The 288,358-nt window shown below is 44.9% G+C and overlaps 2 protein-coding genes across 2 annotated transcripts in view; both read left to right on the forward strand.

The window, feature by feature from the left end:
• The first annotated feature begins 5,628 nt into the window (after positions 1–5,628).
• On the forward strand, positions 5,629–118,982 carry LOC137544961 (multidrug and toxin extrusion protein 2-like). The gene is made up of 17 exons (XM_068266059.1): positions 5,629–5,715; positions 20,931–20,999; positions 25,193–25,341; positions 28,604–28,646; positions 30,648–30,692; positions 32,223–32,320; positions 34,116–34,213; positions 44,199–44,312; positions 46,664–46,731; positions 49,676–49,784; positions 51,510–51,585; positions 55,255–55,328; positions 98,754–98,882; positions 104,755–104,849; positions 111,500–111,587; positions 118,695–118,852; positions 118,911–118,982. The coding sequence occupies exons 1-17, from the start codon at positions 5,629–5,631 to the stop codon at positions 118,980–118,982; spliced, it is 1,572 nt and encodes a 523-aa protein (XP_068122160.1).
• Positions 118,983–175,252: 56,270 nt separating this feature from the next.
• The window catches only part of LOC137544962 (multidrug and toxin extrusion protein 2-like), a 115,969-nt gene continuing 2,863 nt past the window's right edge, over positions 175,253–288,358 (forward strand). The window contains exons 1-18 of the mRNA XM_068266060.1: positions 175,253–175,393; positions 182,708–182,809; positions 195,731–195,799; positions 198,004–198,152; positions 200,544–200,586; positions 206,762–206,806; positions 210,175–210,272; positions 213,250–213,347; positions 221,785–221,898; positions 223,190–223,257; positions 224,703–224,811; positions 229,666–229,741; positions 237,476–237,549; positions 246,832–246,960; positions 250,850–250,944; positions 272,364–272,451; positions 273,938–274,105; positions 287,148–287,204. Coding sequence (XP_068122161.1) covers positions 175,253–175,393; positions 182,708–182,809; positions 195,731–195,799; positions 198,004–198,152; positions 200,544–200,586; positions 206,762–206,806; positions 210,175–210,272; positions 213,250–213,347; positions 221,785–221,898; positions 223,190–223,257; positions 224,703–224,811; positions 229,666–229,741; positions 237,476–237,549; positions 246,832–246,960; positions 250,850–250,944; positions 272,364–272,451; positions 273,938–274,105; positions 287,148–287,204 — 1,723 coding nt within the window. The remainder of the gene's footprint in view (positions 175,394–182,707; positions 182,810–195,730; positions 195,800–198,003; positions 198,153–200,543; positions 200,587–206,761; positions 206,807–210,174; positions 210,273–213,249; positions 213,348–221,784; positions 221,899–223,189; positions 223,258–224,702; positions 224,812–229,665; positions 229,742–237,475; positions 237,550–246,831; positions 246,961–250,849; positions 250,945–272,363; positions 272,452–273,937; positions 274,106–287,147; positions 287,205–288,358) is intronic.

The following is a 288,358-nucleotide window of genomic DNA, read 5'->3' on the forward strand; positions in this document are numbered from 1 at the left end:
TTTTTTGTCACAAGTTAGCGGAAAATGACACTTTGTGAAAAAACACAATTAAAATCAATTTCCGCTAACTTTTGACAAAAAATAAAAACTTCTATGAACTCACCATACTCCTAACGGAATACCTTGGGGTGTCTTCTTTCTAAAATGGGGTCATTTGTGGGGTTCCTATACTGCCCTGGCATTTTAGGGGCCCTAAACCGTGAGGAGTAGCCTTGAAACGAAATTTCTCAAAATGACCTGTGAAATCCTAAAGGTACTCATTGGACTTTGGGCCCTTTAGCGCAGTTAGGGTGCAAAAAAGTGCCACACATGTGGTATCGCCATACTCGGGAGAAGCAGTACAATGTGTTTTGAGGTGTATTTTTACACATACACATGCTGGGTGGGAGAAATACCTCTGTAAATGGACAATTGTGTGTAAAAAAATCAAAAGATTGTCATTTACAGAGGTATTTCTCCCACCCAGCATGGGTATGTGTAAAAATACACCTCAAAACACATTGTACTACTTCTCCGGAGTACGGCGATACCACATGTGTGGCACTTTTTTGCACCCTAACTGCACTAAGGGGCATAAAGTCCAATGAGTACCTTTAGGATTTCACAGGTCATTTTTGTTTCAAGACTACTCCTCACGGTTTAGGGCCCCTAAAATGCCAGGGCAGTATAGGAACCCCACTAATGACCCCATTTTAGAAAGAAGACACCCCAAGGTATTCCGTTAGGAGTATGGTGAGTTCATAGAAGTTTTTATTTTTTTGTCACAAGTTAGCGGAAATTGATTTTAATAGTTTTTTTTCACAAAGTGTCATTTTCCGCTAACTTGTGACAAAAAATAAAATCTTCTATGAACTCACCATACTCCGTACGGAATACCTTTGGGTGTCTTCTTTCTAGAATGGGGTCATTTGTGGGGTTCCTATACTGCCCTGGCATTTTAGGGGCCCTAAACCGTGAGGAGTAGTCTTGAAACCAAATGTCGCAAAATGACCTGTGAAATCCTAAAGGTACTCATTGGACTTTGGGCCCCTTAGCGTACTTAGGGTGTAAAAAAGTGCCACACATGTGGTACCGCTGTACTCAGGAGAAGTAGTATAATGCGTTTTGGGGTGTATTTTTACACATACCCATGCTAAGTGGGAGAAATATCTCTGTAAATGACAATTGTTTGATTTTTTTACACACAATTGTCCATTTACATAGAAATTTCTCCCACCCAGCATGGGTATGTGTAAAAATACACCCCAAAACACATTATACTACTTTTCCTGAGTACGGCGGTACCACATGTGTGACACTTTTTTGCAGCCTAGGTGCGCTAAGGGGCCCAACGTCCTATTCACAGGTCATTTTGAAGCATTTGTTTTCTAGACTACTCCTCGCGGTTTAGGGCCCCTAAAATGCCAGGGCAGTATAGGAACCCCACAAGTGACCCCATTTTAGAAAGAAGACACCCCAAGGTATTCCGTTAGGTGTATGGCAAGTTCATAGAAGATTTTATTTTTTGTCACAAGTTAGTGAAAAATGACACTTTGTGAAAAAAAACCAATAAAAATTATTTTCCGCTAACTTTTGACAAAAAATAAAATCTTCTATGAACTCGTCATACACCTAACATAATACCTTGGGGTGTCTTTTTTTTCTAAAATGGGGTCACTTGTGGGGTTCCTATACCACCCTGGCATTTTACAGGCCCAAAACCGTGAGTAGTCTGGAAACCAAATGTCTCAAAATGACTGTTCAGGGGTATAAGCATCTGCAAATTTTGATGACAGGTGGTCTATGAGGGGGTGAATTTTGTGGAACCGGTCATAAGCAGGGTGGCCTTTTAGATGACAGGTTGTATTGGGCCTGATCTGATGGATAGGAGTGCTAGGGGGGTGACAGGAGGTGATTGATGGGTGTCTCAGGGGGTGGTTAGAGGGGAAAATAGATGCAATCAATGCACTGGGGAGGTGATCGGAAGGGGGTCTGAGGGTTTGGCCGAGTGATCAGGAGCCCACACGGGGCAAATTGGGGCCTGATCTGATGGGTAGGTGTGCTAGGGGGTGACAGGAGGTGATTGATGGGTGTCTTAAGGTGTGATTAGAGGGGAGAATAGGTGCAAGCAATGCACTGGCGAGGTGATCAGGGCTGGGGTCTGAGGGCATTCTGAGGGTGTGGGCGGGTGATTGAGTGCCCTAGGGGCAGATAGGGGTCTAATCTGATAGGTAGCAGTGACAGGGGGTGATTGATGGGTAATTAGTGGGTGTTTAGGGTAGAGAATAGATGGAAACACTGCGCTTGGGTGGTGATCTGTTGTCGGATCTGCGGGCGATCTATTGGTGTGGGTGGGTGATCAGTTTGCCCACAAGGGGCAGGTTAGGGGCTGATTGATGGGTGTCAGTGACAGCGGGTGATTGATGGGTGTCAGTGACAGGGGGTGATTGATGGGTGATTGATAGGTGATTGACAGGTAATCAGTGGGTTATTACAGGGGAGAACAGATGTAAATATTGCACTGGCGAATTGATAAGGGGGGGTCTGAGGGCAATCTGAGATTGTAGGCGGGCGATTGGGTGCCCGCAAGGGGCAGATTAGGGTCTGATCTGATGGGTAACAGTGACAGGTGGTGATAGGGGGTGATTGATGGGTGATTGATGGGTAATTAGTGGGTGTTTAGAGGAGAGAATAGATGGAAACACTGCGCTTGGGTGGTGATCTGATGTCGGATCTGCGGGCGATCTATTGGTGTGGGTGGGTGATCAGTTTGCCCGCAAGGGGCAGGTTAGGGGCTGATTGTTGGGTGGCAGTGACAGGGGGTGATTGATGGGTGATAGGTGATTGGCAGGTGATTGACAGGTGATCAGTGGGTTATTACAGGGAAGGACAGATGTAATTAATGCACGGGCGAATTGATAAGGGGGGGGGGGTCAGAGGGCAATCTGAGCGTGTGGGCGGGTGATTGGGTGCCCGCAAGGGGCAGATTAGGGTCTGATCTGATAGGTAAAAGTGACAGGTGGTGATAGGGGGTGATTGATGGGTGATTGATGGGTAATTAGTAGGTGTTTAGAGAAGATAACAGATGTAAACGATACATTTGGGAGGTAATCTGACGGCGGGTTTGCGGGCGATCTAATGGTGTGGGTGGGTGATCAGATTGCCCGCAAGGGGCAGGTTAGGGGCTGATTGATGGGTGGCAGTGACAGGGGGTGATTGATGGGTGATAGGTGATTGGCAGGTGATTGACAGGTGATCAGTGGGTTATTACAGGGAAGAACAGATGTAATTAATGCACTGGCGAGTTGATAAGGGGGGGTCTGAGGGCAATCTGAGCGTGTAGGCAGGTGATTGGGTGCCCGCAAGGGGCAGATTAGGGTCTGATCTGATAGGTAACAGTGACAGGTGGTGATAGGGGGTGATTGATGGGTGATTGATGGGTAATTAGTGGGTGTTTAGAGGAGAGAATAGATGTAAACAATGGATTTGGGAGGTGATCTGATGTCGGATCTGTGGGCGATCTATTGGTGTGGGGGGGTGATCAGATTGCCCGCAAGGGGCAGGTTAGGGGCTGATTGATGGGTGGCAGTGACAGGGGGTGATTGACGGGTGATTGACGGGTGATTGACAGGTGATTGACAGGTGATTGACAGGTGATCAGGGGGATAGATGCATACAGTGAACAGGGGGGGGTGGTCTGGGGGGGGGGGGTCTGGGGAGAATCTGAGGGGTGGGGGGTGATCAGGAGGGGGCAGGGAGCAGGGGGGGGGATAAAAAAAAAATAGCGTTGACAGATAGTGACAGGGAGTGATTGATGGGTGATTAGGGGGGTGATTGGGTGCAAACAGGGGTCTGGGGGGTGGGCAGGGGGGGGTCTGATGGGTGCTGTGGGCGATCTGGGGCAGGGGAGGGAGAAATCAGTGTGCTTGGGTGCAGACTAGGGTGGCTGCAGCCTGCCCTGGTGGTCCCTCGGACACTGGGACCACCAGGGCAGGAGGCAGCCTGTATAATACACTTTGTAAACATTACAAAGTGTATTATACACTTTGTATGCGGCGATCGCGGGGTTAACATCCCGCCGGCGCTTCCGTATAGCCGGCGGGATGTTGCGGCGAGCGAGCAGTGACAGGCGCCGGCGGAGGATCGCGTCACGGATGACGCGATCGCTCCGCCCATGCCCTTAAATGGACCGCAGCCTCTGTGGGTGAGGCCGTCCTGCAGGGCTCCACTTCCCCGCCGCCCCTGTGTAGTGGGCGGTCGGGAAGTGGTTAATATTCCTGTTAAAATGGATTTAGAATAAATTAATTCTCAGCAAAATGTATCACCCACAGAAAGCCTAATTGGTGGTGGAAAAAACAAGATATAGATCAATTCATTGTGATGAGTAGTGCTAAAGTTATTGGCAAATGAATGGGAGGTGAAAGTTGCTCAGATGTAAAAAAATCTCAACCCTGTAGGCTGAAGTGGTTAAAATGATATGCATCTTTCCATAGTTTCTGCACTGCTCGGAGTCCCTTTAAGCTGTATATCCATTGTGTTTCGTGCCTAGACATTTCCAATAACTAGCGCAGAATTTAGTTCCCTTAAAGGAGCAGTTATGAAATTGTTTATAATGAACAGAAAGTGGATATTTCTTATTTCCCTTTGTTATATTTTTGCAGTGTTCCTCCAATCTTTCCTTAAGGGGTCTTTTGTTTTTTTTTTATTCATTTTTTGCTTATTGCATATGCAAAACATTTATCACTATTAACCACTTGAGGACCTACCCTTTACCCCCCCCTTAACGACCAGCGCTGTTGTAGCTGATCTGTGCTGGGTGGGCTCTGCAGCCCCCAGCACAGATCAGCGTGCAGGCAGAGCGACCAGATCGCCCCCCTTTTTTCCCCACTAGGGGGATGATGTGCTGGGGGGGTCTGATCGCTCCTGCCTGCGGGTGTTGCGGGGGGGGGGGGGCACCTCAAAGCCCCCCTCCGCGGCCAAATCCTCCCCCTCCCTCTTCTACCTGGCCCCCCCTGGTAAGCCGGGCTGCACAGGACGCTATCCGTCCTGTGCAGCCAGTGACAGGCTGTCTCTGGTCACATGGCGGCGATCCCCGGCCGCTGATTGGCCGGGGATCGCCGATCTGCCTTACGGCGCTGCTGCGCAGCAGCGCCGTACAAATGTAAACAAAGCGGATTATTTCCGCTTGTGTTTACATTTAGCCTGCGAGCCGCCATCGGCGGCCCGCAGGCTATTCACGGAGCCCCCCGCCGTAATTTGACAGGAAGCAGCCGCTCGCACGAGCGGCTGCTTCCTGATTAATCAGCCTGCAGCTGGCGACGCAATACTGCGTCGCTGGTCCTGCAGCTGCCACTTTGCCGACGCGCGTTATGAGTGCGCGGTCGGCAAGTGGTTAAAAAGTAATTTTTACCTTTTAGCGCTATCTAGTTAAACTCTTTTTTTATATTTATAAGTGGGAGTGTTTGGGAAACTCCTTATCTAGGTCCAGTTGCTTCAATTATAATATTGGTACAACACTGTCTTTGTAATTTTTAATCCTTAATACATTTCATTAGCAATATTTTAATGAATAATGATGTGAATTACTAAATCAGAAATGATCAGAAAAAAATATCTTATTTATTTGTTTTTTAGGCCCTATCTGACTTTATGGTATTTTTTGTGGTGTTTATAAGCGCCGTATTCTGTGGACATTTAGGAAAAGTTGAGCTAGACTCAGTTATCCTTGCTGCATCTGTAAGTATTTTTTATATTGTATTTACTGTGTAATATATTTTGATTATATAAATTAGATATCAGTATACTGTAAGTATTTTCTTCATTGTTTAAAGAGACTCTGTAACAAAATTTTCAGCCTTATTTCTTCTATCCTATAAGTTCCTATACCTGTTCTAATGTGGTCTGCATTACTGCAGCCTTTTCTGGTTGCACTGTCTCTGTAATATACAGTATATAATCTTCTTTTCATTGTCAAGCTTTGTCGACCCAGGGAGAAATGTGCTGCTTCTGCTGTGATAGGGAGACGTTATGCACGCCCCTCCGGGCCCCCTGCAGGCTCTGTGTGTGTGCTTTGTTTATTAGTCACAGACAGTGTAACGATTGTGGAATTCTCTCCGTGATCAGCGCACAAGACGTGCGATGACACTGCGAAAATCCTCCACAAGCGTATAATTTGAGGGAACCCAGCAAAAGGTGCAATGCACCTGTAGAGGGAAATTCCTGTCGGCAGGTGGAGCTGTGGAGTGCAGAGGAACAGCTCCTCTGCCCTGCCACAGACGCAAGACATGAATTGCACGAAAGGAAGAAACGCAGGGCAAGATAGCCCTGAAAGAGAGAGATCAAAGCGACAGAGGGTATGTGTGTTCACCAAACTAGTCGCCACCCCGCGACGGTGAACACACAACCAGGAAGATAAAGTGAGAAGGCAAACGCTGGAGATGGCGGTTGCTAACAGCGACACAAGACCGAATAAGCACAGATGAGGAATGTATGTATGTCCACCAATCTAGCCGCCAACCTGCGACGGGGAACACACAACAAAGGAAACTGAGTGAGAACGCAATCGCCTGAGAAGCGATTGCGAGTGAGATTGAGCAAAGGGACAGATTGTATGTGTGTGCACCAAACTAGTCGCCAACCCGCGACGGTGCATACACAACAGCAGATATGAAATAGGAACTAAACGCGAACACCGCACTCATTCGCAACAGTGCACGCGTTTATGCGCGGTCTCCGCGTGTTAAGCACAACAGAGACAAGCACAAGACAAGGAATAAGTGAGAGATAGGATCCACAGCATTAGCGCAAGAGGCTAGTGCGATCCAGGAAGACAGAACAGAAGGATCCACAGCACTAGCGCAAGGCGAGTGCGATCCAAGCTAGACAGGCAGAGGAGATAGCTGGTAGCAACCGCTGCTCCAGCTATACTCCAAGAACAAAGATCAGAACGATCTCCTGTCGACCACCGCTGGGACAGGACAATCGCAACAGACAACCAAAACAGTTATGCAATCCTAACTGCACTAGGGAACCTGCCTAGTACAGTCCCAGGAATTACTCTAATCTTCAAACAATGAGCAAGGCTGACACTCCAGGAGTGTTACACAGGACTAACCCTTATGACCAGCCCAGGTCTGTGATATCACATGGTATATATAGAGCAAGCCTACAAAGGATGTGGCTAGGCAATTTGCATGACAAACGTATGCAAATTCCTCAGCAGCAGCAAGCTGCAAAACTGACAAAAGGTCTCTCTTCCAGAGACCTGCAGAATGCAGACCTGAACAGTGGTCAAAAGGCTGCCTGCCTGCGCAGGCAGCCGAGCGGATCCTCACAGTACCCCCCCCCTCTAGGGTCGGATTCCAGACGAGCCTCTAACCTGATATTTGCAAAAGACTCTAACTGAAGACTCATGAAGGTCAGGACAGCCTGACAAGGCCCAATTCCAGTCAGCCCACCCGAAACCAACCTCATCGGAAGGAGAAGCCACCGAAACATGCCCATCAGTACCACAAGTCTCAGTGTAACACCCATCAGGACTGTGAATGCCAGAGAAGAAGCCATCGACACCCACCGAGCCATGCCCACCACCTTCCAAGGACCGTCCAAAAATACCAAACCTGCCACAATACCCATTCGAAGTGTCCCTTTCCACAAAGCACCCACTGCTGATCTCATCCAAGGTACCAGGAAATATTTCTCCCAGGATCTCCCAGAACACTTTGAAGCTCCGCAGAGATCCCAGGAGGGCAAAACGATCACCAGGCTCACACGGAGAACTATCAAGAACCCCTATGGAACCAATGACAATTCCGGATTCAGAATTACCAGGACAAGCATCAAGACCAGGGCCTTCAGGGACCACCTCTGGGCATGCAGGCAGAGAGGCAACATCAGAACAGGTTTCCACCGAGGAAGCATCTAAACAGGCTGGCAACCGAGACACACTTGGGCTTTCTGGGTCACAGAACAAATCGGGGTACACTAGCCCAAGGGGAACCTCAGGACACGTCGAGGAACTGCCAACCTCAGAGTCCGTTACGACAAGACCAAAACCAGAACCGGGCAGAGAATCATCACGAGCAGTGGTCTCAAGCACTGGACTTTCAAAAGAAGGCTTGGACTCAAACCTAGAAATCTCTGTGACAATAATATCATCATCGACTACATATGAGTGAAGCTCCACCAGAGCTGCAAAGGTAGTCAGCACAACAGCAATGCCTACTGAAGTGGGCAACACCTCAGAAGGATTCGGGGGGCAGGAGACATCTCCTACAAGTTCCGCACCCTTTGGGAGGAACTCGGAGGTCTCCAGGACATCAGACAAGACCTCAGGAACATCATTTTTCAAGTTTTCTGAGAAGGATTCTAAACTATCCATGTTACAGGGCAAAACTGGAACTTTATTTTGTGGACAGGGCAGATGTCCCAGGGAAGGTTCCACCATAAACTGAGACTGAATTTCATCATCATGAGCGGAATGTACAGGAATATTTACTGGAACACACACTGACTCCCTAACTTTAATCTCACTGCACCCAGAATTCTGCGTAGCAGTCAAACTAGCTTGCAACTCCAAAACTGCAGAAAAACAGGTGAGTATAGTAGCAATACCTAGACGAGCCTCTAGGGACACTGCAGGAGACTCTAAACAAGGCCATATTAACTCATCCAGAGTACAGGGTGCAGAATCAGCATTTTCCTCAGAACAAGAAAGGGACTCACAAATGTCAGTGCGAGTGGAGATCATGTTTTCATTCATGGTACAGGGCAGATTCAGAGAAAGCTTCTCTGAGCAAAGCAAAGAAGCTTCAGCATCAGATTCGCAAAACCGAAGCGCTGTCTCACTCTTAGATTCGGCTAACAATGTCAAATCTGAGGAGTCAGAACGCAAAACTTGCGAATCAAAAATCGCTTTAGGTTGTGAAACTGACGCTTCCATAGCGCAAACCTCCGCGATCTGCGGGGCAGACTGTAAGGCGTTCAGGACAGAAACACTGGAGCAACTGTCACCAGGCAACAGGCCCTTGCAGGTGTGAACAGGGTGAGACAAAGACGCATTTGCAGTAGAAATAGCGACAACATCAGGAAAAACTTTATTAGACATATTAATTTTACTTTTGATGCTGCATAATTTAGGAATTTTCCCCATAGCAGGATCACAGATGGAAGATCTTAAAGATCTGTCTCTAAATGACAAGGGGTCCCACACATCCTTGAGAAAACTGGCACATTCATGCTGATCACAATCTGCAGGAACATCAGAGAAACAGGCATCAGATCGCACAGATTCAAACTGCACGCAGTCAGGAGAGAATCCCCCAGGAGTCGCACAGGAATCAACCACAGTGGCACACCCACTCATTTCAGATCGCACAATGTCACGACTCACATGCTTTACCCCAGAAAGGCAGGAACAATCATCCGACAACGATGTCTCTTTATTGGAATCAATTGATTGGTGTGTGTGCAACTCATCCAGAATCGTCTGCCATACATAAAACACCAGATCCACATCACCCTCGTCACATTCATCGGAATCAATCAAAAGGTACATAGAATCGAGACAATCATTCAAGACATCTTCGCTTTTTGCGATGTAAAAATCGCAAAAGGCTTTCCAATCAAAATCAAATTCCTCCATCAAGGCCCCAATGTCCCATGAGGCAAATGGAGGTTCAAACAAGCCAGTATCCAGATAATCTCCATATGGGTGGAGTTCAGGAACAAGAACAGATTTTTTTAACTGCTTTAATATAGTGTGCGATCCTACCTATAATAGGATCCACATAAGCTTTGGATTGAGGCAAAAAACCCGGAGACTGAGCAACATCATTGTCATACTGAATGGTTTTGCACCTTTCAGACTTAACAGAAATAACCTCTTTATTTGTGGTTGCTATGGGCAACGAATCTTTTGGCTGACAAGCCGAATCAGCAGACTGGCCTGCAAGCACCAACTCATTAACATATGGAAATGACAGAGAAATGTTGCATGACCTAATCTGATCAGCATCATGCACTGCAGGAAAAAACTCATCTCTGGTTTCAGAGTCCAGTTTCTTAAACCTCTTAAAGACACAGGACCCATATTTGACCAAATCGTACAAATTGGAAATTCCCTCTACACTGGGAATTTCGGTTTGGCTGGTCATACTGTAACGATTGTGGAATTCTCTCCGTGATCAGCGCACAAGACGTGCGCTGACACTGCGGAAATCCTCCACAAGCGTATAATTTGAGGGAACCCAGCAAAAGGTGCAATGCACCTGTAGAGGGAAATTCCTGTCGGCAGGTGGAGCTGTGGAGTGCAGAGGAACAGCTCCTCTGCCCTGCCACAGACGCAAGACAGGAATTGCACGAAAGGAAGAAACGCAGGGCAAGATAGCCCTGAAAGAGAGAGATCAAAGCGACAGAGGGTATGTGTGTTCACCAAACTAGTCGCCACCCTGCGACGATAAACACACAACCAGGAAGATAAAGTGAGAAGGCAAACGCCGGAGATGGCGGTTGCTAACAGCGACACAAGACCGAGTAAGCACAGATGAGGAATGTATGTATGTCCACCAATCTAGCTGCCAACCTGCGGCGGCGGACATACAACAAAGGAAACTGAGTGAGAACGCAATCGCCTGAGAAGCGATTGCGAACGAGATTGAGAAAAGGGACAGATTGTATGTGTGTGCACCAAACTAGTCGCCAACCCGCGACGGTGCATACACAACAGCAGATATGAAGTAGGAACGCAATCGCGAGAGAGGCGATTGCCAGAGGTGACACAAGGCTACAGCAAGGCAGAGCACGAGAGTAGCAAAGGCACAGCAAATATACAATGAGAAGATAAGGAAAATAACAAACGCTAACTAAACGCGAACACCGCACTCATTCGCAACAGTGCACGCGTTTATGCGCAGTCTCCGCGTGTTAAGCACAACAGAGACAAGCACGCCTAACTAACCACCGACAGACAAACATAAAACAGAGGATGCGAGCGCTTGCTTAACGGTTACCTCACCGAGCCTCCAGCAAGCGTTCGTAGCAGACAAGACAGATACACTAAAACAGGAATAAGTGAGAGATAGGATCCACAGCACTAGCGCAAGAGGCTAGTGCGATCCAGGAAGACAGAACAGAAGGATCCACAGCACTAGCGCAAGGCGAGTGCGATCCAAGCTAGACAGGCAGAGGAGATAGCTGGTAGCAACCGCTGCTCCAGCTATACTCCAAGATCAAAGATCAGAACGATCTCCTGTCGACCACCGCTGGGACAGGACAATCGTAACAGACAACCAAAACAGATATGCAATCCTAACTGCACTAGGGAACCTGCCTAGTACAGTCCCAGGAATTACTCTAGGCTAATCTTCAAACAATGAGCAAGGCTGACACTCCAGGAGTGTTACACAGGACTAACCCTTATGACCAGCCCAGGTCTGTGATATCACATGGTATATATTGAGCAAGCCTACAAAGGATGTGGCTAGGCAATTTGCATGACAAACGTATGCAAATTCCTCAGCAGCAGCAAGCTGCAAAACTGACAAAAGGTCTCTCTTCCAGAGACCTGCAGAATGCAGACCTGAACAGTGGTCAAAAGGCTGCCTGCCTGCGCAGGCGGCCCAGCGGATCCTCACAGACAGATCTCTGCTCTCAATTTCAGCTTGTTTGAGGGGAGAGGGAGCTGTTCATGCTGAGAAACTGTGAGAATCCATGACTGGGGTGCAGATAATTCACTATGTAATAAAAACTTGTAGTATACTATAACAAGACATATATATATATATATATACACAAACATCACTTCCTGGTTAGCGTTCGTGTTTTTTGTTTGTAAACACTGCCTAAAACTGGCTATTAAAAGCCAGGATCGCGGTGGGGAATGGCGGAAATGGCAAAGAAGGATCCAGGAGATTACAGTTACTCGATTGGTATGTTTTTTTATTGTACAAATCGGACAGTACAGATTCTCTTCAAAGTAAACCTGTTTTGAAAAAAGTTTCCCTAGGAGGGTACTTACCTTGGGAGGGGGAAGCCTATGGACCCTAAAAAGGCTTCCCCATCCTTCTAAGCATCCCCAATCCAGCACTGGCACACCACGAAAAGAACCATAACAAGCCTGTGACGCACCCCACGCAGACGCACTAGCCACTTTCCGTTCAGGCCCCGGCAGAAATAGCTGAGCCCGGTTGGGTCCACTCTGCTGTGCAGGTGTGAGTTGTCTGCGACAGTGGAACACTCCTGAGTACAAAGGAGAGCTATGCCATCATTTGAGTATAAGAAGGAACAGTGGTAGTTTATATAGTATTGCAGGTATTCAGGGCTTTTTTCATATTTTAATCTGCTATTACAAGGCTAATAGGAGAGGACTTGAAGTTAAAGAGGATCTGTAACGACAAAACGTCCCCTGGGGGGTACTCACCTCGGATGGGGGAAGCCTCAGGATCCTAATGAGGCTTCCCACGCCGTCTGCCGTCCCTCGGGGGTCTCGCTGTAGCCCTCCGTACAGCGGTGACGTAATATTTACCTTCCTGGCTCCTGCGCAGGTGCTCTGGCTGCTTTCGCTCCGAAGGAGGCGGAAATACCCGATCGCCGTCGGGTCCGCTCTACTGCGCAGGCGCAAGTCTCCGGCGCCTGCGCAGTAGAGCGGACCCGACTGAGATCGGGTATTTCCGCCTCCTTCGGAGCGAAAGCAGCCACAGCGCCCCCGCTGGAGCCTGCAAAGGTAAATATTGAATTGAACAGTCGGGCCTGTCGCCGGCTGTTCGGAGGGCTGCAGCGAGACCTCCGTGGGACAGAGGACGGCGTGGGAAGCCTAATTAGGATCCTGAGGCTTCCCCCACCCGAGGTGAGTACCCCCCAGGGGACGTTTTTAATGTTACAGAGTCTCTTTAAAGAGGTAGTAGAGGGGAAAAAAAATCAATACTTTGCAAAGTGAGAAGTTAAAAAATAGAAGATAGTTCAAGAAATGATTGCTATTCGCCAGGGGCGGCGCCAGGGGGGTGCAAGGGGGTGCTCGAGCACCCCCTAGAATTGTCCAAGCACCCCCAAAGCACCCCCTGGAGTGAACTGACTTCAGGCGTCTAAAAGACGCCAAGTCAGTTCACACAGCGGCAGCACGGAGCAGCAGGCAGGGCTACGGTAAGATGGCCGCCCGGAGCCCTGTTCTGCAGACTTCGAGTCTGCAGTGCATGGCTTCGGGCGGCCATTTTCCCGTAGCCCTGCTCTCTGCATGCAGGCAGGAAGTCTCATCGTGACGTCGGGAAGGAAGAGGATCGTGGGCGCGCGGGCGCTGCGCGCCACAATGAGGTCGGGACTCGGGACAGGAGGTCGGGAAAGAAGGTCTTCTGGCTGTAGGTGAGTTTTAGGGTTTTTCTTTTCTTTTTCAGGTGATGCTGATTGTGCATATTGGGGTCATATCTGCTACGGATTGTGCATATTGGGGTCATATCTGCTACGGATTGTGCATATTGGGGTCATATCTGCTACGGATTGTGCATATTGGGGTCATATCTGCTACGGATTGTGCATATTGGGTTCATTTCTGCTACCGATTGTGCATATTGGGGTCATTTCTGCTACCGATTGTGCATATTGGGGTCATTTCTGCTACCGATTGTGCATATTGGGGTCATTTCTGCTACCGATTGTGCATATTGGGGTCATTTCTGCTACCGATTGTGCATATTGGGGTCATATCTGCTACGGATTGTGCATATTGGAGTCATATCTGCTACCGATTGTGCATATTGGGGTCATATCTGCTACCGATTGTGCATATTGGGGTCATATCTGCTACCGATTGTGCATATTGGGGTCATATCTGCTACCGATTGTGCATATTGGGGTCATATCTGCCACCGATTGTGCATATTGGGGTCATATCTGCTACCGATTGTGCATATTGGGACCATATCTGCTACCGATTGTGCATATTGGGACCATATCTGCCACCGATTGTGCATATTGGGACCATATCTGCCACCGATTGTGCATATTGGGACCATATCTGCCACCGATTGTGCATATTGGGACCATATCTGCCACCGATTGTGCATATTGGGACCATATCTGCCACCGATTGTGCATATTGGGACCATATCTGCCACCGATTGTGCATATTGGGACCATATCTGCCACCGATTGTGCATATTGGGACCATATCTGCCACCGATTGTGCATATTGGGGCCATATCTGCCACCGATTGTGCATATTGGGGCCATATCTGCCACCGATTGTGCATATTGGGGGTCATATCTGCTACCGATTGTGCATATTGGGGTCATATCTGCCACCGATTGTGCATATTGGGGTCATATCTGCCACCGATTGTGCATATTGGGGTCATATCTGCTACCGATTGTGCATATTGGGGTCATATCTGCTACCGATTGTGCATATTGGGGTCATATCTGCTACCGATTGTGCATATTGGGGTCATATCTGCTACCGATTGTGCATATTGGGGTCATATCTGCTACCGATTGTGCATATTGGGGTCATATCTGCTACCGATTGTGCATATTGGGGTCATATCTGCTACCGATTGTGCATATTGGGGTCATATCTGCTACCGATTGTGCATATTGGAGCCATATCTGATAACGATTGTGCATATTGGGGTCATTGGACGTGTTTTTTGTTAAAATCTGCTCACATTACGTGTATTTTCTTGAGAAAACCTGCACAATTATGTGAATTTTCTGGGAAAAGGGTCACCAAAACTTGGGCCCTCTGTCTTTGCGTTGCACTTTTAAAGGGAACCCGAGGTGAGAATAATATTGAGGCTGCCATATTTATCTCCCTTTAAGCAATACCAGTTGCCTGGCTGCCGTGCTGGTCCTCTGCCTCTTATTCTTTCAACCATAGACCCTGAACAAGCATGCAGCAGGTCAGGGGTTTCTGACAATATTGTCAGAACTGACAAGATTAACTGCATGGCTTGTTTCTGGTGTAATTCAGTTCACTACTACAGCCAAATAGATCAGCAGGGCTGCCAGGCAACTAGTATTGTTTAAAAGGAAATAAATATGGCAGCCACCATATCACTCTCACCCTGGGTTCACTTTAAATTACAGTTAGCCCCGCCCTCATCCGGTCATGACCACGCTTCGCGCGCCGCAGGTTGTAGCCACACCCATTTTTTGCCGCGGCGCGCTTCGCGCGCCGCAGGTCGTCGGCTCCCCCGGAAATTGGTCCAGCACCTGCATAGCACCCCCTAAAAAAATTTCCTGGAGCCGCCACTGCTATTCGCCATGCAATCACAGGCATCCTGCTCCTAAGCTCCCCTCTTAGGTTTTCCCGGTAAGGCAGTCTTTCATTGATCCATTCACACTTTCAGGCACTGATAGCACTTTACACTGCTGGTGTATTACATATATCCTGCATCTGTTTTTTTATATCTTGCATTTGTTTTATTGCACCTGGCACTGTGTGTGGGGTGTGTGCATGTGCATCTCCGCGGTTTCAACCCCGGGTCTGCATATGCGCAGCCCCACGTACACTGCTTACAAGTCACATTAGGTTATATTGTTTTGTTCTTTTTCTACACAGGTGGGTGCATTTTACTGCTTTGCACCACATTTTGGCATTTTTTGATGAATTTTGAGCACTTATGTCACTTTAACAGACAGTCTTTTGTTTGACCTGGTTCACACCAGAATTTTTCTGTGATCGCACATAATTTTGCATATTTTTCACATTGTTTCACCATTTTCTGCCTACTGAGAACTTATTCATATTATTGATGTATTTATTTATTACATATGACTAGGAGTTGGTTTACCAATTATCTTTGGTATTGATTGGGAGTTTTCATTCATTTTAAATTGTTTTAATCATTTTTTGGTATGTATTTTTTGACCTTAATAAAGTTATTTGGTATTTTTGCAAATACTAGTGTGGAGTTTTACATCATTTGCTAATCAATTATTGGATATTTTTGATCCATATTGGTCCCCTTTTCTCGAGTTTGTTAATGATATTCGCCATGCAATTTGTTTATGTTGTTTGATCCACAATGAGCCAGTACATCACCTTCTTTACTACCGGCAGACGTGAAAAAAAATAGACTGCACCAACTGCCATTATTTATAACCACACCCACTAACAATGTGACTAAAAGTTTTTTTATAGAAATACTGTACATGCACAGATTGAGATACTAGTTGCCTGGCAGTTGGAAAAATCACAATGCAACAAGGTTCACAGAAAGGAAACTGTTATGACCATGGCCGTGAACATGACATCACACTGTGGGACATCACAATATCAGCCACATACACATGCCCTCCTGATAATCTATTTGAGAAAAGGTAAAGATTTCTTATGGGACAGGGGGTATCAGCTACTGACTGGGATGAAGTTTCATTCCTTGGTTAAAGTCTACCTGAGGCGATATGTGACATGATGAGATAAACATGTGCGTGTACAGTACAAAACAGATTCATAGCCATTAGCCAGGCTGTTTTACTTGTATTATTTTGCTGCCTGAAAGAGTTATGACTAGGCATGAAAGTGATAGCTTCTGTCTTGTTGGAACCTTGTCGGGAATATAGTAAACATCACTAATAAGCAAAGTACAGCCATAAAAGAATACAACTTCTGAGGACAGGGAGAGATAAATTACATGAACTATTGATCTTTTTCTAACTCTGGGAAACTTAATAGGCTGTCACTAATTAGAGACCATAAAACATATAGCCTACTTTGTAAATGTTTAAACATTAAATAAAAATCTGGGATACTTAAAAAAAAAGTCATTTTTTTAGGAGTAGAAAGGAAAATATAATTGTTTATCTGAACAGTTTATTTTCACCTCGGGTTCACTTTAACCACTTTACCCCTTTGCACAAGCTTTAACCACCAGGGACGGAGATATCCGCACTTCCCGCCGCTACCCGCGCTCCTGCTCGCCCGGAGATCAATGAACGGCAATAACCATTCCCGTTCGTTGATCTAAGCCCCCCCCCCCCCCCCCAGCACGATCATTGTGAAAAAAAAAAAGTTTCCCAGTCTCCCTGAACTTCCTGCAAACCTACTTCCTACGCTTGCAGGACGCATTCACAAAAAGTTACTGTGGCCATCTTGTGGCCAAATGGTAAAACTACACCCATTAGCATTTTTCATATACATATACATAGTTTTACATTAATAATTAACTCATTACCTCCCACACTCCCCCAATTTTTTTTTTTTTGTAATTAAAAAAATGACAATAAAAAAAATACATAAATAGTTACCTTAGGGACTGAACTCTTTAAATATTTATGTCAAGAGGGTATAACACTGTTACTTTATAAACTATGGGCTTGTAATGAGGCATGAACGCAAAACTGAAAAAAAATGCACCTTTATTTCCAAATAAAATATTGGCGCCAAACATTGTGATAGGGACTTAATTTAAACGGTGTAATAACTGGGACAAATGGGCAAATAAATTTCATGGGTTTTAATTACAGTAGCATGCATTATTTAAAAACTGTAATGGCTGAAACCTGAAAAATAATGATTTTTTCTTAAATGTTTCCTATTTTCCCATTAAAACACATTTAGAATAAAATAATTCTTGGCATAATGTCCCACCTAAAGAAAGCCTAATTGATGGCGAAAAAAACAAGATAAAGTTCATTTCATTGTGATAAGTAATAATAAAGTTATAGACGAATGAATGAAAGGAGCGCTGAAAGGTGAAAATTAGGGATGGGACGACGAATCCGGCGAATCCACGAATCCCTCGAATATTAGGAAATATTCGAGATTCGTTGATTCGAATCCCGACGCCATTTTCTGATCGCCGAATCCGCCGCATCCCGACGCTGCATCGCCGCGCATCCGCCGCTTTACCCGTCCGCAATTGTCCTCCTTCCTCCCCCTGCAGCCTCCTCCGCTCGCCCGCGCGCCGCATAAATAAGAGGAAGCAGCCTCTCACCTCCAGCGTGGAGCTCGGAGCGGCAGACCTCCTCCAGACTTCCTTATTTCCCCTAGTGACCGGCTCTTACTATGCGTCATCAGTAAGAGCCGGTCAGGTGGCCACTAGGGGGAACCAGGAAGTGAAGGGAGAAGTCTGCCGCTCTGGGCTCCACGCTGATGCTGGAGGTGAGAGGCTGCTTCTCCTTATTTACGCAGGGGGACGAGTGGAGGAGGCTGCGGGGGGAGGGAGGAGGATTACCCAGCTACCTATACTGCAGCCCCTCATAGCCTGCTACCTATACTGAAGCCCCCCATAGCCTGCTACCTCTACTGAACCTCCCATAGCCTGCTACCTATACTGAAGCCCCCCATACTGAAGCCCCCCGTAGCCTAACTATACTTAAGTCCCCCATGCTGAAGCCCCCCATAGCCTGCTATCTATACTGAAGCCCCCCATAGCCTGCTACCTATACTGAAGCCCCCCATACTGAAGCCCCCCATAGCCTGCTAACTATACTGAAGCCCCCATACTGAAGCCCCCCATAGCCTGCTAACTATACTGAAGCCCCCCATACTGAAGCCCCCCATAGCCTGCTACCTTTACTGAAGCCCCCCATACTGAAGCCCCCTATAGCCTGCTACCTATACTAAAGCAACCCCATAGCCTGCTACCTATACTAAAGCACCCCCATAGCCTGCTACCTATACTGAAGCCCCCCATACTGAAGCCCCCCATAGCCTGCTAACTATACTGAAGCCCCCCATAGCCTGCTACCTATACTGAAGCCCCCCATACTGAAGCCCCCCATAGCCTGCTACCTAAACTAAAGCACCCCCATAGTCTGCTACCTATACTGAAGCCCCCCATAGCCTGCTAACTATACTGAAGGCCCCCATACTGATGCCCCCCATAGCCTGCTAACTATACTGAAGCCCCCATAGCTTGCTTACTGTACTGAAGCCCCCCATAGTCTGTTACCTATACTGAAGCCCCCCATAGCCTGCTAACTATACTGAAGCCCCCCATACTGAAGCCCCCCATAGCCTGCTAACTATACTAAAGCCCCCATAGCCTGCTCACTGTACTGAAGCCCCCCGGAGCCTGTTACCTATACTGAAGCCCCCCATAGCCGGCTACCTATACTGAAGCCCCCCATAGCCTGTTACCTATACTGAAGCCCCCATAGCCTGTTACCTATACTGAAGCCCCCCATAGCCTGCTACCTATACTGAAGACCCCCATAGCCTGTTACCTATACTGAAGCCCCCTATAGCCTGCTACCTATACGGAAGCCCCCCATAGCCTGTTACCTATACTGAAGCCCCCCATAGCCTGCTAACTATATTAAAGCCCCCTATACCCTGCTACCTATACAGAAGGCCCCTATACCCTGCTGCCTATACTGAAGCCCTCCATAGCCTGCTACCTATACTGAAGCCCCCTATACCCTGCAACCTATACAGAAGGCCCCTATACCCTGCTGCCTATACTGAAGCCCTCCATAGCCTGCTACCTATACTGAAGGCCCCTATACCCTGCTGCCTATACTGAAGGCCCCTATACCCTGCTGCCTATACTGAAGGCCCCTATACCCTGCTACCTATACTGAAGGCCCCTATACCCTGCTGCCTATACTGAAGCCCTCCATAGCCTGCTGCCTATACTGAAGGCCCCTATACCCTGCTGCCTATACTGAAGCCCCCTATAGCCTGCTACCTATACTGAAGGCCCCTATACCCTGCTACCTATACAGAAGGCCCCTATACCCTGCTGCCTATACTGAAGCCCTCCATAGCCTGCTACCTATACTGAAGCCCCCTATACCCTGCTACCTATACAGAAGGCCCCTATACCCTGCTGCCTATACTGAAGCCCTCCATAGCCTGCTGCCTATACTGAAGGCCCCTATACCCTGCTGCCTATACTGAAGCCCCCCATAGCCTGCTACCTATACTGAAGGCCCCTATACCCTACTACCTATACTGAAGCCCCCTATACCCTGCTACCTATACTGAAGGCCCCTATACCCTGCTGCCTATACTGAAGCCTCCCATAGCCTGCTACCTATACTGAAGGCCCCTATACCCTGCTGCCTATACTGAAGGCCCCTATACCCTGCTGCCTATACTGAAGGCCCCTATACCCTGCTGCCTATACTGAAGGCCCTTTATACCCTGCTGCCTATACTGAAGGCCACTATACCCTGCAACCTATAGTGAATGCCCCTATACCCTGCAACCTATAGTGAAGGCCCCTATACCTTGCAACCTATAGTAAGGGCCCCTATACCTTGGTAGCTATACTGAAGACACCTTTACCTAGCTACCTATACTGCGGGCACCTATGCCTGGGTACCTTATACTGCGGGCAACTATACCATGGATCGCACAATTCTTATGCGCAGGATTCGTTAGATTCGGGATTCGAAAGGTTCAAGATATTCGAGAACCTTTTTAGATTCGGATCCGGATTCGGATTCGAAGAAATTGTGGATTCGTCCCATCCCTAGTGAAAATTGCTCTGGTGCTCAAGGGGTAAAACCACTCAGTGGTCAAGTGGTTAAAGTTCCTCTAACAATTACATGTTTGCCTTGAGAGTACTCACTTAGAAAAGGAAGGGGGAGGGGGGATTTAAAACTTGGTTGCAGATCTGGAATCTGCTAAATCATCTTGTAGCCACCTCCGATTAAATTGAGCTATCAGGGGTTCAATTACAAAAAAAGGCACTACTATTGATCCATATGTCTTGTTACTTTAGGTATAGGTCTGTTGTAGGGAAGTAATATCCTGCATACACTGAACACTAATGTTCTGTATTTAGAAGAGTGGAAATAGGCAGGCAAGAACAGAACCATTGTGCCAGTGGTAGGTGGTAGGCAGGAGGAGACTAGGCAGAATACTGAATAAAGAACAGATACACAATTATTTCAGTCACATTATTTTTTGTCATGCTTTATAACAATTATCATTTTTAACAATTTTAAGCTTTGAACATAATATAAAGTACAAATGTTTAAAGTAACCATCTCTTTTGTTTACACAGGTTATAAATATAACTGGCATATCACTTGGTACAGGCATGTGTTTTGCATGTGATACACTTATGTCTCAGGTACAACATATGTTTCAAATGTATGCTTGATCTGTTTGTTTTAGTTTTTCTATATACTGTACAAATATAAGTTCTTACATGTTGTGAACAATAAGGCAGAAAAGCTAGAGTGCTGTAGTCATCATTTACTGAGGCTGGAGAGCAACAGTGAGGCCTAATGGCCCATACTCACGAGGGACTTTTGTCGCCTCAACACGCGGCGCGCGCGTGTTGCGGCGACAAGTCGCCCGTGAGTATGGGCCGTTGCACGCGCGCGCACCCCGAACTGTCGCCCGTCGCTCTTGTCGCCATGCGATTGAAAGTTTCAATCGCATGGCAACAGTCGCCGCCGCACCTCCGCCGCAACTGTCGCTAGTCCGCGTGAGTACGCGGACTAGCGACAGCAACCTCCATAGAGGTAAATGGAGCTTCCGGCGGGGGGAGGAGGAACGTCGGCGACAGCTTCCGTCTCGCCGCTGGTCCCTCTTCCGCGTGTGTACGCGGAGGGACCTGGAGAGAAGCTGTCGCCGGCCTGTCGCTAGCACGCTCACATGTGCTGGCGACAGGCCACTTCTGCAGCCCGTGAGTACGACCACCTAACGCAGCTCATTGCAATGGCTGTTAAAGTCAATGGAACATGCCACACTTCCTGTGGAGCTATGCACTGGAAGTGCTCTAGTAGCGCAGAAGCTACAGTGCATTATCACACACCGCACTGCATCGGAAGCAATGGAAGTCAATGGTAACCTGCAAATTTTACATTTATAAGTGGTCTAGCAGATGTGGACTAGATTTTAAAAAACAAAACTGTGAGCTATCAGGTGAGAAAGGTTTGCAACTTTCACCTGGATAATATCACATAATGTGGTTGCTAAAATGTTATTAAATTATCAGTTTGTGAGTTTGCGCATGTACACCACAGTGAGAACTGTTTGTAATCAAGGCTGGATTTCAAAGGATATATTGCCACTGTGGGTGCATCTACAAAAGCATAATCTGTAACCCTGCTCTGAAGTGATACAGTTAAGGCCTGTACCCACCATGCAATTTCCCTGATGATTTTTCCAGCGACTGGCGATTTTTTGAATGACGAGTAATCATCTCCTGGATCTCGCACCATGGGTACAGGCATGCGTTCATGCAAACGTTGTTCAACGTCGCACAACAATAATGACTGTCACAGCGGATCTTTAAGATCCCTGACGACTCCGCGCAAAGTAACTTGATTGATTGACTTCCCGTTCGCGTCTGTAATGTAATCTTGTGTAGCATGGTGTGACGCCGCCTGTAGGAAGATGGATCGTGGAGAGCTCATCGTTGGGGACTCCACTGGATTCATCTTCCTGAGTCATTGTGGTGAGTATGTAGCTTAAAGTGTAGCAGAGCTGTGGAAAAACAAAGAGTCTATACTTACCTGGGGCTTCCTCCAGCCCCATAAACATGAGCGAGTCCCTCGCCATCCTCCTGTGGTCTGCCATTCAGCCATGATCAGCCCCAGTAACTAGCTCAGTTGCATCAGTCGTGGTCTCCTGCGTATGCTGAAGCCCTGGGTAAGTATCGATTCTTTGTTTTTCCACAGCTCTGGATTCCTTTAAGAGATGCAGGTTTTTGCCTCCGGTGACATTTTCTTTTAAATGCAGTCTAGATCTGGTATAGGTTTTACAATGTTTTGCACAGTTCTCTGACCTTAGTTAATCAAGAGAACATGAGTCATTCTGCAAACCTGGCCTAGATATAGTCAAAACTGAGTCACAATTAGGTAGTAAAAGTATGCAACTTTTACCTGGATAGTATCAGACCATTGTGAAGGTTGGTGACATGTAAAAGGAAAAATCTGTAATTAAAAAAACAGATACTTAAGTAATGGGAAGCCTCTGAATGGTCCAGAGGCTTCCCAGATCCTCCTTGACTCCACCAGTGCTGCCTAGGACCCCTCTTCATGTTCCCTGCCACTCTCCTATCTATGTAGGATCACTTCGGCTGTACTGTAAAAGTATGGGCCCAGTAGAATGAGGCCGATCGTGCACAGCAGAAAAAGCGGACTTGTTCTACTGAGCATGCACGCACGTGCAGTACGGCCCCGCTCATACGTGGATAGGAGCATGGCCATGAGAAACATATTTTGTTGAATATGTTTAGAAGAACCCAGTGCTGGAACGGCATGGGGTAAGAGGGTTGGGCAAGTGTCTGACCTATCCAGAGGTTTTCCTTTACTGAAGTAAGTATCTATATTTTATTCCTTAGAAGACTGCAGGTACATTTCAATATATTAGTGATTGTATAATTGAATATGAATGACTCAGTAACATTAACTGCCTTTAAATTCAAATAATACAGAATAACTTTATTAAGTTGATAAAAAAAGGAAAAGTTATTGGTGCAAGTGCATGAACGCTACTGTAATTGCACTGCTGCTAATTTACTAATTTTTCAGCAGTCCATGCTATGGTCTAATTTGACCAAGGAGATGGTTGTGCACTTCTGCTACCTAATAAAACAGGTTTTACTAAATCTATTACAGAATTATTTTATTCAGTACTTTACAGAGATACCTTAATAAATCAGGCCCTATATAACTATATTGTCAAAAACCAGACTGCTACTGAAATGGGTAAAGTAAATTTAGGCGCCATGTGTGCCGTTACATTTGGGCGCCGCCACTGTCGCCCAGTACAAATTAAGCTATGACTGTAAATTTGGGCGCAGGACTCGCCCTTTGCCCAACTGCACCTGCTATTTATAGCCACAATTTGTAGCGTGGGTAGCCATGGTGCCTGCTATTTTATTGGGTCCAAATTTACTGTCTTAGACAAATTTTTTATGTATGCCTATGGCGGCAGCATCCACGGGGGGTAATTAGGGTTAGGCGTGGCGGGGTGGTTAAGATTAGGTGCCCATCCACAATTAGCCATGGTTAGTTACCCATCTAGGTTAGGCACAGGGTTGTTAAGGTTAGCCAGAATTTTTGCATATATATATATATATATATATATATATATATATATATATATATATATACTGTATACAAACAATCAAAACCAATCCCACCCCACCCCAACCACCCCCAGACAGAACTAAACCCTAAAAACCTTTATCCAGGCATATATTGCAGAATTTCACATATACAGTCATTTTAAGAATAAACAATCTCCACAGTACAAAATATACACGTAGCAATATTAAGCAAGCAAGGAGAACAATGCATGTTAACTAAAGCATTATTGTAAATACCACCAGAGGTCTGAGAATTCACAATTATATATCACACACTTACATTAATGTCCAAGTTTGGAACAACTGAATTGGCATCATCAACTCAGGCACCCCAAACTTTGTTGAATTTTGTAGGATAGCCCCGAACCTGGTATGTAAGCTTATACAGAGGTATAATGCGGTTATCTACAGTGAGAAAATCCTCCATAGAAGGAACATGTGGCTGTTTCCACTTGAACAATAAACACTTCCTCGCATAGAAAAAGGCTATCCACACAAAGAGCTTCTTATGCTTGCCACATTACCACATTGTCTATTATCCACAGCATAGAGGCCTTAAATGACAAGTAAACTGGTCTTTTTAGTAATTGTGACAAAAACTAAGTGACGGAGTTCCAGAAAGCTGAACTGGCATGCACCACCATACGCAATGCAAAAAAATCAGCTGCCTGGTATCCGCATTTGTAACACTCCGAACCCAACCAAGGGAGTTTTAGAGTTAGGCACCACCTGGGAGATGAGTTAGTGTTAAGCATTAAGAGGGAGGGTTCTGTGTGAGAATAGTGTTAGGTTACTGATATTTTACGATAGCGGATAATAGGATATTGGTAAATTTACCGATATTCTATTACCGTTATTAGATGTCAGGTGATCATCAGGCTGGAGCCAGTGAGCTCATGCAAGCACACATGAAATCTAGCAGGTTTCTGAAGATCATGAAGCCAAGTCAATCATGTTACATAAGGTGCCATGAATCCCATTCCACAATTTAAACCTTCTGTCAATGTCTTGAATATTTTCATACATTTGTATTCAGAAATCCTTCTTGCTTGTTCATTTTTGAAGTTACTCTTCAGAATAAGTACTGTACTTTCAGATCTTTCATGATGTGTCCTGGTTCACAGAAGTGTAGGGCCACTGGTGTGTTATTTTTTTTTAACTGATATAATAAACCGTTTATGTATGTATGTAATGATGTGGCTTTCTCCCTATTTTTCCAGACCTTTGGCAGTAAGAATATGAAGCGAGTGGGATCGATCCTTCAAAGAGGGATCCTCATTCTAATGCTGTGCTGCTTCCCCTGCTGGGCAGTATTCATTAATACAGAACAGCTGTTACTGTTGTGCAGACAGAACCCAAGTGTTGCTAGGTATGTGCCATCTCCTTCTATTCTCTCACTTTTATTAAACAAGGCATAGTAAACAATACATTGCCTTACTGGATTATGGTGTATGCACACAGCAAAGTATGTGGCACCACTATCTATTGCTATACATTACTGAGTGATGAAATGCTGGCCCTCCTTAATTAATTTGAATAGTATACCATGCAGAGATAAAGTATGCACCCCATACCACAGCAGGCTATAATCATTAGGTGGTATTGGAAACTATAATATAGTTCAAACGAACACTAGTCTAGTCTAGGGTGACCATATTTTGATTTGGAAAAAAAAGGACGATCACATCAGCATGTGGGTGTGGTCATGGGTGGGGCCAAATATACAAGACCTTAGTGTAACGGTTGGGTGTCGTAGCTCAGATGTCTGATTATTTGGTGATCTGCAGAATCACCAATAATGCAGACACTATACCTGATTATGTGTGATCTGCAGAATCACCAATAATACCAGTATAGCAGCACAAGGAGCTGAGTGTGTAGTGCTTGGTGCAACCGTAACTTAATAGTTTGACGAGCCCTCACCAGAGTGGCTGGTGAGGTACTATCAGTACACTGACTGTACAATAGAGTACAGTAACTTTAATAGTTTGGCGAGACCTCACCAGAGGTGAGGTACTATCGGTTCACTGACCGTATAATAAGTACAAACCCTAACAAGCTGGAGATACTGAAAGTGAAGGGATAGAATCTCCCGAGGAGTGGGTGATTCAGACAGTACTGCAGCCTAGTGATCACCTGAGGGATAGGTGATTGAGGCAGTACTGCAGCCTAGGAGCAGGGGGTACAAACAGCACTGCAACTAATGATCACCTGAGGAGTAGGCGATTCAGACTGTACTGCAGCCTAGGAGCAGGAGCAATCGGTCACTAGCAAATAACTTCACCAGAGGAGCTGGTGAAGCTAACACCTCACCAGTGGCGAGGGCCCACTGGTGAGTAGAATGGTCAGACAGGCAAGGGTTGGCAACAGAGAGGACAGCATCAGAATAGAATCGTAAGGCGGAAGAGTAATCAGTAATCAGGCAGAGGTTTCAGCAACTAATCAGATGGACAGAGGTACAGAATCAGCAAGCTTAGAGTGAAGTCAGAGGATAGCCAGAGTCAAACACAGATAATCAATACAGTATAACAATTCCTAGTCTAGGTGTGAAGTCCTTGGTTTCAACACCTGGAATCTAGTCTAAGGTCTGAGCGCTAACACAAGATGTATTCACGACAGCAGACAGGGAATTACTGACTCCTCTGGGCTTAAGAGCCTGAGGAGATCCCCTGCCGCCAGCCAATCAGTAGCGGCGGACGCACAGCGAGACGTCAGCCGACCCGCAGGTCAGCTGATGCGTCTCCTGGGCGCACACAGATCATGACTCGTGCACGCGCACACGAGTCAATGCGGCCCTATGTGCGACCAAAATACCCGTCCTCGGCGTGCTAGATGCCCGTGGCACGGGACCAGTACAGGGTAGGAAGCTGGAAGCAGCTGCGGCGGCGGTGCTGTTCACCACAGCTGCCACAATTGTTACACTTAGCAGTTTGCTGTCCAACTTCACGGGCATGGAGGGCCGTTTTTTTTCTCCAGACCACATGGTGGAGGGCCGGGCGACCACAAAATGCAATCAGATTCGCATAAGATTTCCCCACAAAATGCAATGAGATTGGCAACAGATTTTCCCACAAATGGAATCAGACTGGCAGCATATTTCTCTACAAATGCAATGAGATTGGCAGCATATTTCCCCACAAATGCAAACAGATTGGCAGCACATTTCCCCACAAATGCAATGAGATTGTCAGCAGATTTCCCCACAAATGAAATGCGATTGGCAGCATATTTCCCCACAAATGCAATGAGATTGGCAGCAGATTTCCCCACAAATGCAATGAGATTGGCAGCAGATTTTCCTACAAATGCAATGAGATTGGCAGAAGATTTCCCCACAAATGCAATGAGATTGGTAGCACATTTCCCCACAAATGCTATGAGATTGGCAGCACATTTCCCCACAAATGCAATCTTATTGGCAGCAGATTTCCCCACAAATGCAATCTTATTGGCAGCATATTTCCCCACAAATACAATCTTATTGGCAGCAGATTTCCCCACAAATGCAATGAGATTGGCAGCATATTCCCCACAAATGCAATCTTATTGGCAGCAGATTTCCCCACAAATGCAATCTTATTGGCAGCAGATTTCCCCACAAATGCAATCTTATTGGCAGCAGATTTCCCCACAAATGCAATGAGATTGGCAGCATATTCCCCACAAATGCAATGAGATTGGCAGCACATTTCCCCACAAATGCTCTTCCTGCCGCCCTCAGCACAGTTGCTCCCACTCATGTCTGCTCGGTGTGTATCACTCAACGCATGGCAGCTCCAGCTACACACATACATCCTCTCCTCTCCCATCAGCCCCAGAGGCACGCACGCAGGGCTCCGGGCCAATCAATAAGGGGATGCGAGTGGTGTTGCCGGGCGACACAGAAGCTTTGGGAGCCGAACGAGCCGGCTCTTTGGGAGCCGAGTGGCCGAGCCAGAAGAGACGATGCTTAAAGAGCATTCAGCTTGAAAGCATTGGCTCTTTTGGCTTGGCCGCTCGGCTCCCTTTAAAGAGCCGGCTCGTGTTCAGCTCCCAAACGGCTCTTCACTACCCGGACATTTCAAAAACCCGCCAGGACGCCCCGGACAGGTTGGAAAAAGTGGACTTGTCCGGGCAAAAGAGGACGCCTGGTCACCCTAGTCTAGTCTAGCTGAGTAAATGTAGAACATGAACTTCTTCCATTTACCAGCATATCATTGCTAGCAGTGGAGCAATGCCTCCCTTTCCCTCTAGTGGTCTAATGCTAGCAGTATTCAGCCAGGGATGAAGCTGTACATCACTCTACCTGTAGCAACACTGTGGAACAATATTTGCATAAATGCCCCTGGCAATTCTGTTGCTGAATGGGGAAATAACTGTGACATAGGTCATAAGTTACCCATAGATGGGGATGTCGTACTGTCAGAAGCGATATGTCATTTTGAAAGTTCATTCTAGTATTTGACTCATAAGGAAATTAACAGGTGGTTGGGAATAGTCTTGTAATTCCTTCAACATTCCATTTAACTTATATATTTTACACAATGTTGAGGGAAGGCAGAGACAATTATATCTTATTTATAAAAATTATATATAACGCAACGCTCAAGAAAAGTTCAGAATTAATAAAATATTAAAACTTTCTTTTTTAGGTTAACACAGAAATATGTGATGATATTTTTACCTGGCTTACCTGTAAGTTTTGCACTATTTGGAGCACATTGTATGTTCGAAAATACACTATAGTCTATAAACTGAGGGTTGAAAAGAAAAAGTGACCAGTTGTAAAAAAAAAAAAAAAAAGGGTTCTGATACAGGTAAAAAATGAATAGCTTTTATTAGTATCAGCTGCAATCACACCATAAATGTTTTCATAAAATTCTCACATTTTATTTGTTAGAAGCGCTCCACAAAGCATTTAATAAATGCAAACCTCCTTGTGGAGTTGAAATCATAAAACTGACAGGACTTGTCAACAGCAGTAACATTATATTCTGGAGGTCATATGAGCACATAATGTATATGCGGCACTGTGGTATAGTGGATAGCCCTCTCAACTTGCAGTGCTGGAATGAATTCAGTGCACTATATGCACGGAGTTTGCATGTTCTTCTCCCTGTGTCTGTGTGAGTTTCCCCTGGGCACTCCAGGCTTCCCCCTAAATTTGCCAGAGACTGTGATGGCCATATGACTATGGTAGGCATTAGATTGTGAGGTCCTCTGAGGAGCAGTTAGTGACAGGACTATGTACTTTGTAAAGCGCTGCGAAATATGTCTGTGCGGTGGTGGTGGCATAGTGATTAGCGCTCTCGCCTTGCAGTGCTGGGTCCCCGGTTTGAATCCCGCCAGGTCAACATCTGCTAGGAGTTTGTATGTTCTACGTGGGTTTCCTTCGGGCACTCGGGTTTCCTCCAACACCCCCAAAACATACAGATAAGTTAATTGGCTTCCCCCTAAAATCGGCCTTAGATAATACATACACTACACGATACATACATAGACATATGAGTATGGTAGGGATTAGTTTGTGAGACCCTCTGAGTGACAAGACTATATACTCTGTAGAGCGTTGAATAAGTTGTTTCAGTTTTCTCTGCATGTTTACTTATATAAATGAGATTTAAAAAAAAAAGTGCATATTTCTGTTATATCAAATACCCCTGGATACTGGGTAGAGATAGCAAATAACATGCTAATAATTTCAGCTTGTTAATTGGAGCACTATAACAAGAAGACTGTCTAGACTCTAGGCTGACCTGGCTGTGCTGTTGACTTTGCTTTTCCTTTTCAAGAACCCACAAACAACTCCCAGTCCATGTGACCTCTAAAAAGACTTGTTGTATCCAATAAAAGAGATGATTACTAGCAGCCAAGATTACAGTTCACTTCTGATAGCCATATTAGTGGGGCTCAGATGCTTAGGCCATGGGGCTTCCTGTGTTCCTGCTAAACTTTCTGGTCCAGTGGAGGATTCCCAGCTCAGTCTGATCACGGTCAATATATAAAATATACTAGCTGATGGCCCGGCATTGCCCGGATACGTATTTGGCTGGTGTTGGGTCCGCCCACTTTTTCTAACCCTAACACTCATTTACTCAATTACCAAGTTTGTGAGCTTTGCAGTCTTTGGCATCAATAATTTGCATTGAAATGAAATAAATCTGATTGGCTGTTTGTGGCTCCACCCCCTTTTCTGAATTTGAACCTCTGTCATCCAATGACCAACTATACCAACATTAAATATTCCCCTTGAAAATCAAAAGGTGAATTTTCATTGCCTTTTGTAGGCTCCACCCACTTTTTTGAATATGAATCCCAGTCACCCAGTGACCAACTGGGCAAAGTTTGAGAACCCTGCCATTAACCGTGTAAGAATGGCTGCAGTTTACATTTTCCCAGTGAAATTTGTATTTGTCTCCGCCCACTTTTTGGTTATACGTTAAAAAGTATCCTATATGTTATTCCATGTGTTATTCCATGTGTGTGCCAAAGTTCATTCAAATCTGTTCAGCCATTGTTGTGTGGTTGAGTAACAAACATCCAAACTCGCATTTATAATATTAGTGAGATTGTAAGCAAAATGTCTAGCTTGGATTTGATACTGCATATATTTAATAATATTGATCAGAATCAAGAGTGTCTGGTGTATGGCCCAGTTTACATTATAAGATACAAACTTTACGTTTCCTATTACAGGCAGTTTTTCTGCAGCAGCTACAATCAAACTATTTACAAAATCAGGTAAGTAACATTGATAAGCGACGGGGAGCCTTGAGGAGGACCACTAGAGTACCGGATGGTAAATAATTCTAGAAAGGAAAATGACCCAAGAATAGGACTTACGGATATGAGTAGTTATTATAAAAAATATAGTATGTCCTCTATTTAGGCTTTATTGGTGCCAGGATCCAAATTAAGGAGATGTTCCTCTCAGTAATGAAACAGGAAATTAGGTAACTTCTATAATCAAGAGAAGCCTTTTAATAAATACAATTTTAGCAGTGTGAGGAAATGATAAAAAAAATGTGTCTGTGCTCATTGCGGTTAGTGTCCCTAGAAAGGAAAGGTTCTCTTTTCTCCTGTATTTTCACTGGGCATTTGAAGTGAGGTCAACATTTCCAAGACCACAGTAAAAAATTATACTTTTCCTAAATCTATAATAACACAAAATATTTATCTGAAGCTCTATTTTAATAAAATTTACAAGCAGGGGCACAGCCATAACCATAGCACATAAATGTCTGGCCCCCGGGCCAAATCAGGCCCTCAGAGCCATTAAATTTGGCCCCAAGTGGTTTCCCCACTTGGAATTATGTTTGGCCCACTCTAGACCACCAGGGAAGCTATATTGGAGGTGAAGCCCTAGAACACCAGAGAAACAAAATGGGGGAGATAGAGGAAGACACTAAACACTAGGAAATGGTATAGCGGCGGGTGGGGGTCACTAGACACCAGGGAACTGTATAGGGGAGGGAGGAGGACCACTGGAAACAAAGGAACGGTAAAGAGGACCACTAGACACCAGGGAACTGTATAGGAGTTTGAGGGAGGGCCATCAGACACAAGGGAATTTTATTAGGTATGAAAAGGGATGAAGCTGGCCAGTAGACATTAAGTTTGGCCCGCGACTTGGTGGTGGTGTTAAATTCTGACCCACTTTGTATTTGAGTTTGACACACCTGCCATAGACAAACACTTATATATCGCTTTTCTCCTGGCGGACTCAAAGCACCAGATCTGCAGCCACAAGGACGCGCTCTATAGGCAGTAGCAGTGTTAGGGAGACTTGCCCATGGTCTCCTACTGAATAGGTTCTGGCTTACTGAACAGGCAGAGCCGAGATTTGAACCCTGGTCTCCCATGTCGCCCATGTCAGAGGCAGAGCCCATTACACTATCCAGCCACTTCATAGCAGCTGTGTTTATTGCTCTTTTAATTTTTGTGTGTTCCTCCATCCTGTGAAAAACAATCTGCTTGTTTTTGAATTAAACAGTGGTGTTTAGTAAGCTGAATGTGGCGTGTATGTAGTTCTTTGTATGTAGTGTGGGGATTGAGGCAATTGTTGGATGGGGACTCACAAATGCAGTCAGTCGTGGGAAGGAGGGTGGAAGGTAGATATGCATTTCTGTGTGAGGGTCATTAATCATGTGTGCATCATGCAGTAAAACTTTACACATGTAATTCTGCTTACCGCACTTTACTGAATACACCCCTGTACCACTACTATATTTTAATAAATCAAGACATTAACCCTTTTTTTTGTCTCTATAGGGTATTATATGGCCTCAGTTTTTCACAGGTGTCGCTGTAAATGCAATTAATATTATTGTCAATGCAATCTTCATGTATGTTTTCCGGCTGGGAGTAGAGTGAGTACTGTAATATTTTGTTATTTACTTCATTATTGTACTAAAACCACACTATATCTGACAGTGTTAAAGGAAACCTGAAACAATAGGGATAGAAGAATTTATACTTACCGGGGGCTTCCTCCAGCCCCATGAACTCCATGGGCTATATCGCTGTCTTCCCAGGCGGCCCCATTCGTCTGCAATCCTTCCCGTTAGTAAGGCTTTAGTTGTGTCCATCGAGCTGCAATGCGCGTGCAGTACTACCCTGTGCAATGGGATTGCGATGAGGGGGTGCTTTACTAACGGGAAGGATTGCAGACAAACGGAGCTGCCCCAGAGGATGGCAAGAAAGGCCATGGAGTTCATGGGGCTGAAGGTAGCCAGGTAAGTATAAATTCTTCTATCCCCAATATCTCAGGTACACTTTAAGAAAAAAAAACAATACTCCAAGTACAATACTGTTGCTATTAACATTAAATAATGAAATACAGCACACAAAAAAAGAAGAGAAGAAGGAAGAATTTCAGCTGCTTGTGAATAAACCACTTACAGCCAAACTTTACATAAATGCTTCCCCAGTTTTAGTAGTGCTGTTAAGAGCATGTGCCATTTCAAGAAACCATGCTGATGTAGAGCTCAGCTCATACCTTGAAAAAATAATAATGTCACTGTCCTGTTAGGGGTTAGGCAGGACTCATTTAAAGAACTTTAAAGCAGCATACTATCCCAGAAAAAAAAACCACATACATAAGTAGATAACTACTTGTTCTACTTATATAAGAGGCGTATTGTACTGTCCACGATTTGATTTCAGTGAATTTTATATAGTAGACAAACAGAATTCTGTTCCTGGCATTTGCCATCTTGATTTCCTCTGACTGAAGCCAATCCTAATGTCATTTCCTTCCTTGCTTTTTTTTCTCTCCTAGAAACTGCACTGTCATAGCTAGCTTGCTTTTTAAACACATGTGAGCACATCATAGATCAAATTTCAGCAGCAGAGGAGAGAGGGGAGATGTATCTGCAGCAAGCAATGTAGCACATCATGGGATCATGCCTTATGATTTCAAGGGTGATCCAAGGCAAGAGGTTGTCTTTTGCTTAGTTAATCAGGCCAATTTAGATTTCTTTTTTAATAAATTTAACATTGAATATCTCATATAAATCATATGAGGGAAACCTGTGGTGCTCTAAACAATCTAAACTGGAAACAAAAAATGTCAGATTACTGCTGCTGCTGTGAGATCATATTAACTGGCGATGCAGACTAATGACTGATTCAGCTAAGCATATGAACAGAAATGTGTTCAATGATGTCAGTGTTTCCTTGGACAGGACATTCATTAGGAAAAAGCGAACCATTTATATTCCTTAAAAAAAAAATCAGCTTCTATATATTTTGTTGTATTTTACTGGGTGACACTGATATCCACATGACATACAGTAATTAAACTCTACTAATTACAGTTAGTCAGGTTAAGAATATACACCACTGGCTACCATCATGCTCATTAATTGTAAGGTACATTTTTAATTTTCTAATGTGTGCACAATTGGATTAGTAAGGCTGATCTGTTATTTCCTAATCAAAATTGTCTTTAATTATCATTTATTTAGAGAAATTGATAAGGTTTTAGTGTTCGTCTCACAATAGTATTTATCCCTTGAAACATCCCATTAAAAGCATTCATTTTTTTTTTTTTTTTTTTTTTTTAATATACAAATAGATTAGTACAGCTTTGTGGAGTTCTTCCTTAACATGTCCATAAGATATATCACCATATTAATACATTTTTGTCTCCATTTTTTTCAGAGGTTCAGCTTGGGCAAACACAATTTCTCAGTGGGCATTGGCACTTTTGTTGTTTTTATACATAATTGGAAAAAAACTACATGTAGAAACTTGGGGAGGTATGTAAATGCTTCTGGTCTAATTGTTCTGAAAGTGATGATAGTAGCAAAAAAGTTTCTGAAAGCGATAAAACAGATTTCTTGAATATTGTTAACAGGTCAGCAATAACGCAGCCTAATAATGGGGGTCCCTTTTGAGACCAGATAGGAAGTAAAGCTAGATTTGGACGCGATTTGCGGTACGTAAAATTGGGCTATTTCATAGTCTTCCATGTTAATATATTTATTTACTGACTACAGTCGGTAATTTGGGCACAGGAGGCACCTGAGAACAGTAGCGGCACCCGAGAACAATACTTTGTATCAGAACTCATAGGTAGAGATGGCCCGAACAGTTCGCCGGGCGAACGGTTCCCGGCGAACTTCGGTGGTTCGCGTTTTTTTAAAAAAAAGTTCGGTTCGCCCATAGACTTTAATGCTCACCAACTTTAGTGGTTAATAGCAAAGTCCCCTTACATACCCACATTTGCAGGGTATGTAGAGGAGGGCAGTGACTACAAGAGGAAAACATTTTCAAAAAGAGAAAATCGATTTTAAAGTTTCAAAGAAAAAAGAGTCGATTCATTAAAAAAAGAACCGATTCATTAAAAAGAACAGGATGATTCATGAACCATTAGTATAGCTTAGAATGCATCCTGAGCAGGACGTACAGCTGCTGGCTCCCATGGGTGCACCAGATCTCCGATGCCCCCCACATAGCAGAGAATGCGTCCTTTGGGACACATAGCTGCTGGCTCCAGCTGTCTCGCCCCACCTGCCTTCACCTGTCACCCTCATCTAGGCTGGCACCTGGTGCACCCTGCAGCTATACGTCCTGCTCAGGACGCATTCTAAGCTATACTAACGGTTCATGAATCATCCGGATCTTTTCAATGAATCGGTTCTTTTTTTAATGAATTTTCTCAAAAACTATAAGTTCTTTTTGAATTTTTTTTTCCCTCTTGTAGTCACTGAAAAAAATTATTAGGCATAGAATGGGGGGAAGCTAGTGTTAAGCCTGCCATAAAGGATTCAACTGGTCAGTGATCAACCCAAAATCGACATTAGGAATGTTATCTCACCAGGAAACCTCAAATCCCAATCATTGAATGTCAGCCAGGTGCCAATCACGGTAAGGTGAGGAAGCACAATTTTTGCCTAGTTAGACATCTGAATTTCAAATTGGGCAAAAATATTTTATAGTGTGTGACCTCCTTTAGGCATAGATGGGGGGGAGGTTAGTGTTAAGGTGGCAACTAACGATCCAATTTCTAGAGAAAAATGGTTCGAGTGATAAGATCATTCTGATCAGAAGTGAAATCATTTACTACACCATCAATGAACCATTCTTTGCTTCCTATCTATTACAACCAACAAGAAAATCCAAATTTTGGTTTGACGAAAATCCAATTGGACGACTATTTTTTACAATCATTTGTAATCAATTGTGCCATCAATGGAGAGAATTTACAACCAATCCAATCAGAATTTCTGATCAATCGAATTCTTTTTCGCTAGAAATTGAACCGTTAATGGCCACCTTAAGGCATAGATGAAGGGAAGGTCAGCGTGAGAACACAACATAGGATAAGAGTAAAATATCGGTAACCCTACTAAAATCCTTCTATACATAGCAGAAGATAGTAGACTATCGGTAAAATTACCTACAGTATATTCTCCTATCGACACTATCTCTCATTTTAATTGTGGTGCTTTTATATGTATGCCCACCCCTAGATATCATGAGCATAAAATGTATCTTTATGTAGTCCTTTCCAAAGGTACTGCTAATGTGTGCTATGTTCCTTCTCAGTATACAGTGCCAGTAAAACAATTTAACCCTCCCCCACCCTCATGTGTGTATCTCTGCTTCTAGAACTTCTTAGATCTAATAATTCCGCTCAAATGCATTTGCATTGGTAGCTGCACTGTCAGTACATAACCTGAATTATCTTTATGACCTGTAGGTTCCTGACTTTCCTCAGCACATGCATTGTGGGCAAATTTGTTGGTACCCCTTGAACAAAAAGAGAACCCAAAACTGTCTCTGAAATGACTTGAAAATGACCAAAGTAACAGGCAACATCATTGTTTATTTCCCGTTTAACAAAACAACCTTTTCTTTAGGCCCCTTTCTTTCACACTGGGGCGCTTTCGTTGCGTTGCGTTATCGCACAATAACGCTCAGCGATGAAAGTCTATGGGGCCTTTTATACCTGTGCATTGGGATGCGCCACGGTGGAAGTGTTGTTTTGGTGCTCGGCCGTGAGCGCATCCATGCGTTGTTGGGCATCTTCAGTGGCGCCGGCATCGCACTACAAAAACGAAAAAAAATTGCCCAGTGTGAATCTGGCTTGAGTGTTTTGAATCAACAAGATATTTTATATAATAATACAAGAAAGTTTCATTGTTGACAATAATGGGACCAATTAATGTAATAGCTTATTTCACAGACTTAAGGGACAGTCACTGCAACTTATTCCTGTAGTCCTCGGTAAGGCTTTTCCAGTAGTTCGTACCACTCTTTAGAAGTAAACTGCTCTAGCTGTGTAAGGTTTGGAAAATTGGAAGGGAAAGGGGACTTTTCCAGATTTGACCTGCGATTGAGACAAAACTTTCTGACACTAGACAGTACATTTCACACCAATGTGTCCTGGTAGTTTTGAGATTTTATTATTCCCTGCGCAGACTAAAGGAACCCTGTGCCAGAAGCATTTCAGGTGTATTTTAAAAGCTGTTAGCCTTAGAGCTAATGTAATTTGTCAAAAAGCTGCAGTTAAGTCTCATCCATCAAAAAGACCTTCTCTAGAAGCATTGTGGCTTGTAGTATACATTTTAGAAAATTCCAGTGTGGCTGACAGAGGAGTCTTCCTGGGTCTTCTTCCAAAGAGCACACTGTCACTCCAAAAATGACTGCTGGTGCAGCCAGACTCTGCTGGACCTTGACCTTAAAGTTCAGCCTGTCTTTTTTCTTATGGTTGCAGTCCCATGGGCCTGAATTTCTAAATAATATTTGCATCTGTTGTTATGAAAGCATCCTTCATCTGGCCTCATCACACCATTCCCTCCGTTGTTTTCTCTGGACCATATACAGTAAGAGACACTTGGTAATCTGAATGACTAATTCCAAGTTTGGAGACTTGTGGTACAAATTAAAAAGGAATTTTAACCAAGGATTGAACTTAATTCCAATGAGTAGCTGATACCCCTTTTCCCGTGAGAAGATGAGGGTGAAAGTGAGGCATTCAGCCAAACCATACATACATTCACCAGGTTGGAAGGTTTGGCAATTGATTAATGAGAGTTCCACCATACTGGACAAGCTAACAAGGGGTAGAAGAGGCACTGGGTGTTGCTGAAGGATGGAGAAGGAGCCAAGAGAATAGCAGCTCTCGAACACAGCAGAGGGAACCTGAAAGTCAGTCAATAAACATATAAGCACATGGGAAATACAAATACAGACAACGTTGATGAGTGGTTTGAGACATCATCAATACTGGTGCATGTTCATATGATAAATTACATAAAAATAAGAAACTTTAGGAGGGGGTCCCCACCCTTACAAGCTTACAATCTAGAGGGTAGTGGGTTGGAGACATTAGGGAAGGAGACACAGTGGTGAGAGACGAGTATGAGGCACTAAGTCTCCACTGCTACCTATAGCAAATTATAGGTCTGTCTGAACGTGTGTGTTGGAAGAGTTCCAGGCTTGCAGCATGACGGAAAGGCTGTGGGAGAGTGCTCCAAAGGAGAGGTGATGCTCGTGAGAAGTCCTGGTATTGCTGTCCATTGCACAGGACTACTCACATACTACACTACATTGTTAGCCATAAAAAACTCTGCTGCAGTAGACAGAATAAGTTCATTTATTAATGAACTTTTACACTCCACTCACATAACATCAGGTCCAGGGGACAGACAAAATTACACGGAAGCATACGTCCAATGTGATGACCCTAGCAGAGCCAAAAAAGCATGAGTACAGGACAACGAAACAGTCAGGCTAGAAGATAAGAAAGGATGCTTTGGATTAATTTCCTACTATACAAGGAGCTTGATGAAGATAAATGGCAATGTCTGTTGTCAGTCATTAAAGATGGCCCAAACCTCTGATTTTAGGTTCCCGAACCTCCCGCAAAAGTTCAGTTTGCGCGAACTTTCGCGAATCGCAATAGACTTCAATGGGGAAGCAAACTTTGAAAACTAGAAAGATTTATGTTGGCCACAAAAGTGATGGAAAAGATGTTTCAAGGGGTCTAACACCTGGAGGGGGACATGGCGGAGTGGGATACACGCCAAAATTCCCGGGGGAAAATCGGAATTGGACGCAAAGCAGCGCTTTAAGGGCAGAAATCACATTGAATGCTAAATTGCAGGCCTAAAGTGCTTAAAAACATCTTGCGTGTATATACATGGATGAGGGAGTGTAATTAGAGTACTGCTTCACACTGACACACCAAACTCACTGTGTAACACACCGCAAACACCTGTTTGCGTAGTGACGGCCGTGCTGGACTGCTGCGCACCAATGGCGAGATTGCTCTTCCTCACTCAGTGATGTCAGTTAATGTCTGACTGCCTTATCAACTTTTGATGGTTCTTTCTCTATCATTGTTAAAGCTTACATCTATTTTTTTAAATACTTGTTCTGCTTGCTGTTCAGTACCTGCATCAAGAATCCTTTATGGAGGGCAAGTCTGCCATTGCGATTGACCATGAGGTAATGGCCGGGGAATCCTGGTTCAATTACGGTCCAGAGTGGGAGCCTAAGAAACGGCTACCACCGCCACACATCCAAGGAAGGCAGCAGGCATGCTGTGGGCAAAGGAGCAGGAACGGCTACCACCACACATCCAAGGAAGGCAGCAGGCATGGCATGCATGTCCCGAGGTAGTGACCAAAAATAACAATACAGGAGGACTTTCGAGGCCCTGCTGTATATGTGAGAGGAATCAACTTTAAATCCTTTAACAAGAATCTGTTATGGAGGGCAAGTCTGCCATTGCGAGTGACCACAGGTAATGGCCGGGGAATCCTGGTTCGATTCGGTCCGGAGTGGGAGCCTAAGAAACGGCTACCACCACCATACATCCAAGGAAGGCAGCAGCGATGCTGTAGGCAAAGGAGCAGGAACGGCTGCCACACACATCCAAGGAAGGCAGCAGGCATGGCATGCACGTCCCAAGGTAATGACCAAAAATAACAATACAGAAGGACTTTCGAGGCCCTGCTGTATATGTGAGATGAATCAATTTTAAATAATTTAACAAGAATATGTTATGGAGGGCAAGTCTGCCATCCATTCAAGTGAAAGGTATGAACTGACTGACTGCCAGGTATAATACAGTGTGCAGTCAAAGATGCAGTGAAAGGTATGCAGTGACTGCAAACAGCTGTTTGTGTAGTGACGGGTGTGCTGGACTGGTGCGCACCATGACGAGAGTGCAGGTGATGGTGGCTTTCCAGCCCATATGGTCGCCGGGCTGAGGTAGCTGAATGACAGAACAGTGACTGTCCAGCTGATCAAATTTGGTCCAGAATGAAGCAACGACCTTATTATCTTTGGTGTGCCACCCCCCGAGACACTCATATAGCCGGCGGTCATTGCTTCATTGTGATACGCAAGCCCCTTCACCGCGGCAAGGTAATGATCACGAAGGGGAATGGGCACATGTGCATGCCTTTTTATTTTGTTGTTGCAGCCATAGTATAGCCAGAAAAATTAGGCAGGCATGTACACGCACCAGAAAATTATTATAGCGGCCGCTGCTAGCAGTGGCCTAAAAAATTCAGGAATCCGCCAGGAGTCCTGGACCCTGTTGGTGGTGGCGGAGAAGGCAGTCAAGCGGCCTTCGGGCAGAGGTGCTATGTGGGGAGCGACTTAGTCTTGGGGCAGGCAGCCAGTCACACGGCGTTCAGGCAGAGATCCTGTGTGTGGGGACTGACTTAGTCTTGGGGCGGGCAGTAGCCCTCCGGGATCCATGCCTCATTCATTTTGATAAAGGTCAGGTACTGAACACTTTTGTGACTTAGGCGACTTCTCTTCTCAGACAGTGACAATGCCTCCAGCTGCGCTGAAGGTCCTTTCTGACAGGACGCTTAAGGCAGGGCAAGACAGAAGTTGGATGGCAAATTGGGACAGCTCTGGCCACAGGTCAAGCTTGCGCACCCAGTAGTCCAAGGGTTCATTACTGCTCACATTGTCTACATTCACATTTAGGGCCAGGTAGTCAGCTACCTGCCAGTCCAGGCGTTGGTGGAGGGTGGATCCGGAAGCGCTAAGTCGAGGCGTTGGACTAAAGAATGTCCGCATGTCCGACATCACCATGAGATCGCTGGAGCGTCCTGTCCTTGCCTGCGTGTACATGGGAGGAGGATTACTGGCAGTGGTACCTTTATTGCGTTGTGCTGTGACATCACCCTTAAACGCATTGTAAAGCATAGTTGCCAGCTTGTTCTGCTTGTGCTGCATCCTTTCTGCCTTCTGGTGAGTTGGTAACATGTCCGCCACTTTGTGCCTATACCGAGGGTCTAGTAGTGTGGCCACCCAGTACAGCTCATTCCCCTTGAGTTTTTTTATACGGGCGTCCCTGAACAGGCTGGACAGCATGAAAGACGCCATCTGCACAAAGTTGGATCCAGACGTACTATCCATCTCCTCTTGTTCTTCCTCAGTGACGTCAGGTAAGTCCTCCTCCTCCCCCACGGGAACGTCGAGCAGCACAAGCCCCCTGCGACGCCTGCTGTGGTTGTTCTTCTGCCGCTGCCTCCTTTGCACCTGTGACACACACAGGTATTCACTGAATGTGCTGGGCCTGGCAGTGGCACACACACAGTATGAATTATCAAGGGTGTCTATGCAACACAAATGTCAGTGGGACACACAGAAAAAAAAATAGATCACAAGAACAAGATTAGCTCTCAAAAGAGCTGTTGTAGGGTGCTACTTTAGCAATAAGAATCAGAAAGGAGCAAGCTAGCAAGCCTACAAGAGCCTAACTAATCTTTCCCTATGAGAGTCTGCAGTAGCAGCTGTCCCTTCTCTATTTACTGCAGGCACATGAGTGAGTATAATGGCCAGCGGTGCCTGCCTTTTATAAGGGGGGGAGTGGCTCCAGGAGGGAGTGTAGCCTGATTGGCTAAAATGTGCCTGCTGACTGTGATGTAGAGGGTCAAAGTTGACCCTAATGGCGCACTATGGGGGCGAACCGAACTTCCGGAAAAGTTTTCGGTTCTCCGCGATCGCGAACCACCGGAAGTTCGCCGGAAACCGTTCGCCGACTAACCATTCGCGCCATCTCTATCAGTCACACTAGATCCCTGGGTGCGAGATTACAATCAGAAATGCAATAGACCTGTATTGTGGATTATAGAATGTTCAATACATTTTGTGATGAAACCTTTTAAAATATTTCTGTGCTTTCTACTGCATGTTGTAATATAGTGTTCCTTTAAGATTGAAAATTGAATTTGAACTGTGCATACACCTCCTACGCAGGGGTGCTCGGATGTGCCTCACCCACGAATTCGGCAATCCGCGTGGTTGCAAAAAAAAATCCGCATTCGGCCCCGCCGCATGCGGATTTTCGTCCGCGTCCACACAACCACGCGGATTTTCTGCCGTGAATGGCGTAATCACGCGTACATTCCCGCCCGGAGGCGGAATTTCTTTTAACGTTAATAACAAAGCCCCCATACATGCTACAATCCCCCAAATTGCATGATTTATCGAGGTGATAAGGGGCAACATAACTTTTTTTTTTTTAATGGCTTTTAAAGACAAATCACCACTGTAAATGGGGCTATTAATTGGTAATACGTGGTTTTAAAAAGCGATATACGCGTTAAGCAATCAAAGAGGTGAAGGCGAGTTCCAATGGCACTTGGCGGCGAAGGTACCGCTGGAGGAGGATTAGTGGCTGACGCCAAAAAGGCCCCAGAGAGGTTTTTGTAATTTTTTATTTTTTTTTTTGCAGCAATTAGCAATGACATCGCAGCAGAGTTGTCAGTGGACACGGGCAGTGTGAACGCAGAGTGCAGTGGTGGTAGCGACTGAGTCAGGAGAAGGACTATGCGGGCGGTCAGTTCAGCAGCACAGAAGGACCACGGCAACATACTGGTAGTAGTAGTAGCAGCACAGCGTCATAGTGCTGGCCAAAAAATTAAATGCACCCGGTGACCCGGGCAGTGTGAACGCAGACAGAGTACATTGGTGGAAGCGAGTGAGTCAGGAGGAGGAGGACAATGCGGGCGGTCAATTCAGCAGCACAGAAGGACCATGGCAACATACTGGTGGTAGTAGTAGCAGCACAGCGTCATAGTGCTGGCCAAAAAATTAAATGCACCCGGTGACCCGGGCAGTGTGAACGCAGACAGAGTACATTGGTGGAAGCGAGTGAGTCAGGAGGAGGAGGACAATGCGGGCGGTCAATTCAGCAGCACAGAAGGACCATGGCAACATACTGGTGGTAGTAGTAGCAGCACAGCGTCATAGTGCTGGCCAAAAAATTAAATGCACCCGGTGACCCGGGCAGTGTGAACGCAGGCAGAGTACATTGGTGGAAGCGACTGAGTCAGGAGGAGGAGGACAATGCGGGCGGTCAGTTCAGCAGCACAGAAGGACCATGGCAACATACTGGTGGTAGTAGTAGTAGCACAGTGTCATAGTGCTGGCCAAAAAATTAAATGCACCCGGTGACCCGGGCAGTGATAACGCGGACAGAGTGCATTGGTGGTACCATGGTAGCGACTGAGTCAGGAGGAGGAGGAGGACAAAGCGGGCGTTCAGTTCAGCAGCAGCAGCAGCAGCAGCACAGAAGGACCATGGCAACATACTGGTGGTAGTAGTAGCAGCACAGCGTCATAGTGCTGGCCAAAAATTTAAATGCACCCAGTGACCCGGGCAGTGTGAACGCAGAGTGCAGCAGCGGGAAGCGACTGAGTCAGGAGGAGGAGGACAATGCGGGCGGTCAGTTCAGCAGCAGCAGCACAGAAGGACCATGCCAACATACTGGTGGTAGTAGTAGTAGCACAGTGTCATTGTGCTGGCCAAAAAATTAAATACACCCGGTGACCCGGGCAGTGTGAACGCAGACAGAGTACATTGGTGGAAGCGACTGAGTCAGGAGGAGGAGGACAATGCGGGCGGTCAGTTCAGCAGCACAGAAGGACCATGGCAACATACTGGTGGTAGTAGTAGTAGCACAGGGCTGGGGCCCTCTGATTGGCCTGCAATGTGTCACTTCCGCATAGTTTGACGCATTTCTGCTAACCACGACTTCAGCGCCGGGTTTCACGAGCGTGAATGCGGATTTCTGTCCGCATTCACGTCGAAGCCGAAGCAGATTTTCGTGGTTGAAAATCTATTCACGGCTTAGCGTGTCCAAGGCGGAATGCGTCAAAATGGTCATGAATCCACGCATAAGCGTGATCACGACCTGGCAGTGAGCACCACTGCTCCTACGCAAGAACATTACAATTATATTTTTGTAATTTGTTGAAACAGCTGCTATTTATAGCTAAATGTGCATTTTGTTTATATGTTTTAAAGAGAACCTGAACTGAAAATAAAAAGTAAAAATAACCATACACAGGTCATACTTACCTCCCGTGTAGTCTACTCAATCTCTTTCTCCTTTCTTGCGTCCTGTTTGTCCACTGTGATCAATGGAATTCTCAGTCCTCTATTTTGAAAATGGCCATTACCCCATAACAGCTTCCTGGTCAGCACACTGTTAAACTGTAATATCACCCACTTGAGCCATAGGGAAACATGGGCATTACCTTGCACATTCAGTTGTAACTGCCAGCTGCTGGATATATAACTGACAGCAACTGGTATATTTCAGTTCTGACAAAATATTGTCAGAACTGGAAGGGATCACTGTAAGAAGAAAATGGTGAGCTTCTGAGAGGAACTGATGGTGAGGTTAGTATGTAATATTCATTTGCAGCTACGTCATGCGTTTATTTTAAATAATTTTACTCACTTCAGGTTCCCTTTAAGGTTGGTCCATGGACTGTCTTCAGGAATGGGGTCTATTTCTACGTCTGGCCATACCTAGTATGCTGATGATTTGCACAGAATTGTGGAGCTTGGAAATTGGGGTTTTCCTAGCAGGTTGGTTCCCTTTATCTTTAAAGTTACATTTATACACTGATTTCAATCCTTTTCTTTTTATACTAGACAGGGAGTGAAATTTGTGAAGGAACAAACAGTAGGAGCATTGTATTGCCATGGTGTGTCTGTTTTCTTGTGCTTCTATAAACTACAGAGTAATATTCTGCCATTCACAGAAAAATAGCTGTCCTGCTCATTAACTGCTTTTTATTTAAATTTTCTTGATTTAGTAGTTATTTGTACTAGGAGTTATTAAAATCTGACTGTCCTCAAATGGCCTCATTAAGGGCCCGTTCACATTTACGATTGCAAAACACTAACAATTAGTGCTAGCATTTTGCTGCCGCGATTTTGTGCGGTAAACGCATATTTTTCTCTGTACTTTCTCGCAATTTTTGAGCGATCATGAATAGTTTTAACATTGTAATTGCGAGAAAGCACTGCATGCACCGTGTTTGTGTTCGATAATCATGAATCGCCGGCGATCGCAGCAGTGAGATCACTGCCCTATACTTTTTATTGCACTAGTGCTTAGTGATTAGTGGTAAACGCCCGCTAATCGTCTCAGTGTGAATGGGCCCGAACAGCTTTGATTACTGGGCAATGCCCTCTTTAGCTTAGTGTTGTCTCTACATGGAAGAAATCTATTCAGAAATGTAGACAATAGGACATGCCTATTTACCTACTCATAACATCTAGAGGAGTTGGGCGTGATAAGCAATATTTATTCGGAGGGGTCAGCAGTGTAGCCCACCTGTATGTTTACCGGATTGTCTGCTGATCAAGAAGAGGGGCCAGTGTGAAAGGGTGTTCAGTTGTGTTCTGTGAAGAGAGCTGATTATTATTATTTAGTATTTTTATAGTGCTTATATCTTCTGTATGTTCATCATAGTCTAGGACCAATTTAGAGATAAGCCAATTAACTTATCTGTAGGTTCTTGGGATGTGGGAGCAAAACAGGGAGCCCAGGGGAAACCCACACAGACACAGGGAGAACATACAAACTCTGTGCAGATAGTGCCTGGGCTGGGATTCAAGCCTGTGGCCCATTGCTATCCACTATGCCACCGAGCCAAGAGCACCAGGGCATCCAGTGCAGAAGCCAGGTACCTGGCCTTAGAGAGTGAAAAATATGGAGGGAACTTTTGGCGCATTTACCTGAATGGTGACCACATTCAGGGGAAGGGGCTGTCTGCGTTTCTCTGCGACTCCCAGGAGATAAATTATAATCTTACCTATAATAAAACTTTTCAGTGCAGGACAATTAAAAAGGACTAAAAAGTAGGTAAAAAACGAACATCAAACTAACATATTGGCCTCAATTCTGGTAGCTATGTGAGGTAAATATTTTTTTGTAGGTAAAATACCTCATGCGGTATTTTTCTCTTTTTAGCAATTCTGAAAGTTTTTTCTGTATTTCCGAACATGCAGTAAAACGTGCGGTAAATGCATAAAGTGCGGTAAAACTTGCAGTATTTCAGCAGTAAGCATGCAGTAAATAAATAAAAGTAATCTTTAATTGTCTTCCATAAGTTAGGATAGTCTTTGGAAGATGTTTTTTTTTTTGAGGGGGGGAAGGTGTATTTGATTACCGGTATGTAGCAACCTATGAAAAGTATATTTATAGGCATCCCCTATAAACAAAAATCTAATAAATATTTGGAGTTTTATTTCTACTATTCTTTTCTATTACACAGCCCAAATAGAAACGCCACTAAAAACAGCAATAGGAACTCCACTAAAAACTGCAAAATGCATACAAATTAACTTTACCTCCAGATACAAGCAGGTCGTAAACTGATCACTAAATTATGTGCTAACATGCCCCCTAATTTCCATGAGAATAGCTATTTTCGGTAAAATTAATGCAAATTACCTCATAATTTAACGCATGATGTAAAACATGTCTAAAACCTACCAGAATTGTTAAAAGTTATTACCTCATGAGGTAAATTACTGTACATGAGGTAATTTGTTTGAAAACCCTACCAGAATTGAGACCATTGTCTTGCTTGCTGAGGGCTTAAAAAGTATTTTTATTGATAAGTTGCGAAAGCAACACCTGTCACAAAAATTCAGCTGAAAAAATTGTTGAATAGGGTCCACTATTGTGTTTTTTTTCCCAAATAAAAAACAAAACAAAACACTATGTACCTCACACTGCCTGCAACAATATTTAGGAGGCTGTGGTTCACCGTGCCAACCCATTATTATTATTATTATTATTAACAAACATACAGTGCTTACTGTGGCAACTTACCAACGAATAAACAGAAAATGTGAACCGATTTACTCTAAAATTGAAAAATAAATTGACTTACACATAGTCACAGTTTAAAATACCTCTTTAGGACTTATCAATGTTGTGGAGCTTGGAGGACAAGCCGTATCGATGGAGTTGGTAATACTGACGCTACTGGTAAGAAACTCACTTTTTGTACCTTTTTAAACTCTTATAAAGTTCCAAACACTGGGACCTCTTTGTAACGTTTATCTTAAGTGGAAAGCTTTGCCCTCACTCCCCATCCCTACACAAATGAACCCCTAGATAGGTACACGAAGCTCCAATTAGGACATACAGTATTTTGTAATGAGAACTATAAAAAATGGAATTCCCATGTCATTGGGGAGAAGTCATCTAATTTTGTGTCATATTTCTGGAGCAAAAAGTATGGTAGGCTCAGAGGTTCTATAACCTGCCTAGTCTTTCCAAACATTTGCCTAGTTTTTCTGGCCACAAACACTCAGCCTTTTAAGGGCAGAAAGGTAGATGCAGCACACGTGTTTAACTTTGGTTATGCTTAAACTTGTTGCGGCAAATTATCATAGTATGTTTTGGGATTATACTTTTTTTTTTTCATTAATAACTAATAAACACACCAGAAAAAGTATTTTTGTAGCTAAACAAAATCATAGATGAATGTTTGAAGAGCATTACGCCCTGGTCACATTACCAACGCAGATGGCCGTGCGATCGGAACTGCAACCCCATCTGCGTTTGCATGCGTTGTGTGGCTGATTCCCATTCACCGTAGTGAATGGGACAGCCATGCGTTTGGGCTAAAAATGCGTGCAGCATGCGTTCGTGGACAGCACTGGTCCGCGACGCATGCAGTGTGAACATCATGCCGAAATACGGACGGCAACGCATGTAGGGCTTGATTCACTAAAGAGTGATAACTGCTATCACAGATTTGCGTGCGATCACGGGCACTTTTCACGTGAAAATTGCCCGTGATTGCACGCAAACCTTCGCTGATCACACAAAGTAACGCCGTTCGCACGCAAACCCTTGCGCGCGGCAAATTGCTTGATAACGTTGTGATAGCAGTTATCACGCTTTAGTGAATCAAGCCTGTAATGTGAACGAGGCCTTACTCCACAGCTATAGAATGTTCCTAACAAATATATATGTGACAGAGGGTACTCAAGATGATGTCATCCACAACAGGGGGACACTCAGCAAATCCTGTCTTTCATAAAGGGTACAGCACGTACCATATTTTTTTGTACTATAAGATGCGCTTTTTCTCCCACAAAAAAAAGCCAGTGCGTCTTATAGTCCAAAAAATATAATGCGGACTGGCGCAAAGGTATCCCCACACAAATACCTTCATATTGCAGATGCCAATCACTGCTGCCAGTCTAGCAGTGGTAAGTACCCTAAAGCTGCAGAGGTATGGTGGGGACAGGTGCACGCCGATTCTATCAGCTGGTGCAGAAGCAGCCGCACATGGAAAGGTTTCAACAGGTTTTGGGAAGTCATCTATGAGTCAGGCGATTAGCCCTTTCCCAGACACTCCAATCATGGCCGTCCACTGCTCCCGTTCTTAACTGGAGCTGATCATTTTACGGCAGGATTATGTTCCGTCACTGGGGCCAATCACTGCACTAACTTAGTAGCAGTGACCTATCAGAGGTTTTCCCGAAGCCTGTTGAAGCCTCTCTTTATGCAGCTACTTCCACACCAGCTGATCGGGAGCAGTATGCACCTGACTGTATGTACAATACTCCAGGGGCAAAGAAGGACACAGGGGGCAGAGGAGGACACAGGGGGGGTCACAGATTGACAGAAGAGATCACAGGGGGGGACAGAGGAGGACACGGGGCAAAGAAGGACACAGGAGGACACAGGGAGGTTGAAAAGGACACGAGGGTCAGAAGAGGACATAGGGGGACAGAGGATGACACAGGGAGGTAGAGGATGATACAGGGGAAGAGGAGGACACGGGGCAAAGAAGGACACAGGATGAAACAGGGAGGCCAGGAAGGACACAGGGGGACATAGGAGGACACAAGAGGGCTGAGGAGGACACATAGGGACAGAGGAGGACACATGGGGCAGAGAAGGACTTAGGGACAAAGAAGGACACAGGGTGATAAAGGAGGACACAGGGGGCAAAAAATAACACAGGGGGACAGAGAAGGACACAGGGTGGCAGAGGAGAACACAAGGGGCAGAGGAGGACAGAGGTGGGCAGAGGAGGAAACAGGAGGACAGAGGAGGACAAAGAAGGGCAAAGAAGGACACAGGAGGACAGAAGAGGACAAAGGGGGACAGAAGAGGACATGGGGGCACAAGAGGTACAAGTAAGGCACAAGAGGAACATAATAAATGGGGGGTAGCAAGGAAGGAGAAAGCACAGAAAGATCCGGGAGCCCAATCTGGTGCAATATTGTTAGTGGATCAGGGTGTATTCAAAAACAATTGAGATTATACTCACAAAGGTGGGTTGCAGTAGAGGCAACCACTCATAATCGCAGGTGGGGAAAAACCATCCCCACTCGGCCTTTTGGTTCATAGGTGGTCGCTGCTCCAAAAAATGATTCGTCAGTCAAGAGCCCTCGACTCTTCACCCTTAATGCATAAGGGGTATCAACTATATTTAAAACAGGTAGGAGGCACCCGGTGAAGGTTTGTGGTGACAGCTATATCACTAGGATAAATTCTATGTAAAATTCTATATGGTAGAATTCAATAATAAGAAGGTAAAGTCGTCCTACCTTATTGATGTTTAGCAGGGTATAGACACAAATAGAGGTTCAAAGTTATGAAGTCAATTTTATTGGTGGACTAGACAACGCGTTTCACGGCCGATAGCCGCTCCCTCGGGTCAATAAAAGTGCCTGATGTAGTGGGGGGTCCAAGTATCCGGGCGCCAGAGTAACCAATAAGAAATGGGGGGAAATGGTCCATAAGATGCCCCTGCACCATGGAGGCACCAGGCTTAGTATATTTCTTTTTCCCTGTTTTTTGTCCTCTAAACCTAGGTGTGTTTTATAGTCCGGAGGATCTTGTAGTCCGAAAAATATATAATAATGTTTGCTTAATGACTTATTCATGTGACATTTTAACTTTACAGCTTCCAAATGGTTTTGCCACAGCAGTCAATGTAAGAATAGGACATGCTTTAGGATCTGGAGATGTAGAGCAAGCTAAAAAGTCTTGTAAAGTAGTATATATTTGCACAGGTAAGTATCTAAGCAAGACAAGTGATAAATACACTATAACTAAGTGATTTTTTTCTGTGTTGTAGAAGGGTGGAAAACAAGATAACTTTCCACACTTATCTTTACCTGAATACATTCATTTTCCTTGCCTTATATGATATCTGTTAATTCAGAAATCTGTTTCATGTCATTAGATTAAATATAGAAGACAATCCACCCAGTGTTTCTGTTTCCAATTGAATTTAGTTAACAATTCAGCTTACATGTATCGCTTATTCAGATATTTAATGCAAGGCTAGCAAATGGAAGTCATCAACCAATGTCAGTTAGCTGGAAAGCTATTAACACAACCATCTGCCACCTAATCACAGTTAGTGAATTTCAATTGATGGTATGGTTCAACCTTCTAGGTGAGTGGCACCTTAATGTGTACCTGAAGTGACATGCGACATGATGAGATAAACATATACAGTGGGATGCGAAAGTTTGGGCAACCTTGTTAATCATCATGATTTTCCTGTATAAATCGTTGGTTGTTACAATAAAAAATGTCAGTTAAATATATCATATAGGAGACACACACAGTGATATTTGAGAAGTAAAATGAATTTTATTGTATTTACAGAAAGTGTGCAATGCAATAATTGTTCAAACAAAATTAGGCAGGTGCATACATTTGGGCACCACAGAAAATAAATGAAATCAATATTTAGCAGAACCTCATTTTGCAAAAATTACAGCCTCTAAACACTTCCTGTAGGTTCCAATGAGAGTCTGGATTCTGGTTGAAGGTATTTTAGACCATTCCTCTTTACAAAACATCTCTAGTTCATTCAGATTTGATGGCTTATGAGCATAGACAGCTCTCTTTAACTAACACCACAGATGTTCTATTATATTCAGGTCTGGGGACTGAGATGGCCATTCCAGAACATTGTACTTGTTCCTCTGCATGAATGCCTTAGCGAATTTTGAGCAGTGTTTAGGGTTGTTGTCTTGTTGAATGATCCAGCCCCGATGCAGTTTCAGCTTTGCCACTGATTCCTTGACATTGGTCTCCAGAATCTGCTGATACTGAGTGGAATCCATGTGTCCCTCAAATGCGGACATCGGCAGCCATTTTCTTGTAGCTCTGCTCTAACTCCAGTCAGAGTGGAGGCGGGGAGAGAAGAGTGACATCAATGCTGGAACGAGTGGAGTTGGTAAGTCAGCCGCAAGCCTATGCCACTGAGGGCTCTTACACCTGACAACCTATACTTGAGGCATTTATGCCTCGCTACATATACGGGGTCCTCCTACACCTGACTTCCTATACTGGGGGCACCTATGCTTGGCTGCCTATGCTGAGGGGCACCTACACCTGACTTCCTATACCGGGGGCACCTATGCTTGGCTACCTATACTAAGGGCTCTAACCATATTACCTATACTGGGGGGACCAACACCTGGCTACCTACATTGGGCACTAACACCTCACTGCCTATACCGAGTGTACCTATACCTACCTACCTATACTGAGTCTGAGAGCGTTTGTTTTTTTTTTGGGGGGGGGGAGGATGCACTACGGCTATAATGCCTGGAGCAAATTGTCGGTGCTGTGCAATTATTCCAAATTGGCGGGGGCTCTAACTGTCCCACTGGGTGATGTATCACGACTTCAAAAAGGTTGGGGACCACTGAATTACATGATGATAAAATCAAATACTAAATTATTTTTTAGCCTTACCTTTGCCTCTTATCTTTCAGCATTTGGTTGCTTGCTGGTCGTTACCACTCTGCTTGCACTGAGAAATGTCATGGGTTATGTATTTACAAATGACAAGTGAGTAACATTGTAAGTTGTATATGTAATGCTACCTTTTACTGGAAAAGCTCCTTGTTATTCAGTAGTATTGTTAACACATCTTATTCTATCACATAGCTGAACTAAGAATGGTCAATGAGAAGCAAATAGTTCTGAGCTGATGCAAATTTCTGTCAATTGTATGCACATGTATGCAGCTTACATTTGATCTGTCCATTATCAAGCCCCATAAATTTGAATAAAATTACCATAAAATTTGCATCTGCTTGGAACTATTAGCACCTCATTCACTATTCCCCAGCTGTCCTTAGGAGTATCAAACTGACCAAAACTACTGAGAAGTATATCTGCTTGAGAAAAGTACGGTAGAACACAAACTGGATCTGAACTCATTATAAATAAAATTAATAGTAAAAGTGAGCTATCCACAGCCTATAGGTGCATACCTATGGACTGTTATTGTTGCCCACAGCCCTCAGGACATGTTGTTTTGCTAGGCTGTAATTCTGTTGCTATGAAGTAGGAATGATGACGCAGTGCACGGCTTCCAGCATGAAGAGTAAGGCGGAGAACAAAGTACTTTTATAGCCATTTAGCTCAACTGATTGTGCACTCCATCCTACAGGCATTGTTTCTGGCTTCAGGCATGTTCCCACTGATGTTATCATTCACACTTTGATGTGGGGAACTCTGGGAAATGGGAGATCATCTTCTGGCTCCCAGGGCTTTCCACACCAATGTCTGTGTAATGATGTCAGCACGAACAAGCTGCATGCCTGAATTCCAACGGAAGGTCTGTAGGATGCAGCACCTGGAAAGGTGAGTTAAATACTCTCAACTACCTCTCTGCTGTGCCACTCTGCACCCTGCAGTCAATGACACCCTCCCCACCAAAGTCACTTTCAATGGTGCGGCAAGATTTTCTAACTTGGTTCACAGACTCCCTGCACCAGTCAGGGATTAGCTAACCTGGCCATGGCAGGCTCAGTCATTCCTTTTCATTAGTACCTTCTGCCACACCATTGTTAAACCAAAGACCAACTTTCTTGGTTAGGTGTTAGAAAATAACTCATCTGGATAGGTGTTTTACCATGCTTGTTTAGTGCCATACTTGCACCACAGTTTCAGTCCCTCCTTTCCCTTATTTAGCCATCAGTTGTGTATAATAATTCCATAAAGAAAGTAAGCTTGGTGTAGTTCTTTGGGGCCCCTCCAGTGGGAGGTACCCTGATCATCTCCCTAATTGCCAATGCCTAAAAAAAGCCCGCAATCATTTATTAGTGCTACATTATTACTAGAGGCTACTGTATCAGCTCACTGTGCTAAACATGGTTTCCTATAGGAAGGGGTGGCACATTAGTATTCAAAAGATAGATTGGACACATCCTCCTTTGTCTACCCCAGTGCTGAGGTCCCACCATGTAAGCACACCTGTCTGCTAAGCAACTGTAAACATTAAAGGACACCTGAAGTCTGCACTCAGTCTGCTAATTAATTTGCAGGCAGCCTGTTTGTATAAATAAAGCTGCGCACACACCACACAATTTTCCCAACGATTTTTCTGACGGTCAGGAATTTGTTAAGCGACGAACGATCATTTCCGTGATCTTGCGACGTGGGTATAGGAGAACATTCATGCTAACAATGTTTAGTGGTGTGCACCGATAACAACCATCATGGCAGATTGAATCTTTAAGATCCCCGATGACACTGTGCAAAGTACCGCGATCACTTGAAATCTCGCTCGCTCCCGTCGCGTAACCCCGCATGAAGATGCATCTGGGAGTAATCATAGTGGAGGGACATCACTGCGCATCTTCCTACATCGCCGCTGTGAGTATTCAGCATAAGCTAGGAGGTCAGTTCTGATATCTAAACTTAAGGCATACATGGCTTGGCTATCCTGTTGATCCCCTGCATTTAATACTATTAGCCATAGACCCTGAACTAGCATGCAGAACTGATGTCTCTGACTGAAGTCTGACTGGATTAGACGCATGCTTGTTTCAGGTGTGGGATTCAGATAATTCTGCAAAGGCCTTGATTCACTAACCGGCGCTAAGACGGTTAGTGTGCCTTATCTGACGTTAGTGTGCCTTATCTGAGGTTAGTGTGCCTTATCTGAGTTAGTGTGCATTATCTGAGTTAGTGTGCATTATCTGAGGTTAGTGTGCCCTATCTGAGGTTAGTGTGCCTTATCTGAGGTTAGTGTGCCTTATCTGAGTTAGTGTGCCTTATCTAAATTTGTGTGCCTTATCTGAGGTTAGTGTGCCTTATCTGAGTTAGTGTGCATTATCTGAGGTTAGTGTGCCTTATCTGAGGTTAGTGTGCCTTATCTGAGGTTAGTGTGCCTTATTTGAGTTAGTGTGCCTTATCTGAGTTAGTGTGCCTTATCTGAGGTTAGTGTGCCTTATCTGAAATTAGTGCCCCTTAAGTAGCTTTGTGCACACTAAAAGATGCACAAAGCTACATCGCGCACTGCACCATGCACAGCGCGCACAGCGTAATGCGCCGATCTTTGTGTGTGTTGCGACGACAACGTCGCCCCCGCTGTACTGTATATGATGTTACCAAAAGATCACATAGGATGCGACGATAACGGTGCACTGATGCGCCGTTTAGGTCGCATCCTATGCAACCTTAAAGTCGCATCATGTACAGTATAGCAGGTGCGATGTTATCGTCGCACCGCGCAAAAAGATTGGCGCATAACGCTGTGCACACTGTGCGCAGTGCAGTGTGTGGTGTAGCTTTGTGCGTCTTTTAGTGTGCACAAAGCTACTTAAGGGGCACTAAGTTCAGATAAGGCACACTAACTCAGATAAGGCACACTAACCTCAGATAAGGTTAGCTCTGTAGTTTGTGCCCACTAAGTGATAAAGCACACTAACCGGCTTAGTGCCGGTTAGAGAATCAAGCCCAAAGAGGTCAACAGGATTCCTAGGGAGCTGGTATTGTTTAAAAGGAAATAAACATGGCACCCTCCAAATACTCCTCATTTCAGGCTTACATTAACTACTTTATCTACCACTACAGTATATCTACGTCCACTGTGACTTCATCTAAGCCACGAGGACATAGATATACATCTTGTAGCTGAAGCACAGCTGTGCAGGATTGGGCTTGTTCCTGTGCCAAACCTATCTGATGCAGCACTAATTGGTGAAAATGAATATATGTTTCCTGAACCAATAAGATAGATTTTTTTTTACCATTAAAAATAATGTGCTTTTTTTTAGTTTTTCCCTCATTATTCCCATTAAAATGCATATAAAACAAAATTGTTTAAGGGGAAAAATGCCATTCAATGAAAGCCTAGTTAGTCTTGAAAAAAAAATGATATATATTTCAGTTAGGTGTCATAAGTAGGGATAAAGTTATTGCTGATTTAATAGGGACATAGCTAAAATGTCAAAACTGCTCTGGTCCAAGGGGGAAACAAGGTCTAGATGCAAAGTGGTTAGGATGTATTAGTAGGCACCCAGTTTGCACATGTTAGCAGAGGGTTGAGTCTTTACAATGTTGGCTCACAGTAAGTCAGCACAGCCTACTGGAATCATATAAATAAATTGTCTACAAAGATGTAGTTGTTAGAAAATGAAAATGTCATATCATTGTATACAAATATTTATGCATCAATTCTTCCATGTAAAATTTCACAGATTTTTTTTTTTTTTTCTTTTTAAGGAATGTTGTTACTTTGGTTTCACAAATCATGGTCGTACTTGCCCCATTCCACCTGTGTGATAGTATAAATGTAAGTATTTATTCACATGAAGATAATTGGGAACATTAATGAAAAGCGTGAAAAGAGAGCTGTTTGCCCTTTTATTTGCCTTTTTAAGGCGGTCATACACCGCTCAATTGAAAAAAAAATTCATCAAAAAAATTTGATTGATTATTCTGCTTGATCTTATAAATCTAAAAATCTGGTCAAGGTTCAGTACAAGAATCATCCATTTTTCTGAAAAAACAGGAAAAATGATGTAGTAATCAACAAAAGTTGGACTCATATGTGTGATCTGCTGCTCTGCATATATGTACATAGGTAGGAGAGTAGAGGATCCAGTGCTGCATATATGTACATAGGTAGGGGAGTAGAGGACCCGGTGCTGCATTTATGTACATAGGTAGGAGAGTAGAGGACCCGATGCTGCATTTATGTACATAGGTAGGGGAGTAGAGGACCCGGTGCTGCATATATGTACATAGGTAGGAGAGTAGAGGACACAGTGCTGCATATATGTACATAGGTAGGAGAGTAGTGGACCCAGTGCTGCATATATGTACATAGGTAGGAGAGTAGTGGACCCAGTGCTGCATATATGTACATAGGTAGGAGAGTAGAGGACACAATGCTGCATATATGTACATAGGTAGGAGAGTAGTGGACCCAGTGCTGCATATATGTACATAGGTAGGAGAGTAGAGGACCCGGTGCTGCATATATGTACATAGGTAGGAGTAGAGGACCTGGTGCTGCATATATGTACATAGGTAGGAGAGTAGAGGACCCGGTGCTGCATATATGTACATAGGTAGGAGAGTAGAGGACCCGGTGCTGCATATATGTACATAGGTAGGAGAGTAGAGGACCCGATGCTGCACATATGTACATAGGTAGGGGAGTAGAGGACCTGGTGCTGCATATATGTACATAGGTAGGAGAGTAGTGGACCCAGTGCTGCATATATGTACATAGGTAGGAGAGTAGTGGACCCAGTGCTGCATATATGTACATAGGTAGGAGAGTAGAGGACCCGGTGCTGCATATATGTACATAGGTAGGAGAGTAGAGGACCCGGTGCTGAATATATGTACATAGGTAGGAGAGTAGAGGACCCGATGCTGCACATATGTACATAGGTAGGGGAGTAGAGGACCCGGTGCTGCATTTATGTACATAGGTAGGAGAGTAGTGGACCCAGTGCTGCATATATGTACATAGGTAGGAGAGTAGAGGACCCGGTGCTGCATATATGTACATAGGTAGGAGTAGAGGACCTGGTGCTGCATATATGTACATAGGTAGGAGAGTAGAGGACCCGGTGCTGCATATATGTACATAGGTAGGAGAGTAGAGGACCCGGTGCTGCATATATGTACATAGGTAGGAGAGTAGTGGACCCAGTGCTGCATATATGTACATAGGTAGGAGAGTAGAGGACCCGGTGCTGCATATATGTACATAGGTAGGAGAGTAGAGGACCCGGTGCTGCATATATGTACATAGGTAGGAGAGTAGAGGACCCGATGCTGCACATATGTACATAGGTAGGGGAGTAGAGGACCCGGTGCTGCATATATGTACATAGGTAGGAGCGTAGAGGACACAATGCTGCATATATGTACATAGGTAGGAGAGTAGTGGACCCGGTGCTGCATATATGTACATAGGTAGGAGTAGAGGACCTGGTGCTGCATATATGGACATAGGTAGGAGAGTAGAGGACCCAGTGCTGCATATATGTACATAGGTAGGAGAGTAGAGTGCCCGGTACTGCATATATGTACATAGGTAGGAGAGTAGTGGACCTAGTGCTGCATATATGTACATAGGTAGGAGAGTAGAGGACCCGGTGCTGCATATATGTACATAGGTAGGAGTAGAGGACCTGGTGCTGCATATATGGACATAGGTAGGAGAGTAGAGGACCCGGTGCTGCATATATGTACATAGGTAGGAGCGTAGAGGACACAATGCTGCATATATGTACATAGGTAGGAGAGTAGTGGACCCGGTGCTGCATATATGTACATAGGTAGGAGTAGAGGACCTGGTGCTGCATATATGGACATAGGTAGGAGAGTAGAGGACCCAGTGCTGCATATATGTACATAGGTAGGAGAGTAGAGGGCCCGGTACTGCATATATGTACATAGGTAGGAGAGTAGTGGACCTAGTGCTGCATATATGTACATAGGTAGGAGAGTAGAGGACCCGGTGCTGCATATATGTACATAGGTAGGAGTAGAGGACCTGGTGCTGCATATATGGACATAGGTAGGAGAGTAGAGGACCCGGTGCTGCATATATGTACATAGGTAGGAGAGTAGAGGACCTGGTGCTGCATATATGTACATAGGTAGGAGAGTAGAGGACACAATGCTGCATATATGTACATAGGTAGGAGAGTAGAGGACACAATGCTGCATATATGTACATAGGTAGGAGAGTAGAGGATCTAGTGCTGCATATATGTACATAGGTAGGAGCGTAGAGGACACAATGCTGCATATATGTACATAGGTAGGAGAGTAGTGGACCCGGTGCTGCATATATGTACATAGGTAGGAGTAGAGGACCTGGTGCTGCATATATGGACATAGGTAGGAGAGTAGAGGACCCAGTGCTGCATATATGTACATAGGTAGGAGAGTAGAGGGCCCGGTACTGCATATATGTACATAGGTAGGGGAGTAGAGGACCCAGTGCTGCATATATGTACATAGGTAGGAGAGTAGAGGACACAATGCTGCATATATGTACATAGGTAGGAGAGTAGTGGACCCAGTGCTGCATATATGTACATAGGTAGGAGAGTAGAGGACCCGGTGCTGCATATATGTACATAGGTAGGAGAGTAGAGGACCCGGTGCTGCATTTATGTACATAGGTAGGAGAGTAGAGGACCCGATGCTGCACATATGTACATAGGTAGGGGAGTAGAGGACCCGGTGCTGCATATATGTACATAGGTAGGAGAGTAGAGGACACAGTGCTGCATATATGTACATAGGTAGGAGAGTAGTGGACCCAGTGCTGCATATATGTACATAGGTAGGAGAGTAGAGGACCCGGTGCTGCATATATGGACATAGGTAGGAGAGTAGAGGACCCAGTGCTGCATATATGTACATAGGTAGGAGAGTAGAGGACACAGTGCTGCATATATGTACATAGGTAGGAGAGTAGAGGACACAGTGCTGCATATATGTACATAGGTAGGAGAGTAGAGGACCCGGTGCTGCATATATGGACATAGGTAGGAGAGTAGAGGACCCGGTGCTGCATATATGTACATAGGTAGGAGAGTAGAGGACCCGGTGCTGCATATATGGACATAGGTAGGAGAGTAGAGGACCCAGTGCTGCATATATGTACATAGGTAGGAGAGTAGAGGATCTAGTGCTGCATATATGGACATAGGTAGGAGAGTAGAGGACCCGGTGCTGCATGTATGTACATAGGTAGGAGAGTAGAGGATCTAGTGCTTCATATATGTACATAGGTAGTAGAGTAGAGGACCCGGTGCTGCATATATGTACATAGGTAGGAGAGTAGAGGATCTAGTGCTGCATATATGTACATAGGTAGGAGCGTAGAGGACACAATGCTGCATATATGTACATAGGAAGGAGAGTAGTGGACCCGGTGCTGCATATATGTACATAGGTAGGAGAGTGTTGGACCCGGTGCTGCATATATGTACATAGGTTGGAGTAGAGGACCTGGTGCTGCATATATGGACATAGGTAGGAGAGTAGAGGACCCAGTGCTGCATATATTTACATAGGTAGGAGAGTAGAGGGCCCGGTACTGCATATATGTACATAGGTAGGGGAGTAGAGGACCCAGTGCTGCATATATGTACATAGGTAGGAGAGTAGTGGACCCAGTGCTGCATATATGTACATAGGTAGGAGAGTAGAGGACCCGGTGCTGCATATATGTACATAGGTAGGAGAGTAGAGGACCCGGTGCTGCATTTATGTACATAGGTAGGAGAGTAGAGGACCCGATGCTGCACATATGTACATAGGTAGGGGAGTAGAGGACCCGGTGCTGCATATATGTACATAGGTAGGAGAGTAGAGGACACAGTGCTGCATATATGTACATAGGTAGGAGAGTAGTGGACCCAGTGCTGCATATATGTACATAGGTAGGAGAGTAGAGGACCCAGTGCTGCATATATTTACATAGGTAGGAGAGTAGAGGGCCCGGTACTGCATATATGTACATAGGTAGGGGAGTAGAGGACCCAGTGCTGCATATATGTACATAGGTAGGAGAGTAGTGGACCCAGTGCTGCATATATGTACATAGGTAGGAGAGTAGAGGACCCGGTGCTGCATATATGTACATAGGTAGGAGAGTAGAGGACCCGGTGCTGCATTTATGTACATAGGTAGGAGAGTAGAGGACCCGATGCTGCACATATGTACATAGGTAGGGGAGTAGAGGACCCGGTGCTGCATATATGTACATAGGTAGGAGAGTAGAGGACACAGTGCTGCATATATGTACATAGGTAGGAGAGTAGTGGACCCAGTGCTGCATATATGTACATAGGTAGGAGAGTAGAGGACCCGGTGCTGCATATATGGACATAGGTAGGAGAGTAGAGGACCCAGTGCTGCATATATGTACATAGGTAGGAGAGTAGAGGACACAGTGCTGCATATATGTACATAGGTAGGAGAGTAGAGGACACAGTGCTGCATATATGTACATAGGTAGGAGAGTAGAGGACCCGGTGCTGCATATATGGACATAGGTAGGGGAGTAGAGGACCCAGTGCTGCATATATGTACATAGGTAGGAGAGTAGAGGACCCGGTGCTGCATATATGTACATAGGTAGGAGAGTAGAGGACACAGTGCTGCATATATGTACATAGGTAGGAGAGTAGTGGACCCAGTGCTGCATATATGTACATAGGTAGGAGAGTAGAGGACCCGGTGCTGCATATATGGACATAGGTAGGAGAGTAGAGGACCCAGTGCTGCATATATGTACATAGGTAGGAGAGTAGAGGACCCGGTGCTGCATATATGGACATAGGTAGGAGAGTAGAGGACCCGGTGCTGCATATATGGACATAGGTAGGAGAGTAGTGGACCCAGTGCTGCATATATGTACATAGGTAGGAGAGTAGAGGACCCGGTGCTGCATATATGTACATAGGTAGGAGTAGAGGACCTGGTGCTGCATATATGTACATAGGTAGGAGAGCAGAGGACCCGGTGCTGCATATATGTACATAGGTAGGAGAGAAGAGGATCTAGTGCTGCATATATGTACATAGGTAGGAGAGTAGAGGACCCGGTGCTGCATATATGTACATAGGTAGGAGAGTAGAGGATCTAGTGCTTCATATATGTACATAGGTAGTAGAGTAGAGGACCCGGTGCTGCATATATGTACATAGGTAGGAGAGTAGAGGATCTAGTGCTGCATATATGTACATAGGTAGGAGCGTAGAGGACACAATGCTGCATATATGTACATAGGTAGGAGAGTAGTGGACCCGGTGCTGCATATATGTACATAGGTTGGAGTAGAGGACCTGGTGCTGCATATATGGACATAGGTAGGAGAGTAGAGGACCCAGTGCTGCATATATTTACATAGGTAGGAGAGTAGAGGGCCCGGTACTGCATATATGTACATAGGTAGGGGAGTAGAGGACCCAGTGCTGCATATATGTACATAGGTAGGAGAGTAGAGGACCCGGTGCTGCATATATGTACATAGGTAGGAGAGTAGAGGACCCGATGCTGCACATATGTACATAGGTAGGGGAGTAGAGGACCCGGTGCTGCATATATGTACATAGGTAGGAGAGTAGAGGACACAATGCTGCATATATGTACATAGGTAGGAGAGTAGTGGACCCAGTGCTGCATATATGTACATAGGTAGGAGAGTAGAGGGCCCGGTACTGCATATATGTACATAGGTAGGAGAGTAGTGGACCTAGTGCTGCATATATGTACATAGGTAGGAGAGTAGAGGACCCGGTGCTGCATATATGTACATAGGTAGGAGTAGAGGACCTGGTGCTGCATATATGTACATAGGTAGGAGAGTAGAGGACCCGGTGCTGCATATATGTACATAGGTAGGAGAGTAGAGGACCTGGTGCTGCATATATGTACATAGGTAGGAGAGTAGAGGACACAATGCTGCATATATGTACATAGGTAGGAGAGTAGAGGACCCAGTGCTGCATATATGTACATAGGTAGGAGAGTAGAGGGCCCGGTACTGCATATATGTACATAGGTAGGAGAGTAGTGGACCTAGTGCTGCATATATGTACATAGGTAGGAGAGTAGAGGACCCGGTGCTGCATATATGTACATAGGTAGGAGTAGAGGACCTGGTGCTGCATATATGTACATAGGTAGGAGAGTAGAGGACCCGGTGCTGCATATATGTACATAGGTAGGAGAGTAGAGGACCTGGTGCTGCATATATGTACATAGGTAGGAGAGTAGAGGACACAATGCTGCATATATGTACATAGGTAGGAGAGTAGAGGACACAATGCTGCATCTATGTACATAGGTAGGAGAGTAGAGGACCCGGTGCTGCATATATGTACATCGGTAGGAGAGTAGTGGACCCGGTGCTGCATATATGTACATCGGTAGGAGAGTAGAGGACCCGGTGCTGCATATATGTACATAGGTAGGAGAGTAGAGGATCTAGTGCTGCATATATGTACATAGGTAGGAGCGTAGAGGACACAATGCAGCATATATGTACATAGGTAGGAGAGTAGTGGACCCGGTGCTGCATATATGTACATAGGTAGGAGTAGAGGACCTGGTGCTGCATATATGGACATAGGTAGGAGAGTAGAGGACCCAGTGCTGCATATATGTACATAGGTAGGAGAGTAGAGGGCCCGGTACTGCATATATGTACATAGGTAGGGGAGTAGAGGACCCAGTGCTGCATATATGTACATAGGTAGGGGAGTAGAGGACCCAGTGCTGCATTTATGTACATAGGTAGGGGAGTAGAGGACCCGGTGCTGCATATATGTACATAGCTAGGAGAGTAGAGGACCCGGTGCTGCATATATGTACATAGGTAGGAGAGTAAAGGGCCCGGTACTGCATATATGTACATAGGTAGGGGAGTAGAGGACCCAGTGCTGCATTTATGTACATAGGTAGGAGAGTAGAGGATCCGATGCTGCACATATGTACATAGGTAGGGGAGTAGAGGACCCGGTGCTGCATATATGTATATAGGTAGGAGAGTAGAGGACCCGGTGCTGCATATATGTACATAGGTAGGAGAGTAGAGGGCCCGGTACTGCAAATATGTACATAGGTAGGAGAGTAAAGGACTCGATGCTGCACATATGTACATAGGTAGGGGAGTAGAGGACCCGGTGCTGTATATATGTACATAGATATCGGAGTAGAGGACCCGGTGCTGCATATATGTACATAGGTAGGAGATTAGAGGACCCGGTGCTGCATATATGTACATAGGTAGGGGAGTAGAAGACCCGGTGCTGCATATATGTACATAGGTAGGGGAGTAGAGGACCCGGTGCTGCATACTGTAAGAAACTATACATTTTACACCTTTATTCCGGCACCAGCAACTCATTAGTAAGAGCTGCAAACACGACTCTCATCACAGCACACAGCATAGGAGATAGAACTTCTTTAGGCATCTTCCAAGTTCTAAAGTGTTTATTCAGTAAACAGATATACAGATACAGTTCGTTACATCTTAGCAAAGCAGACTCTTCTGTAGTAAGTCTGTTGCATTACAGTTTCTTGATTACCTTCCTGGTGAAGGGTAATCAGGTTATCTTCTGTCTATACTACTTTACACCTAACTACCAAGCCCTGAGGCCTATCGAATATATACAGCATAAATTATATCAGGTTACATAACTAAAGGAAAGTAATTAGGGTTCCAGTCAGTAGATAGAGAGCGTGAAAGTAAGAGTGCGCTCTGTTGGCCCATCATGAACCTTAATACTGACCAGGGAAGAGTTAACTGTGTCATCATCTGAACCATCCCCCTAAACCTATAATTGGTTCAGATCCCTCATAGGGTAATGACACACACCTACTCAATTAATATTCCGAGTACTTCTTTGCCGTACATACAACAATGTAATGTTTAGTAAATATTGGCCTCTGTTTTCCCCTTTGCAGTCTGAAAGTCTGTACATTTGAACAGATAGTGTTCCTGTCATTCGGAGGAGGACGATCTGCTTCTGGTAAAGGTCTTCATAATTTCTCTCTGAGAAATTATGCTTAAAGAGACCCTGTGCAAATCAAGCCTTTCAACTAACTCAGTTCAAATAACTGAGGCCTACATATAATACTTAACCACTTAAGGACCGCCCCCAGCCGATGGGCGGCGGCAAAGTCCGGGCCCAAACGACCGCAATACGCCCATCGGCGGGGGCGGCTGCGGGAGTGGTTATGCGGCGATCGCGTCATTCGTGACGCGATCAGCCGCCGGGGACTGGCTCCGCCCACCGCTCGTAGTAACCCGCCGGCCGTTCGGAAGCGCCGGCGGGTTACTAGCACCCGGATCGCCGCACTTACATTGTATAATAGGCTTTGTAATGTATACAAAGCCTATTATACTGGCTGCCTCCTGCCCTGGTGGTCCCAGTGTCCGAGGGACCACCAGGGCAGGCTGCAGCCACCCTAGTCTGCACCCAAGCACACTGATTTCCCTCCCCCTGCCCCCTGATCGCCCACAGCACCCCTCAGACCCCCCCCTGCCCACCCCCCAGACCACTGTTTGCACCCAGTCACCCCCCTAATCACCCATCAATCACTCCCTGTCACTATCTGTCAACGCTATTTTTTTTTATCCCCCCCCCTGCCCACTGCCCCCTCCTGATCACCCCCCCACCCCTCAGATTCTCCCCAGACCCCTCCCCCCCCCAGACCCCCCCCCCCCCCGTGTACTGTATGCATCTATCCCCCCTGATCACCTGTCAATCACCTGTCAATCACCCGTCAATCACCAGTCAATCACCCCCTGTCTCTGCTACCCATCAATCAGCCCCTAACCTGCCCCTTGCGGGCAATCTGATCACCCACCCACACCAATAAATCGCCCGCAGATCCGTCATCAGATCACCTCCCAAATCCATTGTTTACATCTATTCTCTCCTCTAAACACCCACTAATTACCCATCAATCACCTATCAATCACCCCCTATCACCACCTGTCACTGTTACCCATCAGATAAGACCCTAATCTACCCCTTGCGGGCACCCAATCACCCGCCCACACGCTCAGATTGCCCTCAGACCCCCCTTTATCAATTCGCCAGTGCAATATTTACATCTGTTATTCCCTGTAATAACCCACTGATCACCTGTCAATCACCTATCAATCACCCCCTGTCACTGCCACCCATCAATCACCCCCTGTCACTGCCACCCATCAATCAGCCCCTAACCTGCCCCTTGCAGGCAATCTGATCACCCCCCCACACCAATAGATCGCCCGCAGATCCGACATCAGATCACCTCCCAAATCCATTGTTTACATCTATTCTCTCCTCTAAACACCCACTAATTACCCATCAATCACCTATCAATCACCCCCTATCACCACCTGTCACTGTTACCCATCAGATTAGACCCTAATCTACCCCTTGCGGGCACCCAATCACCCGCCCACACGCTCAGATTGCCCTCAGACCCCCCTTTATCAATTCGCCAGTGCAATATTTACATCTGTTATTCCCTGTAATAACCCACTGATCACCTGTCAATCACCTATCAATCACCCCCTGTCACTGCCACCCATCAATCACCCCCTGTCACTGCCACTCATCAATCAGCCCCTAACCTGCCCCTTGCGGGCAATCTGATCACCCACCCACACCAATAGATCGCCCGCAGATCCGACATCAGATCACCTCCCAAGTGCAGTGTTTACATCTCTTCTCTCCTCTAAACACCCACTAATTACCCATCAATCACCCCCTATCACCACCTGTCACGGTTACCCATCAGATTAGACCCTAATCTGCCCCTTGCAGGCACCCAATCACCCGCCCACACCTCAGAACGTCCTCAGACCCCAGCCCTGATCACCTCGCTAGTGCATTGCTTGCATCTATTTCCCCCCTCTAATCACACCTTGAGACACCTATCAATCACCTCCTGTCACCCCCTAGCACACCTACCCATCAGATCAGGCCCTAATTTGCCCCGAGTGGGCTCCTGATCACTCGGCCAAACCCTCAGGTCCCCCTCAGACCCCCTTCCGATCACCTCCCCAGTGCATTGATTGCATCTATTTTCCCCTCTAACCGCCCCCTGAGACACCCATCAATCACCTCCTGACACCCCCTAGCACTCCTATCCATCAGATCAGGCCCAAAACATCCTGTCATCTAAGAGGCCACCCTGCTTATGACCGGTTCCACAAAATTTGCCCCCTCATAGACCACCTGTCATCAAAATGTGCAGATGCTTATACCCCTGATCAGTCATTTTGAGAAATTTGGTTTCCAGACTACTCACAGTTTTGGGCCCGTAAAATGCCAGGGCAGTATAGGAACCCCACAAGTGACCCCATTTTAGAAAGAAGACACCCCAAGGTATTCTGTTAGGTGTATGATGAGTTCATAGAAGATTTTATTTTTTTTCACAAGTTAGCGGAAATTGATATGTATTGTTTTTTTTTTTCACAAAGTGTCATTTTCCGCTAACTTGTGACAAAAAAAAAATCTTCTATGAACTCACCATACTCCTAACAGAATACCTTAGGGTGTCTTCTTTCTAAAATGGGGTCACTTGTGGGGTTCCTATACTGCCCTGGCATTTAAGGGGCCCTAAACCGTGAGCAGTAGTCTAGAATCCAAAGGCCTCAAAATGACCTGTGAATAGGACGTTAGGCCCCTTAGCGCACCTAGGTTGCAAAAAAGTGTCACACATGTGGTATCGCCGTACTCAGAAGAAGTAGTATATTGTGTTTTGGGGTGTATTTTTACACATACCCATGCTGGGTGGGAGAAATCTCTCTGTAAAAGGACAATTGTGTGTAAAAAAAAATCAAACAATTGTCATTTACAGAGATATTTCTCCCACTCAGCATGGGTATGTGTAAAAATACACCTCAAAACACATTATACTACTTCTCCTGAGTACGGCGGTACCACATGTGTGGCACTTTTTTGCACCCTAAGTGCGCTAAGAGGCCCAAAGTCCAATGAGTACCTTTAGGATTTCACAGGTCATTTTGCGACATTTGGTTTCAAGACTACTCCTCACGGTTTAGGGCCCCTAAAATGCCAGGGCAGTATAGGAACCCCACAAATGACCCCATTTAAGAAAGAAGACACCCCAAGGTATTCCGTTAGGAGTATGGTGAGTTCATAGAAGATTTTATTTTTTGTCACAAGTTAGCGGAAAATGACACTTTGTGAAAAAAAAACAATTAAAATCAATTTCCGCTAACTTGTGACAAAAAAATAAAATCTTCTATGAACTCACCATCCTCCTAACGGAATACCTTGGGGTGTCTTCTTTCTAAAATGGGGTAATTTGTGGGGTTCGTATACTGTCCTGGCATTTTAGGGGCCCTAAACCGTGAGGAGTAGTCTTGAAACGAAATTTCTCAAAATGACCTGTGAAATCCTAAAGGTACTCATTGAACTTTGGGCCCCTTAGCGCAGTTAGGGTGCAAAAAAGTGCCACACATGTGGTATCGCCGTACTCAGGAGAAGTAGTATAATGTGTTTTGGGGTGTATTTTTCCACATACCCATGCTGAGTGGCAGAAATATCTCTATAAATAGACAATTGTGTGTAAAAAAAATAAAACAATTGTCATTTATGGAGATATTTCTCCCACCCAGCATGGGTATGTGTAAAAATACACCCCAAAACACATTATACTACTTCTCCTGAGTACGGCAATACCACATGTGTGGCACTTTTTTGCAGCCTAACTGCGCTAAGGGGCCAAAAGTCCAATGAGCATCTTTAGGCTTTACAGGGGTGCTTACAATTAGGCACCCCCCAAAATGCCAGGACAGTGAACACACCCCACAAATGACCCCATTTTGGAAAGTAGACACTTCAAGGTATTCAGAGAGGAGCATAGTGAGTCCGTGGCAGATTTCATTTTTTTTGTTGCAAGTTAGAAGAAATGGAAACTTTTTTTTCTTCTTTTTTTTGTCAGAAAGTGTCATTTTCCGCTAACTTGTGACAAAAAATAAAATCTTCTATGAACTCACCATGCCTCTCACTGAATACTTTGGAATGTCTTCTTTCCAAAATGTAATCACCCAGCGAAGCAGGCACACCTTCCGTCACTTGGGGTGCCTGGTGAGGCGGTATAGGCGTTACCGAACTCGTAAATCAATCCAAGAAATCTCACCAGCACACCACGGTTCAAAGCACACCCTTTATTGTGCTAGTATCCATAAAAGATCCAACAATTGTTTCGGGAGCCACGCAGGGTCCCCCTTTCTCAAGGCATATGGTCCATATGCCTTGAGAAAGGGGGACCCTGCGTGGCTCCCGAAACAATTGTTGGATCTTTTATGGATACTAGCACAATAAAGGGTGTGCTTTGAACCGTGGTGTGCTGGTGAGATTTCTTGGATTTCTTTCCAAAATGGGGTCATTTGGGGGGTATTTGTACTATCCTGGAATTTTAGCCCCTCATGAAACCTGACAGGTGCGCAGAAAAGTCAGAGATGCTTGAAAATGGGAAAATTCACTTTTTGCACCATAGTTTGTAAACGCTATAACTTTTACCCAAACCAATAAATATACACTGAATGGGTTTTTTTTTATCAAAAACATGTTTGTCCACATTTTTCGCGCTGCATGTATACAGAAATTTTACTTTATTTGAAAAATGTCAGCACAGAAAGTTAAAAAAATCATTTTTTTGCCAAAATTCATGTCTTTTTTGATGAATATAATAAAAAGTAAAAATCGCAGGAGCAATCAAATAGCATCAAAAGAAAGCTTTATTAGTGACAAGAAAAGGAGGTAAAATTCATTTAGGTGGTAGGTTGTATGACCGAGCAATAAACCGTGAAAGCTGCAGTGGTCTGAATGGAAAAAAAGTGCCTGGTCCTTAAGGGGTAGAAAGACTGTGGTCCTGAAGTGGTTAAATTATAACAATCCCCCTAAAAGGCTTGAACTTCAGATTCCTGCTTCTGAACCCAGTAGTACCTGGTTTCTTTTCTTTATGTTTCACTTTTCGATGCTCATGCTCACACACATTCTCTGCTCTAGGTGGTTATCCCTGGAAGAGAGGGCAAGACCTCTTGGTCTTCCTGTAACCAGGCTCTCTGGGAATGCCCTACTTCTAAGTCCCTCTATACCACATTCTCAGCATTTGTGTCACTTGCGTATCACTTACAAACTTGCATGATCACAGAAAAGTGAAACGTGGTTCGTCTGTTAAGCAACGGAGCAGTGCCAGGTGCCTTCTAAAAGAACGCCTTTAAACAATCATCTCCATCATAGGTACTGCTAAAACTTATACCCGTAACCCCGTATATCCCTTAATTTGGAAATATTGGTTCATGAGATTGTTTATGAGGCACTAATCTCTCAACCGTGTTAATTTGTTTGCGTAATTTCACACACAAATTCACCTGTATAATGATTCCCAAGATTGCCACCCCCCCATCACTACGACCAGTGGATGTAGAAAGAAATTTTGAATTGTAGAGGCCCAGTCCGAGTCTCCCTGGAATATCGCCAGAAACCTTTTCCACCAGGTCAGACTGGAACTCACCTGATTATATTTGTGTTCAACCTCTTTAACCACTTGAGGACCCACCCTTTACCCCCCCCCCCCCCTTAAGGACCAGCATTGAATTATGTGATCTGTGCTGGGTGGGCTCTACAGCCCCCAGCACAGATCAAACACCAGGCAGAGAGATCAGATCACCCCCCTTTTTTCCCCACTAGGGGGATGATGTGCTGGGGGGGTCCGATCTCTCCTGCCTGCGTGTGGCTGGCGGGGGGGCACCTCAAAGCCCCCCTCCGCGGCGAAATTCCGCTTCCCCCCTCTCCTACCTGGCCCCCTGGTGATCGGGGCTGCACAGGACGCTATCCGTCCTGTGCAGCCTGTGACAGGACGTCCCCGTCACATGGCGGCGATCCCCGGCCGCTGATTGGCCGGGGATCGCCGATCTGCCTTACGGCGCTGCTGCGCAGCAGCGCCGTACAATGTAAACAAAGCGGATTATTTCCGCTTGTGTTTACATTTAGCCTGCGAGCCGCCATCGGCGGCCCGCAGGCTATTCACGGAGCCCCCCGCCGTGATTTGACAGGAAGCAGCCGCTCGCGCGAGCGGCTGCTTCCTGATTAATCAGCCTGCAGCTGGCGACGCAGTACTGCATCGCTGGTCCTGCAGCTGCCACTTTGCCGACGCACGGTATAAGCGTGCGGTCGGCAAGTGGTTAAGATCACCTTGATCATGATGAAATATCACCTCTAGTTTAGTGTTCTGTTTGTTTAACCGTTTTAACAAAGTGTGATCTTGTGTCAAAACCTGTACCCATTTGTCCCATGGCGTGTTATCCCTCAGGATGGGCACTTCCTGTGGAGCTTTGAACTTTAGAGTTCTCCTAACAATTTGAGGAATAACGTAGTCAAACCTTGATGACTTGATCCATTTGGGATCTCCGCTCACACAATATGTTCCCCTTGAAAGATCAACCTTATCGGAACAATTATGAAAATGTACCATGAATGTGTCATTAGACCTCATGTTTAAAAAACAAACTTTTCCTTCCGCCACCGGAGATATTGGTTTGGCTTTAGGAGGGATCTTTTGGATGGCGGCTGCGCATTCTGTTTTATTGAGCCAGCAGGCTTCCTCACTAAATCGGACTTGCCCCGGCAAACATTGGTACCTCTCTGAGAATTGCCAGCATGATGACAAATCTACTTGTTTCACCTCCCCGTCTAGCACCAAAAACCGTTGACCTCTCAGGTCATGGTGTAAGACATGTGTTGAGGAAACAGGTGTACCTAGGGATACTACTGGAAAAACTACCTGAGTTTCTCCACCGGTAGGAACTAAGGAAGTAGCGGTGCATAAAAAATTGTCGCACCCTATCCATTTGTTTATCCACACCTCTCGGTGCCTCCATGCAAATAGATCCTTCCCCCGGAAAATCGACAAATCGCTCCTTGTCAAGTCTCAGCTGTAAAGGAGTTTTACCTTCTGAAAAGGCTTGAGCCATTATCTTAAAATCTGCTGTCAACTCGGTCTGCATTGACAGGCATGATGTCTTCCATGCAGTACCCTTAGCATGTGCAATCATCTTCTGAAGAATTATTTGAATGTGCCTTTGAGTGTACCCCTGAACTCTATATGTGTTGTGCGTTAAGTGTTCCAAAACCAAGTTCAGATGATGTTGGGTACCCACATTCTGTTGTCCCAATGTGCCTAATTGTTGAATGACCTCTGTCATACCTTCTATTTCTACACTGTTTGCTACCCCCATTCCAGCGCCCATGCCTCCCAAGAATGTATCTGCTAAATCCCGGGACCTTCTTCTGGCTACCCTATTCCCTGTGGAATGTGCCCATGACCTAAAAGCCTGTACCAGGGTGGCAGTGACAGTGCTGCAGTTAGGGTAGATATTAGATATTACCCACTCTTCTAAGTTAATCTGCCAAGTGATCAATTGAAGCTGGGCCTCCATGATAACTGGAGTCGCCCTCAGTTGATTTAACTGAAAAGGGCCACTTTTTACAACTTGATGTATATCACATGATGGTAGGTGGGGTTCCTGGGTGGCAGGGTGACTCCCTGAGCTTTAGGAGTTGTGGGAACCCCCACTTTTACTGTCACGGTTCCCCTTATCATTATGCACGATCTATTTGGACCTTTAAACTCTAGGGACTGTGGGATGCAAAAACCGTATGTCCATGGTCCTTCATCCTCCCGGACTAAGGGCGCTATTTTTAAACTCCCCCGTTTTAGTCCCATCACCCTTCCGTCATAGAGAGTCCCCGGGGTGCTACCTGATGTATCCCAGGATTCTACCTCTCTACTCCAAAAAGTCCCCTGAACCAATAAACTCACGTCCCATGCTAACACTTGTGGCCCTCCTCAGAAAATACGGTAGGTACTCTTTCTTCGGGGAAATTGATTAGCATATCAATGACAAAAGATGTTCCCAACTGTCCTGATTGGACCTTTGCCCCCCTTATGTCCTGAGGCAAAATGTGTACCTTAGGTCGGGAAGAATGTACTCTCTGCAATCGTTCAATTAAGAGTACCTCCTCACTTACCCATCTAGCATGAGGATAAGTGCTTGAATATGGACTGTGTGGTATTGTCTCATGTTGTGACCCATGTATTGAGGATGTTACCTGTGTTGACACTCCCTTCCTTGGTATTGCTCTCCCCACCCTCTTGGTCACCTGAAACTGTGGCTGGATCTTGATTTTTACTTCTTGTTTCGAGAACCACAAACCCTCGGCTTTCCAGCCTTTACGTGTGTATAGTTGTCTCAGAGACACTCTCTGTTGGTAGCTCCAGAGTGTGATGTTGTCCCCTGCGTAGGAGAAGTGACGCTTACTGCTCGTTCCTCTCCAATCTGGAACCATCTCACTCTGGAAACCAAGACAAGGTACTCCTGAACCCAGAGGCGGGACAAGGTCCTTCAGCACCCAAGGCTGAGACAGCAAAGTGCGCCCTCCATCCCTCCCACCCCAGCCTTCACACACTGATTGCTATTAGACTAATAGGTGCCCCAGGGCCCCCAACCTCCCCAACACCTTAATCTCTAGTTATCTGGCTTGCAGTCACTGTCATGTATCCCCTTTTCTTATTTCTTTCTGCTTCAAACACAATTGGGAATGACAGCTTAATGAATTGTGCGCCCCCTCCTACACTGCGCCCTGAGGCAGGAGCCTCTCTAGCCTCTGCCTCGGCCCGGCCCTGCCTGAACCACACACTCCACCTTTTGCATGTACCCATTGTACTGCCATGTACCTTTTAACAAAACTTTGGATCGGTGCATTGGTTCTGGGAGTGTGACATTCAAGAGCAGATTTACACTGCCGTTCAATTCAAACTTCCAGCACACCTGACCCTTCAGACCTTTCACCAATATTGTGCCATGAAATTTGTTTGCACCTGGCACTAGTGATCTATTCCTCCTTCCCTGCTTGGTCCCCACGTGCCAATCAGAGGGAAGTGGAAGAGGATCAGCCTCTTTTTCTCCAAACATTAACATGCTTGGGCCTGGTGTTCTCATTAACCCCTTGTTGTTCATGAGAATGTCCTCTCTTCGATCTCCTAGGACGGAATGGCTGTAAGAAACTATACGTTTCACACCTTTATTCCGGCACCAGCAACTCATTAGTAAGAGCTGCAAACACGACTCTCATCACAGCACACAGCATAGGCGATAGAACTTCTGAAACTAACCTCAGTCGCAGCTGGCCCAACCTGTCTCAACATGCTACTCTGTAAAATACTAGAAAAGAGGGGGGCGCTGTACTGCTCCATACAACTAATAATACAGCCAGATGAAACTTACGCTCTTCGGACAGCATAAACATAACATAACAAACAGCACTGAACTATGCATAGATTACAGAAAAATAACATATAGCACTAAACCGAAACCAACTTTCTTTTCTCTAGGCTCTCTCTCCCCCATCTACTACCTGTAGACCACAGGCCCCCCTGTCTCCGCTGACGGGGGACCAAAACACAGCTGGCATCCATCCCAGCACAGAACTGCCCAGAGAAAAAAAAAAAAAAAAAACCGACAGCGAGGAAACAGACAGAAAATTTACAACATACAAAAAATGTCATTCTCCCCCTTCAGGTAAAGAAATGTCACTCGCCGAAACTGCAAACTGGCTGTAAGGATTCACGAAGACGCCGCCACGCGGGACAGCATGGCAGCGGTCTCCGCATCCCAGCCAGCGAGTTCCGCTTCACTTGCGGAACAGCTGGCACAGGTTGGTGGGCACACCGCCGCCGCAGCTGGTGACATAGCGGCCGGGCTGGTGATGCGTCCGGCGGAAGTTAGTACGCGCTCGCGCGCGGACCCCGGGCCTGGCCTCTCTGGTACACAGAGGCAGAAGGTCGCGCGCTTGCACACAAGGAGGCAGGATTTGTACCTCCTATGGAGGAAGGTCAGCTGACTCTCCAGTCAGCTAACTTCGGCAACACTTTTGGTTGGCTGGGCGGCTGGGTGGCGCTGCAGATGCGCTCCCAGCATATAAGGAGCTGGTTTTCAGTTGCTCCTTGTCTGCTGTCGTGTTTCCACTTCTGTGTTAGCGCTCAGACCCTAGTGCAGTGCCCTGGTGTTAATACTAAGGATTTCACACCTTAGCTTAGGAATATTATTGTATTTTGATCTGTGTTTTGACTCTGGCTATCCCTGACTACTCTATCTCTTGCTGATCTTGTACCTTGCCTATCTGATCCTTGTTGCCGACCTCTGCCTGATTACCGATTATTCTTCTGCCTTCCGTTCCTGTACTGCTGCCGTCATCTCTGTTGCTGAACCTATGCCTGTCTGACCTTTCTCCCTTCAGTGGAACGTCTCCCACTGGAGGGTTATCTCTGAGGCTTGCCTCTCCGAGACGCTTTCCCCAAGCAGACGATTACTGCTAGGGGTCGAGATTCCTCACTCTGCCTGGTTAGAGGATCTCACTCACTGGGTTCCCATTCAGAGGTAACCACACCTCTGAGGAATTGCCGTGTGGTGGATATTTCCACACTTCCATGATATTACTGTCTTTATTGTGTTCTTTTGCTGGTGTCCAGAGGTTAGCAATATATCGGATTATCGGTGATACGGCAGATCATCAATAATCGGGTATATATCTGCATTCTTGGTGATACTGCAGATTGCCAATAATCAGATTCTCTCTGCGTGCTGACACCAATCGTGACAGAACAGCAGACCATTGGTATGGAAGCACTACACAGTCAGATCGAGACTCTAACCACCTCGCTTAATAACCCCATCGAGGTGGTTAATACACAACAGACTCAGATCAACCAGTTGGCTGGGTCTGTACGGGTCTTGCAGACGACTGTGGACACAGTGCAATCCCCTCCGGTCACAGATCTCCGCATGCCAGTGCCCGAAAAGTTTTCAGGGCAAAGATCTGACTTCCAGAACTTTCGTAACCGGGTTTTATCTTATTTCGAGTTACGACCTACTCAGTCAGGTTCGGAGCAGCAAAGGGTGACCTTTATTAAGACCTTATTGTCCGGAGATTCGCAAACCTGGGCATATGGTCTTCCACCCGAGGATACGGCTCTCACGTCAGTTGAGGAATTTTTCAAGGCAATGGCTATAATTTATGATGATCCGGATGCCTCGATCACTGCCGAGAGGAAGCTCAAGACTCTCAGGCAGGGTCGAGACACGGTTGAGGTTTACGCGGCAGAGTTCAGAAAATGGGCTGTGTCATCTAGGTGGGGGTCTTACGCCTTGTTAGACTGTTTTCTGTCAGGCCTATCAGACTCAGTCACTAAATTAATGTTGGGACACCCAGAGCCCAAGTCCGTGGACGACGCCATTTTTTTGGCGATACGGGTGGACCGCAGATTGCGCTATCAGCGCCAATCGAGAGGCAGGAATGCAGTGAGAGTTTTTTCTCATGCGTCCTCATCACCTGCTCCTTCTAAAGATGAACCGATGCAAATCAGACATTCTCGGTTGACTCGAGCCGAGAAAGAGCGTAGAAGAGCAGAGAACCTTTGTCTATATTGTGCAGAGCAGGGTCATATTGCTCAAAATTGCCCCAAGAAATCGGGAAACGCTGCTGTCCAGGTGTAGTTAGAGGTAATACCCTAGACGCACAGAACTTACCTCTAAGTCAGAATAATCGGTTACTTCTCCCGTGTTCCATTTCCTGGGGGAATTTTACTGTTGATACTGAAGCTTTTGTGGACTCTGGGTCCGCAGCCAATTTTATTGATTATGAATTTGTGAAAGGGCTGGGGGTTCCCTTACAGTCCTTAGACCGACAAATAGTCGTCACCGCAGTGGATGACTCTCCCCTACAGTGTAGATCACCTCTCTCTCAGACCCCAAAGTTGTCATGTACGATAGGGGTTCTACATAAGGAGAGTCTACAGTTTCTTGTTTTGCGCATGGCAACTTCCACCGTTATTCTTGGTATGCCCTGGTTACAGCTCCATTCCCCACAGATAGATTGGGCCTCAGGTCAGTTACTCAGCTGGTCACCTTATTGCCATACCCATTGTCTAGGGAGGATTGCCATGTGTGCTGCCAAGGTGGAGGTCGAGGAGATACCCGCACAGTTCGCTGAGTTTGCGGATGTGTTTTGTCCTAAATCCGCTGATAAACTCTCACCACATCGGAGTTTCGACTGTCCTATCGACCTAAGAGCTGGTTGTATGCTTTCTAGGGGTCATCTTTATAATCTTTCCGGTCCGGAGAAACAGGCAATGCGGGAGTACATTACTGAGAACCTGGCAAAGGGGTTCATCCGCCCTTCTCGGTCACCGGCCCGGGGCGGGGTTTTTTTTCGTTAAAAAGAAGAAAGATGGTGGCCTTAGACCCTGTATTGACTACCGAGGTCTAAACAAGATCACCATAAAGAATCGCTACCCATTACCTCTGATAGACGATCTCTTTGGCCAGATTACCAATGCCACTATTTTTTCAAAATTGGACCTACGTGGGGCATACAACCTGGTGCGCACTAGGGCTGGTGACGAGTGGAAGACGGCCTTCAACACACCCGACGGGCATTACGAGTATCTAGTTATGTCCCTCGGGTTGTGTAACTCCCCGGCCGTCTTCCAGGAGTTGATTAACGAGGTCTTCAGGGAGGTCTTGGGGAAATTTGTCGTGGTATATCTCCATGACATATTGATTTTCTCTCCAAACCTCGTGGAACATCGCAAGCATGTCAAATATGTGTTAAAGAGGTTGAGACAAAACCTATTGTATGCAAAACTAGAGAAGTGCCTTTTTGAGTTCACTCAAATTCCTTTTCTGGGATACATCATCTCAACGTCTGGGCTCTCTATGGACCCAGAAAAGGTTTCGGCTGTCCTTGAGTGGCCGCAACCGGTGGGCTTGAAGGCACTTCAGAGATTCCTCAGTTTTTCTAACTACTACCGGAGATTTATTAAGGGATTCTCTTCGGTTGTAGCCCCTCTGACTAGTCTACCCAAGAAAGGGGCTGACCCTTATCAGTGGTCTTCGGAGGCCCAGGCCGCATTCAATACCCTGAAGAAACTGTTTTGCTTGGCACCCATACTGAGACATGTTAACATCGCTCTTCCCTTCATAGTAGAGGTAGATGCCTCAGAGATCGGGGTGGGGGCTGTGCTGTCTCAGCGCTCGGGTCTGCAGGGCAAGACACATCCTTGTGCCTATTTCTCACGCAGGTTTTCCCCTGCTGAGAGAAACTACGATGTGGGCAACAGGGAACTATTGGCCATCAAGTTAGCCTTCCAGGAATGGCGCCATTGGCTGGAAGGTGCAGAACACACCATTACTGTATATACTGACCATAAGAACCTGGAGTACATTGAAGAGGCTAAGAGGCTCACTCCTCGTCAGGCCCGTTGGTCCCTATTTTTCTCACATTTTAGATTTGTTATCACGTACACTCCAGGTTCCAAGAACTTTAAAGCAGACGCTCTCTCCAGATGTTTTGAACCGGAGACAGCTCAGCCCGCACTTCCCGAAAGCATTGTACCACACAAGGTGGTGCTGGCAGCCACTGAAACCTGGGAGGACTGGGTAGTCACACTGGCGCCTCACCAGCTAGATACCCCAGAAGGGAAACCGGAAGGGGTCCTCTTTGTTCCACTCCCGTTCCGTTTGCAAATCATGCAGCTATTCCATGCCCATAAGAACACAGGTCACCCGGGGGTCACCCGCACTCTTTATCTACTCACAAGGTGTGTTTGGTGGCCTTCATTGGCCTCTGATTGCAGGGAATTCGTCAGAGAGTGTGTGGTGTGTGCCAGGAGTAAACCGTCTCGCCAGGCTCCAGTGGGTACCTTACAACCCTTGCCAGTTCCAAGTGAACCATGGACCCACCTGTCCATGGACTTCATTGGCGAGCTTCCCAAGTCGGAAGGTATGACTGTGATATGGGTGATCGTGGACAGGTTCAGCAAGATGGCCCACTTTGTTCCTCTTAAAGGATTCCCATCAGCTCAAGACTTAGCCGACCTCTTCATACAGCACGTCTTCCGATTACATGCGATTCCGGAGGATGTGGTATCGGATAGAGGAGTCTAATTTGTATCAAAATTTTGGAGGGCTTTTTGCCATAATTTAGGGAATGAACCTGTCCTTCTCGTCTGGGTATCACCCACAGACCAACGGGCAGACCGAGAGGGTTAATCAGGCACTAGAACAGTTCCTGAGGTGCTATGTGGCAGATGCACAAACGGAATGGGTTAAATTCTTACCCTTTGCTGAGTTTGCACACAACAACCTGAGAGGCGCTTCAACGGGCTTCTCCCCTTTTCAGGTTGTGTCAGGAAGGTCTCCTAAATTTTCCCCATTACCGGTGTGCTCCTCTCCCTTCCCAGCCCTGGAAGAGTGGCAGAAGGTTTTGAAAAAACTTTGGGGACAAGTAAAGGAGAATTTGGGAGTAGCCTTCCAGAATCAAAAGAAACAGGCCGACAAGAGACGGTCTGTTGAATGGCACTTTTCTCCTGGAGACATGGTGTGGGTGTCAACAAGGCATTTGGCACTCAGACAACCGTCCACCAAGTTGGGGCCCAAGTTCATAGGGCCTTATCCGGTGGCCAAAAAGATCAATAAGGTCTCATATGTGATTGATCTTCCAGCCAGCATGAGAGGTGGGAGATCGTTCCATGTTTCTTTGTTGAAACCAGCAGTATATGTGGATTCCTCTCCCCCCCTCCCCCCCCCCCCCCCAGTGATAGTGGAGGGCCAGACAGAGTACGAGGTTGGGAAAATTTTGTATTCCCGGCTGGAACAGAATTCCGTACAGTATCTGGTCCATTGGAAAGGGTATGGGGTGGAGGATAGATCTTGGGTACCAGAGAATCGCATGCATGCTGAGAAATTAAAGAAGAGGTTTCATCAGTCACATCCAGAGAAACCGGGTAGGAAGTGTCCGGAGTCCACTCCTCAAGGGGGGGGTACTGTGAAGATTCACGGAGACGCCGCCACGCGGGACAGCATGGCGGCGGTCTCCGCATTCCAGCCAGCGAGTTCCGCTTCACTTGCGGAGCCGCTGGCACAGGTTGGTGGGCACACCACCGCCGCAGCTGGTGACATAGCGGCGGGGCCGGTGATGCGGCCGGCGGAAGTTAGTACGCGCTCGCGCGCGGACCCCGGGCCTGGCCTCTCTGGTACACAGAGGCAGAGGGTCGCGCGCGCACGCACAAGGAGGCAGGATTTGTACCTCCTACGGAGGAAGGTCAGCTGACTCTCCAGTCAGCTGACTTCGGCAACACTTTTGGTTAGCTGGGCGGCTGGGTGGCGCTGCAGATGCGCTCCCAGCATATAAGGAGCTGGTTTTCAGTTGCTCCTTGTCTGCTGTCGTGTTTACACTTCTGTGTTAGCGCTCAGACCCTAGTGCAGTGCCCTGGTGTTGATACTAATGATTTTACACATTAGCTTAGGAATATTATTGTATTTTGATCTGTGTTTTGACTCTGGCTATCCCTGACTACTCTATCTCTTGCTGATCTTGTACCTTGCCTATCTGATCCTTGTTGCCGACCTCTGCCTGATTACCGATTATTCTTCTGCCTTCCGTTCCTGTACTGCTGCCGTCATCTCTGTTGCTGAACCCTTGCCTGTCTGACCTTTCTCCCTTCAGTGGAACGTCTCCCACTGGAGGGTTATCTCTGAGGCTTGCCTCTCCGAGACGCTTTCCCCAAGCAGAAGATTACTGCTAGGGGTCGAGATTCCTCACTCTGCCTGGTTAGCAGCATAAGTTATATCAGGTTACATAACTAAAGGAAAGTAATTAGGGTTCCAGTCAGTAGATAGAGAGCGTGAAAGTAAGAGTGCACTCCGTTGGCCCATCATTAACCTTAATACTGACCAGGAAATAGTTAACTGTGTCATCATCTGAACCATCCCCCTAAACCTATAATTGGTTCAGATCCCTCGTAGGGTAATGACACACACCTACTCAATTAATGTTCCGAGTACTTCTTTTCCCTACATACAAGAATATTATGTTTAGTAAATATTAGCCTCTGTTTTCCCCTTTGCAGTCTGAAAGTCTGTACATTTGAACAGATAGGGCTCTATTCATAAAACTTTACCGCAAGTTTTCCGCTCAAAACAGCTGACTTTCTGTAACGATCGGTGGGCGCAGAGAGTATCTGATTACCGGTGATCTGCAGTATCACCGGAAATACAGATATATAACAGATTATAAGTGAACTGCAGTCTCACCGATAATCCGATATACAAACTAACCTCTGATCACCTGAATAGAGTGTAGTGTTTGGTGTAACTGTAACACTAAGAGGACAAGGCCTCAATGCAGTAAGGAGTACTGCACAGATTCCTTCCGCAGACCTGAGCTCTCCAAGACGGGAGGAGTCAGACTGACAGTAGGAAGGGATATCTGAAAGTGACCCTCAGGAGGAAGGATCGCTAACAGAGCGAGGAACCGCCTCTAGCGGTAAGGTCGGTTCTCGAGGTCGGACAAGCCAGGTCGTACACACACGGACAGATAAAGTACAGGATCAGGAGGCAAAGGCAGAGTCAAAGTACAGGCAGGGTTCAGCAACGGGGTATCAGAAATATCGGGGTACAAAATCAGGAGGCAAAGGCAGAGTCAAAGTACAGGCAGGGTTCAGCAACGGGGTATCAGAAATATCGGGGTACAAAATCAGGAGGCAGAAGCAGAGTCAAAGTACGAGCTGGGGTTCGGCAACAGAGTATCAGAAATATCGAGGTGCAAGATCAGAGTTCAGGAGGATAGTCAATTCAGGCAAAAGTCATAACAGATAATCACAATCAAACTAGTACTTTAGCTATCAACAGAATCTAGCTTAGTGTAGGATTACAGCTCCAGCTGGTCCCGGCACACTAACGGATCTAACTACGGATCTGGGTGCTCCCACATATGTGAACGCAACGCCAGACAAGGAGCAAGTGAACAACCAGCAGTATATATACTCTAGGACCTTTCCAGGACCTCCCTAATTGCTGGTCCAATGGGAGCAGTGGAATTTGTCAGCTGACCCAGCTGGTCAGCCGACACCCTTCTAACTGCTATTTAAATTCTGCCTCAGTGCTCGCGCGCGTGTAAGTCTGAATCTTGGTGGACTATCAGTCCCAGCCACACCAGTACTGTTTTGCAATGTATCTAATGCGGGGGTCGCCTCTGATGTGGATTCCGCCGTTACCAATGCGGATTCCGCCGCACTGCCCATGCGGCATGCGGCGTTTTTTCCGCGTTGTGACGCCATGCTGGACGCGGAAACAGCTGCCTCACCTCGAGAGACGGCGGCTTTTCCGCGTTTCCTCACAGTACCCCCCTCCCGAGGAGTGGACTCCGGACAACTCCCACCAGGTTTCTCGGGATGTACAGCATGAAATTCCTTCACTAACTCGTCCGCATGCATGCGGTTCCTAGGTACCCATTGCCTCTCCTCAATCCCGTACCCCTTCCAATGTACGAGGTACTGTACCGAGTTCTGTACAGTACGTGAATCTATGATCTTCTCCACTTCGTACTCGGGTTGGGCATCCACCAACACGGGAGGAGGAGGAGTGGGACCCACCTGGACTGCTGGTTTAAGAAGGGATACGTGGAAAGACCTCACCCCCCGCATGCTGGTGGGAAGGTCAATGGAATAAGTAACATTATTAATCTTCTTGGTCACGGAAAATGGGCCCACAAACCTGGGACCCAGTTTGGCAGATGGCTGCTTCAGGGTCAAGTGACGTGTGGACAAACAGACTAGATCCCCTGGCCGAAACTTCCATTCCACGGACCGTCTCTTATCTGCTTGACCCTTCTGACTCTGGAACGCCTTCTGTAAATTCCCCTTAACAATTCCCCAATTGTCCCTGAGTGATCTCTGCCAATCTTCCAGTGCTGGAAATGGAGACGAGACAACTGGAAAAGGGGAAAATTTGGGTGACCTCCCTGTTACAATCTGAAATGGGGAAAACCCAGACGAGGAATTCTTTAAATTATTTTGAGCGAATTCCGCGAAGGGCAAAAATTTCACCCAGTCACTCTGCGCCTCAGCAACGTAGCATCTCAGGAATTGCTCCAGGGATTGGTTAATGCGTTCTGTCTGCCCATTGGTCTGTGGGTGGTAGCCTGACGAGAAAGACAATTTCATGCCCATTTGGTGGCAAAATGCCCTCCAGAATCCAGACACAAACTGGACTCCCCTATCAGACACGATGTCTTCCGGAATGCCATGCAGCCGGAAGATGTGAATGATAAACAATTCAGCCAGTTCTGGAGCCGAGGGGAGTCCTTTCAGGGGCACAAAATGGGCCATTTTGCTAAACCGATCGACTACCACCCAAATAACCGACATGCCTTCAGACCTGGGCAATTCCCCCACAAAATCCATGGACAAGTGGGTCCATGGCTCACTCGGGGTGGGCAAAGGCTGCAACCTTCCTACAGGTGCCAGCCGTCAGGGCTTACTCTGGGCGCACACCGCACACTCCCTAACATACTCCTTGCAATCTGTTGCCAAGGAAGGCCACCAAGCACACCTGGCAATCAGATCCTGCGTTCTGGCAGCTCCAGGATGACCAGCATTCTTATGGGCGTGAAAGAGTTGCAGAACCTGTAACCGGAATGGTAGTGGTATGAACAAGACCCCTTCGGGTTTCCCTTCAGGAACCTCCTGCTGAAAGGGACCCAAGATCTCTGTCCACTCTTCCCAAGACTCCGTGGCGGCTAACACCAGTTTCTGCGGAATGATGGATTCAGGAGTGGGGGGCTGTGCTGTCTCAGGTTCGAAACACCTGGAGAGGGCATCTGCCTTGATGTTTTTGCTACCTGGAGTGTATGTGATTATAAACCTGAATCTCGTAAAAAACAAGGACCACCGGGCCTGACGGGGACTAAGCCTCTTAGCCCCCTCGATGTACTCCAAGTTCTTGTGGTCGGTGTAAACAGTGATCATGTGCTCTGCCCCCTCCAACCAGTGGCGCCACTCCTCAAATGCCAATTTAATGGCCAGGAGCTCTCTGTTGCCTATATCGTAGTTTCTCTCCGCCGGAGAGAACCTACGGGAAAAGTACGCACAGGGATGTAGTCTTCCCTGTAACCCTGATCGCTGAGACAGCACAGCCCCTACCCCGACCTCCGAGGCATCGACCTCAACAATGAACGGATAAGCGGTGTCGACATGTCTCAGGATTGGTGCGGAACAAAACAATTTTTTCAGACTAGAAAATGCATTCTGAGCCTCCGGAGACCAGTGGGTAGTATCTGCCCCCTTTTTTGTAAGACTGGTAAGGGGTGCAATGATTGTGGAGTACCCTTTTATAAACCTCCTATAATAATTTGCAAAACCCAGGAATCTCTGGAGGGCTTTCAGACCCACAGGTTGCGGCCATTCTAGGACAGCTGTGACTTTAGCAGGGTCCATTGACAGACCTGAGGTAGAAATCACATACCCCAGAAACGTGACGGATGTCACCTCAAAAATACACTTTTCTAACTTGGCATAGAGTCTATTCTGTCTTAATTTGTTTAGGACAAATTTCACATGGACCCTGTGTTCGGGGAGGTTATTGGAATAAATTAATATATCATCGAGATATACCAGTACGAATTTACCCAATACCTCCCGGAATACCTCATTGATTAGTTCCTGGAAGACGGCGGGCGCATTGCACAACCCGAAGGGCATCACCAAGTATTCGTAATGCCCGTCGGGTGTGTTAAAGGCCGTCTTCCATTCATCGCCCCTTCTAATGCGGATTAGGTTGTATGCCCCCCTCAGATCTAACTTAGAAAAGATCTTTGCAGTAGTGACCTGCGTGAATAAGTCATCTATCAATGGTAACGGATAGCGATTTTTCACCGTGATTTTATTGAGACCTCGGTAGTCGATACAAGGTCGAAGACCCCCGTCTTTTTTCTTAACGAAAAAGAAACCGGCCCCAGCAGGTGACCGAGAGGGCCGAATAAACCCCTTGGCCAGGTTGTCACGAATGTAATCCTGCATGGCCAACTTCTCGGGACCGGACAAGTTATACAGGTGACCCCTAGGGGGCATACAACCAGCACGGAGATAAATGGGGCAATCGAACGGGCGATGAGAAGGTAATTGATCAGCAGACTTGGGACAAAAGACATCAGAAAAATCGGAATACACCTCAGGAACACCCTCCACGTACACCTTGGTCTGACCCAATGTCACCTTTCCTAGACACTGTTGGTGACAACGATCAGACCATCTGGTTACCTGACCCGTGGCCCAGTCGATTTGTGGAGAGTGGGCCTGTAACCAAGGCATGCCTAAGATAATAGTGGAGGTTGACATGTTCAAAACGAAAAACTGTAGCTGTTCCCCATGCAATACCCCTATCGTAACCCTCACCTGCGGAGTCTGAGACAGGGGACGATCCCGTTGCAGCGGGGAATCGTCTACTGCCGTGACCTGAATGGGGGGACTTACTGGAGTGAGAGGAATACCCAACTCCCGAGCAAATTCAAGGTTCATAAAATTGGCCGCTGAGCCAGAGTCAATAAAAGCTTCAGTGTCCACAGACTTATCATCCCACGTAATAGTACAGGGGAGAAGTAACTTCTTCTCTTTTTGGGGTGAGAATGAAGTGCCTAGGGTGTCACCCCCCACTACTCCTAGGCAGACCCGTTTCCCGACTTGTTAGGGCAGTTTCGCACCCTGTGCCCTGCTTCTGCACAATACAGGCACAGTTGTTCTGTTATTCTCCGCCTACGTTCCACCTGGGTCAATCTTGATCGACCAATTTGCATGGGTTCGGGTGGTGGTGAGGCTGGAGAGGGTGACACCGGTGGAGATGCCGTTACTGCGGGTGTACCAGAAGGTGCCACATACGAAGTCACCCTGACCCGGTGACTGCCCCTAGTCTGCCTCTGATGGCGTAGTCGACGATCGACTCTGATGGCCGATGATATGGCCTCATCGACTGTTGCGGGCTCAGGAAAGGTTAGCATCAAATCAGAGACCTCCTCCGACAACCCAGATAGAAAATAATCCATCAGAGCAAAATTGTCGAATCTGGCGGTAACAGACCACCTACGAAATTCTGCTGCGTAATCCTCGACCGACCCTCTGCCTTGCCGCAAAAGTTTGAGCTTCCGCTCTGAAGTTGCCGCAAGGTCAGGGTCGTCGTATATTACGGCCATAGCCTTAAAAAATTCCTCGACTGAGGTCAGAGCTAAATTAGTGGGGGACAGGTTGTATGCCCAAGACTGGGAATCACCAGTTAACAGTGTTTTAATGAAAATGACCCGTTGGGTCTCAGTCCCCGAGGATCGGGGTCTTAACTCGAAGTATGACAACACTCTACTCTTGAAATTCCGGAAGTCAGACTTGTGGCCGGAAAATTTATCAGGTACAGGCATACGTATGTCATCACTAGGAGGGGATCGCACTGAATCAACTGACGTCTGGAGGGTTTGCACAGAGCCTGAAAGGGCATCAATCAAAGCTTTGTGCTGGCCCAGTGCTTGATGGAGGTTATCCACCGAAGTGGCAAGCATACCCAGACGACCAGTGTTTGCGTCCATTTTGTTTTTTGGTCTGGCGTTCTGTAACGATTGGTGGGCGCAGAGAGTATCTGATTACCCTGTGATCTGCAGTATCACCGGAAATACAGATATATACCAGATTATAAGTGAACTGCAGTCTCACCGATAATCCGATATACAAACTAACCTCTGATCACCTGAATAGAGTGTAGTGTTTGGTGTAACTGTAACACTAAGAGGACAAGGCCTCAATGCAGTAAGGAGTACTGCACAGATTCCTTCCGCAGACTTGAGCTCTCCAAGACGGGAGGAGTCAGACTGACAGTAGGAAGGGATATCTGAAAGTGACCCTCAGGAGGAAGGATCGCTAACAGAGCGAGGAACCGCCTCTAACGGTAAGGTCGGTTCTCGAGGTCGGACAAGCCAGGTCGTACACACACGGACAGATAAAGTACAGGATCAGGAGGCAAAGGCAGAGTCAAAGTACAGGCAGGGTTCAGCAACGGGGTATCAGAAATATCGGGGTACAAAATCAGGAGGCAAAGGCAGAGTCAAAGTACAGGCAGGGTTCAGCAACGGGGTATCAGAAATATCGGGGTACAAAATCAGGAGGCAGAAGCAGAGTCAAAGTACGAGCCAGGGTTCGGCAACAGAGTATCAGAAATATCGAGGTGCAAGATCAGAGTTCAGGAGGATAGTCAAGGCAGGCAAAAGTCATAACAGATAATCACAATCAAACTAGTACTTTAGCTATCAACAGAATCTAGCTTAGTGTAGGATTACAGCTCCAGCTAGTCCCGGCACACTAACGGATCTAACTACGGATCTGGGTGCTCCCACATATGTGAACGCAACGCCAGACAAGGAGCAAGTGAACAACCAGCAGTATATATACTCTAGGACCTTTCCAGGACCTCCCTAATTGCTGGTCCAATGGGAGCAGTGGAATTTGTCAGCTGACCCAGCTGGTCAGCCGACACCCTTCTAACTGCTATTTAAATTCTGCCTCAGTGCTCGCGCGCGTATAAGTCTGAATCTTGGTGGACTATCAGTCCCAGCCACACCAGTACTGTTTTGCAATGCATCTAATGCGGGGGTCGCCTCTGATGTGGATTCCGCCGTTACCAATGCGGATTCCGCCGCACTGCCCATGCGGCATGCGGCGTTTTTTCCGCGTTGTGACGCCATGCTGGACGCGGAAACAGCTGCCTCACCTCGAGAGACTTTTCCGCGTTTCCTCACACTTTCCCGACCATTTAGCAAAGTGGGCATTCATAAAGGCTGTTTTCGCATGAAAATCTGACATTCCTGAGCAGTGCGGGAAATTATCGCCTTGTGCGGAGATTATCACAACACATGTCACTGAAGGTTAATTCATAAAGATTAGAGCAGGCGGAATGTGTACGGAGAAACCCGGCTGTTTAGATAAAGCATAAGCCAGCAATGACAGGCAAGCTAATAGAGAGACAGACCTCCCAGGCAGCTGCAGTGAGAGGAGAGCAGACAAGGCATTCCGGAATACCAAGGCTGTGTTTTTTAACCCCTTGGGTACCTGTTTTCAGATAAATTTCACATCAGAAAGCATGTGTAACATTTCTGGAGCTTTTTCTAAGCTGCAGCAATTAAATAGATTGATTAGGAAGACTAATAGACAGATTCAGCGCAGATTCAGGAGGAGAGGCAGAAAAATGCACATGTAAAGGGGTGCTGGGGCTGCCTCCTTTATACTAGCTGTCTCTGCAGGAGAAAATGTATCAACTCAGCCAGCAAATGTAACAACTCAGCCAGTATTGCCAGTTTAGTGCCAGTTTAGTGGGGAATTCCCCTACCTATTATCGCAAGTGTAAACATTTTTATGAATTAGCACAATAGTGTTCCTGCCCTTCGGAGGAGGACAATCTGCTTCTGGTAAAGGTCTTCATAATTTCTCTCTAAGAAATTATGCTTAAAGAGACCCTGTGCAAATCAAGCCTTTCAACTAACTGAGGCCTACATATAATACTTAAATTATAACATATATATGTACATAGGTAGGAGAGTAGAGGACCCAGTGCTGCATATATGTATATAGGTAGGAGTAGAGGACACGGTGCTTTTTTATTTTTGGATTTCATCATTTACATAGTTTTTCCTGTGACTTATAAAGCCATTTTTTTTTACAAATATATAATACATATATTTCTTTCTTTTAGATTGCACAATCACTATTTTTCTTTTTTCCAACTGACTTTTTACTATGTTCTGTTTTTATTTATAAAGTTACATTCATTTTAATAATAATATTCAACTTATGGAAAAAAAAACCTAGCCAAAAATGAGGGAACATGCAGGATGCTTATTTGAGGGTCTCATTAGGTAGAGCTTCATGTTGGTGGTTTGAGAGTGCAAAAGTTTCTTACTGTAACGACCTTACCTTCCAGCAGCGTGTCCCGCGGTGTCTCCAGTGGCGAGACTTCCACTCCGGCATCTTCTGATGGCATCCCTCCAGCGGTGGCACGCGTGCGCAGATCCTCCAGTCAGACGCGTGTGGTGCAGAGCAGCCTTTATAGGCTGAGGAGGCGTGTCTGACGGAGGGGCTGTTATCCTAGGGGCGGGATCTTACTCTGACTTGTGGGTATTTTAAGCCAAGTGAGACAGTTTGCTGGTTCTTGGCCCTTAGCTAGTGAGAATCTTGAGAGCTACATTTCATATATTGTGCATCAGCACGATATATATGTACTCTAGTCAGTCAGTGTATATATTGTAGTATTGTAATTCTATTATTGTATGTTATTGTGTACCGACCTTTGCCTGCCTTTTGACTACGAATCTGCCTAGCTCCTCTGTACTACTGCCATCTGATTACTGTTACATTGCCGTCTGCTCACGTGAATGACCCCGGCCTGTCTTTGACTACGCTATTCTCACTCGAACTGTGTTTTGCACTTGTTACGCTAGCCCTGTTCACATATCAGCGTGATATTATCAAGGCCCATAAAAAATATGGAGGAGCTGCAAGACCAGATTTTGACACTCGCAGGAACTGTCAATTACCTCACTGAGCAGGTTGCCACTCAGCAGATGCAGTTGACTCAATTGTCTAATACGCTCGCTCAGATGAATCTTTCTGCTAATGCCAATAATCAGCAGGCTTCTCCAAGTGCTCCTATTCTACCTATTATTGAACCTAAAATGCCCTTACCCGAGAAATTTTCAGGTTTACGGTCTAATTTTAGTAATTTCCAGAATTGTTGTTTATCATATGTTGAAGTTAGGGCTAGATCTTCTGGAACCGAATCACAGAAGATCACCCTAATAAAGACTTTACTTCAGGGTGACTCTCAGACTTGGGCCTATGGCTATGGCCACAGTTTATGCCAATCCTGACATTACAGCCACTGCTACCTGCAAGCTAAGAGACCTCCATCAGGGTCGACATACTGCGGAGGAGTATGCTGCCGAGTTCAGGAAGTGGTCTGTTTCTGTTGAATGGGGTGGAGCAGCATTTTTGGATCACTTTCTTTTTGGTCTGTCTGGTTCCGTGAATGATATGCTAGTTAGCCATCCGGAACCAAAAACCTTGGAGGATGCTATTTCCTTAGCTATATGGGTAGACAGATGGATTAGATACCTTCGACAGGGGAAAACATATCCCTCTTTAAGTAACTCTGCTAGACAGAGCAGCGCCTCTTCCATAACCACTGAAGAGCCTATGCAGCTGGGGCACTCTAAGCTCTCTCCTGCAGAAAAGCTTAGGAGAAGACAGGAAGGTCTTTGTATGCATTGTAGGGAAAAAGGTCATTTTGCTCAGGCTTGTTCTGCTAAAAAGATACAGGAAAACTTCAGCGCCTAAGTGAAGTAAGGGGACTTAACTTGGGTGAGCAGCATTCTCCCCTTAAAATCAATAAAGTTTTATTGCCAGTCACTATTTTTTGGGACCATAAGTCCTTGCATTCTCAGGCTTTCATAGATTCCAGGGCAGCTGGTAACTTCATGGATTCTGTCCTCGCTGCTGAATTGGGTATTCCTGCTGTACCTTTGCAGAACAAGCTTTTTGTCACGGCGATAGACGACACTCCCTTGCAAGCCAAGACACCCATTTCCATTACTCCTGAAGTCTCTCTGCAGGTTGGGGTTATGCATTTGGAACAAATCCAGTTTTACATACTTAGAATGCCTTCTAGTCCTCTGGTTCTCGGTTTGCCGTGGTTGCAGATTCACAACCCCTGCATCGATTGGTGTAGCGGACAACTCACCAGTTGGTCACCTGGTTGTCAGGGGTTGTGTTTAAAAAATATTCCACTTTTAAGTTTAGGGGTGAGGCCTAATGATATTCCACCACCTTATCAAGACTTCTCTGATGTTTTCTCCCCACAATCTGCTGATAAATTACCTCCACATAGACCATATGACTGTCCCATTGAATTGTTGCCTGGTACTATGCCTCCTCGGGGTCATCTTTATAATCTGACTGGTCCTGAAAAATTGGCCATGAAAGAATACAGTATATTAAGGAGAATTTAGATAAGGGATTTATTCGACCTTCTACGTCTCCAGCTGGGGCAGGCTTATTTTTTGTGGAGAAGAAGGATTGAGGATTACGTCCTTGCATTGACTATAGGGGGCTTAACAAAATTACAGTTAAAAATCGGTACCCTCTACCTTTGATTGATGACCTTTTCCCCCAGGTTTCATGAGCTAGGATTGTTTCCAAATTAGATTTACGAGGTGCATACAACCTGATAAGAATACGACAGGGCGATGAATGGAAGACAGCCTTTAACACACAAGATGGGCATTATGAGTACCTTGCGATGCCTTTTAGGCTTTGTAATGCCCCTGCTGTCTTCCAGGACTTTGTAAATGATCTTTTCAGAGATGTGTTGGGTAAATTTGTCGTGATTTACTAAGATTATATTCTTATCTATTCTAGCACACTGTTAGAACATCGGGATCATGTAAGGTTTGTGTTGTAGAAATGAGGGAAAATTCTTTATTCACTAATTTGGAAAAATGTCCGTTTGAGGTTACTCAGGTACCTTTTCTTGGATACATAATTTCTGACACTGGACTTTCTGTGGATCAGAAAAAAGCTCTCAACAGTCTTAGATTGGCCACAGCCTAAGGGACTCAAGGCTATTCAGCGGTTCCTAGGGTTCACCAACTACTATCGTAAATTCATCAGGAATTTCTCTACGTTGGTCTACGAGAAAGGATGCAGACCCGGTCAATTGGCCTGCACAGGCTTGTAAAGCTTTTTCTGAGCTGAAGTCCGCTTTTTGTGCTCATCCAGATGTTACTTTGCCGTTCTTTGTTGAGGTTGATGCCTCTGAGGTCAGAGTGGGAGCAGTTCTCTCTCAATTCTCTCTCAATTTTCTGGTCATCCCGGACATATGCATCCCTGTGCGTTTTTTTCTAAAAAAAATTTCATCAGCCAAACGTAACTATGATATAGGCAAGAGAGAAATTTTGGCTGTAAGGATAGCTTTCGAGGAGTGGAGGTATTGGTTGGAGGCAGTTTATCCTGTTACGGTTTACACCGATCAAAAAAAATCTAGAGTATATAGAAGGGGCTAAAAGGCTTAATCCCAGACAGGCACGTTGGGCAATGTTCTTTTCTCGATTTAACTTTATAATTACATATAAACCGGGTTCCAAAAATGTGAAGGCTGATGCCTTGTCTAGAAGCTTTGAAACTGAAATCGCTCTACCTACTACTCCTGAGAGAATTTTGCCTTCAAATTGAATTCTTGCTGCGGTTCATACTACAGGATTTCCTGATTTGCTTGGTTCCTTACAGTCTTTTCAGCAAGAGAGTCCTTCTGGGAAACCACCTGATGTGGACTATGTTCCCTTACATCTGCGTCTTCAGATACTGCAACTGTTTAATGAGTCTAAATTGGCAGGGCATCCTGGTGAGACTAAGACATTAGAACTTTTGTCTCGCTATGTGTGGTGGACTTCACTCAAAAAGGACTGTAAGACTTTTGTGGCTGCCTGTGCCACTTGTGCTAAAAATAAGTCCTCTCGGATCGCTCCCCGAGGCCACCTCATGCCTCTACCCATTCCATCCAGACCTTGGTCCCATTTATCAATGGATTTTGTGGTGGATTTACCTCCCTCTGGTGGTAAAAAGGTAATCTGGGTTATCATAGATCATTTCAGTAAAATGGCTCATTTTATACCTCTCACAGGGTTACCCTCTGCTAAGGAATTGGCCAAATTATTTGTGGTCCATGTGTTCCGGTTACATGGGATTCCAGAAAATATTGTATCAGACCGGGGAGTTCAGTTTGTCTCTTGCTTTTGGCGTGCTTTCAGTGCTATGTTGGGAATTACCTTGTCTTATTCTTTTGGTTACCATCCAGAAACTAATGGGCAAACTGAAAGAACTAATCAATCCTTAGAACAATACCTCCCTTGTTTTGTGTCAGATTGTCAGGAATCATGGCTTGACTTTTCCATAGTCTAAAATGCAATTTGGATGCTGTAATAAAGTAAAGTACAGTATGTATACCATTTTAGCTCTTGATGGGTCTACACTCATTTCTGCCTTTTTGTCCTTTCCACTGTCTTCAATTTATAGTTATTAGATTATTTTATGAAACCTGCAATACAGCAATCAATTTTCAATACAAATGATCTGATTGTACTGTGTACTGTGTTTTATCTATACATTTTTACATAGTTTACACTTAAATAAATAATAAACAGGCATGCCAAATGTTTCTGTCAACATCATAGCTCCACCCAGGAGATATTAAGCCTATCAAAGTTAGCAGCTGCTGATCAATTACTTGGCAGCTGTTTAATTAACCAACAGCCGAAAGACTTTCAATGGCTCAATTTAACTTCTTCCTTGAGTCACTGGAGGTTTGCATCATAGGAACATTTTTGGTCATCTCTGAAAGAGGATTATTGGATCCAAATTTACTAAAGAGATGGGTTGCATATTGCACTCCCTAGCTTTAGTGCTGTCACAATTGCCTAAACAGTGGGTGACCAGCAGCAAAAATCAGAAGTTTGAACACTTTTGGAGCTGTGCCCTGCTGCTACTGTAGCCGTCCATAACTCCATTGATATTACTAGGGAAACAGTGCACAGTGGCCATGTTGTCTATTCATTGCCAAGCCTCACACTGGCAAAAAGGTGCCTAGTCTTCACATTTATCAAATAAATGTGAGCAGACAGACAGTATGATGGCTCTCAGTGCCACATTTGACAGCACTATGTACACCTTGCTTGTGCACATATTATTCTGTTAGTTATTGGGGTTTGCACTTTCATGTAACATTACATAGCATAAGTGAATCACCCTTAGGGCTTGATTCACAGAACCACGATAAGACAAATATCACACCTTATCAAAGATATTGGGCTTGATTCACTAAACAGTGATAACTCATATCACGGGCGCGCTAGCGCTCTCGCGCGCAATTTCACAGTTTCGGGCGCAATAAAAAATTTCCATGCGAAAACGGACGTGGATTTTACGCTAAAACTCGCGTTTGCACGCAGAAACGCTAGCGTGACCATATCAGTTGTCATGGTTTAGTGAATCAAGCCCCTTATCAGAGTAGCATAGCGAGCGCTACAAACTTATGCCTGCTAATTGGCAATGGCACAAGTCCTGCCCTGAGCCCCTGCGGGTTTGTAGCACTCGCTATGCTACTTTAAAAAGGGGCTTGATTCACTAAACCGTGATAGCTCATATCACGGCCGCGCTAGCGTTTTCCTGCGCAATTTAGTGTGTCCCGTGCGTTTTCATGTTTTTTGTGCAGAATCGTGAATTTTCACACGCAATCGCGGGCGCAGAATCACAACTGCGCACAAAAACGTGAAATTGCACATGGAAACGCTAGCGTGGCCTTGATATGAGTTATCACGGTTTTGTGAATCAAGCCCAAGGGGTTAACTTTTGATAATGTGTGATAACTTTTGATAACGTGTGATATCTTTGATAAGGTGTGATATTTGTCTTATCACAGTTTAGTGAATCAAGCCCTTCCTGTGTTGAATCACCCTTGCACCCTTCCTGTGTTGCTTCCTTCCTTCCTTCATTCCTTCCTGTGTTGCTTTTTTTTAATCTGTATGTGTTTCCATACAGTAAGAGATGTTTGATAAATATGTAATGTGTGGTAAATTACCTCATGCGTTTTTTGTCTTTTTTTTTTTTTTTTTTTTTTGAGTATTCACTAAGATTTTCACATATGGGTCTTGATTCACTAAACCGTGATAAGTTTAGTTGCCAAACATTGATAGAGGTCTCTACTGAGAGTTTGCGCGGGGGTCACACCCGAGCCAATACTATTTTTTCTTATGTCTGGGTTATTTTTATGCCAAAGATGACAGTAATGTTGTGTTTTGATTCTGAAATATATGGGCCTGCGAGCCTATCCACCAGCGAAACCAGTCATGTCAAATGTTACTAAATGTTTTGGCGCTGCCATGGTTCGGCAAGCGCCACCGTTTGTTTGTATGTTAAAAATGTCAATAAAAATTATACTTTAAAAAAAAAAAACGTGATAAGTTAAGTGTCACACCTTATCAAAGTTATCACACGTTATCAAAGTTAACACGCCTTATCAGAGTAGCACAGCGAGCGCTACGAACCCACAGGGGCTCAAGGCAGAATGAGTGCCATTGCCAATTAGCAGGCACAAGTTCTTAGCGCTCGTTTTGCTAATCTGATAAGGCGTGTTAACTTTGATAACGTGTGATAACTTTTGATAACATGTGATAACTTTGATAACGTCTGATAACGTGTGATAACTTTGATAACGTGTGATAACGTGTGATAACTTTGATAACGTATGATATCTTTGATAAGGTGTGATATTTGTCTTATCATCGTTTAGTAATACAAGCCCATCCGGTAATAGTTATGTGACATTTCATTTGGTATTGTAAATGGAACCCGAGGTGAGAGACATATGGAGGCTGCCATACTTATTTCCTTTTAAACAATATCAGTTGTCTGACATCCTACTGATCTTTCTGGAGTAGTGTCCGAATCACATACCTGAAACAATTATGCAACTTTTCCTGTCAGATTTTTGTCAGAAATATCTGATCTGCATGCTTGTTCAGGGTCTAGAGTATTACAGGCAGAGGATCATCAGGACTGCCAGCAGGGCCGGATTTGCACTTTTTACTGCCCAAAGCCCACCATCACCAGCTGCCCCCGAACTGACAGCGTCCTAAAATCTCTGCCCCCCCCCCCTTCCCCCAACACCACAGGGATTAGATTGTAGGCTCCTCTGAGGACAGTTACTGAAGTGATTGCAGGGATTACATTATAAACTGCTCTGAGGACAGTTAGTGAAGTTATGGGGCCTGATTCACAAAGCGGTGCAAACTTTTTCGCGGACTTTTGTGCGCGCAAAGTGCCGCGATTCGCGCGATCGCGGACTTTTGCGCGCGCAATTTGCCGTGATTTGCGGCAAATTGCGCGCGCAAAAGTCCGCAATTGCGCGAATCGCGGCACATTGCGCGCACAAAACTCCGCGAAAAAGTTTGCACCGCTTTGTGAATCAGGCCCATGGAAGTGATTACACTATAAGCTCCTCTGAGGACAGTTAGTGACATGTTGGCAGGGATTACATTATAAGCTCCTTTGAGGACAGTTAGTGACATGATAGCAGAGATTATATTGTTAGCTCCTTGGCAAGAGGCACATTCAGTGAGTGACAGACAGCTCAAAGATCCCTGTAAGTGCCTGTTCGCGGCCCTTTCATCCCCCGAGTGGCAGATCCGGCTGTTGGTAGCCGCCCACCGCTATGTGCAAACCCTGTGTAGCAGGATGAATGTTCGGCAGGCTAACTTATACTACCATCCTTCTGTCCACAGCCCGCCCCTTGCTTTCCTGGTGCCCTAGGCCATGGCCTTTGTGGCCTTGCCTGAAATCCGTCCATGACTGCCAGGCAAGGTGCATTGTTTAAAAGGAAATAAATATGCCAGTCTCCATATGTCTCTCACCACAGGTTCCCTTTAAGAATTCATGTGGCATTTCATTTGGTATTTGATAAATTATGGCAGCACATGGCAAAATGGAAGACAGATGTGATACACATAACATTTATATACTGGCAAATACACTGCATTGCCTTTAACTTGGAAAAAATAAATGTACATAAAAATGTGTGGTTAGCTATGTTTTTCTTAACCACTTTGAATCCCTTGCTACGCTTATCTACTCCCCACAAAACTTCATCTGAAGCTCAGGGGAGTAAATATGCGTACTTGTGGTAAACAGTGTGCTGTATGCCCAATAAGCTATCTGATTATGCATATAGGGTATCATTTTAACCGTGACAAGTGAGAGAATAGATTTTGTGTTGTTTGACAACTGAGAGCTAAGTCATGTGATTGTTTTTTTACCGGAAAACTGAATGAAAAGCAATAAACTGTTATTTTCATGTACTCTATACCCCTAAATAAATATTTGTAAAAAAAACAAGTGACAGCATTGAAAAGAGAATACATAGTTACCCTAGGGACTTAGCTTTTAAAATATGTATGCCATGAGAGTGTATTACTGTTAATCATGAAGATAAGGGCTTTTAATTACTGATAGAGTACAATGAGAAAACAAAAAACACAAACCAGAAACTAATATATTATCGCCATACATTGTACTAGGAACGTTATTTAAATGTTGAGATAACCAGGACAAATTAGCAAATACAATATGTGGGTTTAACCTATGGTAACATTGTTTATTTAAAAACTATAGTGGATGGAAATGGAGAAATAGTGTATTTTTTCTTTTTTTTTCTAATGTTTCCCTTTAAAATGCACAGATAATAACATAATTACTAAAAGCAAATATCACCCTCACAAAGCATAATTTGTGGCGGAAAAAACAAGATATAGATCATTTACATCTGATGAGTAGCAATAAAGTTATTGGTGAATGAATGGGAGGAGCGCTGAAATGTGAAAATTGCTCTGGTTTTTAAGCAAAAAACCCTGTGGTGCTGAAGTGGTTAAAAGCCTGAATGTAAAAACCTTTGTTAGTTATAATGAAATTTAGATGCAAATTTTATGCTAATTCTATTCAGCTTCGAATTGGACCAATTAAAATCATCAGCTATTTCATGTGATTGGCACAATTCCAAGCTGTATATATTTACAAAAAAACTGTATCAGCTCAAAATCCTTAGCATCTCATTAACCGTATGCTTACTACACAATAATACAATAATATAATTTCAATGTGAGAAAAAGAATATCCAGGAGCCACTTCGCCATCTCAATCTTCAATAAAAGTTTCAACCCTTAATTCAAATCTTCCAATTAAAGAGGCACGGTATACTATAAAAGACATGTAACAGCAATACTTATCAATCTGAGGTAGTGCAGGAGGTGCGGAGGCTGGTCGACGATCGTTTCGCCCCTCTATGAGTGCTTTCTCGAGACCGTATGACCCCTCAAGCCTGCTCACACTTGTATATACCGAAAGCCACACCCTCATTCAACCTCCTTCCCCCAATGGCAGCGCTTACCTTCATCGGGCTCACCTGTAACTCATAAATCAATCACCGCTGATGGAACTTCCCGTGCGTCCATGCTTCCGCCTGCCATTGCTGGAACGCATGTACTTCCGCTTCTACTATTCTCTCCGTCATATAGCACATTCCCATTTATCAACAGGCGTACCACATGACGTACGGCGCAGCCTGCGTGTTGCATACGCCCTGGCATAATCCCGCTGGTGTAACTTCCCATACGTCCATGCTTCCGCATACCATTGCCGGAACGCATTGACTTCCGCTTGTGCTATTTTATCCGTCGTATGGCGTATACCGTCAGGCGTCCATATGACGCCAGGCGTAACTTACATATCGCGTGAGCCCTTGTCAGAACCACTGCCATCTTGTGGGGGTGGCTTGTACTGCCCTATATACAATACTCATGGACACCAGAGACATCTAGTGGCCTTTTTGTATAAGACATCAATACCAACACATTTGTACTTCTAATACAGGGTCTGCAAATCGCATTTAGGCCTTCAGTAGACACAAGTGACTTGTGTCTATGGCAGTGGCAGTGGTTCTGACAAGGGCTCACGCGATATGTAAGTTACGCCTGGCGTCATATGGACGCCTGACGGTATGCGCCATACGACGGATAAAATAGCACAAGCGGAAGTCCATGCGTTACGGCAATGGTATGCGGAAGCATGGACGTATGGGAAGTTACACCAGCGGGATTATGCCAGGGCGTATGCAACACGCAGGCTGTGCCGTACGTCATGTGGTACGCCTGTTGATAAATGGGAATGTGCTATATGACGGAGAGAATAGTAGAAGCGGAAGTCCATGCGTTCCAGCAATGGCAGGCGGAAGCATGGACGCACGGGAAGTTCCATCAGCGGTGATTGATTTATGAGTTACAGGTGAGCCCGATGAAGGTAAGCGCTGCCATTGGGGGAAGGGGGTTGAATGAGGGTGTGGCTTTCGGTATATACAAGTGTGAGCAGGCTTGAGGGGTCATACGGTCTCGAGAAAGCCCTCATAGAGGGGCGAAACGATCGTCGACCAGCCTCCGCACCTCCTGCACTACCTCAGATTGATAAGTATTGCTGTTGCATGTCTTTTATAGTATACCATGCCTCTTTTATTGGAAGATTTGAATTAAAGGTTGAAACTTTTATTGAAGATTGAGATGGCGAAGTGGCTCCTGGATAGTCTTTTTCTCACATTGAAATTATGAAATTATACTGCTTTTCATCCGGATGTTGCCCCGTTGTATGAAATGTATTGAGGAGGTATAAGGCATTTGTGTGCACTCACTCTGCTATCTTCTTTACTGATTGACTGATAATACAATAATATGTTGGATAAGTGTTATACAACATATGTAAAATTAGGAGACTAAATTTCCATTATCTTTCTTTTTTTTCTGAATAGTTTAATTAGGTTCCCCTTTTCTCCTTTCTTTGTTTCCTCCGCGCCCTCTCTCTCCTTCTGAATGAAAACCTGAGATAAGCGAAATGTATAGATTTATATTCACCTGCGGCTTCCTTCAGCCTCTTTAGTTGGTCCCTCAATCGATATGTTCTCGATCCCTTCGCTCTTCCACAGTAGCCAGTCGCACGCCACTGTGCACGATCCCATCTGCACATGCCCCCCTTGATCGCACACCTGTAGCATTCTTTACAGTGAGGGTCTGAGCCCACTTACACAGTTGTGTCTGCTTTTCAGTAACACATCAATGTTACAGATGCTGAAAAGCAGACAGAAGCGGATACAACTGCATTAGTGGGCTCAGGCCTTTACAGTGTTAGCGAACTGCAGATGCGCAGAATGTTCCTGGCCATGGGAGTGCATTTGGGAGCCGAGACCACACATGTGCAGTGGAGTGCAACCGGGCCAATTGGGGAATTTACTGGGTCACACTGCGGGAGAACGGCAATCAAGCAGACCGACTACAGAAGGCTGTTGGAAGCCCCTGGTAAGTATAAATCTATACACTCCATTTATCTCAGTCTTACCAGCTCCAGGTTGGGAGTAAAATGTATTACCACATGCGTTATTTTTGGTGAATTAACACTTATGAAGTATTTACTTCACAATTCAATAATTTACCACACAAGCTGGTATTTTTACTTTCCCTTGCAGTAGCAGCCTTTCTGAATTGACATTTGAAAAAAATGTTCAATAAAATGTGTTTGTTTTTTTTTTGCTTTAATGTATGTGAATAGAACCTAGTGTGTATTTTTCACAATGTTACTCCAAAGCAGTTAAAAGTTTCATTAAACGTCCAATATTCTTTTGTAGGCAGCCTCTGGAGGAGTTCTAAGAGGAACAGGAAGGCAAAAAATCGGTGCTATTACCAATACTATTGGATATTACTGTCTTGGTTTTCCAGTTGCAGTATCATTGATGTTTATAGCAAAGCTTGGTACCATAGGTGAGATAACCAACTATGTGTCAGTGAGGAATTTACAGTATCTACTTAATCTAAATCTGCTTCTATTTGTGTTGATTATTAAAGTAGGAACAGTAGTTGATATCAACAATTGCTTAGGCCGCCCGTCCCTCACCCCGGGTGGCTCCCGGCTAGGCCTCCCCATCTCGCTCCTGCGGCTGGGAGCACTATCCACTTGTGCAGTCACAAAATGCTCCCAGGGATGGGAGCGCTACAGGGGAGCATGCCTGGCTGAGCTGCACATGTGCGATGAATTGCGATTCGGCCAGGCTTTCAGGCTTAATTGTGGAGGAACAAAACCACCTGGGGAGATGGCAAGGGACAAGCGGCCTTAAAGGGATACTGTAGGGGGGTCGGGGGAAAATGAGTTGAACTTACCCGGAGTTTCTAATGGTCCCCCGCAGACATCCTGTGCCCGCGCAGCCACTCACCGATGCTCCGGCCCCGCCTATGGTTCACTTCTGCAATCTCAGACTTTAAAGTCTGAAAACCACTGCGCCTGCGTTGCCGTGTCTTCGCTCCCGCTGACGTCACCAGGAGCATATTGCGCAGGCCCAGTATGGTCTGTAACTGCGCAGTACGCTCCTGGTGACATCAGCGGGAGCGAGGACACGGCAACGCAGGCGCAGTGGTTTTCAGACTTTAAAGTCTGAAATTCCACAAGTGAACTGGAGGCGGGGCCAAAGCATCGGGGAGTGGCTGCGTGGGCACAGGATGTCTGCGGGGGACCATTAGAAACTCCGGGTAAGTTCAACTCATTTCCCCCCGACCCCCCTACAGTATCCCTTTAAGGGGGCTAAAGGAAGCCCCAGGTAAGTATGGAACCTGAGGCGCTTCTCGTCTCAGGTTCCCTTTAAGTATCAAGTGGATTCACGCAAGAATGGGATCTGTTGCTTGTAAAACATTTCATTAGTTTGAGGAAACATAACATCAACTGCAGTGTAAACATGTTTGTGAAGAGTTACATTCTTGCCAAGCTTATTGACATCAAATATGAAGGAAAATACACCAAAATAAGTCACCTATGAAAATTGTAATCCTCTAGATAGCAGATCTAGCTTTTTAGTTGTTTAAACATAACAGATTTAAATCATTTGATGCTATGTGTGCGTTATTTCCTCCGAGAAATCTTCCTCATTCTTGCCCACACAAAGCTATTTTTGGCCTTTCCTGAAACATATCTCAAGGGGAACCTGTGTCAAGTGATGGAAAATAGAATGTGAAAAGATGATGCATGTTGCTTTTGCAATAGATCCATGTCTGGCTTTAGAGTCATTTTTCTTTTCTCTGAAATCGCTTTTTATACAGACTGAAATTTTGGATTGAATCTTAAAGTAAACCCGAATTGAGCATCAGACAAAAAAAAAAACAGATCCTTACCTAGGTAGAAGGAAGCCTCTGGATCCTCTAGAGCAGTGTTTCTCAACATTTTATCGGTGTGTACCCCTTTTAAAACCCTGTAGTCACCAAGTACCCCCTAGCATAGTAAACATTATCACAAGTACCCCTTGACAAATAAATATTTAATCGTAGTACATTATAATTGGTTCTAAACCATTTCCAAGCCTTTACTATTGATTTTAATTGTCTAAAACACTAATTTGGGGTTGTTTAAAATAAGATTTATCATTTTCTAAAACTCTAAATTTGTTATTCTTGGTTAAGTATATCAAGCCCGAGTACCCCCTGAAACCGTTAGAAGTACCCCCTGGGGTACGCGTACCACACGTTGAGAACCTAGGCTCTAGAGGTTTCCTGTGTCCTTCTTGCCCCTATCTTGGCAGCCAGGGACCCTCCTGAAGATCCAGACCATTCTCCTCTTCATGCACGAGCACGGCCATGCTACACCCACGTGAATACGGCTGCACCTGCGGGAAGCAGGAAATTTGGGCGCATGAGGCAGGTGGACAAAAAGGGCGCCGCCATTCACTCCCCTAATAATAAATATCGTTTAATCGGTGCCCAACAGGAAAAAAGGGCGCCGGAGAAAATTAACGTTTTAAAATCGGCGCCCGGAGACTTTTAATGTTTTATAACTGCTTCTCATGATTACACGTTATTTAATGATTTATATTTTCTAAACATTATTTTTAAACGAAAAACAGTACAATATTTTTAAAACATTATTTATAAACGAAAAATTATAAAAAATTTTCTTTTTTAAAATCATTATTTTTAAACGAAAAACCGCACAACATTTTTTAAAACATTATTAATGCTTATCACAGGGGGTCTTAGGTTTAGGCACCACCAGGGGGGTCTTAGGTTTAGGCACCAACAGGGGGGTCTTAGGTTTAGGCACCAACAGGGGGGTCTTAGGTTTAGGCACCAACAGGGGGGTCTTAGGTTTAGGCACCAACAGGGGGGTCTTAGGTTTAGGCACCAACAGGGGGGTCTTAGGTTTAGGCACCAACAGGGGGGTCTAGGGGTTAGGGGTAGGTACAGGGAGGGTTACTTAGTATTTTTTCTTAAAACGTTATACGTTTCACTTTTTAAACGGAAGATTAACGTTTTTATAATTGTCGATTTCATACACATTATTTAATGATTTATAACTTTATAAAACATTATTTTTAAACGAAATATAGCACAATTTATTTTTTAAACGTTATTCATGCTTATCGTTTAAAACCGTGCGCCCTTTTTTCCCGGCGCCCTTTTTTAACGTACGCGCACCTGCGTAGTAGCATGGAGATGATAGAGCACAAGTTCCTCCAGGTAACTGCACAGGGGTGGCCGTACTCATGCAGGTGCAGTATGGCTGCACTCATGTATGAAGAAGAGTGCGGTGGCGAACAGAAATCTGACTGAGGCCTGGTGTACACCAAGCATTTTTGGTAGAGTTTTCAAAAACGCTGCCGCTTGTGAAAACGCTTGGCTAATGCATCTCAATGGGATGGTGCACACCAGCGGTTTGAGGTTTTTAGCAAACCGCAAACGTGGCTCCTGCAGCATATTTGTGGTTTGCAGGTTTCTGCCTCCATGTAAAGTATAGGAAAAGCTCAAACCGCTCTGAAAAACGCTAGATCAGAGCGGTTTTCCAGGCGTTTTTGTTACAGAAGCTGTTCAGTAACAGCTTTACTGTAACAATATATGAAATCTACTACACCAAAAACGCTCCAAAAACGCTAGGCAGTCTCTGAACATGCCTAGAATCAGTGGCATAGCTAGGGTATTTTACACCCGGTGCGAATAATTTACCGCCCCCCCCCCAAAAAAAAAACCCCCGAACCGCGCAAATGGGTGTGGCCATGACATCATTTGGGCGGGGCTAACTGTAATGTAACTGTGTAACAGTAAGGCAGTGGGCTAATATAGGTAGCCAGAATAGTTGCCACCAGTATAGGCTAGCTAGGTAGGTAGATTCCCCCAGTGCAGGTTAGATAAGTAGGTGCCCCCAGTATAGGTTAGATAGGTTGGTGCCCCAAGTATAGATTACATAAGTAGCTTCCCCCAGTATAGGTTTTATAGGTTGTTGCCCCCAGTATAGGTTAGATAGGTAGCTGCCCCCAGTATAGGTTAGATAGGTAGCTGCCCCCCAGAACATTTTAGATTAGGTAGGTGCCCCCCAGTACAGGTTAGATTAAGTAGGTGCCCCCAGTACAGGTTAGATTAAGTAGGTGCCCCACAGTATAGGTTAGATAGGTAGCTGCCCCCTAGCATAGGTTAGATAGGTAGCTGCCCCGGCCCCCAGTATGGGTTAGATAGCTGCCCCCAGTACAGGTTAGATTAGGTAGGTGCCCCCCAGTACAGGTTAGATTAAGTAGGTGCCCCCCAGTATAGGTTAGATAGGTAGCTGCCCCCTAGCATAGGTTAGATAGGTAGGTGCCCCCCAGTATGGGTTAGATAGGTAGCTGCCCCCCAGTACAGGTTAGATTAGGTAGGTGCCCCCCAGTATAGGTTAGATTGGTGGCTGCCCCCCCCCAGTATAGGCTAGATTAGGTAGATGCCCCCCAGTATAGGTAGATTAAGTAGTTGCCCACAGCATAGGAGCTGCCCCCTAGTATAGGTTAGATAGGTAGGTGCTACCTAGTATAGGTTAGGTAGGTAGGTGCCCCCCGTAATGGAGGGGGAAGTCAGCCGTGGGGAGGGCAGCCTGACCTCTCCCTCCCTTCCTCTCCTGGGCCGCCCTCCGTGCTCCCCCCTCCGACTGCAGAGTTAGCACAGGGAAGTGCTGTAAACTGTCCCTGGTTCCAATCGCCGCTCACTCGCCGACGGTTTCCTGCTCTGCATAGACGCTGATACACATGCTGCTTCCTGCTATTACAGTGCCCCCCTCCCTCAGCCTCAGGGCAACCGCACATCACCCCTGACCTGCCAATCTCTCACCCCACCTGGTGCTGGTCGCACTCCCCGCACCCCCCTCATGACACTAGTGCCTAGAATCGCTCTGAAAATCTGCTTCAAAACCCTCTAGAGTTTTGCGGATCTGCTAGAGGTTTTTGGTGTGCACTGGGCCAAACTCTTGTGAGGATCCGTGTGTGGCAATGGTTGGGGCCAGGAGGATGTGGGAAACCTCTGCAGGATCCAGAGTTTTCCCTCTTCTTAGGTAAGTATCTACTTTTTTCATTTTGTTTGCCTTGGGCACACTTTTAATGGTGCTTTGCCCTCCCTACTTACAGTTAAAGCTGCTCCCATTGACCAGCTGGCACCATCTGCAAATGTATTTGTAGGCGAATGTAGGAGGAGCATGACATCTGTACAATTTAAAGAATGTGATAGTATTTTATAAAAAAATAACATGAGAATAAATGGAACCTTGTATAGCCGCGTGCATACCGTGTAAGTGCCTTTAGTTCCTGTATCCATCTGGCTTCAGACTGCAGAAGTAACCTGTCCATGTCACCTTTCCAGATACTAAGATTGCTCTGATCCAGTACAAAAATAAATAAATAAAATAAGTAATTGCATACTTGTTCTTCATGATAAAGTCTAGCTGATGTAGGCTTTACTTTGATTTTAGACATTTTAAATATGGTCATATATTGTTGTTGACATATTGTTATTGATTTTGTTTGGTTTTACCAATGTAAAAACGATGACAACTGCATATCAACAGATTAACTACCCTAGGGGTTGATTCACAAAGGCATGCTAACATAGTTAGCACGCCTAACAGCTTTGGACGTGCAAACTAGAGTGCTAAGTAGTTTGCACGTCTAAAGCTGTTACAGATAACGCACAAAGTTTAGCAGTGCGCCCGGAACGTCACACCGTTCGCATGCTAAGTACTCTTATCACGAACGGTGCAATGTTTCGCATGCACCACGCAGCGCTAGACTTTGCACGTGCAAACTTTTGCGTGCGTATTAGCGCGTGCAAAATGCCTTTGCACGTGCTAATCGGCTTTTCACTGGCATGCTAACACTTCGTACCCTTTAGTGAATCAAGCCCTAGATGTTGTACAACTATAAAGCACATCAGACAGAGGAGAACATTCTGTTGTTTTTAAAAACCTTACCAAAAAGTGTGTGTGCATGTGTTTTGTCTCTTTTAGCACCTTCCCTAGTTCAGGTTATTTAAAGTCCTTTAAAGATGTGGACAAAGTTTCATTTGTATGCGAGTACGGTTGAATATCACGTGGTCTGGGGTGGCATAAGAGACAGTGTTTACATTCAACCTAATAACATTAAAGGCATCTACCAGTTAAATGTATTATACTGTACACAGGCACAACTTATAATAGTTTTTAGAAATCTAATGAAAATAAATATTTGTGTAAGTGATCCAAATGTGATTAGGACCATTATTTTGATGAACCTGCAGCAAAACCATCTTCTCCATATTTAGGAAAAATAACATTGTTTTTAATGATCGTCATAACATTTGTCTTTTTTCATATTGTGTTTTCAAGGTCTCTGGGCGGGATTGTTGTGTCCAGTGTTCCTACAAAATTTCATTTATGTACCGTATATTGTTTGCATGAACTGGAATAAGGCCTGTGAAGAGGTGATGTACCTATTTGTTTACTCACAATGATGAACGTAAGGCAAAATTTCAGATCAGTCTAAACAAATAAATATGTATAATTTAAAAATCATAATCAGAATAATAAACAGTCTAGGCTAATCCTCAGTGGGAAGGTGGGACTACATACCAATATACAGCAATATATAGCTATAGGAAGTGTTTTTGATGCTAATACCATGATAATTAACGTGGGTGTCCTGATCCTGAATAATTTACTACATTCTACTATATGGCATTATGGTTCCTGTTTCCTGCTGGAATATTGCTTGTTTTAAAGGGAACCCGAGGCAGTTCGTGTGTGTGTGTGTGTGGGGCGGGGGGGGGGGGGGCAGATGGGACACAAAGGCATGTTCTATGCCTCATGACATGCCTCTGTATCCCCACACCGTCGTTCTCTGCCCCCACCACCACGCTATAGCCCCCCGAGATCAGCGACATTATTTGTCGGTATCTTGGAGGTAAACATGGGGGATGCTCAAAACGCCCACTAGGGCAGCTCTCTCCCTGGCCACGCCCTCTGCCAGTCCCCCGCCTCCCTGCATGCTGTGAATGAGAGACACAGTCTCTCCTTCCCGCATCGTGACCCAGAGATCACGAAAGTGGGACAGTGCGGCTCACAGGCACGTCGGAAAGCATCAGTTTTGGAGGCTACATGATCTGCCCGTGCCCCCCAGATCAGGTAGCCTAGTTTTTTTTATGTTATGAGCCCACCTTGGGCTCTCTTGTAGGCCCCGTTCACACTTGCGGTTCGAGTCCGCAAGTGTCCGGGGTCCGGGTCTGGGGGCCGCAAAGAGACCATACGGGTCGCTGCGGTGGCCACAAGTTGCCACCAGTTGCGCATCCGGAATGTATCAGTTCCGGCTACAATAAAGTAGCCGGAACTAGATACATTGCAGTGCCAGAAAGGCACCGCAAGCATGGGGGATACCGGCGTGTAGTCCGGGCCTCCCAAGTGGCATAGGACCGGTGCTGGAAGCATCCGGTTCTATTGCCAGTGTGATGAGAAACATCCGTTTCTCATTACACAGCATGGCCGCATGTTCGGGTCAGGATCTGGCCCGGGTCCGCAGCCGCACCGGGACGGACGGCAAAAATGGAGCATGTTGGAAAAAAGCCGGATCGTCCCGGAGCTGCGTTCCCGGATCGGATCCGGACGGTCGCACGAGTGTGAATGGATACATTGATTAACAATGTATCCATTCACCATCCGCTGTGTACGGAGCTTTCCGGGTCCGGGGAAGTCGGACCTGGAACGCTAATGTGAACCGAGCCTAAATCTTTTTATTGTGGCACATATACAACATATCAGTCATACACATCAAGACCAATAGATTACTGGCCACATTTTAACAATTAAAAGAAAATAAACATAACACATATCATAGACAAATGATATACTGTATGTTTTTATCAGCGGATTTTACCAGTCTGTGACAATATCAAACTTTATATACAGTGGTGTGAAAAACTATTTGCCCCCTTCCTGATTTCTTATTCTTTTGCATGTTTGTCACACTTACGGTAAATGTTTCTGCTCATCAAAAACCGTTAACTATTAGTCAAAGATAACATTATTGAACACAAAATGCAGTTTTAAATGATGGTTTTTATTATTTAGTGAGAAAAAAAACTCAAAACCTACATGGCCCTGTGTGAAAAAGTGATTGCCCCCCCTTGTTAAAAAATAACTTAACTGTGGTTTGTCACACCTGAGTTCAATTTCTGTAGTCAGCCCCAGGCCTAATTACTGCCACATCTGTTTTAATCAAGAAATCACTTAAATATGAGATATCTGACACAGAGAAGTAGACCAAAAGCACCTCAAAAGCTAGACATCATGCCAAGATCCAAAGAAATTCAGGAACAAATGAAAACAAAAGTACTGTAATTGAGATCTATCAGTCTGGTAAAGGTTATAAAGCCATTTCTAAAGCTTTGGGACTCCAGTGAACTACAGTGAGAGCCATTATCCACAAATGGCAAAAACATGGAACAGTGATGAACCTTCCCAGGAGTGGCCAGCCGACCAAAATTACCCCAAGAGCGCGGAGAAAATTAATCCGAGAGGCCGCAAAAGACCCCAGGACAACATCTAAAGAGCTGCAGGCCTCACTTGCCTCAATTAGGGTCAGTGTTCACGACTCCACCATAAGAAAGAGACTGGGCAAAAACGGCCTGCATGGCAGATATCCAAAGCGCAAACCACTTTTAAGCAAAAAGAACATTAAGACTCGTCTCAATTTTGCTAAAAAACATCTCAATGATTGCCAAGACTTTTGGGAAAATACCTTGTGGACCGACGAGACAAAAGTTGAACTTTTTGGAAGGTGCGTGTCCCATTACATCTGGCGTAGAAGTAACACAGCATTTCAGCAAAAGAACATCATACCAACAGTAAAATATGGTGGTGGTAGTGTGATGGGCTGGGGTTGTTTTGCTGCTTCAGGACCTGGAAGGCTTGCTGTGATAGATGGAACCATGAATTCTACTCTCTACCAAAAAATCCTGAAGGAGAATGTCCGGCCATCTGTTCGTCAACTCAAGCTGAAGCGATCTTGGGTGCTGCAGCAGGACAATGACCCAAAACACACCAGCAAATCCACCTCTGAATGGCTGAAGAAAAACAAAATGAAGACTTTGGAGTGGCCTAGTCAAAGTCCTGACCTGAATCCTATTGAGATGTTGTGGCATGACCTTAAAAAGGCGGTTTATGCTAGCAAACCCTCAAATAAAGCTGAATACAACAATTCTGCAAAGATGAGTGGGCCAAAATTCCTCCAGAGCGCTGTAAAAGACTTGTTACAAGTTATCGCAAATGTTTGATTGCAGTTATTGCTGCTAAGGGTGGCCCAACCAGTTATTAGGTTCTGGGGGCAATTTCTTTTTCACACAGAGACATGTAGGTTTTGAGTTTTTTTTCCCACTAAATAATAAAAAACATCATTTAAAACTACATTTTGTGTTCAATTATGTTATCTTTGACTAATAGTTAAAATTTTTTGATGAGCAGAAACATTTAAGTGTGACGAACATGCAAAAGAATAAGAAATCAGGAAGGGGGCAAATAGCTTTTCACACCACTGTATGTATTTCAATGTATAAGTCTATAGTGCTACAGGAAATATACCATATCTAAATTGACCATTCAACAGGTCAAAATAAAAAGAGATATAGTAATATTATAATTAAATCAAGAAAAACTTATATTAATTTATTTTTTATTTCCCTGACATTATCATTGATTTATAAACTACCAACATATTATGTGGCGCTGTACAAAATAAGAAACAAACATGGGGTACATAACATTCTTTTTATCTGATTAAATTAGTGAATAAAGACGTGGGGAAGTACTATTTAATGTTACAAATAAGCAGTGGCGTAGCTACAGACCTCGGGGCCCCAAGGCCGAATTTGGACTGCCCCTCCACCTCCTTCGATTCCTACATTAATGTGCTCCCTCCCACCCCAGTATAGTAGCCAGATACCTCCGTATTGTAGCCAGATGGGCTCCCCCCTCCCTCCACCCCCAGTATGGTAGCTAGATGTGCTTCCCCCTCCCAGGAACAATAAAATTGAACTTTACTCAGGTTGCTCAATCCCAAATCAGGAGAGCAGAAGCCGGTGCTACTCCTCCAGGCAGGTACACCACCCCTGCTCCACACACTGATACAAGTACTTTAGAAGGAGGCACTCCACAGGCAGGAACTTGCGTTCAGATTTGTTGCATGTCGATACACTACATGTTATGGGCTCCGCCCTTCATCAGGTGGGACCTGATGAAGGGCAGAGCCCGTAACATGTAGTGTATCTGTAGTGCAATAAATCTGAAAGCAAGTTCCTGCCTGTGGAGTGCCTCCTTCTAAAGTGCTTCCCCCTCCCACCCTGGTATGGTAGCCAGATGTACCAAAAGCAAGATAAAGTTTGATGCACACCATACAATTGCTTGCATGATCCAACTTCCAACATAATTACGGTGCAGCCTCCAGATTCAAAGAATTGCAGTAATACAGGCATAACAAGGGAGTAGTGAATCCAGGAACATACATACTAAATGCCAACACTTTTAATGGATCCTCTACAGGTAAAAACATCCTCACCTCTCCCACCCTACTATGGTAGCTAGATGTGCCCCAATCCCTCCCCTCCCACCCTAGTATAGTACCTAGATGTGCCCCACTCCCTCACCCCCCACTCTAGTATGGTAGCTAGATGTGCCCCATCCCCTCCTCCTCCTCTCCCACCCTAGTATGGTAGCTAGATATGCCCCACTCCCTCCCCCACCCCCGCCAGAGCATTATGAAACGCAGTGGGGAAGATTAGAGGCAGCACACACTCACACACTCACACACCTCTAAAAGGTTCTAGGCGCTGGAGTTATTGCCCATCTGACTTCTCTACACCACAGCCGCTCTGTACTTCCTGCTTTTCAGATGAGGCACTAGAGCCCAAACTGAGAAGCAGGAAGTACAGAGCAGCGGTGGTGAAGAGCAGACAGATAGGACCTCTAGCTCCTGAAACCTGTAAGAGGTAAGCCTTTGTATGTTGCGTCACTGGATTCTTCCTCACTGTGATCTGTTCACGAGGGCAACATTGGGGAGGGACAAGTGGGCCCCCAGGAGCAGTGGCCCAGCCTCGGCCCCTATGCCACTGCAAATAAGGGCAGATGAAGCTTTATCTTGTTTCTCCTCCCCTCTGCATAGAAACAGTACCTGCCATTTGGCTGTAGCCACACAATGTAAAATGCTCATGTCCTCCAGATCTGTCACCCTAGTCAGTGGGTTCTTAATGCTACTGGACACAGTTATTGTGCTTGGGTACTCACCTTCACACACCTCTTTAGTTTTGCATGATATCATTTCTAGATTTCTAATTTTGGTGAAATCTTGTATTATAGCTACATTAGAAAATACAATTCTGGCACATATTTGTACTATTAGAATGCCATTGTTCCACAGTTTTGCGCCACAGTATTTGCTCTCAAATTAGGGACTGCCATTTTCATGAAAACAATCCTAAAGACACATTGGTCCTCAATGTACTAAAGTTGCAGAGCAGAGAAGAGCCTACGTGATTTATGTGAATTTATGTGATCAATGTGATTTGTGTGGATTTATTTAAGTGTCTGATACTGGCTGTCAAATATTTGCAGTCTTCATCTGAATCATAGCATAACACAGTAAATGCCCATACACACACTTGAATAAAGTTGGCTGAGGCAGTCGATAACGACCGTCTCAGCCAATAAACAGGCATGTGCACATGGCCCCCGACCCCCTACCGCGTATGCGATCTGCCTGGTGGATCTACTCACCCGATGGACAGCCGACTGCTATGAAGATGCCACTTCCCCACTCACCACATGAAGTTATGCACCTGCCCCTCCATCGTCCGCCCGCCTGCAACAGAACTTTTTGTCATCTACACAGCTGACACACATCTGTACAGGCTGGCCAGGGATTTCACCCAAGGAAATCAGGTCCTGATCCCCGAGGGAAGACATAAATGAAGAGGTGTGAAGAGGAAAACCTTATACTGGATGCTCAAAATTACTCCCAAAAATCCAAGATACATCCTAGAATAAAAAATCAAATGCCATGGCTGCATCAGAACAAAAAAAAAAATCCTCAACCAGAGTTCCCTGAACTATCCCTTTAGCCACCTGCCACTGCAGCCATCCAGGACTTCAGGACACCACACATACTGGCTGCAATTGAAGCAAAAGTGCAAGGACCTGTGCAGCTTAGGAAATTCCTTGGCCCAGTTGTCACCAACAAACAGCGCATTTAACCACTTGGTTTATAAAGAGACCTTGAGCAGGACCAAAAAAAAAGCCATAGTGAACTTACCTGGGGCTTCCTCCAGCCCCACGCAGTCTAACTTGCACACCTGTTACCGTAAGTGTACTGCACATGCGCGGTTCAAGAAAGAATAAACCGAACGTGCCCAGTACGCTTATGGCGACAAGCGTGCGAGTGAGACAGGCACGCGGAGGGGCCGCACATGCACAGTAGCAGCGACTTCAGCTCATCGTCGCTTTAACGGAGCTGCCGGCAGCAGAACAGAGGGAGCCTGGAGGACACCGAGGGACGTCACAGACTACGAGGGGCTGGAGGAAGCCCCAGGTAAGTTCATTATGGTTTTTTTGGCCCGGTTTCGGGTCCCTTTAAATTACTAGTTTCTGAATTACGTGTTAGCTCTTTTTTACACCCTTGGATGGGGTCACATACCAGGTGATGCATGCCACCATCAACAGGGTTTCTAGGCTCTCATTTCCATACTTGGCTGTTGATTGATGCACCAGGGTACTATGAGGTAGCCTAACAAGCTCATTGCTGTTTTCATTTCTGATCATACTGAACCACATAACTTTACCTGAATCAAATAAGAACACTACATATGACTTTGGTTTCATGACAAACACTCATATTTTAGCAATCCTCCCTTTAAACTTATATGATACAGATTGGAGTTACAAACTTTTTGTGCCTAGTATCAGATCAATTTCAAAAGAACCCAGCACAGATATGCTGGATTAAACACCCTCTCAAAATGACGTGAATTAAGGCCATTCAAATCTATGTTAAAAATTGTACTGACAAACCTAATAATAATTTAATCATTTGCAGGCACGAGTAAGAGCTGGAGTAAAAAACCCTCACCCTGAAATGTCGCAAGCAGCGATCTCTAAAGCCTCATGTACAATTAAGGACCTTGGTAAGATGGTTACATAATTTAGATAAAATGTAAAAGTATGTAAAGGCAAATGTTAGATCGATATTAACAACTATTCATTACTCACCTTTTAACTCTGATCTTTACTGTTGTTCAACACTACTACTGTATCTCTTAACAGCATATTTATAATTATTTTTAAGAATAAATTGATCATATACAGCTTTGCACTGTAATTTAATTTGTTGCACCACAGGGGCAGACTGACAACTCATGGGGCCCCTGGGCAATAGGAGATTATGGGGCCTTGTACCAGTGTTGCCAACCTTTCACATAATTTTTTACTAACAAAGATATAAAAATTTACTGACAAAGGATAGTTTTTACTGACAAAAACTCCTGCAAAAAAAATAGTCGTGGTCATGCAACATAATGTGGGCATGGTTATGGGTGGGGCCAAATATACATGACCTTAGCAGTGGTGTAAAAGGTCTGCCGGGAAAGTTTGAGCTCTGCCACAGTGTTTTCCCCCAAAATAGAATTTCACCAAAAATAGACGTAATTTGGCAGCAGCCGGTCCCCCCAACATACACATAATTTGGCAGCATTCCCCAAAATACGTGTAATCTGGCAGCGGATCGCCCAAAATACACATATATCACCCACAATACATGTAATCTGGCAGCAGTGGTTGCCCCAAAATACACATAATCTGGAAGCAGCGGCTCCCACAACATACACAATCTGGCAGCGGTTCTCAACCGCGGTTCCCCAACATACACATAATCTGGCAGCTGTTCCCCAAAATACACTTAATATGGCAGCAGTGGTTTCCCCAAAATACAGCTAATGTGGCAGCAGTTCCCCCAAAATAGGTGCCCCCAGTATAGGTAACCAGGTCTATAGTTTTCCCCAGTGGAAGTAACCAGGTCTATAAGTGTTTCCAGTATAGATAGCCAGGTCTATAGGTTTCCCCAGTATTGGTAGCCAGGTCTATAGGTGTCCCCAGAATAGGTAGCTAGGTCTATAGGTGTCCCCAGTATAAGTATCTTGATCTATAGGTGTCCCCATTTTAGATCATTTTAACGGTGCAGACCTTGTGAACGTAATTTATCATTTTAAAACCTGCTTTTTTTGTCCTGCCTGAACGATATTTATCGTTTTAAGCCCTGCTTTGCTGCCGTTTGGAAAATGTCTGGCCGCCGAATGTAACGTTAAATAGCACAGCCCCTTTAAAAGATAGAAACACCAAATTTGCAGGTTATGTTAAGAAGAAAATTTGGAACAAGAGGAAAAACATTTTTTTTAAAAAGACCTTATAGTTTTTGAGAAAATAGATTTTAAAATTTTCCTTCTGACCGCGGGAAAATTAAACGCCCACCGACTTTAGCGGTTAATAGCAAAGCCCCTTTAAATGCCAGAAACACCACATTTGCAGCAAAAGTTAAGAAGAACAGTGGGAACAAGAGGAAACATTTTTTTTTTCAAAAAGACCTTATACTTTTTGAGAAAATCTATTTTAAAAGTTCAAAGAAAAAAGTATACATTTGTCCCGTAATGACAGTTCTTAGGGAAACAATTCCCGCCGACTTTAGCAGTTTATAGCAAGGGCCCCTTAAATCCTAGCAACACCTAATTTGCAGGATATGTTAAAAAGATACTGGGAAACAATATTTAAAAAACATTTTAAAAAATGTTATTGATTTTTTTTTTATTTAAATTTTTGTTTTATGTTCAGAGTGTGGGAAATTTTTAGAAAAAAATGACATGGGGTCCCCCCTCTGGAGGCTCTGTAACCCCTTGTCTCCCATGCAGGCTGGGATAGCCAGAATGCGGAGCCCTGGCCGACTAGGGCTTCGCACCCTGAGCTATACCAGCCCGCATGGTCCATGGTATGGGGGGGCTTCGGGGGGGAGGGGCGGCCAAGCCTTCCCCTCTCCCCCCGAGCCCGTGTCCAATCCATGAATATTTTTGTATATTTTACTATTGATTGGTGAGGTAGGGGGCATTAGGCGGAGCTGAGGATCGAAATCTTTCCTCCCCAAATTGGGTGGTTCCAGCCCCACCCCTAATTGCCCCTTACTCCTTTTAAGTCTGACACTAAGTATTGTAAAGCAGCTATGATTAAGGACTCTGGTCCGAAACATGTCAGTTGCTTAATTTTGGCTGTAATAAGGATATGTCCTGAATAAAGGTTGTTTCGTGGAGACATTGTTGTGGACCTCCCTTCTGTTCTACATTGATTGGGCTTGGCTGCCTGTGGTCCAGCACGGTCTACTGCAGCACAGAGAAGCGGTACTTCGACTTTACCATGGACAAGGGGCTGTTCCCCACCTCCGGTGCCCCAGGAGGAGGTGGGGGCGATGACTCCCTGGGGGAGTTTCATGGTGGCATCTGGGAGTCCCCTTTAAAAAGGGGAACCCAGATGCCTGCCCCCCTCCCAGAAGAAATGAGTATAAGGGTGCAAAGTACCCCTTACCCATTTCCGTAAAGGGTTAAAAGTCCTTTAATGCTCTTAATTAACCAGAAATACTTACCTGTACCTTTAAGAAAAAATTTAAGAAAAAATTCCCGTGCCATTATCCTCGGAAAAGGTCCCGCGCTATAATCTGTTATGTCCCACGACGACAGTATCCTCTGTCTTGCGATCATTAGAAATACTTACCTGTACCTTTAAGAAAAAATTCCTGTGCCAATTGGAAACGTTAATACAACAGTATCCTCTATCTTGCAATCTTCTGTTACATGTTGATTGATCTCCGCTCGCACCCGCCGCCACACACGCCGCCCCTGCTGAACTGTTCTCAGCTATAGTATAGCCGAGAGCAAAAATCATCTTTAAATTTTGGCTCCAATGGTCCCCATTGGTTCCTTAACAAACCAATGGGGATCAGGAGGTCGATAAGGGACCAATGGGGAGCCTTGGAGCCAAAATTTAAAGATGCTTTTTGCTTTCAGCTATTAGTATAGCTGAGAGCGAGTCTATACAGACGCATTACTGCCGGCTCCCGCTGCCCTCCCTGCCTCTCTCACACCTGTCACCCTCACCCATGCTGGCACCCATGGGTGCATTGGGTGCCAGCATGGGTGTGGGTGACAGGTGGGGGGAGGCAGGGAGGGCAGCGGGAGTTGGCGGTAATGCGTCTGTATAGACGCGTTCTCAGCTATACTGTATAGCCGAGAGCAGTTCGGCAGGGCGGCGTGTGTGGCGCCGGGGCGGCGGAGATCTTCAATCAACTGTAACAGAAGATCGCAAGATAGAGGATATTGCCATGGGACCTTTGCCAATTGGCGTGGGAATTTTTTCTTAAAGGTACAGGTAAGTATTAAGGCTGGTTTCACAGTGGGACGTTACAGGCGCACGTTAGAGCAGCCTGTAACGCACCCCACCGCACAGCAATGAAACATCAATGGGCTGTTCACAGTGCCCACGTTGCGTTACTTAGTAATGCTGCGCCTTAAGACAACGTACTGCATGCAGTACTCTATAAGCGGCAGAGCCACGTTAGACTGCTTGCACATGCTCAGTAATGTTGGGGAGGAGCGGAGAGCAGCCAGGCACATGGCTAATTAATATTCACTGCACTCAGTGACGTGCAGTGTTTACTTCCTGGAGTGGCTGCTCTGTGCGGCGATTGGCTGGGCGGGACCACGTGATGCCGCATGCGTCCAAGAGTGCGCATCACGGCATCACGGACGCCAAAGTGAGCTGCACAACGCGGCTCACTCTGACGTCCACATCAGAGAGCACCAGGCGTTGCGTTAGGGGCATGTTATGCGACCATAACGTCCCATAAAACGCAATGTCCTACTGTGAAACCAACCTTATGGTTAATTTAGATTAAAAAACTTTTTTCGTTGATGTGTTTTTATTACATTTTTAACCCTTCGTGGAAATGGGGTACTTTGTACGCCTATACTCATTTCTCCTGGGAGGGGGGGTGGGCATTTGGGGGTCCCCTTCTTAAAGGGGACTCCCAGATGCCACCATGAACCCCCCCCCCCAAGGAGTCATCGCCCCCACCTCCTCCTGGGGCACCGGAGGTGGGGAACAGCCCCTTGTCCATGGATTGGACAAGGGCTCTGGGGGGGAGGGGAAGGGTTGGTCGCCCCTCTCCCCTGGAGCCCCCCCCATACCATGGACCATGCGGGCTGGTATAGCTCAGGGTGCAAAGCCCCAGTCAGCTGGGGCTCCGCATTCTGGCTATTCCAACCTGCATGGAAGACAAGGGGTTACAGAGCCTACAGAGGGGGGACCCCACGTCATGTTTTTCAAAACATTTCCCACACTCTGAACATAAAACAAAAATTTAAATTTAAAAAATAAAATAACATTTTTCTTTTTTTTTTTTAAATATTGTTTCCCAGTATCCTGCAAATTAGGTGTTGCTAGAATTTAAGGGGCCTTTGCTATTAACTGCTAAATTCGGCGGGAATTGTTTCCCTAAGAACTGTTATTACCGGTTTTAAATGTATCAGGGATGGTCGTAGTCAGCCATCTTCGCTGCACTGGAACTACGCGTAGTTTTACGCAGTTACGCTTCGCCAAACTACGGCTTTGAAATCAAATATTCGCTTCATATGCATTTCATAGACTACGCGTTAAAATACGCAATTACGCATAGTGCGAAGCAGAATGTATGCGGGTGCTTATGCCATTATGTCGAAAAATTTACGCATTTATTCCTATGCAAATGCTTGTACCAGGAACTCTTGCGTACATTCCCCTTTCCAATGCGTAATTTTGTAAGCATACAATCGTACACGGAAAAATAGACGCGAATAAGGCATTCGTAGTTTACTTTGAAATACACATGTGAACTACGCGTAGGGGGCGTAAACTATGCATAACGGTACTTCGCTACGTGTAAAATCATAAGCGTAGTTTTGAAACTTCGCCTGCGATCTACGATGTGTAGATGCGAACTACGATGCGTAAATTCGCACTGGCGTAGTTTCTGCTCATCCCTGAAATGTATACTTTTTTTCTTTGAACTTTTAAAATTGATTTTCTCAAAAAGTATAAGGTCTTTTTGAAAAATGTTTTTTCCTCTTGTTCCCACTGTTCTTCTTAACATTCTAGTGACTAGGCAATTTTTAGTAAAAAAAAGGCCACTGCAGCTTTAAGTCCAAGCTGCAGGGCCGCACAACATAGCACACAAGTGATTCCCTACCCCCCTTTTCTCCCCACCAACAGAGCTCTCTGTTGGTGGGGTCTGATCGCTCCCCCCATGTTTATTTTTTTTTTAATCAATATTTTTGTTCGTGTTATTAAAAAAAAAAAACCTGTTCCTTTAAACCCCTTCCCTCCCTCCTTCCCTCCCTCCCCCAGCCAGCCAATCATGGCGACCAGCTCTCATAGACTTCACCCTATGAGAGACGATCACTCTCTTGTCTCCCAGGGGGACAGCCGTGTCACACGGCTGTCCCCAGTGCAACACTGCTGCTGATCGCAGCGCTGCACCATATAAATAGACAGCGATCACGCCGTGTAACAGTCTCCCGAGCGGCAATAGCCGCTCGGAGACTGAAGGCGGGGCGGGGGGCGGAGCTCCGCCCCCCAAGCAGGGGATCGCGCTCAGCCTGCGCGCGATCTCCTACTAAACAGAGCCCCAGGACTTTACGCTAATTGGCCTTAGGCGGTCCTGGGGTTGAGGGGGCTTTGCTATTAACCGATAAAGTCGGCAGGCGTTTAATTTTCCCATGGGCAGAAGTAAAATTTTTAAATCGATTTTCTCAAAAAGTATAAGGTCTTTTTGAAAAAAAATGTTTCCTCTTGTTCCCACTGTTCTTAACAGTCCCTGCAAACTTAGTGTTTCTATCTTTTAAGGGGCTTTGCTATTAAACGTTAAAGTCGGCGGGCAGACATTTTCAAAACGGCTGCAAAGCATAAATATCGTTCAGGCAAGAATAAAAAAAACAGGTTTTAAAACGATAAATTACGTTCAAAAGGTCAGCGCCATTTTTTAACATTTAAAACAATAAATATCGTTTTATAATGTAAGTGAATGGGGCACCATTTTTATCTATCGGCGCTGGGCGCTATTTTTTACTGGCCCGCACTGGGGGAGCATAGCAAAATTATTATATAACTGGTGTTGCTGATTGGATTCAGACCAAAGTCAGACTGGACTTGAAATTGGTTATATGAATGGGAGATGCTTCACACAACTCAGTGGAGAACCCTTCTACCTATCCTTACTTCTGTAGCTGCATCTTTTTCTTCTACTTCACATGGCCTTACAGACCATAAACATGCAGAGACCAAAGAACCAATCCCCAGGGCTTACTGTTAGCATCGGTTGGTGATGAGGATATGTGTGTGTGTGTGTGTGTGGGGGGGGGGGGGTGCTGTAATGAAGAGGGAGTAAACCCTTTATGACGAGATGCATTGAACAACATCGAGGGACAGGCAGAATCCCAGGTGGGGGGGGGGGGGAATTTTATAGAGCAGCAACATCCTGTAATAAAGAAAAGGTTTCCCCAGAGCATCACAAACTTTGCTGTCTGGTTGTTCTTTGATATCTATTTTTTTTAGAAAGATTTTCCAAGGAATCTCAGTTTGAACTCTGGGGCCTGCATATTTTTTCAAAAAGACCAACCAAGATCCACGTATCTAATTTTCTGCTAGGGAGATGCCTCCAAAGGCCATGTTGCAGGTACTAGGACCTCTTAGCCTGCTGCTTATGTTGACGTAAAAGGTTTTTGGAGGAGGACAACTCATGCCTTGTACTATTTGATAAATATCAGTTAATACTACAAGCAAAAAGCGATGTTTTCAGTCAATCAGGGGTCGCCCCATGCCATTTTGCTGTGTTTGGTTGCTGTAGTTGCTCTCCAAAGGCAATAGCACACGATCGCACATTTTTCCCCCCATTTACTTGGTTTGTATACAGATTTAAGGACTGAATTTCAAAATGTTTTGCCTGTTCAGTTTAAAAGCCTTAAAACCAAGTTGGGGCAAATCTGAGTAACATTACTGTTAACTGAAAAAGAAAAAATGTATTTCATTATTTTTGAAAGGATGCTCATTTTGCAGCATCTTCTTTACATGTCCCTAAAACATTTGTATAGTACTATGTATATGTAATCCTGATTTACAGTTTTTTTTAGTGAAAATTATGGTTTTAATTTGCTGCTGTATTTCAGGGGACACAACACTTTCAGCTTCACATTTAAAAGGTGCAGTTGTGGAGCCTGACATCGCTTTTGGAGAGGAAGGTACAAAGCAAATGGAAACAAGAGATGATCTGCCAGTGAATACTACCAATGTTGTAGGGGAGATCCTCTCCACTAAGCAGCTGATTGTGCGAAGGGGCCTAGCGTTGCTTTTTTCTATAAGCTTACTCCTTATTGGTATTGCAGTTAAAATGCTCACAAACAAACGGTAAAACTGGAACCAAGAAGGATTGCTTCATACTGAAAGAGGAACTGTAGTCAGGGGCAAATCCAGGATTTTTCAAGGGGGGATTCCTGAAAGGTCTCCCTCAGCCACGCACAATACAGTATAATAATATGATAGGACATCATGCTGGATACACACAATACAATTTCCTGTCCGACTAACAGGATCTGACGATTATTTCTGACATGTCCGATATGCTACAGATCAACAACTGGAACGATCAGGAGCAGTTTGGATACAGATAATAGTGAGGACAGCCGACATTGGTAATGAAGGGGAAAGTGAAGCAGCAGGGGCACAGGGCTGTGCTTATACCTGGCACTGTGCTCTGTTAAGTTCCCCAGAGCTGCTCCATGCTCTCTACACACGTTGCTGCTACATCCAAAGTCATTTGTAGCCAGGAAAGAAAGGGGGCAGTGCTGTGAGCTGCAGGATGCTTGCAGATATTCTGATGTCTCAAAGTGTGCCTGTCCCCAGACACGGCAATGGCCCTGGCCTGAGAGGAGATTCTGGGCAGCTGTAATCCCCCCTGAACTTGTCTATGGTAGTGAAAACTGATGTATCTATCCTCCCTCGCTCCTCCTAAAAATTACTTTTTAGATATCCCGCAGTTTTATTTTATATTTAAATCTACTTTTTAAGTTTTTACGGTTTCATTGTCTTTGCTCAATGACACATTCAGTGAAGTATGCCAGAGCGAAAATGTATGAACTATTGACCCTTTTTATCTCTTTCCTGCTCTCAAAGGCAATTTTCTGCCAGGATAGTGTTTTATGGTTGTCAATCGTTATCAGTGTGGGTTACGCTATAGTCTGACCCAGTCCCAACCCAGACAAAAACTGCCACTTGCGTTCCTGATGAAAAGGGAACACAGCCTGATTATTTGTATGCGTGGCACTATACATAAACATGTCACCTCGTGCATCCTTTAACAAGCCAGTTCCCAAAAAAATTAAATCAGGATGATGATTTCATCACCTGGACCAGTCCTATATTTGTAATTCTTTATGTAAATATGCACATGGGAATTCATTTTAATGCATGTATATATATTACAAGTTGTAGATGCTAAGTTATACTACAAGATATAGACATATCAGCTCATCAGTCCCCATTTCAAATGTAATCTTCCCAGGAAATGCAGTTCTAAATCTTGGACTTAGCTTAAATATTACATCACATCTGTCATGACAAATTTATGAAAGCTGCCATTTAGTCTTGTTTCAAACAAGTCCAATCCTGCCTTGTCCTGTCAGTTTTTGACAGTTGGCATCAGTTTTGTATGTGTTTCTATGGCTGTGTTCACAGATAGGCGTGCATGAAAAAAGGGTGCAGTGAAAAAAGGGCCCACCTAGATAAAAAAAATGGCGCGGGTGGATAATGAAATCTCATAACGAGAAACATTGTTATGTAATTTAACAATACAGCTTAACCCAACCCTACTCTCACACAGAACCCTCCCCTGGTGCTGCCTAAAACTAACCACTCCCCTGGTGGCGCCTAACCCTAATTACCCCCCCCCCCGGTGGTGCCTAACCATAAACCTCCCGGTGGTGCCAAACCCTAACCACCCCCCTGGTGGTGCCTAACCCTTACCCACCACCCCTGGTGTTGCCTAAAACTAACCGCCGCCCGGGTGGTGCCTAACCCTAACCACTCCCCGTGGTGTTGCCAATTCCTAACCACTCCCTCTGATGAAACATCCTTTTACACATAGAAACGATAATATCTTTGATAATGTAAAATCTGTACACATAAATGAAAAAATATGACAAAAACTATGAGGTTGCAAGCTTCTAAAACGATAACTACTTCAAAAACCATAATGTTCTAATGTTGTTAACAGTATTTTTCGCGACACCCTTTTTTCTGCTTTTTTTTTGCCATTTTAACGATAATTGCATTAAAGTGTATGGCGGCGCCCTTTTTGTCCTCCCTCGTCCTGCTCCCTTTTTTTCCTGCTACCGTAAAATCTGTACATACAAACGAAATATTATGACAAAAACTATAACGTTGCAGGCTTCTAAAATGATAACATAGTTCAAAAACTATAATGTTCTAATGTTGTTAACGATATTTTTCGTGGCGCCCTTTTTCTGCTTTTTTTTGTCGTATTAACGATAATTACATTAGAGTCTATGGCGGCATCCCTTTTTGTCCACCCTCGTCCTGCGCCCTTTTTTTCCTGCTACCCATAAATCTGTATATTTCCGGTACAGTCCTGTCCTGTTAGTTTTGTATGTGTTTCTATGGCTGTGTTCAAACATAAAAGGTGTACATTTCTGGTCTGGTGCTGTCCAGTCCTGTCAGTTTTGTATCAGTTTTCTATAGGTGTGTTCACACATGAAAGTGGATATTTCCAGTCAAGTCAGGTAAAACTGAAAGAAAACTGATGGAAAACTGACAGGACAGGACAGGATTGGATCGGAAATGTACAGATTTATGTGTGAACCAAGTATTAGGCCTCTTGCACACTACATGCGATCCTGATTTTTTTATAGGATCCAATTTTTGATTCCGATTACACAAAGTACTGCATGCTGCTATGTTTTTTAATCGGAATCAAAATCGAAATTGCATTTAGTGTGCAAGAGGCCTGACACCCATGCTAGTTTACTGAATGCAGTATACATCCTCTGTCTGTAACCCTTTGTAGTTCTTTCGTGTTGAACAAATGTGAAAATCAGGTGTTCTAATAATTTTAATATGCATACCTGTTAAAATTAGTGAATCTGAAAATATGATCACACTATGGGCTTTATTCACTAAACCGTGATAACTCAAATATCACACCTTATCAAAGATATCACACCTTGTCCAAGTTAATGCGCCTTAAAAGAGTAGCATAGCGAGTGCTACGAACCTGCAGGGGCTCAGGGCAGGACGAGCGTCATTGTCAATTAGCAGGAATAAGTTTGTAGCGCTCGCTGTGCTACTCTGATAAGGCGTGTTAACATTGATAAGGTGTGACATCCTTGATAAGGTGTGATATTTGAGTTATCACAGTTTAGTAAATCAAGCCCTATGTATTTTATTATATATATACTGTATAGATATATATATAACCAATCCTGCCATTGTGTCTGCAAACTAAAGTAGAAAACTTATTTCCAATAACAACGAATAAAAAAAGGTTTACAATTTTTTACCTTAATTTTTTTGCAATTTTCTGTTATAATTTCAACAAACAATAAATCTTGACGAGTGCATCCGTTCTATTCACCACATGATGGTATACAAACATTGCATACAACAAAATTGGTCCTTATGTCCAGAGGCCCATATGCAGCGTGGGTGTCCTGGGCCCATTAGGGTTCTTTTACCTAGAACCCCAGATTCTCTGAACAAGAAAATGTAAATCGATATATCGTCTAGCATGGCAGTCATCTCTCAAACCTTCTAACTATATACATTATTATACAATTGTGGTCCAGCAATGCCGTCAGCCCAACATAAGTAAATAGATGGTCTTATCCTCTCAGATTTCAAGTTTCCGCAAATATCCACCTGTCTTCTGCGTCAAGTACCATGTGATATTCTGCAAAGGGGTGTTTATACTAACAATTTGCTCCCTGGTGCATTCCCTCTCTATAACATTTCTCTATGTTTTGAAGAACTTCTTAAAGAGAGTCTGAAGCGAGAATAAATCTCGCTTCAGACCTCATAGATAGCAGGGGCATGTGTGCCCCTGCTAAAACGCCGCTATCCCGCAGCTTAACGGGGGTCCCTTCACCCCCAAATCCCCTCGGTGCAGCGTGGGAGCGCTTCCTGGTTGGGGAAGGGCTAACCGCCGCAGCCCTGCCCCACGCGCGTCTGAAAGCGCGTATCTCCGCCTCTCCCCCGCCCCTCTCAGTCTTCCTTCACTGAGAGGGGCGGGGGAGAGGCGGCGATGCGCCGCTGATAGACGCGACTGGAGGCAGGGCTGCAGCCGTTAGCCCTGCCTCCAGGAAAAGAAAACTCACGACCAACTTTGCGACCAAGTCTTGCGGGGGTGGGTTTGGGGGTGAAGGGACCCCTGTTTAGCCGCGGGATAGCGGCGTTTTAGCAGGGGCACACATGCCCCTGCTAACTATGAGCTCTGAAGCGAGATTTATTCTCGCTTCAGAGTCTCTTTAAGTGAGTGCTATTTCTCTCTTTCAATATTTAAGCTTTCTAGGTGTATAAGGTATCCCAATGTCTCCCAAACTACCCCCCAAAGTAGGCACTGTAGAAGATAGCCAGTGTCTAAGTAGAAGTTTTTTTAGTAGCCAAGCGCCTTATCATGGCCGGCTTTTGACCTGAGCGACCGGAGCAGTTGCTCAGGGCGCCGGCTTCTAGAGGTGCACACGTGGCATTCATCTACACTGGACTGGCCCTGGCCGCATTTCTACCTGGCTGTGGGCTCTGAGTCAGTCTATGGTTGCTGCAAGTAGCTCCACCTCTGGCCCCCATCCCGCTGCAACAATGGGGTCAAAGACTCCAGGAACCTGCTGCCTCTTGTAGAGCATGTGTAAGCCATGCATGCCAGTAGTGGCATCCCTCGCTCACAGGGCATGTCTGATTAGATGGCTCAGCTTGATTCAGTGGGGGATGCAGGCTACTCGGGTGCTGCGCAGCTCAAATTAGATACTTGTCACACCTGAGTCCTGGCCACCTTTTGTCCCCAGCTTCACAGTGGACAAGTCAAGGAGAAAAGTAAGGTTCCCCAACTGTCTCCCGGTTGGAGAAGGGGGAGGGGGGGCAGTCAGGGGTGCCTATATATACACTAAAGGGGGGATCTGCCTAAATACACTAAAGGGGATCTAACTATATAGACTATTTATCTGCCTAGCCTATATACATTAAAAGGGTGATCTGCCTATATACATTAAATGGGGGGATGGGATCTGCCTATATACACTTAAGGGGGGGGGGGAGGTATCTGCCTTTATACACTAAAATGGGAATCTGACTATATACACTATAGAGTGGGATATTGATAGCACTTTTTCACCAACTTTGAGGTACGTTTTCAATTGTAAAATGCTGGAAGGTTATTTTAAAAGGAAGATGAAAATTATCTCCTGGGCGAACCCAGGGGAAAAGGTGGAATTGCATATGGGCCTGTGTGTGTGCGTGCGCGAAAAGGATGAATGGGGAGGGGGCACCAAAATATCTGGTTTCGCTCAGGGCACTGTGAAACCCAAGGCCGGCCCTGAACCTTATGTTCAAACCTGGACAGAGACTTCATTTGATCTTTCTCTAAGAAGTCGGGACCATGTAAAAGACAAAAGAAGGGGTGAGGGATCTTGCATTACCTTGAATCTTTTTGTATCATATTTAAGGTGGCCATACACTGGTCGATTTGCCATCAGATCGACCAACAGATAGATCCCTCGCTGATCGAATCTGATCAGAGAGGGATCGTATGGCTGCCTTTACTGCAAATAGATTGTGAATCGATTTCATGCTGATTTCAGCATGAAATCGATTCACCGTCTGTGGAGCTGCCGCTGCCACCCCCCCCGCCAGCTATACAACATTACCTGCTCCGGCCGGCGCGAGTCCCCTGGTCTCCGCTGTCTCTTCTCCAGCCTGGGCTCCTCCAGCTTCACTTTACTTCCTGCCGGGGGAAGTTTAAACCGTAGAGGGCGCTCTACTGTTTAAACTTCCTGCCGGGACAGGAAGAAGTGAAGCCTGCTGGACTCGGAGCACAGCGCGGAGACGGAGCAGCGGTGACCAGGGGACTCACGCCGGCTGAACAGGTAATGTATTGCCGCTTTATTGCGTCGGGCATCGGGCATTTGAACGCCCCTATCGACGCATTCCCAACCCACCATCGATCGAGCGAAATCTTCCACACGGACAGGAGCGTTGTGAATCGACGGGAACGATCGATTTCGGACGGAAATCGATCATTCGGTCAGAGTTTGTGCGACGATTTCACAGCCGATTCAATCACAGTGATCGAATCGGCTGTGTATCGGCGGGAAAATCGGTAAGATTATGGGCCCCTTAAGAGTCTAATTCCACACATGTTGTATGGAAAGACATAGCGATAACATATGGTTATGGTCTGGTGAAGAAGAAGTACACATCCAGTCAATTCAGCAATGGACTCGGGATGCTTATAAGGGCCTCTAATGGGTATGTATGCTCTATGTATAATTTTATACTACATTTACCTCCAATCAGCACTTATGACGCTTTCAATGCTTCAATAATAGATTCCTGGACCTTCTCTAACAGGATTGCACCCAGAGTAGCCCATTTAGAAAAATATTCATAAAAACCCTTCCTTACTTGTCTATCCCTGACAAAGAGAAGAGCCACAAAAGCGACGGTTTGCCTCCTTGATTAGCTAACATATCTTCAAAGCCCTGCACCACAGGAAGTTTACCCTGTTTCTCCCTACCGCTGACACAAAGTAATTTTTAAGCTGAGCATAATAAAATGAGTGGCCTGCCAAAAAGGGATACATTGCACTAGCTTCAGAAATAGCTAATCTAATAGCTCTCTCAGCAGTTAACAAAGAAGACAGGTGACCAATCCCACACTCCGATCATTGTCCAAACACAGCATGCATATTACCTGGAATAAAAGCAGGGTTTCCCACCAACGTTGCTCTTGGGGAGAATGGTCCAGATAAGTTAAATAGCTTTCTAGTTTCCCTCCAGGCCAGTATAGTGTCTTGCAAGACTAAATTACATACAAGCATACCTCCCAACTTTTTGAGATGAGAAAGAGGGACATTTAAGCCACGCCCCTGCCACACCCCTAGTCACGCATACCATAAAGATTTCATAAGAAAAATATGTTTTATAATTCAAATCACACTTGTCCTTTCTATCCAGGTTCATTTTCCTTCATATTAACATTTTAAAATTAGTAGTATATCAAATTAAAGTATGGGAATAAAGTTTAAAGTCAAACACATTTTTTTGTAGAGAAATATATATATTTACATAGAAAGAGGGACAAAGTCCTGAAAGAGGGACAAATGAGAAGGAAAGAGGGACAGGGCTCCCAAAGAGGGGCTGTCCCTCCGAAAGAGGGGCAGTTGGGAGCTATGTACAAGGATACAAAGATGCAAGCAAAGTGAGATAGTTTGGTGTGGAGGATACCTGTTCAAGACCAGGGGGATGCTAACCCTGACTCTAATGAAACATTTGACCCACATCACCCAGCCAATCCCTAACATGACCCACATCACCCAGCCAATCCCTAACATATCCCATATCACCCAGCCAATTCCTAACATGTCAGAAACAAAGAAGCGAGATTATAGCCTCGTACATCATGGATATTGAACCCCGTTGTCTCAACTGACTTTTCAAGCTTGGCCAAAGCAATCCTAGGTTTTTTATGCAACCATAAAATTTTTACAAAAGTGGTTTCTAGGGATTTCACATCTTTATGTCTCAGATAGATACAGAACATTTATATTGCGCTTTTCTGCTGGCAGACTCAAAGCGACAGAGCTGCAGCCACTAGGACATGCTCCATAGGCAGTAGCAGTGTTAAGGAGTCTTGTCTCCTACTGAATAGGTGCTGGCTTCCTGAGACGAGGTGCGAACCCAGGCCTCCTGTGTCAGAGGCAGAGCCCTTAAAGGACACATCCGAGCTGTGCAAAAATAAAAAAAAATCCACTTACCTGTGGTTTCCTCCAGTCCCTGCCAGCTGTTCTGTGCCTTCGACGCAGCTCCGCTCACTGCTGGTGGTCCAGGGTCCCCTTCGGCGCAGGATGTCCACTGCGGCTGTGTGAGCGGCTCTCAGAGTCGCACTGACATCATCTGGACTGTACTGCGCAGGCGCAGTAGTTTTGCACCTGCGCCGCACAGTCCGGATGACGTCAGCGCGACCAGTGTGCCGCACGCTGGAGTGCAGGAGAAGCCGACCCAGAAGCCAACCTCGCAAGGTCAGCTTCTCCACCGGAGGGGACGGGAGCCACCGGAGCTGCGGCGAGGGCACAGGACGGATGCAGGGGGCTGAAAGAAACCCCAGGTAAGTGGATTTTTTATTTTTAATGTGCTCGGAACCTTCCCTTTAACAAGTACACTGTCCAGCCACTCTCACCATCATAGGAATTTTCTGGAGAGGTTAAAGCAGATGGGCAAAGCTAATCACTTTAATTAAATATATTCTGCCAGTTAGTGACATTGGGAGTTGCACCCACCGTTGTAGTTCTGATTTAATCTTATCAATAGTAGGGGTAAACTTTAGCCTGTATAATTGCCCGGAGACCCTTGGCATTTTAACCTCCAAATAGGTGATAAATTCAGTGACCTGTCTAATTCCTATTTCACTAATCCATACCATATGGGCCTCTCGTTTGGAGAGAAAAAGCAACTCACTTTTGTTCAAATCCTGTTTTGGATTAGACAGAAATAGTAAAATGTCATCCACAAATAAAGCAGATTTTACATCCATATCACTGTCAGCAGACACATTATTGCCAAACACACTGGTCTCACTGCTGGAGGCCCTCCCTCCCTCCTCCAAGCAAGGTCCTTATATCATTTGACTCAGTTGTCTGCCTACACTAATTAGTTATGGGACAGCTGCTACACACTCTGCTAGGGAGATTTTAATTAGCCTTCTACTCCCTTCTACTTATTACCTCCTCCCTCCTACTGGAGGGAGGAGGGTCTCATCTGCCAGGGAATTATACTATTTCAAAAACCAGTTTACATCATACCATGGCTGGGAATCGAACCCAGATCTCACTGTGTGGTGGGCAAGTCACCCTAACCACTGTACCACTACAGTAGTAACTGAAGCTGGCCTAAAATTTACCATTTATGCTCAATGCAATAGAAACATTAGGTTGCTTAAAGGGAACCTTAACTGAGAGTGATATGGATGTTTCCTGTAAACAATACCAGTTGCCTGGCAGTCCAGCTGATCTTTGTGACTGCAAGAGTGGCTGAATCACACCCTGAAACAAACATGCAGCTAATCCAGTCTGACTATAGTCAGAGAGCACCTGATCTGCATGCTTGTTCAGACGCTGTGGCTAAAAGTATTAGAGACACAGGATCAGCAGGCGATTCAGGCAACTGGTATTATTTTAAAAGGAAAAATCCATATCCTTCTCTGTTTAGGTTCCCTTTAAGGATTTGTAGCATAAAAGCCAACTCACATTGGCTGGGATTTGAACCTGGGTCTCACTGTGTGGTGGGCAAGCACCCGAACCACTGTACCACAACAGTACTAACTGAAGCTGGCCTAAAATTTACCATTTATGCTCAATTCAATAGAAACATTAGGTTGCTTAAAGGGAACCTTAAATGAGAGTGATATGGATATTTCCTGTAAACAATACCAGTTGCCTGGCAGTCCAGCTGATCTTTGTGACTGCAATAGTGGCTGAATCACACCCTGAAACAAGCATGCAGCTAATCCAGTCTGACTTCAGTCAGAGCGCCTGATCTGCATGCTTGTTCAGGGGCTGTGGCTAAAAGTATTAGAGACACAGGATCAGCAGGCGATTCAGGCAACTGGTATTATTTTAAAAGAAAAAATCCATATCCTTCTCCGTTTAGGTTCCCTTTAAGGATTTGTAGCATAAAAGCCAACTCACATTGGCTGGGATTTGAACCCGGGTCTCACTGTGTGGTGGGCAAGCACCCTAACCACTGTACCACAACAGTACTAACTGAAGCTGGCCTAGCATTTACCATTTATGCTCAATACAAGAGAAAAAGTAGACAAGACAAATAACATTTATATCACACTTTTCTCCTGGCGGACTCAAAGCACCAGAGCTGCAGACACTAGGGCATGCTCTATAGGCAGTAGCAGTGTTAGGAAGACTTGCCTAAGGTCTTCTACTAAATAGGTGCTGGCTTACTGAACAGATGAGCTTAGATTTGAACTCTGGTCTCCTGTGTCAGAGGCAGAGCCCTTAACCATTACACCTTGCAGCCACTGCTTACAGATATGTAGCCAGACATGGCCTTGTCTTTTGTGTTCAACAGTTGTCAAGAGAAAAATTAGACAAGATAGCAGTGTTAGGAAGACTTGCCTAAGGTCTCCTACTGAATAGGTGCTGACTTACTGAACAGACAGAGCTGAGATTTGAACTCTGGTCTCCTGTGTCAGAAGCAGATCCCTTAACCATTACACCATGCAGCCACTGCTTACGGATATGTAGCCAGACAGGCCTTGTCTTTTGTGTTCAACAGTTGTCCAAAGAGAACCCCAGATAGCCAGGTAGATTCATATCTCTCTCTCTCTCTCTCTCTTTCTAGTAGGGATGGTCACCGCTTTCCGAGGTATTGTATTTTTGAGCATTAATAGATTGAGCATAAATGGTACATGCTAGGCTGGCTTCAGCATGTAGGGTTGGTGAGAGAGAGAGAGAGAGATGAATCTACCTGGCTATCTGGGGTTCTCTTTGGACAACTGTTGAACACAAAAGACAAGGCCATGTCTGGCTACATATCCGTAAGCAGTGGCTGCATGGTGTAATGGTTAAGGGCTCTGCCTCTGACACAGGAGACCAGAGTTCAAATCTCAGCTCTGTCTGTTCAGTAAGCCAGCACCTATTCAGTAGGAGACCTTAGGCAAGTCTTCCTAACACTGCTACTGCCTATAGAGCATGCCCTAGTGGCTGCAGCTCTGGTGCTTTGAGTCCGCCAGGAGAAAAGTGTGATATAAATGTTATTTGTCTTGTCTACTTTTTCTCTTGTATTGAGCACCAAATGGTAAATTTTAGGCCAGCTTCAGTTACTACTGTTGTGGTACAGTGGTTAGGGTGCTTGCCCACCACACAGTGAGACCCAGGTTCAAATCCCAGCCAAAGTGAGTTGGCCTTTATGCTACAAATCCTTAAAGAGAACCTAAACAGAGAAGGATATTGATTTTTCCTTTTAAAATAATACCAGTTGCCTGAATCGCCTGCTGATCCTGTGTCTCTAATACTTTTAGGCACAGCGCCTGAACAAGCATGCAGATCAGGTGCTCTGACTGAAGTCAGACTGGATTAGCTGCATGCTTGTTTCAGGGTGTGATTCAGCCACTCTTGCAGTCACAAAGATCAGCTGGACTGCCAGGCAACTGGTATTGTTTACAGGAAACATCCATATCACTCTCAGTTAAGGTTCCCTTTAAGCAACCTAATGTTTCTATTGCATTGAGCATATATGGTAAATTTTAGGCCAGCTTCAGTTACTACTGTTGTGGTACAGTGGTTCGGGTGCTTGCCCACCACACAGTGAGACCCAGGTTTAAATCCCAGCCAATGTGAGTTGACTTTTATGCTACAAATCCTTAAAGGGAACCTAAACGGAGAAGGATATGGATTTTTCCTTTTAAAATAATACCAGTTGCCTGAATCGCCTGCTGATCCTGTGTCTCTAATACTTTTAGCCACAGCCCCTGAACAAGCATGCGGATCAGGTGCTCTGACTGAAGTCAGACTGGATTAGCTGCATGCTTGTTTCAGGGTGCGATTCAGCCACTATTGCAGTCACAAAGATCAGCTGGACTGCCAGGCAACTGGTATTGTTTACAGGAAACATCCATATCACTCTCAGTTAAGGTTTCCTTTAAGCAACCTAATGTTTCTATTGCATTGAGCATACATGGTAAATTTTAGGCCAGCTTCAGTTACTACTGTAGTGGTACAGTGGTTAGGGTGCTTGCCCACCACACAGTGAGACCCAGGTTCAAATCCCAGCCAAAGTGAGTTGGCCTTTATGCTACAAATCCTTAAAGAGAACCTAAACAGAGAAGGATATTGATTTTTCCTTTTAAAATAATACCAGTTGCCTGAATCGCCTGCTGATCCTGTGTCTCTAATACTTTTAGGCACAGCGCCTGAACAAGCATGCAGATCAGGTGCTCTGACTGAAGTCAGACTGGATTAGCTGCATGCTTGTTTCAGGGTGTGATTCAGCCACTCTTGCAGTCACAAAGATCAGCTGGACTGCCAGGCAACTGGTATTGTTTACAGGAAACATCCATATCACTCTCAGTTAAGGTTCCCTTTAAGCAACCTAATGTTTCTATTGCATTGAGCATATATGGTAAATTTTAGGCCAGCTTCAGTTACTACTGTTGTGGTACAGTGGTTCGGGTGCTTGCCCACCACACAGTGAGACCCAGGTTTAAATCCCAGCCAATGTGAGTTGACTTTTATGCTACAAATCCTTAAAGGGAACCTAAACGGAGAAGGATATGGATTTTTCCTTTTAAAATAATACCAGTTGCCTGAATCGCCTGCTGATCCTGTGTCTCTAATACTTTTAGCCACAGCCCCTGAACAAGCATGCGGATCAGGTGCTCTGACTGAAGTCAGACTGGATTAGCTGCATGCTTGTTTCAGGGTGCGATTCAGCCACTATTGCAGTCACAAAGATCAGCTGGACTGCCAGGCAACTGGTATTGTTTACAGGAAACATCCATATCACTCTCAGTTAAGGTTTCCTTTAAGCAACCTAATGTTTCTATTGCATTGAGCATACATGGTAAATTTTAGGCCAGCTTCAGTTACTACTGTAGTGGTACAGTGGTTAGGGTGCTTGCCCACCACACAGTGAGACCCAGGTTCAAATCCCAGCCAATGTGAGTTGGCTTTTATGCTACAAATCCTTAAAGGGAACCTAAACGGAGAAGGATATGGATTTTTCCTTTTAAAATAATACCAGTTGCCTGAATCGCCTGCTGATCCTGTGTCTCTAATACTTTTAGCCACAGCGCCTGAACAAGCATGCAGATCAGGTGCTCTGACTGAAGTCAGACTGGATTAACTGCATGCTTGTTTCAGGGTGTGATTCAGCCACTATTGCAGTCACAAAGATCAGCTGGACTGCCAGGCAACTGGTATTGTTTACAGGAAACATCCATATCACTCTCAGTTAAGGTTCCCTTTAAGCAACCTAATGTTTCTATTGCATTGAGCATAAATGGTAAATTTTAGGCCAGCTTCAGTTACTACTGTAGTGGTACAGTGGTTAGGGTGACTTGCCCACCACACAGTGAGATCTGGGTTCGATTTCCAGCCATGGTATGATGTAAACTGGTTTTTGAAATAGTATAATTCCCTGGCAGATGAGACCCTCCTCCCTCCGGTAGGAGGGAGGAGGGAATAGCTTGAAGGGTAGAAGGATGGGATGAGGGAGGTGGGGACCCACAAGAGGCTAATTAAAATCTCCCTAGCAGAGTGTGTAGCAGCTGTCCAGATTCATCTTTCTTAATTGCACTATAGCCTTTTTGCCTCTCCTCTTGCTGGTATACTATGTCTCACCTCCATATTCGGTTACCCCGCTCAAAGAGGGCTTATCCTTCATAATGAGATACCCTGGGGTCCCCGCACTATGGATGGGGGACTTCAACTCAGTCAAGAATCACAAATACGACAGGTTCCCCCCGCAAATCGATAAAGAAACCTCCTTTTCCCTATTTTTAAACGAAATAAGTATGCTAGACGTATGGACTCATTTGCGCCCAGGGGAACCAGGTTTTACTTGTTCCTCAGCTACGTACCATACCCTATCTCGCATTGACTTTGCCTTGGCGTCGCCTCATCTGCTCCATGGATATCACAAATTAAGCTATTACCCCGTTTGGTCTCTGACCACTCCCCTATACAGCTTTCTATACAATGGGGAACTTCCCCCCCCGCCCAGACTATGGAAATTGAATCCATTTTGGCTAGATGTCATTGGGGCAGATGAGAAGATGCGCAGAGAGATAAAAGAGTTTATACACATCCATAGAAATGAGGATATCAGATTACTAGTATGGGAAACCTTTAAAGCATACCTGAGAGGTATCCTTATTAAAGCGGTCTCTTCCCATAAAAAGTCAAATATACAAGAGGAGCAAAAACTCCAGAAGCAGGTATTATTCCTTGAACAGAAATACCTTCTGGATCCACAACCCACTAATTACGTGAGTTGGCAACGGGCTATTAGAAACCTTGCCCTGCACCATGAAGAAAAGGCCAAATCCTCACTTTTTTTCCAAAAACAGACATACTGTGAGCAAGGGGAGCGCACTGGTACCCTTCTAGCTAAAATTTCACGCACTTATGCAGCACCCCCTGTAATTGCATCTATTCTAGACAAGGCAGGTGTTGAGGTGCGGGGCCCAGAAATCGTAAACTCCACATTTCGGGAATACTATAATGATCTGTATCAAACTAAATCACCAGCAACTCAATCAGATTCCGAGATATTCTTATCTGAAATTAATCTTCCACGCCTTTCTCCTGAACAACGTGACGTACTAGACAAACCCTTCACCATGGCTGAGCTCGAAATGGCAATAGCTAGCTTCCCCTCCAAGAAAGCCCCTGGATTGGATGGTATCCCCATTGAAATATATAAAAGATTCTCCGAGGAACTATCGCCCCTACTCTTAGAAATGTATGAAGCTGCCTTTGAAAACACCACATTACCTCCTTCAATGCGTGAGGCCCTAATAGTAGTGCTCCCCAAGCCTGGGAAGAACATACTTTTATGTGAATCTTACAGGCCCATATCTTTACTTCCGGTTGATGCTAAAATCCTGGCAAAGCACTTACCATTAGACTTAATGCTGTAATCTTGGGCCTAGTTTATCCTGATCAGACGGGTTTCATGTCTGGCAAGAACACAGCCATAAACATTCGGAGGCTTATGGCAAACCTTCAAAGTGCACACAGTAATCCAGGCCAGAGAGCGGTAGCCTCGCTTGATATGGCTAAAGCTTTTGATACCGTTGAATGGCCATACCTACAAGTGGTTCTTGCTAGATTTGGATTCGGTGACAGATTTATGAAATGGGTACAAATACTATATACAAACCCCTGCGCCCGCATATGCACAAATTCCTGGGTCTCTGAGTCCTTCCCCCTTGAAAGAGGTACGAGACAGGGGTGCCCCCTGTCCCCTCTTTTATATGCTTTAGCAGCTGAACCCCTCGCATGTAGAATCAGAGATCATCCAAACATATGTGGTCTTCTTACTCCTCATACACACGAGAAAGTATCCATGTATGCGGATGACACCATCTTATTTTTGGCTGATACGGGCTCCTCTCTTGACCTAGCACTAGATGTAATCCAGGAGTCCGGGTATTACTCAGGCCTTCAGCTAAACAAAGGTAAATCAGTAATCTTACTCATAGATCAGCCTGACCCAGAATCTCCTGTACCTACCCCACCATTGCAAATTGTAACATCATTTAAGTATTTGGGAGTTGCCATCTAGATCCTAAGCAATACAGTATATACAAAATGAGGTATACCCTCTTCTTCAGCTGGTCAGAGATAAGAGCAGATCCTGGACCAAACTTCCCCTCTCAGTAACTGGTAGAGTGAACCTCGTAAAAATGATCCTTCTCTCCAAAATGTTATATGTCCTGCATCATTCTCCAGCATATATTACCCAACACTTTTTTAAACGCTTAAAGAGACACTGAAGCGAAAAAAAATGATGATATTATGATTTGTATGTGTAGTACAGCTAAGAAATAAAACATTAAGATCAGATATATCAGTCTAATTGTTTCCAGTACAGGAAGAGTTAGGAAACTCTAGTTGTTATCTCTATGCAAAAAAGCCATTAATCTCTACGACTTTCAAAGTCGTGGAGAGGGCTGTTATCTGACTTTTATTATCTCAACTGTAAGTGAACTAATTACTTTTCCTCTGGCAGAGGAGAGTTCATTAGTTCACAGACTGCTCTGAAAGAATCATTTTGAATGCTGAGTGTTGTGTAATCTGCACATATTAGAGAATGATGCAATGTTAGAAAAAACACTGTATACCTGAAAATAAAAATATGAGGATATTTTCTTTGCTGCTAATCTTCTAGTAATTATTCATAGTACACAACCAATTCACTATATCATATATTTTTTTTCGCTTCAGTGTCTCTTTAAGGTCATTAATACTTAGTTTAGTATGGAATAATGGGCGAGCGAAATTACGCTATACGCTAATGCAAAACCCCAATGGTGAAGGTGGACTGGCCCTACCCTCATTTCAAAAATACTATATTGCGGCACAGTTACAGCAAATAGCAGCATGGTTTTCCTCAGATATGTCTTATAACCCAGAATTATATAGCCATAATAGGGACCCCAGATGCGCTTCCCTTGCTCTAGACCTTATGCGGGGTAGTCTACCTCATGGCCCAAAATCACATACCCTTCTTGACCAAGCAACTAAAGTATGGCAGTGGATCCTCCGATACTTCCCTACCACCCAAACGGAATCCCACCCCCCCCTTTGGAATAATCATCACCTCCCCGAATTCATGGGCCTCCCTGATGTCCACCTCTGGGTGTCAAAGGGTATAGTCTTCCTGGGTCAGTGTAACGATCGGTGTAACACAGAGAGGGTGTGATTATTGGTGATCTGCAGTATCACCGAGAATACAGATATATACCCGATTATTAATGATCTGCAGTATCACCGATAGTCAGATATATCTCTAACCTCTGGACACCTGAGTAAGATGAGTGTTTGGTGCAACTGTAATACTTTGAGGAGAGCACCCATATTGAGGGTGCAAGGCAGTAAGAGATACTGCCCAAGAGCAGGCTCCTTCCAGAGGCCTGAGGCTCCCCAAGGGGAGGAGTCAGGCAGAGAGTGGGAAGGACCAGAGTGTGAGTGACACCAATGGTGGAGTGTCACTGACAGATCTGTGAACTATCTCTAAGCAGAGGAGATAGTTCTCGAGGTCGGACAAGCCAGGTCGGCAACAGAAAGACAGATAAGATACAGAGGAAGAGACAATACAGAGTCCTAAGGCAAGCAAGGTTTGGCAACGGAGTATCAGATATAGCGAAGCACCAAATCAGATATCAGAAGAGAGGTCAGGAAAGCAGAAGGTCATAACAAATAATCAACAATGTCTAGTCTATACAGTGGTGTGAAAAACTTTTTGCCCCCTTCCTGATTTCTTATTCTTTTGCATGTTTGTCACACTTAAATGTTTCTGCTCATCAAAAACCGTTAACTATTAGTCAAAGATAACATAATTGAACACAAAATGCAGTTGTAAATGATGGTTTTTATTATTTAGTGAGAAAAATAACTCAAAACCTACATGGCCCTGTGTGAAAAAGAAATTGCCCCCTGAACCTAATAACTGGTTGGGCCACCCTTAGCAGCAATAACTGCAATCAAGCGTTTGCGATAACTTGCAACGAGTCTTTTACAGCACTCTGGAGGAATTTTGGCCCACTCATCTTTGCAGAATTGTTGTAATTCAGCTTCATTTGAGGGTTTTCTAGCATGAACCGCCTTTTTAAGGTCATGCCACAACATCTCAATAGGATTCAGGTCAGGACTTTGACTAGGCCACTCCAAAGTCTTCATTTTGTTTTTCTTCAGCCATTCAGAGGTGGATTTGCTGGTGTGTTTTGGGTAATTGTCCTGCTGCAGCACCCAAGATTGCTTCAGCTTGAGTTGACAAACAGATGGCCGGACATTCTCCTTCAGGATTTTTTGGTAGACAGTAGAATTCATGGTTCCATCTATCACAGCAAGCCTTCCAGGTCCTAAAGCAGCAAAACAACCCCAGACCATCACACTACCACCACCATATTTTACTATTGGTATGATGTTCTTTTGCTGAAATGCTGTGTTACTTCTACGCCAGATGTAACGGGACACGCACCTTCCAAAAAGTTCAACTTTTGTCTCGTCGGTCCACAAGGTATTTTCCCAAAAGTCTTGCCAATCTTCGAGATGTTTTTTTTTAGCAAAATTGAGATGAGCCTTAATGTTCTTTTTGCTTAAAAGTGGTTTGCGCCTTGGATATCTGCCATGCAGACCATTTTTGCCCAGTCTCTTTCTTATGGTGGAGTCATGAACAATGACCTTAATTGAGGCAAGTGAGGCCTGCAGTTGTCCTGGGGTCTTTTGTGGCCTCTCGGATGAGTTTTCTCTGCGCTCTTGGGGTAATTTTAGTCGGCCAGCCACTCCTGGGAAGGTTCATCACTGTTCCATGTTTTTGCCATTTGTGGATAATGGCTCTCACTGTGGTTCGCTGGAGACCCAAAGCTTTAGAAATGGCTTTATAACCTTTACCAGACTGATAGATCTCAATTACAGTACTTTGTTCTGATTTGTTCCTGAATTTCTTTGGATCTTGGCATGATGTCTAGCTTTTGAGGTGCTTTTGGTCTACTTGTCTGTGTCAGATAGCTCCTATTTAAGTGATTTCTTGATTGAAACAGGTGTGGCAGTAATCAGGCTTGGGGGTGACTACAGAAATTGAACTCAGGTGTGATAAACCACAGTTAAGTTATTTTTTAACAAGGGGGGCAATCACTTTTTCACACAGGGCCATGTAGATTTGGAGTTTTTTTTCTCACCTAATAATAAAAACCATCATTTAAAACTGCATTTTGTGTTCAATTATGTTATCTTTGACTAATAGTTAACGGTTTTTGATGAGCAGAAACATTTAAGTGTGACAAACATGCAAAAGAATAAGAAATCAGGAAGGGGGCAAATAGTTTTTCACACCACTGTAGGTGTGAGCTCCTTGATCATCAACACCCTGGAACTAGTCTGAAGAATAACAGGATGGTAATGCTAATTCCTAGTCTTGGGTGTGAGCTCCGTAGTCATCAACACCCTGGAACTAGTCTGAAGTATAACAGAATGATAACACAGATTCCTAATCTTGGGTGTGAGGTCCTTGATCATCAACACCCTGGAACTAGTCTGGAGTATAACAGAGATAACACAGATTCTGACAATAAGGTCTGAGCGCTACCACGTAGTGATTGCAATGGCAGACAACCAGAGAATGACCAGCACCCAGTATATATAGCAAGGCGCTCTCCAGCGCCTCCCCTAAGTGCTGGACCAATGGGAAGTGGTACTGCTGTCAGCTGACCGGCTTGGTCAGCTGACTCCCTTCTGGCTATCATATAAATTCTGCCTCTCAGCGCGTGCGTCCTTCTGAACCTATGTGGACTATCAGTCCCAGCCACACCAGACATGTGATGTAAAGCACCCGCCGCGCTGGACGCGGAAACCGCCGCACCGCTATCAAGGCATGCGGCGGTTTCTCCGCGTTCGGCCATACTACTAGATGTAGGCCTATGCGTGCCAACCGCCGCGTTGGACGCGGAATCAGCCGTCTTGTTCTGAGTACACGCGGCGGCTTTTCCACGTTTTCTCACAGTCAGATTTTGGAGAAAGGCAAGCTCCTTTCATTTGGAACTCTATCTTCCAGATTTGACCTCTCTTCTAAATTCTATTTTAGATAAATCCAGTTATCCCATGCCTTCAAAGCCCAATTCGGTACTTAAACAGTAGCCACGCACACATCCCTCATTCTAGATAAGATTCATAATGGTCAGCAGAAGCGTATGGTGGGAGAACTGTACTCCATTCTTATTCAACACAAGTCGGACATATATAACGCCCCATCTAGGGGAAAGTGGATGGCATGTGGCCTTGAAATTAATGATGAAGACTGGGACGATATCCTTCAGGCGGCTAGACTTACTTCCCCTTCTATTAGAGAACGCCTTACTCAGGTGTATATTATTCACCAAGCCTACCTCACCCCCCTAAAGCTAGCCAAGTTTGACCCCAGTGTATCCCCTATCTGCCCTAAATGCTCCTCCACTACTCCTACTTTTTTCCACTTAATTTGGGAATGTCCCCCTATTGCAATATTTTGGAAACAATTAATACAATTTTTACATGACAAAATGGGCTGCCCTGTGAAGATGGATCCGGCTATGTGCATCTTAGGTTTAATTACTGATGATTTTATGCCTAATAACACCAAACACTTATTTCTCAAACCTTATTTCAAGCTAGACAAGAAATAGCCCAAAAATGGCTCTCAGCCGAATCTCCTACACTCCAAGTTTGGATAACTAGAATAGATTGCACTCTCTCATACAAGAAGCTTATCTATCTTCACAGAAACTCAATAAACAAATTTCATCTGGTATGGGATAGTTGGATAGAGAGATAGTCACTTTAAAGTTTTGGTCCTTCTCTGCCATAAGATGCTTCTCCATCTTTCAAGCTCCCATATGACCTTCAATATTATGATGTATTATACCATCCGGGTTACAATAGTAATGTGTGCCTCAAGTGTATGTTAAAGCCCTCTTTTCTTCACTCTACAATGTATAAGATTCATAAACTCTTAAATTACAACATTTGACTTATGTATATCCATACTCTTTTTATGCAATTATACATCCTGTCTGTTAATCTGCTTGTATGTTCTATATACACTTCTGTATGTATGTTCTGCCTTGCACCAGGCAGTGTTGTAACATTCGCTGAATTGTTCTCAATAAACTTAAAAAAAAAACAAAAAAAAAACTAAAATCTCTCAGAGGGAATGAACTGTCATTGGTGGGTGACTCAGAGGAAGCCGGCATTGCCACACCCCCAAACCAGCTTCATCAAAAGCACATGGCTGGCAGGCGGGCCCTGATTCCTCCATTTTTCCACCTTCATGAACACACGGCCACCGTGAGGAACAAGTGGTGGCCATTTTGCTTGAACTTAGCTGAAACAAAGAACTTTGCGGAACTTGGAACCAAGGACTTGATGATTTTCCCACAAAAGAACATTTTCCATGAAACTAAGTATCTTTTCTCCCTTTCTTTTATTTTTCATACTGGCTATTACTGTTTTAATAATTGTTGAATTTAATAATTGCCTGTATATATTAATTATTTATATTGCCGTGAATAAACGACTTTATCCAAGTCATTCACTGTTCCGCTAACCTGCTTCGCAGCCGCACAAACTGAACCAGACTTCTGAAGAGACGCTACTATTGTATTGTTGCTAGCTAGACAGAATACAGCGTGTTTTAACCGTTTTTATTTGTAGATCTAGGTTCAGACAGTCAGCGGGCTCCTCTGTCCCATGGTAACAGAGGTGGTGGCAGTTATACCCTAAACTAGTGTGTAAAGTTGTAATTACCGTACCTCACAGGCTCCCTTCTGGTTTGTCTGCGGCCAATTCCCAATGCTTCCTACGCATTGACTGCGACCAGAGTTCGCACGATCCGTGCGCTGGCACCGTTTGGAAGGCCTTTCGCAGTCTGACCACTAGGGCTCCTGTGACAGTGTTTGGCAGCGGTTGGGACCTGTGTTGTGCTGAAAATATCTAAGATAGCGCTAGCGCTATCAAGAAACGAACTAATTCATTGGTGTAGCTGGAAGGCAATATATTTTTTATATATACAGAGAGACTGTGTAGCCAGTACCCCTTCCTAAAAGTTTTATTTTATTTGGCATGGAAATGTCCGGGAACTACCAGAACATGTGCCTAGCAGACCTGGAAAATCTTTGCAAAGCGAGGGGCATGGACATCCTCCGCAAGAAAAAACGGGACCTGATAGCCAGATGGGATACCCAGCAACTGCGGGAGCCGGGAGTGTCCGCTGAAGTGGATACCAGCCCATCTGACTCACGTCGAGGGGATCCAGAGACTGAAGATCCTGAGCGTACAGAGGTTGAGCAACCTGCGGGCAATGCGGCAACAGTTACACAGGAGGCTGTCAGTATGGTCCCCAATCCCAGAGTTTCTGAAAGTACTCGCCCGGAACTGGCCAGTACTGGACTGTCCATGGGTGCTGACCCGGTAATGCAGCAGGCATTACGACAGCTGATGGAGACTGACCTGGACAAGTACCTGCAGTACATGCAAGCGCAGTTGCAGCGCCAATCTGCAGAGGCACGAGAGGAACGGGAACGGCAACGACAGCATGAGCTGAACCTGGCAAAAGTTCAACAGGCCAGCCGGAGTTCGCCGACCAGCCTCCCTGTTGAAGGAGCATCACCCGTAAGTGAAAAATTTAAATTTGCTAATATTGAAAAAGACACTGACATTGACTTGTTTCTGCGGTCTTTTGAAAAAACATGCCGTCAGTATTCGTCTGTCCCAAGACCAGTGGGCCAGACATCTGACACCTTTGCTGCGCTACAAAGCGCTTGATGCTTTCGCAGAATTGCCTGCGGAGAAAGATAATGATTATGCCACTATAAAAGACGCTATCATTACCAAATACCAGCTGACGCCAGAAGCCTATCGCAAAAAGTTCAGGGCCTGGCAGAAAAAGTCTTCTGACTCTTATTGAGATGTGGTCAGCAGCTTGCTCACCACACTCCGCCAGTGGACTCTAGGATTCACCAAAGGGTCTTATGATGTCCTGGAGGACTTGATAGTCCTGGAACAATTTCTGAACATTTGCCCTGCTGATGTACGACAGTTTGTGCTTGAGCGCAAGCCTGCGTCAGCAACTGTCGCTGCAGACCTCGCTGAGACCTTTGCCACTTACCCGGGTGTCTGATACACGCAGAACTGTCCCATCCAGCTGGAGAGGAGGTCAGCCCAATACCCCGGCAGACTCTCCTGCCCCTGTGAGCCGTCAGCCACAGAGGCCACCCAGCGCAGCTACTGCACCCAGGCCTGCAGCCCCTGGAGAGGTCACCTGTCACTACTGCCGCTAGCCCGGACACATGAAATTCGACTGTTCAGAGCGGAGACAGACACCACCAGCACCTGCAACACCTGTATCCCCTGTACCTCACCCACAGCAGAGGCAACCCGCCAGCGAACCACAGCCTGGATCATCAGATTTTGTTCTGTTTGCCCGCGGAAAGGAAATCCGCGACCAAACCGACCAGCAGCAACTTGTTAGAGTGAACGGCAAAGTTGTCACCGGATTCTGAGACACCGGAGCTGACATCACGTTAGTTCACTCACACCTTGTGCCAAAGGAGAGCATCAGCTCCAGCTGATCCCTTGCCCTTACTGGAGTAGAGGGCACCCTTTTTTACATAGCCCATGCGAGAGTGAAGATCGACTGGGGGGTGGGAGTCCAAGAAAGGGTTGTTGGGGTTATGAAGGATCTCCCAGTCCCTTTGTTGCTGGGGACTGATTTGGGCAAACTTGTGTCCTACTACGAACTTGCCACGACCGCCTTGTCGCTCACGGAAGGAGACGGACTCTCCACCCACCACCCGGTACTTTATACACTTGGGGGAGCACCCGGGGGAGGTGGGTTGAATGTGCCCAGTTCAAGGGTACCAGGTTCCATAGTGCCTGCTTCAAAGGCACCTGAGTTTGATGCACAAACTGTCTGTAACGAAAATGTGTCTAAACCTGTCACTGTCATGAATGCCCGAACGATGATTTGAGTAATGCCAGTCTGTGCCATTCTAAAGGTATACCTGTGCTAGGAGTACCACGCAGCGGTACTGCTCAGAACCTGAGCTCAGAACAGGTGGCGGGGGTTCCGGCCTCCTCCCCTTCCTCTGACCGCAGGGATGAGACCTTTCAGCCGCTGGCCTCATGTGACATGAGCCAGTTGGCTGAAACTGACAGTGTATTCACAGCAGCACTACAAAAGGACCCAAGCCTGGAGGTGCTCAGGCAGCAAGCCTCTGAGCCCCTCGCAGACGGGGCCGCGTTCAAGGTGTACTGGGAAGGTGGGAGACTGTACAGCGAGTCTGTACAGCCCCTACCGGTAGATCACATGCGAATACCAAATGGCTTGTGGTCCCGAGTGCGTTCAGGGAACATGTGCTGAAATCCGCACATGATAATTTCCTGACAGGTCACTCTGGTGTCCGCAAGACACTTGCCTGTATTCGGAACCAGTTTTATTGGCCAAGGATGAACAGGGATGTAGCAAACTACTGCAAAGCATGTGCCGTCTGTCAGGAGCTGGGAAGGTCCAGGGATTCCCGCGGGGTTCCCTTAGGTCCACAGCCACTTAGCAGGGAAACCCTAAGTGGGCTGGCTGTTGACTTAACCTACCTACCGCCCATTGACAGCAGTCCTGGCAGACGCCCCATCCGAACGCAGTGGCGCAAACGCCCTGTCCGGAACGGTCCATATCGGGTCAAGCCTGAGGATAGCGGACCGCGACCTGTCCAGGGGAACCGAGCCGCAGGCTCTAATGGGTTTTCCCGCCGTACTGGCAACCCGAAACCCGTCAGCCAGGTTAGCGGCGCCGCCACACATCTTGCGGGTGTGTGTCTAAGCCGCAGACAAGAGGGGGGGGCTGTCACGGACGGTTGCGGAGCCACAGACGCGTCCTGGAACCGCCCGTAAAGAAAAAGCGATCGCACTCAATTCTCTGCATCGATTGCACTTCAGATCAATAGAATCTGGATTGATTGTGTAGGAGCATCTGTCTTTTCTCAGTAGAGAGAAGACATCATCTTAACTGCAGGATGGCTCTTTTGATATGCTAATGAGCAGGAACAAACCCTTGAGTTCAGGAAGCTAATCTCCACAGGGGGGCCATAGAAAGCCAGCCGAAGCGGCTCCGACCAGGCCAGATATGAATGCATGTGGGGTATGGTTTCCTGACAATTATATGGCAACCATACCTCGCACAGCTATAAAATTCATATCGTCTTGTTCGGTAAAATCTGGCCATCGTGCTGATATGAAATTCATTGTGATAGTCCTTCCGGTTATTGAGGTATGACCCTTCTCAAGAACTGGACCCGCTGCCCTAGCCATGTCTGATGTCATATTAATCTGTATTTTCCGACAAGTATGAATCTGTTATCCCCCTAAATATAACGTGTATCGTTTGTGAGGTACGGCAGTTTGTTGTTCTCAATAAACTTTAAAAAAAAACAAAAAAAACCCTAAAATCTCTCAGAGGGAATGAACTGTCATTGGTGGGTGACTCAGAGGGGGCCGGCATTGCCACACCCCCAAACCAGCTTCATCAAAAGCACATGGCTGGCAGGCGGGCCCTGATTCCTCCATTTTTCCACCTTCATGAACACACGGCCACCGTGAGGAACAAGTAAGGGCCATTTTACTTGAACTTAGCTGAAACAAAGAACTTTGCGGAACTTGGAACCCAGGACTTGATGATTTTCCCACAAAAGGACATTTTCCATGAAACTAAGTATCTTTTCTCCCTTTCTTTTATTTTTCATACTGGCTATTACTGTTTTAATAATTGTTGATTTTAATAATTGCCTGTGTATATTAATTATTTATATTGCCGTGAAAAAACGACTTTATCCAAGTCATTTACTGTTCCGCTACCCTGCTTCGCAGCCGCACAAACTGAACCAGACTTCTGAAGAGACGCTACTATTGTATTGTTGCTAGCTAGACAGAATACAGTGTGTTTTAACCGTTTTTATTTGTAGATCTAGGTTCAGACAGTCAGCGGGCTCCTCTGTCCCATGGTAACAGAGGTAGTGGCAGTTATACCCTGAACTAGTGTGTAAAGTTGTAATTACCGTACCTCACAGCTGCGGCCAATTCCCAACGGTTCCTAAGCATTGACTGCGAACAGAGTTCGCACGATCCGTGCGCTGGCACCGTTTGGAAGGCATTTCGCGGTCTGACCACTAGGGCTCCTGTGACAGTGTCTAACACCAAGAAGGCCTCCAAAGCCATACCTGATAGCCTTAAATGCTCCACCGATAAGGCCTTCCTCACATTAGTAACTGCACAGTGTCCATGTACAAACCCCACTTAGTTATCCATAATCAAATTAGGCAAGAGTGCCACCAGTCTGTCCGTCATTATTTTTATAAGAAGTTGATGTCCTGGTTGAGGAGTGAAATTGGTCTATAAGCTGTTGGATCATATAAAGCCTTCCCTGGTTTGGGGAGAATCTTAATATAAGCTGTATTAGCTGTGGGTGGAAGTGTTTGCATCTTAATGATTTATTATATAAAGCAGTCAGACACAGTGACACACTCAACTTCAAGAATCTAAAGAACTCGGAGGACAGCCCATCAGGGTTTTCCCAAAGAGGAATGCTTTATCACTCGTTCTACTTCCCCCTTAAGTAACATCCGCATTATGTTTTCCTTGGAAAGCTGGGGTAGCTTGATGTTACTCAGGTTCCTCTCCATATCACTAGGATTTCCCTCTCTTGACCTGTACAGACCCTAATAATAGTCAGAAAACAGCTCAATCACTGCTTTATGTTCTGAAAGTATTCTACCCTGAGGATCCCTTAAAGCATGGATTTCATTGGGAGACCATCTAGGTTTGGTAAGATTAGCAAGTAGCCTACCTGATTTATTTGCCCGTTTAAAATATCTAGCTGTTCTGTATGTTCTAAAGGTCTTATAATACTGTTCCAACCATAAATCTCTTTCACATTTATCATTGAGCCAGACTTGCCGATTGTGTTCAGAGGGATCATTTTTAAAAGCTAGTTAAAAGGAAACATCCATATCCCTCACAGTTTAGGTTCCCTTTAAAGGGATTGCCTTTAAGCCAGACGACTTCCAACAAAGTCGTGCTATGACCTGGAGGAGCCTCTTGCAATGGCCATGCGTGTCATTTTTTCTTCCTGCTTCATTCAGTGATGCACTTCTCTAACAGAGAAGACAGGAGCGACCCGGAAGTTATAACATAGCCAAGATGGCAGACGCAATTTTTAAATTAAAATAGAATGAAAACTATTTGGTGTACAACAGCGATTCAGGCATCAAATGAAAGAGGAGAGCACAAGCTACTATAATGTATGCATCTTTAAGTACTTTACAGTACTGGTCGGAGTCTCTAGGCATACCCATGAGAGGTGCTTGGAGTCCCTTTAAAGAGACTCTGTAACAACATTTTCAGCCTTATTTCTTCAATCCTATAAGTTCCTATACATGTTCTAATGTGGTCTGGATTACTGCAGCCTTTTCTAGTTGCACAGTGGCTGTATTATCTCTGTTATATAATCTAATCTTCTTTCCTCTGACGGCTTTTTCGGGCTGAGGCACTTTGGCAGGAATGTGCTGGTCTGCTTGTGATATGATAGAAGCTATACACACTCTCTCCGCGCCCCCTGCAGGCTTTGTGTGAGTCACAGATTGAGCTCCTCTCAGCCTATCACACTCTGGTTAGCAGCCATGTCTTTTGTTTGTAAACACTGCCTAAAACTGGCAATTACAAGCCACGATTGCAGCAAGGAGTGGCAGAAACAGCACAGAGTGGCCCCAGAGAACATAATGAATAGAATGGTTCAGAACAGGATTTCCTGTTTGGCTTCCCCCGTCGCCATGGCGACGATCGGGATGACGTCATGGCGCATGGGGGAGTCCCAATCCACCCCTTAGGGGCCAGGTGGGGGCGGCGCGACGGGTAGCGGCGAATCGGCGTGGAGCGATGGCATGGCCGGCCTTTGACCTGAGCGACCGGTGCGGTCGCTCAGGGCGCCGGCTTCCAGGGGGGCGCTCCTGCCACCCTAGCTGCATATCTACCTAGCTGCAGGCTCTGACCAGTCCGTCTTGCGTGGTAGCTCCGCCCCCTGGTGCCGCTGGGGTTGATGGGGGCGAAGACTCCAGCAACCTGCTGTCTCTCATGCTGTCATCACTGTGCGTGCACACGCCCTCTAGTGACAGCAAGGAGACATCGGAAGGAAGGTGGTGCAGCTGCAGCCCCACGGACTCTGGAGGACACTAGAGCATGGGTAAGAAGCAGCTGGGGGATGATATTCTATGCCCAGCTTATTCCTTCCTGGTCCACCTTCCAGCCAGCTCAGGGGTGAGCAAACCTCTGCGTTTGGGCTTGCAGGCTGATCAGTGCAGCCATACATAGGTAACACAGCCTGCTTCACCCCTCTTCACCAATAGGATCCCTGTGATGGCAAAGGGATAATGAGTAGTGCTGTGCAGGTGTATTTGAAATGCACAGCGGGAACAGCAGGCTAGAAGGCTGGAGGAATGTGCCCTATTAGTTCAGCTTCCACGTGGTTAGGGCAGCGGATTGTGTTTATTCTTATCTCACTCAGTGGCTTTATATAGAAGAGTCAGGGTCGCTGACTATTCTGTATACAAATGTGTTAAATGTGTATGCTAGTTGGCTGGAATGTTGGACATCTCACTGAACTTACTGATAAGCAGCCCGCTAGAGTGATTCTTTCCATCACCCTGCTGTGTGCAGACTGCACACAGTAACTGAGGCTTTCTGACAGGACATTCCTAGTGAATAGTGTGTACAGCGAGGGTTCTGCCTGTTTTTAGCAGTTTGTCAGCTTGTGAGGCTGGTAGTTTAATTTCAGTGTGCAGAATATGCTGAATGGCAGCAAGTCGCTCTTTCTCTGCCCACCCATTGTCTATCTCTGTCCACTCTCCCCCTCCCTCTCTACCCGCACTCTCTCCCTCCCTCTCTGGTTACCTCTGCCCAACTCTCTATCCACACTCTTTCCCTCCCTCCCTCTCTGTTTACCTCTGCACACCTTTCTACCCACACTCTCTCCCTCCCTCTCTACCCACACTCTCTCCCTCCCTCCCTCTCTGTTTACCTCTGCCCACCTCTCTACCCACACTCTCTCCCTCCCTCTCTACCCACACTCTCTCCCTCCCTCCCTCTGTTTACCTCTGCTCACCTCTCTACCCACACTCTCTCCCTCCCTCTCTACCCACACACTCTCCCTCCCTCTCTGTTTACCTCTGCCCACCTCTCTATCCACACTCTTTCCCTCCCTCCCTCTCTGTTTACCTCTGCCCACCTCTCTACCCACACTCTCCCCCTCCCTCTCTACCCACATTCTATCCCTCCCTCTCTGGTTACCTCTGCCCACCTCTCTATCCACACTCTCTCCCTCCCTCTCTGTTTACCTCTGCCCACCTCTCTATCCACACTCTTTCCCTCCCTCCCTCTCTGTTTACCTCTGCTCACCTCTCTACCCACACTCTCTCCCTCCCTCTCTACCCACACTCTCTCCCTCCCTCCCTACCCACACCCTCTTCCTCCCTCCCTCTCTGTTTACCTCTGCTCACCTCTCTACCCACACTCTCTCCCTCCCTCTCTATTTACCTCTGCCCACCTCTCTACCCACACTCTCTCCCTCCCTCTCTACCCACACTCTCTCCCTCCCTCCCTCCCTCTGTTTACCTCTGCCCACCTCTCTATCCACACTCTTTCCCTCCCTCCCTCTCTGTTTACCTCTGCCCACCTCTCTACCCACACTCTCCCCCTCCCTCTCTACCCACATTCTATCCCTCCCTCTCTACTTACCTCTGCCCACCTCTCTATCCACACTCTCTCCCTCCCTCTCTGTTTACCTCTGCTCACCTCTCTACCCACACTCCCTCCCTCCCTCTCTACCCACACTCTCTCCCTCCCTCCCTACCCACACTCTCTCCCTCCCTCCCTACCCACACCCTCTTCCTCCCTCCCTCTCTGTTTTCCTCTGCTCACCTCTCTACCCACACTCTCTCCCTCACTCTCTGTTTACCTCTGCCCACCTCTCTACCCACACTCGCATTTTTCAATTGTAAAATGCCTGAAAAGTTATTTTAAATCGAAGATGAAAATAATCTCCTAGGAGATAACTCAGGAGAAAAGGTAAATTCCATATGGGCCTGGTATGTGTGTGTGTGTGTGCGCACGCGAAGAAGATGAATGGGGGGGGGGCACGAAAATCTGGTTACGCTCAGGGCACCGTGAAACCTAAGGCCGGCCCTGAGCGGTGGCGATCGTGTAGTACATGCAGCTAGCAAAGTGCTAACTGCGTGTAACAAAAAAGAATAGTGCAAATCGGCCCATCAGGGCCTGAGAAATCCTCTGCGGCGGCTTAGCTCGAACTCAGTTCGGGATTACCGCCAAGGAGGTTAAGTAGAATTTAAGGATGTTCTTATTATCATGCAGAACTGTTCCTCCTGCTGTTTAGAACAGTTTAACCTCCCTGCTGAATCCCACCCACCCTTCCGATCGCCACCGGAGATCATGCCCATCAGGAAATCCCGTTCTGAACGGGAATTCCTTCAGGGCTTCCCCTGTCGCCATGGCGACGAACGGAATGACGTCATCGACATCATCGACGTCGTGACGTCACAGGGAGTCCCGATCCACCCCTCACTGCTGCCTGGCACGGATTGGCCAGGCTGCACATGGGGTCTCGGGGGGGGCCCTATTACGCGGCGGATCGGTGCCGAGTGGCAGTGATCGGAGAAACACGCAGCTAGCAAATTGCTAGCTGCGTGTTTCAAAAAAAATTATTCAAATCGGCCCACTAGGGCCTGAGCGGTGCCCTCCGGCGTTTTCAGTACCTGCAACGAGAATCTGTTATGGAGGGCAAGTCTGCCATTGTGAGTGACCATGGGTAATGGTCGGGGAATCAGGATTCGATTCCGGTCCGGAGTGGGAGCCTGAGAACTGGCTACCACCACCGCACATCCAAGTAAGGACCCATTTGCTGTATAAGTAATGTACCTGCCCTGACCGTGCTTTGCAGACCAGGCATCCGTGTTCAGATGGACCCTTGACCCAGCGCTGTGTGCCAGAGATGACACCACCCAGTACAGCTCATTCCCCTTGAGTACTTTCTCAGTAGCATGGTGACCATGGGTAATGGCTGGTGTGACGCCAGGCGACGCCCTGTCGTCCAAAACGCACAAAAATCGCAGATCCAGCAGTCGTTTCTGATCACCGCAATCGATCGCACATCTATTGCAGGGCTCAGAATGACAAACTTTGGTTTTAAGATAGACAGTTCTGGGAAAGGAAGTTAATTGCATTAACACATAGCTGTAACAAGCTGGTTCCCTGGCCCCCTGGAGAGCTAATGGCCCCTCTCAGAGGATATGCCAGCTGTTTCAGCTCTGATAAGGAGGCCTAGATTCAGCCAGGCAGGCTACGGATCCCCGGGAGGTCTTGACACCTTGCTCCCTGGGAAGGATCAAAGGGAAGCCAGTTGCCAGCACACACCCTAAATGACCTGAGGCTCATAGCATAATCCATAACTTCCCAGTTCTGTCATATTTCTGGGGTTCCTGAGATGGCAGCTTCGCCAAATGTGGGGGAAAGTGTAGCATGAGTCCCGGTGCTGGTTCTGTGAAATTCCCAGAACTCTGTCCCCTAAACTCTCATAGCAATAGGGGTTTGAAGGGGGGTACATTCTTATGATAGACCTGTTATATTTCATGTCCTAGGATTCGTACAATCATGCTGAGTGTGAATATGCGATATAGGTTTTAACTGCCCCCCACGTGCACCTCAAGACGGGCCGAACTAGAATTCTGCCAGTCTGAGGGTCTGTAAGGATGGGACAGCCCCTGCTCCATCCTCCCGAGGCTGGACTTGTGCCTGTCATAGCCACTCCCCGCAGCGATGGGTGATAAAACTAGTGACAGGCTGAAACGCAAGTGTCCTCCACCCTGAAACACCATCTTGATCACATCTGTGCCAGCTTAATGATATACTGGCATCCACCTGGTCTGAACTCTGAACTTTGAACTGAAACAAAAGGAACTCTACAAGTTTTTCCCACAACAGGACATCTTTCCACAAATCCTAAGTATTTTCTCCCTTTTATTTCATACTGGCTATTAATGTTTCAATAATTGTTGATTTTAATGTTTGTCTGTATATATTAATTATTTATATTGCGTTAATAAATGACATTCAAACGTCCTCTGTTTATTCAGCTACCCTGATATTCAGCCACACGATCTGAATCCAGACTTCTGGAGAGAAGCTACTATTGTATTGTTGTTAGCTAGCCAGAATACAGCGTGTTTTAACCGTTTTATTTGCAGGATCAGTCAGTCAGTCGGTAGGGACCACTGGCCCATACCAGTGGTGTTGGCAGATATTCCCTGAAATAGTGTGTAAGTTGTAATTACCGTAACTCACAGGCTCCCTTCTAGTCGGGCTGCTGCCCAAATCCCATCGATTTCCGTGCACCGATTGCGACCACAGTTTGCATGGTCTGTGTGCTGAAACCGATTGGAAGGCAAATTGTGTTCCGACCACTAGGGCTCCTGTGACAGCCGGGGAATCCTGATTCGATTCCGGTCCGGAGTGGGAGCCTAAGAAATGGCTACCACCACCACACATCCAAGGAAGGCAGCAGGCATGCTGTGGACAAAGGAGCAGGAACGGCTACCACACATCAAAGGAAGGCAGCAGGCACGGTATGCACGTCCCAAGGTAGTGACCAAAAATAACAATACAGGAGGACTTTCAAGGCCCTGTTGTATATGACACTGATAGACTTAACTACCTTAAACGAGATTCTGTTATGAAGGGCAAGTCTGCCATCCATTCAAGTGAAAGGTATGCACTGACTGCCAGGTATAATACAATATGCAGTCAAAGATGCAGTTAAAAGTATGCAGTGACTACAAACAGCTGTTTGTGTAGTGACGGCCGTGCTGGACTGGTGCACACCATGACGAGAGTGCAGGTGATGACGGCTTTCCAGCCCATATAGTTGGGCTGAGGTAGCTGAATGACAGAACAGTTACTGTCCAGCGGATCAAATTTGGCCTGTCCACAATGAAGCAACCACCTTATTACCTTTGGTGTGCCACCCCCCGAGACACTCATATAGCCATCGGTCATTGCTTCATTGTGATACGCGAGCCCCTTCACCGCGGCAAGGTAATGATCATGAAGGGGAATTGGCACATGTACATGCCTTTTGTTTTGTTGTTGCAGCTGCAGTGCAGCCAGAAAAATTAGGCAGGCATGTACACGCACCAGAAAAATTATTATAGCAGCAGCTGCTAGCAGCGGCCTTAAAAATTCAGGAATCCGCCTGGAGTCCTGGACCCTGTTGGTGGTGGCGGTGAAGGCAGTCAAGCGGCCTGCGGGCAGAGGTGCTGTGTGGGGAGCGATTTAGTCTTGGGGCAGGCAGCCAGTCACACGGCGTGCAGGCAGAGATGCTGTGTGTGGGGACTGACTTAGTCTTCAGGCGGGCAGTAGCCCTCCGGGATCCATGCCTCATTCATTTTGATAAAGGTCAGATACTGAACACTTTTGTGACTTAGGCAACTTCTCTTCTCAGTGACATGCCTCCAGCTGCACTGAAGGTCCTTTCTGACAGGACGCTTGAGGCAGGGCAAGACAGAAGTTGGATGGCAAATTGGGACAGCTCTGGCCACAGGTCAAGCCTGCGCACCCAGTAGTCCAAGGGTTCATCGCTGCTCACAGTGTCTACATCCACACTTAAGGCCAGGTAGTCGGCTACCTGCCGGTCCACGCGTTAGTGGAGGGTGGATCCGGAAGGGCTAAGGTGAGGCGTTGGACTAAAGATCGTCCGCATTGCCAACATCACCATGAGATCGCTGGAGCGTCCTGTCCTTGCCTGCGTGGACATGGAAGGAGGATTACTGGCAGTGGTACCTTTATTGCGTTGTGCTGTGACATCACCCTTAAATGCATTGTAAAGCATAGTTGCCAGCTCGTTCTGCATGTGCTGCATCCTTTCTGCCTTCTGGTGAGTTGGTAACAGGTCTGCCACTTTGTGCCTATACCGAGGGTCTTGTAGCGTGGCCACCCAGTACAGCTCATTCCCCTTGAGTTTTTGTTATATGGGGTCCCTTAACAGGCTGGACAGCATGAATGACGCCATCTGGATGCAGACGTACTATCCATCTCCTCTTGCTCTTCCTCAGTGACGTCAGGTAAGTCCTCCTCATCCCCCCAGCCACGAACAATACCACGGGAACATTGAGCAGCACAAGCCCCCTGTGACACCAGCTGCGGTTGTTCTTCTGCCGCTGCCTCCTCCTCCAAAGAAACACCTTCCTCATCATCCGAGTCTGACTCCTCTTCCCCACACGACTCTTTCTCCTCCTCCCCCCTCTGTGCTGCCGCAGGTGTTGAGGAAACATCTGGTTCTGATGAAAATTGATACCACAACTGTTCCTCCTGTAACTGTTACTGTTCACACTCCTCCACAGCTTGATCCACCACTCTACGCATGGCACGCTCCAGGAAGTAAGCGTCCGGGATCAAGTCGCTGAGGGTGCCTCCACTGCGACTCACCAGGTTGGTCACCTCCTCAAATGGCCGCGTGAGCCTGCATGCATTTCGCATGAGTGTCCAGTTGTTGGGCCAGAACATGCCCATCTCCCCATAGTGTGTCCTTTTACTGTAATTGTAGAGGTACTGGGTGACAGCTTTCTCCTGTTCTAGCAGGCGAGAGAACATAAGGAGGGTCGAATTCCAGCAAGTTGGGCTATCGCAAATGAGGCGTCTCACCGGCAACTTGTTTCTCCGCTGAATCTCGGCAAAATGTGCCATGGTCGTGTAAGACCACCTGAAATGCCCACACACCTTCCTGGCCTGCTTCAATGCGTCCTCTAAGCCTGGGTACTTTGACACAAATCTTTGAATGACTAGATTGAGCACATGTGCTATGCAGGGTACATGTGTCAGCTTTCCCAAATTCAAAGCAGAAATGAGATTGCTGCCATTGTCACACACCACGTTGCCGATCACCAGCTGGTGTGGGGTTAGCCACTGATCCACCTGTTTGTTTAGAGCAGCCAGAAGAGCTGCTCCAGTGTGACTCTCCGCTTAGAGGCAAGACATGTCTAAGATGGCATGACACCGGCGTACCTGGCATGCAGCATAGGCCCTGGGGAGATGGGGCTGTGTAGCTGGAGAGGAGATTGCAGCACCAGTAGAGTTGAACTGCCACTCAGCCAAGGAGGAGAAGAAGGATACCAGCAAAGAGGATGTAGCAGGAGGAGTAGGAGGAGAAGGAGAGGAGGTGGCATGAGGCCTGCCTGCAAGCTGTGGAGGTGTCACAAGTTGGTCCACTGCACAGCCACGTACTCCCTGCTTGTCAGCAGTCACCAGGTTGACTCAATGGGCTGTGTAAGTAATGTACCTGCCCTGACCGTGCTTGGCAGACCAGGCATCCGTGGTCAGATGCAAATCTGTGTGTGGCATGCACCAATGGGGGAAAAAAAAATCAAAAAAGTTGACATGCTAAGACTCAAGTCACCTGTGCACTCTCAGGTGATCAACTAAGTCCAAATCCAACCGAGTCACCACCGTCTTTGTATAATTTAGCTCTTTATTTCATATCAAAAATTAAAACAGCATGGTGTGTAGCAGAACAGCGACAGCTCCACTGTTTCGGGTCATCCACCCTTCTGCCTTCCTCCCAAACCCCCCAAAAATCATAGAGATAGGCTAGCTAGGCTCCCCCAATTCCAACCCCCCCTAGAAAACATACTAATAGCGTGCTCCACCCCCCATCATCCCCCTTCCACACCCCAATAAAACATAAAAGTCTCATGAACACTAAAATAACTTGTGGTGGGCACTAGAGATGGCCCGAATGGTTCGCCGGCGAACGGTTCCCGGCGAACTTCCGGGGTTCGCGATCGTGGAGAACCGCGAAGTTCGATTCGCCCCAATAGTGCATCATGAGGGTCAACTTTGACCCTCTACATCACAGTCAGCAGGCACATTGTAGCCAATCAGGCTACACTCCCTCCTGGAGCCACTCCCCACCTTATAAAAGGAAGGCAGTGTCAGGCATTTTACTCACTCGCGTGCTTGCAGTAATTAGAGAAGGGAAAGCTGCTGCAGACTCTCATAGGGAAAGCTTAGTTAGGCTCTTGTAGGCTTCTTAGCTTGCTCCTTGCTGATTCTTATTGCTAAAAAAGCACCCCTCAACAGCTCTTTTGAGAGCTAATCTTGTTCTTGTGATCTATTTTTTGTGTGTGTGTCCCACTAACACTTGTGTTGCATAGACAGCCTTGGTAATTCCTACTGTGTGTGCCACTGCCAGGCCCAGCACATTCAGTGACTACCTGTGTGTGTGACAGGTGCACATTGTAATACCCATCACTGCATATACCTACCTGCTGTTCACAGTGCACCCACCTACCTACGTGAGCTGAGCGCACAAGCAGTGTCACTGTGCCTGTCCGGTACCTGTCTGTGTGTGACAGGTGCACATTGTAATACCCATCACTGCATATAGCTACCTGCTGTTGTTCACTTCAGTACACCCACCTACCTACGAGAGCTGAGCACACTCAGTGTCACTGTGCCTGTCCGGTACCTGTCTGTGTGTGACAGGCGCACATTGTAATAACCATCACTGCATATACCTACCTGCTGTTGTTCACTTCAGTGCACCCACCTACCTACGTGAGCACACGCAGTGTCACTGTGCCTGTCCGGTACCTGTCTGTGTGTGACGGGTGCACATTGTAATACCCACTGCATATACCTACCTGTTGTTGTTCACTTCAGAGCACCCACCTACCCATGTGAGCGCACGCAGTGTCACTGTGCCTGTCCGGTACCTGTCTGCGTGTGACTGACAGGTGCACATTGTAATACACATTACTGCATATACCTGTCAGAATTCTAGCGGTTTTATTTATGCAGGAAAAGCTGTCATATGTGTGTGTATATATATATATATATATATATATATATATATATATATATATACATTAATAATCAATACAGTCCTTCTAAAGAAAGAAGTAATTATTGTTAAACCCTATATGATAGAATCTATTACTTTGAATTACATGTAAACTGCATTCTGCCAGTGATAGAGGCAGTTAAACTTTTATAAGGTTATTTTAACCTTTTCGGGACCGCGTGCAGTAGATTCTACGCCGCACTTGTGGCTGTTCTAGCCTGATGCGGCGTAGAATCTACGCCGGCCCGCAATTTCCGCTCCCGACGCGATCGTGCGCTTCCGGAGGGGGAGATTAAGCTGTCATATGACAGCCGACATCTCCCCCAAGTGATCAGCAGCCATCGCGTATGGCTGCTGATCACACGATCACTACGATCGCCATCGGATCGTAGTGATCTGTTTGACAGCTGCGGCGGCAGGGGGGAAAGAAGAGGATCTACTCACCTCCCTGCCATTCCAGCGATGATCGGCGCCCCCCTCCGCTCTGGCCGGCATCTCGGCTTCATCTGACGTCAGCGCCGGGTCCCGGCTTGATGACGTCATCAAGCCGCGACCCGGAACTGCTCGTCAGACAGAACGGAGATGCCGGCCGGAGAAGAGGGTCCCGTGCGGCTCATCGCTGGAGCCTGGAAGGCAAGTGAAGGCTGCTGGCAGAAGGGGGGGGCCCAGGCCACCAAGGGGGGACACACATGCCAGGCAGCCACACATGGGATCCGGCCGCCTGACCCCCCCAAACGCGCGCACCCCCTTCCTGCGCAAAATGCCTGGTCCTTAAGGGGGAGTAGGTGGCCGGTCCCGAAAAGGTTAACCTGTAAGCTAGACAATTGTTTACATGTTTCTTTGCTTGAAGGCCAAGGCCAGCAAGAAAAGATAAAAATTTCCCAGACAGTGAAAGTCAAAATATGAAAGATATAAAATATAAAACAAGGGGTTTTCCCAATTAGTTAAAGATGATTAAATGATGCCACCTGGCGGTTTCATAGTCTTATAAATAACATTATTAATATTGCTTGTTATTTGTTATGAAAGGCTGACCTCTGCCGGTTGAAGTTATTATATTTATATGGAAAATTATTTTATATTATTAAGATTTAATATGAAATTATATCTTATATGATTAATTGTTTTAAGAAGAATTATATAATAAGCTTTATATTTAAATAAGTATATTAGAAGCCCTGTATGTTTCAATAAGCCTTAAATTGCTGAAGACTCTTACAGGTCTGTGTACAGTGTTATAGGGTCAACCTGACCTGTGAAAGTACAGACACATTCCAAAACCTAATTAGCAGAGAACACTTGATTAGAAATGCGTCATGAATGACATTGTTTAGTCTCAATGTCTGGGGCAGCCAGCAGACAAGATGGCTGGTGACGTCCATTTTTAATTAACTGCGTCAGAAATGACCTGATTAGAATTTGTAAACATTGCAAACCTACGTAAATTCCCACAGGATAAGGTAATTAAGAATTTATAAACAATAATATTGTCATTTAGGTATTCAAAACATAGATAGCGTTTGACACACAGAAGCTTTAGCCAATCAGAGCCTGGGATTCAGGGAAAGTCCAGATTAGGCAGCCATATTGCATCCTGCCCCTATAAAAGTAGAAGCTGAAAGTGCATAGTTTGCAGAATCCAAACAATCTCCTGAGAAGACACATGAGGCAGAAGCTACCTTCCCACAAGTGGTTCTAGATGCTGAAGAGATGACAGAGAAGGGGTAATATGCTTAATATTCTGGTGATTTACTTAATTAATTTTTTCAGCATTAAGTTTTGTTAAGATGTTAGCAAGAAGTTTTTTTAGAAGCTATTTTTTATGCTATTTCTTTTAAGAAGATTACTACAAGTGTTACACAGCTAATAGATACACAGCTATTGATACAGATGAGACTACTATTGATCTTACTCTACATAACACAACTGTTATATTCCTTTTTGAATGTACTTAGAAGATGGATGATCGCTTGGCTATATAGGCCATGATGAGATGGAATACTGTTGGAAGGAAACACTACTTAGAACAGTTCATATTTTGTATATATGCTGTATGATAAGCAAATACATTTTTTTATATAAAATCTTATACTGAGTGCTCTGATTCATTTCAAGGTATACCGTCAATCTATAATTACTGTTATAAAGGGTTCAGACCCCACTATGCCGGATTTATATGATAGCAACGCTTTTAAGGGCTGGTCCTTTACTGAGTTAGCAATCATGAAAAAGGCAAGAACCGCTCAGGTTTTTGACATACCTACCTGCTGTTGTTCACTTCAGTGCACCCACCTACCTACGTGAGTGCACGCAGTGTCACTGTGCCTGTCCAGTACCTGTCTGTGTGTGACTGACAGGTGCACATTGTAATACCCATTACTGCATATACCTACCTGTTGTGTTCAGTGCACCCACCTACCTACGTGAGTGCACACAGTGTGATATACCACTCCGTGCATACCTGTTAACTGCACCTGTGTGACTGCACATTGTATTAGTCAAGTCAGTGCATACCTTTTACTTCATCCCTCCAGATATGGACAAAACAGACAAGACAGGTAGAGGCAGAGGTAGAGGCAGACCCAGAGGAAGGCCACCCGGCAGGTCTGTGCGAGGTCGTGTTGATGTGATTTCGTGCGGCCCTGGCCCCAAAGTACAGTGCTCAGAAGAAGGCATGTCCCATCAACTCCCAAGATTGTCAGGATGTGGTTGACTATTTAACACAGAACACATCATCTTCCGCAGCCACCAGCGCTACTACAAGCACCACATCCGCTGAATTTGACACTTCACAGGAGTTAATTGGTGGGGAATTAATTGATTCACAGCCATTATTGTTACAACCAGATGAAGGCGCTAAGCAAGTTACACCACCTCATATGTTTGAGTTAGGCAGCGACATTATGGACGTAAGGTGTGAGGAGGAGGATGATGAAGTATCTGCTGTTGGTCCAGTTTTGGAGGTGTCTGAGGCAAGCGAAGCTGGGCAAGATGATTATGATGATGACGATGATACGGATACCACGTGGGATCCTAAGAGACAAGATGACCAAGGTGACAGTTCAGAGGGGGAGCCAGAGAGGAGTAGGAGGAGACGAGTTGCTGTAAGAAGCAGGGTGAGCTCGTCATCAGAAACAGCTGGAGGCAGTGTCCGCCGTCAGCCAACATGCCCTTCAACGTCAGCTGCTGATGCCACCATAGTGCCATCACCCCAGGGGGGCTTAGCGGTTTGGAAATTTTTTAGTGTGTCTGCCATAAATCAGAGCAATGCCATCTGTTCTCTCTGTCTCCAAAAATTGAGCCGTGGAAAGGCCAACACCCACGTAAGGACAACTGTCTTACGAAGACACATGCAGAAAAGGCACAAACTGCAATGGGAAGAGCACCTGAGCAAAAGCAGCACACAAAAGAAAAGCCACCCTCCTTCTCCTCTTCCTCCTTTAGGTGCAGCATCTTCAGCCGCTTTCTCCCTTGCACCTTCACAGCCACCCTCCTCCACTCCGCCTCTGCCTTTGAGCGGTTCCTGCTCCTCTGCCCACAGCAGCCAGGTGTCCATGAAGGAAATCTTTGAGCGGAAAAAGCCAATTTCTGCCAGTCACTCCCTTGCCCGGTGTCTGACAGCTGGCTTGGCGGAACTGTTAGCTCGCCAGCTGTTAACATACCAGCTGGTGGACTCTGAAGCCTTCTGTAAATTTGTGGCCATTGGGACACTGCAGTGGAAGATACCAGGCCGCAGTTATTTCTCTAAAAAGGCGATACCCAAACTGTACCGTGAAGTTGAGAGACAAGTGGTGTCATCTCTGGCACACAGCGTTGGATCAAGGGTCCATCTGACCACGGACAAATCCAACCAAGTCAGCACCGTCTCTGTATAATTTAGCTCTTTATTTCATATCAAAAATTAAAACAGCATGGTGTGTAGCAGATCAGCGACAGCTCCGCTGTTTCGGGTCATCCACCCTTTATCAAGCTGTAAAAACTGTTACCGATCGTCGCTGGAATGGCAGGGAGGTGAGTAGATCCTCTTCTTTCCCCCCTGCCGCCGCAGCTGTCAAACAGATCACTACGATCCGACGGCGATCGTAGTGATCGTGTGATCAGCAGCCATACGCGATGGCTGCTGATCACTTGGGGGAGATGTCGGCTGTCATATGACAGCTTAATCTCCCCCTCCGGGTGCGCACGATCGCGTCGGGAGCGGAAATTGTGGGCCGGCGTAGATTTTACGCCGCATCAGGCTAGAACAGCCACAAGTGCGGCGTAGAATCTACTGCACGCGGTCCCGAAAAGGTTAAAATAACCTTATAAAAGTTTAACTGCCTCTATCACTGGCAGAATGCAGTTTACATGTAATTCAAAGTAATAGATTCTATCATATAGGGTTTAACAATAATTACTTCTTTCTTTAGAAGGACTGTATTGATTATTAATGTGTATATATATATATATATATATATATATATATATATATATATATATATATATATATATATATATATACACACATATGACAGCTTTTCCTGCATAAATAAAACCGCTAGAATTCTGACAGGTATATGCAGTAATGTGTATTACAATGTGCACCTGTCAGTCACACGCAGACAGGTACCGGACAGGCACAGTGACACTGCGTGCGCTCACATGGGTAGGTGGGTGCTCTGAAGTGAACAACAACAGGTAGGTATATGCAGTGGGTATTACAATGTGCACCCGTCACACACAGACAGGTACCGGACAGGCACAGTGACACTGCGTGTGCTCACGTAGGTAGGTGGGTGCACTGAAGTGAACAACAGCAGGTAGGTATATGCAGTGATGGTTATTACAATGTGCGCCTGTCACACACAGACAGGTACCGGACAGGCACAGTGACACTGAGTGTGCTCAGCTCTCGTAGGTAGGTGGGTGTACTGAAGTGAACAACAGCAGGTAGCTATATGCAGTGATGGGTATTACAATGTGCACCTGTCACACACAGACAGGTACCGGACAGGCACAGTGACACTGCTTGTGCGCTCAGCTCACGTAGGTAGGTGGGTGCACTGTGAACAGCAGGTAGGTATATGCAGTGATGGGTATTACAATGTGCACCTGTCACACACACAGGTAGTCACTGAATGTGCTGGGCCTGGCAGTGGCACACACAGTAGGAATTACCAAGGCTGTCTATGCAACACAAGTGTTAGTGGGACACACACACACAAAATAGATCACAAGAACAAGATTAGCTCTCAAAAGAGCTGTTGAGGGGTGCTTTTTTAGCAATAAGAATCAGCAAGGAGCAAGCTAAGAAGCCTACAAGAGCCTAACTAAGCTTTCCCTATGAGAGTCTGCAGCAGCTTTCCCTTCTCTAATTACTGCAAGCACACGAGTGAGTAAAATGCCTGACACTGCCTTCCTTTTATAAGGTGGGGAGTGGCTCCAGGAGGGAGTGTAGCCTGATTGGCTACAATGTGCCTGCTGACTGTGATGTAGAGGGTCAAAGTTGACCCTCATGATGCACTATTGGGGCGAATCGAACTTCGCGGTTCTCCACGATCGCGAACCCCGGAAGTTCGCCGGGAACCGTTCGCCGGCGAACCATTCGGGCCATCTCTAGTGCCCACCACAAGTTATTTTAGTGTTCATGAGACTTTTATGTTTTATTGGGGTGTGGAAGGGGGATGATGGGGGGATGATGGGGGGTGGAGCACGCTATTAGTATGTTTTCTAGGGGGGGTTGGAATTGGGGGAGCCTAGCTAGCCTATCTCTATGATTTTTGGGGGGTTTGGGAGGAAGGGGGATGGGGCACCCGATCAATATGTTTTTAGGAGGGCCTGGTAGGAAGGGGGCGCTAATATGTTTTTGGGGGTCTGACTGGAAGAGAGGATGGGGGGTGCGCGATCATTGTTTTTTGTTAGTGGGAGGGGAGGCAGGGGTCGCTATGTATGTGTACATACATAGTCATGTTACTGAACGTCCTCAAAAGCGCTCGCAATCTAATCCTACCATAGTCACTCACAGACAGTCTAATGTCCCACCATATTATTCTTATTTATGTATAATAGCACTAACATCTTCTGCAGCACTTTATTGAGTACATAGTCATTTCACTGACTGTCCACAGAGGAGCTCACAATCTAATCCTACCATAGTCATTGTCTTATGTCATATTATTATTATTTATTTATATAGCCCATTGACATATTTTGCAGTACTTTACATAACACACAGTCATGTCACTAACTGTTCTCAAAGGAGCTCACAATCCAATCCAACCATAGTCATAGTCTAGTCTAATGTCCTACTATATTATTATTATTATGTATTTAAATAGGACTGACATCTTCTGCAGCACTTTACAGAGTACATAGTTATGTCACTAACTGTCTTCAGAGGTGCTCACAATCTAATCCTACTATAATATGTATTTATATAGCACTGACATCTTCTGCAGCACTTTACAGAGTTACTTTACAGAGTTCATAGTCATGCCTCGTCAGAGGCGCTCACAATCTACACCCTACTTAGTCTAATGTCCCACCATTGCTAAGTTCATGTAAATTTGGCTTCACCCATGACCACACCCACATTCTGGTCCATGGCCATGCCCATTTTTTGGTGCGGCACATGCCCTGGATCTTTTGGGACCCTAGCAATGCCCCTGTCTATTTGGTTATGCCTTGTTTGTCTGGTGTTTAGGGCCTTATTCTTTCTTCAAGCAGAGAGGTACACTGCTGGTAGAACCATGTACAATTTGACTCCGCCCACAGTATCTCATAGCCACACACCCCTTGTTCCCACGCCGCCTATCTATAGTCAGATAATCTTGCCCCCCCCCATTTTTTTTCTGAGGACGCCCATGCACATCATGAGAACTTTCATTACCGTATATTGGAAACACATCACAAGACTGTCTGCTATTACTGCCTACTGGGAACTCTCACAAGACTTGCTGTTACTGCGTCCTGGGCTGGGAACACGGTACAAGACCTGCTGTTATTGAATACTGTGAACACACCACGAGCCCTCCCATTACTGCACACTGGGAATACAGTACTACCCAGTGATGACAAAAAGGGGGTGCAGGCCACATCGGGTGTCGCCACAGAAGTGGTCACACCGAGGGCAGGTATTTTTCTGCCTGGAGCTAGAGATGTCGCGAACCTCCGATTTTCAGTTCGCAAACCCTGTTCGCGAACTGCCGCGGAAGGTTCGGTTCGCAATAACTTCCGCGAACCGCAATAGACTTCAATGGGGAGGCGAACTTTGAAAACTAAAAACATTTATGCAGGCCAGAAAAGTGATGGAAAAGATGTTTCAAGGTGTCTAACACCTGAGATCTTTCAGTGACTACAAGAGGGGAATTTTTTTTTTCAAAAATACCTTATAGTTTTTGAGAAAATCAATTTTAAAGTAACCCCTTCTGACCTTGGGAAAATTAAGCGCCCGCCGACTTTAGAAGTTAATAGCAAAGCCGCTTTAAAAGCTAGAAACACCAAACCTGCAGAAAATGTTAAGAAGAACAGTGGGAATAAGAGGAAAAACATTTTTTTCAAAAAGACCTTATACTTTTTGAGAAAATCAATTTTAAAGTTTCAATGTAAATTCTCCTTCTGACCGTGGGAAAATATACCCCCGCCGACTTTAATGGTTAATTGCAAAGCCCCTTTAAAAGCTAGCAACACCAAAATTACTAGGAATGTTAAGAAGAACAGTGGGAACAAGAGGAAACATTTTTTTTCAAAAAGACCTTATAGTTTTTGAGAAAATCGATTTTAAAGTAAAAAAAAAAAGTCGATTCATAAAAAAGAACCGATTCATTAAAAAGATCCGGCTCATTCATGAGCCGTTAGTATACCAGAGAATGCGTCCTCGGAAGGACGTGAAGCTGCTGGCTCCCGCTGCTGTCTCTCCCCAACTGCCTGCACCTGTCAACCCCCACCTAGGCTGGCACCCACTTCTTAAAGGGAGGGGGGGACCCCATTTTTTTTTCAGATTTCCCACACTCAACACATAAAAATAATAAATATATATATATATATATATATATATTTTATTTTTTTTTAAAGGACTTACGAGGCCACAAGTATGAAAAAAGTTAAATACCATTTCATGATCCAGATCCATGGAGGATGCAATCTGCGGGTGGTTCGTTCCGCCATGGCACCCGCAGTAATACCGGCCCCAGTCGGGTCCCGACCCCTCCAAACAGGTCGGGTTCTCATTCCCCCCTCAATATGGCCGCCACAGATTGGTCGGGTTCTCATTCCCCCCTCAATATGGCCGCCACAGATTGCCGTGGCTGCGCAGTCCGCATAGATGCGATTGCGGCTGCGCAGCTCTAGGTCCTCCTCCCGATGCGTCCGATGTATGCACGCATATTGATGATGCGGCAGGAGGTGGCCCTAGAGCTGCGCAGGTGCAATCGCGTCTGTGCGGACTGCGCAGCCGCGGCAATCTGTGGCGGCCATATTGAGTGGGGAATGAGAACCCGACCTGTTTGGAGGAGTCGGGACCCGACCGGGGCCGGTATTACTGCGGGAGCCATGGGGAAATGAACAGGAGGGCGCGGATGGCGTCCTCCATGGATCTGGATTATGAAAAGGTATTTAACTTTTTTCACACTTGTGGCCTCGGAAGTCCTTTAACCCTCCTGGTGGTTTATTAAAATACACCAGGGGACAGCAAAGCGGTTATTTATTTATTTTTTTTCATGTAGCGAGACAAGGTCGTGACGTCAAAGGGGTCTCCGATCCACCCCACAGCGCTGCCTGGCACTGATTGGCCAGGCAGCGCACGGGGTCTGGGGGGGGGGGGGGCGGCTGCGGCACGACGGATAGCGGCGGATCGACGGGTAGCGGTGGGCGATCGGATTGAACATGCAGCTAGCAAAGTGCTAGCTGCGTGTAGCAAAATAAATTATGCAAATCGGCCCAGGGGGGCCTGAGCGGAGCCTTCCGGCGGCATAGCCCCTGCTCAGCATGGGCTTACCGCCAGGGAGGTTAAATATTGTTTCCTGCTATCTTTTTAACATATCCTGTAAATTTGGTGTTACTAGGATGTAAGGGGCCTTTGCTATTAACTGCTAAAGTCGGCAGGTGATGATAACCAACCAGAATTATAGGGGTGCAAAAGTGCTGAATTCTTTCATAGGCTTCCATTAGGCTCCCTATTTCACTTTCCAAAATCTCACATCTTTTCAAAGGGCAATGGCTCAGCAGTTGCAAATTTTCTAGCATTGTAGGAACTCTTAGGAAGATCATAACTGGTGAGTTTTGGGCCCCCTAGGCCAAAGTGGTCATAGCCTAGGGTCACAAAAACCTGTTTATTTGGTCAATGTCAATGGTGGCGATTCTGACGTACATAAATCGCAGCCATGGCCGTTAGCAACGTCTGAATCTCACGAAATGTCTCATGCAGGTAAAAGACATATTGTTAGACGTGGACTCCAAAGATGGGTTCCCTACATCTCTGCAAACCAGCGTTACAGGGGTCCAAAATTGGTAAAATCCCCCATAGGCTTTCATTGGGCCTCCTATTTACAGTTCCAAAATTTCACACCATTTTAAAGGGCAATGGCTCAGCAGTTGCAAATTTTCTAGCATTGTAGGAACTCTTAGGAAGATCATAACTGCTGAGTTTCGGGCCCCTAGGCCAAAGAGGTCATAGCCTAGGGTCACAAAAACCTGTTTATTTGGTCAATGTCAATGGTGGCAATTCTGACGTACATAAATCGCAGCCATGGCCGTTAGCAACGTCTGAATCTCACGAAATGTCTCATGCAGCTGGAAGACATATTGTTAGACTTGGACTCAAAAGATGGGTTCCCTACATCTCTGCAAACCAGAGTTACAGGGGTGCAAAAGTAGTAAAATCCCCCATAGGCTTTTATTGGCTCCCTATTTCACTATCCAAAATCTCACATTTTTTCAAAGGGCGATGGCTCAGCAGTTGCACATTTTCTCCTATTGTAGGGACTCTTAGGGGGATCATGACTGGTGAGTTTTGCCACCACTGAGCCATTGCCCTTTGAAATGGTGTGAGATTTTAGAACGTGAAATAGGAGACCCAATAAAAGCCTATGGGGGATTTTACCACTTTTGCACCCCTGTCGGCCGCTAGCCAATCGGAAGAGGCAGAGAGGAGAGGGGCGGCACAGCGGGAATGGAGGACACCGCGACGTCATAGCTGGGGGCGGTGCTGGGCACAATGCGTCAGCGCACGCTGCCCGCCGCCCCCTTCGCTCGCTGGAGTCTTCTTCTATGCCGCGCATCTGCACTGACTCTAGCCAGCGCGACCGAAGGAGGGGAGACCAGGAGGAGCCCCAGACACCGCCGCTGGAACTGGAGGGAGGTGAGTGGCACCTTCACCTAACTACTCTATACCTGGCTAACTATACTGAAGGTTCCTACACCTAACTACACGATACCTGGCTAACTATACTGAAGCCACCTACACCTAACTACTCTATACCTGGCTAACTAAACTGAAGGTCCCTATACCTATGTACCTATACTGAAGGCACGTATACCTAGCTACCTAAATGTTGGTAGATCTCCTGGGCTTGGCAAATTTTAAAGTAGCTCGCGAGCCGAAAAAGTGTGGGCACCCCTGCCCTAGGCTATGACCTCTTTGGCCTAGGGGCCCGAAACTCACCAGTCATGATCCCCCTAAGAGTCCCTACAATGCTAGAAAATTTGCCACTGCTGAGCCATAGCCCTTTGAAAAGATTTGAGATTTTTGAAAGTGAAATAGGGAGCCTAATGGAAGCCTATGGCAGAATTCAGCACTTTTGCACCCCTATAATTCTGGTTGGTTATCATCATCACCCGCCGACTTTAGCAGTTAATAGCAAAGGCCCCTTACATCCTAGCAACACCAAATTTGCAGGATATGTTAAAAAGATAGCAGGAAACAGTATTTAACGGACTTCCTAGGCCACAAATGTGAAAAAAGTTAAATACCTTTTCATAATCCAGATCCATGGAGGACGCCATCCGCGCCCTCCCGTTCATTCCCCCATGGCTCCTGCAGTAATACCGGCCCCGATCGGGCCCCGACCCCTCCAAACGGGTCGGGTTCTCATTCCCTCCTCAATATGGCCGCCACAGATTGCCGCTGCTGTGCAGTCTGCATAGGCGCGATTGCGGCTGCGCAGCTCTAGGCCCTCCTCCCGCCGCGTCATCAATATGCGTGCATACTTCGGACGCATCGGGAGGAAGTGCTAGAGCTGCGCAGCCGCAATCGTGTCTATGTGGACTGCGCAGCCACGGCAATCTGTGGCGGCCATATTGAGGGGGGAATGAGTTGAGAACCCGACCCGTTCAGAGGGGTCGGGACTCGACCAGGGCCATTATTAGTGCTGGAGCCATGGCGGAATGAACGGGAGGGTGCGGATGGCATCCTCAATGGATATGGATTATGAAAAGGTATTTAACTTTTTTTCACATTTGTGGCCTCGGAAGTCCTTTAAAAAATGTTTTTATTTTTTTTATTTGCTGTGTGTGGGAAATCTCGAAAAAAATGGCGTGGGGTCCCCCCTCCCGAGCCTCTGTAACTCCTTGTCCCCCATGCAGGCTGGGATAGCCAGAATGCGGAGCCCCGGCCGACTGGGGCTTCGCACCCTGAGCTATACCAGCCCGCATGGTCCATGGTATGGGGGTGCTCCGGGGGGAGGGGCGGCCAAGCCTTCCCCTCCTCCCTTCCCCCCGGAGCCCTTGTCCAATCCATGGACAAGGGGCTCTTCCCCACCTCCGGTGCCCCAGGAGGAGGTGGGGGCGACGACTCCCGGGGGGGGGGGGGGAGTTCATGGTGGCATCTGATAGTCCCCTTTAAGAAGGGGACCCCAGATGCCCACCCCCCTCCCAGGAGAAATGAGTATAGGGGTACAAAGTACCCCTTACCCATTTCAACAAAGGGTTAAATGAAATAAAAACACAACCACGAGAAAAGTATTTTATTATTCTAAATTAACCATAAATACTTACCTGTACCTTTAAAAAAGTTTTCCCACACCAATATCCACGGTAAATGATCCAACGAACTCTTATGTTGCGATCTTCAATTAAGTTGATTGAAGATCTCCGATGCCTCCCACATAGCAGACAATGCGTCCTTTTGGACGCATAGCTGCCGGCTCCTGCTGTCTCTCCCCACCTCCTCACCTGTCACTCTCACCTAGCCTGGCACCCATGGGTGCGCTGGGTGCCAGGCTAGGTGAGGGTGACAGGTGCAGGCAGGTGGGGAGAGACAGCAGCAGAGCCGGCAGCTTCACGTCCTGCTCAGGACGCATTTTCTTCTATACTAACGGTTCTTGAATCATCCGGTTCTTTTTAATGAATCGGTTGTTTTTTTTATGAATTGGCTCATTTTACTTTGAAACTTTAAAATTGATTTTCTCAAAAAGTATATGGTCTTTTTGAAAAAAAAATTTTCCTCTTGTTCCCACTATTCCACTTAACATTCCCAACAATTTTGGTGTTTCTACTATGTAAGGGGACTTTGCTATTAACCGTTAAAAGTCGGCGGCCATTAAAGTCTATGGGCGAGCCGAACTTTGAAAAAAAGTTCCCGGTTCTCTGCGAACGCGAACCCCCAATGTTTGCCTGGAACCGTTCGCCGGTGAACCGTTCGCTACATCTCTACCTGGAGCAAAGGAGCAGGGCCATGGAAGGGTGGGTAGATCAATGGGCAGGCGGGCCAATAGGAAGACTGCATTGAGGAGAGAGAACTTACCCCTCCAGGATCTGTCTTCATCCCACTAGGTGCTCCTTCTTTATGATGTGAGCTCTGTTTGTTACATGATGACAGACGATGCTCCCACCATAGAGAAAAAGCTACTAGTAGGTTGAAGCTGGATCCTAGAGAGGCGAGTTCTCCCTCACTGCACACTCTGCATGGGGATTGGGGTGCACTCTTTGGCTACCTTTACTGGGGGATGTGGGGGGGGGGGGGGATTATGAGGCTACTTATACTGGCAGGGGTCATCTGGTTGGATATTCTTAATCCGGGGGGGGGGGGTCATGCCACTACCTATACTGAGGTGTCATCTGCAGGGCCGAGGCAGAAGCTAGGGAGGCACCAACCTCTGGTTGCATAGGCCTGAGGGCATTCCCATGCCCCCAACTCCCATCCTGGCTGTGTGCAGAGTGGGTGTGTGAAAATGCTTATGCCCTCTCCTCTCTGTGCTGGTATCTTCAGCCTGTCACAGGCTTGCAGCATCTCTTCTCTATGTCTCCCTCTAGTGCATACATGTCAAACTCCTGCCTGTGGGCCAAATCTGGCCCTCAGAGCCATTCAATTTGGCCCTCAAGTGGTTTCCCAACTTTGCATTATGTTTGGCCCTCTCCAGACCACCAGATAAGCTATATTAGAGGTGAAGCCCTAGATCACCAGGGAAGCCATATGGGGAGGTAGGCGGAAAGCACTAAACACTATGGAACTGTATAGGGGAGGGGCGGGACCTCTAGACACCAGGAAAATGTATAGGGGAAGGAGGACCACTAGGCACCAGGGAACAGTATAGGGGTTGGAGGAGGGCCAATTTAAAACAGGGAACTTTATAAGGGAGGGATGTGGCCAGTAGACATCGTGTTTGGCCCGCGGCTAGGTCCTAGTGTAAGATTTTGGCGCACTTTGCATTTGAGTTTGACACCCCTGCTCTAGTGCCATCTCTCATTACATGCATCACTAGAGGGAGATGAGAGAAGGTGCTGTGAGCCTGCAACAAGCAGAAGTTTCGACACTGAGAGGTGAGGTGAGAATTAACACCATTTGACTCACGACCCACTGATATGAACCATCATGCATATACAAGGAACACGGAACTTGTTTAAAGTTATTCTAAGGTGTAAGTAATGAAAAAGACTGAACAAACAGATGTAATTCCAGTATGACTGGAGAGGAAGTCAAATCTTTGGAAAATGTAGTGTTGCCTGCAGTACTTAGACATAACAACATACTGTGAAACATTTCCTTGCAGGGTCTCACTAAAACAACATTTCGTTGTTATGTCAGTTGTTATTTTCTCCAGGATTAACTAACACTAGACTACATACTAAGTAGTAATAATATGACTGGTCTGAGCAGATTGTGGACTCTTTGGGGAAATTCTCCGTAATTTGCTTTACTGAGCATTAGCTTGCCATTGCTTTTCATATATCTCAGCCACCATAAGTGCAGCAGGCCAGCAAACTACATGTCTTTGTATAATTATGTGGGGAATCGCCACTAAATTTCTGTCCCCCTAGGTATTGTTTCAATTATCCCCATCTGTACTGGTGAGTGGTCAGATATGACCATGTCTAGTATAGGGATCGCTTTAATTCTGGCTAGAATTAGGGTTTAGCATATAGTCCAGTCTTGCTCACATATCATGTGGAGACAAGTAGAATGTGAACTACTTAATGTCACAGTTTAATTTTATATTTAAATCTAGTTTTTAAGTTTTTACTGTTTCATTGTCTCTGCTCAATGACACCTTCATTGAAGTATGTCAGAGCTCAAATCTATGAATTATTGACCCTTTTTATCTCTTTCCTGCTCTCAGAAGCCATTTACTGGCAGGAAAGTGTTTTATGGCTGTATTTGTTTATTAGTGAGGATTATGCTATAGTTTGACCCAGTCCCGACCCAGAAAGAAACTGTCACCTGCATACCTGATTTTTAACTCTTTCAGGCAGAGAAAGAAAAAAAGGAACATAGCCTAGTTATTTGTGTGCTTGGCACTATACGTACACATGTATATCTCATCATGTCAGATGTCACCTCGGTTGTCCTTTAACGATGGAGTAATCTCCAAAGGTCTAGCAATTGTAGGCATTCTACAAAGGTTCGAAATGGTTCTATTTTCTTATGAAAGCCAGTAGTTAAGGTAGTATTAAATATAAGTTTTATCCCCTTGGGAGTTCATTATCGTATTTAAGTTCCCCCCAACTATCCAATTTGTTGCATTATTTTGTAAGAGGCAGAGCCGGGACAAGGTCCTCCGGCACCCAAGGCTGAGACACCAAAGTGCGCCCCTCCATCCCTCCCACCCCAGCCATCACACACTGATTGCTATTAGACTAAAAAGCGCTCCACGGCCCCCAGCTCCCCTATTCCATTAAAAAAAGTAATTAAAACATTTTGATTGATGTTAGATTTTTTTTTATCTGTCCAACGTTGATTAGTTTGGTAGAAGGAGGTGTGGTGGGAGGAATCTGGAAATGTTGGCACCTGGGGCTAATGGACTGTTTGAGCACCCCATAGGCACTAATGCAAAAAATCGGCTATTGGGTGCCATAGAATAAATGTAGGCGTCAGGTCCGTCCAACTGAATTTTTGCGTTTTGAGAATTAGTGTTTTGACATTTGTTTTTACAATTATAATTTTGTAAATGATCGTTTTGAAATGCATTATCTTACAAATTGATTTCTTTTTGTGTTTGCAGCGGAGAAAGGGGGTTTTAGGGTTAGGCATCAGGAAGGGAGGGGGGTTTAGGTTTAGGCACTACTAGGGAAGTTTTAGGGTTAGACTCCACCAGGGGAGTCTTAGGGTTAGGTACCACCAGGGGAGGGATCTGTGTGAGAGTAGGATTAGGCTTAGTTGTAGTAAAATATTGGTAATATTTACTAATGTTTTACTATGCTCAATACGACTGTAACTATATTTTTGTTTTCATTGTTATAGATGATATTTTGCCTTAAATATCGTTATATTAACATATTTATTACTCTACCACAGATAAAGATGAAGAAGCGATAAAAAAAAATTGTCATAGACAATATCTTAAAATTGTGGCTACGCCCACACCCTTTTTTCCTGGCGCGCTTATTTGATGTATGTTTGGTAAGAAGTATCCCATGGCCCGGAGTGCTGAGGAATCAGTGGCTGCATACCTTTGCCCTGCATCAACCAATACAAGGCTAGCAGTGAAGTGGTTATTAATAGATTCAAAAACTGTTTAATTAGACTTTTGACCAATAAATTGCACATAATGAATCAAAAGTAAATTGTTCTGATATGTTGGTGTAATAGATGATTGACAGATCACACCGTTCAGAAATTAATAAGAAAAATTGATGCGTGTATGACCAGCTTTCGTCTAATACCAGAAAAGAGGATACTGCAATTCAAGTAAAACAACGATGGGTTGTAAGAAGGTAATATTTGCCGAATGTCTGTATCTGTCCATCTCCACTAGGTAGCTGATATTTCATGGTAATTATATCTGTTGATTTATAAATTAACATATATAACCTATCTTAAAAAATTGTAACTGGCAATTATGGGGTTGATTCAGTTCATCCTTGTTCGCTGCAGAACCCTTCCCTTTTCCTTCATGCAAGGTACCAAAACAACTGGATTTCCCTCAAAGGCCACATTAACCATGACTTAGGAGAGCAGCCGCCCAATGGGGGAGGTGGAACATAGAAGATGTGGGCTACAGCACATGGGACAGCAAGCTAGAGGTTGAAAAAGAAGGCTGCACACGGGGATCTGTTGCTTTTGAATGACAGGGATGAAAAATGAAAGGTTGTGAGGAAATGCACATGGAAGAAGGGAGCTGCTGTTGGAAAAGGGAGGAAGGGTGCTGCCTATAGAAGACATGCTACAATACATGGGGGGTGTATATAGAAGGGGGCCCCTAAACATAGAATGGGCTATATAGACACTCTCATAGGGAGACTGCTGCACATAGAAGGGGATTGCTATGCATGAAAGAACAACTGTAACTGAAAAATTGGAGTACCATAAGAAAGTTCACCAAGGAATGCAAACATTTTACATTTGGCTTTGGGTACCATACCATTAAAATTCCAAAGAGCAGCAGGGTTTCTGAAAAGTCATTATATTAGGTTTAAAAAAGTTTAAGTTTAACAAAAAAACATAACTGTTGTGAGGTCTCTCTCCTAAAGTGAATGGGAACCGCATTTAAAAAAATGAGACAGATACTTACCCAAAGAGAGGGAAGACTCTGGGTCCTATAGAGCCTTCCGGCTCCTCTCCTGGTCCCGTCGTTGCGGTGCTGGCTCGCCTGGTAGCAGTATTTGACTAAATTAGTCAAATACTCCTTTACCCGGCCGAAGGAGGCTTCAGAAATCTTCAGGGAGCCCGAGTGCTCCTGAAGAAGGGCGGCCCTGTACTGCGCCTGCGCAAGCACGCTCTCTAGCACGCTCACGCCTGTGCAGTATGGAGCCACACGTCTTCGGAAGGACATGGCTCCCGAAGACTTCCAACTACCCTTTCAGCGGGGGATTGAAACGTGGGGAGGGGGATCCAGCACAGGTTAGAGAGCACCGAGAGAGGAGACGAAAGGCTCTGTACGACCCAGAGCCTTCCCTTTTCTTAGGTAAGTATTTGCTTCATTTTTTTTTAAATGTGGTTCCCATTCACTTTAATCTCCCACATGCGCATATTTGGTCTGCTAATGAGCATGACAATATCCTGCCAGAGTGGGTATCCCTCTTCCCTTGGTGTGTCTGCACCACATATTTGTCAGCATTGCAGAGTTCCTATTGTGAAAGTGGCAAATCCTACCCTTCTTGTAAACCTGATGGGCAAGGGAGCTGTTTAGGAACCACCCAGAACCTTCCCGCTCCTCTCTCAGTGCTCTCGTTCCTGCACTGGATCCCTGTTTGAATCCCTCACCCCGGGGGACTTCAGAAGTCTTCGGGAGCCGAGTCCTCCCAATTATCGCCGGCTCTGTACTGCGCCTGTGTGATTGCGCTGGTGCAGTACAGAGCCACCCGTCTTTGGGAGCACTCAGGCTCCCCGAAGACTTACGAAGCCTCCTTCAGCTGGGGAAAGCAATATTTGACTAATTTAGTCCAACTTCTGCCGGGGAGCCAGTGCTGCACCGAGGGCACTGGGAGAGGAGAGGGAAGGCTCTATAGGACCCAGAGCCTTGCCTCTCCTTAGGTAAATATCTGCTTCATTTTTTAAAATGCGGGTCCCATCGACTTTAAGGGAAGGGCAAAATTATGCTGCCATTATGAGTAACTTATCCTCCTCAGCATTTCATTTCCCTGCAATTTTTGTATCAAAAGCAGTACAACTTCTTTTAAGCGTTTCTTTATATTGTATACATTTTGTGTAAATTTTTGCAAACTCCTTGCAAGTTGTGGTCTTGGAAGCTGTCCTTATGCATGCGTACAATATAAAAAAGCAATTAAAAAACAAAACAAAAACAAATGTTTTTCTTTATTATTTGCAGCTATGGGCAGTAGTGGTGCCCACAGATTTTTTTTAAATCTTAGAATTTTTTGTATTGGATCCAAAACAGATGTTTGTGTTGATTGAATTTTCTGCTTGATGTGATGATGCTGCATGCGCCCTACACCAGCGGGCACACGCAGCATCATCACATCTGGCAGAAAAATAATTTTATTTGTATTCGATTCAATTTCTGTGTTGGATTCAACTGCCCCCAACACCAGGGGGCACCCGCAGCATCATCAGAGGGACACTCCGGGGGGCGTGATCGCCGGGGGACAGAAAGTGGATGAAGAAAGAAGAAGAGGATATCACCTGCGGTGCAATGTGACAGAAGTGCTCCTGGCAGGGCCAGGGCAAGGTTCACCACCAACAGAGGCTGAGCAGCCCAAGTGCGCCCCCTCCCCCCTCCTTCTCCAGAGCCACAGCCGAACAATATATGATTCAGCAGCAGCATGAACATACATGACTCCTCAACAACAGTGCCTACTCACTGTTTTAACCTTCTGCCGCCCGCGTCACGCCAGTAGGCGTGGCCGCGGCGGCAGCCCCAGGACCGACTAACGCCAATTGGCGTAAAGTCCTGGGGCTCTGTTTTGCATGAGATCGCGCACATGGTGCACGCGCATCTCATGCTTGGAGGGCGGAGCTCCGCCCCGCTTTCAGAGACTGTTAGACGGCGATCACGCCGTCTATTTACTAGGTGCAGCGCTGCGATGAGCAGCAGCGCTGCACTGGGGACAGCCGTGTGACACGGCTGTCCCCATGGGGGACAAGAGAGCGATCGGCTCTCATAGGCAGAAGCCTATGACAGCCGATCGCCATAATTGGCTGGCTGTTGGGAGGGAGGGAGGGAGGGAGGGTAGAAATTTAAAGTAACGTTTTTTTTTAAAACAAAACAAAACAATAATATTTATTAAAAAAAAATAAACATGGGGGGAGCGATCAGACCCCACCAACAGAGAGCTCTGTTAGTGGGGAGAAAAGGGGGGGGGGGAATCACTTGTGTGCTGAGTTGTGCGGCCCTGCAGCTTGGCCTTAAAGCTGCAGTGGCCAATTTAGCTAAAAATTGCCTGGTCACTAGGGGGGTTTAGCCCTGCAGTCCGCAAGTGGTTCAAGTACGGCTAGAGGTACCAGTCGAGTCCTGACTCCCTCTGGCAGAGCCGTAGATGCTGAGAGGGATGTTCAGGAGAAGGGGGTAGAGATTGTCGTCAGCATCACTAGATTCTGGGCTGTGACAGCCACAAATGCGGCTTAAAATATACGATCAGGGAACAAAACCAAGTTTTGGATACCGGTTTCTTCTTTACATCATCAGACATTTGGAGAATTGTGACTGACTCCTCCACCAACCCCCCCCCCCCCCCATGGTCACAGCACCACCTGGTTCTAGTTGGAGCCTGCTGCTGATCTCAGTGAATGCACATCGCTGTCAGCGAGTGTTAGGGGAGCCAGACCCCCAACTTCCTATGCAGAATCTTTTGCACAGCAGCAGACAGAACTTTGCCTTAAAGCAAATATTGCCTTGACAAAGGAGCCCTACACAGCTCCGGAACGTTGACCATATCTTTACATAGAACCAATAAAGATTGATTTTGGATGTGCCAGCTTTCTTTCTTGTTGATTATCACTGCACAATGTTGGAATATTAGCAATTTTACCGATATTCTGCTAGCGGCTATTTCTGGTGCCCAAATTTCTGCGGCGTCCATTTTGCATGTATGCCTAAAATGATGTGTCTGTTTGTAAAATAAGTGTGTTATGTAAAGAAAATATTTGGAGACAAACAACATTAACTTAATAAAGTAATTACCAGAAGACAAAAATGAAGAAAAGGAAAAAAAGTGATATTCTCCCATAACTCAGATCATAGAAAGTGCTCCTCCCAGGGAACTGAAGGCTGTGTATACTGCCTATCTTGACATCTCTAACATTCCACCTGACTGAGACTAGATGTAGTGTGACCATTCCATACCTCACTATATCATCATGCAGTGTTAGCATTTGTGTCACTTTTCAAATATACTTACAAAAGACCCCAGCAACTATGACAAGACAGAAAGAGGGAGCTACTGAGAACTCTCCTCTATCAGGGAAGCCTGGAGGATTTAGGACTTTTTTTCATCAACTGATACCAGATGGATTTTGTTACGAAGCAAAGAAACTGCTTCAGATGTCCATACCTGTGGTAAGTAACTATTTTCATGATTTAGCACAGAAGTTCTAAGTTTTAATCAAGCATGTGAACATTTCACTAAAATGTTAGTATGATTAGTATTTATATAGCACCAACATCTTCCGCAGTGCTTTATAGAGTATATATACACTGTAGACTTTTCACTGTCTCTCAGGGGAGCTCACAATCTAATCACTAGCATAGTAATATGTCCATTGTAGTCTAGGGCCAATTTAGGGGGAAGCTAATTAACTTATCTGTATGTTTTTGGGATGTGTGAGGAAAGCGAAGGGCCCTGAAAAAAACCCATGCAGACAGGGGGGAACATACAAACTCCCTGCAGATGTTGCCCTGGTTGGAATTCAGACCAGGGACCCAGCACTGTAAGGCAAGAGTACTATCCATGATGCCACTGTACTGCCCTAATAAAGAAATACTATAGAAATAATAATAGTTGTACACTAAATGCCAGGGCAACAAGTGAACTGTTAAATTAATATATTTTCATGTCCTTAAGTAATTTTTATTATGGCATTGTTTAGTATAATGCATACTTTCTAAAGCTTCATTGCAAACACAAGGTTACACATTTTGACAAGATATAGCATGGCCGTGACAGACGTAGCAGGACATGAAAAGTAGGAGTGTTAAACGTAAAAGACATTTTTTGGAAAAAGAGGGGTCTGCAGTGGTGACAATAACTTCATAGAAAGGACCACAATGGCAATGCAGGGAGGAGGCCAAAATGGGGACACTAAACATAGAGGTGGCAACAACAGAGATACTAGGTACATGAAGGAATACATATTGGGGACACTATATACAGTGAGGGGGACCCATTGGAAAAACTAGAATAGAGGACCTGCATTGGTGACAGTAAGTACAGGGACAGTGGGGAGTCAGGACATTAATTACATGGGGGAGGCCACAGTGAACATTTCAGGGACAGAGAGGGGACCACAGCATTGACACTAGCTACAGGGAATGTTTACTGGTAGAACAAAAACTACGAGGAGGGGCCACAGTGGGGATCCTTATGTTAGTGAGCATACTTATGATAGAGTGGTGGACACTAACTACAATGGAGGGAACCACACTGAAGACTAGTGTCAGGGAGGGGGCCTCAATAAAGACACCAATTTCTTTGAAGGGGAACTGGAAAAACATAACAGGGGAGGGGAGGGGGCATTAACTACAGGTTGTGGCAAAAGCGGGGCATTAAGAGGAAGAAAAACAGGGAGCGCAGAGCACTAAATACAAAGGAAGACCATAAGGGGAATGTTAAAGGAGGGTGGGGTGGGATGGGGGAGACAGGGGCATACTGATTACAGGGGAGGGGGCAAACATTATAGGGAGCGGACACAGAGAGGGAAACCCCTCAATAATGCAAGCACCCTCACTTATCTGCCAGCTACTTATCTACTTACCACTTACTGCATGTCAGTGTTCAGCTAACTGAGACAGCCTTGTACCCAGAACACGTCAACAATTCTTCCAGAACCAAAACAATCCTACGAGAATGTTTTACTGTCTCATCATCACTAGCTTTTAAATATATTTCAAAGTATTAAAGTATATTATATAGGGTTTAACAATAACTATTTCTTTCTTTGAAAGGACTGTATTGATTATTAATATTTATATATACATACACATATGACAGTTTTTCCTGCATAAATAAAACCGCTAGAGTTCTGACACTACCACTTATGTTATTGTGACATATCTGACTATCACTTACTGCCTCACATTTATGTGCCTGCTGCTTACTACCTGTCACTTGCCTACCTAAACTTTGATCCTGGCTAACATTTGTCTGCCTCTCTAAAATGGCCTGTCACCAGAATACCTGTTACAGGTTACACTTAAATGCCAAGTGCCTACAGGCAGATTCAGGGCCGGTTTAAGCCACACGGGGGCCCTGGGGCAAAAGTAACTTGAAGCCCCCTACATCACCCCAGCCCAGCGAAGTCAACCCCCGAACCGACTGCTGCCCCTCGTGGTCTCGCATAGACTTCTCCCATGGCCCCCGCACATTGTGTAGCTCAGCTGCCTTGTAATAACTCACCTGTATCAGCTGCTCCATTCTGTGCTTTGCCTTCAGCCCTGCTGCCTGTGTCTGCTCTATCCGGCACGTTACGTGGAAATAACATGCACAGGGTCATAGAGGCAGGCAGCAGGCTGAAGAGGGAGTACAGGATGGAGCTGTTGCAGGGACAGGTAAGTTATTACTAGACAGCTGGGTAGGGCTATAACTACATCAGGCCCCTCTGCAGAGATTTGTTTGTGGACACCCCCTTGGACCAGAACAGAGACATACCAGCAGAATCAATCAGTAAAGAAAATAAGAGTGTCGCCCAAGAAAGTCCCACAAAGCTATGTATGCCATGTTCCAACAAGCTATTCAGTCAACTATTCAGACATTTAAAAACAATCACCAGAATTGCACTTTTATTTAGCTTTCCTGTATGACAAGAAGACACCCAGCACTAGGGGAAGAGGGAAACAAAGGTGAATGAGGGAGGGCAGGGGCCAACCAAGAGGGCTTCTGAGCGTTTTTCAAATCAACAGTGATTTGGAAAGCAATTGGCTAATGTTACCCTATGACAGTGTTCTCACAGCAGCATTGTGATTTTTTTCAAAATCACAAACACACTGCATGTAGCATTTTTTGAGCGATTCATTCAAAAATCGCTCTGAAAATCATTTCATAGAATCGCACTCACAAATTGCTAGCCATTGCTATTGCGATTTTGGCGTGTACTAGCCCAGAGAGAGGAGGAGTGGAGAGAAATTGAGAATAGCCTGAGATGGAGCAGAGAGCTTATCTGTATTGCAGTCCAACATCACACAGAGGCTACTTGATACTTGTAATAGGATTCCTGTCCCTGCCGGTCTCTTACACAAGTCAGAAAGCAGCCCTCCTGGAGTCTAGGGACTGTCAAAAACTTTTCAACTTGTATATCACTTTCATGCATTCATTATAACAATGGGGAGAGACAAGACAGATGTTTGCCCACGGACCCTCCAGGCAAGCTCTGCATCATGCTGTGTATATTTACCAGCTTGCCTGCCCTCTAATTGCACTTTTATCAGCTAGCCTAGTGTTTCACATTGCCTTACAACAACAAACCTGAATACACCAGACACCAGACCAGCCTTGAATCACTGAATGAAAGGCGGCCTGGGGGAGGCCTGTGTGAGTCTGCCTTCCACTGCAGCTGAGCTGAACATGCAGGCATATGGGAACAGTCTGAAAGACCACCTGGGGGGCCCAGCAGAGGTCAGAGGCCCCGGGGCATTTGCCCCTTTTGCCTCTATGGTAGCGTCGGCCCTGGGCAGATTGTCCTTCTGTTCTTCTATTCTTCTGTCTTCTACGCCTTTTTTTTTCTGTTTTTATGTTCTTTAATTCTTCTTGTAATGATCTGCTCAGCTGCCTGTGCAGGCAGGCAGCTTTTTGACCATTGTTCAGGTCTGCATTCTGCAGGTCTCTGGAAGAGAGACCTTTTGTCAGTTTTTCAGCTTGCTGCTGCTGAAGAATTTGCATACGTTTGGCATGCAAATTGCCTAGCCACATCCTTTGTAGGCTTGCTCTATATATACCATGTGATATCACAGACCTTCGCTGGTCATAAGGGTTCTTCCTGTGAAACACTCTGGGGAGTGTCAGCCTTGCTCATTGTTTAAATATTAGTTTAGAGTAATTCCTGGGACTGCACTCGGCAGGTTTCCCTAGTGCAGTTAGGATTGCATATCTGTTTTGTCTGTCTGTTGTGATTGTCCTGTCCCTGCGGTGGTCGACAGGAAGTCGTTCTGATCTTTGTTCTTGGAGTATAGCTGGAGCAGCGGTTGCTACCAGCTATCTTCTCTATCTGTCTTGCCTGGATCGCACTCGCCTAGCGCAGCGCTAGTGCTGTGGATCCGTCTAATCTCCATCTCTCTGTCTCCCTGGATCGCACTGGCCTCTTTTCGCTAGTGCCGTGGATCCGTCTGATCTCCATCTCTCTTTCTCCCTGGATCGCACTGGCCTCTTTTCGCTAGTGCTGTGGATCCGTCTGATCTCCATCTCTCTGTCTCCCTGGATCGCACTGGCCTCTTTTCGCTAGTGCTGTGGATCCTATCTCTCGCCTGTTCCTGTTTTCGTGTGTCTGTCTTGTCTGCTACGAACGCTTGCTGGAGGCTCGGTGAGGTAACCGTTAAGCAAGCGCTCGCGTCCTCTGTTTCATGTTTGTCTGTCGGTGGTTAGTTAGGCGTGTTTGTCTCTATTGTGCTTTACACGTGGAGACCGCGCATAAACGCGTGCACTGTTGCGAATGAGTGCGGTGTTCGCGTTTAGCTAGCGTTTGTTATTTTCCGTATCTCCTCATTGTATGATTTGCTGTGCCTTTGCTACGCTCGTGCTCTGTCTTGCTGTAGCCTTGTGTCATGTCTGGCGATCGCACCTCTCGCGATCGCGTTCCTGCTTCATATCTGCTGTGGTGTGTGCACCGTCGCGGGTTGGCGACTAGTTTGGTGCACACACAATCTGTCTCTGTGCTCATTCTCAATCGCCTCTCTTGCGATTGCGTTTCTTCCCTTCGTACAATTCCTGTCTGGCGTGTGTGGTAGGGCAGAGGAGCTGTTCCTCTGCACTCCACAGCTCCACCTGCCGACAGGAATTTCCCTCTACAGGTGCATTGCACCTTCTGCTGGGTTTCCTCAAATTATACGCTTGTGGAGGATTTCCGCAGTGTCAGCGCACGCCTTGTGAGCTGATCACGGAGAGAATTCCACAATCGTTACACTTCTAAAATATTAATTGGAACTGGCTACTAATATTTAGAGGTTTGACTACCTATATGTCAAGGTCCTGTCGATCTTGGCTCTGGTGATTGGTTCGTGCACTCCCAGAGTATGGAAGTGGACAAGGGTCACCAGCGCACCCTGCAAGGGATGATGAGCCATCACCCCTATTGGGCAACAGAATACTTTGCTTCCTGGTGCCCACCAGGTCATGACTAACAGGGCTCCCCCACCAATAATGAGAAGAACAGGAGGGGTAAACCTTGCAGTAAGAGAAAAAGAGCGAACCGAAAGGACAGGACAGGATTATTACTCTCATGATGGGATGGACTGAGGACCGACTGGATTAATAAGACAGGACAGGCTGATGACAGGAGGCCTTGCTGGACTGAAGGGACATGACCAACTGGTAACGGGACTGACCGATGACTGGACTGCCTGATGACGGGACTGACTTATGACAGGACTGACTGACAGGGGTTGACCGGAGTCACGAGTGGCGTGGAACACACCGCGGCTGCTCAAGACAGAGCAGCACTGAGTGTCATTTGGTCAGAGTACCCTGGCTTTCATGCCAGTACCGCAACCCCGACCCTGCACGGCTATAATTACATCATGGAAGTGCCTGCCGCAAGCTTGGGAAGGCATGCATGCCGCTCCTGGAAATCTGCTGAGATGGCGTCCGGGGAGACGTTCTCTGGACCCTGGGACTGGTGAGTATGACACTATACTGAGGGGTGTCTATACTGTGGGTCACGTCTTGCTACCTATACTGGAGGCTACTTTTGGCCACTTATACTGAGGGGGACAACCAAAACTTTGTTGTGGGGCCCATAAATTATAGCTATGCCTCCAGATGAGCTTCACATTCAATGGATTACCCTAGCATGCATGGGCCAAAAGGGGTTAAATATATTATAAAATCCATAAAGACTTTTATTTACTAAAAAAAAAAAAAAAAGATCAAACAACCATTGTGGGTGTGCGGTAAAAGCATATACTATAAATGCAGAGCTGGGACAAGGTCCTCCAGCATCCAAGGCTGAGACACCAAAATGCACCCTTTCATCCCTCCCACCCTCGTTGTCACACACTGATTGCTATTAGACTAAGAGGCGCCCCAGGGCCCCCAACCCCCGCCAAAACCTTAATCTCTACTTATTTGGCTTACAGTCACTGCCATGTATCCCCTTTTCCTGATTTGTTTCTGCTTCAAACACTTTAGGGGAATGATAGCTGAGTTAGTTGTGCGCCCCCTCCTATACTGCGCCCTGAGGCTGGAGCCTCTCTCACCTCTGCCTGGGCCCGGCCCTGCTAAAATGTCAAGAAAAAGGTTTGAAACACATCTATCTCCACACACTATAAATATATTGTGCGCAGCTTCCCCTTCTGTTGAGCTGATGGCCAGGATTCACTTTAGTGAATTCCTATACAGCTATTACTTGTACATGCATGTATGTCAGTTTGTGGTGTATGCACCATTATGGTGCATTTCTAACCCACGCATATATTTATTTATTGTATTTATAAAGCCCCAACATATTACCCAGTGCTGGACATTAGTTAAGGTTACAGACAATATTTAGGGGTGACATACAGCAATAAGACAATACTGGAATACATGCAATCATGCATGCATGATCATTCAGCACAGCATGAGTACTAGGTAATGCTTAGTCAGTCACTGGGTGGCAGCAAGGAGATTAGGCAAGTCTATTTCACTCAAGAGTTCACTCAGGTCCATAGGATGGGTGTACAGTAATGGAGGTGCATGAAGAGGTAGGGGACATAAGGTGGAGGACCCTGCCCGAAGGCTTACAATCTAGAGGGAGAGGTAGGGACACAAAAGGTAGGGGACCAGAGTTCAGCTGCGGATTTAGAGCACTGGTGAAGGAAGGGGGAGGGGGTGGTAGGCCAGAGTGAAAAGGTGAGTTTTGTGGGCCTTCTTGAAGATGTTGAAGGAGGGGGAAATCCTAATGGGGGAGGTAGGGAGTTTTTATTTTTGAAGCAGCTCTTGAAAAGTCCTGGAGGTGTGCATGGGATTGGGTGATCCAGGGGGCAGTCAGGCGAAGTTCATTGGAGGAGCGGAATGAGCAGCTAGGTGTATACCTATGAGTAAGATGGGAAATGTAGGTTGGGCAGGTTTTGTGGATAGATTTGTAGGCCAGGCACAGTATCTTGAATCCGATTCTTTACTGGATAGGAAGCCAGTGAAGGGATTCACAGAGGGCAGCTACCCTGGTGGAGCGATGGGAGGAGTGGATAATTATATAGTATACTGTATATTATAGAAATTATATAGATAACTATATAGTAATATATATTATAGTTCAAAGATGAGGTATATCAAATGCAGATATAAAAACCTCCTAAATAAATAATGTGGTTCCCAGCATTCTGGCATCTTGTTAAACACAAAGCGAACAGGGACAAGATACTGATTAAACTGCTCACTAGCACTTGAACTCACTTATTGGTTACATATTTCATTCACAACATTTTAAAACACCATTACTTGTATAAGTGAAAATATCTATTTTTCAGTTTTTATCTCAGCTTCTGGTATATCTTGTGGTTGTGGTGAGCTCCATATTCTGTGGCCATTTGGGTAAAGTGGAACTGGATTCAGTTACGCTCGCTTCATCTGTAAGTATACATTTTATTACAACTGACCTGTATAGTGTAAATTCCAAGTGTGAATAGTCCCTTGAAGCATAAAATACTTTATATGCAGCTTCTGTGACCCTTATTAGCAACAATGCTCAAATCTCAGATTTGCTGATCTGTTTACTTGAACCAGCCAACCAACCAAGAAGTAGAGTAAGGGCTGGTTCACACTGCAAGAGCTTATTAAAGTGGTCTAAAGCTCAGCATTTCTTCTTTGTTTTAAAAGATTATTTCCAGCCTTAAACCTACCAGCACAAAATGTAGCAGAACAGCATTCAAACCAATAAACACAGCACTTCATTCTGCAATGGAAAGCTCCTTCAGCTTGAGATCTGCATTGGAAGAGTTGATAACATTCTCTTTTGGTTAAATTCCTTTGTTGATACAATTCGTTACAGTCAGCCACAGAACTGAAATGGGACTGTACTGAGCTGACAAGCAGAGACAGATGAGACATTTTCACTAGATAGCTGCTGTATTTGTATATTCAAACCTATGAACAAAATGCAATGGCAACTTTTCAGAGCAGATTAACTGTACTTTGGGAGCTTAAATTTGTAAACAGGCAATATTTTACTTGTGCACAAAAGCAAATATGGTAACTGAATGGGTAATAAAAAGAGTTTTATTCCACTTTAAGCACTAGTGATTTGAAAAGTTTTTGCTAATGCAATGCTATGGGTGATTTTTATAAAATGAGTAAGAGCAAACTCATCGCATTACATTAGCAAGAGCTTTTAAAATCTCAAAAATTTTATATTTAAAAAAAGTCTTTTGTCTCAAATGTCAACATACAAATACTCAAAAGATCTTTTCTCTGCCTGTCCTCCCAAGAAACAATTACAAATTAACACTTCATTAGCTCTCCTTTTAAAATCCTTTGGGATACTCTGGAAAAGTCAGAGGGGTCGGAGAGGCAGTGGGTCCAAAAACAAACACCAGGGAAACAACAACAGGGAAAGTGTAACAGCTTTGACAGTGAAGTCTAATAAACATAGCTGTCCCCAGGAAAGCTCCATCACAGCCACACTTGGCAATGCCAGATCAATAAATAATAAAACAGCAACCATATAGTACATAACCTAATAGATCTCTCTGATCTGACCTTTTTGACGGAGACCTGGCTTGGGGAACATGCAAACCCCACTCTGGAAGCTGTTGTGCCAGTTAGCTTCTCAGTCTTCCACTGTGAGAGGCAAGACCACAAAGGAGGGGGAGTTGCCATATGCTTTAGATCTTCTTTGAACATAAGGTCTCTGGCCATAGGCCCCACTGAATACTTTGAATGCCTGGCAGCCCAACTCTTAGCTGAGAAAAACGTCAACATATTGCTTATATGCCACCCCCAAGTAATGGCTTAGCCTTTCTTAAGGAAATCTCTGAACTAATAACCTGCCTGTGGAACACCCTAGATGGATCATCCTGGGAGATTTTAATGTATGGGTGGATGATCACAACTCAGACCTAGGAAGAGAACTACTTCTCAAAATGAATGAACTGGGTTTCTCTCAGGCTGTCAACCTCCCCACCAACAAGAAAGGGCACACTCTAGATCTTATATTATATTCTGGACTTTTAATATTACACGTGGAAATAAACCCAGTGGTATGGTCAGACCACCATACCATCCACTTCTCTCTGACAGCACCAGTGATAAAACACAGAGGAAAAGAACTCATAAAATACCTCTCTTTGAAAGATGTCTCACCCCAGCACATCCAGAATATCCTCAACTTCGATGGACTGACAAATCATTACTCAGATGTAGACTCCATGATCCTGACCTACAACCATGCTGAGTCATCTGCCTTTGACATCCTTGCTCCAGTATGAATCAAACGGTCTACACCACTGCACCATGCACGGTGGTTTGATAGCTCACTAAAGGACCTAAAGAAAGAAGTGCGCAGACTAGAAAGAAAATGGCGCAAGTCTCAGCGTTCAAAATATAAACACATCCTTGTCTCTTACATGAGAAGCTACAGCCAACAGGACAGCCCAATTATTTCACACAGTTGACAGCCTCTGTAACCTATCCTGTCAAAATCCCAGTATAAACGCCTGAAAGGAGCTATGTGAGAAATTTTCTTGCAACTTTTCTGACAAAGTGTCCTCCATACGGTCTCTTATTCAGTCCAAAGCACCTAAGACTTACTCAACACCTGGTGCCGGCAAGAAAAACCTAACACCCTGGACTGACTTCAAAGGCATTAGTGAGGAAGAGACCTCAGACATCCTCTGTCACCTCTGCCAGACAACCTGCGACCTGGACCCTGGACCAACTAAGCACATGCTGAAATGTCCTGACCTGTTTGTACCAGCATTTTACAAAATAGTCAATTGCTCTCTGCAAGCAGGGAAGTTTCCTACCTCTCTAAAAGAAGGAATCGTCAAGCCTCTTCTTAAAAAACCTTCCATGGATCCAGATGCAATTAGCACCTACAGACCTGTCTCAGAAACACCACAGCTGAGAAATGGCACTCATCCAAGTCTGCAACAATCTGCTTAGGCAAGGAACAGAGGGAAATGCTCCATCCTAATCCTGTTGGATCTCTCAGCAGCTTTTGATACAGTTGACCATGAAATCTTGCTCAGCAGACTTCAGGAGTACTGTGGCATCAATGGCTCAGTCCTCAGGGGGTTCAGATCATTTGTGATTGACAGAACTCAGAGAGTATCCCTAGGACCTGTCATGTCCAAACTTGCACCTCTAAAATTTGGAGTGCAACAAGGATCAATCCTACCCCCTCTGCTGTTTGCAATCTACATGTCAACACTTGGTACAATTGGTACAATTATCCAACAACATGGTATGTTGTACCACTGCTATGCCGATGGCACGCAGCTATACCTGTCCTTCAAACCTGGTGGCACAGACCGTACTCCAAAAATAAATTCTTGCTTAGCTGAGCTACAGGCGTGGATGAATGACAACTGGTTGAAACTGAAAGCTGACAAAACTGAGGTCCTTTTTGTCCAAAGTCAGTGCTTGGCATCAAAACAGCTCTATCCTAAATCAACACCAATCAGGATTGGAAATTCAGACAGACAGCTCCGACCTTGTGCGCAGTCTTGGTGTGCTAATCGATGCAAAATTGAGCTCCTGAAACCAAATTTCGGCTGTAGTCAAATCTTCCTACTTCCATCTAAAGAACATTGCAAAAATTAAACATCTCATTCCCCCAGAGGATCTCCCAACCCTAGTTCATGCCTTCATCGCATCACGACTGGACTGCTGCAATGCCCTCTAAGTAGGCCTCACAAAAAAGGACCTGTACCGCCTACAATTAGTGCAGAATGCTGCTGCCAGATTGCTAACAAACCAGCCCCACCACTGTCACATTACACCGACTCTTTGCTCACTGCACTGGCTACCTGTAAAATGGAGAATACTTTTCAAGTACTGTTTACATTCAAATCCTGGGCTGGCACAACTTGGGCCCTGGATACATGAAGGACTTGCTGAAGCTGCACCACACCTCTCACAACCTCAGATCAGCAGATTCCATAAACTTGGTCACTCTCAGAGTGCACCTCAAAACCTTCGGAGCCAGAGCTTTCTGTCATGCTGCCCCTACCCCTTGGAACTAGTGTTGGGCGAACAGTGTTCGCCACTGTTTGGGTTCTGCAGAACATCACCCTGTTCGGGTGATGTTCGAGTTCGGCCGAACACCTGATGGTGCTCGGCCGAACTAAGAGCGCATGGCCGAACGTTCCCCGAACGTTCGGCTAGCGCTGTGATTGGCCGAACGGGTCACGTGGTTCGGACCCCGAACGCGCTCTGATTGGCCGAACGGGTCACGTAGTTCGGCCCGAACGCGCTCTGATTGGCCGAACGGTCACGTGGTTTGGGTAAATAAATACCCGAACCACGTCATCACTCCGCCATTTGTCTGTGGGTTTAGCTTTGGGTAGGCAGGCAGGGTAGTTCGCGCTCCAGCCACGCTAGCCAGGGTCCCCCCAGTCATTGTGTGTCGCTGCTGGGAACAGTAGTACACCGCTCGCTCAGCCACACTATATAGCATTGTGTGTACTGCCACTGTGTACCTCGCTCAGCCACGCTATATATAGCATTGTTTACTGCCACTGTGTGTACACGGCTCAGCCAGACTATATAGCATTGTGTGTACTGCCACTCTGTGTACACCGCTCAGCCAGACTATATAGCATTGTTTACTGCCACTCTGTGTACACCGTTCAGCCAGACTATATAGCATTGTGTGTACTGCCACTCTGTGTACACGGCTCAGCCAGACTATATAGCATTGTTTACTGCCACTCTGCATACACAGCTCAGCCAGACTATATAGCATTGTGTACACCGCTCAGCCAGACTATATAGCATTGTTTACTGCCACTCTGTGTACACCGCTCAGCCAGACTATATAGCATTGTGTGTACTGCCACTCTGTGTACACCGCTCAGCCAGACTATATAGCATTGTGTGTACTGCCACTCTGTGTACACCGCTCAGCCAGACTATATAGCATTGTGTGTACTGCCGCTGTGTGTACACCGCTCAGCCAGACTATATAGCATTGTGTGTACTGCCACTGTGTGTACACCGCTCAGCCAGACTATATAGCATTGTGTGTACTGCCATTCTGTGTACACCGCTCAGCCAGACTATATAGCATTGTGTGTACTGCCACGGTGTGTACACCGCTCAGCCAGACTATATAGCATTGTTTACTGCCACTCTGTGTACACGGCTCAGCCAGACTATATAGCATTGTGTGTACTGCCACTCTGTGTACACCGCTCAGCCAGACTATATAGCATTGTGTGTACTGCCACTGTGTGTACACCGCTCAGCCAGACTATATAGCATTGTTTACTGCCACTCTGTGTACACCGCTCAGCCAGACTATATAGCATTGTGTGTACTGCCACTCTGTGTACACGGCTCAGCCAGACTATATAGCATTGTTTACTGCCACTGTGTGTACACGGCTCAGCCACACTATATAGCATTGTGTTTACTGCCACTCTGTGTCTGCTGGGAACAGTAGTACACCGCTCACCCGCCACTGTATAGCATTGTGCTCTGTGTCGCTGCTGGCAATAGTGGTACACCGCTCACCCACCACTGTATAGCATTTCTGTACTGCCACTGTACTGCTGCCAGTCAGCGTGTACTTTAAGGATAAGTGAAATGAGGAAGAAATCCGGTGAAAGAGGGAGGGGCAAGGGAAGAGGTGTTTCCCCTGACGGTTCACGTACAGGCTACAGGGGAGCACCTAAGAAAACCCACTCAATACCGCCCATGTTGTCCAGGACAACAACCCTCACAGATCCAAAAGAACAGGACCAGATAATTACTTGGATGACCTCTCAAGCGTCCAGCAGTGGGTTAAGCAGCACCAGCACATCACGCACGAGGTCCGAGTCCTCAGCCAGTTACAAGGAGCCAGTGGGCACAAAGCTGACACAACCGGCAGCGACACCACGCACACAACTGCCAGATAACCAGTCCGATGAATTACCTCAGGACACAATGGGGTATTCGCAGGAGCTATTCCCAGGCCAACAAACTTCCACCTTTGAAAGGTCAATGGAGGAACAGCCAGAAATGTTGTGCCCGGATTCACAACCATTAACTGTGGGAAATGCACCGGGCACTGAAATACAACAAGGCGAGTCCGAGGACTTTAAAACCCAAATCCCAGAGCAAGTTGGGCAGGAGGGGTTGCAATTGCAGGAGGTCGGCCGAGAAGATCTGGAAGACGACGTTGGAGTGAGCTGCGCAGAGGTTGTTCTGGGGAGCTCTACTCCACGGCGGCGGCCCCCCACAATGACATATGACGAGTTTGAGGAGATGGAAGAGGAGGGTATGGACAATGTGGACATAGACCCAGATTTTGTTTGTGAACGAGAACATCGCCGTCGTAGCAGCAGCACAGATGAGTCTGTTGAAGAACCCACTGCTGCACGAGTTCGCCTTGTGCCACAAGGTAGGCGGCGCGCAATTTCAGGCACCACAAGCGTGGAAGTTCAAGTGAGAGGCAAAAGAGGCGCAAACAGAAATCGCCAGCAAGGCAGGTGCTCCAAAGTCTGGACTTTCTTTGAAGACTGCACTGAGGATGTTACCATGGCGATTTGCAAGGTGTGCAAGACCTGCCTGAGCAGGGGGAAAAGTATTAACAACCTCTCCACCACCAGCATGAGCCGCCACATGCTATCCAAACATCCCACTCTGTGGGCAAACTCGACAGGACAGGGTACCAGCAACACTGCCTCCCTTGGGTTCACCAGACTCACCACTAGACCCGCCTCAGCAGCAGCAGTAGCCCAGCCATTGCGTGGTTCACAACATTCACAAACATCAGACGACGCTGACACTGTCACTTTCCGGAGTAGTGCTCTTGAGGTCTCCCAGTCTTCATCAAACACAACAACCAACAGCCCTTCAGTGTGCAGCCCTACGGTTCAGTTGTCTGTCTCGGAGATGTTTGAGCGCAAGAGGAAATTGCCAGCAAATGACCCCCGGGCCGTGGCAGTAACAGCCAGCATAGCCAAGCTTCTGGCCTGCGAAATGCTGTCATATCGAGTGGTGGAGACAAACAGCTTCAAGGGCATGATGTCAGTGGCCATCCCACGTTACGTGGTTCCCAGCCGCTACCACTTTGCGCGCTCTGCAGTGCCTGAGTTGCATGAGCACGTGGTCAGCAAAATAACCCGAAGCTTGAAGAATGCCGTTGCCTGCAAGGTTCACCTCACCACTGACACCTGGACGAGTGCGTTCGGCCAGGGTCGATACATCTCCCTTACCGCGCACTGGGTGAACCTTGTGGAGCCTGGCAGCGATTCCTCACCTGCTACGGCGCGGGTGTTTCCCACGCCGCAAACAGCTGCACCGCCGTCCCTCCCACTGGATAACAACAGCAGCACCTACCTCTCTGACTCCTTCTCCTCCAACGCATCTCAAAGCTGTACCTCATCCGGAAACGCGAACCCAGCACCAGCAGCAGTAGGATCGTGGAAGCAGTGCAGCACAGCTGTTGGCATGCGTCAGCAAGCATTGCTGAAGCTGATCTGCCTTAGGGATAAGCAGCACACAGGGGAGGAAATTTGGAGGGGAATAAAGGAACAGACGGATTTGTGGCTGGCACCGCTGGACCTGAAACCGGGCATGGTTGTGTGTGATAATGGGAGTAATCTCATTCGCGCTTTAAGGTTGGCTAAGCTGACACACATCCCTTACCTGGCGCACGTGATGAACCTAGTAGTTCAGCGGTTCCTGAAGACATACCCAGGCGTGGCCGATCTTCTGTTGAAGGTGCGACGAGTGGCCAAACATTGTAGAAATTCAAGTACTGCTTCGGGGGCACTCGCCAAGATGCAGGAGCGCTTCAATCTCCCCCACCATCGCTTGCTGTGTGATGTCCCTACGCGCTGGAATTCTACGCTGCACATGCTAGCCCGCTTTTGCGAGCAGAAGAGTGCAGTGGTCCAGTACATGACGGCGCAGTACCAAGGCGCATCCGGCCAGCTGCCAAGCTTCTGTGGATCCGATTGGGCCAACATGTTGGACCTCTGCCAAGTCCTCCAAAATTTTGAGCAATCCACGTTGCTTGTGAGCAGTGACAACTCTTCAGTCAGCATTACCATACCACTGCTGTGTTTACTGAAGAGGTCAATGTTGAAAATCAAGGAAACAGCTGTCATGATGCAACTGGGGGAATCTGAAGGAGAAAACGATCAGCGTGATGGTACCAACATAAGGCCATCCGCCTCAGGAAACGCTGGCCCCAGCAGCTATGACGAAGAAGAGGAGGAGGAACAGCTGGAGTTGGAGCAGGAATTTCCTGCCACCACTGACGAGGGCCAGAGTGGTGCACGTTGGACTTTCACAATTCAGCGCGAATGGTCAGCAGAAGAAGACCAGGAAGAAGGTGACGACTATGATGCATCACAACAACTATCACAACGCTCACAAGAGGATGATGAGGATTCTGGTAGGACTCTGGCACACATGGCTCAATTCATGCTAGACTGCATTGAACGCGACCCACGCATTGTGCGCATTCTGGACAACACCAATTACTGGGTTTATACCCTTCTGGATCCACGGTACAAACACAATGTTCCAAAACTGCTTGAAGAAAGAGTCAGACAGGTCAAAATGGAAGAATACCAGCAGGCCCTTGTGGAGACTTTAGAGAGGAGATTGACATCCTCCCCCTCCTCTAGCCAGTTGTACGCCGACAGACTGACTTCCGCAAACCCAGGACGACCAGGAGGGCAGCAAACAACACAAGCCGCAGCTAGTGCCCAAAAGGGAATGGTATCGGCAGTGTCCTTGGAGTGGGAAAATTTACTGACACCCATGCAGCAGCAGCCCACAGAACAGCAAGCGTGCAGATCCACCTCCAACACCGATCGCCTGGAGAAGATGGTCAAGGACTACATGTCAGATGGCGTAGCTGTGTCTAACAATCCATCTGCACCCTTCAACTATTGGGTATCGAAGCTAGACACCTGGCACGAACTGGCAATGTACGCAATAGAGGTGCTGGCTTGCCCGGCAGCTAGCGTTATGTCGGAACGCTGTTTCAGTGCTGCCGGAGGCATCGTCACAGATCGGCGTATCCGCCTCTCCACAGAAAATGCAGACAGTCTGACTCAAATTAAAATAAATCAATCCTGGATTGGAAACGACTACGCAACACTCCAGGACCCCAACCAAGCAACATGACCAATGAACATCTGGGATGGTTTAGCGTTTCCGGTCCCTGTTTATTGAACCTCTCATCTGTATTACATTTATGACTGCATGGCGGCAAAAAGCATTGCTGCTATATCCGCACGCTTTTTGTCCTCATGCAAGGCCTGGGTTGTTGTGTCTCAAAAAGCATGGCCTTCTCCTCCTGCGCCTGCTCCTGTTCCATCACGTGTGCTGCTGCTGCTGGGTTAGCGTTGCCGGTCCCTGTTTATGGAACCTCTCATCTGTATTACACTTATGACTGCATGGCGGCAAAAAGCATTGCTATATCCGCACGCTTTTTGTCCTCATGCAAGGCCTGGGTTGTTGTGTCTCAAAAAGCATGGCCTTCTCCTCCTGCGCCTGCTCCTGTTCCATCACGTGTGCTGCTGCTGCTGGGTTAGCGTTGCCGGTCCCTGTTTATGGAACCTCTCATCTGTATTACATTTATGACTGCATGGCGGCAAAAAGCATTGCTATATCCGCACGCTTTTTGTCCTCATGCAAGGCCTGTGTTGTTGTGTCTCAAAAAGCTTGGCCTTCTCCTCCTGCGCCTGCTCCTGTTCCATCACGTCTGCTGCTGCTGGGTTAGCGTTGCCGCGTGGTCCCTGTTTATTGAACCTCTTCTCTTTATTACATTTATAACTGCATGGCGGTACAAAGCATGCTATCCGCACACTTCTTGTCCTCATGCAAGGCCTGGGTTGTTGTGTATCAAAAAGCGTGGCCTTCTCCTCCTGCGCCTCCTCCTGTTCCATCACGTGTGCTGCTGCTGCTGCTGGGTTAGCGTTACCGGTCCCTGTTTATGGAACCTCTTCTCTTTATTACATTTATGACTGCATGGCGGTAAAAAGCATGCTATCCGCACGCTTCTTGTCCTCATGCAAGGCCTGGGTTGTTGTGTCTCAAAGCGTGGCCTTCTCCTCCTGCGCCTCCTCCTGTTCCATCACGTGTGCTGCTGCTGCTGCTGGGTTAGCGTTACCGGTCCCTGTTTATGGAACCTCTTCTCTTTATTTCATTTATGACTGCATGGCGGTAAAAAGCATGCTATCCGCACGCTTCTTGTCCTCATGCAAGGCCTGGGTTGTTGTGTCTCAAAGCGTGGCCTTCTCCTCCTGCGCCTCCTCCTGTTCCATCACGTGTGCTGCTGCTGCTGCTGGGTTAGCGTTACCGGTCCCTGTTTATGGAACCTCTTCTCTTTATTTCATTTATGACTGCATGGCGGTAAAAAGCATGCTATCCGCACGCTTCTTGTCCTCATGCAAGGCCTGGGTTGTTGTGTCTCAAAAAGCTTGGCCTTCTCCTCCTGCGCCTGCTCCTGTTCCATCACGTCTGCTGCTGCTGGGTTAGCGTTGCCGCGTGGTCCTTGTTTATTGAACCTCTTATCTTTATTACATTTATGACTGCATGGCGGTACAAAGCATGCTATCCACACGCTTCTTGTCCTCATGCAAGGCCTGGGTTGTTGTGTCTCAAAAAGCGTGGCCTTCTCCTCCTGCGCCTCCTCCTGTTCCATCACTAGTGCTGCTGCTGCTGCTGGGTTAGCGTTACCGGTCCCTGTTTATAGAACCTCTTCTCTTTATTACATTTATGACTGCATGGCGGTAAAAAGCATGTTACCTGTGCAAAGAAACATGACATTTTCAGCATTTAAAAGACAGTTTTTCCTTTGAAACTTTACAATCAATTTTCTCAAAAACTATAAGCTCTTTTTCAAATATTTTTTTCCCTCTTGTACCCACTCCCAAGGTGCACAGACCCTGCTAATTTGGGGTATGTAGCTTGTAAGGAAGCTTTACAAAGCACGAAAGTTCGGGTCCCCATTGACTTCCATTATGTTCGGAGTTCGGCGCGAACACCCGAACATCGCGGCGATGTTCGGCGAACATTCTCGAACCCGAACATCTAGGTGTTCGCCCAACACTACTTGGAACGCCCTACCACACCCAGTAAAGACAGCCCCTTCCCTGGAGTTATTCAAATCAAGACTGAAAAGCCACCTTTTTAGCCTGGCATTTCCGGACTTATAGAGTTCTTCCTCTGTATCACAATTTACCAATCAACCAATTATTGGTCTGAGCAATGCTTATGTGCTTTGAGTCCAAATTAAATGTGCTTTACAAATGTTATTTGTTGTTATTGTACTTAGAAAAAGCTCTTGTAGTCCTTCAGAAGAGATTTTCCATAAATACCTGGGTCTAGAGCCACTTATGCAGCACAGTGAGGTAGTGGATAGCACTCCCACCTTGGGAAAATTGCTTTGGTGTATATATTAAAAAGTCGACAATCTGCCCTACACCATTCAATTTTCAATCCGGTGTCACATGACTATATACTTCCTCCTTCAACCCGGAAGGAGGAAGTGTTTTTAGTCACGTGACCGCCGCTTGGACCGCACCGTGGGAGGTGCCAAGGGACGGACGAAGAAGACGTCATGATAGGCAAGATTAACACCGCCGCCCACCCTGCACAAGTGATTTAATTTTAAACGGATGAAATCCGTATAGCAAGTATCTGGATTCATCCGGTTCCGGATTTGAGCGTCCCTGATTGTGTGTGTGGTGGAAAAGGTGAAATGGAGGAAAGTATTCTTGGTGATTGAAATAGGAGTATGATAGGCATACAACTAAAAAAAATTGTGGCTCCGATTACAACAACAACAACAAAACATTTGATTACACAAGGATCAGCAAGGGTAGCAGTCTCTTATATATATTATATATATATATATATATATATATATATATATATATATATATATATATAAGCAGTATATATAGCAGTCTCTATATATATATATATATATATATAAAATCGGATGTTTGTGTGTGTGTATGTACGTGTGTATGTATGTGCCATCATCTTGGTGTACAGATCCTTTACTACCTGGGAAGATATGTTCTAGGATTCTAACAACCCCACTGTATACCTGAGCGTAACCACACACGACCAATCAGATTCACATCAATGGGAAAAATGTAAAAGGCTGCTACTCATATGGTAATAAAGCCAGAGTCCCCAAACTTTGCACAGTAAGGGCTCTTTCGCACTAGGAGCTGTTCCATCCATTTTAAAGGAATGCACCTAGGATGTGGTAATAAAGGTAACAGTGAGTCATTGGGTGACTGTGTTTCAAATTCAGAAAAAGTGGGTGAAGCCATAAACAGCCAGATGATTGTTTGATTGATTTCAATGGAAAAAAAAAATAAACTGCTCCCAATTTAACATTATTGATATCAAGGACCCCAGAGCTCACAAACTTCGTCATTGAGTGACTGTGTGTCACGGTTACAAAAAGTGGACGGAGCCAACAACAACCAAATACACACCCAAGCAACACCGGGTCTTTAGTTGGTATAACCTAAAACAAAGACATGAGTTGAACATATATGCAGATATATAGAAAGCTGTAGAGCCTCGAAAAAAGTTTCTCTGTTACCACGGTTTTCGAAAAAAGTTTCTCTGTTACCACGGTTCCTACTCTAAACAAAAAATGTATCCCGCATTTGACATATATTGTGAAAGATAAGAATGACTTGCCTGAAGGCGTTAAATGGGGTGCAATTTGCATCTAAAATAATATGCGCAGCCATAGGCCACCGTATAAACTACAGCTGTGGTGGTAACTATGACACGATTTGGACTTTTGTATAGCATAAATGTGGCTAGCAGGTAGTGTAGTTGGATAACCAGCGGTGGAGCTTGGCTCTAGCTGAACTCTATGTAGCAGAAGGGAATGCAGGTGTTAGTGTCAAGCATAGCTAGGTGGTAGGCATAGGTAAGGGTAGATAAGTGTTAGGTATAGATATGGAGGAGTTTAGTGGGAGGATAGGAAAGATAAGTAAATAGTAAAGTATTGATAACATTACCAATATTCTCATCACAGGAACAGGAGATAGTAGAATAAAAAGATACTTATACAATATTCTATTATTCGGTTGATCTCATATCTAACATATCTAGCATATCTTTAAATGTATGCTGAATAAATGCTCCCATGGATGGCCAAAAGGCCGAGTGCTGCTGTAGGGTCCACCTGTCACTGCAACTTATTTACAGGTTAAAAGAAAATTACAATCAATTGAGTGAGGCTATATAACCAGCCAATCTGTGTTGCGTTTTTATTTGCACTAATTGTTGAGGAAAACTTACAAACATTCACCCAGATGCTTCATCAAGCAATCTTTTTTTTGCAGATTATAAATATGACTGGCATAACGATTGGTTACGGCATGTCTTCTGCATGTGATACACTAATGTCCCAGGTAAACACACCTCCCTGAATGTTCTTTTTCCCCTTTTATTTAAAATATGGTACATACAAGTTGTAAACCAATGTTACTGATAGCATTGCTTCTGATGCAGCGTAACCCATGTATTTCCAGCCTTCTACTGATTCCTGTACACTGTAAACCCCCTATCTAACTCTTCCCTTACCCTAGGCTGCAAAGTAGAAAACAGTCTATGCACCAGATCAGTTCCAAAAGCAATTTTACCAATTTATTACATCCCCAGTACATACAGAGACAGACACGGTGTTGATGGCCTAACAGCCATTTTGCTAGTCACCTTTGCTTTTTCAGAGGCCAAAACCAAGTTTTAGAACTTACCAAGCACAATTGTATAAATAACTATGGGAAAGACTTAACGCTCCTAGAGCTCATTCCACTACCAAGCGTTTGTTTCATTACAGGCGCTACCCGAGCCGCCAAGCTCCTCCAGAGAGAGCAAATTGCCCCTTCCGATGCTGGTCCCCCATGAATTCCCCCAATCCCAGACTGTTACCTAATGCTAAAATTTCTCTTTTCCTTCTCCCGATACTAACCATAACCATCTTTACACTTCCCTTAACCTTTGCCAAATGCCGATTTTGATTTTTCATCTAAACTTAACCCTTTAAATTACCACTACTGCTAACATATCTCCAGCGCTAGAAATATCCCTAAATAAATATTATAACCTAACTTTGACTGATTACACTATATTAAACTTTGACTGACCCTAACACTAATCTAAGTCCAGAGGCTTCCCGTGTCTTCCTCACCCCCACCTTTGGAAAAAAATGCTTAAAATGTGTGCCCATGGGAAAGTAAATCACTTTCCCCGGCCACATCCCTGCAGATAATGCTTGCTTAGCTTTTCATTACAAAAAGAAGAGGAAAGTATTAGAAATACTAGAGTGATGATTGACTCCAATCATTACAGACAGAAAGATCTCAAAGAGTGGGCCACTTAGTGGTTTTAGCTTAATTACTGCTAGCTTAATGCCTGGTAAGTGGCTTTCCTCAACTCTTCAGAATTGCACAGTTCATGAGATGCTGGATCCTTGAGATGTTTCCATTGCCAGCTAAGTGGAAGCTATGCAAAAATCAGTCAGAATTTTCCTTGCTGTTATATACCCCCTCTCAGCCTCTGATTACATCTGAGGTTGATGACTGGTTGTATGACGCTTCTTTAGCTATACAGGAAGTCCTAAACACTGCCAAAAGTATAAAATCTAAAACACATCTGGACTCAGCAGGTTTTTGGAAAATTGTTTAAAATAGAAAGGGAATAACCCAAAAACCAAAGTGCATAACACATGTCCAGATACCTGGCAAATAGACCGTAATATGCATTCCAATTTCAAAACATTGCATATTTAAATACAGGCCCCATTTACACTTAGTTGGTACGCATTTCTTTTTCTTCTCCATAGCAGTGCATTATGAAAAATCTTTCAGTTAAAATGCGTATAGTGTTAACTGAGCCATTGAGAAACATGCATTACTTTGAAAATCAGTTGTCCTTTCAGTTATAACTGAGAGCCACTGATTAAGTGTAAATGGGGCCAGTGGGACGTTGCAGAGCTGCATTATAAAGTTTTATAATGCAACTTCCTGCACTGCAATGCTAATCCTAGTCGGGTCGCATTGTAACGTGTAGCGTTATGGAAACGCATTGCTGCACTGCGCTACCTCTAAACGCACACGTTACCAGGTACAGGAAAGCATACTTTTCATTGCCTGTATGCTTTCCTGTACCTACTGTATGCGATGGTAACACACAATTAATGTGTGTTACCACCTTTTTTGGGGGGTGTTGCGTTGTGACTTTAGCGTCGCATTACAACGCAACGTCCCACTGTGAATGAGGCCTCACTTTCACAATATTTCTTAAAACAATAACCCTCCTCCCAACCAACTCTCAGTCCCAATTTCCTTTTTGGAGGAATGCACCCAGGATGTGGTAAGAAAGGTAACAGTGAGTCATTGGGTGACTGGGGTTCGAATTCAGAAAAAGTGGGTGAAACCACAAACAGCCAGATGATTGTTTGATTGATTTCAATGGAAAAAATTTAAACTGCTCCAATTTTTTCTCTATTACAATAGTGTTATGGTGTTTTACACAGCTTGAAATAGTTATTTATATGTATGTTATGTGTACATGTATTATGTATTTTAAAAAGTCTTTGTTCCCATTTTTCCAGACATATGGAAGTAAGAATAAGAAGCGAGTGGGGTCGATCCTTCAGAGAGGGATTCTCATTTTATTGTTGTGCTGCTTCCCCTGCTGGGCATTATTCATAAATACGGAGAAGGTGCTGCTGTTATGCAGACAGAATCCCGGTGTTGCTAGGTTAGTGCTAATCCCCATCTGTCCTTTTACCTTTAGCCATTTGAAATGAGAACACAGCCAAATATTGTTTGTTCCGATATCCTAAGGAAGCACTCCAGGAAGTTAGCAAAGAAATACATGAGAATGGGTTTGTCCTGCCCTAAATACAGTTGCAAATAATTAATATTGAATCTGCTGTAACACAGCCTTGTCATAATTACAAATGAAATGCCCCTTCCCCCCTTATTTCAAATAACCCAATAACCCCCAAAGTGAAACTTTCCTCATTTGTATCTGACATAATAACATTTGTATTCTGGGTAATTTCAGTTCCTCCTCCTATGCCAACATCATGCCCACTTTCTCTAGAAAAACCCGGAAGTAGATGGATTGCATGTAGGAATTCTCTTAGTCTTTTAGAGTACCATAGGAGAAGGTATCACTTACTGCTATCAAATTCCTGCCACTGGCAAATTCCTGGCACTTCATTGTTCTACATGTAGTACATGCTCATGCAGTGGTGTACTAATAGGGGGTTGCAGAAATTGTGACCGTAACAGCTATTGTAAGTCTGAGTGCTGAGGGTTGGGTGCCTGAGTTCACCAATCTTTATGTTAAAGGGAATCTGAAGTGAAAAGAAACATATGGTATAATGATTTGTATGTGTAGTACAGCTAAGAAATAACACATTAGCAGCAGAGATACGAGTCTAATGATGTTTCCAGTACAGGAAGAGTTAAGAAACTCCAGTTGTTATCTATGCAAAAGAGCCACTTATCTCTCCGACTTTCAAAGGGCAGAGAGCTCTGCCTTCTGAAGCTTATTAGCTCAAATTTCTGTCACTGTATTTTGTTTTTTTTCTGCAGAGGACAGTTTAAAAGTTCACTAGCCTGCTCTGTGAAATCATTTAGAATGCTAAGTGTAATGTGTAAATTGCAAATATTAGAGAATGATGCAATGTTATAAAAAAAAAACGATATAACTAAAAATAAAAATATGAGACTATTTTCTTTACTAATAATGTTCTAGTAATGATTAGGGATGCTCGCTGGATTCCGCGGAATTCTTATTTCCCCGATTCCGGCCGGAATTAGGTCAATTCCGATTCCGGTGGTCGGAACGGAATTGCTATACCTAGCAAACGGAATTCCGCGGAAATGTTTTAATTTCTGCGGAATTTTCCGGAATTGGGAAAAAAATTCTCTCATTCTCTCTCTCTCTCTCTCTCTCTCTCTCTCTCTCCTCTTGTATCATCCATCATCTTGTAGGGAATTGCAGTTTTTCAAAAGCCACCTTACATACCATGGCTGGGATTTGAACCCAGGTCTCAGTGTGTAGTAGGTATCTGACTTACTCCCTGGACCACCAACCACACTACATGCTAAAGCCAGCCTAGCATGTACCATTATGATCAATCCAGTAGAAAAAGTATCATAAGGATTTGTCCTTTTTAAAAGCCAGCTTACATACCTTGGCCGGGATTTGAACCCAGGTCTCAGTGTGTAGTAGGTATCTGACTTACCTCCTAGACCACCAACCATACTACATGCTAAAGCCAGCCTAGCATGTACCATTATGATCAATCCAAGAGAAAAATTAGCTCTCTCTCTCTCTCTCTCTCTCTCTCTCTCTCTCGTTCCGACCAAATTGAACGGAATGACCAATTTCCGCCTAAAAATTCCAGAAAATACAATTCCGCGGAAAGCGGTGACCATCCCTACGAGAGAGAGAGAGAGAGAGAGAGAGAGAGAGAGAGAGAAAGAGAGAGATATGAATCTACCTGATATCTGGGGTTCTCTTCGGACAACTAGGGGGTGAGTCAGATACCTACTACACACTGAGACCTGGGTTCAAATCCCGGCCAAGGTATGTAAGCTGGCTTTTGAAAAAGTACAAGAGAGAGAGAGAGAGATTTTTTAAAAATTTGCGACGGAATCGGGAATTCCGCGGGACTTCATAGAAATCCGACGGAATTTTCATAGCGACGGAATTTAACACTGACGGAATTCGTGAATTCCGGCAGAACGGAATTTGCTGGTTCCGATCATCCCTAGTAATTATCCATACTACACAACCAATTCATTATATCATATTTTTTTTTTCATGTCAGTGCAACTTTAAAGCAGTGGCTGCTCGGCTACTCTATACCCGAATGCTGGTGGGCGGTACTAATTAGTGTAAGGTTTAGGTAGGTAGGCATCTTAGTGTTAGGTGTAGGTAGAGGGAAGGTTAGTGTTAGGCATAGGTACATATAAATCTTTGGTAAACAACAAATCAATCTGCCACATAACTTTATAGCGTGAATGGCTAATTCCTCTAGCTAATCAGGTCTTTGGGTTTACAGAGTTAAGATGCATCTTTAAAATGTGCAATTTTCAGACTGTAATAAAATACAGTTTCTCTTTTTTTTAGGCTAACTCAAAAATATGTGATGATATTTGTACCTGGTCTTCCTGTAAGTTTATTTTTGATTTCAATCACATGCAGAACTTGGAACATGCATTTTTATCTTCCCTTCTTGAGACACATTTATAAAGGTACTACTGTACTATATACTATAAAATCACCTTAGGTACACACCACACATCCCGTTTTTTATTGGCCAATCATTGACTAACTTTGCCACTTCCATGTACCATGGGAGCATAGAGTGTTAATCTGTTCATAGCATTTCAAATCTGTGTGCCCTCATACTGCATGAAGGCTTTAAAAATTAGCCAGTCATTTGCCAACCAATACTGAATAAATTTACCAGGCTTCGGGGTGGGCGCACACTTGTCTGTGCAGAAAACCATGCGTTTTCTGACATTTGCATTTCTGCATTTTTCCATGCTTTTGCAGATTTGCATCTTTGTATGCATTCACATTTATCGTGCATCTGTATCTTTTATATTCTTTGGCCAGCAGACGGGATGCTCATCTGCTTGACAGATATAAATAGGTGTGTGTGTGTGTGTCTATACAGTAGGATGCGAAAGTTTGGGCAACCTTGTTAATCGTCATGATTTTCCTGTATAAATTGTTGGTTGTTACGATAAAAAAACGTCAGTTAAATACAGTGGTGTGAAAAACTATTTGCCCCCTTCCTGATTTCTTATTCTTTTGCATGTTTGTCACACTTAAATGTTTCTGCTCATCAAAAACCGTTAACTATTAGTCAAAGATAACCTAATTGAACACAAAATGCAGTTTTAAATGATGGTTTTTATTATTTAGTGAGAAAAAAAACTCCAAATCTACATGGCCCTGTGTGAAAAAGTGATTGCCCCCCTTGTTAAAAAATAACTTAACTGTGGTTTATCACACCTGAGTTCAATTTCTGTAGTCACCCCCAGGCCTGATTACTGCCACACCTGTTTCAATCAAGAAATCACTTAAATAGGAGCTATCTGACACAGAGAAGTAGACCAAAAGCACCTCAAAAGCTAGACATCATGCCAAGATCCAAAGAAATTCAGGAACAAATGAGAACAAAAGTACTGTAATTGAGATCTATCAGTCTGGTAAAGGTTATAAAGCCATTTCTAAAGCTTTGGGACTCCAGCAAACCACAGTGAGAGCCATTATCCACAAATGGCAAAAACATGGAACAGTGAAGAACCTTCCCAGGAGTGGCCGGCCGACCAAAATTACCCCAAGAGCGCGGAGAAAACTCATCCGAGAGGCCACAAAAGACCCCAGGACAACATCTAAAGAACTGCAGGCCTCACTTGCCTCAATTAAGGTCAGTGTTCATGACTCCACCATAAGAAAGAGACTGGGCAAAAATGGCCTGCATGGCAGATATCCAAGGCGCAAACCACTTTTAAGCAAAAAGAACATTAAGACTCGTCTCAATTTTGCTAAAAAACATCTCAATGATTGCCAAGAGTTTTGGGAAAATACCTTGTGGACCGACGAGACAAAAGTTGAACTTTTTGGAAGGTGCGTGTCCCATTACATCTGGCGTAGAAGTAACACAGCATTTCAGCTAAAGAACATCATACCAACAGTAAAATATGGTGGTGGTAGTGTGATGGTCTGGGGTTGTTTTGCTGCTTCAGCACCTGGAAGGCTTGCTATGATAGATGGAACCATGAATTCCACTGTCTACCAAAAAATCCTGAAGGAGAATGTCCAGCCATCTGTTCGTCAACTCAAGCTGAAGCGATCTTGGGTGCTGCAGCAGGACAATGACCCAAAACACACCAGCAAATCCACCTCTGAATGGCTGAAGAAAAACAAAATGAAGACTTTGGAGTGGCCTAGTCAAAGTCCTGACCTGAATCCTATTGAGATGTTGTGGCATGACCTTAAAAAGGCGGTTCATGCTAGAAAACCCTCAAATAAAGCTGAATTACAACAATTCTGCAAAGATGTGTGGGCCAAAATTCCTCCAGAGCGCTGTAAAAGACTTGTTGCAAGTTATCGCAAACGCTTGATTGCAGTTATTGCTGCTAAGGGTAGCCCAACCAGTTATTAGGTTCAGGGGGCAATTTCTTTTTCACACAGGGCCATGTAGGTTTTGAGTTTTTTTTCTCACTAAGTAATAAAAACCATCATTTACAACTGCATTTTGTGTTCAATTATGTTATCTTTGACTAATAGTTAACGGTTTTTGATGAGCAGAAACATTTAAGTGTGACAAACATGCAAAAGAATAAGAAATCAGGAAGGGGGCAAATAGTTTTTCACACCACTGTATATCATATCGGAGACACACACAGTGATATTTGAGAAGTGAAATTAAGTTTATTGGATTTACAGAACGTGTGTGTAGTGTCAGGCTTGGCAAGTTATCAGTTCACAGCTCAGCTCCTATGCCCCAATCTATCCCCACCTTCTTCACCCTATGTGGCGCGTCCCCGCTTGAACGGGAGGTGAGGAAACAACACCTGCCCGACTTCGGTTACACCCAGGCCTTGTAGGTGCAAGGTATAGGAGCTGAACGTAGAGTGAACTATGTAACTCACCAGAACCTAACAGGAGATAAGCAGAGTCCAGTAACAATCCGCGGTCATACACGTACAATCAGAAGTATCGAGGTACACAAGGAGCAGGCGAAATCAAGGTCAGGTAATCCTAGGTCGGTCCAGGCAGAGATCAGAGAATAGTCAGGGATCAGGCAGAAGGTTGGTTCAGGCGGCAGGCAAAGCGTAGTCAGATTCCAGGCAGAGGTCGGTTCACAGGTAATCAATAAGCAGTAAATCACACCCAGCAAAAGCACACAGCCAAAGCTATCACAGGCAATCACAGGAAGCACTCAGCAGGTTTAAATACTTCATGCAACCAATCAGTGGTCGACCACATGCACACAGCAGCCAATCACATGCAGGCAATAATCCTGTTTAAGTGTCAGCTGAAGAGATCAGCTGACACAGGTAGTAATACATGTTAGTTGGTTAACTACTCAGCTGACTAACAAAACCTCCTGGCTGTATATTAGCTATAGCATACTGGTTAAAGGTATCGCCTCTGGCGTGAGAGACCAGGGTTCAATTCCGGCCAGGGACAGTATTCGTATTTTATATTTATTAAATAACCCCTGTCAGCTGACTAAACTGTCAGCTGACACTACCTCTGTTGCCGCCTCAGACCATACTGTGGCCGAGTGGAGCGAGACAGCCGCCCACCAGTATGCGCAGAGCGATCCCCAGTGCACGCATCACCAGCGGAGGATGGCCGTTGACATGCATGGTCTGAGTCCCCCATCTTTTTTCTCCACAAAGAAAAACCCCGCCCCGGCGGGAGAGGAAGAAGGTCTAATAAAACCCTTCTCAAGATTCTCTTTTATATAATCCCTCATAGCCTCTTTCTCAGGACCTGAAAGGTGAAACAACCTACCCCGAGGAGGTATGGTACCAGGTAATAACTTAATAGGGCAATCATATGGTCTATGAGGGGGAAGTTTGTCAGCCTCCTGTGGAGAAAATACATCTGAAAATTCTTTGTAACATACAGGCAATTGATTGGCTTTAACCTCAGTACTACGTAAAGGAAGCAAACTAATACAGTTTTCAAAACAAGTATTAGACCATGATGTGAGTTGAGCAGACTGCCAATCAAATGTTGGATTATGCAAGCGTAACCAAGGAAGACCTAAAACGACTGGGGTGGAAGGTAAATCAAGCAAAAAAAAAATATAATCTTTTCACAGTGACAAATACCAATTTTTAACAGGACTTCAGGTGTGACAGTTATAGGTTGGCTCAACACCAAAGGAGAGTCATCAATAGCTGTGACACAAATTTCTTCAGACAATGGTAAAGCAGGAATACCTAGGCTTTGTGCGGTTGTGAGGTCCATGAAATTACCTGCTGCCCCACTATCCACAAAAGCCTGACCATCAAAAGAATTGTCACTCCAGATAATATTGCAAGGTAATCATAAACGATTCTTATGAGGAGATACCTGACCGCCTAGGTGAATTTCCTCGATCTCACCTAGGCGCTGGAGTTTTCCGGCTGCTTTAAAGGGCAGGAGCGAACCATATGACCTGAAGCTCCACAGTACAGACAAAGACCCATAGAGCGTCTTCTAGTTTATTCAGCAACAGATAACTTAGAAGCCCCCAACTGCATGGGTTCTGGATCATCTAACCCAGATGGTTTTGGAGGAGAACCAGGAGGTGGCAGGACTGGAACTGAAGTGGACCAGTTAGGACGGAAGGAAGAAGACTTCTCCTGACGTCTCTCCCTGAGGCGTCGATCTATCTGAATAGATAATTTGATGAGATCTTTAAGTGTGTCTGGAATCCCGACCCTGGCAAGCTCATCTTTCAGTTGTTCAGAAAGACCACGTCTGAATTGGTGCTTCAGAGCTGCATCACACCATGCTGTATCCCCTGACCATTGTCGGAATTCCGTAACGTACTCCTCCACAGGGCGTCTACCCTGACGGAGTGACTGAAGGGCCATCTCTGCTGCGACCCCTTTACTTGTATCCTCATACAGTTCAGCCAGTGCTTCAAAAAGACTCGCAGTACTAGAGAAGGCAGGATGCTGCTGATCCACGAATCGTAGTGCCCAAGCCTGCGGTTCCCCTTGTAACAAGGATATAACAGCTCCAACACGAATATTTTCACTAGCGTAAGTTCTGGGTAGAAGTGAAAAATGCAAATAACAAGCACTGCGAAACAGTCTAAACTTGGTTCTATCTCCCGCAAATCTTTCTGGCAAAGGAAGTTTAGGCTCAGGAGCAAGAGACACAGCTTGGTCCACTGGAACAGGAGCAGGAACTGAGTTTTCGATAGGAATAGATACTGGAGCAGCAGGCGGAGCAGGAGTTGAGGGAGCTGCTGGATTGCGTAACTGCTCCTGGATTTGTGAATAGCTCCTTTGAACTTCCTCGACTGAAATCCGAAGTTGAGAGACAAGTTCACATAGGATCTCCATCTGGGAACGTTCCCCGTTACCATCCATCTTGGTAAAATATTGGGGTATGTGGGCCCGTGATAATGTAGTGTCAGGCTTGGCAAGTTATCAGTTTACAGCTCAGCTCCTATGCCCTAATCTATCCCCACCTTCTTCACCCTATGTGGCGCGTCCCTGCTTGAACGGGAGGTGAGGAAACAACACCTGCCCGACTTCGGTTACACCCAGGCCTTGTAGGTGCAAGGTATAGGAGCTGAACGTAGAGTGAACTATGTAACTCACCAGAACCTAACAGGAGATAAGCAGAGTCCAGTAACAATCCTACACGTACAATCAGAAGTATCGAGGTACACAAGGAGCAGGCGAAATCAAGGTCAGGTAATCCTAGGTCGGTCCAGGCAGAGATCAGAGAATAGTCAGGGATCAGGCAGAAGGTTGGTTCAGGCGGCAGGCAAAGCGTAGTCAGATTCCAGGCAGAGGTCGGTTCACAGGTAATCAATAAGCAGTAAATCACACCCAGCAAAAGCAGGTTTAAATACTTCATGCAACCAATCAGTGGTCGACCACATGCACACAGCAGCCAATCACACGCAGGCAATAATCCTGTTTAAGTGTCAGCTGAAGAGATCAGCTGACACAGGTAGCAATACATGTTAGTTGGTTAACTACTCAGCTGACTAACAAAACCTCCTGGCTGTATATTAGCTATAGCATACTGGTTAAATGTATCGCCTCTGGCGTGAGAGACCAGGGTTCAATTTCGGCCAGGGACAGTATTCGGATTTTATGTTTATTAAATAACCCCTGTCAGCTGACTAAACTGTCAGCTGACATTACCTCTGTCGCCGCCTCAGACCATACTGTGGCCAAGTGGAGCGAGACAGCCACCCACCAGTATGCGCAGAGCGATCCCCAGTGCACGCATCACCAGCGGAGGATGGCCGTTGACATGCGGAAGTGGAGGTCCCGACGCAACTCTCGTCAGGAGTGGTCGCATTGCGGGAACCTCCAGGTGAATTCCTAACAGTACCCACCCTCTGAGGAGTGGGCTCCGAACACTCAACACCTGGTTTATCTGGATTCTTAGAATAAAAATCTTTAACCAAATCATCTGCATGAACTTGACGAGCAGGGCAAGGAGAGAAAAAAACTTTCTGCCCTCTGCGCAATTGTTCTAATGACTGCCTCTGCTCAGCCACTAATAAGGAATCATACAAAGTTTTGCAGACAGATTTGTAGACAATCCCTATTCAGTGTTTAACATGATTTGCATTACAGGCAGTATTTCTCCAGCAGCTGCAATCAAAATATTTACAAAATCAGGTAATTGCCATATGTAATTAAATATATAACTAAACCCATATTTCACAATTGTAATATTAAAGGCAAGTGAAGGCTGCCTTTTCCCATGGTTTTATTTTATGTTTAAACATTTACAAAGTATATTAAATAATTTATTGTCTCTGTTCAATGGCAGTCTATTAAGTGTCACAGAGCTAAAATACAAGGAAAATGTATTTCCAGGAGTACCTACTTACTGGGCGTCAAGGTTGAAGTGTGTGCCAAGATCCTCACCCCTGTACCAAGGGGTCGTATGCAGCAGAGTCCCCAAAAAGATCGGCACCACTCACAAGTAGTATTTATAGCTCAAGTATTTATTCAGACACAGAACATGACAGCAACGACTGCCGCTGTTTCGGCCTATTCAGCCTTTCCCACGTTGCTCCAAATGTCAAATACAAAACATCATGCAAAACACCCTCTTTAACCCCTTCGGGACCAGCTGCCTACCCCTCCTTAAGGACCAGGCATTTTACATGCGGGGGGGCGTTTTAGAGGGGGCCAGGCAGCCGTATCCCTGCTGGGGTTTGCTGGGCTGTGTGTACCCCCTGCCTCCAGATGTCCCCCCTTTTGCCAGCCTTTACTCACCTCCCAGACTCCAGCGATGAGCAGCTGTGGACAACTCTGCTCTCGCTGGCTTCCCCACTCGTACTGATGCTAAGTTCCAGGTCCCGGCTTGATGACATCATCAAGCCGGGACCAGGCACTTAGCGTCAATACAGCGGGGATGCTGGCCAGAGCAGAGGGGAGCACCAATCGTCGGGGAAATAGGCGGGAAGGTGAGTCGATCCTCTTCTTCCCCCCCACCGCAGCAGCTCTGTAAGTGATCACTATAATCCGCCGGCGATCATAGTGATCACGTGATCAGAAGCCACACGTGATGGCTTCTGATCACTGAGGGGAGATTTCAGCTGTCATATGACAGCTTAATCTCCCCTCACCGCTGTGCACGATCGCATCGGGACGGTTCCTTATCATGGACATTGAATATACGTCCAGTCAGGGCGGCAGCACCACCGGCTGGACGTAGGCCCCCAAAAGGTTAAATACCCACACACCACGCCCAGCTAAAATACATAAACTATTCACCTTTTTTATTTATTTCCTGCAGTCTGAAGCTGTTCTCTGCAGGAAAAAAATTGATAACTGCAATACCTTACCAGTAAGGGTTATACTATATTCCAAGGAGAAAAGCTGTCACTTGCATGCCTGAAGGTTAATTCTTTCAGGCAGAAAAAAAAGAAACACAGCCTAGTTATTAATATGTTTGGGATTGTACAAACACGTTTATCTCATGTCCACTTTAAATGATGGTACTTAAGCCATGGATCAGTTTCTCAGGGATGTCATATAGATTATGGACATTACTTGATAGCCATTTGATTTAATATCTGTTTTCTAGGTTGAAGTTTACTTTAGATCATCAGGGATCCTGCAAAACGGCACTGGTTTTTTTTTTTTTAAAAGTCTAGCTTTGTGAGCGTTTTGCATTTTTCCTATACCTTCCATTGAGGCAAATCACCTCAAAAAAGGCCCAAGCACTGCTTTTCTAAGTGGATTGCAAACAAAGAGCTCAGATATCAACTCTCTCATAGAGAATCATTGCACAAGCGATTTCGGGGCGATTTTGAATATCGCCCTTGATTAAAATTTTACAAAAACTCTGTTCATCTGATTTGGATGTAAATACCCTCAAATTAAAGCTGACAGCCTGCAGTTAAAGCACATCATGTTCATTTTATTTCAAATCCATTGTGGTTGTGTATAGAGCCAAAAATGTTAGAATTGTGTTGATGTCCCAATATTTATGGACCTGACCATATATAGTTTTTAGTTTTTAGAGATTTACAACAGTATACAATGGCATTAAAGTACCCCTGAATCGGGGACAAAAAAAAAATGAATGGTAGGGCGGCTAGATTACCTTTTCAGAAGTGTCCTGGCTCTGCTCATTGTCCTCTGTGTCCCCTTCTTTACCCTTCATCTGTGCACTCAACGGGATCCTCCATTAGGTTACTTAAAACAGGAAAGGACCCTAGAGGTGGCGCCCGACTCAGAGCTGCGCAGGTGTAAGTCCCAAACAGCGTGAACACAGCAAAAGCAAGAGCTCGACAACTAGCTTTTTTTTGTTTCAGAATAGCTATGCCCCACTCAGAGGAATTTCTGAAAGGTGTACAAGTTATGAGTGACGGGAACAGTGGAAACCCCATGGCAACAACAAGAAGTGAGGACGTTAGGCTGTTTTTACATGGAAGACTGAACTCCACGCCTGTCAGGCAGTTCAGCCTTCCATCTCCTGGCCACTACTCCCTTTCAGCTACAATCAGGGCCGGATTTGTACTTTTCACCGCCCAAGGCCAACTATACCGTATGTTTGGTTATCTCTGTGTGCCCCAATGAGAATTCTACTTACTTTCCCTCATTGGATGTCAGTTGTCACAGATGACTATTTTAGTAATATGCGTATAGATTATAAGTTATGTTTTCCTTAAGAACTTTTATGTTATGTTTGTTATTTCATTAATGATGGAACCATTGTGTCATAATGAGAGTTAGGCTGATGTGTACCTGCAGGATAGAGCTTACAGGTCTTGCAGGGATGACACAAGTACAGGACAGGGAGTTTGAAGGTTAAATCTGTTCTTGTAGATATGGATGGCTGCATAGAATAGCTTTACTGCCCCTCACTAAGCCGCCCCTAAATTTCTGGTGCCCTAGGCCATGGCCTATGTGGCCTTGCCAGAAATCCGGCCCTGGCTACAATTACATGTGTCTGGATGGCAGTGTTTGTAACCCTATGCGTGTCATCGTTTATCACGTGATGGTGTTACATGGCAGCAGAAATTCATGACATGGAACCATAGCTCACAACTGTCCCTCTTTTGGAGGGACAGTCCCTCTTTGGGACCCCTGTCCCTCTTTCTTCCTCATTTGTCTTTCTTTCAGGACTAATGTACAGATTTGAGTAAATATATGGATTATTCTACTGAAAAATGTGTTTTATTGACTCTAAACTTTATTCCCAACCTTTAAAATGATATGGTTCTTATTTTCAAATTTTAATACGAAGAAGAATGGACAAGGATAGGAAGGACCAGTGTGGTTTGAATTATAAAACTACATATTTTTCTTTTGAAATCTTTATGGTATCCGTGACTAGCTTTGTGCCAGGGCCGTAATTACAGGTGTGGCATAGGCTTGGCTTAAGTGTCCCTTTTTCTAATGTCAAATAGTTGGGATGAATGCTGATACATACAGGCACTTATCAATATCAAAATCCTAAAGACGACACTTAACTTACTGTTAAACTTAATTTCATAAATGTAGACATAAAACTTTTTTTTTTCCAGGGTATCATGTGGCCCCAGGTTATCACTGGTGTAGCTGTAAACATCATCAATGCTGTCATCAATGCAATTGTCATGTATGTCTTCAAGTTGGGAGTGGAGTACGTATTGTCCCATTTCATTATTCACATCTGCAGCTGGTTGCTTAGCAGGGGAAGTGCATACATACCTTACAAATGGCAGTCCAGTCTAAACTATATGATATCACATATGTTGATAATGAATGCTGAAAGTTTATACTGTTACAGTTGATAATGACTTCACTCTTAGGGTGCCCATTAACGGTACTATTTTGCCTTCAGATTCGATCTTTCAACATGATTTGAACAATTGAAATTAATCAGAAGGCGATTATCGATTGTTTCCATTGCCGGAGTGATTTATGAAGTTTTTACATTTTGATTCAATCATAAAATCCAACTTTCTGTTCGATATTTTTTCCTTTTCCAATTGACCAAAGTATTATTTCACATAGATTTGTGCCACACATGGGGCAGTTTTCTATACAATTCGAAAATAAAAATCACGTTGAGAATTGAATCTGAAGGAAAAATTGTACCATTAATGGACACCTTTAGACAGAGTTAATTATCTTCTAAGTGAGGCAATTCAATCTTTAGGAGTCCCCTGGTGTACCTTCTAAGCCACACATTTTCTAGACTAAAAAAACCCCAGCATAAACATATCCAATATGTGGCTGTAGTAACTAGCAACCAAAACCCTTATAGCCTCTAGATGGAGAACTCTGACCTTATCATACTCTCTGATGCTACAAAAAATTAATACTATTGTGATATGTAAAAAAAAAATGAACGCAATGTTATGGGACATGGTGCCTATTTTTAGCGGATCTGGCAGCCCTGGGTGGACTGGAGAGGTAAAAATAAGGCATAGATGCTATTCTACACATTTTGTATCTGAATCTGATAGGATTTCAGTACTATTCTCATTGATGTATTACCACTTCTATACTATCCCATTAGGATAACTTGATCACCGAATTGAAAAGTTTAGCTAGTCATTCTTGTTCTTTGTTCATGTTCAAATTGCTTTTGTTATAATATGCCTAGAAATGATTTACTATTAGCCTGAGTGTGCCTTGTTTACACTTTGACACTATTTGATATTATTTATCTTGCTACTTGAAATAAAAGATTTGAAACTAAGAGAGGGAAACTGACTAACCTATGGGGTCCTAAAAATTGGTTTTAAGACTCAAAATGGGAGTTTTTGTACACTTGCTATGCACAGAGGATCTTTTTAATAAAAGGCAGTTGCTTTTATGATACTGAGGTGTCTTCCTCTGTTACTTGTCTCACTGCTTTTTCTGAGTGGATCTCAGTCACCAAGATCTGTGGTGACTGAGGAGAAGGTGACACATTTGAGAGCATTTGCTTTTACTGCTGTGTATATAGGTTTGGCATATGGCCGCACCATAGCCGCAGTCCATATTATGCAATTCAGCTTAGTAGTGAGAGGCTCATAAAATTCAAAGGGCTTGATTCAGTAAACCGTGCTAAGTGTTAAAGTCACATCGCGCACAAAGTCCAGCGCGCAAAACTCGCGGTACGGTCGTATTGGGTGCGACCTTAAAGTCGACGTTAAGGTCGCACCAAATGCGACTTTATAGGCTCATTGGGTGCACCATTTTCGTTGCACCGCGATGCACCGTTTCGCAATCATCGCGCTGTGCACGCGCAGAGTGAATTTAGTAAACCCAGTTAGCACCCTAGTTATCACGCCCAAATTCTATAGGCGTGCTAACTGGGTTAGCACCGTTTACTGAATCAAGCCCAAAGTGTGCATATATTTATAACATGTTTCATTCTTAACATTTATCATATATCATACTATTTTTGTACCATTTTCAATAAACAACAGCTTTGAAATGATTTGAAAGTCACATTCCCACATTCTTTGTATTTACATTTGACACTGCATCCATTTTTGGAAATGGAGTTGCAACTTTTGCAGTAGAAAAAAGTATACCAATTGAAGCCTCAACTTCTCACTAAGAGAAATTACATAGCATGTACGTCCTCCCTTAAATCTTCATGCCACTTAAAGTGGACCCAAATTAAAAATACAAGATTTCAGAAATGAAATCTATTTTCTAAATTATAACAATAAATAGCAGACTTTTTTAAGCTGCATGATGACAAATATAAAATATTTTACATTTATTTGAGAAACCCCTCCCTTCCTTTCAAATTGCCGGAACAGAATCCGGCAAACTGGTGAAGTAGATGGTGTCCAGCAAAGGAGGAATTGCTAATGGCTGCCACCTGTATAACCCTACTTATGAAAAGAGGAGGGTGAAAATTCAGGCACTGAAATGCTCATAGGCTTGAAGGAGTGTTTATTTATCTTTGTATGTGTCAGAGTGGTGCAACTAAATATTTTGAATTAATAAAATGTTTGGTTTGGGTCCGCTTTAAAGGGCTGGCTTCTAATAGTAGGATTGGGAAAGGGGAAAGCAAAAAACAACCTCATGTCTCTAGTAAGGACACCAGTACCAATCCTTTACTGCCCTGGGTATTACATTTCATTTTTTTTGTAATTGCACAAAGTAAAACATTTCTAAATAACATGTTTCTATGCATTAAAATGTGAAATGTATTGCTGATAAATAATTGCAGAAGACTAAAATCTATGATGTAATGATAACATGTACAGTACAGTGTTTCTTGCAAATTTTCGCTGAAGTCATTTTCACATCGAAAATGGCATTTTTGATTTTGAGAAAATTTTGACAAAACAGAAATGCTAAAACGTTTTTCTTTAATCGCAAAAATGTATTTATTCCAGCGCAAAAATTCACAAAAGCTTGGTTTATTTTTAGCATGAAAATTCACAAAAATTGCCTAAAAGCACAAACTCATTACAAAACGCATTTTCACTCAAAAGTTGAATTTAACATTGTTTTTGCGAAAATAAATGCAAAAAATATTGGCATTTTCGTTTATCTGTTAAAGAAAATAAATGAATTACTTAAATATAGTTGCTATTTTTTGTTGCATTTTGATAAAGTGTATAGAAAAATAACCACTTAAAAGAATACATTTTTGTTTTCCTCAGAGGCTCAGCATGGGCAAATATAGTTTCTCAATGGACAATGGCAACTTTGTTGTTCATATATATAATTGTGAAAAGACTACATGTGGAAACATGGGGAGGTATGTAAACGGTTACATATATTCTACATATTGTAGCTGGGTGTACATGATCCAGAGGCGTAGCTAGGGTTTTCAGCGCCCGGGGACAAAGACAGTTTTTGCGCCCTGACCTGGACAGGCCAGTGGCGCGCAAAAAAAAATTGGTGTTACCACACATCAGAATGTGGGCATGGCTTGGGTGGAGATATGACTATGGCAGAGATTAGATTGTGAGCTCCTCTGAGAACAGTCAGAGACATGACTATATACTCTGTAAAGTGCTGCAGAGGATTTCAGTGCTATATAAATACATAATATGGGAAGACTTTAGGCTAGGAGTATGGTAGGATTAGAGTGTGAGCTCCTCTGAGCTCAGGCCCAGTGGGCATTAAGCCTCAGGTCTGGTGGGGCCTGGCTGAAGGCATCTGGCTCAGGCATGGTGATGGTGGTGTGTGCTGGGCTCCGGCCTAGCGGGTCTCTGGCTAGGGGCCTCCGGCATGCCTGGTGGTGTGGTAGGCAGTGGGCTGGGAGCCTTGGCTAGCAGTGAATGGGGCCAGTAGCCAGTAGGCAGGTAGAAAACTTACAGCAGCCAGCCAGGTTGCAGCCTACAGCTACTGCATGTGCACCTGAAAATGGATAGCACTGGATCTGGCAGGCTGCCCCAATGTCAAAAGATGAGGGGGGGGGGGGCGGAGCTTTACAGCTAAGGGTGCATCTGATCCTTGCCTGCTTATTGTCGGGTTGCGCTCACGAGTAGGTTACTACTCGAATCCGTGATTAGAATGAGGCTTAATTGCCTCAGGTGTGCGGCTAGGAGAGGGAGGATTACTTACCCATAAGTCCGAGTTCCTCTATGCGTTCCAAACGTCTTGCACGCATCCTATTGGACGGGTTGCAAGACTCACTAGTGCGCTTCTGCCTTCAAGCCAGAAAGCGGAAGTGCGCGGTAGTGAGTTTTGCAACGCGTCCAATAGGATGCATGCAAGACGTTTGGAACACATAGAGGAACGCAGACTTATGGGTAAGTAACCCCCTCTCTCCTAGCCGCACACCTGAGGCAATTAAGCCTAATTTTAATCACGGATTCGAGTAGTGACCTACTCATGAGAGCTTCCCTGCTTACTATGCCCTGTAATAGAAAGACCGGCGAGGAGGGGGCTCAGGGGATACATGCAGAGCACAGCAGCAACAATGGCATTATGGCAATACATATTGCATTTGATTAAGATAATGCTATTAATTCTCTTCAAAGTGACCCTTTATGGCCACTAATGACACAATTTGCACAACAATTGTTTATGAATGATTTAAGAATGAACGATTGGAAATGGATTGTTTGGGAACACTTATGGACAAAAATCTCCTAACCAATCCGGTCAGAATAAAAATCGATCCGATTTCCAGTTCGATCCCATCAATCTGATCAGATTGGTTAAGAGATTTTTGCACATTAGTGGTCCCAAACGATAGTTTCCGATCTTTCATAAGAATCGTTCATAAATGATCGTTCTGGAAATTATATCATTAGTGGCCACCTTTCAGATACTTAGACAACATTCCCCACAACATATAAGAAAGCAGAGTTTCCCCCATGATGTGGTGAAATGGGAGATTCACCTCATGTATGTGCAAACGATAAATCTGCAGAAACTGCGCAATGCATACCATTTAGTAATCATGAGCCCCCAAAGCTCAAAAAGCATCAACAATAACCCCAAAGCAGAAAATGCAGCCAACTATGACCATCAAGTAATAAATGTAGCAACCATTACCTCTGACACAAGGGGCCTGATTCACAAAGCGGTGCTAACAACTAGCACGCTGGTGAAAAACCCTTTATCATGCCTAAACTCAGTTTAGGCATGATAAGTTTAGGTGTGGTAAGTTTAGGTGTGATAAGTTTAGGCATGATAAGTTAAGGTGTGATAAGTTTAGGAGTGATAAGTTTAAGCACCAACTGGGTTAGCACCGCAGTGCACAGCTGATCAAAAGTTTTGCACTAGCAAAGTCTGGTGCACTTCGCATAGAGTTTAATGGCGCTGCTTTGCGTGCGGGACTTTGCAAGCGAACTAAACTTATCTAAACTTAGCATGCCTAAACTTATCACACCTAAACTTATCACGCCTAAACTTATCATACCTAAACTGGCTGTTCACCGGCGTGGTGCAATGGTTATCATGCCTAAAGTCTCTAACTGGGTTAGCACCGCTTTGTGAATCGAGCCCAAGGAATGCAAGAACCATTACCTCCTACTAATTAAATGAAAGAAGCATTACCTCCGACACATGAATTGCAAGAACCATTACCTCCGACACATGAAATGCAAGAACCATTACCTCCGACACATGATATACAACAACCGTTACTTTCAACAAATGAAATGCAGCAAACGATTCCCCAACACATGCAATGAGGCAAACGTTACTTCTGAAACATGAAATGCAGCAAATAGGAAATGAGGTAAACATTACCTCTCACACATTAAATGTCAGTAAACGTAACCTCCAACTCATGAAATGTAGCAAATGTGTGAGATGCACATACATACATGAAATGCAGCAAATATTACCTCAGACATAAATGCACTAAATGTTCCCGACCACTGGGTGCTGGTGGGATGGAGCTGCTGAGTGGGTTGGGAGGGTGACACTGGGTGGGGAGCAGGGTGACACTGACTGGGCGGGGGGGAGGGTTACACTGACTGGGTGGGTAGTAGGGCAACACACTGTGGGGAGGAGGGTGACACTGACTGAGTGGGAAAGGAGGGAGACACTGACTGCTTGGGAAAGGAGGGAGACACAAGGTGAGGAGGAGGGTGACACTGACTGGGTGGGGGGGAAGGGTGACACAAGGTAAGGAGGTTGACACTGACTGGGTGTGGAGGAGGGTGACACTGACTGGGTGGGGAGCAGGGTGACACAAGGTGGGGAGGAGGGTGACACAGGGTGGGGAGGAGGGTGACACAAGGTGGGGAGGAGGGTGACACTGACTGGGTGGGGAGGAGGGTGGCACTGACTGGGTGGAGAGGTGGGTGACACAAGCTGGGGAGGAGGGTGACAAGGTGGGGAAGAGGGTGGCACTGACTGGGTGGGGAGGAGGGTGACACAAGGTGGGGAGGAGGGTGACAAGGTGGGGAGGAGGGTGGTACTGACTGGGTGGGGAGGAGGGTGACACTGACTGGGTGGGGAGGAGGGTGACACAAGGTGGGGAGGAGGGTGACACTGACTGGGTGGGAAGGAGGTTGACACAAGGTGGGGAGGAGGGCGACACTGACTGGGTGGGAAGGAGGTTGACACAAGGTGGGGAGGAGGGTGGCACTGATTGGGTGGGGAGGAGGGTGACACAAGGTGGGGAGGAGGGTGGCACTGACTGGGTGGGGAGGAGGGTGACACAAGGTGGGGAGGAGGGTGACAAGGTGGGGAGGGTGGCACTGACTGGATGGGGAGGAGGGTGACAAGGTGGGGAGGAGGGTGACACAAGGTGGGGAGGAGGGTGACACTGACTGGGTGGGGAGGAGGGTGACACTGACTGGGTGGGGAGGAGGGTGACAAGGTGGGGAGGAGGGTGACACTGACTGGGTGGTGAGGAGGGTGACACAAGGTAGGGAGGAGGGTGACACAAGGTGGGGAGGAGGGTGACACTGACTGGGTGGGTACGACGGTTACAGTCACAGTACAGTCAAGTGGAGAGGAGACACTGACAGAGCGTACTCACCATATTCTTATTTCCCTGTTTGTCTTGTCTCTTTGTGGTAGTTGCTGGAGCGGCAAGTCACAGGAAGAGTGTGGATGCTGCGGGACAACAAACCGCACGTGGGGTGGGTAGCAGTAGCTTGGAGGGCGGGAAGCACTCTGGGGCGAAGCTGAGGCGGACACACAATTGGAGGGTGGGTAGCGCTGCACTCTGGGGGCGGAGCTGAGGCGGCCAGGAGGCAGCATGATTGGAGGGCGGGCAAGCAGCATCTGCAAAGACCACTGGCTGCTTGCTCTGCTCTACTCCGCCCCCCTCCACACTCGCTCGCACACACTTACTTCCCTGTGAGCCTTGGACCCTCCTCCTTATCAGCGATTGGTTCCAGCTGGCCGCTCTGCGTTCCATTAGTGCTGCACGCTGCGCGGCGGCGGCGTGTGATGATGTCACACAGCCAAGACTGGCTGAGCCTGCCCCTGACTCCCGAGCAAAGGGAGAAGATTTAAAATAAAAAAATAAATAAAAAAGACATTGCGCTGGGCGCCCTTACGGACCCAGCGCCCGGGGGCACCTGTCCTACCCCGACCCCCCCAAGCTACGCCCCTGAATCACTGCATTCTCCATTTCTGTTTAGTACTGAAAAATGTAGCCTTATGCTGGGCATACACGGCTCGATTCTGCCGCTCCATTCTCCTGCTCGATTGTTTTGCCGCTCGATTTAGCAGTCAATTCTCTTATCTCCTGCTCGTTTTTCTTATCTTTTTCCATTCACTGCTATCCGGAATCGAGCGGCGAAACGATCGGGTGGGAGATCGGACATTTCGGAAATTTTCTATTGAGTCATCTCAATGGCTCAAAAAGCCATTAAGCCGTGTATGCCCAGCATTAGACATTGAATCAGAAATGACCAGAAATCAGAAATGATTTAATCAGAAATGACCAATTACCTGAGTAAGCTGAAATCTGATTGGCAGATGTGATTTACTGCACCATGCTCATCACTAGGGATGGTCAATAAAATGCTAATTTATTTTTGCATTCATGGCAGTTTTCATGCTAATTTCTTGAAATGTATGTAGTTTAAATATTAATTAAACAAAACCCACTCTTGCAGAATCTGATTGGCCCATTTTCAAGCTGCATACATTTGCATAAATGCTGCATCTACTCAGAATTATTTGCATCCCAATCACCACCCCTACTCCTCACCTTTGCTCAGTGCAAACGCTTTTTAAAGTGATCCAAATAATGAAATCACATTATTATTATTATTATTATTATTAATAATGATTTATAAAGCACCAACATATTCCGTGGCGCTGTACAAAGTAAGAAACAAACATGGGGTACATAATACAGACAATGGTGTACACTAATATAAAAGATACATAATTAGTGACAAAAACTGATACAGCATACAGAATACAAAATACAGAATACAAAATATAGAATTGGTAATGACAGTGATAAAAATAACATGATGAATAAAATGTATAATGATTTCCAAGACACAAAAAGGGACGAGATCCCTGCCCTTGCGAGCTTACAATCTAAAGGTAATTGGGGGAAACAAGAGGAGCGGTAGTATACAATAAAATATATAAAGGCAGTGTGTTTTAGGATAACTTTTAGGAGTGCAATTTGGTCTTAGGACAAAGGGAAGTGGCCTAGGGTAGCGCACATGCTTGTCGGAACAAATTAGTTTTTAGAGAGCTTTTAAAAGTAACAAAGGTTGGCGAGTGACGGATGTGTTGTGGAAGGGGATTCCAGAGAAGGGGTGAAGCGCGTGCAAAATCTTGTAAGCGTGAATGTGAGGAGGTGATTCTAGAGGAGGACAACAGAAGATCGTGTGCAGATCTGAGATTGCCATTGGGTTTGTATCTGGAAATGAGTGATGATATGTACCGGGGAGAGAGATTGTGGAGAGCTTTGTAGGTTAGGGTTAGGAGTTTGAACTGGATTCTCTGGTTAATTGGCAGCCAGTGAAGAGCTTGACATAGAGGGTCAGCTGAGGAAGATCGAGAAGAAAGATGAATGAGACGAGCAGCTGAGTCCAGTACCGACTGGAGCGGGGCCAGTTTGTTAGAAGGTAGTCCACAAAGTAGTATGTTGCAGTAGTCCAGACGAGAAATTATAAGAGCATGTATTAACTTTTTTGTTGTGTCTTGAGTGAGAAAAAGACGGATGCGAGATATGTTTTTGAGTTGGAGATGGCAGGAGCTGGTAATGGAGTTAACATGAGGAATAAAAGAGAGAGATGAGTTGACTATTACCCCCAAGTACCGTGCTTTGGGTACTTAAGCTATGGGAGTGTTATTAACATTTATTGTTACTTCAGGCAGAGAGGTGGACAGAGATGGTGGAAAAAATATTAGTTCCGTTTTACTCTTATTAAGTTTTAGGAAGCGAGAGGACATGAAGGAGGATATAGCAGACAAGCAGTTTGAATAAATTTGAATAAAGTTTGAATAAATATATACCTCCTTTTTAGAAATCAAAATATTACTCAGGCTACTAAACCCCTTTTCCTTGGTTGTGCACATGAAACACACACAGGTGACAGAGTCAAAAAATATGTGAAATGATCCACAACACTTGTGATATGTGTACTGTTACTGCAGAGATGCAGGAGCATCCTGGTTTCAGTAAACATCTAGGCCCAACAATAAATTACCAGGGCTCAACCTGTATTAAAATGTGTTATCTTTATTTTCCAATGTTATAGCAAAAATCCCCATGGGGACTGTGACACAAAATCCCCTAAAATACATGAATCAGACTGGCATGCCCCGGATCAGCAGCTATCAATGTCTCTAAGCATCAGCTAAACCAGGCCTCATACACATAGCAACACACCAGCTGGCCAGCACTATCCCTTAGTACAGTGATGGCTAACCTTGGCACTCCAGCTGTGGCAAAACTACAAATCACATCATGCCTCTGCCTCCCTGAGTTATGCTTAAAGCTGTCAGAGTATTGCAATGCCTCATGGGGCTTGTAGTTCCACCACAGTTGGAGTGCCAAGGTTAGCCATCACTGCGCTTAGTACCTTAGTAAAATGTTGGACATTGCAAATCAAATAGATTACCCATTTGGTTCTTATAGAAAATATTGTTTTATATAGGTGGTATGAAAAAGGGGAGATAAAAACTATAATATGCTAATTTAATTCTGCGGTATAGGTTCTAGAAAAATAGAAAAATGGGTTCTAGAAAAATGTGCAGGAAATAATATGGGGTTAAACCACTAGATGGTAGCAAAGACTTCCTGGTATCTCTTCCGTAAAGTTTTCATAAGAAATAGAATATAGTATTATTAAAATTCTAAGATTAAAATAAAAGTAATAATAAAAACATAAAGGATAAAAATTGATACAATAAGATACAATATAAATAATGTGGTGAAATTATGAATAATATAAGCAAATTAACTGTACACATTAATTTGTTTGACTAAAACTCTAAGATAGTTTTAAAATAAGAACAAAACAGAATAGTCTTTGTCTTAGTCTGCCATGTTTTCCAGTGCCATACTGAGCCCACTAGGATCTTTAACAATCTGAAGTTCTTATTGTGCATTTGATCAAAATGTTTCAAGACATTGTGTTTCTCATAGCCTTTTTTAATGTTCTCCTTATGTTTATTTAAACATTTATGGAATTGTTGCTGGGTACGGCCTATATACTGTATTCAATTCTTCCCTTCACCAACATTGATCCCTTACAGTCTTCCCTTCACCCAAACTGAATCCTTAAAGTATTCTCTTCAACCTTGTTCTACTATATAGCGCAGATTAGGTAAATTTTAAGAGAATTAAAGAGAGTCTGAAGCGAGAATAAATCTCGCTTCAGACCTCATAGTTAGCAGGGGCATGTGTGCCCCTGCTAAACCGCCGCTATCGTGCCGCTAAACAGGGGTCCCTTCAGGGGAGCGCTTCCTGGTTGGGGCAGGGCTAACTGCCGCAGCCCTGCTCCACGCGTATCTCCGCCTCTCCCCCGCTCCTCTTAGTCTTCCTTCACTGAGAGGGGCGAGGGAGAGGCGGCGATGCGCCGCTGATAGACGCGACTGGAGGCAGGGCTGCAGCCGTTAGCCCTGCCTCCAGGAGCGACCAAGTCTGCGACCAAGTGTTGCAGTGGGGGGCTTGGGGGTGAAGGGAATCCCGTTTAGCGGCGCTGTAGCGGCAGTTTAGCAGGAGCACACGTGCCCCTGCTAACTATGAGCTCTGAAGCGAGATTTATTCTCGCTTCAAAGTCTCTTTAAGTTTAGAAGAACATGGTTTGTAGCTTCAATGGCACATTGAGCCCTGTTTCTGCGAATGTCTAACTTTCCTAACTCTAATTCTTCTAACTCTAGGTCTGCCAATCTCTATTCTCCTAACCTTGATTGTGTGCTAAAAGTAATAAGCATACTCTGCAGTGCATATTATTTACTGCTTAGTAGTTAGGGGGCGTGACCGACAATGCTATGTATTCTGAAAAATACATGAAAATTCTTGAAATGGTAAACGCAAGGCAGTCTCAACAAATTTAATTTAAAAAAAAAAAGGGGCCTACAAACTTTACTGACTTTTACTGAATGTGAGAGGTCCTCGAATCACATGGGAGATGCAGAATGATGGAGCACTAAGGGGCCTTGGGGAAAGCTCATTTCAGGAAGAACTAAATGAAAAGCCATAAGGAGGTGCAGGAATGCCTACAAACCTTTGTGATTTGCACAACTTTGTTTGCATAATCTGTAGTTAAATTCTTGCATTCATAATTTTATTTCAGGTTGGTCCAGAGACTGTCTTCAGGAATGGGACACATTTATCTACCTTTCTATCCCAAACTTGCTTATGTTTTGCATTGAATGGTGGAGCTTTGAAATTGGAGGCTTCTTAGCAGGTTGATCTTCATCTTTATTTCTTTTCTTCTAAAGGCTTCATTCACATTTAAAAAGCCAGGAAAATTCCTGGAAAATTCTGCCTATAAAAATCTATGGTAACATAGGAATCACTTCACATTGGTATTCATTTGCAATGTTTGCTTAGCATCCAATTTATGCAGAAGTGGAAAATTTCCAAATGCATTGTTTTCAGGTGGACAGATGCTTAGAAAATACTGGTCAATTAGGTTGGTATTTTGTTGGTATCTTTCTGGTATTCCCATAGGATTTGTCTGCTGTCTAGAAGATACTGTAGTCACTGGTAGTGAGTCTCGTAAATGCCAGTTAACTTGCTTCAAGCAGTACAAAGCAAGAGGTAGCATTGGTGTGATCAATATTAGATCATATCTCTGCTAAGGACTGATCTAGTATTAAGTGGTGCAAGGTGGTAAGCACTTAATATCAGTTAGGGAGTAGTAAGTTATCTCATCATTTCTTGATAGGCCAGTTCAGTCACTTGATCTTAACCCAATTGAGCTTGCATTTCACTTGTTGAAGACTAAACCTTGGACAGAAAGGCTCACAAACAAACAGCAACTAAGCCACTGCATTAAAGGCCTGGCAGAGCATTAAAAAGGAGGAAACCCAGCATCTGGTGATGTCCATGTGTTCAAGACTTTGGTCTGTCATTGCCAGCAAAGGGTTTTCAACCGAGTATTAGAAATGATCATTTTATTTCCAGCTATTTAATTTATCAAGCTTACCTGTCTAACATCTTCTTCAGTCCGTCCCTCAGTGCCTCCCAACGATGCGGTCCACGCTCATCACGTGACTACAAACACTTCCTCCTTCAACCCGGAAGGAAGAAGTGTTTGTACTCGCGTGGAACGCATCGTGGGAGGCGCCGAGGGACGGACCGAAGAAGATGTCAGACAGGTAAGCTTCACACCCCCCCCCCCCTCCCGCCCAGCCTGCACAGGTATCTGGGTGAAATTCACCTGAATTCGGATTTGAGCATCCCTGGTACTGACCTTTGCGGGACCTCACTGCTAACAGTTTCCCATGTAGAATATTATCTATTTGCCATCACTCTTTGCCTTCTGTTCCTTAACCAGTTATCTATCCATGTACACATTTATATGTTTTCATGGTAAATTCATTTTTATTGTCACCAATGCCATGGATTATGCTATTAATCATTCCATTATTAATGAGTATTTTTGACATTCAAAATATTGACAGTTGTCAGATAAATGGACAACACACTAGCCAATGCACTGCCATCAAACGATAACTCTTGTTTCTTTTTAGGATTTATCAGTTTAGTGGAACTTGGAGGACAGGCCATTGCAATGGAAGTGACAATGCTGGCTGTAATGGTAGGAAGCTAATTACTAGTAGGTTTTAACTTTGAAATCAAGAATCATCAAGAATACATGTATTTTTAACAGACTTGCACTTTTCAAACAATTATAATGGGATCTCATTTATTATACTGGGGGGCACAAACTGGCAAAACCTCCTGAGTGGCGTAACACTCAGGAGGTTAAGGGATTAAGGGTCTGTTTCCTATTTTGTTTGAATACTGCTGTATAGTAGGATTACAGATTTTTACCTTTAGGTACAATTTTTATAGGATGTGTATTATCTCTATTTCATCATTGTAAATACAATTATATATATTATGTATTGACTGTCGTACAGCACAATGAGCTTAATGCTCAAAAGTGTAGTAATATTGCCTTACACAGACAGCGCATTGCAATATTACCCTTACTACTGGCAGCGTGGGCTGCGAATTACGCTATTAGCACGACCTGCAGTACTTTAGTACCGAAGTAACGCTCATTACCGTAGCAACACTCACGCTATTCGAATACTGTGGGTCATGCTAATAGCCTAACTTGTGGTACACACTGCCGGTAGCAAAGGTAATATTGCTGGGCGCTGCCCATGGAAAATACAGAGGCGTAGCTAGGTTTTTCAGCACCCGGGGAAAAAGACAGTTTTTGCGTATTCCTCTGGACAAATTGGGAATGGCCACGCATCAGAATGTGGGTGTGGTCATGGGTGGAGCCAAATGTACAAATACTATTTAGATAGCCAGATGTGCCCCCTTCCCCCGTTTAGATAGCCAGATGTACCCCCTATAATTAGCCAGATGTGCCCCTCTTTTTCTGCTGCTGTTAAGCAGGGAGAAGCAGGGAGAAGCAGGGGCACTTCGGGCAGCCAGTGAGCTACCTCTCACTCACTTGGAGGTGCGGTGGCCATGCTCTTTGTCCCCTTACAGCAGGGGTCTCAAACTCGCGGCCCGCGGGCCATTTGCGGCCCTCGATACAATATTTTGTGGCCCTCGCTGGCAAAAGCTTCCTTATAGTTTGCTTCAGTGCTCCCAAGTAATCCGCCGCATCCCCGCCGCTAAACGAGGGCTGCAGAGCCCCCAAATCGCCCAGGGGGCAATCCGCCGGCATTTCCTGAAAGGGGCAGAGCTTTCAGTTTCAGCTCTGCCCCTCCTCACGTCAATCGCCGCACGGATCGCTGCCTCTCCCCGCCCCTCCCTGTGAAGGAAGAGTGAGAGGGGCGGAAAGAGGCGGCGATGCGCCGCGATTGTGAAATTCCTTATGCGGCCCAGCCTCATCCTGACTTTGCCTCCTGCGGCCCCCATGTAAATTGAGTTTGAGACCCCTGCCATACAGTGACGCGCCCGGGGACATGTGTCCCCCTTGCCCACCCATAGCTACGCTCTGGGAAGATACTGGCACAATATAAATCAATAATAATATTTGCCAAACCTTAACAATGCACATTTTATCTCCCTGTACAGCTTCCTTCAAGCTTTGGCACAGCTGCCAGTGTCAGAATAGGAAATGCTTTAGGAGCTAGAGATGTAGAAGAAGCCAAAAAGTCTTGTAAAGTTGTACTTTGTTGCACAGGTAAGATTCTGTACATGAAAAAAAATTAAAAGTACTCCATCAAAAGTGGTATTTGCACTCCATTAAAGTCAGTGGGGTAGCTAAGAAGTTGTGGGTAGTGTTGGGCGAACAGTGTTCGCCACTGTTCGGGTTCTGCAGAACATCACCCTGTTCGGGTGATGTTCGGGTTCGGCCGAACACCTAATGGTGTTCGGCCAAACTGTTCGGCCATATGGCCGAACTAAGAGCGCATGGCCGAACGTTACCCGAACGTTCGGCTAGCGCTGTGATTGGCCGAACGGGTCACGTGTAGTGTTGGGCGAACATCTAGATGTTCGGGTTCGGGCCGAACATGGCCGAACTCCGAACATAATGGAAGTCAATGGGGACCCGAACTTTCGTGCTTTGTAAAGCCTCCTTATATGCTACATACCCCAAATTTACAGGGTATGTGCACCTTGGGAGTGGGTACAAGAGGAAAAATTTTTTTAGCAAAAAGAGCTTATAGTTTTTGAGAAAATCGATTTTAAAGTTTCAAAGGGAAAACTGTCTTTTAAATGCGGGAAATGTCTGTTTTCTTTGCACAGGTAACATGCTTTTTGTCGGCATGCAGTCATAAATGTAATACATATAAGAGGTTCCAGGAAAAGGGACCGGTAACGCTAACCCAGCAGCAGCACACGTGATGGAACAGGAGGAGGGTGGCGCAGGAGGAGAAGGCCACGCTTTGAGACACAACAACCCAGGCCTTGCATGAGGACAAGAAGCGTGCGGATAGCAATTTGCATTTTGTCGCCATGCAGTCATAAATGTAATACAGATGAGAGGTTCAATAAACAGGGACCGGAAACGCTAACCCATCACAGATGTTCATTGTTCATGTTACTGGCTCAGCAGTGGCAAAACTCACCAGTCATGATCCCCCTAAGGGTCCCTACAATGCTAGAAAATTTGGTACTGCTGAGCCATTGCCCTTTGAAAAGATGTGAGATTTTGGAAAGTGAAATAGGGAGGCAATGAAATCCTATGGGGGATTTTACCAATTTTGGACCCCTGTAACTCTGGTTTGCAGAGATGTAGGGACCCCATCTTTGGAATCCAAGTCTAACAATATGTCTTCTACCTGCATGAGACATTTCGTGAGATTCAGATTTTGCTAACGGCCATTGCTGCGATTTATGTACGTCACCATCACTACCATTGAAATAGCCCAAATAAACAGGTTTTTGTGACCCTAGGCTATGACCTCTTCGGCCTAGGGGCCCGAAACTCACCAGTCATGTTCCCCCTAAGGGTCCCTACAATGCTAGAAAATTTGGTACTGCTGAGCCATTGCCCTTTGAAAAGATGTGAGATTTTGGAAAGTGAAATAGGGAGGCAATGAAATCCTATGGGGGATTTTACCAATTTTGGACCCCTGTAACTCTGGTTTGCAGAGATGTAGGGACCCCATCTTTGGAATCCAAGTCTAACAATATGTCTTCTACCTGCATGAGACATTTCGTGAGATTCAGACTTTGCTAACGGCCATTGCTGCGATTTATGTACGTCACCATCACTACCATTGAAATAGCCCAAATAAACAGGTTTTTGTGACCCTAGGCTATGACCTTTTCGGCCTAGGGGCCCGAAACTCACCAGTCATGTTCCCCCTAAGGGTCCCTACAATGCTAGAAAATTTGGTACTGCTGAGCCATTGCCCTTTGAAAAGATGTGAGATTTTGGAAAGTGAAATAGGGAGGCAATGAAATCCTATGGGGGATTTTACCAATTTTGGACCCCTGTAACTCTGGTTTGCAGAGATGTAGGGACCCCATCTTTGGAATCCAAGTCTAACAATATGTCTTCTACCTGCATGAGACATTTCGTGAGATTCAGACTTTGCTAACGGCCATTGCTGCGATTTATGTACGTCACCATCACTACCATTGAAATAGCCCAAATAAACAGGTTTTTGTGACCCTAGGCTATGACCTCTTCGGCCTAGGGGCCCGAAACTCACCAGTCATGTTCCCCCTAAGGGTCCCTACAATGCTAGAAAATTTGCCACTGCTGAGTAATTGCCCTTTGAAAAGATGTGAGATTTTGGAACTGTAAATAGGAGGCCCAATGAAAGCCTATGGGGGATTTTACCAAATTTGGAGCCCTGTAACTCTGGTTTGCAGAGATGTAGGGAACCCATCTTTGGAGCCCAAGTCTAACAATATGTCTTCTACCTGCATGAGACATTTCGTGAGATTCAGACGTTGCTAACGGCCATTGCTGCGATTTATGTACGTCAGACTCGCCACCATTGAAATTGCCCAAATAAACAGGTTTTGTGACCCTAGGCTATGACCTCTTCGGCCTAGGACTGCATTGAACGCGACCCACGCATTGTGCGCATTCTGGACAACACCAATTACTGGGTTTATACCCTTCTGGATCCACGGTACAAACACAATGTTCCAAAACTGCTTGAAGAAAGAGCCAGACAGGTCAAAATGGAAGAATACCAGCAGGCCCTTGTGGAGACTTTAGAGAGGAGATTGACATCCTCCCCCTCCTCTAGCCAGTTGTACGCCGACAGACTGACTTCCGCAAACCCAGGACGACCAGGAGGGCAGCAAACAACACAAGCCGCAGCTAGTGCCCAAAAGGGAATGGTATCGGCAGTGTCCTTGGAGTGGGAAAATTTTCTGACACCCATGCAGCAGCACACAGAACAGCAAGCGTGCAGATCCACCTCCAACACCGATCGCCTGGAGAAGATGGTCAAGGACTACATGTCAGATGGCGTAGCTGTGTTGAACAATCCATCTGCACCCTTCAACTATTGGGTATCGAAGCTAGACACCTGGCACAAACTGGCAATGTACGCAATAGAGGTGCTGGCTTGCCCGGCAGCCAGCGTTATGTCGGAACGCTGTTTCAGTGCTGCCGGAGGCATCGTCACAGATCGGCGGCGTATCCGCCTCGCCACAGAAAATGCAGACCGTCTGACTCAAATTAAAATGAATCAATCCTGGATTGGAAACGACTACGCAACACTCCCGGACCCCAACCAAGTAACATGAACAATGAACATCTGTGATGGGTTAGCGTTTTGGGTCCCTGTTTATTGAACCTCTCATCTGTATTACATTTATGACTGCATGGCGACAAAATGCAAATTGCTATCCGCACGCTTCTTGTCCTCATGCAAGGCCTGGGTTGTTGTGTCTCAAAGCGTGGCCTTCTCCTCCTGCGCCACCCTCCTCCTGTTCCATCACGTGTGCTGCTGCTGGGTTAGCGTTACCGGTCCCTTTTCCTGGAACCTCTTATATGTATTACATTTATGACTGCATGCCGACAAAAAGCATGTTACCTGTGCAAAGAAAACAGACATTTCCCGCATTTAAAAGACAGTTTTCCCTTTGAAACTTTAAAATCGATTTTCTCAAAAACTATAAGCTCTTTTTGCTAATTTTTTTTTCCTCTTGTACCCACTCCCAAGGTGCACATACCCTGTAAATTTGGGGTATGTAGCATGTAAGGAGGCTTTACAAAGCACAAAAGTTCGGGTCCCCATTGACTTCCATTATGTTCGGAGTTCGGGTCGAACACCCGAACATCGCGGCCATGTTCGGCCTGTTCGGCCCGAACCCGAACATCTAGATGTTCGCCCAACACTACTTGAGGGCCCCGATGCAAGTTTTACAATGGGGCCCCCCCAAGTACTCTATACATAGCAATTGATCAATGGCAACTACAGTGTCAGAGATGCAAGAAGGGGATGGGGAACAGTTTTGTCAGGGATTACCACTATTCAAAGTATCTATAGCAGTGATTATTATGAGCACAGGACCAATAGAGAGCTAATACTGTAGTCGCGGAAGGGCCCTTCTAGCCCCGAGGCGGTGGCTACCTCTGCAACCCCTATTGCTACGCCCCTGGATAAAATGTTTTATTGACCTTTATAACTTGAGCATACAGGGATTAATGTCATCTGAAAAAAAGGCTTTATTGGTCTAATATTTGCTTAGATATGACTGACAACTTCAGTGTTAAATGCAACTCTTGATGTTATTATCTGGTATTTGCCACTTCTGTTTAAAACCATGCAAATTAATTATTACCTATATGCAGTTAAAATCTGTGAATCGATTTTATTGTCTTCAGTTATATTTGCTAGAACTTATTTTATAAGACTCTTAGGCCTCGTTCACATCAGGGCCGTTTCTGTGCGCTTTCCACAGCGCACTGCCCTGTGCGTTCAGCAAGGTATTGATTTTTCCATGTAACTAAATGTAGCTGGTTCACATCTATGAGCTGCGCTGAGCAGCGTTACAAATACGTAGTGTTGCATGCATTTCTGTGCGCTGAGCTGTAAAGCGCACATCAATGCAAGTGAATGGGTGCGCTTTTTTAGCGCATAGAAGCGCGTACAAGCGCATAGAAGAGCATGCGGTTTTTACCCCTAATTGGAGAAAAAAATACATTTACATACAAAAACAACTTTTTATTGACAACTGCTGCTGCTACAGTAAGCAAAACGTGCTTTAAAGAAGCGCAGCGCAATGCACAGAAACGCGCACTAAAGCGCGCACAAGCGCATGCGTTTTTTACCACGCGCTTTAACACGTTTTTCAGCGCAGCAGATGTGAACGAGGCCTAACTATCACACTTCTTAATAAAAGACAAACAGTGGGTGGTGCTTCTGTAGCATGCCAAGAGTATTGATTTGATACTAGTCTTCTATTGCACTTTTGAACTATTGTATTGTTTGATCGGAATTGAATTTCATTATTTTTGCTTTCAGTTTTTGGTTTTGCAGTTAAATTTTCTTGATATTTTACATTACCTGTGTATCATTTCAATGTACTAAATGTATTTTTTGTCTGATTTTTTTTTCAGTGTTAGGTTCCTTAATTATCAGTGGTACTCTGTTTGGACTTAAAAACGTAATTGGTTATTTATTTACAAATGAAAGGTGAGTGATATAATGTAACTAGCTTCAAATGTACAATGTTCAATCATAACATAGTTTTATGTAACTCTTCACTTCCTAACATAAACTGGTTCCTGATGTGACTCCGACACCTTGCATCAAAATTAACTTTACCCAGTGCCATGTGATGGCATGAATTAAAGCAAACCTGAACTAAAAATGAAAAGTCAAAATAAATATACACATGTCATACTTACCTCCCATGTAGTCTTCTCATCAATCCCTTTCTCCTTTCCCGCATCCTGTTTGTCAACTGTGATCGATGGAATTCTCAGTTCTCCATTTTAAAAATGGTGATGACCCTGTAACAGCTTCTGCGTCAGCACACTGTTAAACTGTAACATCGCCCCACTTGAGCTATAGGGAACATGGACATTACCTTGCACATCCTTTGTCCTTTCAGTTACAACTGACAGCAAGGGATATATTTCAGTTCTGACAAAATCTTATCAGAATAGGAAGAATTCATTGTTAGGAGAAAATGGTGAGCTTCTGAGAGGAACTGACAGCTAGGTAAGTATGTAGTATTCATTTGCAGGTACATCATGTGTTTATTTTAAATATGTTTTCTTGGTTCAGGTTCACTTTAAGGAACTTTTGCTTGCTGAGGGCTCTTTTCCAGAAACATGAACCCAATCGCACTGTGATACAGTCCAGTTTCCTTTTACATACACTACCACGATTACGCTGCGATCCGATGGGTGTATGTCGCTATTGTGTCGGTTTTGCAATAGCAATTTGCAATAGGAGAAAAAAGATGGGCAGGAAAATATTTAAAATTGCTGAACTGCAGAAAAATCGCATATCACTGTGATTGCTATACAATTTTCCTGCGTTCCTATAGTTTGTATAGGAGCTCAATTGCAGGATAAATGCAGCAGGATCGATCTTTGCGATTGGGAGAAATCGCATCGCAAACACATTGCAATAATGAAAACATCCCCACATGGTTTCCTTAAGATTGTAAACTGACTAATGTTGTACAATCTGTTAGCAATTGGATTTGAATTACAAAACGCTTCTAGTGGAAAAGGGCCCTAAACCGTAATTTCTGCCTATAAAAAAAAGTCTGCATTCCCCTAACCCAGGGATCTGCAAACTTGGCTCCCCAGCTGTTAAGGAACTACAAGTCCCACAATGCATTTGCCTTTATGAATCATGACTGTGGCTGTCAGACTCCCGCAATGCATTGTGGGACAGCTGCAGAGCCAAGTTTGCAGATCACTGCCCTAACCCAACAGTGGTAGCTCTTGCTTTCTCTTCTGCTCTAATGGTTTTACCACACCAGGAGCCATATGCAATTAACTTTTTCTCCTGAGTTTTCCCCTAGGAGATCATTTTTCATTTTCAGTTTAGAAACGTTTCAGCACTTTGCAATGGAAAAAGTAACAAAACTAGGTGAAAAAGTGTTATCAAAATTATTTTGAGTATTTTTTTTTTTTGCTTGCTGGTTGTTTAACCACCCTGGCGTTCTGATTAAATCGCCAGGGTGGCTGCGGGAGGGTTTTTTTTAAATAAAAAAAAAACTATTTCATGCAGCCAACTGAAAGTTGGCTGCATGAAAGCCCACTAGAGGGCGCTCCAGGGGCGTTCTTCCGATCGCCTCCGGCGGCCAGAAGTAACACGGAAGGCCGCAATAAGCGGCCTTCCGTGTTTCGCTTACCTCGTCGCCATGGCGACGAGCGGAGTGACGTCATGGACGTCAGCCGACGTCCTGACGTCAGCCGCCTCCGATCCAGCCCTTAGCGCTGGCCTGAACCAGGGCCGGCCCTAGACTTTTTGCCGCCTGAGGCAAATTTTAAAAAAAAAATTGGCACCGTCCCCCCTCCCCCCCCCCCTCGGCACGGGCGGGGAGGACACTCACCTCTTCCCAGCATGCGCTCCACTGACATCACTTCCTGCAGCGTTGCAGGAAGTGATGTCAGTGGAGCGCACGCTGGAGCGAGGAGGAGGTGAGTGTCTCCCCGCCCGTGCCTCTTACATATACGGCTGCGTCTATTTAGGCTGGAGGGGAGCGGAGGACGGGGGACCCAGGCGAGGGAGGGGGGGGTCCGACCCCCCTCCCCGCCGCTGGCCCAATACCCCCGTCCTGCCAGCTACCCCTCCAGCTCGGCGGGCCGGCTCCCCGCACCCACGGACGGGCGGGTGCCGCCCCTGGAAATTTGCCGCCTGAGGCAAAAGTTTCACCCCGCCTCATGAGCGGGCCGGCCCTGGCCGGAACTGTTTGTTCCGGCTACGCTGGGCTCGGGCGGCTGGGGGGACCCTCTTTCGCCGCTGCACGTGGCGGATCGCCGCGCTGCAGCGGCGATCAGGCAGCACACGCGGCTGGCAAAGTGCCGGCTGCGTGTGCTGCTTTTTATTTCATTAAAATCGGCCCAGCAGGGCCTGAGCGGCAGCCTCTGGCGGTGTTGGACGAGCTGAGCTCGTCCAGACCGCTCAGCTGGTTAAAAGGCATTTAATTGCTAAGTTGAAAATATCACCTAGGAGAAAACCCAGAAGAAAAAGTGAATTGCATATGGGCCCCTTTTTCTCCCGGGTTTTCTCCTATGTGATAATTTTTCATCTTCTCTTTAAAATAATTTTGAACACTTTGTAATTCAAAAAAAAGTATCAAAAAGTAGGTGAAAGAGTACTCTCAAAATTATTTTGAGTATGTTTTTACTTGCTGCTAATTTAAAAAGCATTATAATGTGAAAATATCCCCTAGGAGAAAACTTAGGAGAAAAGGTTAATTGCATATGGGCCCTAGTATTTCCAACCATCCTCCCCTTTTGTCTTCATAGAAATGGTTGTCCCTAAGTGTGAATTGTGAGTATATTTTGCATCATTTATATATGTTTTTATATAACTGCATGTAGTATAAATATATTGTTACCCACAATGCCTACATTTTTTTCATATTGCACTTTGTAGAGTGCTACGAAATACAATGGGGCTTTTTAAATTATTACAGTAATAAGAAAAAGTGAGTGGAGCAATGTTTTTCATACTCACACAAATCTAGACTGTCACCTGAAATTTTTCCACAGCCCATCCTCTTCTGCAGTGCTCTGTAATTTAATTAGCTGCATCCATCAGAGTCTTCAGAGCCGTTTATATAAACACTGGGGCCCCTGGGCAAAATTATTCCGAGGGCACCCCCAAAAGACACCCCTGACCAAAAAGTGGCACTAGGTGCCCTTTGTTGCAGTCAAATTCCTCATCCAACCCCCCCTCCCCCCCCCCCCCTGCGGAGCTCCAGGGAGCAACACTTAGTTTCATGGATTCACATCAGACACCAGGGGCTTGATTCACAAAGCGGTGCTAACTGTTAGCACGCCTGTGAAAACCCCCTTAGCACGTCTAAACAAGCTTTTCGCGCATAAAACTTTACGCGCGCAAAACTTTATGCGCGTAAAACTTTACGCGCGTACTGCACAGAGCGCAGGGCGCACCGCGCGAAGTGCCCATTAAAGCCTATAGGACTTAGCGCGCGTAAAACTTTGCGCGCGTAAAACTTTGCGCGCGCAAAGTTAGCGCGCGATCTGATTGAGAAATCCGATGCTAACCTACTTAGCACCCTGGTTAGCGCGTCTAAAGACTTTAGACGTGCTAAGTAGGTTAGCACCGCTTTGTGAATCAAGCCCCATATTTACTAAAGGAGGCATATATTCAGATGACTACTATCATAGTGATTTTTACATATAGTCCATCTACAAGGGAAGGCTATATGGTTATGAATTAGAAAATCCTGACACCAGTTTTATAGTAGTATTTATAATTATTTATAAACCCTCCTTCCCACACTCTAATTACCATGTTACTGCTATAAAATAGGGCTCTGGACATTAATTCTAGAATTCCTGTTACCTTGCCTACACCGTATTGTCAGTAATGAAAGGCCTTACATTTTTTATGTGCTTATGGTACAGTTTTTCACTAAGTAGTAATACAGAAAGTTGTATGCATTGGCCAGGTGTACCTTTTGTAAAAATATATTGAAAGTGCTTGGCTAACATATGTTGGTGATCCTGGATCTCCTGCTGCTAGGAAAGGTGCTTTTTCAGCAAAGAACAGTGTCAACTTTTCACCCCTGAGATAGAGCGAGAGATAAACTCTTTGTGGCCAGCACTGTAGCTCTGTTGTTCCTCCAGTTCATTGTTCAACTAGGCATTTAAAGGGAAGGTCCGAGCTAAAAAAACAAACAACAAAATAAGATCTACTCACCTGGGGCTTCCTCCAGCCCCTAGCAGCCTATCTGTCCCTCGACGCAGCGCCGCTTCCAGACGGTGTCCCGGGGACCCCTCCGTTGCAGTCGGCATCTACTGTGCCTGCACGAGCACACGGCCACGCAGCTCGCGATCACAAAGCCTGGAGTGTTCTGTACAGGTGCAGAAGTACTGCGCCTGTGCAGAACACTCCCGGGCACATGCGCTCGTGCAGGCGCAGTACACATCGGCAACAGAGGGGATACCGGCTGTGAGCTGAGCTGCAGCAAGGGACATATAGGCTGCCAGGGTCTGGAGTAAGCCCCAGGTAAGTAGATCTTGTTTTTTTTATTTAGCTAGGATGTGTCCTTTAACTCTAACCACATCCTCCCCAGTATGTTACAAAAGTCATGTGTATCACCCTTTCCTGCCTGCAATACAAAACAATTTATAACTAACATATGTTGGTGATGATGGGATAGGAGGAGGAATCTGGACAGTCAGCAACCTGTCCAGTACAATTGCATTATCATCTTAGACCCAATCATCCAGCTATCTATTGCAAAACGCACAGGTTTGCAATGTAGTAATGTGCATTTCTAAATTATGCAAATTAACTATTTTATGCATTAAAAAATGAGGATACTGAACAAAGGCATTACAGTTCCCTTATAGCATCATTTACTATGAAAATCCTCTCCTCTGTATGCTAACTTTTCAGCTTTAATATTTATTACAAATTGTATGCAGCTTAGAACTGGACCAATGAAATGCACTAGCTGCTGATTTTGGTGCAATTTCAAACTGCATGGAAAATGCAACAAGTTGGTAAATGTTTCACTGATCAGTTGTGCGTCCTGCAAACAAAGCAGGTGGTTTTGCTGCACGGAGCTCACTGCCTGGCGCCAAAACAAAGTGCCCTATAGCAGCAATGTAATGTTGCGCGGGGCACGTAAGGGTAATTTGGGGCTCCAGTAAATCAAACAATAAGAAAGTCTACAAGTTGCGCTCTTGACATATATAACTTGCTGCAGACAATCCCCCCTTTCAGAGGTCACTCACCAGATGATGTGGTCTGAACAGACCAATATGCGCCTCCGGGGTGTATGGCCCCCCGTCACCTCACGATCTCACCACCTCGTGTGTAGTCCAGTGGAAAGTAGATCCTTAGGTCCTCTCCGAGATGGGGATCGATGACTTGCAACAAAAAAGCACACAGGAAGACCAGCTTCCAATAGTGTGATACTGCGTTTATTAAAAAGTTAAAAAACTAAAAACAAAGTCCATGCGCTGGGCATACGCGGGTTTGTGATACACAATGGCTATAGGGGAAGGTACATCCCATATGGCTGCCAAACCCTCTGCCGCCCTGTGCAAACACCGTCCGCTCTGCGGATGCAAAGTCCCCGCTATGCTGCTCTCCGTGCCGGCAAGCGTCAGCGCATCCAGCGTGATTGCGTCACTCCGTTAGCTCCGCCCTACGCGTTTCGTTGCGTAGCAACTCATCAGGGGCTTGTACGGAGTGACGTCCTGCCCAAATTTATTGCCTATCAGGCTGCCAACGGGGAGGTAACTCCTCCTTTACATAAACTCACAACGATATGCATTCTCGAGAGGATATTTAAGGGAAACAAGGACATAAACTATTAATATTTATGAGAAATATCTCATCAGGGATCTTAAACAGTTCTTCAAATTAAACAAATATGTCAGAGAAAATCTCCATTGATTATATGTTAATTCATACATCTCAGGGGAACATTTAAAAGTATGTGTGATTGAGGGGTCTTATAAACTAATAGATCGTGAAGTAGACAAAAGCCACTGCCCTCATTACTCTGTTTAGGCCCATCTACCAATGTATACACATCACAAGCTATACACCAAAGGAGGCCAAAATATATGCGGACTAAATCAATATGTGCTGTAATAGCCCACAGGGCCAACCACCATACAGACCATTTGAGTATAAGAGGAAAGATATTCCCATCATTAACAGATATGATCCATTAAGAGATCAAAATGATCAGCCCTCTTCCTCTTCTTTTCTGTGGGAGCCGCCAAAGCCCAGATACAAACCATGGGAGGAGGAGGATTTGAGCATGTACCTATCACCAAGAAAGCAGTGCAAACGAGGGGCAGAAGAGGGTGCAGAGGAGGGGGAAGAAAAAAGAAGGAGGCAATAACCACTGATGGTATTTTCAACATCAGTGGTGTTAAACTTGATAAAAGTGAACTTTCCCTGTTAAGTAAAGGCCTCAAATATGCCCCATCTAGCACTTTAAATAAGTTTGAAACCTATATTGATTTGAATAAATATGTCAGAAGATTGAACATTAAGAAATACTTCATGGGGAAAAACAATGGTATGACTAAAGTAGCAACAGCAGATGTATATAGGCATACCAGTCTAAGGAATAACTCCACCTTCAATCCAGGAGGGGCCCCGGTGGGGAGCACGGTGGAAACTTTTAAGAGAATGGTCTGCAAAGATCTTCGTGAACTAACCCCCAATTACTCAGATCCGAGTGTGAAAAAAATTAAAAAGACCATAGAAGACAAACAGCTGGTTGTTAGACCAGCAGATAAGGGGGGTGGCGTGGTCATCATGACTAAGACACAGTATGACCAAGAACGGAGTGACGCAATCACGCTGGATGCGCTGACGCTTGCCGGCACGGAGAGCAGCATAGCGGGGACTTTGCATCCGCAGAGCGGACGGTGTTTGCACAGGGCGGCAGAGGGTTTGGCAGCCATATGGGATGTACCTTCCCCTATAGCCATATCACAAACCCGCGTATGCCCAGCGCATGGACTTTGTTTTTAGTTTTTGAACTTTTTAATAAGCGCAGTATCACACTATTGGAAGCTGGTCTTCCTGTGTGCTTTTTTGTTGCAAGTCATCGATCCCCATCCCGGAGAGGACCTAAGGATCTACTTTCCACTGGACTACACACGAGGTGGTGAGATCGTGAGGTGACGGGGGGCCATACACCCCGGAGGCGCATATTGGTCTGTTCAGACCACATCATCTGGTGAGTGACCTCTGAAAGGGGGGATTGTCTGCAGCAAGTTATATATGTCAAGAGCGCAACTTGTAGACTTTCTTATTGTTTGATTTACTGGTACAACCCAGAGACTGTGTTGCTGCACATGACAGTATCGATTTAAAGGAACATTCTAGTGGACTAAGCCTGTTTGGTGATCCCCACTCATTTTTATATAGAGCGAGCGCATTATTTTTTGTTTTTCTTAATTTGGGGCTCCGGCGGCTGCCGGACCCCGAATTATATCTCCTTCCGAGTTGTTAGATTATAAGCTAGCAAGAGCAGGGCTTCCTCTCCTATTGTTTTTAGCAATTTTTTTTTATTGTATAACATTTTGGTTAGTAATATGTTTTACTTGTGTTATACACCTATGTTTTGTTATCATATTGTACCCCTCTGCAGAAGATGATAGCGCCATATAAATTAATAATAATGATGATCGTAGTATTAAGGTTGGGATTTCTCTTTTTGTCTATATTCAGGGATATCGCTATTTTGGTTTCACAAATCATGCTTCTGTATGCTCCATTTTACCTTTGTGATGGTACAAATGTAAGTGTTTTCTTAATGTTTTCTTAATGTTACAAGTGTAAGTGCATTGTTAATGTTTTATATGTATAGATACTTAAAAAAAGCACTGGTAAGTATAGTACTGGACTCAGTAAATGGTTTTGTGTTTTATTAGACCAACTGCAAAAGTCCTTGTATGTATGTATTTACAGTGCATCCAGAAAGTATTCACAATGCATTAATTTTTCCACATTTTGTTAGGTTACAGCCTTATTCCAAAATGGATTAAATTCATTTTTTTTCCTCAGAATTCTAAACATAGCACAGTGGCGTACCTAGGGCATTTGGCACCCGGTGCTGAGTATTAAAAGACACCCCCCCCTTAAAAAAATGGGCGTGACCACAGTCGGCAAAAAAATTGGGTGTGGTCATGACCGGATGAGGGCGGAGCTAACTGTAATTTAAAGTATTAGCTAGTATAGTTGCCCCCAGTATAGCTAGTATAGTTGCCCCCAGTATAGCTAGTATAGTTGCCCCCAGAGCTGCCCCAGTATAGATAGTATAGTTGCCCCCAGTATAGCTAGTTTAGTTGCCCCCAGTATAGCTAGTTTATTTGCCTCCAGTATAGCTAGTTTATTTGCCCCCCGTATAGCTAGTTTAGTTCCCCACAGTATAGTTGCCCCAGTATAGCTAGTATAGTTGCCCCCAGTATAGCTAGTATAGTTGCCCCAGTATAGCTGCCCCCAGTATAGATAGTATAGTTGCCCCCAGAGCTTCCCCAGTATAGTTGCCCCAGTATAGCTAGTATAGTTGCCCCCAGTATAGCTAGTATAGTTGCCCCCAGTATAGCTAGTATAGTTGCCCCAGTATAGCTGCCCCCAGTATAGCTAGTATAGTTGCCCCCAGTATAGCTAGTATAGTTGCCCCCAGTATAGCTAGTATAGATGCCCCCAGTATAGCTAGTATAGATGCCCCCAGTATAGCTAATTTAGCTGCCCCCAGTATGGCTAGTATAGCTGCCCCCTGTATAGCTAGTATAGATGCCCCCAGTATAGCTAGTTTAGTTGCCCCCAGTATAGCTAGTTTAGTTGCCCCCAGTATAGCTAGTATAGATGCCCCCAGTATAGCTAGTATAGTTGCCCCAGTATAGCTAGTATAGATGCCCCCAGTATAGCTAGTATAGCTGCCCCCAGTATAGATGCCCCCAGTATAGCTAGTTTAGTTGCCCCCAGTATAGCTAGTATAGTTGCCCCCAGTATAGATAGTATAGCTGCCCCCAGTATAGATAGTATAGCTGCCCCCAGTATAGCTAGTTTAGTTGCCCCCAGTATAGCTAGTTTAGTTGCCCCCAGTATAGCTAGTATAGATGCCCCCAGTATAGCTAGTATAGATGCCCCCAGTATAGCTAGTATAGTTGCCCTCAGTATAGCTATTATAGCTGCCCTCAGTATAGATGCCCCCAGTATAGCTAGTTTAGTTGCCCCCAGTATAGCTAGTATAGTTGCCCCAGTATAGATGCCCCCAGTATAGCTAGTTTAGTTGCCCGCAGTATAGCTAGTTTAGTTGCCCCCAGTATAGCTGCTCCAGGAGGGGGGACGCAGCGCTAGAAAGAGGGGTGACTGGGATAGAGGCGGGGAGGGGGGAAAGATCCCCCCTCCCTCACCTGGGTCCCCTCCTTCTGCCTCTCTTCCCCTCTAAATGACAGTGGGGGCAGCGGGCAACTTACAGTCAGGGCGGGCGGGCAGAGACTACTCACTTTACTTCTGCGTACCAGCAGCTGGAGCGCTCCGTCACCGTCACGTGCCTCTGCGCCTCCAATGCGTGTCACAGCATTGGAGGCGCAGAAAAGGAACGTGACGGCGACCAGCGTTCCAGCTGCTGGAACGCAGAAGTAAAGTGAGTAGTCTCTGCCTGCCCGCTCTGACTGTAAGTTGCCCGCTGCCCCCGCTGTCATTTAGAGGGGAAGAGAGGCAGAAGGAGGGGACCCAGGTGAAGGAGGGGGGGGGGGATCTTTCCCCCCTCCCCGCTGCTATCCCAGTCACCCCTCCTTCCAGCGCTGCTCTTCCCCTCATGCAATGTCTGCAACAATGGGGGGTCGTGGCGACACCCCCCTGGCTGGCTGTCACCCAGTGCACCACGCCCCCCTGCGCCCTATTGTAGAAACGCCACTGACATAGCACCCCACAATGTGAAAAAAGTTTACTTGAGGTTATGGCAAATTTAGTAAAAATAAAAAAAAATGAGAAATCAAGTGCATAAGTATTTACAGCCTTTGCTCAATACTTTATCAATGCACCATTGGCAGCAAAGCGCAAGCACAAGCTTGGCACACCTATCCTTGGCCAGTTTCACCCTCATTCCTCTTTGCAGCACCTCTCAAGCTACCTCAGGTTGGATGGGAAGGGGCCTGGCCTTCACACCAAAGAGTTCTTACCCTACCAGAGAATTTTGTTTCTCATGGTCAGAGTCCTTTTGGTGCCTTTTGGTAAACTCCAGGTGGGTGACCTGGCACCAGAACGGCCAATCACAGCCACCCATTGATCCTATTCCTAATAGGTGCTGATGGTCTTGCCATGGACCATGGCACTATAATTGGACTAATCACTGCATTTGATCAGTAGCAGTGACCACACTGGTGATGAGGTTTTACCAAAGCATGCCTCGATAAAAAGCATATTTTGACAGCTCACCTGCTTATGATGCCATAGGGAAAGTGTAATGATCCGCTCGGCTGTCTGGGATCCCTTGTCAATTAAAAACAGATCTTTTTCTCTCAGTAATTCTTTAAGACCTTCCATTTATGATCCTGCTATGGGGAAAATTCCTAAACTATGCAGCATCAAAAGTAATATTAATTTGTCTAATAAAGTTTCTCCTGTTGTTGTCGCAACTTCTTCTGCAAATGAATCTATGTCTCACTCTGTTCACACCTGTAAAGGCCCGTTGCCTGATGACAGTTGCTCCAGTGTTTCTGTCCTGAACACCTTGCAGTCTGGTCCACAGATTGCGGAGGTTTGCGCTTTGGAAGCGTCAGTTTCGCAACCTAAAGCGATCTTGGATTCGCAAATTTTGCGTTCTTACTCCTCGGATTCCACATTGTTAGCCGAGTCTAAGGGTGAGACAGCGCTTTGGTTTTGCGAATCTGTTACTGGGGAATCTTTGCCTTGTCCAGAGAAGATCTCTGTTAGCCTGCCCTGAACCATGAATAAAACCATGATGTCCACTCGCACTGACATTTGTGAGTCCCTTTCTTGCTCAGAAGCTAGTACTGACTCTCCACCCTGTACTCTGGATGAGTCAATATTGCCTTGCATAAAATCTCCTGCAGTGACCGTATAGGCTCGTCTAGGTATTGCTACTATTCTCACCTGTTTTTCTGCTATTTTGGAATTGCAGTCTAGTTTGACTGCTATGCAGAATTCTGCGTGCAGTGAGATTAGAGTTAGGGAGTCAGTGTGTGTTCCAGTAAATATTCCTGTGCATCTTGTTCATAAAGATAAAATTCAGTCTCAGCAGATTGTAGAACCATCCCTGGGACATTTGCTCTGTCCGCAAAATGAATTGGATGTTTTGCCCTGTAACATGGATAGTTCAGAATCCTTGATTTCTTTGTCAGAAAACTTGGGAAACAATGCTCCTGAGCTTTTGTTTGATGTTCTGGAGGTCTCCGAGTTCCTCCCAAAGGGCGCAGAACTTTTAGGAGGTGCCTCCTGTCCCGCAGGGCCGTCTGAAGCATTGCCCACTACAGTAGGCATTGCTGCTATACTACTACTTTTGCAGCTTTTGCGGAGCTTCAGTCATGCGTAGTCAATGATGAGTGTTGGTTAGATACCAGTACAGTCATAGAGACTTTTAAGTCTGAATTCAAGTCTGCTTTTGAGAGTCCAGTGCTTGTGACCACTACTCGTTTCTGTACTTGGTTCACACTTGCTCTGGCGGAAAGAACAGTGGATCCTTCCTGTCCTGTCCCTGAACCTGGATCGCACTTGCTCTGGCAGAAGAGCGGTGGATCTTATCTGACCTATTCCTGTTTTCCATTCGTCTGTCTGTCTTGAGCAAACGCTTGCGGTTGCCTGAGGTAAGGCAGCCGTTTAGCAAGCGTTCCTGTTATTTGCAGTAGGAGAACTGAGGCGCCAGCAGGATAACAGTGGATAAAAACTTTAAAATTTGCTGGGAGGAAGCGGTGGACTTACCTCCATAAAGCAGACACGAAAGACTGGCTGAATAGTAGTCACATTTATTAATTAGTACCCCAAAACAGTGCAACGCGTTTCGCAGGCCCAGCCCGCTTCATCAGGCAATAAACATGGGGACAAGACTGTAGACAAGTGACAGTACATTATGCTATAGTAAATTCTGCAAATTTGCATATCAATATATTGCATATCATAAAGCATACCATATGAAAGAAATTGCTTCGTGGAGATGGCATAAAAGAGTTGGGTGTGCAAGTAAACAATAGGGGGTAGAGGCTATGGTGCTCGTGATAGTAATGGACTATGGGGTGTTATTTTACACAGATTTGCAATGAGTGGTATTGGTAATGGAAAAGGGTATATGTCAGCAAGAGTAATCGGTAATAGAGCATTGAGAAGAGAACAGGGGGGCAGAAATACAGGGTAAAGTGTGCAAATAAAATAACATAAAGAACTCACCAGAATTTCAGCAATAGGCAGTGTAGCGCCTCAGTGAAGTGGTGAGGATGCTCTACTCCTTATATATACAGGTTCTTGCTAAAAGGGCCAATTAGATGTATGGGAGGTGTTGGGTGGGCGGGGTTAGGGTGAGTGTGCGAGCAGCCAATGGGCTCTCGCCACCTGTGTTTAGTGAGTTAGGTTTTTGGGAAGGGTGGGTGGGGCTAGGGCGGGCTTGTGAGTAGCCAATGGGCTCTCGCCACCTGTGTTCGGTGTATTGGGTAGTTGGGGTGCGGATACAGGTATCATGGTTACCAAATGTGCAGCTGAATAGTGTACTAGCTGAATAGAGTACTGGTTAAGGGCACTGCCTTTGGCATTGGAGACCAGGGTTCAAAACCCGGCCGGGGCAGAATCTACTCAGTTTGGATGCTGTAAATGGGCAAAAGAATAAATTAAGTAAAAAAGTATATGCAAAGGTCTTTTTCAAGATTTAAATAAATATAATGATTCGATTCAGTGGGAATATAATTAGTATATTTGACAGAGGGATTGATGTGTAAAAGTATTTAGCTGCCATCTAGTGGACCAAAAAGTTATGACCCGGTCCTAAGACACAAGCATCAATAGACATGTAAGAGCAACATAAAAATTAATAGAATAAATAGACATGTCAGAGCAACATAAAAATTAATAGAAACATATAAAAAAAAAAATAAAAAAAAAATTAAACAAATATGGATCAACTTAGTAGTCCTGGACAATTGTAGCAACTGGTAAAACAGCACATAACAATCAAACCAAATTACACTTTTTGACATAAAAATATGTAGAATAATGATCAAGCCAGAGGTGTAGCTGTAAAATTGGACGGTTACACTAAAACTTATTGGGACAAATAAAATACAATACAATAAATAAAAAAGTCATGAAACAAGTCAAAAAAAGGGTAAAAGAGAGCGGCCAAGATAAAAGAAAAACGGTACAGGAGGTATTTTTAGTAAATTTTTTCCAGAACTTCATTCAGACCCTCAGGGCTGAGGGTTCTTATAGTTTGTATCCAGAACATTTCAAATTTTTTTTTGTGTTTCTGAATGCGTTTGACGAACTTGCATCAGTTGAGTCAATTAGTGTAATGTTGAAGAATTGTGGGTTATTGGCGTGGTGAGTGCAGAAGTGCCGTGATACGCTGTGAAGGGGACATTTTTTAGTGATGTTTCTTTTGTGTTGTCCGATTCTGCTACGGGCCAACTGTGTAGTCCTCCCCACGTACTGGAGTCGACAGGGACATGAAATGAGGTAGATGACAAATTTAGATTCGCAGGTGAGGTGTTTTTTTTTATGGGATATTGAATACCGGTACTGGAGGACACAAAGAGTGTGCAGGTGCAGGTGTTGATAAATTGACAGGCTGTGCATCGGTTTTTGTTGCAAGGGAAACAACCAGGCTCCTGTGTTTGCAGGATGGTGGGTTGGTTTGGTATACGTAGTTTGCTTGGCGCTAAGAGATTGCGGAGATTTGGTGCTCTCCTATATGTAATTGATGGTGTTGTGGGTAGTATAGGTCGTAGATAGGGGTCTTCCATAAGGATGTCCCACAAGAGACAGTACATTATGCTATAGTAAATTCTGCAAATTTGCATATCAATATATTGCATATCATAAAGCATACCATATAAAAGAAATTGCTTCGTGGAGATGGCCCCCTGTTCTCTTCTCAATGCTCTATTACCGATTACTCTTGCTGACATATACCCTTTTCCATTACCAATACCACTCATTGCAAATCTGTGTAAAATAACACCCCATAGTCCATTACTATCACGAGCACCATAGCCTCTACCCCCTATTGTTTACTTGCACATCCAACTCTTTTATGCCATCTCCACGAAGCAATTTCTTTCATATGGTATGCTTTATGATATGCAATATATTGATATGCAAATTTGCAGAATTTACTATAGCATAATGTACTGTCTCTTGTCTACAGTCTTGTCCCCATGTTTATTGCCTGATGAAGCGGGCTGGGCCTGCGAAACGCGTTGCACTGTTTTGGGGTACTAATTAATAAATGTGACTACTATTCAGCCAGTCTTTCGTGTCTGCTTTATGGAGGCAAGTCCACCGCTTCCTCCCAGCAAATTTTAAAGTTTTTATCCACTTTTATCCTGCTGGCGCCTCTGTTCTCCTACTGCTATACCGTGTCCACCCCTGGTGGAGGGGTGATCTACCCCCTTTCGCATCTACAGAGAGCGACTTCTTATCCCTGAGTGAGGACAGGTCTAATCTCCTCACCTGCCTATACAGTGGTTGCCTCTGTGGTAACCCACGTTTGTGAGTATAATTTTCTCACGATAACCTTTACTTCATTTATGCTTAACATACTACACTATATTGGGCTCTCGGTTTCTTTACACTTTACGTTCCTGTTATTTGTTCATTTGTGTTCATTTGTTAGTCAGGGTGGCGTGCTTGTCTCTGTTGCGCTTATCGTGCGGAGACCGCGTGTAGGTATTGTGTTTGTTATTTTCGTTGACATTCTCATTGTATGATATGTTGTGTCTTTCCCTCTGCTCCTGTGTTTAACCTTTACTCTGTCTTGTGTCACTGTTGGTAATCGCCACTCTAGCGATTGCGTTCACACTTTGGTTTTCGCTGTTGTATGTCGACCAGAAACTATCCTGCTCCGTATTGCCCCATTACATACAATCCTTATCTGGCATCTGTGGCTGTGCAGAGGATCTGTTCCTCTGCACTCCACAGCTCCATCTGCCGGTTGGAATTCCTCTCTACGGGTGCATCCGCACCTTAGCTGGGTTCTCTTATCCAAACGCATGTGGAGGATTTCTGTGGTGTCGGCGCGCAGGTTGTGCGCTGACCACAGAGATAATTCCACAATCGTTACAGAAAGGCAGCAGATGACACCGGTCGAATGAGGACGAGGATTTGGGGATGCGTGGATGAGGTGTGTGCCAGGAAAGCAGATGGAAGAGCGGAGAAGGGTTAGGCGCCCGGTGGCCCAAACATTTTGTCCAAAGGCCGCTCCCTAGATTTTGCTGCTTGAATTACGTGATTAAGGTGCCTTCATGTTACGTCCGCCCCTGAATACATCATGCTGAGCACGGTGTGGCATGTCCCAGCCTGACCTCACTAAATGGAAGCTCAGATTACAACCTTTTCACAGGAGTTACATTACAATGGAGGTTATTATTGGTGATTTCTTTGAGAGAAACTCTGTCTGCATATAAATACAGCACCTGGATGGTACATTATACTTCATTATTCTGGCAGTCATTTTTGTTCTGTATTGAAGAAGGGTACATGTAAACACTCAAGCATGCCTGGTCCCTTAATATGTCCATGCATATTATTATTGATTTATATAGCACCAACATACTCCGTGGCACTGTGCACAGTAAGAAACGATCATGGGGTACATAATAATACCGACACAATATATAAAACCAATATATAAAATACAGAATCGACTAGATGTCATACCACCTCCACCTACAAATTCTGATATTCTAGATATTGTGTCTGGTCCTTCTTCCAAGCTATTAATTTCCCATTTATACCACACTTTTGTATTACCCACTGCACAAAGCAAACTTAACACGCGTCATATGGCCTGGACAAATGACATAGTGAGATAGATGAGGAAGATTGGGAGGAAAGTCTTTAAAAGGTTGTTAAAATCTCTCCACACAAACCTGATCGGTTACTATACTTATATATCTTACACCGTGCATACTTTACACCAATACGCTTGGCAAGGTTCAAACGTGGGACACCTACACACTGCCCTAAATTCTTTACTGCGCCTGGCACCTTCTTTCATTTAATATGGAGCTGTCCAAATGTTAATCCGTATTCGGTGCAAGTAGTCAAGTTCTTGAATGACCCTATGGGATTTTCAATTTAATGTGATCCCAAAATATGCTTATTGAGTATTTTTCCAGATTCTATTACTGATAAATACATTACATTTTTCCTACTTGAACTATTGCATATTGTTCGCAAGGTACTCACTAAGCACTGGATCACCGCAACTGTACCTACATGCTCCAACCTTATTAGAACTGTTAATCAGGTTCTCACGTTACGCAAGACTGTATATCAACGCAGAGGTGCTGAGGCCAAATTTAATATGCTATGGACGACCTGGCTCTCTTCCATTAGAACCAAATTGTAATCTCTATACCCCTAGGCAGACAAACAGCCAGCATAACTAGGTGTACTTTCCTTTCTCCTATCTGGCAAGGATCTCGACCCCTTACTCCTACTTTCACCATTCTATATAGTAGTCACACAAAATTGTTTTAATATGTATATGCATTATACTAACCTACTCATTAAATGATCAACAACGGTGCTGATATGATGTTATATGTTCTTTTTTGTTGTTCTTTAAACAATTACCAAGCCTTTATTACTTTAATGGATGATGATGTAACATTAACCTTATTATTTACCTGCTTCAATAAAGCTTGGTTGGGAAAAAATAATACAGAATCAGAAACAAAATACAGAATCGATACAAAATACAGAATTGGTAATTATATTGCCAAAAGTAGCATGATGAATAAAATGTATAATAAATTCCAAGACACAAAAGGGGAGAGAGCATATAAAACACAAAAGTCTTTTAAAGTGTCCAAAATCAATTTAACACGCTATTTTGTTGTAGGCAGCCTGCGGTGGAATTATGCGAGGAACAGGACGGGTAAAGATTGGTGCTACTGCCAATGTTTTAGGCTACTATTGCATTGGGCTCCCAGTTGGTATAACACTGATGTTTGTAGTGAAGCTCGGGGTTAAAGGTAAGATTAAAGCTGCATGAAGGGTAGCAAACTTTAAAGAACATTTTTCTCAGTTGACTCCAGATGCAATTCTATTTATGCCATACGGTAGCTCAGTTACCTTTTGTGCTGAAAGTTATCAGCATGCTTTGTAGCTTTATTCAGCAGGATCATGCTATTAACATTTCAGGGGGGTGGCAGAAAGACAGACCTCTCTGGGAGGACTACAGCTTCCGTCTCCCCTTTGGAAATTAAGTGCTTCTGCTTCTCTTAAAAAGTGATTTCATTAATTGCAGCTAATCAAGGCGCTTATACACAGACGAAAACAAGAATTTCTATACAGGGTGAGGGAAACCTGTGTGCAAAGAGTTGGGCTTCAAAATAGCAATGTTAGCTAAAACCCATTTTGCTGAAACTAGCTAATACTTGTGACTTGTGGACGTAAAGAGACATAATGTAAATCATTTGACATGATGATGCTTATTATATTAATTCAAATGTTTTCCAAATGTACATCTACAATTGGTGCCATTCATATTGGCACTGATGGCAGACTTTTACTGATGTATTTGTATTTGATGATTTTCAGTACCAGTACAGTTGTTTATTTTGCCATTGTTTATTTAGGTCATCCTAACTGAGCCCCCTAGAGCACCCTTGCAAATAGCTAACCCTAACCTTCTCACTTATCATAGTCATTTAGACAGGGTCATTTCTGGGCACTGCCCATCCAAGCAAAGTCATGGGGTGTCCTCTAGCCCTCTAGTGCACAGGACCCAGTACAGCTCCTTCCGTATTAACTAAATTCTGTATCAGAGAGTCTGCAGTGCACTGTGCCTATATACAGGATTGATTCTGTGATGTCTTGCAGCTTTCCAGTGTTCTCTGTACTGTAATCCTTGGCTACTGTACTCATCCACACCCCCCTCCTCTGCATAGTGCATGATTGAATGTGTATGTGAGGAAGGGTGACACAGGCCTTGGGTCTGGGCACCAAATACATCAGAAACAACCCTGCTGATGTTGCCTCCTAAATGTTAACTCCTTACCAGATGAAACCACAAGCCTGATGCTTAACTGCAACCACCTTCTTATTGACAGAGTAACCGAGCAGCTCACGGTGACCCAAACTACTAGGAATGTATAGGGGGATAAAAGAGACCGAAAAGCCCTCCTACTAATAAGCAATGCTTGGTGAAATTTGCCTTTTTCAAACAGAAGGAAATTTGCAATAATTCAGCTAGAAGTGAACATTCGTGGTTACCCACAATGCACCACTACTGAATATACTAATTATCCCTTTTCATTGGTAACTACTTCCAAATGGCTAACCTTCGATCCCCAACCTATGAAAGGAACCTCCCCTTCATTATCCCTTAAAGAGAACCTGAACTAAAAATAAAAAGTCAAAATAACCATACACAGGTCATACTTGCCTCCTGTGTAGTCTACTTCTAAATCTCTTTCTCCTCTCCTGTGCCCCATTTGTCCACTGTGATCAATGGAATTCTCTGTCCTCCATTTTAAAAATGGCCATTACTCAATAACAGCTTCCTGGTCAGCACACTGTTAAACTGTAAAAATATCAACCACTTGAGCCATAGGGAAACATGGACATTACCTTGCACATTCATTTGTAACTGACAGCTGCTGATATATAACTGTCAGCAACTGGTATATTTCAGTTCTGACAAAATATTGTCAGAACTGGAAGGGATCACTGTAAGAAGAAAATTATGAGCTTCTGAGAGGAGCTGATGGTGAGGTTAGTATGTAATATACATTTGCAGCTATGTCATGTGTTTATTTTAAATAATTTTACTCGCTTCAGGTTCCATTTAACCATTACTGTCCTAATCTATGCCCAATTCTAACCAGTACTCGCCTTTCATCACCATCAGAATCAAATCCAATGGCTATCCAGCCAAAATCTTTTGCTAGATGTTCCAAATGTTAAGATTTAAACTGATTTAATTGATTCAGTCTTCCACCATACACAAGGAAGATCCTCGATACTAATAGGTAGTATAAAATTCATACTTTCATAAAAAAATAAAAAATATCGAAGTTATGAAAAAACAAGAACACGCTTCAATGCACTCTCTAATGCTTAAACTCTTCCTCAAGAAATTCATCTAGAACATTAAATGCACTTAATGCATATGTAAAAGTTATTATTGACATACATATATAATTAAATTGATTAATTAGAAAATTAGAGTTCTGTGATAATAATAATAATAATAATAATTAACTGCAAGATTGTAAATTAAGTTGTAAAAAAGCAACAGTAGCCTTCTTTCCTTATTCCATCACAAAACAGGCATGGCTAGAATTCCCTAGTTATGCACTCCAGTGTATCTGTAAACCAACCAGCAGCTTGCCTCATGGTAATCTTTCAGTGGTCCTGTATTATGCAACATGCAGTGCAAAAGAAATGTCTTGCTTATAGTAGATCTAATAGTTGGCCCATAAAATCTTGCACCTGTACATTAAAGACTATTGATACCCCCTGTAGCCAGCTCCACAAGAGTAGCACATGAGAACACAGGCCATTGTGGACATGCCATGTGGGGACCTTGGTGATGCAAGGTTTCCCTGCGAATATTGCTGTGGCTGAAAAGATGATGCCACACCAGGGCCCATATTCAATTCACTTTTTGTCCTGAGTTTTCTTGTACATGGTATGTTTACACCTTGTTGTCAATAAAATGCCTTTTAAACCACCAGCAAGAAAGAAAATACTCCGAATAATTTTGAGTGCTTAAAAGTTTTTTCTAAAAAAAGAAGTTGAGAAATGGAGAAAAAGTGAATTGCATATGGGGCCAGGACTTGACATTATCCAGGGAACAGGGCTCAGGATTCAAGAACAAAAAGGACAGTTTTTGGCTATTTAGGTGCATACGAGAGATATCAGCACAGGAGACTTGGGCACAGGATACAGCCGGTATATGGCTGGTCTTGCTGCCGCACAGGTTCATGGCCGTGTTAAATACAATTCCCCCTCCAGGCAGCTATTGGATGGTGGGGAATGAAATATTTCGACTTCCAACAACTGCGCTCAAGTCTCCAGCGCTAGATTCACCGTGTTGGATTTAGGTATAGCAGAAGTGTACATCAAAGAGCTGATCTGTCCATCTGTAAACAATCATAGGGGCCCATATGCAATTAACATTTTCTCCGGAGTTTTCTCCTAGGTGATAATTTTTCCTCTTCGTTTTTTAAAATAACTTTTCAGCATTTTGCAATTGAAAAAGTAACAAAAGTAGTAGAAAAGGTATTATCAAAATTATTGTGTGTATTTTCTTGCTTGTAGGGGGTTTAAAAGCAATTTTACTGTTGAGGTGTGAAAATATCAACTTGGAAAAAAAGGAGAAAAAGTGAATTGCATATTGGCCATGGTATCTGTAGCAGATTTAGCACTGACAAGTCTACCTACAAAAGGCATTACATATGACATTTCAGCTGCCACACTGTCAGATTGTAGAAGAAAAATATTGGAGAAAAGATTTGTAAATATGATAATTAAAAAAAAATGTATAAATATTCTATAAGGATCTGTTTCCTCTAGCCACCGTGCCTCCTACGAGATGCGTGGCGGCACTTCCTGTTGTGCGAGTACGCAGCCGAATCCCAGAAGCCATGCCATGCACAGCTATGGGTTTCGCTGCCACTCGCGTGGAAAAATGCTGCAATGTCGTCCGAATCACTATGGCAATTCGGATGGCTGCTGCATTATCCCTTATGGCAGAGTTTCCCTGCGCGGTTTGCCTGTGGAGAAACTCTGTGGATTTACGCACTAATGGAAACAGGCTCTAAATCACCTTAATGATAAACAATGTCATAATTTATGTTTTTGTTACCTTGGCATATGTTCTTACTTGCAACATGTCTTTTGCATGTGTTTGAGGTCTGTGGATTGGATTGCTTTGTCCGGTGTTCCTGCAAACCTGCATCTACATCCCCTATATTCTTCGTATAAGCTGGAGTCAAGCTTGTGAAGAGGTGATGAGCTTACTTCATTAAAAGGGAAAAAAACACAATGCTGATTCTAAGACTGATGTATAAGGATTTTGTAAATTATACATTATCGATGTTAGCACTAGAGATGTCGCGAACCTCCGATTTTCGGTTCACGAACCCTGTTCGCGAACCTCCGCGAAAGGTTCGGTTCGCGAAAAAGTTCGCGAACCACAATAGACTTCAATGGGGAGGCGAACTTTGAAAATTTTTAAAAATTCTACTGGCTAGAAAAATGATAGAAAACTTGTTTCAAGAGCTCTAATACCTGGAGGCACACCTGATTGAGTGAAATACACATCACTGCTGGAGGACCCACCCTCCCTCCCTCCTCCAAGCAAGGTCCTTATACCATTTGACTCAGTTGTCTGCCTACACTAATTAGTTATGGGACAGCTGCTACACACTCTGCTAGTGAGATTTTAATTAGCCTCTTGTGGGTCCCCTCCTCCCACCTCCCTCCTCCAAGAAAGTAGATGTACAGAGGTGCCAAAAGGATAAAGTATGCTAAAATGTTTAAAATATTCAGGTGGTGGCGGTGGACCGGCCACTCAGAAATAGACTCGATGCTGTCGCTTAAGATAAAGACAATTTATTCACATACTCCATGAACAGAACCGCAACGCGTTTCACGGGTATATTCCCGCTTCCTCAGGCAATAAACAGACAGGAGTACACTGTAAAGACAGAGACAGATAGCGTGTCCTTAGACCAATGTATATGTGTGCTGATGATTTTTGGTGCATAGTTATGTTAACGTGAATAATGGGTAAACAATGTCGTGGTTAGAGGTATATTGGGAGAGGGGGTGAGGGGCTGTGAGGAGATTGTTATTAGAGTTAAAAATCGTAGTGAAAAAAACGGGGGGGGGGGGGGGAGGGCACAGAAGGGGGGAAAAAAATGGGGGGGGGGGGCTGGGGCGAAACTATGAAACTATTAGGGGAGGGGGGGGGGGTTAGGGAAAAATTAAGGGTGGCAAAACACAATGCAATCAGATGTAGTAAAATGCAGAAAAACAGACTCACCAGTACAGTCTCAAGGTCACGAATAGCGCCTCTGTACCAGTGAGTCTGGAGATCAAGGTTTATATACCTAAGAGTATATGGGTGGACCAATTGCATGGTTAGTAAGGGGTGGGGGCTGTGTGATAGGCAGGTAATGTGTTTCTATGGGTGGGGAGGAGACAAGCTTGGGGGCTATACTCTTAGGTATATAAACCTTGATCTCCAGACTCACTGGTACAGAGGCGCTATTCGTGACCTTGAGACTGTACTGGTGAGTCTGTTTTTCTGCATTTTACTACATCTGATTGCATCGTGTTTTGCCACCCTTAATTTTTCCCTAACCCCCCCCCCCCCTCCCCTAATAGTTTCATAGTTTCGCCCCAGCCCCCCCCCCCCCCCCAATTTTTCCCCCCCCCCCTTCTGTGCCCCCCCCCCCCCGTTTTTTTCACTACGATTTTTAACTCTAATAACAATCTCCTCACAGCCCCTCACCCCCCTCTCCCAATATACCTCTAACCACGGCATTGTTTACCCATTATTCACGTTAACATAACTATGCACCAAAAATCATCAGCACACATATACATTGGTCTAAGGACACGCTATCTGTCTCTGTCTTTACAGTGTACTCCTGTCTGTTTATTGCCTGAGGAAGCGGGAATATACCCGTGAAACGCGTTGCGGTTCTGTTCATGGAGTATGTGAATAAATTGTCTTTATCTTAAGCGACAGCATCGAGTCTATTTCTGAGTGGCCGGTCCACCGCCGCCACCCGAATATTTTAAACATTTTAGCATACTTTATCCTTTTGGCGCCTCTGTACATCTACTTGTCAAGATATCCACCCTTGGTGGTTGGAAGGGTGACAAACCCTCCTTTCCTTCTTCAGAGAGCGACATCTTATTCCTGAGTGGGGACAGGTCTAATCTCCCCACCTGCCTATATAGTGGTTGCCTAAACGGTAACCCATGTTTGTAAGTATAATACTTACTCCACATTAACTCTCCCTGATCCAATACATACTACACTATATTGGGCTCTCGGTTTCTCTGTTTTTTCTCCTCCAAGCAAGGTCCTTATACCATTTGACTCAGTTGTCTGCCTACACTAATTAGTTATGGGACAGCTGCTACACACTCTGCTAGGGAGATTTTAATTAGCCTCTTGTGGGTCCCCTCCTCCCACCTCCCTCCTTCCCTTCTACCCTTCTACCTATTCCCTCGTTAGGAGGGAGGAGGGTCTCTTCTGCCAGGGAATTATACTATTTTAAAAACCAGTATACATCATACCATGGCTGGGAATCGAACCCAGCTTTCACTGTGTGGAGGGCAAGTCACCCTAACCACTGTACCACTACAGTAGTAAGTGAAGCTGGCCTAAAATTTACCATTTATGCTCAATGCAATAGAAACAGGTTGCTTACAGGGAACCTTAACTGAGAATGATATGGATGTTTCCTGTAAACAATACCAGTTGCCTGGCAGTCCAGCTGATCTTTGTGACTGCAATAGTGGCTGAATCACACCCTGAAACAAGCATGCAGCTAATCCAGTCTGACTTCAGTCATAGCACCTGATCTGCATGCTTGTTCAGGGGCTGTGGCTAAAAGTATTAGAGACACAGGATCAGCAGGCGATTCAGGCAACTGGTATTATTTTAAAAGGAAAAATCCATATCCTTCTCCGTTTAGGTTCCCTTTAAGGATTTGTAGCATAAAAGCCAACTCACATTGGCTGGGATTTGAACCTGGGTCTCACTGTGTGGTGGGCATGCACCCTAACCACTGTACCAACTGAAGCTGGCCTAAAAATTACCATTTATGCTCAATACAAGAGAAAAAGTAGACAAGACAAATAACATTTATATCACACTTTTCTCCTGGCGGACTCAAAGCACCAGAGCTGCAGCCACTAGGGCATGCTCTATAAACAGTAGCAGTGTTAGGAAGACTTGCCTAAGGTCTCCTACTGAATAGGTGCTGGCTTACTGAACAGACAGAGCTGAGATTTGAACTCTGGTCTCCTGTGTCAGAGGCAGAGCCCTTAACCATTACACCATGCAGCCACTGCTTACAGATATGTAGCCAGACATGGCCTTCTCTTTTGTGTTCAACAGTTGTCCAAAGAGAACCCCAGATAGCCAGGTAGATTCATATCTCTCTCTCTTCCTAACACTGCTACTGTCTATAGATCACGCCCTAGTGGCTGCAGCTCTGGTGCTTTGAGTCCGCCAGGAGAAAAGTGTGATATAAATGTTATTTGTCTTGTCTACTTTTTCTCTTGTATTGAGCATAAATGGTAATTTTTAGGCCAGCTTCAGTTGGTACAGTGGTTAGGGTGCATGCTCACCACACAGTGAGACCCAGGTTCAAATCCCAGCCAATGTGAGTTGGCTTTTATGCTACAAATCCTTAAAGGGAACCTAAACGGAGACAGTGATATGGAGGGTCAAAGTTTTGCTCAATAGAGCATTATGGGGCGAATCGAACTTCCGAAAAAGTTCGCCGCGAACCGTTCGCGACATCTCTAGTTAGCACAATCTTTTTATTGGTTTTAGCTTTATTATCAATCAAATAACATGATTTATTGGTTGTTTCATTTACTTTTTTACCTTTTCACTTCAATTTACAAGTGTTTCATCTAATAAAATGTGTCGTTTCATGACACTTATTAGTGAGATTCTCACAGAACGATCGGAAGGTCGCCCAAAATCTTGTGAACTTTGCCAGTGATTATTTTGCTTTTCCCTAACAGTGTGTATGTATCTTAACCAGTTCGGCCTTTCTGGACGAGCTTTCTCGTCCAGAAAGGCACTGCTGTGTTCCCTGCGTGGTGCGCGCGATCGGGCGCGCGCCCGCGCGCGCACCCGCCGCCCGCCGCTAGCCCCCCGATCAGTGAATGGGAATATAATTCCCATTCACCGATCTGACTTCCCCGCAGAAATACCGACGCTTTCTCTCCAGAGAGCGTGGTATTTCTGCCCCCCAGGAAACAACTCCTCTGAATTTTAGTTCCTGGATGCGACATAGTTCGCATCCAGGACTTTGCTCACTGTGGCCATCTTGTGGCCAAATAGTAAACTGCACCCACATACATTTTTAATAAAACAATTACATTATTTTACATTAGAAAATAGCAGTTTCCCTCCCACCCCAAAAATTACCCACATACATTTTTTTATTTAAAAAAAACAAAAAAAAAATACAATAAAAAAAAACAAAAACAACATAAATAGTTACCCAAGGGTCTGAACTTTTTAAATATGCATGTCAAGAGAGTATGTTATTATATTATTTAAAATTATAAGCCTATAAATAGCGATGGACGCAAATTGAAAAAATGCACCTTTATTTCTAAATGAAATATCGGCACTATAAATTGTGATAGGGACATCGTTTAAACGGTGAAATAACCGCGACAGATAGGCAAACAAAATAAATGAGTTTTAATTACGGTAGCGTATATTAATTTCAAACTATAATGGCCAAAAACTGAGAAATAATGATTTTTTTTCATTTCTTTCTTAATCTTCCTGTTAAAATGGATTTAGAAAAAAATAATTCTTAGCAAAATGTACTACCCAAAGAAAGCCTAATTAGTGGCGGAAAAAACAAGATATAGATCAATTCATTGTGATAAGTAGCAATAAAGTTATAGGCGAATGAATGGGAGGTGAACGTTGCTCGGATGCATGAGATTTTCGGCACTGCGGCGCTGAACCGGTTAAAGGACAACTATCAAAGTTAACTAAAATTCTAAATGCCACATTTATTTCCATTAATTACTAGCAAATAGCAATACAAAGGCTTTTTTTTTCATTTTTTATGTGAAGAAAATATGATCTTTACAGAGAACAGTTTTCAATGTGGGCATTACTATGGAGGACTTTGTCCAGCACATCCAGCATACAGAAACAGTCTTCACTGGCTGTAATCCTGTGAGTAAAATATCTTCAGAATGATAGCAAGCAGAAATATAGCTTCAAATAGTGTGTAAATAACTCATCAGCGGGTCATGTGTCTCTGCCTCATGCAGTGTTAAGTAAACAGAGATTGCAGCCAGGAAGAGCTCATTCTGAATGGGGGTGTAAGCATACTACTACACCTCTCAGCTGTTCTCATATGATCTGTGATAAAACAGTGTGTGTGAGAGCAGGGCAGAAACAAACAGTAAAGCATTACTCTGTGAATATTGACAGAGAAGTGGAACCTATCTACATGGTACAGCTCTAGCCCCGGCGCCGACTTTTTTTTTCACACAGGCTGTGATCAGAGACTCCTGAAAAGCTTTCGGTTACTGTCTAAAAGCTCTATAGATCTTGTGGGTATTACAGAAGGACAGATTCTTTCATAGTACCTCTTTAGGTTCTCAAAGACTCACAACATGACCAACCAAACAACAAGTTGTTTACCTGACAAGTTCATACTCACATGCCAACCAACTAAACAACCAACTCATTTAAATACTATGCGTTCAAGCTTGATGACAAACTTCACAACATGTCTGCAATCAAAAACAATAAGGTTGTTCAAGAGACTTGTACACACATTCCAACGTGCCTGATAGTTGGTCAGATTGTTCCACCGGCTCGATCTGGCAAGCAAACTGTTATCAGTTGGTCATCTGGTTGTTTGTCAGCCGTACACACACCCAACTTATCTTCCAACAGACAAGTTTGAAAGATGGTTGGAGAGATTGTTGGTAGGTGTGTATGAGCCTTTAAGAATAGATGCAGACTTAGCCATGCTGTGACAGCACAGGTTTAAGATAACTCTGCCCTGTATTTATAGATTATATAATTTACTAAACTATACATACATGCTACAACAGACTGTTTCTTTGATTGTTGTTAATAGAAACTGTTTATGTTTAGTTGTTTTATTATAATGACAATGACAAAATTCAGAAGAAGGTTTCAAAGCAGAATGCTATAACTATTCCAGAGTCTAGTTTTTTTTTATACTGTACCAAAACTGTGCATTTCCCGGTGGCCACTAACGATCCGATTTCTAGTGAAAATTTGTTAGAGCAATCAGGTAATTCTGATTGTAAGTAAAACATTGTAATACATTGTTCACTATACCATCAATGAACCAATCTTTGCTTCCTATCACAACCAACAAGAAAATCCAAATTTTGGTTAGACGAAAATCCAATTAGATGACTGTTTTTATAATCGTTTGTAATCGTTTGTGCCCATCAACGAAGATCATTTACAACCAATCCGATCAGAATTATCTGATTGCTCAAATTATTTTTTGCTAGAAATTGGACCATTAGTGGCCACCTTTATTGTGGCATGGATTTGTTCTCCTGGGGAGCACCTTTGGGATTGGGTCGATTGTTTTTTACAGTGTATTTCTGCAATACAAAATAATATTGTGTATAGATTTGAACATATTGATACTGTTCTTGGCTTGCCTGGATGGTTTATCCTTATGTTCAAGTATCCCTCATTGGCTTGCACTTACAGTGTTCAGGTTTGATAGGGACCAGTATTCTTCCTAACTACTTGAGTTGTAAACTTTCATTCTGGACTTTACTACTGATAGGGGATGCTAAGTTAAGAAGTGAAAGAATTCTGTGAAGAAACGCGAAAGAGCCGCCGCTATAAGTCAGCGGGAGGCGGCTCTTTCCGCGCATGGCATGGCGGAACGCGGAAAAACCGACGCGTCTGACGCAGCGGTTAGCGCGCATGGGCCTGTTGCGAACAGTCTGACCCAGCGCGGGGAGGCCGCCGCCGGTGCTGATGGTGGTGCGACCAACCCCGCGCACAAGTCAGCGAGCACATTGCAAGACAGTACTGGTGTGGCTGGGACTGATAGTCCACCAAGGTTCAGAATGACGCGCGTGCGCGCAGAGAGGCAGAACTTTTATGGCAGTCAGAAAAAAGTCAGCTGACCAAGCCGGTCAGCTGACAACCCTGCTTCGTTTCATTGGTCCAGCACTTAGGGAGGGGCTGGAGAGTGTTTTAGTATATATACTGCTGGCTGTTCAGTTGCTGGGTGTCTGGCGTGCGATCACTATGTGGTAGCACTCAGACCTGAGTCAGATCCTAAAATGTGCCAGGACCAGCTGGAGCTGTTATCCTACACTTAGCTAGATTCTGTTGATAGTCTAAAGTACTAGTTTGATTGTGATTATCTGTTATGACCTTTTCCTTGCCTGACTATTCTTCTGAACTCTGATCCTGTACCTTGCTATTCTGATACTCTGTTGCCGAACCCCGGCTCGCCCTAAGACTCCGCATCTGCCTTCTGATTCTGTACCTCGATATTTCTGATACCCTGTTGCCGAACCCTGCTTGTTTATTAGACCCCGCATCTGCCTTCTGAATCTGTACTGTATCTGTCTGTGTGGTTACGACCTGGTTTGTCCGACCTCGAGAACCGACCTTACTGTTAGAGGCGGTTCCCAGTCCTGGTAGTGACACTCCTTCCTGAGTGTCACTCTCGGTTTGTCCTTCCTACTCTCAGCCTGACTCCTCCCCCCGGGAGAGTTCAGGTCCTTGGAAGGAATTTGTGCAGTACTCCTTACTGCTCTGAGGCCTAGTCCTCTAAGTATTATGGTTGCACCAAACACTCCTACTCTACTCAGGTGTCCAGAGATAAGCTTATATATCTGATTATCGGTGATACTGCAGATCATCAATAATCTGGTATATATCTGTATTCCCAGTGATACTGCAGATCACCGGTAATCAGATCCTCTCTGTGTTACACCGATCGTTACAAATCCCAAAGGAGATAAACCCCCAACCAACACCTTGTGACCCGGTGTGTAAGAAACATCAATCATCTCCTACTGGTGTGGTAGGTTGCAGACACAGTAATGCTGGGAATGCACGAGTCGATTCTGAGCTGATAAGATGGTTAGAAAGATAATTTCCGACATGTCCAATCACCATTTGATCATTTTGCCACTCGATTCATCATTGAAGTGAATTGAAAAAAGATAAGAAAAATTAACAGAAGATAAGAGAATCGAGTGGGCAAAACGATTGGACGCAGAATCGAGTGCCAGAATCAACCCGTGTATTCCGAGCGTAAGATACCCATGATTAGTTTACCTTCTTTAATACACTGAATCTGTCCTTTTTAAAGGCAACTTGGAGTCAGAAACATATGGAGGCTGACATATTTAGTTCCTTTTAAACAATACCAGTTGCCTGTCAGTCCTGCTGAACTGAAAAGGGTTCAGAATTCAAGAACAAAAGGTTAATGCAGTCAGACTTCAGTCAGAGCACCTGATCTCAATGCTTGTTCAGGGTTTATGGCTAAAAGTATTACAGGCAATCAGATCAGCAAGGCAGCCAGGTATTTTCTATTGTTTAAAATTAAATTAATGTATCCGCTTCCATATCCTTCTCACTTCGGGTTCCCTTTAACTACTAGCCAACCGCGACCGCCTAACGCCGATCGGCGTAAAGTCCTGGGGCTCGGTTTTGCAGGGGTGCAGAGTGTGCACGCATCTCCTGATTGGTGGGCGGAGCTGAGCTCCGCCTTCAGTCTCCGAGCGGCGATCACCGCTCGGGAGACAGATGGCAAAACCGCCGTCTAATTACCCATACAGCGCTGCAATCTACAGCGGCGCTGTACTTGGGACAGCTATGTGACACGGCTGTCCCCTCCATCGACTCCATTGACTCGGAGGTGATTCGCTGTCATAGGCTGAAGCCTATGACAGCCAATCACAGTGATAGGCTGGCGGGGGGAGGGAGGGAGTGGGCACTGCACATATAATAAAAAAAAAATACACCATTTTAATAAAAAATAAAACAAATAAATATTTATATAAAAAAAAACACCTGGGGTGCAATTAGACCCCACCAACAGGGAGCTCTGTTGGTTGGGAGAAAAGCGGGGGAGTCACTTGTGTGCTGTGTTGTGCGGCCCTGCAGCTTGGCCTTAAAGCTGCAGTGGCCTATTTTTTTTTACAAAAAAAGCCCTGGTCTTTAAGGGGGGTTTAACACTGTGGTCCTCAAGTGGTTGAACCATGGTGTTGATCGTAGATAGTTTATGAATATGCTGCCAACACTTAAAGCTACCAGCTCCGGTCCATCCGCCACTTAACACCCAACATTTGTGAAAATCTAGTGGGAGGAACAGCTTTAACTACTTGACCACTGAGGGTTTTTTCCCCTTGTGGACCAGAGCAATTTTCACCTGTTGGCGCTCCTCACTTTCTTTCGCCAATAACTTAATTAGTACTAATCACAGCGAAATGATCTATATCTTGTTTTTCTCGCCACCAATTAGGCTTTCTTTGGGAGGTACAGTATGCTAAGAATTATTTTATCCTGAATGCATTTTAATTGGAAAGTTGAGAAAAAAATTGAAAAAATGCATTATTTCTCAGTTTGTGGCCATTATAGTGTTAAAATAAAACGTTCTACTGTGGATAAAAGCCACACATTTTATTTGCCCATTTGTCCTGGTTATTGCAACATTTAAAAAATGTCCCTAGTACAATGTATGGCGCCAATTAGAGATGGCCCGAACGGTTCGCACGCAAACTTATTCACGCGAACTTCATTGGTTCGCGTTCGCGGTGAACCGCGAACTATATGCGAGTTAGACCCGCCCCCTACTCTACATCATTAGGGTCAACTTTGACCCTCTACATCAGTCAGCAGACACAGGGTAGCCAATCAGGCAACACTCCCTCCTGGAACCCCCCCCCCCCCCTTTATAAATGCAGGCAGCAGCAGCCATTTCACTCACACGTGTGGCTGCAGTAATTAGAGAAGGGAGAGAATCTGCTGACATAGGGAAAGCTTAGTTAGGCTCTTGTGTTAAGCTTGTTAGGTTGCTCCTTGCTGCTTGCCTTACTTATTGCTAAAAAGCGCTCCTCAACAGCTCTTTTGAGAGTTAATGTTGTTCTTGTGATCTATATTTTTTGTGTGTGTCCCACAGACACTTGTGTTGCATATACAGCCCTGTCTGTCATTCGCAGCTGCTGGCTCTTGGCCCTGCATACCTGTTCAGTAGTGCACCTACCTATGTGAGCGCACGCAGTGTTATATACCACCAGTCACTGCACCTATTCACGGTACCTGTGTGTGTGACAGCCACACATTTGTAATACCAATCACTGCATACCTACCTGTTCAGTGCACCTACCTACCTACGTGAGCGCACGCAGTGTTATATACCAGTCACTCGCTGCACCTGTTCACGGTACCTGTGTGTGTGAAAGCTGCACATTTTTAATACCAATCACTGCATACCTACCTGTTCAGTGCACCTACCTACGTGAGCTCACGCAGTGTTATATACCACCAGCCACTTCACCTGTTCACGGTACCTGTGTGTGTGACAGCCACACATTTGTAATACCAATCACTGCATAACTACCTGTTCAGTGCACCTACCTACCTACGTGAGCGCACGCAGTGTTATATACCAGTCACTCGCTGCTCCTGTTCACGGTACCTGTGTGTGTGACAGCTGCACATTTTTAATACCAATCACTGCATACCTACCTGTTCAGTGCACCTACCTACGTGAGCTCACGCAGTGTTATATACCACCAGCCACTTCACCTGTTCACGGTACCTGTGTGTGTGACAGCCACACATTTGTAATACCAATCACTGCATAACTACCTGTTCAGTGCACCTACCTACCTACGTGAGCGCACGCAGTGTTATATACCAGTCACTCGCTGCTCCTGTTCACGGTACCTGTGTGTGTGACAGCTGCACATTTGTAATACTAGTCATTGCATAATTGTTCACAGTACCTGTGTGACCACACGCCATTTAATATACCAGTCCGTGCATACCTGTTAACTGCACCTGTGTGACAGCTGCACATTGAATTGTAATACCAGTCACTGCATACCTTTCACTGTACCTGTGTGACTGCACATTGTATTAGTCAAATCAGTGCATACCTTTCACTTGATCCCCCCCGATATGGACAAAACAGGCAGAGGCAGACCCAGAGGCAGGCCACCTGGCAGGTCTGTTCGAGGTCGTGCTGACATGATTTCGTACGGCCCTGGACCAAAGTACAGTGCTCAGAAGAAGGCACGTCCCATCAACCCCCATGATTGTCAGGACGTGGTTGACTATTTAACACAGAACACCTCATCTTCTGCAGCCACCAGCGCTACTACAAGCACCACAACCGCTGCATTTGACACTTTGCAGGAGTTATTTGGTGGGGAATTAACTGATTCACAACCATTATTGTTTCAACAAGATGAAGGCACTAAGCAAGTTACACCACCTCATATGTCTGAGTTAGGCAACACTATGGACGTAAGGTGTGAGGAGGAGGATGATGAAGTACCTGCTGTTGGTGCAGTTTTGGAGGTGTCGGATGCAAGCGAAGCTGGGGAGGATGATTATGATGATGATGATTATGATGATACAGATGCCACGTGGGTTCCCAATAGAGGAGATGAACAGGGTGACAGTTTAGAGGGGGAGTCAGAGAGGAGTAGGAGGAGACGAGTCCCTGAAAGAAGCAGGGGAGCTCGTCATCAGAAACAGCTGGTGGCAGTGTCCGGCACCATGTATCGCCACCTATGGACATCCAGCCAACATGCCCTTCAACGTCAGCTGCTGACGCCACCATAGTGCTCAGCGGTGTGGAAATTTTTTTGTGTGTCTTCCTCAGATCAGAGCAATGCCATCTGTTCTCTCTGCTGCCAAAAATTGAGCCATGGAAAGGCCAACACCTGCGTAGGGACAACTGCCTTACAAAGGCACATGGAGAAAAACTGCAATGGCAAGACCACCTGAGGAAAAGCAGCACACAAAAGCAAAGCCACCCTCCTTCTCCTCTTCCTCCTTCAGGTGCATCATCTTCAGCCGCTCTCTCTCTTGCACCTTCACAATCACAGCCACCCTCCTCCACTCCGCATCTCACCTTGAGTGGTTCCTGCTACTCTGCCCACAGCAGCAGCCAGGTGTCCGTGAGGGAAATCTTTGAGCGGAAGAAGGCAATGTTTGCCAGTCACCCCCTTGCCCGGCGTCTGACAGCTAGCTTGGCGGAACTGTTAGCTCGCCAGCTGTTACCATACCAGCTGGTGGACTCTTAAGGCCTTCCGAAAATTTGTGGCCATTGGGACACCGCAGTGGAAGATACCAGGCCGCAATTATTTCTCAAAAAAGGCGATACCCAAACTGTTGAAGTTGAAAGGCAAGTGGTGTCATCTCTGGCACACAACGTTGGGTCAAGGGTCCATCTGCCTGGTCTGCCAAGCACGGGCAGGTACATTACTTACACAGCCCATTGGGTCAACCTGGTAACCGCTGGCAAGCAGGGAGTACGTGGCTGTGCAGCGGACCTAGTTGTGACACCTCCACGGCTTGCAGGCAGGCCCGCGGCCACCTCCTCTCCTCCTGCTACATCCTCTTCGATGTCGTCCTCCTCCTTCTCCTTGGCTGAGTGGCAGTTCAACTCTACTGGTGCTGTGATCTACTCTCCAGCTACACAGCCCCAGCTCCCCAGGGCCTATGCTGCATGCCAGGTACGACGGTGTCACGCCATCTTAGACAAGTCTTGCCTCAAAGTGGAGAGTCACACTGTAGCAACTCTCCTGGCTGCTCTTAACAAACAGGTGGATCAGTGGCTGACCCTGCACCAACTGGAGATCGGCAACGTAGTGTGTTTTAACAGCAGCAATCTCATTTCGGCTTTGAATTTGGGAAAGTTGACGCATGTACCCTGCATGGCACATGTGCTGAATCTAATTCAGAGATTTGTGTGTAAGTACACAGGCTTACAGGACATCCTGAAGCTGTCCAGGAAGGTGTGTGGGAATTTGAGGCAGTCTTACACAGCCCTAGCACGCTTTGCCGATATTCAGCAGAGAAACAACTTGCCGGTGAGACGCTTGATTTGCTATAGCCCGAATTCAACGCTCCTGATGTTAAACCGCCTGCTACAACAGATGAAAGCCGTCAAACAGTATCTCTACAACTACAGTCAAAGGACATGCTCTGGGGAGATAAGGATGTTCTGGCCAAAGTACTGGACACTCATGCAAAATTCCTGCATGTTCATGCGGCCGTTTGAGGAGGTGACAAACCTGGTGAGTCGCAGTGAAGGCGCCATCAGCGACTTGATCTCATATGCTTTCTTCCTGGAGCGTGCCGTGCGTAGAGTGGTGGATCAAGCTGTGGAGGAGCGTGAACAGGAACAGGAGGAGGAGTTGTGGGATCAATTCTCATCAGAACCAGATGTTTCCTCAACACCTGCGGCAGCACAGGGGGGAGGAGGTGGAGGAAGAGTCGTGTGGGGAAGAGGAATCAGATAAGGAAGTTTTTTTTTTTTTTTGGAGGAGGAGGCGGAAGAACAAACGCAGCAGGCGTTGCAGGGGGCTTGTGCTGCTCAACTTTCCCGTGGTATTGTTCGTGGCTGGGGGGAGGAGGAGAACTTACCTGACATCATTGAGGAAGAGCAAGAGGAGATGGATAGTACATCCAGCAGTGGCTGGATAGTGTACTGGTTAAGGGCTCTGCCTTTGACATGGGAGACCAGGGTTCGAATCCTGGCTAGGTCAAGACAAGTACCTATTCAGTAAGGAGTTCAAGGCAAGACTCCCTAACACTGTAGGGTGGCCTCCTGAGCGCGTCCCAGTGGCTGCAGCTCTTGATCGCTTTGAGTCCAACAGGAGAAAAGCGCTATACAAATGTTCAGATTATTATAGATTATTATCTGCATCCAAATTTGTGCAGATGGCGTCTTTTATGCTGTCCAGCCTGTTGAGGGACCCCCGTATAAAAAAACTCAAGGGGAATGAGCTGTACTGGGTGGCCACACTACTAGACCCTCGGTATAGGCACAAAGTGGTGGAGATGTTTCCAAATCACCAGAAGGCAGAAAGGATGCAGCACTTGCAGAACAAGCTGGCAACTAGGCTTTACAGTGTGTTTAAGGGTGATGTCACAGCACAACGGAATAAAGGTACCACTGCCAGTAATCCTTCTCCCATGTCCATGCAGGTGAGGACAGGACGCTCTAGTGATCTTATGGTGATGTTGGACATGCAGACATTCTTTAGTCCAACGTCTCGCCTTAGCCTTTCCAGAACCACCCTCCACCAATGCCTCGACCGGCAGGTAGCCGACTACCTGGCCTTAAGTGTCGATGTAGACACTGTGAGCAGCAATGAACCCCTGGACTACTGGGTGTGCAGGCTTGACCTGTGGCCAAAGCTGTCCCAATTTGCCATCCAACTTTTGTCTTGCCCTGCCTCAAGCGTCCTGTCAGAAAGGACCTTCAGCGCATCTGGAGGCAGTGTCACTGAGAAGAGAAGTCGCCTAGGTCAAAAAAGTGATCAGTACCTCACCTTTATCAAAATGAATGAGGCATGGATCCCGGAGGGCTACTGCCCGCCCTAAGACTAAGTCAGTCCCCACACACAGCATCTGTGCCTGCACGCCGTGTGACTGGCTGCCTGCCCCAAGACTAAGTCGCTCCCCACACAGCATCTCTGCCTGCAGGCCGCTTGACTGCCTTCTCCACCACCATCAACAGGGTCCAGGACTCCAGGCAGATTCCTGAATTTTTAAGGCAGCAGCCACTATAATGCTAACTAGCAGCGGCCGCTATAATAATTTTTCTAGTACGTGTACATGCCTGCCTAATTTTTCTGGCTGCACTGCAGCTGCAACAACAAAACAAAAGGCATGTGTCAATTCCCCTTCATGATCGTTACCTTGCCGCGGTGAAGGGTCTTACGTATCACCAATGAAGCAATGACTGACGGCTATATGAGTGTCTCGGGGGAGCACACCCAAGATTATAAGGTCGTAGCTTCATTGTGGACAGACCAAATTCAAACAGCTGGGCAGTCACTGTTGTTCTCTCATTGAGCTACCTCAGCCCGGCGACCATATGGGCTTGAAAACCGCCATGGCCTGCACTCTCACCATCACCATGGTCCGCACCAGTCCAGCACAGCCGTCACTACACAAACAGCTGTTTGCGGTGCGTTACACAGTGAGTTTGGTCTGTCAGTGTGAAGCAGTACTCTAATTACACTCCCTGATTGATGTATACACATGCAAGATGTAAAGCATGTAAATTTAAAGCACTTTAGGCCTCCAATTTAGCATGCAATGTGATGATTTCTGCCCTTAAAATGCTGCTGTGCATCAAATCCAGATTTTTCCCCGGGACTTTTGGCATGTATCCCACTCCCCCATGCAAAAACTCAGATGTTAGACCCCTTGAAACATCTTTTCCATCACTTTTGTGGCCAGCATAAATGTTTCTAGTTTTTAAAGTTCGCATCCCCATTGAAGTCTATTGCGGTTCGAAAAGTTTGCGTGAACCGAACTTTTTGCAGAAGTTCGCGTTCGAGGTTTGCGAACCAAAAATCGGAGGTTCGATCCATCTCTAGTGCCAATATTTTATTTGAAAATATAAGTGCATTTTTTCAGGTTTGTGTCCATCACGAATTACAAGCCCGTAAATTAAAAATGTATAGTAATATACCCTCTGGACATAAATATTTAAAAAGTTTAGTCCCTAAGGTAACTACTTATATATTTTTTTTTAATGTATTTTTTTTTCTATACAAAAAAAAAATGTTTGGGTACTATGAGAGGGTGTAGGGGGGAAATAGTTAATTATACAACTCAGTGTGGGGATTTTTATTATATAAAAACGAATTTTGGTGTAATTTACTATTTGGCCACAAGATGTCCTCAGTCATTTCCGATTCATGTACGTAAGTATGTGAATCGGAAGTAATCCGCGGTACTTAACAACAGAAAGATACAATGAATGCCGGCGTCTCATAGACACCGGCATTCATTGAATTAGGGACTTAGATTAATGAATGGCAACTGCGTTCCCATTCATTCATCTCCCTGCTAACCAGCAGTAATGGTGGTGCGCACGTGAGTGCGCAGGAGCGAGTGGCGCCCGCACGCCGCTGCAGACTTGTATTCACGACCCTGGTGCACCCGGCAACCTTTTCCAGGCTGTGAATATACTGCCCGGCTTGCGCCAAGTAGTTAAAGGAGAACTGTAGTGAGAGGTATATGGAGGCTGCCATGTATGGTACAAGATATAAGGTGGATTTGTAGAATACACCTACCATTCATACCAGCAACATCCTGGGCCAGATTTGTACTTTTTAACGCACCAAGGCCACTATCACTAGCTGCCCCCTGACCAACAGCAAACCCCCACACCACCCACATACACACACTTTTGTTGATCCCAGTAATCAATTTGTATCGACCTTCCGATTGATCGATTGGACAGTGTTGATGGTATTGATAGTGCCAATCACTGGTGGTGCTACACTGGGGCACACTGGGCACTGTAACATACAACTAACTGTCTCCAGGCTCCAGGAGCATATACTGAACAGTGTATGGTCTGTAAAAAACCTTTCCATGTCGGCTTGAGTCTTTGTAGGCATTAAGTAAACCAAGGGACACAATACTTGCAAGATCTCTTGTAATTAATGTATCTGGATGACACTTTTATATTTGCAAGGAAAAAAAAACCCTCTCTACTGCCTTCTGATTGTATAATCTAACACAACCAGTCAACAGGAATAGAGTCTGAAGAAGACTTACTAGCTGAAAATTTACGGTTTTTCATTTGAAGGAAGGAGTTTTGAATCAGGATGATACCATTTATTGGCTAACTTAGAGATGGATAAACAGTGAGCTTTCGGCTTATAAAAAGCCTTCGTCGGACTGGTTCCTGACCAGAACTGAAAAACACAGCTTATATACACTGATATACAGAGGAGAAACATTCTTTCGCAAACATAAATGTAATTAGATGCCTCAACTGTTACAGAGGAGGTTTTCCCAGGCATCCTGGCTAAATTGATAAGATCAATATCAACATGACATGAAGCAGACTCAGGTGATGGGGAGACATCGTAAATTCCGAGTTCAAATTGTGACTGGGCTGGTTACATGCACCATTAATTCTAAGTTTAAGAGAATTGTGGCATTTAAAGCCAGCACATGAAAGCAAATAAAATGAATACTGACAGTGAAAACCATCTTACACAGCATATAGCACAAAAATGAATGAAAAGATAGAAGAATTAAAATAATTGTGGCATTTAAAACCGATCGTACCAGCACAAGAAGTTAGAGTCCTTGTTTAAACCATCTTCTACCATTTTGAACCAATGTATAAACTTTGTTTCTTGTGTTAGTCTCATGTTTCCCGATTTGAAGTCACCCATTAACCACTTTACCCCCGCGCGTACGTATTTCTCCGCCCCTGTTTCCATCCTTTAACAACCAGGGACGGAGAAATACGTACTTTCCGCGTTCCCGACGCTGTCCGCGCTCCCGCTCGTAAACACGCCGCCCGCCGCTAGTAAACACGCCGCCGCCCGCTCGCCCAGAGATCAATGAACGGGAAAATCCATTCCCGTTCGTTGATCTAAGCCCCGCAATGATCCGCTGCTCTCCTATGGGCAGCGCGATCATTGTGAGAAAAAACTCACGTGTCCAGCCTCCTTATACTTCCTCCAAGCTTCCGGAAGGAAGCTTGGAGGTCGCATTAAAACAAAAAGTAACTGTGGCCATCTTGTGGCCAAATAGTAAACTACACCCTACACATTTTTCACATACAAATAAATGACTTTTACACATAAAATTAACTCATTACCTCCCACACGCCATGACTTATGTCAAGAGGGTATAACACTGTTACTTTATAAACTATGGGCTTGTAATTAGGGATGGACGCAAAAATGAAAAAAATGCACCTTTATTTCCAAATAAAATATTGGCGCCAAACATTGTGATAGGGACATAATTTAAATGGTTTTATAACCGGGACAAAAGGGCAAATACATTTCATGGGTTTTAATTACAGTAGCATGCATTATTTAAAAACTATAATGGCCGAAAACTGAAAAATAATTATTTTTTTCCCCACATTTTTCCTATTTTCCCATTAAAACACATTTAGAAAAAAAAATTCTTGGCATAATGTCCCACCTAAAGAAAGCCTAATTGGTGGCAGAAAAAACAAGATATAGTTCATTTCATCGCGATAAGTAATGATAAAGTTATAGACGAATGAATGGAAGGAGCGCTGAAAGGTGAAAATTGCTCTGGTGCTCAGGGGGTAAAACCCCTCAGTGGTGAAGTGGTTAATACAGTGACGCGAAAATCGCTTAAAATGTGTACAGGTAAACAAAAGTGTGTTGGTATCGGGAGATCAGTATATTTTGTAATATCCTTTTTTCTGCTGTTAATAGTGGATCTGTGGTGTGTCATGCGATCACGCAGTGGTTGACTTGTTTCTCCCACATAAATTCCTTTGGGGCATTTTGCACACATGATCACGTATACCACATTAGATGAGTCACAGGAAAAGGTGCCTTGTACTTTGTATTCCTGTTGTGTACCTGGTATTAGTATCCTGTCAGTGGAATGGATGTGTTTACAGGTCCCACACCTTTTCCCTCCGCAGGGGAATGTTCCATTCTGTTCTGGCCTGTTTTATGCTGGGATTACACGATGCGTTTTTGCGTTCGTTTTTGCCGTCGTTTTCGCTTTCGTTCGATTCTACTCTCGATTCACTGCTCAATTCTCCTCTCGATTCCTTATCTTTTCTTATCAATTACATTCACTTGAATGAGGAGAATCGAAACGAAAGTAGAATCGACCAGATCCAACAGGTTGGAATTTATCTATCGAACCCATCTATCTAAAGTAAAAACTTAACGTGTATTCCCAGCATAAGGCACTCCTCACTATCATCTGTTTAAGATTGGGTGACTTTCGGAACGCTAGGAGGGGAGGTTCAGGGAATATCTTTTTCAGTCTCTGATCCTTGTGTAGAACAGGATGAAGTTCTTTTGCAATCTTTCTTAAGATTTCCAGGCGTGGGTTGTAGGTGACTACCAGTGGGACACGGCTCTTTTCCTGGTTCTGCTTGTACTCCAGGAGCTGAGTCCTAGGGATGTTGTTAGCTTTCTTGATTTGGGTCTCAGCCATTAGAGGATTGTATCCCTGTTTAATGAAATTCTTCTTCAGGTAACCCAGGTGTTTGTCTTTGTCATCCCTGTCAGAACAGATCCGATTGCATCTTATTGCCTGGCTGTAAATTATGGAATTCTTTATATGTTTGGGGTGGAAACTGTCATACCTGAGGTATGAGGGACGATCCGTCGGTTTGCGGTACATGGACATTTGTAAGCTGTTCTCTCTGATGTATATGGTGGTGTCAAGAAAGTTAATCTCCCTGTGAGAGTAGCTCAGTTTCAGTTTGGTTGTGGGATGGAAGGCATTGAACTTCCTGTGAAATTGGATAAGATCCTCCTCACTTGCAGACCAGGTGATCAAGATGTCGTCTATAAAACGGAAGTAGGCCATTGGTTTTATATGACAAGTATCCAGGTATTCTTCTTCAATCTTTGCCATGAAGAGATTTGCGTACTGCGGTGCAAACCGTGAGCCCATTGCCACTCCCATTTGCTGTAAATAGAGGTCCTCCCCAAAAGTGAAATAATTGTGGTTGAGAACGAATCTCATCAGTCCAGCAATTGGCTTTATAGGTGTGCCCAAACCTTGAAGATATTTGCGACAGGCTGCAATACCATCATTATGGGGAATGTTGGTGTACAGAGACTCCACATCCATAGTGGCAAGAATAGTGCCTCCAGGCACTGGGCCGAAGGCTGCCAGTTGGTTCAGGAGGTGTGTAGTATCCTGTATGTAGCTGGGTCTTTTACAGACTAGAGGCTTCAAAATGTTTTCCAACCACCCTGAGATATTCTCTGTGAGAGTTCCATTCCCTGAGATTATGGGCCTGCCTGGGTTCCCCTCTTTGTGGATTTTGGGAAGCATGTAAAAGCAGGCTGTTCTCGGCTTTTTAGGGATAAGGGTCTGTACATGAAGCCTGGTGTTCGCAGGCAATTTCTTTACCATCCTATTGAGTGCCCTCTGGTGCCTTTTTGTTGGGTCCTCCTGTAATTTGGCATAGTGCATGGTGTTAGACAATTGTCTTTGTGCCTCCTGGATATAGTCATTGGTGTTCATGATGACTATGGCACCCCCTTTATCCGCTGGTTTAATAATAATGTCCTTATTCTCCTTAAGGGATGTGATAGCTTGTTGCTCTTGCAATGTTATGTTATGAGCCAATGTTTATCTTTTATTCAGAAACCTGTCAGAGATTTGGCGTCTCAATTTGTTGATGTATTTGTCCAGGGTAGGATTTTTTCCAGCTATAGGGGTCCATCCGCGTTTTTTTGTGGATCTGGTGTGTGTTGGCTCATTATCAGTAGTGTTGCAAGATTCCTTGTCATAGTAGTGTTCCTTGAGACGTAGCTTCCTGAAGAATTGTTCCATATCGCCACAGCGATTTGAAAAGCGCTGGCTATTGTTACCCTATGACGGTGTTCCCACAGCAGCGTTGGGATTTTTTCAAATTTTTTGGAGCGATTCTTTCAAAAATCGCTTCACAAACTGCTAGCGATTGCTATTGCGATTTTGTCGTGCACTAGCCCAGAGAGAGGCGGAGTGGAGAAATTGAGAATAGCCGGAGATGGAGCAGAGAGCTTATCTGTATTGCAGTCCTACATTACACAGAGACTACTTACCTGTAATAGGATTCCTGTCCCTGCCGGTCTCTAACACAAGTCAGAAAGCAGCCCTCCTGGAGTGTAGGGACTGTCAACATTTTTCCACTTGTTGATCACCTTATCTGCACATGCAGTCATTTTAACAATGGGGAGAGACCAGACAGATGTTTTCCCACAGACCCTCCAGGCAAGCTCTGCATTATGCTGTGTATATTTACCAGCTTGCCTGCCCTCTAATTGCACTTTTATCTGCTAGCTTAGTGTTTGACATTGCCTTACAACAACAAACCTGTATACACCAGGCACTGGACCAGCCCTAAATCACTGAATGAAAGACGACCTGGGGGGCAGTCCATGCCTGGCTGCTACACTCAGTATCTCTACATTCACTTAGTAGCAGTAGCAGAGAGAGAGAGAGAGAGAGAGAGAGAGAGAGGAACTGAATTAATCAGTGAAGAGCCAGGACTCAGGAGCTGATGCTGTACTCCGATGGATCCCTGACTGAGTGAGCTGGAACTGAGTAAGCTGGGAGGAGTGCCTTCTCTCACTGACTCATTCATTACTGTGGTTCTTTGAATCATTGAGCTGAAGGAACTGAATGAATCAGCTATGAGTGGAGTCAGGCGCTGCTTTTAGCTGCTGTTGTAATCTGACCCCTGAGTGAGCTGAGAGGCATTTATTCTCTCACTACTCAGTGCAACAGCGCTCTTCCCTCCTCCTGCCGCCCTAGGCAAAATTTTATAGCTGCCTGGTGGCTGAGACAGCTGTGTATGTGGTCACATGTGGGATGAGAACAACTTACTTGTCTAATGCGTTATTTCTATTGATACTTTTCTAATGAATCATTATTTTCTAGGCCAGTGGAAGAACTGGAGCTACATTCGCTGACCAGAAAAGTTCACATGCAGAGATCTCTGAATCTGAAGTTTTCAAGGAGGAAAGTGGTAAGTGGACTTGTGTAAATAAAATGTGTACAGTATAATATGCTCTAACTTAGGCTATTCCCCTTCAACCTCTTAAGTTTTACTACTTACTAGATAACCTAAACATGCACTGTACCTGTATGTATACCGCATACTTTTCCACCTCTTGTCCCCCCTCCCCCCATTCCTTCATATTGTAAGCTCACAAGGGCAGGGCTCTCTCGCCCTTTTCTGTCTTGGATTTTGCTGTTCATTGCGTAGCTTGCACTCTGTTATACATTTTATTCATCATGTTACATCTGTCATTGTAACCACCAGTTCTGTATTTTGTACCATTGTCCACATTTGATGTTTATCATTGTCTGTATCATCATGTACCCTTTGTTGTTTTCCACTTTGTACAGCACCACAGAATATGTTGGCACTTTTGAAATGAATAATAATAATAATAATAATATTATATACTATACTATACTGTGATCCTCCAAAACTACCTGTGCTGTGCGTAATAAGCTGATAACATGTACAGATATAATGAGTGAGGAGTATCTGCCTGTTTTCTTATCTGTGGCCTGAAGATTTTCTATCTCATGTATTTAAAAGGGACCTGAACTCATGCACAGGACACAAGGAAAACACAGATTAATCCACCCTGTTTGTGTTTAGAGTGAAGAGACTGTAATTCCCCGTCAGCTGCAAGTAATCACAATTGTAATTTGAGCTCTCAGATGTATCAGCACAGGAATCTTGACAACCTCAGCTAATTTGTAAACAGAGGAAGTTAAGCCTTTGTCTGCTTCCTTGAAAGCAGGAAAGTAGACGCACTGCAGATTTACTGCAGGAGTTCTGTGGGCTGCAACACAAATGTTTTTTTTTCTGTAAAGACTATTATGCTGTTGCTTATCTTTTACAGCAGAGAGGAAGTTCTGAGTTCTGGTCATCTTTAATCTATAATTGAGCACACAAGGGCTCTGTACCCTGCATTTGCCTCCCTCAGTTTCTGTCAGAACAATTGTTGGTTCCTCTGAAACATTTGTTCTGCTTCCATTTATCATTTACAGTGCTGGTGTGTGACTGGTTGCTACTGGTAACAAATACAGACAGAAGTTCCCACACATGAGGTTCAGGGCTACAGTTTTATATATATTTTTTAGTGGTGCCCATTATTCATTTGTCCAGTATTGCCTAATGTGAGATGGTGATCCAATGGGAGCATCTTAATGAGGTTGGAAGTGAAAGCAGAATTTATGACTGAAGCCAGAGTCTCACTCCACACACTTAAGAAAAAAGGCAATTTCAGAATAAAGAATTATAGTGAACCCTGACACAGAGCAGTCATAACACAGGAATGCGAGCAATGTTTTCACAGCTTTGCTGTACTTCACAGAATTTGGTGACAGGTTCACTTTAAGATTGTTTTTGGTGACAGCAAATGCAAATGTGTATGTAGCTTAGGAGACAAATATCTTCATGACAATGATGTCTTTATACCTGTGCTCTATTACAGGGGACACAATGAACTCTTATTCCAGCATCGAAGGTGCAGTTATCTTACCTGACATTGCTTCTGGAGAGAATGATACAAAAAAGCTGGACTTAAAAGTGTGTCTACCTGTGGAAGCGACCAATGTTGTGGGGGAGATCCTATCCACTAAACAGCTTATTATACGAAGAGGTTTAGCATTGGTCTTGTCCGCAAGCATACTTATAACTGGTATTGTAGTAAAAGTCCTCACCACTAACCACTAAAGCCTGGTTCACACAATAATTGGCCAGTTTCACCATTTCTATACAGTATGAGTGCTTACCTACACAATCTGTTTATAGTTTCATAGTATTCATGCACCCTTCACGCACTCTCCGCTCTGCAAATAAAGTGAATTTGGTTATTCTCAGGATCCAACTAAAAACATTTAGTGCATGGAGCTTTTCCCATGCAGCCCCTACTCTATGAAACTCACTTCCACAATCAGTGTCTCTGGACAGCTTTAAGAAGGTGCTAAAAACCCACCTCTCTTCCCCAGCCTTTGCAGAACACAGGGTCACAGCGATTTGTGTCTCCAGGGAAAAAAACGCTATAAAAATAGTATTATTATTCAAAATCTTTTGGCCCTCATACTAGATGGAGTTGGTAAACTTGGTCAGTAATTGGCCAATCAAAATTGGATGTGTGTCTGCACCCTAAAGGTGCGTACACACATGCGACTATAGTCGTTTGTAACGATCGTTCCCCGATCTTTACCAACGACGATCGTTACAAAAAACGAACCACCGACTATTAAGGCAAACGACGAACGAGCCAAATCGCTACAAAAGAAAGTTCTGTCTCGGCGGATTTTTACCAACGACGATCGTTTGCAAAAGTAGTACATCGTTGGAAACGGTCGTTCTTACTAGGCTTGACATGCGCATTTCGCTATTTCACCATGAAACTTCTCATTTTTATGCGCAGGCGCAATAGTTGCTTTACGTGATGTAACGTTCGTTCTAACGATCAGATCGTTACACACCTTTTAAAACTAACTTTACTTAGGTCGTTCTTTCATCAATTAAAAGTTCGTTCGTCGTTCTCAACGAACGATCGTTGTCGCATGTGTGTACGTAGCATTAGGGTACTGGCAGATATAAAAATGCTGCAGAAGAAAAACTGAATTTCCAGTTGCAGTTTGTGTGCCAATGCCTAAAAGTAGTTTATTTATTTATTTTTGTGAAATGGCCTTTGCTATGATCAGTTTAGCAACACTTTCTAATGCAATTTAAGAATAGGCCCTTAGCTTAGTTAAGTGATATTAAGTCTTGCAGCAACTCAATAGACCAGAGGTGGGCCAACTTTTAGACTCGAGAGCCACATGGGGTTCTCAAGTTTGATCGAGGGCCTTGTGGGTGTGGCCATGGCATGATGTGGATGGAGCTAACTGTAACGCAAAGACAGTAGGCCCGAGATTTCTCGCAAAACACAGTTAGGCAAAGGTAATTAGACAGGTATAGACCTGTTGGCATTTAAATGGTGGACCTCTAAAGGTCTAATAACAATATCAGACCTTCTCATTGATAGGAAGATTCCGACCCGGCAGCAAATGATATCTGAACAAGATATCTCTCCCTCTGATTTTTTTTTGATTATTTCAAGTCATCCACTACCTAGACACTTTCTGGGTGATCCCGGTGGTAGGCTTTATCTCTCTTCTCTATTCCCTTCAAAATCAGCCTCCTCAGAATTTAAAAGCCCCTTTTGTACTGAAATGGGAACAAGACTTGAGTTTGATTTGGACTGGTGAGACTCTTTTGAAACTTTGGCAAAGGGCAGTTTAGACAGCTCTCATATTGCGGTCACCCTTAGGATTCTTCATAGCACTTACTACACCCCTACTAAAATTACATCTAATAGATCCTAATCGCTCAGGAGAATGTTTTCGGGAATGCTCAGCCGAAGGAACTCTGGTTCATGTTTTCTGGGCCTGTCCGAAAGTCTCCAGGCTCTGATCTAAGATCAACACCCTTCTTACTAGAGTGTTTAAAAGACCTATTACTAGGGACCCTAAAACCCTACTCCTAGATTACAGACCTCCTGGGGTTAAGCATTCAGAACATAGGTTAACCAACATATTGTACATTCTGCCAAGATGCACATTGCCACCTCGTGGCGTACCCGCTTCATATCCTATTCAACATTCAACAGGAATATTGACACCACTATGATATTGGAACGTATCAATGCTAAAATAGCTGACCACCTGGATGTATTTGAAAAAACCTGGGATCCTTGGATCTTGTTTAGGGGCCCAGCGGTATCTGATTCTAGATTATGACCATGATCATATGTATGACCATACCATGGACATCTGACCATTCTCAATGAAGAATATTATCACCTTTGATTGCCTATTTGTTTAGTACACTGTTTTAAGATTGTACTGACTCATTTTGTCATAGTTAGCCCTCGTTCGGGCTCCATTGTTTTTTGAGCTTTAATAATTATCTGTATCTCTTGCTACCTAAAAGTTGTACGATTTTATCTGTTAATTCAATAATGAGATTTTAAAACCTAAAAAAGGTAATTAGACAACTTTCTCCCCACCCACAAATGGCAAATGGCAGCAGCCAGACCTCTTTGGCACCAAACAACAAAGGCCTAGGGAAAGCAGGCAGACCCCCCAGATAGCAAGTGAATAGCAGGCTAAAGTAATTATGAGCACACATTTGGCATAATTGTAATTTTGCTGTGAAATTTGCCCTTACTATGCTAAATCGTAATGCTAAATTTTGGGAAAAATCATAAAATTATTTTGTTTCTTGCGTAATCAGGAAGACGAATTTCACAATTTTGCATAACTTCATGCAGACCTTAGCGGTTAATTGCAAAGCTCCCATACATGCTATCATCATCAAAATTGCTGTGTGTATTAACCTCCCTGGCGGTTAATTTTTTTTTGCCAAATAGGCAAAAATCCTTTTTTTTTTTTAATTTTTTTTTGTTTCATGTAAAGCTACCAGAGTGGTAGCTACATGAAACACCACTAGAGGGCGCATGTGTCCCTCTAGTGTGATCGTCGCCGACATCAATAGCAAACAGGGGAACGCGTATAGAACGCGCTCCCCTGTTTGGCTTCTCCTGTCGCCATGGCGACGATCGGAATGACGTCATGGACGTCAGCCGACGTCCTGACGTCATGGACGTCAGCCGACGTCCTGACGTCAGACGCCTCCGATCCAGCCCATATCGCTGCCCGGAACTCATTGGTCCGGGCAGCGCAGGGCTCTGGCGGGGGGGGGGCCCTCTTCTGCCGCTGCGTGCGGGCGATCGCCGCAGAGCGGCGGCGATCAAGCTGTACGCGCAGCTAGCAAAGTGCTAGCTGCGCGCACAGCACTTTAAATGGCGAAAATCGCCCCATCAGCTCGGGCTTACCGCCAGGAAGGTTAAGGAGAATAGTGGGAGCAAAACAATTTTTTTTTAAATACCTTGTAGTTTTTGAGAAAATCAATTTTAAAAATGCAAAGGAAAAATATTTTTGAAACTCATTTCTGTAAGTTTAAAAAATAGGTTTCCGTTGCATTTTTAAAATAGATTTTCTCAAAAACTACAAGTTGTTTTTTTTATTATTATTTTTTTGACTTGTTCCCACTATTCTCCTGAACATACATAGCAATTTTGGTGACAATAGCCTGTATACGGCTAAAGTCGGCAAGAAATTGCACAAAAGTTACAGAAAATTATGAATAGATTATACAAAATCAATGTCCAAATTGCAATTACTGATGGCCATAACTGTTATGCAAAATGTAATGTAATTGTAATTAGCAGATTATGATCATCACTAAGCTAAAGTGAAAGAAAGAACCACGCTCAGCTATATGTTTGGCTTCCAAGTCTGTGCACAATAAAGTGGTCATGTTGGTCAGTACAGTGTGTTATACATAGGCAAGTTTGGGGGGAAGAAGGGGTTTACTGGTGCCCAGAATCCCCCCTCAGACAGACACCGGTGCAGTGTCTGGGGACAGGCAAAAGTTGAGACACCAGAATGTCTGCTCAGGAGTTAGGGGGTCTCGGGGTGGGGTGGTCCTGTACCTAATAATGTAATTATGCAGAGATTGCAGTGGAGGCTTTATTATACATTATCTTCTCCTGGCTATCACTTCTCCTCCACTTCCTAGTTAGTTTGCATATGTCGTGCTGCCAGCCAATCACTATGCGGGGGCATCTGCTGCACAGTCTGAATAATTTTATTAGATCACGCAAACTGTGGTTGGAACAGCACCCACTATCTGGAGACAAGGTGTGCCAGTCAGCACCATTAAGTAGGTATAAAAGCTCTTTTACTGCAATAGCATAAAGTGACAGCAATGTGGACTGTGAAGCTTTACAGCTTGGAAAAAGGACTATTGGGGTTGATTCATCAAGCTGCTTTGCTTAATAACAGGTGCAGCAAGTGTACGCTGGTAGCTTAAAGAAAACCCGAGGCGGAATATTTAAATTTTAATAGGACCCAGAGGCATGTCATGTGCACAATGATATGCCTCTGTGTCTCTCTATTGCCGCCGCTAGTTTGCCCACCCCTCCCCCGGGGTCTGCTGTGCCCCCCTGTAAATATTGCCAGGCTAGCAGCAATCTGCTTGTTGCTAGCCATCTGTTTACCTGAGGCTTGTCAATCAGCCTCCTCCACATTGTCGCCGTCATGACAGGCACCCCCCGCCGCTCCTCGCCTCTGCTAGCTTCCTTTAATTGGAAGCAAAGCCATGACCCAGGAGTACCCTGAGCCCCAGCAGATTCAGTGGCTTTAATGGATGTGATCCAATCACTTTGATTGGCCCAGTAGGCTGTCTGTCACTTCACAGGCAACTGTTGGGTAGCTGCACTGCTGCAGCATAGCGTGCGCTGAGCTCGTGCTCCTGTCATTAAGCTGCGCTTGTTTAGCCACTTTTATTCCCTTTATTTTTAACTATAACCACCTGTTCAATTGCTGTATTTCGTTTTTGCATTATTTTATTATAAAATAAACGATTAAAAATTGTTTGTCTAAGTGCTTGTTCTGAAAGCTCTGCAAAGAGTTCCGTGTTTCCTAAGGGAACATTACCATAGCCGTTTTATTGATATTGTTATTTTGCTATCTGTAGAAAGGATGTAGAATTAACCTTTTTTGTACAGGATCTAGCTAGAGGTAGATTTGCGTATTGCATGCTAATGCGGATTGGTGGAAGCGGCCCAATCTCTATAGGAGATCGCAGATTGTATTGATTGTACAAACAATCAAAATTGTACTGTGTGTGGACTCACCAACCAATCCAAAAGGTTACTTTGCCTGCAGTGCTGAATGCCTTCAAGTTTCCCTCAGAGTATGAGGCTGAATGGTAAACTGCGGCAAAGGGAACAGGAATTGGGGGTGACATCACAGATCCCTTTTCAATTGGGTATATATGTCCCTATCACTGCCACATAGTTACTGTCATTAATGATTAAACCAGGTGCCTGGGCATGCTCATGTAGAGCTTTCTGCTCATCTATCATTAAATTGTTTCAAAGCTGCATAATAGCTCCAATTCTGTTTAGAAAATGTAAAAGACATCAATGTAGATCAATGTTAACAATACAAAAACAAAAAACAAAACAAAACTAAGGCTAGAAATAAAAATCCCATTACCACACAGCTTGGTGACGGACAGTGATTTATTTATTAGGCCACAAACTGGGCAGATTAGAAAACCCATACTTAAATAAAGTTTGGCAGCTTTTTGTTAAAGTTCTGTTTGCTCCTGCAGGAAGGTCTGATTATTTTTGGAAAGCTAAAAGTCCCGGCTTTTTGTTGCACCAGGTCCCGAGTCGGTATGATGCTCTGTTCCCAAGTTAGGGGGTTTTGAACGAGTGGTGTGTCCCCTGAACTTGGCTGCAGGAAGTGTAAATACAAAAGTACGGGATTAACCCGACATGATGATAAGCAGCACATCCGGTAGATCTTCTTCTTTCTTTGCAGCATAAATCTGTGTCTTCAAAACTTATGTCAAGTGCCCTGGGTCTCTCATTACAGATGAAGGAGCAGTGCAGCTATGCACCCTCGTCTCCTCTCTGTCTTATCGGCATGGGCAGGAGACTCCATTCCATTGTGCTCTCTGCAGCAAAGGCGGTGATGCGCTGCTGATAGACGGCGCTGAGAGGCAGGGCTGCAGTCGTTAGCCCTGCCTCAACAGCAGCAAAATCTACGACCAAGTTGGTCGCGGATTTTGCAGGGGGGGATTTGGGAGGTAAGGGACCCCCGTTTAGCCACGGGATAGCGGCGTTTTAGCAGGGGCACACATGCCCCTGCTGAATATAAGCTCTGAAGAGAGATTTATTCTTGCTTCAGTGTCTCTTTAAGATAAGCAGAAAAATAAATGTCTGCTTAAGGACTGGCTTCCAATATTTGAGAGGATCTGGCAGCCCTAGATAGATTGGCGAAAAGAGACAATCCGAGACCACATTTTAAGGTTCTATTCTACAACTTGAGAGTAGTATTTTTAAAAGTGCTTATATATAGCTGTTGTATGCACCTATGACTACTTATCTCTACAACATGGATTGACAACTGGATATAGTATTTGTACTACAGATATGTTCTGTTATTGTCTTGTTGATACTTGTTATGCTTTTAGTTTGTCAGCTAAGCTCTGGATTTGTCTTGGATCATTAAATATTTATGCAAACTTTTATAAAAGAATTTGAAACTAAAAATAAAAATACCATAGAGCTTTCCCTTTACGAGTTCTGGCCATTCTGACAAGGCACCACAAGATGGCGCTGGTACTACACAGCAAGGTGACGCAGCAATAATTTCTTCAGAACTGTCCACTAGTGCTGACAAGACATACTGTACTGAAGAAGCTTCTGCACACTCAGGAGACTCATATCCTTTAGTCATTTCCCCTTCAACAAGAAGCCTGGTAAAATCAAAGCCAAAACTGGTGGCTAATATCATGTATTTCTTTAACAGTCATGTTGAAAATACTGATCCTCCTCACAGAGTGTCAGATAAAAAGCACTATCCTTAACAGCAATATTTCCTAAGTCTGCTTCTGTCTCTCCTAGCTGAATCGATCACACTCTCAACTTAAATGCAATCCTTCATGGGTAGGCCAGGGGATAGAGTTTCTCAAAATGAAAAAAAAAAAAAATTGGTGCATTAACACACAACAAAATCATTACATTACTTGAAGGAATTACGGCTGACATTACCTGGATGAAAGCAAAAATTGCGGACTTGGACGACCACTCTAGATGAAGCACTTAGAGGCATAAATGAGCACATTGCACAAGCAGACTTGAAAACCTACATTTCATCTCTGATTAAAGCTGTACTATCTGGCATACCTGATAGAGACTTGGTTATTGACAGGACTCTTTGTTTACACAGACCAAAGCAAATTCCCACCAGTGTCCTTGTGATGTTATTGCCAGGATTCATTTTTACACCATAAGACCCAGTTCACACTGGCACTTAAGTGGCAAATGGATCAGTAAAAATGGATCCGATTACCAATTGAACGGATCCATTTCTACTCCATTGCCATTCAGCTGCTTCTGTTCCATTTCCCCATATCCCCCCCAGACCCCCACCCCTAACTAGCGTGAAAAAAAGGATCAGTTTTCTCATTGCCCCAATGCATCGCTTCAGCGTCCGTTTCCGCTCCGCTGGGCTCAGTGGTCAGGAAAAATTGCTGCAGCACCTAACTTGCGGCCCATTGGGTGGATCGTGCGGAACGGATCCGTTTCAGTGGACCAATGCAAACAAATCCATAGGTTAACATTGGATCCCATTTTCATCCGTTATGATCTGTTCTGTTACGATCATCTGTACACGAACCGTTTTCTAGAGCCAGTTTAAATCAGGCCTTAACACTAACTGTACAAAATTTCTTTGCAAGCTTTTGGAAATGTACATTTCTTCTTCAGGCATGATATGGAACTGCACAGTCCTGATCCAGTTCTGTAACATGCATGAAGAAGAAACAACGTTTTTAAAGCTTGCAAAGAAATCTTGCACAGTTAGTCATTAAAGGCATCCCCTAAACAACTTTTGTTGTTATTATATCTTCAGATTTAATTCTGTAACATTATCTAAGGTCTTCCTTGTAGTTTTCATTTCATTAGCGACATTTACGCACAACTAATGTAATGACTATGGCTTCAATTCATCAAGCATTACCGCATTCGGTAATGCTGAAAACAGCTGACTTAACGGAGCACTTTCGAAAATGTTAATTCATCAAAGTTGTTACCGAATGAGAAGCTGAAATGACAGAGCAATGAGATAAATTACCGACATGTGCTCAACACATGTCAGCAAATGTCAGTAAATGTTAATTCATCAAGGTTACCACATTCGCTAACACATTCAGTGATTATCTCCAGCTCTCCCCTGTCGTTACAGGCTTCGAAAGCCTTCTGTGTGAATGTTTTCATGATTAGCAGGAGCAGGCAGCCAATAGAAACAGCCCCTGTTCTCCTGCAAGTGCCACTGATAGGTGCTGATAGGTCACACAGGCTTCTCCACACAAGCTTCCAGACCCCCCAGGCAGTGAGCAGAGAGAGCGGGACAAAAGATATCCCCAGATACCCTTCGTTGTGGCAAATAAGTAAAATGTTAAGAAACACTGATGGACAGATTCAGAGCAGCAGAGGCAGTATAAGTAACAGTAAATATAACACGTTTACATGTAAAGGGATGTCTGGATGCCTTCTATTGTTATCAGCTTGTAACAACACAGAGACATTCCAAGCTGCTCTGCACCACTCTGCTGTTATCGAACAGCCTTTGATGAACTGAAGCCGTAGTACTTCGGTAACTTAACGAACCTCTACCACACATGTGAAAATATTGATGAATTAGCACAGTGAAGTGTAAAATACCGAATGCGGTATTTTAAGGACTGGGATTTTGTTATCGAACACCCTTTGATGAATTGAAGCCTATGGGCCTGATTCACAAAGCGGTGCAAACACTTTGTACACCTGTGAAAAGCCCTTTATCACGCCTAAACTTAGTTTAGGCGTGATCTGAAGGAATTTGCGCAAACTCCCGCGCGCAAAGTTTTGCGTGAGCAGCACACCGCGCTACGCGCGCAGCGCACCGTGCTTCGCGCGAAGCGCCCATTAAACCCTACGGGACATTGCAAAACTTTGTGCGCGGGAGCTTCGCGCGAATTATAGCACAAAGCGGTGATAACTTTGCTAGTGCAAAGGTTATCACGCTTAAAGTCTTTTAGGCGTGATAACTGAGTTATCACCGCTTTGTGAATCAGGCCCTATGTCCCTAAAAATAGTATCTCAATGCTAGAGGTCTGAATTCTCCATATCATATCCATATAAATGCTAGATCTTTTATATGGTGAATTCACCCTTCTATGACGTGCAAAGAAGCTTTGAGATTGAAAGTGGATATATTATTAGTGCAGGAAACACACTTAAAACTGAGAGGAAACCTTCTTGTACCCATACTTATAATTGCATATACTGTAGATATAATATCTCACACTAGACATTATCAATACCATGCATGATCCATAAGGGCGTTTTTTGATTCTTTGTTATGAAATTAATGGTAAAGCATATACCTTCATGAATGTCTATGCTTCAAATAGAGGTCAAATCACATTTATAAGATAAATCAATAACAATGCAAAATGCCTTGCAACATGGTTATCCACTGGCGAACTGAGGGGGCTATTCCGGGTGTCTGGAACACCCCCCCCTGCACTGAGCTGTGTATTCAGCCAGGGAAGCCCGCATAATATAAACAGTCTCATTCTCCCTCCCTTCTTACTTCTGGTGCCTCCCTCCACCTAATAGAATAAGAGAGGCAGCCCAGCTTCCCCCACAAGAAGATGCAGCCTGCAGTGAGAGAATGTTGATTCTGGAGTCCAGACTCTCCACAGTACAGAAGTGTCAGACATGATGCAATTAGAGGGCAGGCAAGCTGGTAAATACAGTATAAACAGCATGATGCAGAGTTTGCCTGGACTCAGGGTCTGTGGGCAAACATCTGTCTGGTCTCTCACCATTGTTATAATGACTGCATGTTTGGATAAGGTGTTAAACAAGTTGAAAAGTTTTTGACAGTCTCTAGACTCCAGGAGGGCTGCTTTCTGACTTGTGTGGTAGACTGGCAGGGACAGGAGTCCGATTACAGGCAAGTAACCTGTCTGATGTGGGACTGCAATACAGATAAGTTCTCTGCTCCATCTCAGGCTATTCTCAATTTCTCCACTTCTATCTCTGGGCTAGTGCAACGCCAAAATGACAATAGCAATCGCTAGCAATTTGTGAGTGTGATTTTGTGAAGCGATTTTCAGAGCGATTTTTGAATGAATCGCTCAAAAACATGCTACATGCGGTGTACCTGCGATTTTGAAAAAGTCACAACGCTGCTGTGAGAACACTGTCATAGGGTAACATTAGCCAAGCGCTTTTCAAATCACTGTTGATTTGAAAAACGCTCTGAAGCACCCGTGGTGTGCACCAGCCTCCTTCATTCACCTTTGTTTCCCTCTTCCCCTAGTGCTGGGTGTCTGTGTCTTCTTGTCATACAGGAAAGCTAAATAAAAGTGCAATTCTGGTGAGGCAAAATATTATTATTTAGTATTTATATAGCGTCGCCATCTTCCACAGATGCATATATCCCTGCATCATATGGGTATCGCTTGCGCTATGTGACACTATGTGGCATATTCCACTGAATTGTCCAAACTAAGTCTATCTCCCATTCCTCTCTCGGGGAGTTGTTCCAGCGCTGTACCCCGTTCACATTTGCTGCTACCAGAAGCCCTCAGAAACACTCGTGTCCTTGAGTACTTCCAAAGATAGGCAGCTCCGTAATACGCCAGCGCACTTTTGTGCATGGGCAGTATGGAGCCACCTGTATTCGGAAGCACTCGAGGACATAATAGCTTCTGGACCTTTCAGGAACCCCCCCCTTAAAAATCCTGCGTTTGCCCCTGTTATCTGTGTATTGGAGGGGATTTTAAAGCATGTACAGTTTATGCCCACATTTAGAATCCACATACAATGGAAGGAACACTAGGTACTCTTTACAACAGTGCATTTATTTTAAGAGTACTTCCTAGTCAAGAAGGTGAACTTGCTTTTTAGTCTAAAGTGCATTTGTCTTATACCCAGTAGATTGTTTCTTAACAGATAAAATAGCATTTGCAGAATGTTGTGGAAGCGAATGTAGGATGTATTTCATGGTAAGATTGCCCACCTATATCTTTGACTGTCAGACATGGTCGGAATAGGCCCAGTATTAATTCTTGGAGAGTAAATACGGCTATTCTGAAAACTCCTGAAAATTCAACATACATTTCAAACTGATTTTTTTTTGTATTAATGAGGGTAATTCTTAATGGGCAACCATTTGGAATGTACATAAAGCATTTATTAGAGGCTCATTTATACTATTAAGGGAAAGACAGTAGAGACAACAGCTAAAATTATTGCCTTATTAGAAATAATTAAGACATTCAAATTATCTCATAAGACTGTCCCATTTCAACCAATAGCGTACCAATCATTCCTTCTTAGAAAACAATTTAGAAACACTTTAATTTCTCAACAGGATTTCATGTCACAAGAACTGAAGATGTCTTATTACTCTCAAAATACTGGCAAAATGTTAGCTAATAAGATAAAACAGCCAAAGCCAGGTACATACTCCTTATATAGTACATCCTGTAAGGAATTTATGCATAAGTATATACACTGTCAGCATCCATTTTGTCTTCTCAGCAGCCATCTTAGGATCCATATATATATTGTAGCAAGCTTTTAGTTTAGCCAGATCTTGAAGACTGAACCTGTCATGCTACACTGCATTCTCACTTCCCCAATTCTGTTCTATCTTTGTTCATCTCTTCTACTTACAGGAAACTTCTTATTTGCCACCCTAAAACTGTCACCCAGCACCTGCAGAGAAATGTCATGAGTTTTTGCTGGGAAAATTCTCTCATTTAAATCATGTATTATGTAAATATTGCTGGAATTTCTATGTCTACTGAGTTTGCGCAGGATGTACAAAATTGTGCATAAATAATGATCAAAGTCAATACATTTTCAATCTGTCTATCAGTCACAACCTGTGTGTGTGTGTCTTATTGTGACTGACCAGATTCAATGCCAGTACTGGTATAGAAATCACAGAGTATTATTTCTAGGTCCTAATCTGAAGGTCCAGTGAGTCTGTAGACTGACCACTTCCTTTCAGCTGGGGCTCTCGTCCTGGGATTCTTCAAACGCCTCGGTTCATGTAAGTACTAATTATGTCTTTATCTTGATTGAAGACTGTTTATTACTTATATGAATTGTTGTGGGTGTCGAAGCAGGCAACTCGGGGTTTGAATAGTATTCAGACTTGGGGTCTAAAATTTTGATAGTATAATATATAGACCTTAATTTAGAGGAAAAAAAGGGGGAGAGGTATGACAGGTAATAGGAATAGGGAATAGGTTTGACTTTTGGTAAGTCTAAATTTTAAAATTTTCGGACTTTTTAGGTAAAAGTCTGAATGAATTGGGTGTTAGATTTTTTGGGAAAATCTAATTTGTCTATTTGGGTCTGATCAACTCAGTAGTAATTTCTTCAGGAAAGAAAGAGTTCCTTTTGGTAAGGAATTAGAAATGATTTCTTTTGGTAAGAATAAGGGTTTAGATAGTCGCCATAGTATATTGATTATGTGGGTTCAAATACTTTGTGATTTCTAATATATGTTTGTCTGGTCGTCTGCTTATCTTATCTGTTGCATAGAAGTATAAGATAATTTGTTGGTATTTGTGTGGAACTTCAAGTCCAAATCATTATATAGAGTGATTTGGCTCCACTGTATTGTGTTCCTTACTAAATAATAGATTGGGTTTAAAGAGGATCCCTAGACTTGAATAATATATATAAGAATCCCTAGACTTCAATAATATATTTCTAACCTGAATAGATGGCCAAGAAAGTATATTATAAATTAGAATTGGGTGAGATAGGCCAGAATATTGTTAAGTTAATTCCTGTCCCTACGCCTATGAGTTTTGAGTCATGTGTAGATTTTGTTATAAGGGTCTCTGGAAAAAGATTTGTCATATAATACTAACTGGGATTATCAATATATGTATCGAGGAGCAAAGAATTGGTTAGAATTTGCCCCACATTATTATTACAGAACAGTTGAATAGTAATGTGTGTTTTATGTATGTCTGTTGTCTGTCTATAGGGTGCGCCAGCGATGATATAAATTGCTATAAGATTCTTACTGTATTTCTGAGAGAAGGTTAGTAGAATTAATATTAAGGACACATATGGGATTCGGATAGGAGCGGTCATTTATGAAAGTCGCCAGTATAAATTCTATGTACGTACAAAACTGGTTTCAGATGCCATCTTTGAAAAAGATCTGTTTGTACTGAGTTTTTGTAGGTGACCGACCCTTAACCTTATCTGAATTATCCATGGGTCATGTAAAATAAGCTTTTCTGTAAAAAGAAACATCTCAGAAATATAGTAATGTAATCAGTTTCCTGTAAATTAGGATCTAATTATGGAATAACATGTATCATAATGTATTCATATATGTATTGTGTACAACCTGACACATATGTGTGTAAATTGGGAGATTGCATTGAGTGCATGTTGTGATGTATGATAGAGAGATGAAAACCGCAGGGACGTAGCAAAAGGAGGGAGGGGTATAGAAGTACTGACCGTACCCATGCCTTTGGTCCATAAGGGCCCCGAAGGGTCCACCTTCAATCACAGTATTAGCTCTCTATTGGTCCTGAACAATAGTAGTCCTTAACACACTGTTCCCAGTGTATCCCAATCCCCTCCTTGTACCTCTGACACTCTAAATGTCTTTGATAAATTTTGGCACGCCGTATCAATTGCCCTGTATAGAGTTCTTGGGGGAGGGGGGCCTGATGTAAAATCTACACCAGGGCCCGCAGTTCCTTAGTTACGTCACAGGGAGCCCGCTAAATTATATGTTGAATCTATGGGTATATCTGCCTCAATAAAATAGATCTTCTTCTTTTTCATTAAAGACATTGCTTCTTTAAATTAATTGTTAGCAAATAGTTAATTAGACAGATATACATTCCTAGGGGTAATGATTTTAGAGGTAGTCTTGAGATACTCAGAAATATTTAAATTGTCTTATTAAATAGTGTTAGAATTCCCCTGTAAGTTTGAAAGGGTTAAAGATGAGGACACGTCATTTTTAAGGGATCTAATCTGCGCCCGCCAACATCCGTATGGGTTCCTGTTCTGAAGTAGTCAGTGACAGAGAAATAAAAATGAGGAAGTAAAAAGTTTATTACTTTTTCTAATGGGGTCTAACATTAAAACATTAGATTAATTAAGAAACATATATGTCCGTAGATGTGGAGAAATATCAAGTATTTCTGCATATATACAGATGTATTCTTG

This window comes from Hyperolius riggenbachi, chromosome 2 (genome assembly GCF_040937935.1).
Source record: "Hyperolius riggenbachi isolate aHypRig1 chromosome 2, aHypRig1.pri, whole genome shotgun sequence".
Taxonomy (NCBI): Eukaryota; Metazoa; Chordata; class Amphibia; order Anura; family Hyperoliidae; genus Hyperolius; species Hyperolius riggenbachi.

Coding starts and splice junctions, on each gene's coding strand:
- LOC137544961 (XM_068266059.1), top strand. CDS start 5,629: ATGGTATTTTTTGTGGTGTTTATAAGCGCCGTATTCTGTGGACATTTA. Junction 25,342..28,603: donor CAGAACCCAAGTGTTGCTAG/GTATGTGCCATC, acceptor TTTCTTTTTTAG/GTTAACACAGAAATATGTGA. Junction 49,785..51,509: donor AGTAGTATATATTTGCACAG/GTAAGTATCTAA, acceptor CTTATCTTTCAG/CATTTGGTTGCTTGCTGGTC.